The following is a 288,358-nucleotide window of genomic DNA, read 5'->3' as shown; positions in this document are numbered from 1 at the left end:
TGACTGCCCGGGGTGGGGAGTTGACACCCCTGACCCCACATTGTTCAAGGGTCAACTCTATTTCTTTTACCCCTTTCATTCAGTATCTACTGAATGAATGAGAACCTGCATGTCTCAAACGTCTATGCTCAATTGTCAAGAGTGAAAAGAGAGAAACTAAAGAAAAATTTCTAACATCTCTGGCTTTCATTTATGAATTTAATTTCATTTATTGCCTTTACTATTGGCAGATGATTTAATAGAGATAAAGTCAATAAACCCCCATAGTGCCCCCAATTTGTTTTTCAGAGGAAACCTAGTAAACAAGATGAGCCATTGGCTAGGAGTCAAGTGTGTCATACCTACTCATGTCATTCTGCGCAAGGCACAACATAGGAGCCCTCATTTTCCTCCATCTCAAAATCTGAAATAATTTTGGGATAAGTTTTTCACTGCAAAGTGTCACAAAGTTATGTAACAAAGTGAAGTACCAACAAAAATGTAGTGAATTTTTTAAAGAGAGGATAAAAGGAGGGTGGTGATGGTAACAGTAAAAAAGTAAACAGTAAAAGAAGAGATGAGTCTTTTGACATCTGGTTTCCATCACTAATTGAAATAAATTACTGAAGCCATTTACTTTATTATCCTGATCTTTACTGTAATAAACATTCAACACCTCAGGATTCAGTGATCTTTTGGAAATGCTAAACAGTAAATAAGAAATAACAGAGGTTGGGAAGAGGTTTGCCTGTGTTTCATCTTTCCTCCCTTTTATTATTCATTTATTCATTCATTCATGAAATGATTCCTGACTGCCTATTCTGTTTCAGGCCCTACTCTGGACACTGGGATATATAATCCATTTTCTTGAGAAACTCTCAGCGGATTGGTAGAGACAGCGAGAGGTAAGGAAGCAATAACTAACCTTTCTACAATGCTTTACTTTTTAGAAGGTATTTTTATAGTGCCTGCTACATAACAGGTGCTCAATTTGTTGAATGAATGAAACAGTAGATGGTTAAGAGCATGGACTCTGAAGGAAGGGCTTCAAATCCCGGCTCTACCACAAGCTAGCTTTATGACTCTAGGTCAAATCTCCCTAAGCCTCAATTTTCAGTAAAACGGAGGTAATAATAGTAGTAATTACCTAATATGATTGTTATGAGAATTCAACATAAACCACAATACAGAATAAACGTTTATTAAGTGTTAGCTATTGAAAATAATAAAATAGGAATGGCAGTAAAGGAACAGCTACACAGTCTCATCCTCACACTGACTCTGTTGGAAGGAAAACTGAAGTTTTGCTTTCAGACCTTCAAAGGTCCAAATGTCTAATTTGTATGTATTATGTAAGGCAATGGCATTATGAATATGAAAACAGCATCTTATAGGTACACTTAAAATACAATGATCATCATCTATTAGAAGGACTAAGTCAGTCAATCATTCTCCCTTGGTTTAGGGGCATCAGATGAGGCAGGGCAAAAGAGAAAGAATGAGCAAATGAACAAACAGGGCTAATAAAATTTAAAATCAAGTATAAAGTAAATGTCAAAGTTCAACGTCAATGGCTTTAAATTTAAAATCAAGTATAAAGTAAATGTCAAAGTTCAATGTCAATGGCTTTAAATTGAAAATCAAGTATAAAGTAAATGTCAAAGTTCAACGTCAATGGCTTTAGCCTCAGATGAAGTCATACTACATCTAACAGGATGAACAGGAGTATCAACCATGATCCCTACGACAGAAACTTCAAATCATAAGCTGCCATTTCAAGGACAACATAGCATGGCCTTTCATTAATCATAAATCCACACCCTAGAAATGAAACCAAAACTATGTTTATCTTTCACGTTAGGCAACATTTTAAAAAATCAATTTACTCTGAGATTCACTTACACAGCACTCAACCACTGTTGAAACCAAGCTCTTAGAAACTCAGCTCAAACAATAGCTTTTTACTAACTGAAAATATTATCTCAGCATTTTTCCCGACTGTTAACTCTCCAAGTTAGTGTGCAAAGTTAGCAACCTTGAAAGTATTGTTAGCTTTGATTCTAAGCAGGCCAGAAACTCAATTAAGTCAAAATGATTTTGAACAAAATAATCTCCAGGCCTGAAAAACACAAATCAGGCAAGCTACAGTTTTCCCCAATTCCTTCATAGGGTACATATTTGTTGAAGGAGGCAGAAGGGGAGAAGCAGGAAGGCTGCTCCAAACTGACTGCAGCTTCAGAATAAGTCAATTAAATTCAAATCTACCCCTTCTGGGTGGTAGATTAGAACTCAAAGGGCAGAGAGGGATGTATAACTGCAAGCTTTCTAAATTAACTGTTTTAAGAGGGCATCCAGGAGCTATCTGCCAGAAGAACATAGGTAAATTCTCCCGGCAGCACTGAGCATGCATTTTCGGGGGCTGGGATCATCCTAAGAACAAGGCCTTAAGCTGCTAGAAACCCTGACAGTTTGGTTGAACACAGACGTTTGGATGGAGTTGTTTGTTATGTGTGGGAAGTTCTGCCGTTCTCAGCAAAACTACCCCCATACCATAAGGGGAGAGCCTATCTAGAGGAATCAAGAAATAGAGGATTATGGTGACCAAGTGCACTATCCCCTTACTTTCTTTTTCTTAAAAATATGTATTATCACCTGGTACAGTATACACTGTTTATATATTAACTGTCTTCTCCCTATTATAATGCAAGCTCCACCAGCCTAGGGATGGACCCTACTGCTATGACCCTTGGTTAAGGACACATAACAGTGCCTGTCACATAGTAGGTAGTCAATAAATGTTTGCTGAATGAATGAATCATTTTTGCCCTTGAATCTGTATCTCAAACAAGCCCTACCTTTTTTTGTTTAGCCAGTTTGAAAGGGGTTTCTAGACATATGCAACTGGAGTTGTAAATGCATTCTGTTCTCAATCTATTATGAATGTGATATTCCTCTCTAGTTTATGTCACAAAAATAGGATTTTACTACATCACTACTAACTGGATACACCTTCTCTCGGTCCTTTTTTTTTTTTTCCCCAGTGTGTACCCTTTGTAAGGAAGTAAAAATGTCCAAAAGTCTGTGAGCTTAACACGGAAAGAACCATGTCACACACATCTTGCTGTTCCCTTGGATGTGTATGGCAGAAATTAGGGTTCAGTGTTTACTGAACTGAACCAAATCCCCCAGTCTTTCTTTATCACTCCTTTGCACACTTCCTGTTACATTACTGTTATATTCTGTGTGCCAGCTCTTATTTACCTTGCACCACCCAGGACTTCCTTTGGATAAAAACATTAAGAAAATTAGTAAATTTATACTTTTTTGGTACCTCCTTTGTAAACAAGAACAGTTAAATGAAAATCATTTATCCATATATTAATGTAGGTAATTAATATGCTCCAAAAACAGCCATCTCTTTAAAAACCAAAACCCAAACATCAAAAAGGTGAAAATAATTTACTTTCCACGGTAACAAATTCAAGCATAATTAAGTTGAAATTACCATGTGTAAGTTCATTCTTGGCACAGAATTCTATCTCCCTTCTTTTATGAATGACATAAGCTTGTAACTCCTGACCAATACGGCATACGGCCATGTCTCTAAATGATGCACAATTAAAACTGTCCTTAGGACAAACGAGGTTCCAAAGGTATGATCAAACCATTTATAAGCATTTCATCAAACAGTCCAGCGGTGCGGTTTTCCACTCTCGCACCTACATACAAATGTGGGGAGCTGTCTAGATTGTGCTGACTCACAGGCAGATAGCTTAGAGTATTTTCCAAAGGTCAGGAAAGGATCTCCAAGCTGAGCTTGAAATGAGAAAAGCCTTGACAGCCCACTCCATTCATGAACCCGATGCCTCCTTAATCGAACAGCACCAGGTGGGTATCAGACGCCGGGCAACAGGGGAAAGCCAACGGCCACTGCCTAAAGGAGTTCACAGATTATCGCAGACGTTTCACAAGGGTGGACTCCTTTCCTTTACCCTGCGAGGTCAACCCGGGCAGCGCAGACAGTAGAGAAGAGGAAATCTCCCCCTTTACGGATGTTATTCTCAAGGGCGGAGACAGGAACGGTCCCAAGTTCATGGCTATTAGCAGCTACGGAACAAGGAAGAAGCTGGAGCCCCTCCTCCCCCGGCTGCCAGCCGGGGCCCAGACACCCCGGATCTTGCACACCCCTTCCGGGGGCGATTGCCCCCCGGAGCCCCTGCCCCTCCGGCGGCCCGGCTCCCCCTCACGACCCCCGCCCAGGCCGCACCGCCCACTCTCGCACATGCGCACCTCTGGAAGACCCCCGAGTCCAGGGCCGCACGCAGGACCCAGCCAATGAGCGGGACCCCCGCCAGGTGCTTAATGTTCTTCAGGGGGATGCCCTTGCTGCCGCCGCGGGCCAGGATTAGGGCCGCCAGGTGCGGGGGCTTCTCCACACCTCGGCCCTGGCCCCCGCGGGAGTTGCGCTGCAGCTTTGGCGGCCGACCCCGGGAGGGCCGGCCCCGCGGGTTGGAGACGGAGGTGGCGGCCCCCTTCTCCACCGAGTCCATCTTCCTCCCACGCCTTCTCCCCAGCTTCTCCACATCCGGGAGCTCTTCTCTCGCCACCTCAGCTCGGCGCCGCCCGACCTCCCCGCCCGACCGCTAGCGGGGGTGGCTGTTCCGGGCCCCGCCCACCACCACGTCCCCGCGCCCTCGCGGGGCACGCCGGGAATTGTAGTCCGCGGGTCGCTCGCAGGGTCCCGGAGGCCCAGTAGCCTCTGCCCGGGCGACCCCCAAGTCCAAGCCCGGCACAGAGAGGCCAGAAATGCCTTGAAGGAAGTGTAGCTTCTAGGGGGCTCGATATTGTATGGAGATTAATAAAATAGGCAACACAGGTTACCGATCTTCTGCTGAAGAACTTCTCCATTTAGGAATTGTGGTGGGTTTTCCACGGCACACCCTGGTGCACCCGAACACTAATCAATTTTATATTTTAAAATGTATATTTTAAACGTCCGTCTTTCTGCTATGCTTCTGACTCATTGTTTCCAAGAGATGACCTCATTCGAATGTCCTCCAAGCACCTTAAATTCAACATTTTAAAAACAACCCTCCCAGAGCAACCCAGTATTTTTGGTAACCATGTGAGGAGAAGCTCAAACTGCTTCTACCTCTGCATTTTCTTTTTCTTTCTTTTTTTTTTTTAAATTGAGGTGTAACTGACATATAACATGTTAGTTTCAGGTGTACAATGTAATGATTCAATATTTGTATGTATTGGGAAATGATCACCACAATAGGTTTAGTTAACCTTTCAACATATCTGTCTGCCTTTTCTATCAAATATCACCATCCGTCTGGTGGAAAAACTTGGACGTCAACCTTGTCTATTCCCTTCTAAGTGTAGTAGACACCTGTTAGTTTTCTTGTTTTTGGACTTCTGAAAACCTTTTCCTTTCAGCAATTGTCGCCTCTCTTACCTGGTTTGCGTTTCACGCAAATCCTCAGCAGTGTAGCAGTGGGTGTGTGACCCAAGCTGATCTATCTAAGTACCTCAGCTTCCTGAACGCAGCTGTGGTCTAGGAACAGGCATATGACTAAGCAGAGCCTCTTGGCGTCCTTTCCAGAGACTCTGGGAAAGGAAGGATCTTTTTCTTGCTGAATATTTGGGTGCTAAGGACCCTGTAAACGTGAATCCTGAGGGCAGGATGAGGGAAGGGGGGTGGTGGGAGTTTCTGTTCTGAAATTGGCTGGGAGGCTGATGTTCACACAGAAGAAAACAGGGCCAAGACATGCAGGGAGAAGAGAGAAAGAGCCCCGATGGCATCATTGAAACCTCTTAATCCAGCCAAGAGGTTCAAAGGTGCGCGCGTGCGCACACACACACGCACATACATGCATACATATATCTCTGCTTTGGGGTGGTTTTTTAGGAAGGAATCTCCTACCTAGCATGCGTTTTGTTTTTTACCAGTTTTGCAAGCCTGTATCTGGAAGTAGAGAGTCTCCTTGTCTGTCCTGGGTAAAGGCTAGTACATCCAGAACGAATGAAAGGTAGTAGTACTGCCTCTTCTTCTCAAGACGTGACAGAAAGCCTTTGTGCTTCTCAGGTCTTGGCTCTTTCTGAAGCAGACAGAGTAAGCCTTTCGTGTTTTGGGTCCTGGACAGGCACTGGAAACTTCACGTCTCATCTGTTTGCCTGTGAAGCAGCTCAGCCCTTACTGGGACGGGTTCTGGGAGAAGGTGCTGAATGTGGGGTAGTGTGGCTGTAAACAGACATCAGTGCTGTGCCTGAGGAAGGTGGGCAGACCCCAAGAACCATCCCAGCACTCCAGGCCAAGTGACCACTTTGCCCCCAACGTACTGGCTTATTGACTGGGACCTTCACAGTTATTTTGCTTGAGAGAGAGCAACACTGATTTTTTGGTAACCATGTAAGGAGGACATCTACTGCTTCTTACACACCAAAACCTCTTTTCTGCTTTCCACACCAATAACAATCTTAGTTCCCACTAATAAGATAGTTACCATTCGCCACAGTAATTCCCTAGGGGCCCACAAACCCTAGTGGGCCACTGACATCTGAATAGTTTAACTTCTCTGGCACTGGTGTCCTCCAAGCTGGGGACACAGCAAGTGGCACCACTGTTGCTTATCAAAGGAGATTATAGCAATTTGCGTAAAAGCTGTGAGACTATAGACTCCTCCAGGAGAGGAACTGTTCCTTCTTTGTAATCACATCCAGAACAATATGTGGGTCACAGTATCTGCTTAGTAAACGGCAGTGAACTACGTCTGATGTTACTTTTCCAGTCTCTGCCCACACATACTTTTCTCTTTTTTTTTTTTTCACTCTCCAACATTACCATAAACTCATTTATTTAAAAGAAACTGTACGTCCATATCCTGGCTGAATTGGGCATTCATATTATGTATTAAATGCCCAGGAATAGCAAAAAATTAAACCAACTCCATACAAAGCAACTATAAGAACACAAAAACAGAACAAACAAACCCAAAATCATACTTTTAGCTGATGAAAACTCTCTCCGCCAAACGAACCACAAAGTGGTATACTGCCACGCATACTTTTTTATATGGTTGCAGTCTTACAATAATAAAGCATCTTGTATTCTTTGTATTTTTACAGTACAGTTTTGGTTAGACTTGACAACTGGCTGGTCCCAGTCCTGAGAAAGAAAGAGAGAGAGGCAGGGGAAAGGTTAGAAAAAGTGGAAGGTGATTCATCTAATTCAATATATGACACATGGAAGTTTGATAATTTTTTTTCAATGAAATTAGAATATACTCATTTAATATATTTTTCTTCTGTGTGGTCAATGGGCATAAAGTTTCCAGTAAACAAGATGGATAAACTCTAGAGATTTGCTGTACAACATTGTACCTATCGTCAACAATAATGTATTGCACACTTAAAATTTAAGATGGCAGATCTCATGTTACATGTTCATATCACAGTAAATAAAATTTTGAAGAAAAGAGAGAGACAATAACTGTGCCAGGAAGAGGAAATGTTAGCTTGTCTTTGGGTTACTCTGAAGGAGTTAAAAATACACTGCTCTCAAAACAAATATTCGGACTCATCCTTCCTTTAAAGATGCGTGTGAAGTATTGCTGCCAATTGTATTCATAGTGAGAGAATACATCTTTGTATGACATCTTATTTTATGATTCTGTATATGAACACACTCAATACACCGAGGAGTCCTTTCATTGATTTGCTTGCATTTATTGCATTCCACAAGCCAGGCCTTGTGTGACACTTCAGGAAAGCCAAAGCAAGATGGCCTAGACCCAGAGCTTAGCATTCTGATGGGGAGACAGGCAAACCTCAGTAGAGTGTCGTTTGTGCTTTGATAGAAATGTGTGTTCTGGGGTGGGCAAGAATGGGGGAGAAGTATTTAGGTTAGACTGAGATTTTTGTTGGCTGAGATGACTCTTGCAATACTGTTCAAGTACAAGAATCTTCTCTGCTGAGGGAACAACCTTGGGGAAGGCACAGAAGAATAAAATGGCTTTCCAAAGAGAAACTGGGAAACTTGAAGTCGGTCACTATAATTGGAGCATATGATACTTGTGGGTTCGTGGCAAAAGATGAGAATAGAGGGGAACATGTGGGCCAGATTACAGCACATAAAGGTATTAGGAGCCAAGCCTTGTCAAGGAAGTTATAAAGAGCAGGGATAGGACACAATTCACTTCATTCTTTCAGCAAATCATTATCTCATGACTACTGTGTGTTAGGTACTTTGCTGGCCCCTGGAAATACATCGAAGGTGCTAGAAAGTGCTCAATTTCTGGATGTATCTTAGAAGTATAGCTAATAGGATTTGCTGACAAGCCAGATGAGGGGTGTGAGAGAAAGAGGGAGATAGAGTGGTGGCAGAATCTTTGGCCTGACCATTTTAATTTTTTAATGATGGTGACTCTCACCAACAAGAGGGTAGGATTGAAGCTATACCAACATGTGAATCTAAGGATCAGTCAGTCTCTGGTGATGCAAGAATCCCAGCTCTGGAGAAAACCCCCTTTCCTTGAGTATTTCTGGGAGTTCTCAAGGGTGTCTTACATGTGCCCATGAAAATGAAAGTCCTGGCTGCAACTTATAGTGGCTGCAGTTGCTAGAGCACCACAGACCTATTTCTCTCTCTGGAGCTAAGCTAAGATTTTCTTATTGGTTTTTTAACACATAGATTTTTACTGAGTTGTAAGTACTACATATATTTTTTACTGATTTGTAAGTACTATATATATATGTATATACACATTTACTGAGTTGTAAGTACTGTATATATGTATATACATATGTATATGTGTATGTATATATATATACACATATATACACACACACACAATTCTGTATTCTTTTTTTGTTGTTTGTATCATTATAAAGTCTTTAAACTTACTGGTAAAAGTTGTTTAAAATTACTTTCAATGGATAGACCATACTTTATTCAGCAATTCCTTATTACTGAACATTTTTACATAAGGTAATAATCCCTAATAAGTTTGTGTATAAATTTGTAATGATGAAGGTGATGGTTCCTGAAACAGATTTCTATAAATGAAATTACCCGAATAAAATTTAGTGATTATCTTCCTTTGAATCCAAATTAAGATTCAGTGCTATCTGGCTCTGTTGGCAACGGTTACTAGTCACGTATAAGTTATCTCTTGCCACATAATAAATTACCCTAAAATTTAGCAGCTTAAACCAACAGACATTTCCATCTCACAGTTTCTGAGGGGCAGAGAGGCATTTAGAGGAGCGATTCTGGCTCAGGCTTTCTCATGTGGTTTCAGTTAAGCTCTCAAGTGGGGGCCATGATCACCTCAGGGCCTGAGCGAGCTAGAGAATCCACTTCTAAGGTGGCTCATCCACCTGGCTGTTGGCAGGTCTCAGTTCCTTGCTGGCTGTTTGTGTGTCCAGAAGCTTCCCTCAGCTCCTTGCCCCATGGGCCTTTCCACGAGGCAGTTCACAGTATATAGCAAGCTGCATCCCCCAAGCAAGTGATTCAAGAGAGAATGGAAGAGCAACCAACACGGGCGCCACAGTATCTTTTAAAGACCCAGTCTCCCAAAAATTGTTTTTAATTTAAAATTTTTTAAAAATGAAAAATAAGTTAGAAAACCCCCAAATCCCCAAAACACACAAAATATAAAGACCCAGTCTCCAAAGCCACACACTGTCACTTTCGTTTCATTTTATTTGTTTCAAGTGAGTCACTAAGTCCAGCCCACTCTCAAGGGAAGGGAAATTGGCTTTACTTTGGAAGGGGAGAGTGTCAAAGAATTTATGGACATATTTTAAAAATCACCATAACCTAGGAGTTGGGCCTCTTTCCTCCCTTCCCTTCCTTTCTTTTTTTTATCAGCTTTAGAAGGAAGGAGGTCTATCCTGACCCCAGATTCCTGGGAAGTATCCCCAGGAGACTAGATTAATAATCCCAAATGGGCATTAGATAGGTAGAATTTTTTTTTTTTTTTTTGCAGCCCATGACAGAGCCCACATGGCTGCCAAATCATAGGTATTCCCAGAAGGTGTGATGACAGCACCTGTGCGGGAGAAATTTCAAATGTGGCCATACCCTATTACTGGGGCATAACCCAAGATGCACATCCCTCAAGCAGAAATAATAAATGGAGTGAAAGATTCCTGATTAAGAGGACTTCCACTGCCACAAATTTGCTAATGGTTTGGTGTTTGTGACCTTATATTTATTAAGATTTGAATTGGCATTTAATATACCTGAGATGAACAGATGAATTTTTCAATCTATATCAAGATAAATGAGTTTTTTAAAACATGGATATATTAATAATAGGGAAATTATTCCAAAAAGCAGATTGGAAAGAATCTGTAGAAAATAAACTTGAAAACTTGCATGGAACAAGTGAAGGAAGGGTTAACCTGCAGAGAAATGGTACTGTGTAAGCTCAGATAATTTGGAAGACTTGAAGGACTCCCTGGATCCTTATTTAGAAGGAGAAGGAAAGGCACGTGCCTTAGAACCATTGAGCTCAGAGCCAGTCTGGCCTCCAGCTATTTCAGACTTTGAACTCCATGGGAGGTTTTGATAAGAGCCAGGCCTGAAGGTGGGGGAGTTGCTCGTGGTATTAAAAACATCTGATAAGGACTGTCTGCAATTAGAGAACTTCTGGACGAAATATCAGTTCTTTACGGACAAACACAACCATTGTTCTGTGACAGGTTTGGGAGACTGAAAGGTGGAGGGAAGCAGGTAAATTGTAACTGCCAGGGGAGCCAGCCTCTGTTACTGAGGTTGCCAAGGAAGAGTCAGGAAGACACCAAGACTTTGTGTTCCATAAAACTGTGGAAGCAATCCCTCAAAGACAAGATGTAAGGTCAACAAAATCAGAGAAGATTCTGCCTAGCCCTCAAAGGAGAATGTTTCTGGAACAATACTCTGCAACGTGGTGAATGAAAAATGCCCACCACTATGTTGATGTTAATGGAGAATGATCACTTTCTAGAAGGATGTATTCATAATTGTAGCTAACCTTTCCTGAGAACTTGGTGCTGTGCAGACTGCTGAGTCTTCACGTGTATTATCTCATTTCATTTTCATGACAACCCTAACCCTTAACACCATCCCCAATGGTAGATAAGAAGACGGAGCCCCACCTGGCTCTTTAAGGAACTTTAACTCCTGTTCAACATCCCACAGCTGGCAAGTGATCAAGGTGAGATTCAAACGCAAAGTCTCGAACTCTAGAATCTGGGTTCTGAACCCTTAGGCTATGAGAACCCGTCTTGAATGATTTAGTAGTTATATTTTGATTTGATGAGGAGAGGAAAGAACAGAGAGAACACCCAGATTCAGAATAGATAGGATCTGGTAACATATGTTTCTGTAGTGTGCTCAGTCCTCTGGTACAAATGGAGTTCTTGACCAAGATGGTGGAAGAGCTATGGAAACGGTGAGACCTTAGGAGCGAGCAGTGCTGATAACATCAGGTGCCTAATGAACTACTTCCCCAAAAGGGGGCAAATAGAGAATTCCACTGTTCACTTGTATAGAGGCCTTAAGGCTGTTAAAGGGTAGGAAGGAGGCATCTCAAAAAAGAGCCACCTAGCAAGTAGAGACACAAGGGTGTCACCTTGATCAGAGGATAAGAAGGGTGGATCATCTGATCAGATCTTTGTCCCCAGATATTGTCTTGAGCAGAAGACAGTTCCTAGACCCAGGTCGCACAGTGCCAAATAAACAGGGCCCAGCGTGAAGCTCCAGCCCCATTCTTGAAGGAGACTGTGGTGGGGAAAAGGAGGCTGTGGATTGAGGTGAGTAATCTACAGAGGATGTCACAAAGTTGCCCCGTGTCCTGATCACATGCACTGCTCCTTTTAAGCATTTGGGAGTCTGTGACCCGGGCAGGAAGCCAGAAGTACCAGAGTACCCCAGTTAACATGCTGCCCATTTATCCAACTGCCACAATGTTACGCAAAGAAGATCTTTGCATGGGGTTGAAAGAGGACAAAGTTTGTCTCCTACGCATGCCTTGTGCTCAACTGTCTATGTGTTCAGATTTTCCTTTTATCACGTTTTAGTTGATTTACCTTGAAAAATAACTTAGCCTCTATGAGTCTGAATTTTCTCATCTCTCATAATGACCACACATTCAGGTTTAGCACAGTGAATAGCATACCATATAAGGGTCCAATAAATGGAGTTATTGAAATATTTATGTATTAGAGGAAGAAATGTTAGTTTATGAATGGGCACAATGTTTCATATTTTGTCAGAAGATAACTGAGCCTTTTATTTTTTAATGCCGTGAGAGGCTCTTTGGGTAGAAAAGGTAAAATTTGGGGTGGAAGAGTGGAGAGCATGGCCTGGATATGATGGATTTAGAGCATTCTAAAGATGTTGTCTGTGCTATGCTGTGCTGTAAACACATTCTGTGCCTTCCTGTCTTCAGCTGGAGTTGGCTTCCCGCACAGCCTCTGTCAAGGCTCAGGGTAAAGGTTAGGGGAGTGCAGTCCTTAAAGCACGAGAGAATGCCCAAGAGATGAGATGTAGAGTGGGATTGAGAATGCAGCAAAAGCAAGAAATCAGAAGAAGGGATGATCAGATACAAATGAAATTATTTACAAAACAGAAATGGACCCACAGACATAGACAACAAACTTACGGTTACCAAAGAGGAAAGGGCTGGGGGAGGGATAAATTAGGAAGTTGGGATTAGCATATACACACTACTATATATAAAATAGAAAACAAACAAGGGCCTACTGTATAGCACAGGGAACTATACTCAATATTTTGTAATAACCTATAAGAGAAGAGAATCTGAAAAGGAATATATATATAATCTGAATCACTGTGCTGTACACCTGAAACTAACATAACATTGCAAATCAACTATACTTCAAAAAAAAAAAAAAAAGAAGAAGAAGTAGAGATGAAAAGGAAAAATGGAAGACTCCCAGGAGCCTGCAGAGAAGCACAGAGGGATAATTGCTATCCAGCTCTATGCAGTGTGGGAGTATGAGCCAATTTTATTGAACTCTTGAAGTACAAGGAATTTGAAACTTGTAAACAAGCGATACTTCACTTGATCTCAGCCAAAAGGCCAAGAAGCAACAAGTGATAGTTGTGTTACAATTATTACTAGTTTGATTCCGAACTTAATCATCTAGGTGAATGGTTGGCAAAAATGGTGATGGGTCTTAAAGGGCTCAATTATCTTTTATGTTTTTTGAAGGAGGGTAAAGGTGGCTGCTCTGCAAAGATGTGCAAATCCTACTCCCCAGATCCTGTGAACATGCTACACGGTAAAAGGGAACTTGCAGGTGCAATTAAGCTAAGAATTTTGAAATGAGGAGATTATCTTGGATTATTCAGGTGGTGCCAATGCAACCAGGAGAGTCCTTACAAGAGGAAGACAGGCATGTCAGAGTCAGAGTGAGAAGTTGTAAGGATAGAAGCCGAAGTCAGAGAGGAGAAAAGATGCTTCATTGCCGTCTTTGAAGACCAAGGGTCTGTGAGCCAAGGAAAACAGACAGTCTCTTGAACCTGGAAAAGACAAGACAAGGGTTCTCCCGTAGAGCTTCCAGAAGGACTGAAGACCTCCAGATGCCTTGACTTTATCCCAGTGAAACTGATTTTGGACTTCTGACCTCTAGAACTTTAAGATAATAAGTCAATTGTTTTCAGGCACTAAATTTGAAGTAGTTTATTGCAGTACCCAAAGGAAACTAATACAGAGGAGGAGATTTGACTATTTGGGCAAGAGTGGAAAAGTAGAGGACAGCGTAGTGGTCTGTCCTCTGCCAGGCCCTCTGGGTTGGAAGGAAGAGTTATAGGTACAAAATGAAGGAGCTGTCCTCGTGGAGAGTTTGAGGGATGAGGGCGGAAGCAGCAATGCTTAGGGCTCTGGGTGAGACGGTATGACACAGCAGGGAAAGTGTGGCCTAGCACTGTTCTTAGGCGGAGAGGCTTCTAGTGGATTTGTTAGGGGCTATTCTGGGCAGAGAAGAGAGAAGCTTCAGAGTCCATGATGGGAGGCGGCGTAGGGACTGGGTGAGACAGTGCCAGGAGAACCAGCAGTGTCACTGATGGGTTAGGACTTGTTTGGAGAAATATTAGATATCCCTGAAGACTCCTCAAAAGACTTGAGGGAACACTGATGGAAGGATGAGCTGTTACGTCAGCAGGGAAAGCCAGACAGTTTGAATTACTATCATTTCTGTTACTTCAGCTATACAGCCTGGAGAAACTTGGACAACAGCAGTTTTAGGAATCCTAATACATGTAGTCCAGTTGCTTTCCAGGATTTATCTATACTGCTCCCAGGGATGAAAGCAAGGCTTGTGCTTCAAGCGGTGAAATGCTTTCAGAGACCACAAAATTAAAGATCTCTGACCACTAGGTGGCCCCATTTCCATGGACTGGAGAATTTGTTTAGTGACCTCTGACCCCAAGGGCTTGAAACACATTAAAATGATTTGCCTGTTCAGTAACTTGGGTACTTTTTTTTTTTTTTTGGTTTACAGAGTTGTATTAATACAGAAGCTTCTTTCTTCACTCTCCTTTTTTACTTACAAATGTTCTGTCACCTGCACCAACGAACATGGCCTTCTTACCTATGAAGTCAAATACCTCTGTGTTACCCAGTAGACTTGAGATGTGGACAAGAAAAGGGGAATGGCACTGAAATGCGTTTTTTTTTTTTTTAAGATTTAGTTTCTTTTTCCTTTTGATGGGAGGACAGACTATACAAGGACTTAACTCAGTTATTCACTTTATATGTTGTGGGCAGCACAATATTCATGAGCCACCCATCTCTGCACCCAACAAACATTTGCTGAGGGCGTATTCTGAGCAGAATCAATTTCCTAAGCATCGCGGTGGGTTATATAACTTTAAAAAACCCACAGGGCTCCAACTGTAGAAAACGTTAACATTTTATGGAGGAGAACAGAGAGGTAAATTATTAAATATCACATATGGGGAATAAAGTATATAATATAAAGTATCTTCTATCTTCATGCATTCAGTCATCATGTTCATGCATTTATTTTCACACGTAATACCTTGCCACTTCCTTTCACCAGTATTTATAATATTATACTAGGAAAATGTGTTTGAGTTCTAACAGCTGAAGAAAAATGAAATCTTGAAACAGCCATTTTAAACTCAGCATTCATATCTTCAAACATAAAGAGGAATGACAAGTATCTATAAGATCGATCTGAAATACATTGGGAAGTCCAGGAAATGGGAAAAACGGAGAATTTTACAGTTTTCTCTTAAAGCCCAATAAAAAATATTTGGAAATAAAAGTTTCTGTAGCAAGATACTATTTTGAAAATACTGGAAATATTTGAAAATTACTGACATGTTTTAGTTGATTGTCCTTACCACGTTTGGGCAGAGGATGTTTTGTTTCCTAAATTCAGGTGTTGATATTTGAGGTGTCTTCAATTCATTATTTTCTATTATGGTTGGTCTATGAGATGCCCCTCTCTCATTTTTTCCCCATTCACTCTCTCGCTCCTTCTCACAGACGCTAATTCTAATATGTTTCATACGTGTCCGTGGCTATGTATGCAAGTGTAAATGTAGCTTTCCTTTGCATATGTATTTTATTTTATTTTCACACCTTTATTGGAGTATAATTGCTTTACAATGTTGTGTTAGTTTCTGCTATACAACAAAGTGAATCAGCTATATGTATACATATATCTCCATATCCCCTCCCTCTTGAGCCTCCCTCCCACACTCCCTATAACATCCCTCTAGGTCGTCACAAAGCACAGAGCTGATCTCCCTGTGCTATGCAGCAGCTTCCCACTAGCTATCCATTTTACATTTGGTAGTGTATATATGTCAATGCTACTCTCTCACTTCATCCCAGCTTCCCCTTCCCCCTCCAGGCCCTCAAGTCCGTTCTCTACATCTGTGTCTTTCTTCCTGCCCTGCCACTAGGTTCATCAGTACCACTTTTTAAAATTCCATATATATACATTAGCATATGGTGTTTGCTTTTCTCTTTCTGACTTTTTTCACTCTGTATGACAGATTCTAGGTCCATCCACCTCGGCACTTTTTATGACTGAGTAATATTCCATTGTATATGTGTGCCACATCTTCTTTATCCATTCATCTATTGATGGACATTTAGGTTGCTTCCATGTCCTGGCTATTGTAAATAGGGCTGCAGTGAATATTGTGGTACATGACTCTTTTTGAATTATGGTTTTCGCAGGGTATATGACCAGTAGTGGGATTGCTGGGTCATATGGTAGTTCTATTTTTAGTTTTTTGAGGAACCTCCATACTGTTCTCCATAGTGGCTGTATCAATTTACATTCCCACCAACAGTGCAAGAGGGTTCCCTTTTCTCCACACCCTCTCCAGCATTTATTGTTTGTAGATTTTTTGATGATGCCATTCTGAATGGTGTGAGGTGATACCTCATTGTGGTTTTGATTTGCATTTCTCTAATGATTAGTGATGTTGAGCATCTTTTCATGCATTTGTTGGCAATCTGTATGTCTTCTTTGGAGAAATGTCTATTTAGGTCTTTGCCCATTTTTGGATTGGGTTGTTTGTTTTTTTGATATTGAGCTGCATGAGCTACTTGTATATTTTGGAGATTAATCCTTTGTCAGTTGCTTCATTAGCAAGTATTTTCTCCCATTCTGAGGGTTGTCTTTTTGATGTTTTCCTTTGCTGTGCAAAAGCTTTTAAGTTTCATTAGGTCCCATTTGTTTATTATTGTTTTTATTTCCCTTACTCTAGGAGGTGGGTCAAAAAGGATCTTGCTGTGATTTATGTCATAGAGTGTTCTGCCTGTGTTTTCCTCTAAGAGTTTTATAATGTCTGGCCTTACATTTAGGACTTTAATCCATTTTAAGTTTATTTTTGTGTATGGTGTTAGGGAGTGTTATAATTTCATTCTTTGTTTGTTTGTTTGTTTGTTTTTGCAGTATGCAGGCCTCTCACTGTTGTGGCCTCTCCTGTTGCGGAGCACAGGCTCCGGACGCGCAGGCTCAGCGGCCATGGCTCACGGGCCCAGCCGCTCTGCGACATGTGGGATTTTCCCGGACCGGGGCAGGAACCCGTGTCCCCTTCATCGGCAGGCGGACTCTCAACCACTACGCCACCAGGCAAGCCCATAATTTCATTCTTTTACATGTAGCTGTCCAGTTTTCCCAGCACCATTTATTGAGTAGCTGTCTTTTCTCCATTGTATTCTCTTGCTTCCTTTATCAAAGATAAGGTGACCATATGTGCGTGGGTTTATCTCTGGGCTTTCTATCATGTTCTATTGATCTATATTTCTGTTTTTGTGCCAGTACCATACTGTCTTGGTTACTGTAGCTTTTTAGTATAGTTTGAAGTCAGGGAATCTGATTCCTCCAGCTCTGTATTTCTTTCTCAAGATTGATTTGGCTATTCGGGGTCTTTTTTGTTTCCATACAAATTGTGAAATTTTTTGCTCTAGTTCTGTGAAAAATGCCATTGGTAGTTTGATAAGGATGCATTGAACCTGTAGATTGCTTTGGGTAGTATACTCATTTTCACAATATTGATTCTTCCAAGCCAGGAGCATGGTATATCTCTCCATCTGTTTATGTTACCTTTAATTTCTTTCATCAGTGTTTTATAGTTTTCTGAATACAAGTCTTTTGTCTCCTCAGGTAGGTTTATTCCTTTTTGTTGCAGTGGTGAATGGGATTGTTTCCTTAATTTCTCTTTCTGATCTTTTGTTAGTATATAGGAATGCAAGAGATTCCTGTGCATTAATTTTTTAACCTGCAACCTTGCCAAATTCATTGATTAGTTCTAGTAGTTTTCTGGTGGCATCTTTAGGATTTTCTGTGTATAGTATCATGTCTTCTGCAAACAGTGACAGTTTTACTTCTTCTTTTCCAATTTGTATTCCTTTTATTTCTTTTTTTCTCTGATTGCCATGGCTAGGACTTCCAATACTATGTTGAATAATAGTGGCAAAATTGGACATCCTTGTCTTGTTCCTGATCTTAGAGGAAATGCTTTCAATTTTTCACCATTAAGAATGATGTTTGCTGTGGGTTTGTCATATATGACTTTTATTATGTTGAGGTAGGTTCCCTCTATGCCCACTTTCTGGAGAGTTTTATCATAAATGGGTGTGGAATTTTGTCAAAAGCTTTTTCTGCATCTATTGAGATGATCAAATGGTTTTTCTTCTTCAATTTGTTAATATGGTGTATCACATTGATTGTTTTGTGTATATTGTAGAATCCTTTCATCCCTGGGATAAATCCCACTTGATCATGGTGTATGATCCTTTCAATGTGTTGTTGGATTCTGTTTGCTAGTATTTTGTTGAGGACTTTTGCATCTATGTTCATCAGTGATATTGCTCTATAATTTTCTTTTTTGTGATATCTTTGTCTGGTTTTGGTATCAGGGTGATGGTGGCCTTGTAGAACGAGTTTGGGAGTGTTCCTTCCCCTGCAATTTTTTGGAAGAGTTTGAGAAGGATAGGTCTTAATTCTTCTCTAAATGTTTGACAGAATTCACCTGTGAAGCCATCTGGTCCTGGACTTTTGTTTGTTGGAAGATTTTTAATTACAGTTTTAATTTCATTACCTGTGATTGGTCTGTTTATATTTTCTGTTTCTTCCTGGTTCAGTCTCAGAAGGTTGTGCTTTTCTAATAATTTATCCATTTCTTCCAGGTGGTCCATTTTATTGGCATATAGTTGCTTGTAGTAGTATCTTATGATCTTTTGTATTTCTGTGGTCAGTTGTAATCTCTCCACTTTCATTTCTAATTTTATTGAATTGAGTCCTCTCCCTTTTTTTCTTGATGAGTCTGGTTAAATGTTTATCAATTTTGTTTGTCTTCTCAAAGAACCATCTTTTAGTTTTATTGATCTTTGCTATTGTTTTATTTGTTTCTATTTCATTTATTTCTTCTCTGGTCTTTATGATTTTTTTCCTTCTACTAATTTTGGGTTTTCTCTGTTCTTCTTCTAATTGCTTTAGGTATAAGGTTAGATTGTTTATTTGAGATTTTTCTTGTTTCTTGAGGTGAGCTTGAATTGCTATTCACTTTCCTGTTAGAACTGCTTTTGCTGCATCCCATAGGTTTTGGAATGTTCTGTTTTCATTGTCATTTGTTTCTAGGTAGTTTTTGATTTCATCTTTGATTTCTTCACTGATCTCTTGGTTATTTAGCAGTGCACTGTTTAGCCTCCATGTATTTGTGTTTTTCACGGTCTTTTTCCTGTGTTTGATTTCTAATCTCATAGCATTTTGGTTGGAAAAGATGCTTGAGATGATTTCAATTTTTTTAAATTTTGCAAGGTTTGATTTGTGACCCAAGATGTGATCTATTCTGGAGAACGTTCTGTGTGCACTTGCAAAGAAGGTGTATTCTTCTGCTTTTGGGTGGAATGTCCTAAAAATATCAATTAAGTCTATCTGATCTATTGTGTCATATAAAGCCTGTGTTTCCTTATGTACTTTCTGTCTGGATGATCTGTCTATTCATGTAAGTGGGGTTTTAAAGTCTCCTACTATTAATGTGTTACTTCGATTTCTCCTTTTATGGCTGTTAGCATTTACCTTATGTATTGAGGTGCTCCTATGTTGGGTGCATAAATAATTATAATTGTTATGTTTTCTTCTTGCATTGATCCCTTGATCATTATATAGTGTCCTTCCTTATCTCTTGTAACAGTCTTTATTTTAAAGTCTACTTTATCTGATATGAGTATTGCTACTCCAGCTTTCTTGTGATTTCCATTCGCATGGAATATCTTTTTTCCATCCCCTCACTTTCAGTCTGTATGTGTCCCTAGGTCTGAAGTGGGTTTCTTGTAGACAGCATATATAAGGGTCTTGTTTTTGTATCCATTCAGCCAGTCTGTGTCTTTTGGTTGGAGCGTTTAATCCATTTACATTCAAGGAGATTATCAATATGTATGTTTCTATTACCATTTTATTAATTGATTTGGGTTTGTTCTTGTAGGTCTTTTTCTTCTCTTGTGCTTCCTGCTTAGAGAAGTTCCTTTAGCATTTGTTGTAAAGCTGGTTTGGTGGTGCTGAATTCTCTTAGCTTTTGCTTGTCTGTAAAGGTTTTAATTTCTCCATCGAATCTGAATGAGATCCTTGCTGGGTAGAGTAATCTTGGTTGCAGGTTTTTCCCTTTCATCACTTTAAATATATCCTGCCACTCCCTTCTGGCTTGCAGAGTTTCTGCTGAAAGATCAGCTGTTAACCTTATGGGGATTCCCTTGTATGTTATTTGTTGCTTTTCCCTTGCTGCTTTTAATATTTTTTCTTTGTACTTAATTTTTGACAGTTTGCTTAATATGTGTCCCATGGGCTTCCCTGGTGGTGCAGTGGTTGAGAGTCCACCTGCTGATGTAGGGGACACGGGTTCGTGCCCCGGTCCGGGAAGATACCACATGCTGTGGAGCGGCTGGGCCCATGAGCCATGGCCGCTGAGCCTGCTCATCCGGAGCCTGTGCTCCACAGCGGGAGAGGCCACAACAGTGAGAAGCCTGTGCACCACACAAAAAAAAAAGGGTCTCAGCCTGTTTCTCTTTGGGTTTATCCTGTATGGGACTTTCTGCACTTCTGGCATTGACTGACTATTTCCTTTCCCATGTTAGGGAAGTTTTTGACTATAATCTCTCCAAATATTTTCTCACACTCTTTCTTTTGCTCTTCTTCTGAGGCCCTTATAATTTGAATGTTGGTGTGTTTACTGTTGTCCCAGAGGTCTCTGAGACTGTCCTCAATTCTTTTCATTCTTTTTTCTTTATTCTGCTCCCTGGCAGTTATTTCCAACTTTTTATCTTTCAGCTCACTTATCTGTTCTTCTGCCTCAGTTATTCTGCTATTGATTCTTTCTAGAGTATTTTTAATTTCAGTTATTGTGTTGTTCATCACTGTTTGTTTGCTCTTTAGTTCTACTAGATCCTTGTTAAATGTTTTTTGTCTTTTCTCCATTCTGTTTCTGAGATTTTGGATCATCTTTACTATCATTATTCTGAATTCTTTTTCAGGTAGGTTGCCTATTTCATCTTCATTTATTTGGTGCTGCAGGTTTTACCTTGCCCCTTTGTCTGCAACATATTTTTTTGTTGTTTCTTTTTTTTTTTTTTGATGGGTGGGGCTGTATTCCTGTTTTACTGGTTGTTTGGCCTGAGGGAACCAGCACTGGAGTTTTCAGGCAGTTGGATAATGCCAAGTCTTGGTGCCAAGATGAGAACCTCCGGGAGGCCTCACTCTGATTAATATTCCCTGGGGTCTGATGTTCTCTGTTAGTCCAGCAGTTTGGACTTGGAGCTCCCACCACAAGAGCTTGGGCTCGACCTCCGGCCTCAGAACCAAGATCCCACAAGTCGTGTGGCGTGGCAAAAAAAAAAAAAAAAAAAGAATAAAAGCAGTACAGTAACAAAGAATAAAAAACAAAATAAAGTTAGAAAGATAAAAAATATATTAGGAAAAATAAAAATATAATTGAAACAACTGCAACAAGGTAAAATAAAACCACAACAGAAAAAAGAAAAGGGGAACCAGCCGAAAGGAGCAGAACAATAACAAAGTATAAAGAATAAAATAAAACTAGAAAAATAAAAGATTTATTAGAAAAAAGAAAAAATATAAATGAATAAACAACAATGAACCAACAAGGTAAAACAGAGCCCCACTCTAAAAGAGGAAAAAAAGAAAAAGCTTTGGCTGTGGGGGGTGGAGTTTATGTGGGGGTGGAACTTAGGCAGGGGTGGGGTTTATGGTGGGGTGGGACCTTGGCAGGTGGGGGGTGATGTTTGAGCCCGGGGCGGGGCCCAGGCTCAGGATCCCTGCAGCCAGAAAAGGCCTGTGGGCAGAGCCTAGGCAGGGTGACGTTCAAGCATGGGGTGGGGCCTTTGCGTAGGACTTACACAGAAGGGGAGAGGCAGCACATCCAAAGGGGGGCCTCTGGAGTGTGGGGTTCCAGAGTCTGGAGATAAGGCTCCGGGTGAGGGTGTGTGGGTGGGGTTTAGGCCCAGCAAGGTTGGAGCGGGTCTCAGAGGGGGTCTCCGAGTGTAGAGGTAGAGCCTTGGCTGGGGGTGTAGGGGCGGGGCTTGGGCTCTGCGTGGCAGGAGGGAGGCTCTGAGGGCAGAGGATTAGGCCCCAGAGACCAACAGACTCCCTGGTGCCTAAGTGGACAGGGAAAGCACTGGCTTTGCTCCCTTCTGTTCTTCCGCACCCCACCCCGGGTCTCCCTCAGGGTCTCCCTGGTACCCGCTGGACCCCTAACAGTGGGTGGGTACTGCTGGGTGTAGGAACTCCTCCCCTCCCCCAGCTGCCCCTCAGGGGTGCCAGTCCTGTAGGTCCGGCCTTTACTTTTGCTCCACTTTCCCTCCCTCCCACTCCCTCAGGACCTGTGTCACTGGACGGGGTCTCAGTGGGCAGAAGGGCAGGCCAGGGATCTCAGCAGGCTCCTGGGGGCCCTAGTGGGCAGAGGAAACCTGGCCATGCTCCCTTTTAATCCTCAGCCTTTCCAATGGTCCCCCAATTTCCCCCCTCAGGTGTGGGATCCCTTCCCCTCCCCCAGCCACCCCTCAGGGATGCCAGTCCCATCCCGCCTCCACTTCTCCTCCCCCTTCACTCCCCCCAACACTCCACATCCTATCCAGTCGCTGCGGGTTCCTCCCATCCCCTTAGGTGTCAGTGGTCCCCCACCGGTGCCTGGTATGTGCCCTAGTTGTGCGGAGGTGCGAATTCTGCCTCCTCCTAGTCTGCCAACTTGACTCCGCCCTGTGTGTATGTATTTTAAATGTGCTATGTGAGTTTCCTCTTTGTATTAAATTTATTTTTTATTGATGTATAGTTGAATTACAATGTTGTGTTAATCACTGCTGTACAGCAAAGTGACTCAGCTATACATATATATACATTCTTTTTCATATTCTTTTCCATTATGGTGTATCACAGGAAATTCAATATAGTTCCCTGTGCTATACAGTAGGACCTTGTGGTTTATCCATTCTATATATATACTAGTTTGCATCTGCTAATCCCAAACTCCCAATCCATCCCTCTCCTACCCCCCATCCCTTGGCAACCACCAGTGTATTCTCTATGTCCCTGATTCTGTTTCTGTTTCATTTGTGTCGTATTTTAGATTCTACATATAAGTGATATCATACAGTATTTGTCTTTCTCTTTCTGACTTACTTCACTTAGTATGATAATCTCTAGCTGCATCCAAGAGTTTCTTCTTTTTTTCACCTACTTTATTTCATCCAGAATGGCTCCACCAGTACAGAGAGGGAAGCAAAAACACCAGCTAAGCTTGAAGACTCTAAAAGCAGATAGGATTGGGTGGGGGAATTGGGGAGATGCTATGAAATGGTACAAACTTGCAACTAGAAAATGAATAGGTTCTGGAGATCTAATGCCCAGCACAGTGATTATAATCAATAATACTCTATTATATGCTTAAATTGCTAAGGGACTGGATCTTAAATATTCTAATCATAAAAAAGAAATTATAATCATGTGACATGATAGAGGTGCTGGCTAAGCTATGGTGGTGATCATATTGTGATATATAAATGTATCAAGTCAACACGTTGTATGCCTTAAGCTTACACAATGTTTTATGTCCATTACATCTCAGTTAAAAATAAATGAATAAAATAAAACAGAAAGGACCAGTGCCCTCTTCCTAGGCAGAGACTGGGAAAAAGGTAAGATCCCCTCAGCTGGCCCCTGCCATTGCATGGCATAGGAGGGACAGACAACATCTACAGGATGTACGTGTAGGCAGAGGACCCTGAGAGACCAACATAGAGTTTTACTCCCAGCATAATAGGGGGCACAGCCAAGTGATCTTCTGTGTACTGGACAGTAACCTGGAGAGGAAGGGCTTTGACATCACCAAGTCTTTTGTGTCTCTAGAGAGGAAGAACAGAAGCAGAAAAGAGAGAGTTTGTATGTATCAGATTTAGCCAGGCTTCCAGCCCATTGTTCTTATAGTCATGACAAAGAGAATAATACAGTGGTGAGCTGCATAGATGCACCACCAAAGACCGATTGAAATGCAGATTATGGCACAGCTGCTAAAATAGACTGACAATAATGGCCAAGACCAGATGTTTCACCCTTATTTATTTATTTATTTATTTTTATTTTTTTTGCGGTACGCGGACCTCTCACTGCTGTGGCCTCTCCCATTGCGGAGCACAGGCTCCGGACGCGCAGGCCCAGCGGCCATGGTTCACGGGCCCAGCCGCTTCACGGCATGTGGGATCCTCCCGGACCAGGGCACGAACCCGCGTCCCCTGCATCGGCAGGCGGACTCTCAACCACTGCGCCACCAGGGAAGCCCCACCCTTATTTTTTGACATTGCATAAGCACCCCAGAATGTTGACATTTACTACAGGGGTGGAGTAGGCCATGCAATGGACCTAGATTTTCTTCTTTATACTTTGTAGCTGCAGGAGATGGTTGGTGAGCAGTGATGAAAACATGTGTGATGGAACAAGTAGAAGAAAATTTCCTTGAATTGCATCTGAGCTCTCCCTTTTGAAGAGCAGCACAGGGTTATAGCACCTGAAAGAAGAATTACATAGAAACTTTAGAGTAAAGTCATAGTTTTAACCCTCAAGCAAACTTATTGAACTTATTTATTAGCTCTAATAGTTTTTTAGTGGATTCCTTTGGATTTTCTAAATACATGATTCTGTCATCTGCTAATAGTTTTACTACTTCCTTTCCAATCTGGTGACTTTTCTTTTCTTTACTTCACTAATTGCCCTGGCTAGAGCCTTCAGAGTGAATAGAAGTGGTGAGAGTGAATATTCTCCTCTGATCTTAGTGGGAAAGATTTTACTCCTTCTCTCTCTTTTTTTTTATAAATTTATTTATTTATTTTGTTTTTGGCTATCTTGGGTCTTCGTTGCTGTGCGCGGGCCTTCTCTAGTTGTGGTGAGTGGGGGCTACTCTTCGTTGTGTTGTGCAGGCTTCTTGTTGCAGTGGCTTCTCTTGTTGCAGAGCACAGGCTCTAGGCATGTGGGCTGAGTAGTTGTGGCTCACAGGCTCTAGAGTGCAGGCACAGTAGTTGTGACACATGGGCTTAGTTGCTCTGCGACATGTGGGATCTTCCCAGACCACGGCTTGAACCCACATCCCCTGCATTGGCAGACAGATTCTTAACCACTGCACCACCAGGGAAGCCCAATTTCACTCTTTCATCATTAAGTATGATGTTAGCTGTGTCTTTTTCATAGATGTCCATTATCGGGTTAAGGAAGACCCCTTCTGTTCCTAGTTTGTTATGTGTTTTTATCATGAAAGTGTGCTGGATTTTCCTCAAATACCTTTTCTTCATCTATAGAGATGATCATGTGTTTTTTGTCCCTTATACTATTAATATGGTGTATTATGTTGATTGATTTTGGGGGGGATGTCAAACCAACCTTGCATTTCTAAGATAAATCTCACTAGGTTGTGGTGTATAATCCTTTTTACATGTTGCTAGACTTGTGGTCCTAGTTGTGGTAGGCTAAATAATGGCTTTCCAAAAGATACACTTGTCATAATTACCGGGTGGAACCTGTGATTGTTACCTTATATGGCAAAGACTTTGCAGATGAGATTAAGTTAAGGATCTTAACTTAAGAGATTATCTTGGGTTATCTAAGCAGGCCCTACATGCAATCACATGTGTCCTTTAGGAGGGTGGCAGAAGGAAATTAAAGACAGAATAAAAGAAAGCAATGTGACCATGGAGAAAGAGATTGGAGTGACAATGACCACATTCCTTGGCTTTCAGGACTCTGAAAGAATACATTTCTATTGTTTTAAGGCAACAAATTTGGGTAATCTCTTATAGTAGCCAGAGAAAACCAACATACTAGCATTTTGTTGAAGACTGTTGTGACTCTATATTCATAAGGTATATTGGTCTTTAGTTTTCTTTTCTTGTGATATCTTTATCTGGCTTTGGTATCAGAGTAAAACTGGCTGCATGGAATGAGTTGGGAAGTGTTCCTTCCTATACTAATTTTTGAAATATTTTTGCAGGACTGGTATTCATTCTTCTTTAATATATGTCTGCATTCCTAAAGATTATTTAAAATCTGCAAACTTTATCTGGCTATTCATGATGTTGACTGCTCTGGATCAAATTTCCCTGAAAAGATGCATGTCTGTTATTTCAGGACCTTTCTCTTGAATAATATAGCTTCAGATATATATTATGTTCTCAAAGTTTTATTTTAGATGGGAATTTCCATGGTATGTATGTTGCCTGTCTGACTATTGTCCATGTCCATTATTGTTCTCCCATCATTTTAACTCTTCATTTTGTTTCATTTTGTGGGCTCACCTTACTTTTTATCTTCTATCTTCTTACTGTGTTTTCACCAGTACCTATTTTCCCCTGCACTTCCTCCAGCTCACTTTTGTTCTGTGAATGATTTTCTGTTTTCTCTTCTGATTTCTCCCTGCTTGTTTTCTCTTTCCATTTCCTCACAAAATCTTTGTTGAGCTGCTAGATCTCTGCTCCATATTCTTGTTTCATGAGGCAACTGCTTACTTAAGATTTTCTTATTTATATTAAATATCTGGTGATAATTTAAATTTATTCCTTGGTAATATTATTCTAGTGAGTGTCCCTCACTTGTCAGTTGACTTTTTCCCATTTCTCTCTTCTTCTCCCTCCTCTCCCTCTCTTTCTAGTATCTTTTTGTGGCTCCTAAACAGATTTCCTTTTTAAAATTTATCAGTGAAACAGGTCATTTCCTCTAGCTATTTACAGAAGTTTGGGAGAGTGAGGAAGGACCAAGGCTTTGGGGCAGAATAGTTGGATAGACAAGCACAAAGTTTGTTTGTTTAACAAGGGAAAGTCTCTCTTCCACTATTACAGAGACAAACCACTTCATTAAAAATGGCACCTTTGTGTGATTCCTTATTTGGCTTTGCCTGCACCAATATTTGGAACCAAACTGAATTCCTACAGTTGAAGCATGCTCCTTCTTCCTGTCGTTGTAGATCAGGGATATAAGATTTTGTACCTTAGGATGTGCACCTCTGCTTGTACTTTTATTCTGGATCTTTCGAGGCTCTACAGCTGCAGCATTTTTTTTTCCCCTCTGTGGGTTTTATTTTTGGGGGGGGGCGGTGCCTTTGCCTGCTAGATTCTCATTGCTTTTGAAAGCCCTTCCACCTATTTTCTGGTTTGGACTTTCAACTGTCTTCTAGTTTTGCCAAAAACAACTTCAGTGTTTGTGTTTCTCTTTTTCCTCATTGCTTTTGGATGATTTCCAGAAAGAGAAGGCAGAAGTACCAGCTTTGGAAACAAGATATTTCCATCTTAAATTTGGACACTTTTTTATACTTGCCTTTTTTTTCCCCCCCTCTTCACTTTACATTCTTCTTTTTTTGTAGTTGATCTGTGCTCACAGTTTCATCTGAATGAATTAAAATTAAATTTTCATCTTTATCCCTGGCTTCTCTCCCTGTATAGTGGACATTGTTCCTTGATTTGAATTTAAATAAGGTATGCTAACAGACATTTGTAGTATATTCTAATGGATGGAGATATCTCTCTCTCTCTCTCTCTCTCTCTCTCTCTCACACACACACACACACACACACACACACACACACACACACACACAAACAGCTTCCATTCAGGCTTCCACTGAGCCAAAGAGCTGCAAAGTCCCTCTCTGAAAGGAGGACAATTGACAACACCAGTCAAGGCTTGGTGGCCAAGGTGATGGTTGGAATCATGTGAAACTGGTAAAAATCCAGGGAGAAAATGTTTCACCTTCAGCCCATTCCCAAGTCTCCAGTAAACTGGTTTTAGTTCTAAGGAATCCCCATTTCCACAGGGGTGAACTGTGGCTTCTGGGGCAGCTGGCTTAGGGAAAGGTTTCCATGGCTGAGAAGACAATGGTGGGGGAGGGGAAGCAGGGCAGGGGAGCAAAGCCTTTGAGAGGGGTTTGGGAAAGGGGATCCCGTCTCTTGGGTAATAATGTTAAATAATGTATTAAATATTATATGACACACAGTATATCACACATTATTATTTATTTATAAATATTCTAATATTATATAATACATAGTGTACATATTTAAACACATATTTTGATGTACTAATGTAATATCTTTTAGTATTTCTTCTACTTTCATTTTACAATAATTTTTTTAAGCTCCTAGATCTACCATTCAAGTTTCTTGAAAAATGTGCATGGTAGGGTATATTTCTACTGGTGATCAGGCTATCAGCAGATTTTAAAATTCTTAACTTGTTGGGGTGGTTCCTGTACTTTCTCTACGACATAGTATTACTTGTTAGCTACTCTCTCCCTTTATTTCCCAAAGCAGCAATAACACAAGGTTGTAGATTTGCTGAGTTTCACTGACTATTTGGCACAGTACAGAGTTGTTAGAGCACTCAGCGCGAAATTTCCCAGCCACTGCTGCCATGTGGAAGTCATCACTGGATGTCCTCCTTAGGGTCCTGCTTGCTGATTCCTTTGCTCATCCGTCCCTCCCCAACCCCCAACTATTTCACAAGACCCTTCTCCATAATTCCATCACTCCCAAAATGGTTGTTTACTCCACCTGCCAGGGAAAGATCCCAAATTCTTGTTGCTTTATGTATCAGGATGCTTTTGGTGAGTACAAAAAACCCCATACAAAGTGGCTTAGATCATAAAGATGTTTATTTTTTTAAATTAATTTATTTATTTGTTTGTTGTTTTTTTATTTTTGGTTGTGTTGGGTCTTTGCTGCTGCGTGCGGGCTTTCTCTAGTTGCAGCGAGCGGGGGCTACTTGTTGCGGTGCGTGGACTTCTCATTGCGGTGGCTTCTCTTGTTGTGGAGTACGGGCTGTACGACCTCTCTTTGTAAAACATGGGCAACAGTTCTAGGCATCATAATTAAATATTCATTTATTTATTTATTTATTTATTTCGGCTGCGCCAGGTCTTAGTTGCAACATGTGGGATCTTCGTTGCAGCATGTGGGATCTTTAGTTGTGGCATGCAGGATCTTTTAGTTGCAGCATGTGGACTCTTAGTTGTGTCGTGCATGTGGGATCTAGTTCTCTGACCAGGGATCTACCCAGGCCGCCTGCATTGGGAGTGTGGAGTATTACCCAGTGGACCACCAGGGAGTCCCCTAGGCATCATAATTAAAACCCAACATCCAGAAGTAGAGAGAGACTGCCTCGACCAGTTTCTTCCTTTTAGAGCAAAGAAACCTCTCCCAGAAGCCTCCAAGCAGAACCCCTCACATATCCCTTGGCCGTTACTGACTTGGATGGTCAAGATTCACCCCTGAGTTAGGAATATGCCCACCCTGGCATGGAGGTGGAGGTTTGAATAATCAGGATTTTGTTTGTAGGGAATTAACTTTGTATAAGTTACAAGTAGTGCGTGAGTACTCTATTATGCATTACAATGTAACATGTTTTCTTGAAATTTTTTCCGTCTGCAAAGGTTGATGGGGTAAACTCACCTTTATGATCACACCAGCATTTTGAGGGATCTTCTCTAAAAACAAGTCCAGGTTTTTGTTGCTTATTATGTTTTGTGAGGGATTCTGCCTTCTTCTTAGGCTCATCAGCTCAAATGGCAGCAATTAGCTATTAAATGACATGTTTTGCTCCTATTAAAATTTTTAGATTTTTAGTTTCTCTTGAATTTTCCAAGATATTAGTGAGCGGCATAATATCTAGGTCTTTTTGCCCTTATTTTTGGCTTCACCACTTTAATGGCAATTCAATACTTTGTTATGGCTCTTAACTTACCCAGTGTTGATAGCTTGGTTGTCTCTTAATCTATTTGAATACACATTGCCTCATGTGTTTGGATAGATATAAAATAACTGTTCCAAAGTTTTAAGGCTCTCCAAAGTTGGTGGGGCATAGAAAAGCATTGAATTACTTGAAAAAGTTTATTCTGCCTGATCTATTTAATCATGACTTACTTAGATCCATGATAATGAAATATCCTCTTTAATTGAATATGCAAATAATGAATAATCCTAATAACTTTAATAATTGCTCATCATTATACCAGAAAGATGCATCAAAACCAATCTTTATTGTCTATTTTTTAATGTTAATATATTTTAGTATCACATTAGTGTTTTCAAAAGGTGTTTTGTGTTGTCCTTATAAAATTCCAGGATAAAGGTCAAAACTCCAAAGATTGGGGTTTAATGACCATGTCTGTATATTCTTTTTTTATGACACATAGTCTCAAGATCTTGAATATCATAAAATTCTCATGTGGTTGGCTATAACACTTTTATGGGGTACACAATAAAAAGTAAATTGAGGATAGACCTAGAGTCTGTCATACAGAGTGAAGTAAGTCAGAAAGAAAAAGACAAATACCGTATGCTAACACATATATATGGAATTTAAGAAAAAAAATGTCATGAAGAACCTAGGGGTAAAGCAGGAATAAAGACGCAGACCTCCTAGAGAACGGACTTGAGGTTATGGGGAGGGGGAACGGTGAGCTGTGACAGGGCGAGAGAGAGTCATGGGCATAGACACACTAACAAACGTAGTAAGGTAGATAGCTAGTGGGAAGCAGCCGCATGGCACAGGGATATTGGCTCGGTGCTTTGTGACAGCCTGGAGGGGTGGGATAGGGAGGGTGGGAGGGAGGGAGACGCAACAGGGAAGACATATGGAACATATGTTTATGTATGACTGATTCACTTTGTTATAAAGCAGAAACTAACACACCATTGTAAAGCAATTATACCCCAATAAAGATGTTAAAAAAAAAAAAGTAAATTGAGCAAAATTGATTCATTCCCTATATTATTCATAGAATAATATAAACTTGGAGGAATATAGAATTTACTCCCATAGCAGATCATACCTTTCTTACAACCCCTGACAAAAATATGCGTGAATTATCTGATTATCAAATATAAGAAAGGGTGACAAATTAGGAGTCTTGTTTGCTTAAAGTTTAAATAGAAAACAGTTTAATTCAATGTGTACTTAGGACATATATAAGATATCTAAGCAGTATAAAAATGAGAAAGTTCTTAAAGTCTGATTAACAAGCTGATAGAAAGAGTCATTTTAATTCACATGTTACTTAAATCAAATTACCAAGCTATTTATATTTATAAATTATATGTAAATGTACTTATATATAGAAGTTATATTTTATTATGTCATATCCTACCACCACCATGGGAGGTTGTTTACTATTGACTTACTTTTATTTGCTACTAGAGGGTCAGATTAATACAGAAGAAACTCAAGTGGTACAAAGACAACTAAGGATTCTACATTTAAAAACTGTTTAGTAGAATGCCTTGAATTCCTAAGACACAGCAATAACATTCATTTTTGCATAAAGAAGACAGAATTGAGTGAAATGAGAGAGAAAAGTCAATTAGTTTACCTAAGAATAAAGTCCTGAAAATCTTAATCCAGGATTTTTCCTCCTGCAGTACTCAGAAAATATTACAAATCTCATCTCAGATACTCTTGGATGTCTTCATCATTCCTTCTCTCTGAATGAAATAAACTCCTAGTTTGCCTTAATTTATTACCTAAATCCTAAACCGCTGTTGTAAGTTATTTGTAGCAATCTTTTTTTTTTTTTTTTTTTGCGGTACGCCGGCCTCTCACTGTTGTGGCCTCTCCCGTTGCGGAGCACAGGCTCCGGACGCGCAGCCTCAGCAGCCATGGCTCACGGGCCCAGCCGCTCCGCGGCATGTGGGATCTCCCGGACCGGGGCACGAACCCGTGTCCCCTGCATCGGCAGGCAGACTCTCAACCATTGCGCCACCAGGGAAGCCCTGTAGCAATCTCTTAATGAAAATTTAAAATCCTAACCAGAAGTACTGCTTGACTAGATATTTACTGCTTCACTACAGATGTAAGTCAAGGGAGCACCTACAGGAAGCATTTATTTTGGGTCCTGTTCTACATGGCCAGTATCTGAGTCACTGTGATTGAAATTCTAAATCCATTTTGAACCCATTGGGTTCTAGCACTAAGCACTTTTATGGCAGTTCTAATAGTCTGGACTATTTCTCTGACTACCTACATGGCAACCTGCCACTTTCCTTTGAGTTTTTGCTAACCTTAATTCACAGACATTGTTGGCAAAATATTTGCTAAGAAGCCTTTCTCAGAGATGACCAGAAAATGTGACTATTGCATATATTAAACTTCTGGATGGTATAACAGATTTTCTAATATTGTTCAGTTTTCTATCTTTTTGTCTGCTCTTGATTTGATCTTTCAAATACAGGTACGCTTTTGTATGCCTCACACCATTTGTGAAGGTGGGGGGGTGGTTATCTCCTACTAGGTTTCAGCTAGCCAAAGAATTTTTATCACAATTTTTATTTTTCTCATAAAAGTTTATGAATTGAAGATGAAAGATGGCTTAGCAACCTGGAAAAGGATTTTATTTCATTCAATGGGATCTGTTTGAGAGCACTCAAGAAGTGATTTTTTAAATTTAAAGTGATCCTTTGGGTACTATGATAGAATAGTTTATAGACTACATTTCATCATATGAAATGTATATAGTTGTATAAAATATAAATGATTGTATTATGTGTATGTGCACACACGCACACAGAATTTTGAATTGAGTGCATTTATATTCCAAGCTTTTAAAAGGCAATAGGTTGTAAAAAAAAAAAAAAGTTTGATTTGTGTAACATTTGGTTGTAGGCAGATGCATTGTGACTTTTTAAGGTTCAATCTGATCAACATTTATTAAGTTCTTATTATGTAGAAGACACTAGAATGATTAAGAGACAGCTTTTGTCCTTAAGGAATTATTTCAGGGTGCTACACAAGGAGAGTTAACAGAAGGTGGGTGGAGAAATGTGAGTACCAAATGATAAATAGTAGAGCTTGGTATTTAAAGGGGAAACAAATTACCTCCAGTTCAGAGCATCAGGAAAGACTTCAAGGAGGACGTGGCCTTTTGGAATGAGCCCCTACAGAGGGATGGGATGGGACAGTCCAGCAATCAGATGCAACACGTGTTCTCATTTCACTGTCATCGCTACCTTTCTCTTCCCCAGGTCCTCCTCCAGTCCTCTTTCTCTTTCCCTACTGAGAGGACACAGGTGAGTTTGAGAGCTCAAATTTCTTTAACACAATAGAGTATTAATGTGGGCTGAAGAAGAGCTGGCTGAAGTAAAAATGAAATAAAAATGACCAGGACCTTCCCCTATACTTTTGTCTCTGTTTCCTCCTTGCTGTTCCTGTTCCTATGATTCACCCTCAGCTTCGTGAGGCCAACGTTTGCTTACCATTGTATACCCAGAGGCTGCAGGTAGCAGGAATTCAGTAAATATTTGCTGAGTGACTGAACAAATAGAAAGATAGAGGGAAGGAAGGGAGGAAGCACTCTAATTTCTTCATTTGATTTTACTAACCTTACCTTTAAATTTTACTATTTACCATTCTATAAGTTGTTCTGTAGAATAATTAAAGTGTTGACAGGTGAAGATGACAACTTGATTTCCTTATAGATGCAGAGTGCTTCAAGCACAGAGAAAAGAAAGCAAAACAGCAAACATCCACCACATAAAAACACATCATAAAACACCATCATAAAAACACGAAGACCTATATCCTAGTGGAGTCTTTAAGTTAATCTTATCAAGTGAATAAAATACTTTTGTGTTGATTCCAAAGGGAGTAAAAATAAGGAGAGAAGATGTTGAGTATAAAATTTTGTTAAGGCCCATGAATATTTGCTGTTAAATGATAATATTGAACCCAGGTCTGTTAAAGATGAGAAGAGTCTGTGTAACACACATTAGCTACAGAAATGTGGTCCTTAGTCTTTTCAGTGTGCCAGAGTGTTCAGACAGACGCCCCCTCCACCGCAAACTCTCCCCTTTTTCATGTTTTCCCGTTAAAAATGACTTTTGGTTTTTTATACTTCAACTTCATAGAATGTATTTATCCCTCATTAGAATGTTTTTATAAGAATATTTTTTATTCATACTACTAAAACTCAATATAACTTTTCATTCCTTTCACCTTATTTATTGGAATTCCTTTTCATATTTAATAGTGCTTTATAATTATGTGGTTGAATCTACTAAACAAAGTATATTTAAGGAAGCTTTGCTTCTATTACTGTTCCCTCTGCTCTAATCTCTTCCTCCTTATACAGGATACTGCTTTTAATTTTTTAATAATTTATCTGCCTGTTTTAAAAATAACACATGTTATATACATATATGTTATATATATACATTTATATATATATTTTAAACATTGTTTATAATATATAATAGCCTCCCCCCTTTCTTAGATAAATGATAGATTTTACAAAATTTTCTCTACTTTTCCATTTAACAATATACCCTAGAGATAATTCTATGGTAAATATAACATGCTAAACAAATGATTAGAAGAAAATCTGAGTTACATTTCAAAGAAAATTGAAATTACTTGTAGATTTTTGAAAAATATGTCAATGGGCAACTAATGTTACTGGATATAAAACAGTTGTTTATAAAATAACCATATCAATTGTTTGATAATCAGAAAGTAATGTTTTAAGCATTTACATCCTGACATAGTTTGTTTCATACATATGTACGCATTCATTATATATATATATATATATATATATATATATATATATATATACACACACACACACACACACACACACACACATATTTGCTTTGGTGAGCTTTTGTTACATTTTATAAAATTGGTAAGGATTTTGCCTTGTTGTGTAATGTGTTAGTTGTAGTTTTTCCTCATGGAAATAATGGGATGTTTTCTTCGGGTTAGAGTTATCGCACAAAATGTCTGATTTCCTGAAAGGAGTTGCTGATAATAAGAAGATACCTGTATTTTATTTCTTTATCCTAATTCACTAGTATGTTATGATCTTACTACCAAACAGTAGATGGCACTATAAGTATGTACTCATTAAAGGCCAAATTGATTTCTACTAAACTGCAACATGTAATTTATATTTTAATATTTGAGGTTGTTGTACCCAGTGTTCAAAAAGGAATGGACCATCGCCCGAGGTCTGGAAATACATTCCTCATATATTCAGAATTTTTATTAAAAATGTATTTGAAATTACCATTAGTTGTAACTACTAAGGGCTTTTGTGTAGATAAAGTTGATATAGATAAGACTGATGTAAAGTCTACACTTCACATTTTAATTCGGTTTGATGAGTAATTTTGTTGGGTTAATCATTCCAGTGATAGATTATGTAAAACACAGACTGAGTATATATATATATATTCCTTAGCTACTAAAAAATGGACTACACATTGCCCATTTTTAAAAGACTCTGATACTTTAAAAAAGAAATCAAAGTAATCTTAATATCGAAATCAGAATTTTCTGGGTCTTCCTTAACTTATATTATGATTTTTTTTTTTACTTTGAATTTTTTATGGTGCTTTTGAAAAGTTGCCAATGGCCTCCATGTTGCTAAATCCAGTTCTTATTCTCAGGCCTCGTCTTGTTTGCCCTGTGAACAGCATTTCGCACAGATCACTCTTTTCTTTTGAAACCATCTTTTGTGCTTGGCTTTCAGGACACCACATTCTCTTGGTTTTCCTTCCCCCTAGCTGGCTGTTTGCCTGTCTTAGCTCTTCCCACTTCTCCTGAATCTTCTAATCTTTTAATGTTGGAGTGCCCCAACATTGGTCAATCCTTTTTCTTATCTACACTCACTTCCTTATTGATATCATCTAGGTTTACAGTTTTAAATACAAGTAAAATGTCCACATTTTAAGTGGAGTCCAAAAGATTCCATTGTGTAAAAAGAATTGCTGGATCATTTTAAGACTAACCTGATGCGACAGTGGTTGCTAATCATGTTATATTTAAATTCCACAAAATCATGGGATGTGCTGTTGTGGACCGTCTGAGTTCGGTGACCATCTCTGTGGTGACAATGCTCAAATTTATATCTCTAGCCTGGACCTCCTCTCTGAATTCCAGACCTGTATTCAACTGTTTATCTCGCAATTCTACTTGGATGTCTAATAAAAATCTCAAAGGTGCCTCAATTTTTTTCCCACCTCCAAATCTCCTCTGCCATAGTCTTGTTTATCTGTTGATGGCAGCTCCATACCTTTTCAGATGATCGGGCTAAAAACATTGAAAGTATTCTTGACTTGTCATTTCCAACCTGTCATGAAGTCCTGTAGGCTCCCGTAACATATGCCCAGAGCCCAACCCTCTCTCATTACTTTACTGTTCCTGCCCTGGTTCAATCCATTATCATCTCTCATATGAATTACTGCAATAGCTTTCCAACCCATCTCTCAGCCTCCACTTCGACTGCTTTACAATCTATTTTTAGCACAGCAGCCAGAGTAGTCTTGTTTATGTTACTCTTCTGCTCAAAACTCTGCAATGGCTCCACATTTCACTCACAAGAAAATCCAATTCCTTACAATGAACTACAAGGTCAAATAAGATCTGGTCCTTATCACATCCTTGAGTTCATCTCTTACTGCTCTTTTTCTCTCTCACTCCACTCTAGCCATACTGACCTCCTTTTTTTTCCCTCAAACACAGCTGGTCCACCCCTACCTCAGGGCCTTTGCATTGGCCATTCCCTTTGCCTGAAAGACTCTCCCCTCAGTGTTTACTTGGCTTACTCTCTCACCCCCTTGCTTTCTTATACTTTCATATACTCCACAAGTATATGGAGAGTCTTGTTTACAATTTTGAACCTTATCCCTTTCCCCAGCATCCCATCTCTATTACTCTACTCTCTATTTTTCTCCAAAGCACACATCACCTTTGATATAATATTTCTTATATTATCTCTTGCACTAATATATAAACTTCTTATAAGTAGAAGTTATTATCATTTGGGATCACTTTTCTGTCAGTGCCTGACAATTGTAGGTAATCAATAAGTATGTGTTAAATGACAAATGAACAAATGAATAAAGGATAAGGAGGATGGGACACCATAATCTTTGCAATATTTAGGGTCTCTAAATATCACTTAGTTTTCACTTAGAAAGTATCACTCATTTCGAAGGATAACTTCTTCCTGTAATACTGTCGATTTTTTTCTTTTAAGTCTGAGTGAATCAATGGTGGACTCACTAGAATGAAATTCCAAAATATTAGACAGCTGGCCTAATGAAAACTATAATTCACACAATTTAAGGTATAGAAAGTAGCTGCTAATATTTGAGGACTGTTTAACATCTTGAATATCTAGATGTCCTAGTAAGGAAGGAAATAGACATTAATCAGACTGCTAACATATGTATGTATATACATAATATATAACATATATAATATATATGAATATAATATATAACATGATATATATATTATATATATATATGACACAATAGGCCTTTCACATATACATTATCTTTTACTTTTTGCAACTCCACGAAGTAGGTATTGCCCTAATTTTGCCGACTCAGAGGTTTTGGCTTGGGGAAAATAAAATTACTTGATTAACATCACATACTATAGCTGGTAGCACAGCTGGGATTCAAACCCACTTTTGATTCCTAAACTCATGATCTTTTCGTGGCACTCACTACCCTGCCTCCCTTAATTTTTAAAGTGGAAATATACTTACATATGTATTATACCAAGACCAGGCATGTTAACAATCAAATAATCCAATGATTTTTGAAATTTTATATCTCAGAGATGCCTCAGCTTCTAGACTCACCTCTAATTCCAACCTGGTCCAGAATGAACTTGATTTTATTCAATTTTAATTTAGATAAGAATCGATTTAAAAAAAACACTGGTGTTAGGTCCCTATTTATATATATACCCTAGATTTGGACAACTGGAGGTAGAATATTTCAAATCTTGTTGCACATTGAATGCTTTAGTCTTTTCCTAAAGAACAAAGCGGTTTAATACATACAATAAAATTATCCTGACAAGGATACAGTTAGTCTGTTTACCTCAACCACTCTAACAACCAATCTAGATTTGTTTTGGTTCCCATAGAACATTAACCTATCTCTTGACCTGAATTTGGATGGGAAAATAATAATAGAACAAAATACTTTTGTCCGAAGTAGATTCTCCTTCCGGTCTCAGACTCTGGCTGATAATGAGTCAAAGGGCAAAACACAGACAAAGTGCATGCAAAGATCACATGCTGTTTAGAAGTGCAATGAAATCACCCAGCCCCCACACCTGCTCCCCACACCTGGGTCTCTGGAGACTGCTGATGGTCAGGCAGAGCCTGTGTTCTCCCCACACCTGTTTTGTAGCAATACCACCAGGAAAAGTGTTCTTCCCCTGGCACGTAAGCTACAGTTTGGAGTCACAGAGAGTTCTTTCCTCTCTCATGCCCTGGTGTTAGTAGAGTGACTTTTAGGCCTGGGATGTTTCACATCACTTTTATTTTGGGATCCCATGTCTTGAGACAGCTGGTGAGTGTTAATGACCAGGCCACTGCACTCAGGTCTGCACGTCCACTCTCTCATTTCAAAACAAGGGAAACATCCTGGGATGTGGTTCTCACAACAAAAAGGAGACACTAAAGCCTCAGATGATCCTCAGAGGGAGAGGAGATATTTTTCAACTTGGCTTGGGACCAAGTGCTGAAAAACGTGAAACCATTGTTATGTATTACTCCTTTTGGCCAAAAAGTAGAAATTATACAAACACATAAGAAAATCTTATTATATTTTTCCCACATTCTTTCTTTTCCCCAGATATATTGTTTAAATTTGAACAGTCATACAAATATCCCATGGGAGTGATGCTTCCCACATGGACAGCTTCCTTGCTTATAAGAGATACAATCCAATTCTCTGGTGGCTGAGGGGCCAACTTAAGGCTATATTTTAACCATTGAAGTCCTTATATGCCATTAGGTGGGGGGAGGGAAGGGAAGCATGATAAACGCCAAATCTCTGTAAGCTGATTAAAAATTGTCCTCCATAGTATCGGGTTTAGTGTTGTCTTCATGCCATGTTTGACTACACCAACACAAAAGCCTGGTGACACAAGAAAAAAGAAAAGGAGAACTCAGACATGCTATAAGGTTAGATCAACAACCACATACCTAAATCCATATTCTAGGAACTGGTCTACTTGTTGAAGAGTCAAAGGTGAGTTACATTCAGTCCTTGCCATGAGTTTACCACCCAAGCAGAAAGAAAGAGCTTGCATTTAAATATAGTACCTACAAACCAAAAGCAGGAACCATAGAGCAGGTAGATATGATTAATTACCTTATAATCCCTTTCAACACAATGATACCACTGTATCACTGATGGACTCCTGTGGGTCACTGTCCATCACAGGGATGAAAATAATTAGCAATTTCAGCTAATAAACTAGCTAGATGAATGAACCATCCAAAGCAAATTGAAACAGAGAAGCAGGTTATGTAGTTCCAGGAGATAATTTCTATTTTTATGTAACCCTATCATATTCTTCTGAAACTCAAATTATGGTCCCTTCTAAACAGAAAAATATTTGGAGTATGGATAAAATTGAAAAGGTTTAGGGAGTTATTCCGTTTCTTTGATAAACTTTGTTGTTCTTTTAATCATTATACCATCATAGCCCTTTAGGGTCCCACAACCCTCTTATCTCTAAGAATGAGGAAGAGCTGATTCCTCTTATGCTATAAGGACTTACTTTACATAAAATCTTGATATATATATATATATATATATATATCTCAAGCTATAGACTTCCACCTACAACAAAACCTAAAAACAAAGCAATTTATTGAACATTACTTCATGCCAGGCTCTATGTTAACTGTCCATATATCATCTTATTTCCTCTTTGTAAAAACTTTCTAAAGAAGCTAATATCGCTTCTTTTATTCAGAGGAGGAAATTGTTAGAGATTAACTAACTTGCCCAAGGTTACTCACCTACTAAGTGGTAGCAGCAGGATTCAGAGCCAAGGTGTCATCAATAGTGACACTGTATTTGTGAATATGATGAAATAAAGAAATTGTGCTCAGATTTGTAAAAAAATTTCAATACAATTATAATTTATTATTAAAAACCACTTTTGCTTTATATATAATTGCTCCTTGAGAATATCTGTGCATTTTCCAGAGTAGCCTTGAACTTCACAGAGCTTTAATTCAACTTGAAAGAACAAGGTTTTATCAACATAACTAATTAAGGTCAAATACTTTTCTCATACAAACGAATTATTTGGGAAAGAGGACTGCAAATTTAAGAAAACTTCTGTGTGTGTTTTAATCTTTACTAGGAAATCAGCCAGTGCTTTCCTGTTGTCATAATTTCTGCCTAGATTGTTAAAAGTACCATATATCTGGAACATATATGCTTTATAGAACAGATAGGGAAAGGGAGTAATTTAGTAGTGTTGTTTGAATGGGAAACAGGAAACTAGGCTTAAAAATAGATTAGATTATATGATTCAATTGGCCTGAAAGCCTAAAACATGCTTTTTCTTTTGCTGTCTTAATAGCCTTCTTTATTCTTTTTCCAGTGCATAAATTGCTTTTGCCCTATGAAGAAAGTATTTGTTTAGTAAAAGTGTAGGTTAGAATTAATTTTTAATACAGCAATAAAATCCTACAGAGCACAAAATTCATTAAAAAATATACACACATATGCATATATATATATTTCTTAGAAAGACAGAGAATATAAAAACAAATCAGCTTTATGCCCATCCTGGATCATCATTATCTTTTCTGCTTTTAATATCTGTCTAAGTTGGGGATTGGATTAGCTCAAGATGGTGGAGTAGAAGGACGTGAGCTCACCCCCTTCTTATGAAAACACCAAAGTCACAACTAACTGTTGTGTTGTGATGAACAACCATCAACAAAAAAAAAAACACTGGAACCCACCAAAAAAAATATACCCTACACCCAAAGACAAAAAAGAAGCCACAGTGAGTTTGTAGGAGGGGCGCAATCACAATAAAATCAAATCCCATACTCACTGGGTGGGCAACCCACAAACTGGAAAACAATTATACAGGAGTGAAAGTTCTGAGCCCACTTCAGGCTTCCCAGCCTGGGGGTCCAGCAATGGGAGGAGGAGTCCCCAGAGAATCTGACTTTGAAAGCCAGCAGTGTTTGATCACAGGACTTCCACGGGACTGGGGGAAACAGAAACTCCACACTTGGGGGGTGCACACAAACTCTTGTGTGCACCAAGACCATGGGGAAAAAAGCAGTGACCCCATGAGAGACTAGGCCAGACCTACCTGGTATTATTGGAGTGTCTCCTGCAGAGGTGGGGGGGGGTGTGTGGCAGCTGTGGCTCAAAGACACTGACAGCGGTTCTGGGAAGTATTCATTGGCATGAGCCCTCCCAGAGGCCACCATTAGCCCCACCAAACAGCCTGTAGGCTCCAGTGCTGGGCTGCCTCAGGCCAAACAACCAACAGGGTGGCAACACAGCCCCACCCATCAGCAGACAAGTGGATTAAAGTTATACTGAGTACAGTCCTGCCCCCCAGAGGGACAAGACCCAGCTCCACCCACCACAAGTCCCACCCATTAGGAAGCTTGCCCAAGCCTCTTAGATAGCCTCATCCACCAGAGGGCAGAGAGCAGAAGCAAGATGAACTACAATCCTGTATCATGTGGAATGGAAATCACAATCACAGAAAGTTAGATAAAATTAAATAGAGAGGAATATGTCCCAGATGAAGGAACAAGATAAAACCCCAGAAAAAACAACTAAGTGAAGTGAAGATATGCAACTTTCCAGAAAAAGAATTCAGAATAATAAAAGTGAAGATGATTCAGGATCTTGGAGAAAGAATGGAGGTAAGGGTCAAGAAGATGCAAAAAATGTTTAACAAAGACCTAGAAGAACTAAAGAACAAACAGAGATGAACGATACATTAACTGAAATGAAAAATACACTAGAAGGAATCAATAGCAGAATAACTGAGGCAGAAGAACAGATAAGTGACCTGGAAGACAGAAATGTGGAAATCACTGCCATGGAACAGAATAAAGAAAAAAGAATGAAAAGAAATGAAGACAGTCTAAGAGATCTCTGGGACAACATTTAATGCACCAACATCCTCATTATAGGGCTCCCAGAAAGAGAATATAGAGAGAAAGGATCTGAGAAAATATTTGAAGAGATAATTGCTGAAAAATTCCCTAACATGGGAAAGGAAACAGGAAGTCCAGGAAGCACAGAGAATCCCTGGCAGGATAAACCCAGGGAGGAACACACTGAGACACATAGTAATCAAATTGGTAAAAATTAGAGACAAAGAAAAAATATTAAAAGCAAAAAGGGAAAAGCAACAAATAACATACAAGGGAACTCCCATAAGGTTATCACCTGATGTCTCAGCAGAAACTTCTGCAGGCCAGAAGGAAGTGGCAGGATATATTCAAAGTGATGAAAGGGAAGAAACTACAACCAAAAATACTCTACCCAGCAAGGTTCTCATTTAGATTTGACAGAGAAATCAAAAGCTTTACAGACAAGCAAAATCTAAGAGAATTCAGCACCACCAGACCAGCTTTGCAACAAATGCTAAAGGAACTTCTCTAGACAGGAAAGAGACCAGAAACCTAAAACAACCTTGTAATACATAGACTGCTATATCAAAACCTCATGGGAACAGCAAACACAAAAGCTACAATAGATACACACACAAAAAAGAAAAAGCAACCCAAACACAGCACTAAAGATGGTCATCAAACCACAAGAGAAGAGAACAAGAGAGGAAGGGAAGAAAAAAGACCTACAAAAACAAACCCAAAACAATTAAGAAAATGGCAATAAGAACATACATATCGATAATTACCTTAAATGTAAATGGATTAAATGCTCCAACCAGAAAACATAGAATGGATGAATGGATACAAAAACAAGACCTTTGTATATGCTGCTTACAAGAGACCCACTTCAGACCTAGGGACACATACAGACTGAAAGTGAGGGGATGGAAAAACATATTCCATGCAAATGGAAATCAAAAGAAAGCCGGAGTCTCAATACTCATATCAGACAAAATAGACTTTAAAATAAAGACTGTTATAAGAGACAAAGAAGAATGCTACATAATGATCAAGGGATAAATCCAAGAAGAAGATACAACAGCTGTAAATATATATGCACCCAACATAGGAACACCTCAATATGTAAGGCAAATACTAACAGCCATAAAAGGAGAAATCAACAGTAACAAAATAATATTAGGGGACTTTAACACCTCACTTTCATCAATGGACAGATCATCCAGACAGAAAATTAATAAGGAAACACAGGCCTTAAATGACACATTAGACCAGATAGACTTAACTGATATTTATAGAGCAGTCTATCCAAAAGCTGCAGAATACACATTTTTCTCATGTGCACATGGAACATTCTCCAGGATTGATCACATGCTGGGCCACAAAGCGAGCCTCAGAAAATTTAAGAAAATTGAAATCATATCAAGCATCTTTTCTGACCACAATGCTATGAGATTAGAAATAAATTACAAGAAAAAAAACTATAAAAAACACAAACACAAAGAAGATGCTACTAAACAACCAATGGATCACTGAAAAAATCAAAGAGGAAATCAAAAAATACCTAGAGAAAAATGAAAATGAAAACACAATGAACCAAAACGTATGGAATACAGCAAAAGCAGTTCTAAGAGGGAAGTTTATAGCAATAAAATCTTACCTCAGGAAACAAGAAAATCTCAAATAAACAACCTAACCTTACACCTAAAGCAACTAGAGAAAGAAGACCAAACAAAACCCAAAGTTGGTAGAAGGAAAGAAATTATAAAGATCAGAGCAGAAATAAATGAAATAGAGAGAAATAAAACAATAGCAAAGGTCAATGAAAGTAAAGCTGGTTCTTTGAAAAGATAAACAAAATTGATAAAACATTAGCCAGACTCCTCAAGACAAAAAAGGAAAGACTGAAATTAATAAAATTAGAAATGAAAAAGAAGTTACAACTGACACCACAGAAATACAAAGGATCACAAGAGACTACTACAAGCAGATATAAGCCAATGAAATGGATAACCTAGAAGAAATGCACAAATTTTTAGAAAGGTACAATCTCCCGAGACTGAACCAGGAAGAAATAGAAAATATGAACAAACCAATCATCACAGGTACTGTAATTGAAACTGTGATTAAAAACCTTCCAACAAACAAAAGTCCAGGACCAGATGGCTTCACAGGTGAATTCTATCAAACATTTAGAGAAGAGCTATCACATATCCTTCCAAAACTGTTACAAAATATTGAAGAAGAAGGAAAACTCCCAAACTCATCCTATGAGGCCACCATCACCGTGATACCAAAATCAGACAAAGATAGCACATACACACACACACACACAAAATTACAGGCCAATAGCACTGATGAACATAAATTCAAAAATCCTCAACAAAATACTAGCACTCTGAATCCAACAATATATGAAAAGGGTCATACACCATGATCAAGTGGGATTTATCCCAGGGATGAAAGGATTTTTCAATATCTGCAAATCAATCAGTGTGATACACCACATCAACAAAGTGAAGAATAAAAACAATATGATCATCTCAATAGATGCAGAAAAAGCTTTTGACAAAATTCAACACCGATTTATGATAAAAACTCTCCACAAAGTGGGCATAGAAGGACCGTACCTCAATATAGTAAAGGCCATATATGACAAACTTACAGCTAACATCATACTCAGTGGTGAAATGCTGAAAGCATTTCCTCTAAGATCAGGAACAAGAAGAGGATGTCCACTCTCGCCACTTTTATTCAACATAGTTTTGGAAGTCCTAGCCACAGAAATCACAGAAGAAAAATAAATAAAAGGAATCCAAATTGGAAAAGAAAAAGTTAAACTGTCACTGTTTGCAGGTGACATCATATTATACACAAAAATGCTAAAGATGCTACCAGAAAACTACTAGAGCTCATCAGTAAATTTGGTAAATTTGCAGGTTACAAAATTAATACATAGAAATTTGTCACATTTCTATACACTAACAATGAAAGATCAGAAAGAGAAATTCAAGAAACAATCCCATTTACCACTGCATCAAAAAGAATAAAATACCTAGGATTAAACCTACTTAAGGAGACAAAAAGACCTATACTTCGAGAACTATAAGACATTGGTGAAAGAAATCAAAGATGACACAAACAAATGGAAAAAGATACCATGTTCTTGGATTGGAAGAATTAATATTGTCAAAATGACTATACTACCAAAGCAGTGTACAGATTCAATGCAATCCCTATCAAATTACCAATGGCATCTTTCACAGAACTAGAACAGAAAAAATGTTTAATTTGTATGAAGACACAAAGTACCCCAAATAGCAAAAGCAATCTTGAAAAAGAATAATGGAGCTTGAGGAATCAGGCTCCCAGACTTCAGACTATACTACAAAGCTATAGTCATCAAATCCATATGGCACTGGCACAAAAATAGATATGTAGATCAATAGAACAGGAGAGAAAGCCCAGAAATAAACCCTCACATCTATGGTCAATTAATCTATGACAAAGCAGGCAAGACTATACAATGGAGGAAAGACACTCTCTTCAATAAATAGTGCTGGGAAAACTGGACAGCTACATGTAAAAATATGAAATTAGAACATTCTTTAACACCATACACAAAAATAAACTCAAAATGGATTAAAGACCTAAATGTAAGGCCAGTGTAAAACTCTTAGAGGAAAACATAGGCAGAGCACTGTCTGACATAAACCACAGCAATATCATTTTTGAGCTGTCTCCTAGAGTAATGGAAATAAAAACAAAAATAAACAAACAGGACCTAACTAAACTTAAAAGCTTTTGCATAGCAAAGGAAACGATAAACAAAATGAAAAGACAACCCACAGAATGGGAGAAAATATTTGTAAATGAAGCGACCGAAAAGGCATTAGTCTCCAAAATTTACAAACAACACATGCAGCTTAATGTCATCAAAACAAACAACCCAATCAAAAAATGGGCAGAAAACCTAAGCAGACATTTCTCCAGAGAAGACATACAGATGGCCATGAGACAAATGAAAAGATGTTCAACATCGCTAATTATTAGAGAAATGGAAATCAAAACTACAATGCGATATCACCTCACACCAATCAGAATGGCTGTCATCAAAAAAATCCCCAAACAATAAATGCTGGAGAGGATGTGGAGAGAAGGGAACCCTTCTACACTGTTGGTGGGAATGTAAATTGGTATAGCCACTGCGGAGGACAGTATAGAGGTTCCTTAAAAAACTAAAAATAGAGCTACCATATGATTCAGCAATCCCACTCCTGGGCATATATCCAGAGAAAAACATGGTTCGAAAGGATACATGCACCCCAATGTTCTTGCAGCACTGTTTACAATAGCCAAGACATGGAAGCAACCTAAATTTCCATCGACAGAGGAATGGATAAAGAAGATGTGGCACATATATATAATGGAATATTACTCAGCGATTAAAAAGAATGAAATAATGCCATTTCCAGCAACATGGATGGACCTAGAGACTGTCATACTGAGTGAAGTAAGTCAGAGAAAGAGAAATGTTGTATGATACTGCCTATATGCAGAATCTAAAAAAATGATTCAAATGAACTTATTTACAAAACAGAAACAGACTCAACAGAATTAGAGAATGAACTTATGGCTACCAGGACAAAGAGTTGGGGGGATAGTTGGGGATTTGGGGATTGACATGTATACACTGCTATATTTGGAATGGATGGCCAGCAGGGACTTACTGTGTAGCACAGGGAACTCTGCTCAATATTATATGGCAGCCTAGATGAAAGGGGAGTTGGAGAAAGAATGGATGCATGTATGTGTGTGGCTGAAACACTTTGCTGTACACCTGAAGCTAGCACAACATTGTTAATCAACTATACTCCAATGTAAAATAAAAAGTTAAAAAAATACCTACTAAATTTCAACGAGAATGGCTAGAAAACAGCTCAGTCTCTGAACGCTGGTTCTGGAGACCTGTTTAGTTGTACCTCACTTAGTTTATTATCTCATTTCACTCCTTCCATAACACTTGAAGGAAATAGAACCTCTGAGGTTCTATAATGATGAGCATCTGTGATTTCCAAGATACTGGAACAGTGGATGTTTATTGTCATTTTAGTGATAATGGTAACATTGACTTTTAATATAATTAGGTGTTTTATCTTTAAAGGAGATTTAGTTGTGATATTTAAATTGAGAAGAAGGTTCTTTCCTTTGGTAGCAATGTTGGGAAGATGTGAACCTGCAGCTGTCACAGGTCAGAACCCCAGCCATGTGTAAGGAGCTGGTTCACATTGGGGGAAATGAACCCAACAAACAGAAACATGCAAAAATGGGAAGGCGAGAGAGACACAAACACACACACTCCTGGTGGCACTAGATTCTTGGTTCCAGTCCCTGACATCTCTGAAGCTACTCTGACTCGTGGTTTCCTTATGCTTGGCTTTTCAACTTTATTTCTGCAAACGGCACCAATAGCTTTCCAGTAAATATCATTCATTGTTGTTATTGCTGCTGCTGTTTTTATTGTTATTCTTGCTTAAGCTACCTCAGCTTGAGTTTCTCTCATCTACAACCAACAGTCCTGATACATAGAGGAACATTTTCATCACACGGGCTGAGGTATAATCTGAACTCCCAGAGGTTCTGTGACCAAGAAACAAAGGATCACACAGGCTATTGCCCCAGCCAATGAAACAGTCTTCAGGGACTGAACATCAAAAGGCTTGGAAGAGCCCACGGTAATTGTGCTGAATAAGGTCCATGATAATAGTGCTAAATAGGAGGTAAAGTGGTTTTCCTGGAAAGCCCAAGTTTATACCAATTGTCTTGGTCTCCTGTCTGGTGTAGCATTTGTCTCAGAGATTTATTTTCTAAATTAAGCATTGTTATTGATGGTTGCATTAAAATCATCCAGCACCGGTTTGGTAGAGTACCACTTTTCATTTTTAGCTTCTGCAGTACCTGGCTTATCAGGTAGTGTGTGAGACTTGTGTGCCGAGAAGATTCTTTTCAACATATGATGAGAATGAAAGACATCCAGCAACAGCCTGGCTCTCTTCTCCTAACCCGACCCACATGCAGTGTGACTCACACTTCTCTCGAAATGGCAGAACACAGAGTGATTAAAGGTGCATCTAAAACAGCAAACTATTGTCAGTCTCTGTGGGTGGTTGAGAAATGTTCAAACTTACTGCCCTCACTAACCACTTAAAGGATCTGACAGTTATGTCCTGGGCCATGCCATTGCCTGCAAGAGGCAGGAAGCTGCCAGGCCACAGGTTAGGGTACCAGAGTTAGAGTGAACTGGGGAAAATTGTAGGTTAAATTTACATGAAATATAGGCAGGCAACTATAGGCAGAGCAGTCCTCACATAGGTCACAAAGAGTACAGTCTGAACCCTTCCTCCAGTGGTTTTGTCATTTATTGTATGATGGAAATCTGCAGCTACTTATTTATATTTTGTTGTTTGGTAGCCCTTTAGTATTTTGCAATAAACTCTCTAGACAATGGTGAGCTCCAAAAGACAAAAGTCCATATTCATTGAAGTGTTAAATACTTAATTTCTAATTATCAAGAAAAATTCATGAAGAATATGTAATTTGCAGAAATGTTTGTTGGCATTTACCATCACTGACTATATGAAAACCAAAAGACACAATCCACTGAAGGGGAATCAACAGCTACTTCAAATCTGACTTAATTTAAGAAAAATGTGCCTGAAGACAACCATTTTATAAAGCCAACTGTAATATGTGTATTGTATATTCACTCACTTAGGTCAAATAACTTTTCTTAATTAACGTTTTGTCATGTTATCAGTTTCCAAGTTTGGTTGTGCATGTTGGAAAAAAGAGAGTAGGTGCTAAAAAATATATTTTTTAGTGAAATGAATTATTTGTTGGACAATTCAGAACAGAACAGAACAGAATATTCATATAAGATAAGTAAATGGAGGTATCATCGGAGAGACCAAATCTTAAGTACCTGTTACGTAATAGGTGTTTAGTAAATACTTGTGGACCAAATAGTGCAGGTTTCCCCAGGTCACTAGATAGATGTTCAATATCTTTCAAAGGCCATTGCACTCTATTTACCAATTTCAAAGATTGCCAGTCCTTTCATCAACTTGTGCAGCAAATAACGTTGGAGTCATTAATACCTGCAAGCTTAGAGGTTTCACTACCTAGATCCTAGATATAACTGCAGTAGTTTCTTTTGCTGATACAGATAATTTTGCAATGGCTACTGGCAAGCTAAAGAAAATAACACACAGCAGTTGGCCAAACTCTTGGTTAAATTTAGGAATCATTTTCTGTATGGGGCTACCATTTCAAGAGATTCCTGGGTGATATTTTGCCCATAATTATGACTATATTTCACTTTATCAGATTTCTCAAAGAATTAGCTAAAAATCTAACTTTTTATTCGGTCTTTAAAATGCAATGCTAATTCTTTGAACTTTCTCTGTCAGTTCTCTCCAATTATTATTATTATTTATGTGTGTGTGTGTGTGTGTGTGTGTGTGTGTGTGTGTGGCACGTGGGCCTCTCACTGCTGTGGCCTCTCCCGTTGCGGAGCACAGGCTCCGGACGTGCAGGCCCAGCGGCCATGGCCCACGGGCCCAGCCGCTCCGCGGCATGTGGGATCCTCCCAGACCGGGGCACGAACCCGCGTCCCCTGCATCAGCAGGCGGACTCTCAACCACTGTGCCACCAGGGAAGCCCTCCCCTCCCTCTTGAGCCTCCCTCTCACCCTCAATATCCCACCCCTCTAGGTGGTCACAAAGCACCGAGCTGATATACCTGTGCTATGCAGCAACTTCCCACTAGCTATCTATTTTACTTTTTGGTAGTGTATGTATGTCAATGCTACTCTCTCACTTCGTCCCACCTTCCCCTCCCCCCACCCTGTATCCTCAAGTCCATTCTCTATATCTGCATCTTTATTACTGTCCTCCCCTAGGTTCATGAGAAACTTTTTTTTTTTTTAGGTTCCATATATATTTGTTAGCATAAGGTATTTGTTTTTCTCTTTCTGACTTACTTCACTTTGTATGACAGACTCTAGTGCCATCCACCTCACTACAAATAACTCAATTTCATTTCTTTTTATGGCTGAGTAATATTCCATCGTATATATGTGCCATATCTTCTTTATCCATTCATCTGTAGATGGACACTTAGGTCCTGGCTATTGTAAATAATGCTGCAATGAACATTGTGGTACATGTCTCTTTTTGAATTATAGTTTTCTCAGTGTATATGCTCAGTAATGGGATTGCTGGGTCATATGGTAGTTCTGTTTTTAGATTTTTGTTTTTGTTTTCTTTGCGGTACGCAGGCCTCTCACTGTTGTGGCCTCTCCCGTTGCGAAGCACAGGCTCCGAACGCGCAGGCTCAGCGGCCATGGCTCACAGGCCTAGCTGCTCTGTGGCATGTGGGATCTTCCAGGACTGGGGCACGAACCCGTGTCCCCTGCATTGGCAGGTGGACTCTCAACCACTGCGCCACCAGGGAAGCCCTGTTTTTAGCTTTTTAATGAACCTCTATACTGTTCTGCATAGTGACTGTATCAGTTTACTTTCCCACCAACAGTGCAAGAGGGTTCCCTTTTCCCCACACCCTCTCCAGCATTTATTGTTTGTAGATATTTTGATGATGGCCATTCTGACTGGTGTGAGGTGATACCTCACCGTGGTTTTGATTTGCATTTCTCTAATGATTAGTGGTGTTGAGCATTCTTTCATGTGTTTGTTGGCAATCTGTATATCTTCTTCAGAGAAATGTCTATTTAGGTCTCCTGCCCATTTTTGGATTGGGTTGTTTCCTTTTTTTGATATAGAGCTGCATGAGCTGCTTGTATATTTTGGAGATTAATCTTTTGCCAGTTGATTCATTTGCAAATATTTTCTCCCATTCTGAGGGTTGTCTATTCATCTTCTTTATGGTTTCCTTTGCTATGCAAAAGCTTTTAAATTTCATTAGGTCCCATTTGTTTATTTTTGTTTTTATTTCCATTACTCTAGGAGGTGGGTCAAAAAGGATCTTGCTGTGTTTTATAGCATAGAGTGTTCTGCCTATGTTTTCCTTTAAGAGTTTTACTGTGTCTGGCCTTACACTTAGATCTTTAATCCATTTTGAGTTTATTTTTGTGTATGGTGTTAGGGAGTGTTCTAATTTCATTCTTTTACATGTAGCTGTCCAGTTTTCCCTGCACCGCTTATTAAAGAGACTGTCTTTTCCTCATTGTATATTCTTACCTCCTTTGTCAAAGAAAAGGTGACCATATGTGCGTGGCTTTATCTCTGCGCTTTTGATCCTGTTCCATTGATCTATATTTCTGTTTTTGTGCCAGTACCATACTGTCTTGATTACTATAGCTTTGTAGTATACTCTAAAGTCAGGGAGTCTGATTCCTCCAGCTCCATTTTTATTTTCTCAAGATTGCTTTGGCTATTCAGGGTCCTTTGTGTTTCCATAAAAATTGTAAAATTTCTTGTTCTAGTTCAGTGAAAAATGCCATTGGTAATTTGATAGGGATTGCATGGAGCCTGTGGATTGGTTTAGGTAGTATAGTCATTTTCACAATGTTGATTCTTCCAATCCAAGAACATGGTATATCTCTCCATCTGTTTGTATCATCTCTGATTTCTTTCATCAGTGTCTTATAGTTTTCTGCGTACAGGTCTTTTGTCTCCTCAGGTAGGTTTCTTACTAGGTATTTTATTCTTTTCATTGCAATGGTAAATGGGAGTGTTTCCTTAATTTCTTTTTCAGATTTTTTATCATTAGTGTATATAGGAATGCAAGAGATTTCTGTGCATTAGTTTTGTATCCTGCTACTTTACCAAATTCACTGATTAGTTCTAGCAGTTTTCTGGTAGCATCTTTAGGATTTTCTGTGTATAATACTACGTCATCTGCAAACAGTGACAGTTTTACTTCTTTTCCAGTTTGCAATCCTTTATTTTGTTTTCTTCTCTGATTGCTATGGCTAAAACTTCCAAAACTATGTGGAATAATAGTGGTGAGAGTGGGCAAACTTGTTGTGATCCTGATCTTATTGGAAATGGTCTCAGTTTTCACCATTAAGAATGATGTTGGCTGTGGGTTTATCATATATGGCCTTTATTATGTTCAGGTAAATTCCCTCTATGCCTTCTTTCTGGAGGGTTTTTATCATAAATGGGTGTTGAATTTTGTTCAAAGCTTTTTCTACATCTATTGAGATGATCATATGGTTTTCCTCCTTCAGTGTGTTAATATGGTGTATCACAATGATTGATTTGCATATATTGAAGAATCCTTGCATTCCTGGGATAAACCCCACTTGATCATGGTGTATGATCCTTTTAATGTGCTGTTGGATTCTGTTTGCTAGTATTTTGTTGAGGATTTTTGCATCTATATTCATCAGTGATATTGGCCTGTAGTTTTCTTTTCTTGTGACATCCTTGTCTGGTTTTGGTATCAGGGTGATGGTGGCCTTGTAAAATGAGTTTGTTCCTCCCTCTGCTATATTTTGGAAGAGTTTGAGAAGGATAGGTGTTGGCTCTTCTCTAAATGTTTGATAGAATTCGCCTGTGAAGCCATCTGGTCCTGGGCTTTTGTTTGTTGGAAGCATTTTAATCACAGTTTCAATATCAGTGCTTGTGATTGGTCTGTTTATATTTTCTATTTCTTCCTGTTTCAGTCTTGGAAAGTTGTGCTTTTCTAATGATTTGTCCATTTCTTCCAGATACCTTTTATTGACATATACTTGCTTGTAGTAATCTCATGATTATTTGGATTTCTGCAGTGTCAGTTGTTACTTCTCCTTTTTCATTTCTAATTCTATTGATTTGAGTCTTCTCCCTTTTTCTCTTGATGAGTCTGGCTAATGGTTTATCAATTTTGTTTGTCTTCTCAAAGAACCAGCTTTTAGTTTTATTGATCTTTGCCATTGTTTCCTGCATTTCTTTTTCATTTATTTCTGATCTGATCTTTATGATTTCTTTCCTTCTGCTAACTTTGGGGGTTTTTTGTTCTTCTTTCTCTAATTGTTTTAGGTGTATGGTTAGGTTGTTTATTTGTGATTATTCTTATTTCTTGAGGTAGGATTGTATTGCTATAAACTTGCCCTTAGAACTGCTTTTGCATATCCCATAGGTTTTGGATCGTTGTGTTTTCATTGTCATTTGTTTCTTGGTATTTTTTGATTTCCTCTTTGATTTCTTCAGGGATCTCTTGTTTATTTAGTACTGTAATATTTAGCCTCCATGTATTTGTACTTTTTACAGTTCTTTTCCTATAATTGATATCTAGTCTTATAATGCTCTGTTCAGAAATGATACTTGATATGATTTCAACTTTCTTAAATTTACCAAGGCTTGATTTGTGACCCAAGATATTATCTATCCTGGAGAATGTTCCATGAGCACTTGAGAAGAAAGTGTATTCTATTGTTTTTGGATGGAATGTCCTATAAATATCTGTTTAAGTCCATCTGTTTAATGTGTCATTTAAAGCTTGTGTTTCCTGCTTATTTTCCTTTTGGATGATCTTTCCATCGGTGAATGTGGGGTGTTAATGTCCCCTACTATGATTGTGTTACTGTCAATTTCCCCTTTTATGGCTGTTAGCATTTGTATTATGTATTGAGGTGCTCTATGTTGGGTGCATAAATATTTCCAATTGTTATATCTTCTTTTTGGATTGATCCCTTGATCATTATGTAGTGCCCTTCTTTGTCCCTTGTAATAGTCTTTATTTTAAAGTTGATTTTGTGTGATATGAGAATTGCTACTCCAGCTTTCGTTTGATTTCCATTTGCATGGAATATCTTTTTCCATCCCCTCACTTTCAGTCTGTATGTGTCCGTATGTCTGAAGTGGTTCTCTTGTAGACAGCATATATATGGGTCTTGTTTTTGTATCCATTCAGCCAGTCTATGTCTTTTGTTTGGAGCATTTAAATCATTTACATTTAAGGTTATTATCTATATATATGTTCCTATTACCGTTTTCTTAATTGTTTTGGGTTTGTTATTGTAGGTCTTTTCCTTCTCTTGTGTTTCCTGCCTAGAGAAGTTCCTTTAGCATTTGTTGTAAAGCTGGTTTGGTGGTGCTGAATTCTCTTAGCTTTTGCTTGTCTGTAAAGGTTTTAATTTCTCCATCGAATCTGAATGAGATCCTTGCTGGGTAGAGTAATCTTGGTTGCAGGTTTTTCCCTTTCATCACTTTAAATATGTCTTGCCACTCCCTTCTGGCTTGCAGAGTTTCTGCTGAAAGATCAGCTGTTAAAATAATGGGGATTCCCTTGTATGTTAGTTGTTGCTTTTCCCTTGCCACTTTTAATATTTTTTCTTTGTATTTAATTTTTGATAGTTTGATTAATATGTGTTTTGGCATGTCTCTCCTTGGATTTATCCTGTATGGGACTCTCTGCGCTTCCTGGACTTGATTGACTATTTTCTTTCCCATATTAGGGAAGTTTTCAACTATAATCTCTCCAAATATTTTCTCAGTCCTTTTCTTTTTCTCATCTTCTTCTAGAACCACTAAAATTCGAATGTTGGTGTGTTTAATGTTGTCCCAGAGGTCTCTGAGACTGTCCTCAATGCTTTTCAATCTTTTTTCTTTATTCTTCCCTGCAGTAGTTATTTCCACTACGTTATCTTCCAGGTCACTTATCTGTTCTTCTGCCTCAGTTATTCTGCTATTGATTCTTTCTAGAGTATTTTAAATTTCATTTATTTTTTTGTTCATCATTCTTTGTTTGCTCTTTAGTTCTTCTACATTCTTGTTAAATATTTCTTGTATTATTTCCATTCTATATCCTAGATTTTGGATCATCTTTACTATCATTACTCTGAATTCTTTTTCATGTAGACTGCCTATTTCCTCTTCATTTGTTTTTCTGGTGGGTTTTTACCTTGCTCCTTCATCTGCTGCATATTCCTCTGTCTTCTCATTTTGTTTAACTTACTGTGTTTGGGGTCTCCTTTTCGTAGGCTACAGGTTCATATTTCCTCTTATTTCTGGTGTCTGCCCCCAATTTGTGAGGTTGGTTTAGTGTCTTGTGTAGGCTTCCTGGTGAGGATTGATGTTCTGGTGGGTGGGGCTGGCTCTTGTCCCTCTGATGGGCAATGCCACATCAGGTGGTGTGTTTTGGGGTGTGTGAACTTAGTATGACTTTAGGCAGCCTCTCTGCTAATGGGAGGGGTTGTGTTCCTGTCTTGCTAATTCTTTGGCATGTGGTGTTCATCACTGGAGCTTCCTGGCTGTTTGGTGGAGCTGGTCTTAGTGTTGAGGTGGAGATCTCTGGGAGAGCTCTTGCTGATTAATATTACCTGAGGCTGGGAGCTCTCTGGTGGTCCATCGTCCTGGACTTGGCTCTCCCACCTTGGAGGCTCAGGCCCAACACCTGGCCAGAGCACCAAGACCCTGCCAGCTGCACGGCTCAGAAGAAAAGGAAGAAAAAAAAAAAAAACCAAACAGACAGAACCCCGAAACAAATGGTAAAAGCAAAACTAAACAGACAAAATCACACAAAGAAACACACACACACACACACTCACAAGAAGAGAAAAAAAGAAAGGAAGAGAGCAACCACACCAATAAACACACCCACAAATAAAAATAGCCTCTAAAAAGTTAACTAAGATAAACATAAAACCAAAAACAAATCAAATACAGAAAGCAAACTCCAAGTCCACAGTTGCCCTCAAAAGTCCACCACCTCAGTTTTGGGAACACTCATCTATTCTGCTATTCACATGTACAGGGTTTACCAAGCCGATTGCAGGGATTTAGTCCACTGCTCTTGAGGCTGCATGGGGAAATTTCCCTTCCTCTTCTTTGTTCATACAGCTCCTGGGGTTCAGCTTTGGTTTTGGCCCCACCTCTGTGTGTAGGCCACCCTCAGGCATCTGTACCCCGCCCAGACAGGAGGGGTTAAAGCAGCCGCTGATTAGGGCTCTCTTGCTCACTCAGGCCAGAGAGAGTGAGGGGTACGGTAGTCACAACTGGAGTGCAGTGTGTGCCTGCTGCGGCAGAGGCTGGCGTGACATTGCAGCAGCCCGAGACGTGCAGTTGTGTTCTCCCAGGGAAGCTGGCTCTGGATCATGGGACTGTGACAGTGGCATGCTGCACAGGCTCCTGCGAGGGTGTGGGTAGTAACCTGTGCTTGCACACAGGATCCTTGGTGGCAGCAGCAGCAGAGGTAGCGGTTCATGCCTGCCTCTGTGGTCCGATATGATAGCCACGGCTCACACCTGTCTCTGGAGCTCACTTAGGGGGAGCTCTGTCATCTGTGGGCACACGGAGTAGGAAGCCCCTCTCCTCGTGCACCCTGAGACAATGGTCACTTTCCTCTCCAGCAGGTCCAGACTTTTTCCAGTACTCCCTCCTGGCTACCTGTGGTGCACTAGACCCCTTCAGGCTGTCTTCGTGCAGCCAACCCCAGTCCTCTCCCTTGGGTCTGACCTCTGAAGCCCGAGCCTTAGCTCCCAGCCCCACCTGCCATGGTGGGTGAGCAGACAAGCTTCTCAGGCTGGTGAGTGCTGGTCGGCACTGATCCTCTGTGCAGGGATCTCTCCACTTTGCCCTCTGCACCCCTGTTGCTGCGCTCTCCTCTGTGGCTCCAAAGCTCCCCCACCCCACATCCCCACCAGTGAGGGGGGTTCCTAGTGTGTGGAAACATTTCCTCCTTTACAGCTCCCTCCCTGAGGTGCAAGTCCCATCCCTATTCTTTCGTCTCTGTTTTTTCTTTTTTTTTTTGCCCTCCCCAGGTACTTGGGGATTTTCTTGCCCTTTTGGAAGTCTGTGGTCTGCCAGCGTCCAGTAGGAGCTCTGTAGGAGTTGTTCCACATGTAGATGTATTTCTGATGTATTTGTGGGGAGGAAGGTGATCTCCACATCTTACTCCTCTGCCATCTTGAAGACCCTCGGGTTGAATTATTTCTATATTGTATTTTGCATGTCATTAAGCAAGGAATTAGGACAAAATTTGTCTTCTAAAGAAGTAAAAGTATTGTATAAAGGTTCACTTTTCTTCCTAGTTCCAGGCTCTCTCTTTCTGTGCATGTGTGTGTGTGTGTGTGTGTATAACCTCAGACTTTTAAGTTATAAATCACACTCTGATTCTTTAGAAATCCATGGCAAGCTAAGTTGATGACTGTGTTGGGCAATTTCCAATGAATTTAGTCAAAGGAAATAGCTAAGGCTGATATTTAACCCACAGTTCATTCATTGCCTAAATTCAACTGATAATTGCTCATAACTTAATTTCCCTTTGTTTACATAATGTAGATTTGACCCAAGTGTACCAAAATATGTTGCTGATGGGGAACATTCTACCCATTCTAGCAACCAAAGTTGCTTTTACTCTTCCCCTGCTGTGTAAGAAGTAATGATGATAGAGACCAAGGCTGAATTAGATACCTCAATTTATCATCTTATTCAAGAAGAACTATGGTCCAGGCAGGGTATCACTGGCTAGATACCTCAATTTGTCGTCTTATTCAAGAAGAACTGTGGTCCAGGCAGGGTATCACTGGCTCATGTTTCTCTCCCGTGTACTCTACTTAAACTGTTCCCCCAAAGCCTAAACTCTCCATTGAGGTTTCCTGCATGCGAAGAGTAAAGTGAGAACATTTGCAGATGAGGATAGTGTAGTGATGCAGAGGCCAATACCCAAATGAAAGTAGGCAAAAATAATAATGATAGGGCTTCCCTGGTGGTGCAGTGGTTGAGAGTCCGCCTACCGATGCAGGGGACGCGGGTTCGAGCCCTGGTCCTGGAAGATCCCACATGCCGCGGAGTGGCTAGGCCCGTGAGCCATGGCCGCTGAGCCTGCGCGTCCGGAGTCTGTGCTCTGCAATGGGAGAGGCTGCAGCAGTGAGAGGCCCGCGTACCTCAAAAAAAAAAATAATAATAATAATAATAATGATAAGCAAAGCTAAGGCTTCGCCAGGAGAAACCAATTACAGAACAAAATTGGGCATACTTTCAAATTTTAAAAAAAATTTATTTTTCAATAATAGAATCCAAAGAATCTGAGGTGGCCAAGCTTCTTTCCCAGCAGCCTCATCCAGGAAGCAAAAGGGAACAGACAAGATCCTGAGAAAAACAATTAGATTCTTCAACTTGAAAAGAAGCTGGCTAAGGGGCTAAGAAGACAGTGCAAGGCAAGAACCCATGAATAGCTCAAGCAAAATCTCTCAAGAGTAGTGACCCCTGCACCCTATCAGAAGACGTCAGTTGCGGCTCCATGTCACTGAGTTGAGATGGAGGAAATGAGTCACAGACCAAAGGGGTCACCGCCTGAGTGGATAGAAGGGTCTCTGATATAGAATAATTAAGGGGGATCTTAGAAGATTAAGCAAAATCTAGCTCCTTAGCAAGTATTTCATTCAACCCCATCTGGGTTTTCCCCCTTCCTTTCTCCACACGCCAAGACTATGGCTAGTGTACTGTACAGTATTATCGGGCAGTTTAAGTGTAAAATATAAGGGGGGAAAGGGAATAGTCTGGAATAACTAGGAAGAATATTTTTACTATTCCCTCCCCAGAAAAATTTCAAAACCAGTCATTTATAAATATGTCTTTCGAGCGTAGAAAGTTCTGGGATTGGCTTACAAGTCTTTTTCACGTGGACAAATAACCAAGGGAAGAATTTTTTGTTTGTTTGTTTGTTTTGCGGTACGCGGGCCTCTCACTGTGTGGCCTCTCCCGTTGCGGAGCAACAGGCTCCGGACGCGCAGGCTCAGCGGCCACGGCTCACGGGCCCAGCCGCTCCATGGCATGTGGGATCTTCCCGGACCGGGGCACGAACCTGTGTCCCCTGCATCGGCAGGTGAACTCTCAACCACTGCACCACCAGGGAAGCCCGCAAGGGAAGAATTAGTTCTCCAAGTGTGTCAATACCACATAGTTATATTTTTCTAATCCCAAAGTGTATTAACACACTTTCCCACAGTCATTTGACTTTTCTGACGTTTCCTTTTAATCAAATTGTCATTAACATCTGTTTCAGGCAACACAACTTTCCCACGGTAGCAAAACTATGATGATTTTTTCATATGGAGAATGTAATGAAAATATGTGAATTGAGGAAAACAAACCAACAACTTGAAAGATCTTGGGATTAAGGGGAAAAAAACTTTGATCAATGAATATAAACCTTATTCTGTGGGGAGGATTGTGAGAAGGACACACTAGCCACAGCAGGTTCTTCTTGGCAAAACGTTTGCAGAGGACCAACCAGTAGTAGCAGCACTTTGGTTATCCTGAGACAAGCCTCAACTAACTCTTCTGTCTTATTGCCCTTCCTGGAGACTTTCCCAAGATGAAAGGAGCCTTTCAGACTTAGTCTTCATTGTTATTAGTGGGTCTTTATTGTTTTGAGCAGTGTGGCAAGACAAAAACGTTTTCCTTAATAGTACAGTAAAACCTAGGTGTCAAAAACTGTTGGATGAGGGAACTCCCTGGTCGCCCAGTAGTTAGGACTCTGCACTTTCAAGCCTGGGTTTGATTCCTGGTCAGTGAACTAAGATCCCACAACAAAAACAAAAAACAAAATCTGTTGAGTAACTAGGGGGGCACTTGTCTTTGTTATTATAGCCATCAAAGGGCTAAAACTGTATGTATCTCCCATCTCCGCTGGTATAAACTTTTACCTATTTACCCATTCCTATCACCAAGAGAAGTACTGAAAGAGGGCAGGTACCACCGAACTAACTTTGTCAACATGTTCTTTTCAGAACAGACTCTTGATTACTTTCCACAAACAAGAGTCTGCATGCTCATCAAAATTTATAAGGATCATGACTCCTTTTAAACACCATACTTTAGTATTGCACCCAAAACAAACTTGCTTCAAAAAAGGCAAAGGGAAGAACTGGTTTAGTAAAAGCATTCTACATAAGTGCCCTGCGAGGTTGACTAACATTCCAGAAAATTCTTTGTAGAATCAAAATTAAAAACATTAGAATCTTAGAGCTGGAAAAAAATCTCCAAGGTATCTAGTTTCACTCTCTCTGTAGTATATTCTTGTTTGATATGTAAGTTTTCTTAATAATCTTCCTTCATTTATCTGTTCTACAGGTATTTATTGGGAGCCTATTAATCTCTGCTAGGCACTGGGTGTAGAGGGCTGAGCAAAACACATCGTCTCGGACCTCATGGAGTTTCACACCTACTGGGAAAGACAAAACCAAATTATCATGCAAATAACTCTATAATCCCAATTTGATGTTTCAATTGCTCCAGTTGTATGAAATTTATTACTTTTATAGGTAGCTATCCTATTTATACAGTGCAGACTGAGAAAGTTCTTCTAAATCTATTTCTATCTCATGTAGTGTGGGCCATCACTTTTCATATGCTTCGAGGAACCATCCTAACATCATGTTTGCATCATCTCCTCCAGTCTTTGCCAGGGTTTTAAATCCTGTATGTCAGGGAAGTGCTCTTTCTTAGTCAAGTTTATGTCCCACCCTTCTTGATCCAGCACACTCAGAATCCAGCTCCATGGGAATTCTCCCATCTTCTGCTAATATGTGTTGGCTGGATGCTACAGCTCTGTTGGGGTTGAGTCCCTTTTCTTCCTTATCAGTCCAACACATTCCAACTGGGTTATTGTTGCCATAGTGGCCAGGGGGGAAAGTGGGGGCAGATTCTGACTGTGGTTCAGACTGTGCTTCGAGGGAGGGCTTCTGTATAATCTTCCATTAAGGGGGCAGTTCTGCCCCTTAATGGGGAGGAGTAGGCCATTTTCTGGGCTCTAATGGCAGGGGAATTTAGAGATTTGAGAATTTTGGATGACTCCATCCATATGTCAGGGTCTCACTTTTTCCCATATAAGGCCTGATCTTGGCACAGCAGGCAGAGCAGAACCTTGAGTTCTGCTACTCTTATTAAGTGTTGGGCTTGGTCCACAGTTTTCACTGCCCACTAGCTATAGAATATTAAAATATTTTGCATGCTACAAAAGATTCCCTTGAGCTTACAAACTGAACTTTTAATTGCCAATTAATAACATTCAGCCTTTGATTTTTTCCAACTTGTCAATTGAGCTTAACACTCGATTCTTCTGTCCTTGTAGTTGTTGCTTACCCTCTACTTCTCAAATGCCAAAAACATCACACATGCTTGTGTACTTTCTTTCACCAGAATTCCATTGCAGGTGACCACCAATGAAAGTTTTAACAGTAGCATGGCAACCTTATGCAGGAAATATCTGTGTTTCAGCTTCTACCAGTACTAGAATCCTCATTACCAGTTGAGGGGCACATAATCCAACCCCCAAATCCCATCTCAGTGTCTGCTTTCTTGGACTCCATTTCCGGTACTGATTGTTGCAGAAATTAGAGAGGAGGGAGTTTATTAGGGAGTGCTCTTGAGATCAACATCAATGAAATGGAAGAGAAAGAAAGGAGACAGGACTGTACAAAGGACACGCTGGCCTTTGCCATAGTCTCAACAAAGGCCTCAACTGACCCCAAGGGAAGTTCTGAAACTGGGATGTCCTTTAGGGTTGTCTCAACTTGGCGCAAGGTGGCTAGACTTTTATGCTCCTGAGTCAGTGAATACGGATCACCCTGGGAAAGCAGCATGACCTTGGGAGAGATGGGACTATTTAGCAGAGACATTCACCAAAGAGACAGCTGAGGCTGTCTGGTGAGCGTTCTTCCAGCAGTTGGGGAAATAAATCCTTAATTTATGAAGGATGTGTGGGTGGTGCATCATATCAATTACTGAGAACGTGAGGGAACTTCTGGGCATGGCCCATTTCAACCAGAACATGGGGAAATGCATGTGCAGTGATTGGGGCCATCTCTTATATTTTCTGTTTAAATATGCTTCATCACCACTCTCCTCTGCACTAACCACCTCATGATACAAAAGTGCATCTGTATCCGTGAAATAGTCTCCTTTCAGAGTATCAAAGAGGGCTTGTTTTATTTCCCTTATTGACCTACCTGGGCTTTCTACCATCTTAAGAACACTTAAAAAATTTTTTTTAGTACTGAGAAAGGAAGTAGGAATCTTTGAATCCAACCTCTTTCTCTTTTCCCCCTCTCTTGGCTTCTTTTCTAGTTTATAGCATTCCTTATGCTGCATTCTCTAATTTTCACTGTGAGTTATAGATATACAGTAAATATCGTTCCATTGTCTACGTCCACCAGATTTGCCTTGTGATTTATAAATGGAACTTTGGAATTTAGGAATTCCTTTTCTCTTTAGCAGTTCTGGCTCTCAAAGTAAACTCTCTACAGAGTAAAAAGTTAAAAAAAAAATCTAATTTGGCAATCAAAGCTGACTAGGGAATTTATGGTTCTCCTGAAAGTCATTGTTTCAAAGGACAGAGAGTCATGAAGAATCAGAGTTTAATTGAAATGAACATAGTTGTGTTTAAAGTTTTCCAAATACTCTAGTTGTTATATAGCCGTGTTCCAAACTTTACATATATATTGGCATAATATATTTAAAATATAAAAATTATTTGCCTCCCATCCCTGTTTTTGTATCCATTGCTAGACTCTATTCAAGTGGTAGAGACAGTTTTTTATATGCACTGGCCTGAAGAGTTGGGCTGATACAGTGTACAGCAAATAAGCCAATTAAAATACTTAACAGGATTTGTAAATCTATAGCAGAAACAAATCATCTTGAAAACAAAGCTATAATTTGAAATAGCAAGGCTCTATTGAAAGAAAAAAGGATAAGCAAATTCTGACTTACCTGAGCCAGTATAACTTGAAGCAGATTCAAAGGATACAGGATATGACACCAAAGTCTAAATTATACTACCCCCAGGAAAGATATAAGAGCCTGATGAGATGAAAGAAGGAAGTAGAGGTGAGTATTATTGAGAGCTTAGAACAAGTTGGTTTCTAAGTAAAGTTCTTCCCTACCTGCTTTTTGGCTAGGAGAACTGAAATTCTAGATGGGTTTGGAAGTATTGGAGAACATATGGTCCCCATTCTCTGGACTCCTGAGAGTGATATATGAGACCACAAACCTCATAGAGAAGTTCCATGTGTAACTTTACTATGCCTTAGAGGTAGATGAGCAATGACTGAGGGAGGTGACTAGGCTGATGGGCCTGGGTGTGGCCTTAAAGAGCCACAGTCAGCTCAAGGGATAGACATTACAATTCTATCCAATACCCTTTCTCCTTTCTCCCCCCACCCCGCCCCCAACATATGAAAGAAACATTTCCCAGTCCTCTTACAGTTAGGTGGGACCATGTTCCTAATTTGGCCGATAAAATGTGAGTGGAAGTGAAGTTGTGTCAAGTTGGGGGCTGAAGTAGTGAAAAATCCCAAGTTGATTCTCTAGGTTCTCTCTTCCCTACCACGGTGACAGGGAACCAGGCAGTCTGGATAATATGGCTACAGCATGGTTAATGAAATCGTCTTCAGCATGGTCCCTGAGTGGCTATATGGAGCAGAACCATCCAGAAAACCTCACTGGACAGGCAGCATGAGTTAGAAACAAACTTTTGCATGTTCAATCACTGAGATTTGGGGTTAGTTTTCTTCCTCTCTTCCTTCCTTCCTTCCTCCCTCCTTCCCTCCCTCTCTTTCTTTCTTTCTTTCTTTCTTTCTTTCTTTCCTTCCTTCCTTCTTTCTTTCTTTCCTTCTTTCTACTGTATAGCCTCTCCTATCCTATCAATGGGTAAGTAGATAAAAGTTCTCGAGTTTCCAAATAGCAGGAATCTGGAGGACCTAAAGAGACCCAAGGTTGGAATGAGGAAGATTAGTGTATGCGGATTGGGGCAGTAATTACTGGTTTCACAATGGCAACAAAAAGCTTAGATGTGATATAGCAAAGGCCAAAGACCCTTTTTTCATTCCTGAGTAATGTGTAAGTATCGTGTAAGTAATAGATATGTAATATGTAATGTGTTCTCTAGAAATTTAAGTTTACTCTAAGGAAAGGGAAGAAGACGAAGAAAGGTAAGAGGGAAAATTTTGAGAGACTGGTTTTAGGTAGTGAATTGCTCACTTTAAAAATCAGAAATAATGTCATTACCTTAAGTGCAGAATTTATTTTTTCCTGTCATCCACAAACAGTGAGAGTTCATAATGTAAATCGAGTAGACAAAGCAGAATCAAAGATAGTACCAAAAATCAATAAAAACCAGAATTAGCTTTATAGAAAATTGAGCCAGTGAAGAATTTTTAAAACCCTGAGAATGAATGAGGCACAATAATTAGAAAGAAGAGACAACATTAATTTTATTTCCAGATGATAAGATGGCTAACTTTAAGAAGTCCAATGATTGAACGGCAAAACTATTAGAACAACAAAAGAATCTCAGTAAATTCTCCAGTTTCAATACAAGTAAACATTAATTCAAAACAAATGAAACCACTCATTTCCCAAATTTACAAAGCAGAAGTCATAAAATACAACTTTAAGATGTTCTATTCACACCAGTATATCAGTTATGTATTAGTGTTGCACTTCGTTGCTAATCACAGAGTTTGGTAAGATGTCTTGTTTTTAAATAATAAATAAAATAATTTTTCTATATAAAATATCACAAGCTATCATATACAACTTTAAGATATTCCATTTACAATAGTGTATCAGTTATGAAATGCATTTTGCTGCTTGTAACAGGGATCGAAAATAAAAGCTGTATAAACAAAATAGAAGTGTCTTTATCTTTCACTAAAAAGAAGTCCAGAGATAGACAGTCCAGGGCTAGTATGGCTCTACAATTATCAAGCTTCTTATCTCTTTCTGCTTTGTCACCCTTGGAAAATAGGGTTTTCTATCATTGAGTTTGCCCCATGTTTATAATGGCTGCTGGACCTCCAGCCATCGCATTCATAGTCCTAACAGCAGGAAAGTAAAGGTCAAATGGTTCATGTATCCTAGCTGTCTGTTCTCACTTTAATAAACTTTTCTAGGAGTGTCATCTAAAAAACTTTCACTTATGTCCCATTGGCCAGAAATTAGCCACAGGCCACACCTAGCTACAAGGGAGACTGAGAGATGTAGTCTTTTAACTGAGCACTTTGCCACCTTGAATCAAGCCAAGATAATTTTATTAAAGGAGAAAAGGAGAATGGATATTAGTGTTGGCAAGTAGCAATCTCTGCCATAAATAGCATTTTTAAAAATGCATAATGTTTAGAACTATTGAAGATCTGTTCTTGGGCACATAAAATAAGATTTGAATAAACTGAGTTTTAGCGAAGCTGAAAAATATCTGAATGTCATTAGAATGCAATGGTGGCCTTGGGTGGGAGAGACCTGGGGATGGAATGCATTGTTGTCAAGTTTCTAACTTTTGTCTGGGGTGGCGTTTGCAGGTGCTTATTTCATTACTAAAAATTACTAGCTAACGATAAGTAGAAGCAGACGCCATGTGAGCAAACAGTAAGAGTGTGTCATGAGCCAATATTTTGTTATTCATCCACTTCACAAAAAGGTGCAATTTTTAAATCCTATTTTTTAATTCAAAAATAACTCTAAAATGCATATGGAAAAATAAATGGATAGGAAAGCCAAGAAAAAATGGGAAAAGGAGAATAAAGAAAAAATTGTGCACTGTCAAATTTTTAAAACTCCTAACACATTATTTTAACTAAGCACTTGGCTTCTTGCAAGGAGGAACTAGATCCTAGTCATAAGCCCACACTGTCATAGATTCATGGGTGACATCCTTTGTGTATTTTATTGGGAGTAATGGAAAAGGATTCATCGTTCATCTTTCTGCACCAAAGAAAGTGATCCTTGCTGTGCTCATCCTACTACATTTTCCCATGACTCATCTAAGGATTTCAAGGTGCCTTTTTATGCTGTGTCATTATCACCTTCTGCAACAACTGTTGGATACTTAGCCCAATAACCATCTTCAATTTCTGCCTTGATCTTATTCAGAGCCACCAGTGGTGTGGAAGTGAAAGTGTGTAACTACTAGGAAATTTTCTCAAAAGACAGCTGGCGTGCCCCTTTTGGCCCTTCTACCATTTCTTCCTTCCTGCTGCCTAAAATGCTGAAATGATGCACTTGTGAGCATAGTGGATGGGAGAACTCCGTGGATCTCTGGGGTCCCTGTGAGAGCCCCTATACCAGGCTTGGGCTGCACTCTCTGATCTTCCTCACACACCAGAGCATAAACACACGCTTTTCAATTTCATTAGTAGGGTCTCTGTTATATGCAACTGAATCCAATCGTAACTGACATAATTTCCTTCTATTGGTTATATGCCAAGTAATTTTAAGAATCAGAAGCCACGGGAAGCCAGCAGCAGAATGCTAAAGAGAATCTACATTTTGAAGCAGGATCTTGAAGAGAGTGACGGAAAAGAGTCTTCTTCCTGTGCATTCGAAAAGACATCCTCTAAGACACACATACATTATATTTTACTGTTATATTCTTACAAATAGGAAAATTACCCCTTCCAGCCTGCAACACCGTAAGAGCTCCTTATACTAGCAATATGGAGACAAGATTTTGTATTTAAAAATAAAAAATGGAATGTTAGTAAACAAAAATTCTCTGGGATTAACTAATATTAATCAATCAAAATTAAACTTGCAGGCCAGAAAGCATGTTTGATGAAGCGTAAATTGTCTATATATAATATCCAGGCACAGAGAAGTATGCCATTCCTATGTTTGCACCTCCGCGATATTTTTGAATTTTTGTTCATTGACACAAGAAATAATCTTATCCAATTCTTTTAGATTGGCTACTAACCTGAAAGGTGGAAACCCTTATTGCCTTCCCACCTTGCTTTATCTTTCTGTATACACTTGTGACTGACCTGATATGATATTCCCTGACTTTACACCAGTAGCCCATGCAAGCCAACTGCTGCCAATGCCGAGGCTTGCTCTCAAAGGAGGCTTTGTAAATATTGAAGGGAAAGCTAAGAATTAGCTATTTGCTTCTGTAATTTAAAGAGGTATCGAGAGTGTTTTAAACCTTATGTAAACATTCAGAGAATGACTAGAATAGAAATTACCAGAGATATTTTGTTCCCTCAGGGTTGTAAGAGACTAAAACGCTTTTTTTTTTTTTTTTTTTTTTTTACTATTTTTCCTTCCTCCAACCATAATAAACACATTTATGAAATGGGTTAAAACACTTTAATACATGTATGTTCTTAACCTCCCTTTTACTTTTGCCCACTTAAGTGGTACTAACTCTGTCTGCCATGTGTCCTCTCCTCCTCCAGCCTCGGAGGACAGTTCTACCTTTCCCAGCTGGGCTCTCCTAAGAAATCAGGACGAAAGTGATAGGAGCAGGACAAATACTATGAAAGATTGTAGAATTAAGCAAAAATGGAAAAAATGATGTTTGTGGGGGGAAAAAAAAGCAAAAACATTGAGTTATTTTGAGATTACTATTTTTATATATGGATTGTGTAATTTTGAGCTATTGCTCTGAGACTTTAATAAGTTCATGGACTTAAACCCTCATAACTCTTGAGAGAGGGCTACCCTAAATTAGACCCATATTTCTCAGCTATTGAAAAGCATGTTTTTTTAGATACACATAAAACTGTCATGACTACCCTACTTCCAGGGATGCTGACATAGCCCTCTAGGGCACAGCTGAAAGTCACTGGGTCATCGATCAAGGCAATCCTGTCAAGCTTTCCTTTCTGTATATTGACTTATGAAAACAATAGAATGCTTTTTCAAGAATATAGATATCTTATAATATATTGAGTGGTAATATGACCTTTCATGCCAAAAATTGGATATGTCCCTTACTATCACTGTTACTTCAATGGAAAGTCCTTGCTCCAGATCTGAAGTGAAAGTTGCATAGATCTCAGCCAACAACCCAAAAGTCAAAAAGCAAAGTACGGTCAACTGGAGGATGGAGCTGCATAGATGTAGGGGAGCTGGGAAGAAGTGAAAAGTAAAAAAAAAAAAAGACTTGGAAGCAAATGGCAGACTGTTGAGTACAGAGTGCAGGAGAACTCTCACAGGGCAGATCTCATTGTGTTAAGTAAGCTTTGCCAGAAGCTACCACCAACCCTAAAGGATCATGGGATTCCTGGCTGTTCCATGGCTCTAGCCTATGACAGGCAAACGGATTCCTCAAAAGTCTGTGGGCACAATATCCAATGGTCAGGGTCACTTCTAAGTTAGAAACCGCTGCATTGCTTCTTTCCAAGTGTATCTGAATCATGTTTCTCATCCTTTGAAAAATGTAAAACAATTTTGGAAGAATTAATTATTCTTTTTTTCATAGCTAGTTAGATAATGCCATTTTATGATAAGATGTTTCTAAAAATTTGAGTGCCACCATAAAAGACACATCTTACATTAAAAAATTAAAGATAGAAAAAAGTAAACATTTAAGATAGAGACAGTCTTCATGTTTTTCCATTCTGTGAATATATACTCTTGGCAGTTTTGTTCAAAGGATATTTGTTAGGAGTCCATGTTACAATCATTGCTGGAGATATGGTGAAGAACAGGACTTTATCCCTGGCTTGCAGAAATGCTTTCAATGTGTCAATGCTATCATTCTTTCTGCAGTTACCTTTTCTACAGTAAATTAGCAACATGCTTACATTGTTTTACGAATATTCAGTCCTTTAACTCAGCACTAGGGGGAGCAACACTGCAGAAGACAAGCTGTGAACCTTTGAGCTTCCCAATCACTATAGGACTATTGAAAATTACCAAATTTCAGAAACGAATAGCTGAGAAGTAATAGAATGTCTAACAATCTGTATGGTGAGCAACTTCTATAACCAGACAGGAAAGCACCTTCTAAGTGAGGTTAGAAAGTGGAAGTTGAGGATGCTGCTTTGGATAGCTAAAATCTTTCCCGGGGAATTTTTTTCCAAACTGGGACTTTTAAAGTCCATACCTTAAACAGTATCCAGGAAACGAGGACATATCACTCTTAAGGACTTTGCTGCCAAGTTTTGCTAATTCACTGGGATAAGGTAAGAATAATAAGGTAGAGAAGAGTTTTTGGCTGAGAGCAATACAGTTATGACCTTGTCATAATAAGGAGACCCCTGAAAACAAAGGACTTTAGAATGAATGATAATTATATTATACAGAGAACATACTATGTTGTCCTTGCTTAAAAACGTTTTAAAAAAAATTCAAGAAAATTTGAATCAAGGACAAAGAATTAGTGGAAAAATGTTGCAATACTGAGGATAAAAAAATAACTAACATGTCCTAAGTCTCTGTCCTTGTGCTTTACATAAGTTTTCCTTTAAGTTTCTCTATGACCCTAATGAGGTAGGCAGTGCCAACCACATTTTTCAAATTAGAAAATAGGCTTCATCCGAACCAAGCATTATACTAATACTTAATTACTTGATCATCACACTGTAATATATTTACATAATAAATATGATCAGAATCGATACAAAACATGGTTAACTTTATTTTGAAATTTCATGCAAACACTGAAAATGTATATTGATCACACTGTAATATATTTACATAATAAATATGATCAGAATCGATACAAAACATGGTTAATTTTATTTTGAAATTTCATGCAAACACTGAAAATGTATATTGTCTAAGAAAAGCTAATTTTTGGCGTTTGACATTTAGTGGAAAAATTAATCCTTCAAAGGTAAATTATACATCTTATTACCAAAAGAGAAAGCTCAGCTCACACTGTTCTTGACTTTTAAAAAAAAGTGGTGGTTTTAATGTTAACTCCTTTGAGCTGAGCGTGTAATAGGGTGTGTTTAGTATCAGAAGGCACTAATACCCTATAAAGTCCCTGTAATTCCTTATGCAGGTTCAGGTCATGTTGATGCCACTTTCTTTTGGTGGTTTCGTACTATGAATGTGTCGACATGGATGTGGAGGCATGATGTACCGACTCAGATCCTTTCCAGTAATCCCGTGGCGTTACTGACGGGTATGTCAGATTTGCTAACTCACAGCGGAGGTCAAAAGACACTATGAGCTCATATTTTGAGCACAAAGAATGTCCCCTGCTCCCTTATCCTAAATTATGGGATGCCCTACCATTGGGTTTACAAAGTGGTGGGTTCCCATAGAACCCTGGGAGGAAAGAGAAAAGTGATCACCCCCTGGAGAGTATAGTTCCTGAAGCATTTAAGCAGTCCCCAACCCCCAAATTGGAAGAGGCACTAGACCTGCATATTCTAAAATTTGGGGGGTTCTAAAAATTGGGGAATGTTGTTGACTTTTCATCTGGAGATTTCTGAAGGAAGGAAACACACTGATGAGGGGGTTCACTGAAGCAGGAGGCCAGCAGAGCAGGAGAGGATACCCTGAAGGGGAGGCGTGAGGGTCACCATATCCCTGTTCCTGGATGGAATGGAAGCCAGTGCTCAAGGAGAGAGCCCAAAGTTGAGCAGAGGGACAGGAGCCACTTATATCATTGTTCACCAGAAGGGCTTGTGCATCACTGGTGAGGGTCTTGGAGAGATGCACATTGGCTGAGAAAACGCCCATCTGCCATTTACATGGAGACACCCACATCAGTGAAGACAACTGACATCTGGCTGAATCTGATTGAGCACAGGGACCCTTTCTCCTCCCTCTGAAAGCACCTGGCTGTGACTTTGTCTTTGGCCAGGAGCTCCAATTCCCGGGGCCAAACCAGAGCATGACATCAACAGCAGAAGCCCGCAAGGAGAAACAGGATTGGAGAGAAAATCAGGGAGGTGGAGGAGGACATCATGAGAAGATGATGTACAGGACACGTTTTCAGATCAGAGGACAAAACTCAATGGGCAGGATTGAATTCATCAGGAAGGACTGAGTCAGGGTGGAGCAGTGGTTGGTTGGGCTCCAATCCAAACTACTATGTTTGAAGCCTGTCTCCTCCATTTACTAGCTACGTGACCTAGAACAATTAATTGTCCCTGCACCAAGGTTTTTTGAGACACTTAAATGAGTTAGAACAGTGTCTTGAACATAAGAAACACTCAATACACGTCAGATGTAACGACAGTGGTGATGACAAGTTCACCACTCAGACACAAGTGGGCTCATAAACTTGACCCCAGTCAGGAGAAAATACATTCTAAGTTTTTATATAACTGAGTTCGAATGCTTGATGTACACCTCTTTCAATGTGTATGTTTCAATAAAGCATGATTTAAAGTTGTTGTAAATAAAATGTTCTTTTAGCAATTCTAAAATTTGTTGTTAATGAAAAATTCTTATAGCTTATGCAGTCATAAAATATTACATGTTAATTAAAGTTGAGTTCATAAAAATAAATTATAACCAAAGAGGTTGTTTTATTTAAACAAACTAGAAACATTCTTTACTTTTTAAAAATCAAATCTTGAAGCATGGATTTTAAATTACCATCTGGTTTTGAAAATAAATGGCTATCACACACACTATTTTTTGTAAGATGAGATGTTAATTCCTTTGGGTGGCACACAGACTAGTTCTGGTCCCTGCCTGCCCATCTAACCACTTACTCTTCTGTCATAATATCCATTCTCTTGCCTTTACACGAGTTTTTTTTTTTTTCCTGATCATAGGCACACACACACACAGATACTCACATAGACACACACACAGATGTACACACACACACACCCCTTTGCTGCAGACAACATCTTCTATTTTCTTCAAATATAATTGTAACTATCCATGAATTCATTCTTCCATCATTCATTTTTCATTTATATCAACATTCATTTTAACATTCATTCTTTCAACAACTATTTCCTGAGCAAATAATTTGTTCAGGTATCATTCCATGCCTTTGGAGTAGAGCAATGAACAAAACAGAAAAGGTCCCTCATCTCAAAGAAATGGCACACTAGTGGGAAGAGATAGAATAAGAAGACAAAAAAATGAATAGCATTGAAATTTAGATCGGTGATCAGAAAAGACTTCCTGAGTGATAAAAGATACCAGCTGCTAGGACATAAACTCAATAGTAACAGAGACTTTTTGCCTCTTCTGTCCACTGCTGTATCCCTGGGTGCCTAGGACAGTGCCAGGAACATAACTGATCCTCCATAAACATCTGTTTTTGATGCAAACATGAATGTAATGGATTCTTTGGAATGCAAGGGCAAAGTGTTCCAGGAGGAATGAGCTTAGCATGTTTGAGGAAGACATATTTTCATCATAAATTATCATAATGCTTTATAATTTCGTGATCCGCCCTACTGGGTTTCTTTTCCCTTTGTCATTTCCTTCTGCTCCTATCTTTAATATTTCTTTTATTCTACTTTCTTTGGGTTTACTCTTTTTTTTTTCACTTCTTGATTCGAATGCTTAGTTTACTCATTTCTTTTTTACTCATTTTACTAATGTATGAACATAACACTATAAAATTTATCTAAGTATTGCTTTAACTCTATCCCAGTAGTTTTGATATGCAGTGTTTTCATAACACATAAACGGTTTTATCTCAATGTGGATGTTTTCTTTGACAAGTTAATTACTAAAATGAGTATTTTTAAATCCCTAAATATATGGGCTCTTGGTTATCTTGTTTTTAATTTTGTTATGGTAAGAAAATATGAGTCTGTATGACGTCAATTCTGTGGTATTTGTTGAGACTTGCTTTGTAGCCTAATATGAAGTCAAATTTTGTAAATGTTCCACGTGTGCTACAAAATGATTTTTTTCTAATTATTAGATGCAAGTCTCTGTCTATATATATTTATAAGTATGTTAACTGTGTTGTTCAAATCACCCATGCCTTTAGGAATTTTTCTTCTGTTTCTTCTAAAGTTTAGGATCCCTATTGTAGCCTTGTCGCCTTCTCCTTGGAATCATGTTGGTTTTTGTTTTTCATATTATCATAATTCACATATATTGTTAGGTGCATTAACAAGTTCAGAACTGATGTATCTTCCTGCTGAATTGCTCCTTTTATTATAATGCTTTTAAAATATAACAATGCTCTCTCCCATCCAAATGTCTATTTTGTCTGATACTGATGTGGCCACATTAGCTGGAACCACCATATCATTCTGGTTTTCTACTTTCTAGATTTTACTTGTGTCCTTTCTTTTCCTATTGGATAAATCATGTTTCTTCAAAATTTTCTTTTATTCTTTTTATTATTATGTGGCAAGAATGTATTCACTTTCTATGCTTTAAGTAGATTAATTAGCAATGTTCATATTTAACCTAGAAAGTATAAAGATAACCAGTATCTTTCCTCTTAGACAATATCAAACTGGCAGAATGCATGAACTCTGATCTCTGCGGTCTGTTCACACATCTTTGTTAAAATTCATCTTGGTTTTAAGTCAGCATCTCCCCAAATAAGCATTTTTGTTGTACGGATGGTAGTTTTTAGAGTCAATGCTAGTTTAGTTGGGTCCGTAATGTTTACCTATTTTCTTTCTTCTTTTATTCCACTGTTTCTGGCCCCTCAGTTTAATTTTTTTCTCTAGTGAAAATTTACTACTGATAAAATCTCACTGTCACTGTCTGAAATGGCTTTATTTTTCTTCTCCTTCTTTAGTGATATTTCAGTTTAGCTTAGTTTATGTTGACAGTTATTTTCCACTTTGAAGACGTCCCGTTGCTGTCTTCTGGGCTCTCTTGCTGCTGGGGGTTACACAGCCCTGGTAGTCTAATTACTGTTTATTTATTGATAATCTGTCTTTCCCCTCTGGTTCCTTTTAAGATGTTCTCTCTGCTTTTGCATTGTGTAATGTCTCTTTAAGGTGCATTTACTTTTTAATTCCTCCTACATAGGAACTGTGCTGTTTCCTCTCTTCCATGACTTCTGTAAACCACTCAGACCATATTGTTTTATACCTTGCCTTTCCACCACTCTCTCTTCGCCTCTGAGGAACTGCTGCTAGCTCTATGGCAAACATTCTCATCATTCCCCTGTATCTCTTAAACTCTGTCATCTTTTCCATTTTTAGTTCTCGCCATCTGTATCCTGGATAATTTATATATTCTGTCAAGTTGTTTTTCTGTTATTAGTCGTTAGTAGCACTAATACTTCTGCTATTGCTTCGCAGACTGTCTTAGATGGAGTTTTCCCCATATGTTTTGTCATTTTTTTCTAGGGAGCTTGTCTTTAGAGGTGCTTGTTTAGTTTCTTGACAGAATTCCATGGGAGTGTGTTGGGTCGTGTTCCTTTAAACGAGACACTTGAGATGAGGATTCAGTGGCCGTGCTTATTAAGGAAGTGTTCCAGGAAACAGGCAAGGGAGTGGCGGACAAACAGGACAGCAAAGAGGAGGAATCCGAACAAAGGCATGATCTCGGGCAAAGTCCCACAGAAAGTGATCTCAGCCTGATCCTGCAAGGGACTCTGGAGTTTGTCACGCCACCGAGTTGTTCCAGCTGAGGCGAGGAGCTGAGAAAAGCATGGGGTGGTGGCTGTGCCTTGGAGAGCATTCTCTGAAAAAGGAGACCCAGTAGGTGCTGGATGGAAAAGCACACCAAAGAGGGAGTCCCCCACCCAAGAAACAGTAAAAAGTGGGTCCAGGGGATCTGGGTGAAGCATAGGCATCGTCGTTACCCACTACAGTGTCTCCGTGGGTGCTTTTGCATTGGATTCTGCCAGGCACTTAAGAGCACAGCTAGCTGAGGACCAATATTTATGTTTGCTTCTAGCTTGGGGATTCTCTGATACCATGTGGGCTTCTATTCTAAAAAGTGAAGGCTCAGGGAGCTGACTTCTCATTTAAGACTTGTTTTCACCCGAAGTACAAGCCAAGCTGAGCTTGCATGTCAGCTCCCTGGGCAGCTGAGCCACTTTTTTCCTTCTACTTCCTCTTTACATTAAGGGCACATCTCCATGAAGGCTTTTAAGCAAGGTTTCAGTTCCAAACGCTAATCTCCTGCCCTATGCAAGGATTACAATTCAATCCAGGTACTAGCTTGTCTAACCATTCCCTCCCATACCACTCCTTCGGGCTGCTCAGTATAAACTGTAAAGTCCTGCACTTACAGCTCTTTGACTCTGACATTTACATATTTCCTTTTCTTTTGCGAGAGCTTAGCTATGCATCAATCTTTTCTTATTTTAAATCTAGATTTTCTAGGAGACTGTGGTGTAGAAGATTTTTCACATAAGTTTGTCTACCGTCTTACAGAAATGGGAGGTCCCACTGTAACGTTTGCTTGTTATCATTATAAAAATAGAAATAATATAGGAAACTATACTTGATATTTTGTAAAAACCTGTAAGGGAAAAGAATCTGAAAAATTATATATATATATATACACACACACATATATATATATATATATACACACACACATATATATATATAAAATTAATCACTTTGCTGTATACCAGAAACTAACACAACACCACACATCAACTATTCTTCAATTTAAACAAACAAACAAACAAATAAAAGAATATAGTATACCCTCCCTGAGGGTAGATACTGTATTCTTTGATCTCTATAACCTGGGCCAAGTAAATTGTAAGCCTTTGATAAATGTTTTTCCAAAAAATGACTAAGCGGCCCAGAAAATATCTACCTTGAGGAAACAAACTCTATTTTGTTAATAGTTCATATTTGAGACCACAAAAAAATGTTTAAATATATACCTGAGAAAGGATAGCCCCAGGTATATATTAGTAGTAATGGCATAGATCCTTTTACAGAAAAAGAACTCAGTGATAACTTTTATTTTTCAGTCACTAGTTTAAAAATGACTTGAGATAAAAGTGCCTTGGTACTTCCTCTCTACATCTATTACTAAATAGCTTCACTTTCTCTCTAACTCCTCCATCAGCAGCATGTCTTCTAAGTAGCCACGTGGAGTAATTGGATTCTTCAAGACATACATTGCTCTGTTAATAGCCCCCATCTCAGAAATGTAGGTCCAAAACCTGAGACAGCTTTTACTTCTTTCTCCTGGTCTTTCATGTCACTTAGCTCCCAAGTATGTCAATTCTACCTCCCTGAGTCCTCCCCCTTCAGCCTCACATCTCTATTCTTTGTTCTGGTCCAGGAAAATCAGGCCAGTCTGACAGCTAGTAGATGTCTCTGCCTCTAGCAGGTCTCTTTCCCATTGTCTAACCTGCAGATACTATCAGTTTAATTTACCTAAAACACAGTTTTAATCATATGTTTTTCTCGTTTAAGAATCTCTGTTTCCTATTTCCTAATGAAATAATAAATTTTCTAATCTAATTTTGAAAGTTCTCCTGGATTTGGATCTAACTTATTTCCTTTTCATCTTTCCTACTGTTCCTTTTTATCCTCCCCGCCCCCTCTCTCCTCCCACCAGCACTCTGGTCAAACTGAATCTGTTACTGTTTTGATTCTATTATGATCCTTTCCCTTTGCTGATCTTAGTGCCTTTTTTTTTTTTTTTTTTTTTTCCGGTACGCGGGCCTCTCACTGTTGTAGCCTCTCCCGTTGCGGAGCACAGGCTCCGGACGCGCAGGCTCAGCGGCCATGGCTCACGGCCCCAGCCGCTCAGCGGCGAGTGGGATCTTCCCGGATCGGGGCACGAACGCGTGTTCCCTGCATCGGCAGGCGGACTCTCAACCACTGCGCCACCAGGGAAGCCCTGATCTTAGTCCTTTTACCTTCACTGTGCTTGGCTTAACTAAATGTTTCAGTTACACTCAGCTTTTTAATGGTGGGAATTGAATAAATACTTGTGACATTAACTGTTTTTTGAATTAAGTGCAAGTCCCGAACTGCGTATGATCCTTCGGTCAATTGGCCCTGCATTTAAATGATAGTGGATGTCACTGGAGCTTCAAGGTTTTTTCTACATTCAGCAGGAGTCACTGTAACCAAAGAATGTTAAATGCCATTAGCACCAAAATAATGAACTCCTCTCTTTCACCCTGTCGAGTGCAGGGAATTAGGTGTCCATGGCCTTAGACGTTTGCACTCTAGTCTGGATAGAGATTTTGGCTGTGTCTGTGAAAGGGCTCTTTTTACTTCTCTTTTGGTTCTCAGCTTATTTAATCCTTCAATTTTGGATCTTCTATCTCTTCTCTTTCAAGATGAGTTTTATGTGGAAAGAACTTCAAATTCAAACAGGCAGTAAGATTCTTGCCCTGCTAGTCTCGGTTTGGACCCTAGGCATCTTGAGTGGACCTTAAATGGGTCCTTACTGTTAAGTTCAGTGACGGAGAAAAGCTGAGGGAGGATATAGAGATCAAAGAGTTCCAGGAACTGAAATGTTGAGAAGTTGATACCCTTGAGAAGGATAAACAGGAAGAATACGTCACTATTATAACCAGAAGAGGAGATGAATGTAGTTGTGTGCTCTATGCCTACAGATGTATTTTTTTTTCTGTAGCGTGAAAATAATTGTTTTTAAAAAGTCTCCCTTTTATATTCTTTTTCTTAAAAAAATAATATGTTTCTGAGCTAGCTGGAGAAACAACTGAAATGCAACTTTTCTTAGTTTTCATTTTATCCCAAAGAAAATGAAAAATCTCCATTTGCTGACTGTATGACAGGAAATGGGACTGAAGTCTTGAATTCTGATTTTTTTTCTTTAGTACTTTCCTAAAAGTACTGATGCAATATTGCCCCTTCTAGTCTTTCCCCTCCTAACATTGTCTTATAAAGTAACAGCCCAAATAAAGATATGTGAGAAGCATTTAGGTTTCCAGCAAGAAAATATTTTCACAAATGATTCAAATGCATCTGAACTTTCAGCTATGGTTCCAAAGTATTAAGCATTATTCTTATTTTCTCAAATGCAAGTAGCTGCGCTGAAAGCATTCCAGGTTGGTATTAGTGTAACACACAGAAAAGTCAAATAGAAGTTCAAGACTATTTATGCGGAGTGTTATACACGATTCTGCCCAGTATGGTCAACAGACTTGTAACAGTCATGACTGCGTGGAACCTGCCATTCTGTCTGGAACAGTTTTTTGACTTTTTATAAAGATAGAAAAAGGATTCAGTGAGAATAACTCTGTTTACACTCTAGGTGATAGTTGTATTCAGTTTCTTAGTGAGATTATGCTACAACCATTATCAGCTATTCAGTTCCTTTCTGATAGCAATTTTCATTCTTTAGGAACTGGAGGAAATTCTTAAGCAAATGTACCGGGTATCTCAGCTTGCGTCCTGACATGTAAGAATATTTTTGTAAGTCTGGAACATTAGGCATGGACAACATAACTGTTTTCCTACCAAGAAAATATTCTTCCTAAGGTAAGAATGAATATGAGTACAGAGTTTGGTCAAATCCAATGTTATGGTCAGAAGAGAGTGTGTTTGCATTTTTCACTTAATTATCAATCAGTTCGGTCGTCCTCAGCCTGAGAGCAGGGAGCTGCAATGAAAAAGGAAGCAAAACCTCAGAAAGCTGTCATTCTACAGCCTCCATGAGACATTGAGTCCTGGTGGCACTGGCGACACAAGGACAGAATGTAAGCAGTGTTGACAACAGCTGCAATGGTGATGTGGATGATGGTAAAGGGCTGGTTTCAGTGCCTTCTATTCCTGCATATAAGGTATCAGAACTCCTGCCTAGAGATCAGAATCCCTGGTCCTGGGCAACTTGGCATCATCAGTAGTACTTCCTGTGGGGCAGTGTCTGGGCAGTGATACTGTCAATGGGTAACAATGGCATAGCTGCCCCTCTTAGGTGTAATTTGACACATTTTCTCTGGGATCTGAACCGAGAGTTAAAAAAAAACCCAAACAAACAGTAGGTTCCCCCATGGCAGTCAACAGAATGTTATTAGGGTCCATGTAAGACACCCACTGGATGTTCTTAAATTTATTTGGGAAGATCTTCTGAGGGATAGGTTTCTTGAGGAGCAAGTAGGATTGCAGATAGCTTTAAAAAAAGAAAAAAAAAGGTTGTTTTGTAACCTTTTTCTTGGGTCCAAACTGCTGTGATTCAGGAAATGTAGGTGATGATCAGAAGAATGGTCTCTGCTTTCTCTTCCCGAGTCTTCCAAGCTCTGCTGCTCTTCCGAGTATCTGTGTAGACGCTGAGGTGTGCTGCTCAACTCTCCCTTCCAAATGGTCTGCCACCCAGACACGAGGGGTGCAGGACCTGACAGTCTCCAGCATTTGGCTCCCTTGGGATGTGCCTCAGCTTTTGAACAGAGGTCAGGTTCTCGGCGTGCCCCCCAGCCAGTGATGGAGCAAAGCGATGCTGCAAGGTGGTACAAGGGCTTAGCTTTGGACAATCATTGCTTCAGAGATCCTTGATGCGCTGGCACAGCTTTTGCCATGTGTGTGTCATGGTCTGACAGCCCCCCCGTCCAATCCTACCTCTTTCTGTTTCCTTTTAAGGTGTTATACTCATTAATAAACCATCTGCACACACAACTCATCTCAGTATCTGCTTTCTAGAGAGTCCAGCAGGAAGGGTAGCTCACACTGTCCTCGCTCCATACGGTTATGTTATGATATTCTGCACAACAAAATACCCTTCTGCCCTAGGACCTCCATTATTAATTTTTTCTCATGCAAAAAGTCAAGTTGATGCTGTTAAAAGAGACCAAGTTTGGATTCAGATTATTCTGGGTTTGAATCTCAACTCTGCCTTATTATACTTAGCATTGTGAACTTGACCAAGTTGTTAACTTCCATGACCTCTATTTTCTTATCCTTCCAGTCTAGGCCTGAGCTAGAAAGAGATCCCCCATTGAATGGAAACATGGATGCATATAATTGCTGTGCAAAACAATTAAACATCCTCTTAACAGTTCCAAAGACAGAGGTCTCATTTTATGCTCACTGTGGGCTATATGGATGTAGTTATATTTACTCTTAAGTTTTTTCCTTTCCTTTATAAGAAGAATTTACCACTAACGTGTAAAACAAATGAAACATTATTTTTTCTCTTTCTTCCTATTGAAAAGAAATTCCCTTCTCTGTAAAATTTTCTGGTGCATTTTTGTCCCCTTTCCCTTCAGAATCCCTATTTTTATATCTCATCTCCTGCCTCTCCTTAAGTAAATCTTTTCCTTCAAGTTTTGTATATTTTCATATCTGTTGACTAAGTTATCGTCATTGCTTTGTTTTCCAATGAGGAGAGGTATTAGCTCTCAGTCTTTATAATTAATAGGTCGGATTTCGGAGGTGAATTATGTCCATTTGGTTATTTACTGCATTTCAAAAGAGAGGTTTCACTCCATTTAGCTTCCTCTCTGTCTTTTAAAATAATTACTTGAGACATTTTCCCTGGTGTTTTTCCATAGAAACAAAAATTGGGAGAGAGATGGAAGGAGGAGAATTATGGAAAATATTTTAAGTGCAATTAGTGTGGTTTTTTTTTTTTTGCTTTTTCACTTTCCCTGCCGAGTTTAAAACCATGAAATCTTGACTAGACACTAAATACAAAAAAGCCCCAAATAAACTGAACCTGGCTTAAGTATGGTTACATACTCCTATATTATGTTTTGAGAAGGGATCTTTTCAATGTAATGAGTATTTATAATAAATAAAAACCAAATAAGAGCATCTTAAGGTTTTATGTGTTTTACAGTTTGCCAAGGATTTTCACTTTATCTTATTTTAATCTTGTGTAAAAAATACCCAGAAGCCAGAACTGTTCCTTCTGGACTTCCCAGAGTCTCCTTTATACAATATTAACTAAGAAAACTGAAAGTGTGTAATAGAACGCTAAAATGAAAGTTTTGCTTAAGACCTTAAGACCACAGAGCCCAGAGATTCCAGGCACACACGGGACAGTCCTCCCCCAAAGAAATATGCATATATAAAATATATTAAAATATAGTGTAAGAAATGAAGATATTTCTACCACCTAAATCAGTAAGCCTATTCTTAGCAATGTATACAAAAAATAATTCAACACAGGAAAGTAGGTGAGTACAGATATCTATATGGGTTTATATAAAATAGAAAAAAAGAAGAAGAAATCACCTAAATGTTCTCCTGTTAGCTGATTTCCTATTGATATTAGAATAAAATTCAAGATCTTTCTTATGACCTTCCCAGGCTTTGCGAACCTGTCTCATCCAACCCTTCTTTGCCCTTAAAACACTTCAGCTTGGGGCTTCCCTGGTGGCACAGTGGTTGAGAATCTGCCGGCCAATGCAGGGGACTCGGGTTCGAGCCCTGGTCTGGGAGGATCCCACATGCCGCGGAGCAACTAGGCCTGTGAGCCACAACTACCGAGCCTGCGCATCTGGAGCCTGTGCTCTGCAACAAGAGAGGCTGCGATAGTGAGAGGCCAGCGCACCACGATGAAGAGTGGCCCCCACTTGCTGCAACTAGAGAAAGCCCTCGCACAGAAACGAAAACCCAACACAGCCATAAATAAATAAATAAATAAACAAAACAAAACAAACACATCAGCCACTGGCCTTCTGCTAATGCCTCAAAGGCCCTTCCACCACAGGGCCTTTGTACATATGCTCTTGACTTACACCATGATTAATTTCCCTGACCTCTCTTACCCTTCACCTGACTTACTCCTCATCTTCCAGGCTACAGATGCAATGTCATTTCCATGGGGAAACTTCCCTGGCTAGATCTGATCTGGCGATAATATGCTCTCATCATACTTTGTTCTTTCCCTTTATAGCACTTATCACAATTTTATTTTATTATTATTTGTATTTTTTATTTTTCTTTTTGTGGTGCGCGGGCCTCTCACAGCTGTGGCCTCTCCTGTTGCGGAGCACAGGCTCCAGACGCACAGGCTCCGCGGCCATGGCTCATGGGCCCAGCCGCTCCGCGGCATGTGGGATCCTCCCGGACCAGGGCATGAACCCGTGTCCCCTGCATCGGCAGGCAGACTCAACCACTGCGCCACCAGGGAAGCCCACAATTTTATTTTTAACAGTGTTTCTTTTCATTTATTTAATGGCTTTCTTCCTTGCTAGACTTAAAGTTCTAGAAAGACATATCTCTTGTTTAATGCTGTTTTTTCCTACCCCATGTGAGACACACAGTAGAACATCAATAAATATTTATTGACAGAATAAATCAATCCAAGTCTTAATTCTCTTTGTTTCAAGAAACAAATGCTCTGTGAGACTTGTGGAACCAAGAACATCAACCTGTGGATTTTCAGGACTTCATTTTCCTCAAGTTCTAATGAACTGGGCTTTCTCTTGCTTAAGACAGATACCTTTTTTTTTTCCCCCAAATGAATCATGAAAAAAGGAATGAACTGTTGAAATGGTTCACATTTGCAAAAGAATAAAACATCATTATTACGTGACTGGACCAATGTAATCTTAGTGCTTATCTGACTTTGTTAAATGCCCTCAGGATCTGTTTCCCAGATTAGCCTCTGTGATCTGCTATTCCAGGAACAACATCGGGTTCTTTTTTTTTTTTTTTTGACTCTAACCTTATATCCTTTTATAGTATTTCCTAAGGAAGTTCATCTGTATTCACATCCTCAACAGGAACTTGTAAATATTCATATTACATGCATGTGTCTGAGTCTGTATTTCCAGATTTATAAGACACATAGTTATGTAGATATAGATCTTACTCATGCTTTTACTTTTGTATAAACATTATGAGTAGCCTTCATTCCTACAAACCATCTTTGGGGAAACTGCACTCTGGTTTCTACTGCTCAACTCATGTAACTATAGCATCATTCAGAACAAAGCTCATTGTTTTATAAACAACACACTGGGTACAAAATCCTATTGGGCTCATACCTGCAAGTGTCCTCACTGATATTTCTCCAAGAACACAGCTCTCTGCTCTTCACCTCTGCAGTTCTTCCCTCTTGAATCTCTGCTCTGATTTTTAAAAGACTTAAGGACAGGAGAATATCAAGATCTCCATGAAGCTCGCTATGAGCTAGAGGGAGGAAAAAAAAAAATATATATATATATATACAAATGAACTTATTTACAAAACAGAAATAGACCCACAGACATAGAAAACAAACTTACAGTTACCAAAGGGGAAAGGAAGGGGGAAGGATAAATTAGGAGGTTGGAATTAACATATACATACTACTATATATAAGACAGATAACCAACAAGGACCTACTGTATAGTGCAGGGAACTATACTCAATATTTTGTAATAACCTATAAGGGAAAAGAATCTGAGAAAGAATATATATATATATATATATATATATATATATATATATCTGAATCACTGTGCTGTACACCTTAAACTAACACGACATTGTAAATCAACTATACTTCAATAAAATTAAATAGATACTTTATTGCTAAAAAGTGCTAACCATCATCTGACAATGCAGGGTTGCCACAAACCATCAGTTTGTAAAAAAAACACATCTGCGAAGCGCGAGAAGGCAAAGCACAATAAAACAAGGTTTGCCTGTAAAAAAAATAAATAAAGAGATGATAGAAAACGACTTGTTTGGCCTTTTCTCATTTGTCTTCTGGGTTATCTATGCTTTGCACCTGAAGGGAGAAGAGACATAGCAGTGGACACGAAGACTGCTGCCTTCTAGGCTAGCTTGATCTGGGGAGGAGTGTGTTGGCTGGAACCAGAGCCCATGCTATGGGGGAGAAACACTGCAAAGCCACATTCAAGGGGGCGCCATGACTGCAGTTACAGAAAGAAAGGGCTGTAGCAATCAATTTCACATCTTCTGTGTGGTAGACACTGTGCTATATCCACAGTAGAACGATGCAAAAAATGAGGTATTTGGGAAACAGTCCGGGATTTGGAGAGGGAAAAGCATAAAAGAAATCATTTCGGCAGTTGGATGAGCAAAAGCAAGGCTTTTGAGGCGGTTAGAGCAGGGGGTGTACTGGAGCTGTGAGTAGTAGAGTTTGGTTGGAATATAAGGGGTCAGGATCAGGCAAGCTTTGTGAGGACCTTAAGTGACAGAGTGAGTCATGAGAGATTTGTGAGTGTGATGAAGATGCACTTTAAGAGGATTAATATAATATGTACGTGTAAAATGCTTTAGGGTGAGAGAGACCATTATTAAGTCTTAAGTGGTTGATATAGTAACCAATGAGACTCTCAGAGACAAGGGAGGCAGAAAGAAAGGAAAGAGGTGGAGGGAAGTCATTGCTAAGAATAACATGGGTGATTTAATAACTGTATGAGGCTGGAGGGAGGAAGAGTAAGAGGAAGTGAGCATTAAGTTCCAGATCCCTCCAAGGCTTTAAATCTGAGTTATCTGAACAATTAGAGAGAGAATTGGGAGCTGAGGCTAGTTCAGGAGTGCGGGAACGAGAAAGAGGGGAAGAGAAGGAATATACTATAGATAGTTCACATTTTGATTATGCCTACGGTGCACTCTAATAATATATGTTTCAGAAAAAAATGTTTAGATTTTTACTGAAGTCCTAAATATATGGAGAAATGTTTCCTGTCCAATAACGATATTCTGGGTTTTCCCTACTGCCCTCCAAAATTATGTCTAACTCTTATGTAATTGTGGAGCAAACATATTGCATTTGCTTGTTTACTTATTACTCCTCTGCAGTGTTCTCTATGCTCGTCAAATCCTTGTTATAGTCCCAGTACCAATAGGTTTCTGGTGGGCGTGGGGAGAAATACATTTATTATCTTTTCACTAGTTTCCTCACCAATGGGGGCGGGGAGGGAGGTCCAAGAGGGAGGGGATAAGTGTATACATGTAGCTGATACATTTCGTTGTACAGCAGAAACTAACACAGCATTGTAAAGCAACTATACTCCAATTAAAAAAAAAAAGACAGATTGTGAAATACTCAGCTGATACAACAGTGAGGTTGAATAAGATGCTTGGCGTACTGCCTGGCACAGAGCAGTTGCTCAAATTACCTGTCACAGTTGTGACTTTTCATGAAAAAAAGGAGTGAATTTTTGTACCTTCCAGGCAAGCTCGTAAAGAAAAGATTTTCTATTCTCCCCTTCAGACTCCTTCTCTGGCCAAATGATCTGCATTATTATTTCCCAACACTTTCTGTTCTTAGCTAAGTTATGAAGATGATTGATTGCTTCTGCTCTCTGCTTCGCAGAGACCAATCAGAGAAAGAGCTGACACAATTTACAGAAAGAAGAGAGGCACTAACCAGCTGGGCAAAGGAAAGTTTGGATTTGATTGTTTGAATAGTGATTTCGTTATCTCATGGCTAACTGAATAAGGAAATGAAGATTAAAGTTAACTTGTAATTCCTGTAGCCCAAGAGTTGTATTTGGCACGATGACTCAGCAACATTAACTGTATTTAGAAGTATTTTCCGGAAGTTATCCTGGTAAACAATCAGTTGTGAGGCCATTGTATCACCACGTTTCTCAAGCTGGGATATGTGCATTGGACACTTGACACCACAGAGTAATCATGGAGCATATTCCTAAGGCATGGATTTTACTCAAAGATATACTTTTTTCCCTATTAACATCAACTTGAATATATTACTTAGTCATTCAACAAACATTTATTGCATTGTGGTTGAATGTCGGCTTCTGGGAAATACTGATTTAGAAAGTGGATATGGCTCTTTGGTGGCGATGCTGGGGTTACAGGGTACAACGTAAAATTTGTTTGCATTTTTAAGTTGAAAATTAAGATGACAAGAAATTTTGGTCTTGAGGGGGAACTTTGGATTAAAGTGCCAAGTTCATGAAGGTATACATTCACTCCCCTCAAATACTGAGGGTGACTCTAAGGAAAAGCTTGGGAGGTAAGTAAGGAAAGCTGTAGAAGCAGGAGAGAAACAAGCCCTAACGTGCTTTACTGGAACAGACACAGTAGTATAAGGTCCCTACTCTGCCTATAAACTGCCAAAACTGTGAGAGGTTGGCAGCCTTTAGGGAATAGATATTGTCTTCATTGAAACTAGTCATTAATCCCTGGCCCAAAGAATCCACTTTGCTTGTGGCTTTTGATCACTGGTAGAACAAGCATGACTTTCTCTCTCTCTTATTATACAAGTGAAAATTTGGAAGGGGCTGGAGAAATATTTACCTCCTATACCCTGAAAAGAGTGCTTTGTTAGACATACACAGAATAATAATAGCTTTAAAAGACCATGTGTTTAATTTTGTAAACTCCAAGTAACATGTATGATGTAGATAAGCACACATGTACAATACACATCTGGAGTTTTATATATACCTACATGAATATAGAAAAGTATAATAATCAGACATATTGAAATATACTCTCTAAGATTTGGGCAGATCTGACATACTGTATAACATTGCTTCTAGAATTTTGCCTACTAAATTCTTAAAAATTTAAATGTATTAAGAGAAAATGAGTTTTAATAAAAATAAGTAATTGTAGAATTCACAAAGGGAAAGCAATTACATGACCTTTAACTAAGGCTAATTAGTTTAGTATAAGATCTCTGGATGTCTATTTAAAGGATTATATAGGAAATACTTATAACTACCATATCAAGTATTAACAGCTTTCTTTCTAAATATGTCAAGCAGTTTACTTTTTCAAGTCATATAATTAATACCTTTGAAATGTTTACAATATTAATTTAATGAGCTATTGTCAGAAATACTCCAGATGTAAATAATTTAATCAAATTTATTACAATACCCAAATTAGCAACATGCAAATTCATTTATTTTTATTATCTATTAGAAATAAAAATAGTTTTACTATTTTCAGCTTGAATAAATAAAAGTGTATAGTTTCCTGAAGTAGTTCATTTAACTAATGACAAAAGTATGAATCTTCTCTGTTAATTGTGGAGATATTTATATTCTCCAACAGTCATGTCTTTACTAAATCTGAAGAATGTTGGCGCCATCCCAGTACACTTTTAATGTACAAATAAAGATTTGAGGTCCCTTTCCCATTCTCCGTCTACATTATTTTTAATTCATCCTTGATATTATTCATATAATTTTTTCTTTTAATTTTCTTCCATTTCACCAAGCCAATATTAATAAACAGCATATCTAGATTTGCCTGGCCCAACTCAAAGAAACCAATACTCATGAAACTAACATCGCTGAGATTTTCTACCAAACCAAAGTAAAGGCAGTGTTGTCGATATGCTCCAAATATAAATCCTAATGGGCAAGTAGGTACTCTTGCTTCCTAATAGTTCATAGTTATGCACTGAACTTGGGTGGTCACTATAGCCCACCTAGAATGAGGAACTCTCCAGTTTGGAGGTGACAGGCTCAGAGAGGGCTATTTAGAGCCATGCAAGGTAGTTCCTTGTTGTATCACAGAAGCCTACTTCTACATTCTATTCTTTTCTGCCTCACTTGGCCTGTAGTAACAACAGAAAAATAAAGAGTAAAAGAAAGGACAATTATCTGGAAAACTCAGATTCCTTTAACACATTTTCATTGATTGTCTATTGTTTCCCAGATAATGCAATAGATATTGAAGCTACAGAGTTGAAGACAGAGTCCTAGCTTTGAACTTTTTGAGTTCAAAACCTCATGGGAAGAGAGACATATAAATAAGTCGAATACAGAATAGTTCAATAAAAGATATAACCACGAGCAAAGAATGTAATTAAGAAGCCATGTTTAACAGCTGCATGAGGGAGAGAACAGCATTTCAGACAAGTGGAGCAAAATCAAGGGCAAAGACCTAGAAGACATTTAAAAAATGATTTCTTTATGGATAGTGGGTGTGCCATATGCCTAGAGCATAAGGTGTTTGGATGATATTTAAAAACATGACTGGGAAAGTTAGAGTGCAAACTAAAGCATTCGGCTTTTATTGAGTAGATCACTCTTTTCCCAAATTTAATAGTGTTGAGAATCACCTAGGATGCTTGTAAAAGTACATTGGTTTCTTGTTGGAAGACCCCTTCCCCCGATCCAGTAGGTCTTGCCAGAATTAGGCCCAGGAATTAGCATTTTAAACAACCATTCTGGTGCAGGTCATTGGCAGACCATACTTTGAGGGATTGGGGAGGAGTGACATGATTAGATCCGTGTTTACAAAGATAAGTCTGGAAACTGTGGTAGAAAAGGGGGAGGAGGACAATTCAGCCATGGAAACACCAGTTGGCAGGTAACAAAATAGTCTCAGTGAGAGACAAGAAGAGCATGAATTAAGGCAGCAGCAGTGGGATGGGGAGGAGAGATATGATAGGTAACTTATGAAGTAAATCTGAGAGACATTCATAATCAATTGAATGTGTGTGTTGGAGAGCTGATTCAGTCAAAATTGTGTGGTATTGGGGATGTGGCAGCATGAACAGAGATTGGGAATCAGAGGAGTGTGGGGTCGTGGAACAGTAAGTTCAATTATTGACATAGTGAGTTTGAGGTGCACTATTAGGACATTTTTCTCCCATCACAGATAGTGGAGTCCTTCGCTGGTTATCTTAAGCAAAATGAGGAACTCACAGGAATCCTGGGACACCTTAAGGAATCTGAGAAGAAGTAGGCTGTTGGCTTAGATTAAGGGACACAAATACCGTCCAGACTCTCTCCTGTCTCTAGTCTTTGCTCTCTGCAGTTCCTCATCCCTTCTTTCTCTATTTCTATCACAGTCAGTCACTGAGGGAGAGACTGAACTCTCTTTTTTCTCTCTTTTCTTTTCAGTCCCAATTTCAAAATATTTGGGAAAGATCTTGATTGGTCTAGCTTTGGCCATGTACCCATTAAATGTCAGATGAGATGTGGTTAGGAGGCTGGGGTCACAAACTAACATTGCAGCTCCTATAGTAACCAGGTAGATCAAGAGAAGGGAGAATTCCTCGGACAAAGACCCTGGGCAGATAATATTGTAGGATTTACCAAAGATGCCTGTGGGACATCCAGTTGGAGAAGTCAAACTTGAAATAATAACTAAGGGAATTTATTGGCTGCCTTCTGCATGGCAAACATTTTGCTCGGTACATATTTCATTAAGTCATCCCAACAGTCCACAGTAGTATATACAACATTATCATACCCATTTTCAATGGAAGCAATTGAGTTTCAGAGAAGTAAGATAACTTTGCCTGAGGTCATACAGCAGGTAGTAACAAAACTTTCAGGAAAGTCTGTGCTTTTTGATTATCACAACCATATTAGCTAAAGCCATGAGGATGAATAAGATCTCTCCTAGAGGGAGTAGAAGGTGATAAAGGAGGAGAGTGTACAGTGGAACCCACTTTTAGGGAGTGAGCAGCCAAAGAGGATTCATTGAAGGGGATTGAGGAGAGGCAAGATATTAAAGAGAAGAAGAGTCTGGTGTGCTAAAACTAAAGGAAGCAAGTTTTCAAAAAGGAAGACTAAGTCAAGAGTGTCCAAGTGGCAGAGAGAAGCCAAACAGAACTAAGGCTAAAAGAAGCTACAGCATGTGGCAATTACACCTCATGAGAATCTTCTGTTCCCGGTCCCACTGTGACTGATAGTTTAGGCCCTTACCATCTCTCCCCAGAACTACTGTAAAAGCTTCCTGTTTTGCATCCCTGTCTCCATTCTCATCCTCACTAATCTAACTTCCACATTGCATTCAGAGAGATCTTTTAAAATCAGGGACCACAGCATCTCATGCTTGCTTAGAAAACCTGGGAAGAAGCTCCACATTGTTTAGTTTGAAATATAGCCCATCATAAGCCAGTCTCTAGCAATCCTTTCAGCTCCAGCTCACTGTATTGCTATTTATGCTACATTAAGGTACTTACAGTTCAAGCACGCGAGGTCTTAGGAGCGTCTGAGCATCTGCACATGCTTTTCTTTTTGCTTAGGAGACTTTAATCCTTCTTTTTTCCCAAATTAGGCTGGTAATGGAAAGATTCTATACCTTGCTTGTAGTGCTAGTCACATCGCAGTATATATTAGTCAAAACTCATAGAACTGTAAACCTAAAAGATTAGATTTGACCATATGTAAATTTTACCTAAATAAACGCTACTCAAAGGAATCTGGAGAGTCCCTAAATATTTGGCAATTAAAACATTTCTAGATAATCAATGAGTCAAAGAAGAAATTTCAAAAAATTAAAAAAAATATAAAGTCAATAGCACCAAAATTATTTTTAAGCTAAATAAATAAATAAATAGATATCGCTAACTAAACTGATCAATAAAAAGCGAGAAAATGAAAACTACCAATATCAGGAATAAAAAGGGATATCAACAAATATCCTACAGACATCAAAGGGATACTAAGGAAATATTATGAATGGCAGTGTGCCAAGACATTTAGAAATTAGATTAAATGTACAAATTCCTTAAAAAGCACAGAGTATATAAACTGATACAAATAGAAGCAGAAGATCTGAATACTATCGTATCTAGTAAAGAAATTAAGTTCTTAAATAAAAGCTATTGTACAAGGAAAACTCCAGGCCCACATGACTTCAATTTTAAATTCTATAAAAAACTTGAGGAAAAAAATAATAATCTTACAAAATTCTTTCAGAAAACAAAGGCGGAAGGAGCATTTTCAAATTTATGAGGCCAGCAAAATCCTGATGTCAAAACTGAATAAAAACATTGCCAAAACAAACAAATAAAAAAAACTCCCCCTCAAACCCAAAACCAAAAGTCAAAACACAAAGAAAGGAAAAGAAAGCTATAGACTAATGTCCCTCATTAAGATAGAGGTAAAATTTCTAAATAAGGTATTAGTAAATTGAATCTAGGAATATATAAAAATAAGATAATATCATCACCAAGAGAAATTTATCCCTGGAAGGTAAGGTTGGTTTAATACTAAAAAAAAAATCAAACAATTAATTTTGGCTTATTCATGGAATAAATGAGAAAAGCATATGACCAGCATAATAGATCCAGAAAAAATTTGACAGAATTCAACATCTATTTATGATAAACTCTTTCAGCAAACTATGAAGAGCAGTAAATATCCCCAGCCTGATGGAAGAGATCTATAGATAACCTGAAGATAACATCTTAATAGTGAAAGACTGAATCCTTTTACCACTCATATTAAGAACAAGCCAATGATATCAACTTTCATTATTTCTATTCAACATCTCATAGGAGGTGCTAGCTAGGGCAATAGGCAAGAAAAAGGAAACAGGATACAGATAGGGAAGAAAGAAGTAAAACTTTACTTATAGATGACATAATCATGAATGTAGAAAATCTTAAATGATCTGTAAAAATACTAGAACTCATAAATGGATTTAGCAATATTGCAGGATACAAAGTCATTTCTATATTCTAGTAATGAGCACTGGAAAATGATATTTTAAAATACTATTTATAGTAGCATCAAAATCATAAATATTTTGGGATAGATTCCTTGAATTGTGTATAAGACCTCTATGCTGAAAAGTTGAATACATGTCTGAGAGGTAAAAGAAGACTTAAATAAGTAGAGAGATGTATTGTGTTCCTGGACTGGTCAACTCAATGTTGCTAAGATGCAAATTCTTCCCAAATTGATTTATAGATTCAACACAATCACAATAAAAACCTCAGCTAATTTGAAAATTTATACAGAAATGAAAAGTGCCTTGAACTTGCTCAAATAATCTTGAAAATGAAGAACAAATTTGGAGAACTTAACCTACCTGATTTCAAGACTTGCTATAAAGCTACAGTAACCAAGAGTGATAATGGCAAAAGGTAAGACATATGGATCAATGGAATAGAATAGAAAGCTCAAGAGGAAACCTATATTTGGTCAAGTGATCTTTGACAAAAGTGGCAAGATAGTTCAGTGGGGAACAGAACAGTTTTCAGCAACTACATGTACACATGAAGAAAAGGAATCTCAACCTCTATCTCATAGCATACACAAAAATTGACCATAGACCTAAACACAAATCTATGACTGTATTTCATATTTCTAGAAAAGATGTAGGAGAAAATATTTATGATTTTAGGGTAGATAAAGATTTCTTAGAGAGGAAAGTCAAAGCACTAACTAGTAAATAAATAAAAATTAATCATTGGACTTGATCAAAATGAAAGCATTTTTTTAAATTGCCATTAAGAAAATGAAAAAGCAAGCCACTAACTGGCAGAAAATATTCTCAGTTTATTATATAGCTGACAAATGATGTATCTGAACATATAAAGAAAAGTTACAATTTATAATATGATAAGTAACCAATTAAAACAAAATGGGCAAAAGTTTGAAGACACTTCACAAAAGAAGTATATTGATTTTCTTTTGTGACATAACATATTGCCATGAATTTAGGTAGATTATAACAATACTCATTTATTATCTCACATATCTGTAGGTCAGCAGCCTAGGTGGGCTCAACTGAATGCTTTGTTTAGGGTCTTTCAAGACAGAATTAAGATGTTGGACTGACTGGGCTCTTATTTGGAGGCTCTGGGGAAGAATCCACTTCCAAGCTCTTTCAAGTTGTTGGCAGAATTCAGTTTCTCATGGTTGTAGGAATGAAGTCCCCATTTCCTTGCTGGTTGTTGGCTGGGGACTGTGTTCAGCTTCTAGAGGCTACTCTCAAGTCCTTGTGCTGTGGTCTCTTCATATAAGCAATAGAAAATCTCTTCACATCGAATCTTTCTTGTTCTTCAGATCTGACTTTTTCTTCTACTATCAGCCTGTGAAAACTCTGCTCTTAAAGGGCTTATGTGATTAAATGAAGTCCACCTGGATAATCTACCTATTTTTAAAGTCAAGTAATTAGTAACCCTAATTACATCTGCCAAATGCCTTTGATATGTAACATAATGTAATCATGGAAGTAATACCAGGAGCAAAGGTCATGGAAGTCATCTTCAATTATGCTTACCACAAGAAGATATATGAATGACCAAAAAACTCATGAAAATATATGCTCAAAATCATTAGTCATAAGGGAAATGTGAATTAAAACCACAGTCAGGAAACTCTCCACACCCCTTATGAGGTTTAAAATTAGAAAAAATCAAAAACAATAAAAAAGCACTAACAATACTAAATATTGCCAAGACTAAGGAGCAACTGGAACTCTCATGCTTTTCTGGAAGGAATGTTTTAATCACTTTGGAGAACATTTTGGCAATTTCTGTAAAGTTAAATGTACAATTACTATATGACCCAGCAAATCCAGTGCTTGGTATTTACCTGAAAGAGATGAAAACTATATTTACAGAATTTCATTGAAGCCTTATTCATCACTGTCAAAAACTGGAAATAACCCAAATGTATATCTATAGGTGAATGGATAAACAAATTGTGGTATATTCGTACAATGGAGTTCTCAGAAATAAAAAGGAATAAATTACTGATGCATGCAACAGCATGGATGAATCTCAGAAATTTTATGCTTAACCAAAGAAGCCAGACACAAAAGAATTATACTGTATGACTACATTTATATGACATTTCTAAATAGGCAAAACTAATCTCTTGTGATAGACCTTAGATTAGTGGTTACTCTAGCTGGGTGATGGTGAGACTGACTAGCCAGAGGCAAAAAGAACTTCCCAGAGAAATGAAAATATTCTATATCTTTTTGGGATCATGGTTATGTCAAAGCATTTTAGATTTTACATGTATAATGGATGGTTTTTATTTTATGAAAATTATATTTAACAAAGTTGATTTGAAAATATATTGTATATATTTCTAATGAAAACAAAAATGTTTTGTCTTCTTCTAATGTTAACACTGTTCTGGAATTAAGAATTGATAAAATTAGAGACAAAGTATTTTTTAGAGACATTAAAATTTAGAGACATTAAAAATTTTTAATTTTAGATAAAATTAGAGACAAAAAATTAGAGCTGTAAGTATTTGAGAGAGGGAAACAAGTTGGCTTAGTCACTTTGGGCTGCTGTAACAAATTACCATGGATTGGGAGGCTTAAACAACAAACACTTACCTCTTACCGTTGTGGAGGCTAAGAAGTCCAACATCAAGGCACCGGCAGATTTGGTTTTTGGTGAGGGCTCACTCTCTGGTTTGCAGCTATCTGCCTTCTTGGTGTGTCCTCACATGGTAGAGAGCAGAGAAAGCAAGCTCTATCTCTTTCTCTTCTTATAAGGACATGAATCCCATCATGGGAGCTCCACCTTCATGATATCATCTAAATCAAATTACCTCCCAAAGGCCCCACCTCCTAATGCCATTGAGGGTTAGAGTTTCAACATGTAAGATGGAGTGGGGGGGGACACAAACATGCAGTGCCTAACACAAGTATACCACTATCTGTAGATAAAAGTCATATTTTCTGGAAAGTCAAGGTGATATGACAAAACAATACTGGAATTATTGAGAAAGTTTAATAAAGTGGCTGGATATAAGATAAATATATAATCAGCTTGAAAACATAAAAAATAGTGTATTCTTAATAGCAGTATAAAATATGAAAACAAATATGTAGAATTTGTGTGACCAATCATTACAAGAAATGTACAGAACTATATAAATTTAATATCAAGATAAAAAGAAGAGTTAAATGGAAAAGACAGAACACTAAAAACATGACATTTCTTTATAAATTAATTCCTAGATTTAACGAAACTCCAATAAAATCTCCAAAAGAGAGTAGCTAAGAAAATTTTGAAAAGAGTAAACAGAGGACTGGCACTACCACAGTTAAAATATACTTTAAAGCTATAATAATCATATCCATCTGATCATAGTAATAGAAAAAACTGAAAAACAGATTAATTGAACAGAACAAGTAGCTCAGAAACAGATCTTATTATAAAATCATTATATATATATATATATATATGACAAAGGTCGCATAGCACATCAGGGCAAAGGAAAAAGATTATTCAGTAAATGGTGTTGGTGTAACAAATAAAATACGAATTTAGGTTCTTATCCCATGGCTTTTGCCCAAAAAAATTCCGGAATCAAATCTTAGAAAACCTTGAAAAAATATAAATGAAGGTCAATATTTATTAACTAAAGCACTGGAATACAACGCAGTGGTAAAAAGCACCAGATTTGCCAAAGTAAACTTTCCTTTAGGAAGAAGCACCAGGAAAGCAAAGACCCTGCAGGTCGGACTCATGACGGACCTCCGTGTGCACGTGATCTAGCACATGGTGTGTGCTCTAATAAATCTGTATAGAATGTATAAAAACAATTATTTTTATTTTTTGTAAAGGTAGAACCACCATCATTTTTCAATGACAAATTGGAAAAATATTAGTCCTATATATGAAACAGGATTAATATCCCTCTCTTATTATAAGTTCATGCAAATGATAGGAACTTCATTAAAACCCATTAGATGAACAAGTATGTGAACAAGCTGATCCTGATAGAGGGAATACAAAAGTTTATGAACATTTGAAAAACGTTGGATGTTAATAACATGTTATGTGTGAAATTACAAGATTTTTTAAAACGTTAAGAAGATTCATTGCTGGTTTGGGTGTAAGCGTAATAAGTCATCTCGTAGAGTTTGGAGAGAGTTTACACAAACTAAAGGTAGTTATGCATTCTGTATCTACAGCTTTAAAAATATTTACTACTTTTGATCCTGTAATTACTTTTCTGAGAATGTATCTTAAAGAAACTATCTACTACAAAAAAAACCCAAAACTTTTATTTATAAGTTCATCATAGTATTAACCATGGTAGTGAAAATCTGGCAACTTTCTGACGAACAATAAGAAAATGGATTTAAAATTATGGTATAGACACAAAACGAAACATGATGCAGCCATTTAAAAGTATTTCTACAAAGATTTTAAAATGCCATCAGAAAATAATTGTTTTAAAAGATACTGTGAGGAGACAAATTATTTTGCAGCTGCCAATAATATAAAATATGCATAGAAAACATAATAGCATACGTTTTAGCTTTTATTGAAGGGGCAGGCACTCTCTCGGAGCTTTAAAGGGATTACCTCATTTATCCTCACAGAAAGCCTTGAAGCATGCATTTTTTTATTCGTCCCATTGAATATGTGAAGAAATTGATAGAGGGATTAAACAATTTGTCCCAAGTCTCTGAGCTAACTAGTAGGGTAGCGGGATTTGACAGCAGGCTGGCTCCTGGATCCATGCTTTTTAACACTACACTTGTTTTGTTTTTGTTAAAATATAACTAAATGTTTTCAGTAGTTTTATAAGTTTGAGGGCTTATATTGGTCACCCTTATACTTTTCCATACTTCCCAAAGTTTGACTTAAGAAAAATTTTTTTTAAAGCATGACTTTTAATCGTAACAAATGACCTTGTTATATATATATATATCTTTGTTAGCTATACATATCTAACAAATATAAATATTTGTTAGATATATCTTATATATCTATCTATATCTATATCTATGAAATCTCAAAGTCAACTTGATTTTGTGTGGTCACACTCAGAGTCTGTATCTGGGGATCATCTGCACCCCTTATTTCCAGTTCTCTCTTCCTAGACGCGCTGGGAGCCTCTAGTCTCCCTCCTGGCTTGCTCACGGGGTCGCCACGGTTCAGGCCACAGTCCCGGCACCCCCATCCTGGAAGCGCGCTTTCTACCTGCGCCTGCGTCGCGACAAACAGCTCCAGGGTGCAGTAGCCACGTTTTCAAAGTACGCGGGCCCAGAGTCTCCGGGACCCTCCCGGTGCCACCCCACGAGGCCCCGCAGACCCCTAGCGGCCGCGACTCCCGGCTTCAGTCGCTGGCCGAGGAGGCCGGGCCTCACCCGGGAAAGCAGCGACCTTCCGAGAGGGAGGCGCCCGCCGGGAAAGCCCGGGGCTGGCAGGGCGAGGGGCGGCTCGACCCAGAGTCGGAGCGGCCGCCGGGGTTTGGGATTGGGGTCTGGGGACCAGCTCCGGCTGCCCGCGGGCCTGGAGTGGTGCTCCTCGGGGGTCGCGCACAGAGCCTCGGAGACACCAGCCCTCTGGGCTGACCATCCTTTCTCAGATCAGGACAGTTGACGAAAACAATGGTTATTTCACGTTGACTGACCCCTGATAAAAACTAGTGTTAATTACAGAGGGTTGCCCGGGGCAAAATTTACTGCTTGCGTCAGGGTTGGAGAGTTCTTGTGGCGTGAGTGTATTTTAAACACGTTATCTCCTTGAGACTTAATGATCTCTCTGGTCGGGAACAAGCGTGAGGGGAACTGATTGTAAACCCGTGGGAAGCCAGAGCCCCACTTTCGGGGGGCAAGGGTTAAAGGTCGCCCTTCGGGAGCGCGGCGACTGGTCCAGAGGAGTCACCAGGTTTCCCGGGGCACTGGGGCGATTATTCGGCTTGAGCTTGCGTTGCTCAAGCGAGACATTCCCACGCAAGGATACAGCCTGGCAGCCGTTTTCTCCGTGTGGAATGAGCCCTTCCTTTCCCCGGTCCGCTCAGGGGGAAAATGGTGAAACCCCCAAATCCGCTTCTTTATGTGGTTAATACAAGGGCGCATACAGAGCCTGGGGTAAAAAAAATTACAAGTGCAAGTGACCTTGCGTGTTTTAACGTTGGGAAACTCGACTCTGGGGATAACGGAATCGTAGATTGTTAAGTTTAGGCATCTAATGATTTGGAGAGACGCACATTACTTAAAATCCTTGTCTCGCGCGCCCCAAGTTTGCCGCTCCGCGGCGGAAAGCTGGGCCGAGCGGGGGTGGGGAGGGTCTCCAGTCCCAGGCGCGGCGTTCGCTCGGGGCTTCTTCCCAGTTTCCTGCCTCGGAGTCGCCGCGTCCGCCCCAGCCCAGAGCAGTTTGTGCAGTTGAGAAACTCGATAGGAGGCAGCAGCTGATCTCCCACTACCCTAAAAATAATCCGCTCGGCGCCCGGCGTGCTTCGGCCAGGGGAGGAAACGCTGCCTTCGGAGTAAGTGAGTCCGTGTCTTCTACATAAATAGCGTTTCAGAATTTTACAGAAAACTCTCAGCTGTCGATTTTGATCTAATCTTTCGGCAACCAGAAGGCTCCCGCGCACTCTCGCGGCGCTTCGCCTTCGCCGTCGCTATTTCTAGGATGAAGGGACCGGGCCCCAGCCGGGAAAGAGAGGGCGTGGAGATCAGGTTTCCAGCTTTACTTAGAAAACTCTGGTCGGCTCCTGCTGAAACCAACTGGATGTAGTGAAAGGAGTTATTACATTTTTTTTTTCCCCTCTCAGACATTTCCGTCTTGTTCATGAGGTAACTTTCCATCTGCTTTAATTTGTGTTCCTCTTTGATTTATAGGAGTTCTGCGTCCTGCTTTTAAATTTACACTTAAGACAGTGTAGGAAGCCGGTGTTCCGAAGGTAGTGCAAGTGCGCCAGTAGGGGTTTGAAGCAGCATCAAGCGATTGCCCAAGGTATTTATTTGTTGCTTTATTTGTCCAGTGTGGGATTTAAAAAAAAAAAAAAAAAGAATCACTGGAGTGTCTGTGTAAGAAATCTTATCTGCTGAGTTGTTCCAACATTTCCTTTGGTATGCAGTAGAACTTCGATGGGTGCTTCAGCTCAGGCATTAAATCGGAAGTCGGGACTTTTTTGCTTGTGATTTTCTACTTGGATCTGTCATTCATACATAGACAGACAGACAGATGTCTTTTACTTCGTATTTTATGAACCATGGACTGAATAACTTCAAATAATTACATTTGTTTTCCTAAGTGATCTGATCGTGAGCATACCCTAGGTGATGATAAAGCCTTGAGTAAGTTCTTTAAAATGTTGTGTTTGTGTCTCACATCATAATTTGGTTAATCTCTGAATAACTGAAGAATGAGTTATTTTGTGTGTGAGAATGCAAGCTTTTTATATTGCATTTAGCATGTTTTCTTCAGGTGTTTCCAGCATGTTAAATTCTCTGGGATTGCTGTCCCATCAGAACTGACACTGTCTGCTGGGTGAACAGAAAAGAGTGCTAGTTTTCACTTATTTACTTTATATTCATCAACTGAATCCAAATGTTATAAATCCTGAGGGTGTGGAACTTCACCCAATATATTTCAAGGCATAAGAATACTGAGGGTAGTATTCTTGCCATGAAATCATAAGTGTGGTCATCAAGGAATATTTTTGTTTTACGTTTTCTACTCTACAGACCGTCCCTAGAATCGAAGTTTCACTTTTGGTGTTTGTCTTTAAAGTTCATTCAGTCAAATTCTCCAACCCTATCAGCTATCATAAACAGTTGAACATCTTTCTGTGGGTTTATGATTGTGGGGAGAAAAATGTCATATCTTCCTATCTGGCCTCCTTCCCTCTCCCTCCCCCTGGATGCTGGGGCCTCTCAGTGTTGGCTGAACTAGACAGCTCCAGAAGGGGTGGGGCTGTAGGTGTCATGTGACAGCATTTATCCAGCAAGAGCAGCAATTTATACCCTTCCCAAAGCATTCCCAACTTAACTTGGGTTCTGGGAGGGAAACCCTGAATGACAATTGGAGATTTAAGAATTAGTTGAAAAATCCTGATTGAATAAAACGCCTCAGGTGAACACAAACAATGTCAACAGATCTGCAATAAGTTTACTTTTTCCCTCTTTTTGTCCGTGTTGGGTTGTAGTAAGGGCTGGTTATTAGAATGTGCTGCATACAGGCTGGGTGTTGGGGAGGAGAAGGCTAAGGGGTATGGGGAAAAGGATAGAGGAAGAGGCAGAAGAAAAAGCAAAAGGAGGGATGCAGAGAGAGACAGTGAACAGGCTGGGAGCCAAGGGGAAATGTGCGGTTAAGATGATGGTAGGAAAACATCATTCTAAAGTTTTTACTTTACCAGTATGAAGTATGCATTTTAGTGCCATTATGTCATTGTATATTTCCCTGTCTTTTGGATCATAACCTTTACATTATACCAAGAATGTTTGGGATTAATCTAGTCTGATTTATATAGCCTAAGACCACAGGGACTGTTGCTGTTATGTGCACTGCTGAACTCCTAGTGCCCAGTGCATGGTCAGCGTCAAGAAGTATTTTTACACTTAATTAATTAATGGCCTAAAGTCCCAGACATCAAGTGCATGGCTAAAAATATTCTTTGACTTTTTCAAGTTGTTGTACTTTTCTGATGTTTTCTTTCCACAGTTACATGTCCAAAGATTACTTAATTGGTAGGTTTCAGGATTGATTAAATACCAGGCAGGCAGTGCTTATGTTAATGAAGTATATATATGTTTTGCAAATTCAGATTCTATTTTAGCATCTGGCTCAGTGATCATGATGAAATATCAAGGTTTATAAATGTAGCCAATTGGAATACTATAACTTTTGATAAGATTATAAAACTAGCTAAAGTAAAAATTATTTTCCGGTTTGTTCTAGGAAACAGTTTATACATGTCTTTCAATTAAGAGAACTTAAAGTTTCCTTTTATCACTTCTATTAAGTAAAGGATGTAGTCTTAAAAATTCCATTACAAGCTATTATTTTTCAGTTTCTGTTTTCTTCATTTTTACCAGAAATATGTCTAACATACAATTATAAACTCAGAACTTCCTTTTTACTGCTAGTTTAAAAATCTCAAGTCCTTTTAAAAATTCCCTTATCTAGCTTTAGAACCTTAACAGTTGGTAAGGATTTGGCAAGTATATAACTTCATCTTGAGTTTTTAAAAAAATATAACATTTTTTTTTGAAAAGATGAAAAAAGGTCTTGACTAGAGAACATAAGAAAAAAAAGTGTTACCAGAAATAATATGAGAGGAATTCCATATGACCACTTACAGACTGTTAATACACAGACTTTCTAACTAGTTGTTCTATTCATATGTTTTGTAAAATTTTTGTTTAAAATTTGATTTCTCCAATAGTTTGCCTACTGTTGCCAGTCTTTTCTGTATAACACATTTTGTTTTTTTCTAGGAAAAAATATGATTCGTGACCATTACTAAATCAATTATCAATGAAAGGGAAGAGAGAAAAGGTACTATTTTAGTTATCTAAACCTTTGCCAAGCTTGAATAACCTAACTCAGAATCCAAGGTGACATAATTATGGAAAAGAAACAAAGTCCAGTGAGGTTGAAAGCTTAAACTGCTGCTTATTTTAATATAAATAGATAAGAGATTGCTTTAAAAAAATAGGTTGGAAGCTATGTGATGGAGTGGGATGAACATAGTTTATAGTCAGACACGTGTCTGTGGATTCTGGCTACTCTACTGGTTGGCAAGTTATTGAACCTCTCTGAACACCAGTAGCATCCTCTGTAAAATATGAAGAGCTCCACAAACGTTGCTTCATTGTTCTGAGGGCTTAAATAATGTATGCAAAGTTCCCAGAATTTAGTAGGTGTTAAATAAATAGTAGACATAAAAGAAATTTTCCGAATGCTAAAAGTCTTGCTGGCATTTCACATTTGATGAAATAGACCCTCGCTCTTAGACCATGTTTCGGCACAGCAGTAAGAATTCATTGAAAATGTTGTAAGTCAGAGCTTGTCACTCCTCTGATCTCCACCCTCTCAGTGGCTCCATTTCATTCAGAGTAGAAGCCAGAATCCCAACAATGGCTAAGAAAACCGTGTGTCATCTTGACCTCTGTTTCTTCTCTAAGCTTGTCCACTTCTCCTCTAATGGAATAGAGCTTTCCAATAAAAAGGCATCCTTTGTTTCAAAACTTGAGTAGGGTGCATTTCATGTAAGAATAGGCTGTGACCCTTTGACCTGAGTAGTTTCATTAACTTGTCACTTGAATTATATTTAATTAGTCTTGAACACTTGATTTTTCTATTGTTCAGAAAAAGGCTGTGTGCTGGTTGCCTCCCAGTTGGTCTCTTTGTATTACTATTTCCTGCAATGGATGAAATGTTGCAGTAAATTGTGTCCAGCTGAAGTTGTGAAAGCATTTTCAATGAATAACCATGGGAAAGGATTTGATATTACACCATTTTGACTTTCCAGTCAGTTTCGTTTTTCCCCCTTTTTCTTGATAAACAACCATTTTTGGTTTTTGATTATTTATTTAGACAAACACTCCTTTGAGCTACCACTATTGGTAGATATCAATTATTACGTATTTTCCAAGTTAAAATGGAATATTTTAATCTGGATAAAAAAACCTATTGAAAAGTGGATCTTATGGAAGGTATAAGGCCTTTATAAGTAAATCTTGAATAACTTTGGCATAGAGTTTTCTATTTCCTCAACTGCAAAGATAAAGGGGGTTAATTTTATGATATAACACCTCTTTAAGTCTATAATTTAATGAAGGAGAATTTCATAATAAGAGGCTTTTCCTCCTTTCTCTCCCTTTTAGAGTAAACTATATAAGAAGAAATGAGCCTTTCATTCTGTGGTAACAATATTTCTTCATATAATATCTATGATGGTGTGTTGCAAAATCCCTGTTTTGTGGATGCCCTCAACCTGGTCCCTCACGTCTTCCTGTTGTTTATCACTTTTCCAATATTGTTTATTGGTAAGTAACCTACTGTCCTACAGTTCATCACCTAGCGTTTATAAGAAGAGTCTTGTTAATGGCTGAGATTTGGTATAATGTTGATGTAATTTCTCCAGCACGAGAACTAGCATGTAAGTCTGTGGGAAAAGAACAAGCAAGTATTTCGTTTTCCAATTACTTATGTTTTTGGCGTTCGATATTCTATAGATAAAGTAGAAGTCACGTGCCTTCTTAGAAATGGACTTCAAGTAGCAGCAGTTTTTTAAAAAGAGGAAAAGAGAATTATATGAGATAGATCAAAAGTATTTGGTGAGTGCTTGCTTTGTGCTAGGTGAAGAGAATGAAAAATGGGTAAAACACAGTACTTGCCTGGAATATTCACAGGAATGTTCCAGTGAAACAAGTGTGTCAGAAAGTGAAGAGAAATGCCAACATCACCTTGTAAGCGCATTTACAGATACAGGAACAAATTATCCTGGGCGTTTGCCTGCCAGAGCAAGTAACTCTCTTTGGGGCTGGTGGGGACAATGCATGGAGTGACATGTTTGGGGACTTGAAAGATACAGAGCGTGCAAGTAAAAAATAGGGTGTGTTTCAGGTAGAAGGAGTACATGTGCAAACTATTTAGGAAGAAGGTAAAAATATAGTTTTCCCTATTATTTTGTAGTTTACATATATATATCCACACAAAATACAATTATTTAGAGCGATTATGTATAATTTGTATAACTTTTCCAAAACAACCAAAATAGACCTTCTAAAATTATAAAATATTTTTCATGTATAAAAATGACAGAGATTAATGTAATAAACATTTATTGACTTTACCACACTCACTTTAAGGAATCTAAAAGTATGAATACCATGTCCTTATCCTCTTACTCTTCCTGCATCCTATGTTCCTGTCCTTTCAAAAGAGGTAACCACTATTTTGAATTTGGTGCTTCATATTCCCATGCATGATTTTGCTCATAAAAACAAATGAGAAAACAATCAGACTGTTTTGTTAAGAAAGCAAGCATAGGGGCTTCCCTGGTGGCGCAGTGGTTGAGAGTCCGCCTGCTGCTGCAGGGGACGCGGGTTTGTGCCCCGGTCCAGGAAGATCCCACATGCCGCAGAGCGGCTGGGCCCCTGAGCCATCCATGGCCGCTGAGCCTGCGCGTCCGGAGCCTGTGCTCCTCAACGGGAGAGGCCACAACAGGGAGAGGCCTGCGTACCTCAAAAAAAAAAAAAAAGAAAGAAAGCAAGCAAGCATAATTTAAGGATCCGCTTTAAAGAAATGTTTAAAAATAATTTGTAAGCTTTTATTTCTTCATTGAACAAGTCTTAACTGAGGGATTACTATGTACCTAGCATTCTAACAGTGACCAAAGGATTTCTGTTATATGACACATATTATGCAGAGGCCAACATAACTCTTGGTACATAGTTATTCATGTCAAACAAATGCATAGACATTAAATATATTGGGACCAGGACTTCTTGTTGTATGTGTGGTGGCATTTGTAGGACATTAAGAATGCCCTTTGGCCAAAAGTAGAACATTGTTTTTTATTGCAATTTTACAGTTAATAATTCCTTTTTGACATCCAGTTAACTTATTCAGAGCAATTATTATTACAGTCCTGTTTGCATCTCTAGCAGGGAACACAGTGGCTGGCAAAAGGGTATTTGAATCAAGCGGAATTGGAATTAACATTGTCAAAGGGAAATGGTGGAGAAAAATGCAGACTACTGATCCGTAACACTGGCTACTTGAGTTAGCGAGAAATCATAAATAAATCTCAAAGAAGTATCAGGTATAAGGAAAATGGCAATGTTGCAAAAAAAGACAGAGTTTGCCTGCAGGAATTTACAGCATAAATTCTAGTAGAATATGTGAAATGTAACTAATTTTCAAATAATGAACAACTAAGATATGAATTAGTATTCTTTTCAAAGACTGCTTTAGGGGTCCCTTTTGTCCAGAAATACAGAAATTTCTTCCTTCAGTACTTTTAGTGCACAACCCCGTTCATTCTTGAAGTATGTGGGGTTTCTCTGTAGTCAAAAAATTGAGAAAATAACGGTGACAAAAGAGACAAGAGTGGGGTCCTTTCTTAGCACCTCATATATGAGTTGACATTACTCTGTGTTTTTGAGGGGAAACCATCAAAATTTTTACTAAAACGTAATCTGGTAACTAGTTCTTTTCTTCAGTGAGCAACTAAGGGTGAACCTATAATGTTCTTGAGTCTCCTTACAAGCTTGTCAATCAACAACACTTCAGCTTTCTTTGAGAAAATACCACTAGCACTGCTGAATAGTGCTGGCCGGGTCATAGGTTATCATTTTTCTTGCATGATATGCATATGATTAAGAGTTGACTCAACCAATGGGTCCTATATTTCATCACCAAGTATGGGTTTTTTTTTTTTTCGGTCAGTCCTCCCACAGATCCCATCTTTTGAAAGATTTGAGACTCCAAATAGCTTTTATTAATATCATCATTAATTTATTTTTCTTTGGAGTGAATCAGAGACCTGTCAGTAAGAGCTTAATGAGCATGAGATAACCAGGTTGTCATCCAGAGTTTGTGTTATTCCTAAGCAAGGCAACAAATGTTAACGTGTTAACCTAGGCAGTGTTGGAAACATTAATTGAAGTTGTTCTTTTTTTTTTTTAACATAATGAAAATAGCCCAGGCTTTCTATTGCTATCCTAGAAAGGAATAAGGTTTCAGGACCCCACTGCCACCCAGCATATCACAATGTAAATTATTTCCATGATTCTAATTGATCCTTTGTTTATCTCTTTACCTTTTTCAGGGTGGGGGAGTCAAAGCTCAAAAGTACAAATTCATCATAATACGTGGCTTCATTTTCCTGGACACAACCTGAGATGGATTCTTACGTTTGCCCTCCTATTTGTGCATGTGTGTGAAATAGCAGAAGGCATCGTTTCAGATTCGTAAGTGACTGCACTTAGTTAATGGGATTACACAATCCTAGTGGGTACGTTGCTATGGATAGCAGTTAAGAGTGTAACGTACCAAGTCAGCCTTAACTGTTTGGTTATAACTTATTAGGTGCCACAGCTGTCACCCATTTTATACAATCAACATGTATGTTGTCTGTATTTTTGTGGTGCCGCATCCTTTCTCTGATGATACAAGTTCGGATCTCTGGGGCTTGTGCTCATTGCTGTGCTTTCTGTTTCTTCACTCCTTTGTCTACAAAGCCCTGGCAGAAAATTCTCTCTTTTTAAACATTTTGACGTTTACCTTATCTTTCAAAATAGATATAAATAGCAAGAAAGATTGTCTATTTTAACATGTAGTTCCAATGGTTATATATTTATGTATAAATATATATACCCAGTTCTCAGATATTTCAATTTACTTTGTAAAATAGGAAAGATAGATGAGGCAGGCATTAAAGGAGTCTGAGAACCAGTGAGGATACAGCTACAAATTGAGGCAAAGCACATAACTATTTCAAAATCAGGATTTGTCATGAAACCCCTATTTTTGAAGGAATTTTGTCATTCTTATAAAAGAAGAAGTTTGTATTAGGCAGTTAGAATGTAATGAATTCTATTGAACTTGAACATAATGTGGGAGAAATATTTTTATCACATAGTAACAGAAAATAAACTCAAGTAATAGGAAAATTTCGATTACAAAATTACACTAAATGGTATATCTTTCATTGAAGAATTGATATGAAAAGATGTTTAAAGTCTAAAACAGAAAGTTTTGAAAATCGTTTTCCTCTTATCGAATAAGAACCTCTCCTGAGGTTTACGTTTTTCTGTCGCAGTTAACAAGGAATGAAACTTCAAGAATTTTGTCATGGAGCCATCTATTTTGTAATGTTTTATGACAGTTCTTTGCATATATGTGCACATGTTAGTTTCTGATTGAAAGGAAAATCAGAGACCCTAAGATATGTCGCCTCTCCAAGCATTTAGAAGCTTATTGGCTGTTATTGAGAATTGCTTACAACTCTTTGGCATTTTTGTATTATATTTTATTAGCATATCCAATTCTAGTCTTCATTTTTTTATTCCCTTAACATATAGGCTAACTCTCCATGTTTTTATGTACTTGTATATAGTGGAAGTCCCATGTGTCCTAAAAGCTTGACATCGTGTGGGCAAGGATGAGTCCTCCTTTCCAGCCTCATGGTTGATGTGTAGATTCAGTCAGAGACTTAGGACAGAGGCTGAGCTAACAATGAGGACATGTGCTAACGACGGAAACTTTTTTTATAGCCGTAGTGATATAAGAGACCCATGCTAAAAACAAGCAGAAATACACCTTTGATCTTGTGCTACCCTCTCCCATTCTTTTGCTGCAGACTCTTCTCCTTCCCCTTTTCATCCAGGACTCTCCAAAAGACATTTTCCAGTTACTTCTGAACCCAAAGATTTTGTTTGCTTTCTCTCATGCCTTGTCCTATTCTGGAAACTGCTTCTACAAGTATCCCAGAGAACATTAATGATGCCTTCATGGACATTTTTTCCTCTTTAACATACTTATTATATTTGACACCTCTGATCATGCCTTGTTTCCTTCTTTCTTTTTTTTTTTTAACAAAATTTTAAGAACTGTTTTTTACCTAAAATATCACAAATGCCCATTATAATTAGTGAAACAGTGCGCAGGCTTTCCTGATTGAATATTTGATTTTCCTTTTTAGTAATACAAATATTAAAGCTTTTAATTTTTCTTTTGAAACATCTTGTTTTGCACCGGTTTTCCTAAGAAGTATTCTCTTTTTTATTTCTATCTAAATAATTTGTGATTCTGATGGAGATGCTCTCCTAGGTCTAGGAATCATTTTCAGTTTGCTCTTTAATCTGATTTGATTGGTTTATTATTAGAGCATGTAATTTATTAAATGAATACCTGCTGGGACATTAACATCTTCATTATAGTCAAATATTCCATCATTTTATAAGTAATTAATGAGTATTAAGAAATAATATATATTCTTTATAGGAGACAAAATTTTATTGAGTTTACTCATTGTATTGCTACAGTCCTGTGTGTTCATTATTTTTATATTATTTAATCCATCAAATTCGAAAAGTGTAAATTAAGATCTTCACTATTATTGTGTTTTCATTTAGGTTTTCATTTCTATCATTTTCTCTTTTTTTGAAATTGTTCTTTTGTGTTCTGTGTTGTATAGTTTTTGGTTTTCTCTCTAACTTTCTGACTAAAGATTTTCTGCTATAATGGGATATTTATGCTTCTACCAAAACACTTAAGTCTGCAAATTTTTCTCTAAAAATAATAGAGGTTAAAGGAAAGAATAGGGTTTTGGGACACTCAAAAACTATACTACATTGTAAGTAGAGCAGTTACAATGTGATAGAAATCTTAATAAAAATACTAGTATGGTTAAGAAACATATTAAATTCCTAATAAAGAAATAAAGTAAATATAACCCTTACTGTAGCTTCTGCTATCTTTATTAATCCTTTATTGTTGCCTCCCTTACTGTTTGTTATTCTTTTTCTAACTTCTTGAATTGACTACTTAATTTATTTATTATAATCATTTCTTATTGGATATGTTTAAGATTATAATTTTCTTCTGGGTATGGTTTTGACCACATTTCATAGGCCTTGATGGGTAGTGTGCTCATTTTTAAATTTTCTAAATATTAAGTGGCCTTCTGATTCTTTCTTTGCTTCAATAATTAAAGAGTATTAGAAGCATTTCTTAATTTCTGTAACGATGAACTATTTATTTCCTACTTTTTCTCTTTGATTATTTGAACTGTTTCTGGGAGGAGGTGGGTGGTTTTTAAGCCAGCTCTTACGCTATCATAGTACTATCACATTTTCATTACCCTCTTTGTATTAATAACTCCAAATGTCCCTGATTATGTTCCAGATCTCCACATACACTTGCCTTTTAGGCATCTTCTTTTGCGTGTTTATCAGACACCTTCACAATCCACACATTCCTCTCTCCAATGGGCTCTTCCTCTTAAAATCTTATCACCATCTACCCAAGCACCCTGAGAATTGTTCTCTACATCTCCATCACCGTCACACTCATACCCTAACGCTAAGTCCTGTTCATTTTGACGGTCTTTTCCAAGTGAACATATGACTTTAAACATACAATTAAAGCTATTCATAATTTGCTATCCTACCAACATTAAATTACAGTTACTTTGGAGCATAAGTGAAATGGTTTAAAGTAAGCCTGTAACATACCTGCAAAACACCTTCCTAACTCATACATGCAAATTACTTCTCCATGTAAAGGTCTCATCGCTCTAACCTCTAAGTTACCCTGCTCCAAAAGTGACTCTTCTAAGGCTTACGGTGGTCCAAAGAGAAGGGAGAAAAAGACTGTCAGAAGGCTGTATTATCTCCTTCATGTTACTGCTGCCAAAGCTCAACTCAGGCTTTCATCATCTCTCACCTGGCCTCTCCCCATAGTTTACTAACTACTTTCCTTCTTCTGTGTCTCTCTCTTCACCTCAGACACACACAGTACCTACCAACTCCATCATCCACACTACTACCAGATTGATCTGTCTCTAAAACCCTAATCTTATTCTACCACTTTCCTGTTAAAGTATTTCTGTTTTCTGCAAGATTAGATTTTAGCTCCTTACCATGGCATACAATGCCTTTCATAATACAACTGATCTCAAACTTACTATTTAAAGAACATTAAACTACTTGGAATTTTACACATTCTGTTCCCTGTTTGTTAAGTGCTCTTCCACCGCTTTCCTGACTAGTGGCTTCCTTTCTATATTTCAGTTCTCATTGTCAACTATACCTTTTCTGAAATGACCTTCCCAAATCTTCCTCTTTCCTTCACTCTTGAACTATTTACTTCCTTCCCTATACCGTTTGTGTACCAATATATTTCAATAATTTGAGAAAATGTAAATGTTTAACTGTATGGTATTATTAATACAAATGGACTTGAGGGCTGTCTACCATGCACATCTGTCCTGGCATATTTCCAATCCACCTGAAGCTCTTTATTGCCCTCAGAATGAAGTCTTGTGTCCTTGCAGCCACACTGAATTGCTTGTAGTAGTACCCTTGGACGTATCTAGACCCTCTTCCTGGAACAGTCTTCCTCTACTTCCTCTAAAGAGCAATTCCTCTTCTTAAGGTCTCAGTTTAGAAGTCACTCCTTTCTCAAGGCTTTCTCTGTCTCAGGCACTAGCCTTGCATGCATTCCCAGTCCCTTCACCTGTGTTATAATTCCCTATTTCCTATTGTTCTTCTCAATAGACTGTAGACTTTGTGACCACAGACACTATATCTTGTCTTGTTCACTGTTGCATCCCACAATCTAATAGTGTCTGGACCAGCAAACACATATGTGTTGAATGAATTAATGAAAATGGAGAAGCCACTGAAGGCCATAAAGTTTGGGAAAACTATCAAAAGAATAAATGTACTTTAACATACAGTAGAGTTCATATTCATCTGATTGTTTTTACTTGCTTCAGGTGTTAAATTATTTCAGCAGTTCTGCCCTTCAGTATAGGAATTGTTATACATTTGCTTTTGTTGTAAGCATTGTAACATCTTGTTTAGCTGTATTTACCCAACCCTCCATGTGAGGGTAAGTCTTTTCAGCAGAATTATGTCTCCCAATGTAATCTTCCTTGTATATTCTCGTAGCATTCTGTGTATAAAATACCTCATTCTGTATTTTAAATATTGCTGAGAGAACGTTTTAATGAAAAAGTTGGAAACAAAATGTGACGCTGTCTGGAACCATCAGCTGTAGACACTGATACTGTCCCGCTCTCTGTAGACGGCGCGAGTCGCGACATCTCCACCTCTTCATGCCGGCCGTGATGGGATTTGTTGCCACTACAACATCAATAGTATATTATCATAATATTGAAACATCAAATTTTCCTAAATTACTTTTAGGTAAGTATGATCCAAGTGTTGTAATTGTTGTTTTTTCCCCCAAGAGCTATTTGTTTTTCTTTTTCCTCATAGTAAATGCTCTCAGCGAGGGTAGGGATTGGAAGGCATAAGAATTCTTCTTTAGTCTCCCATTAAATGTGGAGATGAAGTAAGTTGAGTTATTATAGGCTGTGAAAACTCTATCCCCTCAGGACATCTGATGAGCAAGTCACCCCAGCTAGTTCTGCGTGTTTCTGCCTCTGGTTTGGAGGCCTGAGGCATTTTCCGAAGATCCAAGTCTTTCATGGATGCTGTGGGCATGTCATACTCTTCCTAGAATTGCTCTTGAGGCATCGGGGGCCTCTCTGCAGCAGAGTGTGGTTCACTGCCCCCAAAGCACAGCCCCTCACATCTACATCCTGCCTAACATTACTTTTTATAAGCCTCTCTTGCCTTCTTGTCCTGTGGAAATCAGAGGCTGTCTAAAGTTGTCCTAATTTTATTTTTTGCTTTATGCTGAAATAAAGAACTCATTCCAAATAGTTACATGTAATACTGTGATCCATCCTTGCATTCCTTGGTGTACACCTTCATATAGAAAGCTGAGGTGAAGTTACAGAACGTGGATTATGCATGGGCTGCAGGGGACTGTGTGTCCTCTAAAATGGTAGGCAGAGTTGTATGTTTTTGTGTGAGTAAATGTTTACAGTTTTCTAAGGTTCATGGATTTCGTTTGATTGTTATTTGATGAAAATGACATTGACTACTGAATATAGCAGTTAGGAAAAGGAATGATTAAACCACACAAATATTATTTTATTTGTTTATCCAGAGGATATTAAAATTTGAAATGAATAAGTGATACGTGATTATTTAATTCTGTGTTGCGTCACATTATATGATTCAGCAAAGGTAATCAAATAAAAACAAGTTATCAGGGTTCAATATTCATTTAAAAGGCTTGTCCAAGTCAGAATTATCTTAATAGAAAGCCGTTTGGTATAAAATTGTAGGCAGATATTATTACGGAAATCTTATGTAGATGCCAAAAAAAGGCAACAGCAAAAATACAAATAACATTGGGAATTCAATACTCTTGACATTAAGTTTCTGAAAAACTGATGTGGATATAAGAGTTAAAAGATGTAATTAGAAAGGAAATGTGCAATTTAATAATATTTTGAAGGAAATGCAGTCAGAATCCGGCTCTAAATTTTTATGTAGATACAAGACAGAGGGCACAATTTGATCATATTTCTGGAAGGACTTATAGGGTTAAAAGCTAGTCTAACTTTCTTCTTATTTTAGGAGAGAAATATTTGGACCTAGAAGAATCACACATGTTAAGAACCCAGAACTAGTAATTTTGTCCCAACATTATATTACGAACATCACCAAACATACAGAAAGTTGAAAGCATTAGATGAATACTTATTTTTCTACCACCTAGATTCTTCAGTATACATTTTCTTCTATTTATTTTATCAAATATCTACATCTTTCCACTCCCCTATTCATCCATCAATTCATCTTAATTTTTTGATGCATTTTCAAGTAAGTCACAGGCGTTGCTATTCATCACTCCCTGATTATTTCAGCATGCATATTATTAGCTAAAGTTAAATATTTGTTTGCAGTTCTTTTTGTGAGATAAAATTTACATACCAAAGTACAGAAATCTTAATTTGTTAAATGCATACACCTGTGTAACCCTATCATGATCTAGAAAACTGTCATCATCCGTGAAAATTTTCTTGTGCCCCTTACTAATCAATCCTCATTTTCATCTCTGTAGAGGCACATCTAACCGATTTTTTTCTCACCGTGGATTAGAGTTGCCTGTTCTAGAACTTCACATAAATTGAATCATACAGTGTAAACTCTTCTGTGTAAGACTTCTTTCTCTCAGCATGATTTTTGGAGGGTCACCCATAATGTAATATCAATCAGTATTTTGTTCTTGTGATTGTTGGGTTGTATTCTACTGTATAAATATACCACAGTTTTTCCATTCTCTTGTCAGTAGACCCCTGGACTGTCTTCAGATTTTGGCTATCATGAAAAAAAGCTGCTATAAACATGCATGTACAAGTTTTTTGTGAATGTATGTTTTTATTTCTTTTGGGTAAATACCTAGGAATGAAATTGCTGGGTCATAGGGTAGGTACATAAATGTTTATATTTGTAAGAAACCACAAGATTTTTTCTCAAAGTGGTTTATTTTACATGCTTACTAACAGTGTGTGGGAATTCCAGTTGTTTCTCATCCGTTTGAAGATCTTGATTTTCTCATTTAGCCATGCTGGTGGGTGTGTACTAATAACACATTGTGGTTTTAATTTGCATTTCCCTGATGACTAATGATGTTGAACACTTTTGATGAGTTTATTGGCCATTTGTTATTTTTGTGAAGTGCATATTCATATCTCCTGCCCACTTTTTATTGGACTGCATTTTTATTATTGAGTTGTAGGAGTAGTTTGTATATACTAGACACTAGCATGTCATCAGACACATGTTTTGAGAATATTTCCCTCCCAGTCTGTGGCTTGCAAACTCATTTACTTAACAGGGTCTTTTGATGAACAGATTTTAATTTTAATATAGTATAATTTATTATTTTTTCGTGTATAGTTACTGCTCTCTGTGTCTTAAATCTTTGCCTTCCTTCAAAATATGTTTCCCTCATATTCTCCTGGGTTTTTTAAGAAGCTTTATACTTTCAGTTTTTATTTTTAGGACTGTGATCCATTTAAAATTGGTTGTGTGTATGGTATGTATATGAGGTTGGTGTCAAGGTTCTTTTTTTTCCAAATGTATAGCTGTGTTTGAGCACCATTTGTGGAATAGACTTTCCATTTCTCATTGGATTTCTTGGGGAACTTTGAAAAAATTAAAGCAAATGACTTTAAGTATGATCTATTTCTTGGCTCTGTATTTTCCATTCCTTTGATACAGTCATGGATTTTTATGCCATCACCACTCTGTCTTGATTACTGTAGCTTTGGAGGTCTTGAAGTCATGTATTACGATCATACAGCTTGTTTTCTTTGTTTTTCTCCCAAGACTGTTTTGGATACTTTAGTTCTTTTTTATTACCATATACGGGTTAGAATCAGGTCGTCGGTTCCTACTTTAAAAAAACATTCCTTGGGGGGCTTATGATAGGGATCGCTCTGAATGTACAGAACAATTTGGGGGAGAACTGACGTCTTACAAACGTTGAGTCTCACAATTCATTCTTTACTTTTTTAGGTCTCCTTTCATTTCCTGTAGCAATATTTTATAGAGATGTAGAGATCTTTCATGTCTCGTTAAAATTATTATTAGCTTTTTTGTTTTACCACTGCTGTTATAAATGGAAGTGTATTTAAAATTTTATTTTCCAATTGTTTCTGCCAGTGTGTAAAGTACAACAGGTTTTTTATATTGACCTTGTATCTTGCTACCTTGGAAATTCACTCATCACTTTTCATTATTGCTCTGTAAGGTTTTTGGGATTTTCTATATAAACAAACATACCATCTGAAAGTAGAGACAGTTGTACTTGTTTCTTTTAAAACTTTATGCTTTTTTTTTCTTTTTCTTGCTATATTGCACTACGTAGAACCTCCAGTAAGATGCAGAATAGACATGGTGAGAGTGAAATCCTTATCTAGCTCCTGATGTTAGGGGAATATAATCTTTCATACTTAATTATAAAATTGATTATAGGCTTTTTTTTTTTTTTGCGGTACGCGGGCCTCTCACTGTTGTGACCTCTCCCACTGCGGAGCACAGGCTCCGGAAGCGCAGGCTCAGAGACCATGGCTCACAGGCCTAGCCGCTCCGTGGCATGTGGGATCTTCCCGGACCGGGGCACGAACCCGTGTCGCCTGCATTGGCAGGTGGACTCTCAACCATTGCGCCACCAGGGAAGCCCTAAGCTTTTTATATAAGACCTTATCAAGTAAGTTTTTTTCTATGCAAAGCTTTGCTTTCTCAAGGGTTTCTTTTTTTAGTCATGATAAATGTTGAATTTTATTGAAAGACTTTTTTTCCTGCATCACTTGTAGCAATTATATTTCTGTTGTTTCTGCTGATGTACATTGATTGGTTTTTCAAATGATAAAGTAACCGAGCATACTGGGCTAAGCCATACATTGTCATGATTTGTTATCCATGCTACATATTGCTAGAGTTTGTTAGGGTTTTTTACATTTATTGTAAGGGATATTGGTCTGGGTTTTTTTTTTTTTTTTTTTTTTTCCCTCACAATAGCTTCGTCAGGCTTTTATATGCTGGGATACACAGATGAATTGGAAAATGTTCTCTATTTCTCTGTTTTCTGAAGGACATTGTGTGAGATTAATTTCATTTCTTCCTTAAATGTTCAGTAGAATTCACCAGTGAAGTCATCTGGACCTGGAGTTTTAACTAAGGAGGGATTTGAAATTATAAATTTATTTCTTTATTATCGACTCTTCAGAGTATCTGTTTCTTCTTATGGCAGTTTTGGCAGTTATAGTTTTTGAGAAATTTTCCTTTGTTTTCTGAAATTACACAAGCTTATTTTTATTTTACTTTTTTTTTTAGATTCAAGGGAAGTTATCTTTATTTTCTTAACTTTTTATTTTATATTGGAGTATAGTTGATTAACAATGTTGTGACAGTTGATAGTTCAGGTGTACAGCAAAGTGATTCAGTTATACATATACATGTATCTATTCTTTTTCAAGTTCTTTTCCCATTTAGGTTGTTAGATAATATTTAGCAGAGTTCCCTGTGCTTTACAGTAGGTCCTTGTTGATTATCCATCTTAAATATAGCAGTGTGTACATGTCAGTCCCAAACTCCCTAACTATCCCTCCCCCTCATCCTTCCCCCCTGGTGACCATAAGTTCATTCTCTAAGTCTATGAGTCTGTTTCTGTTTTGTAAATAAGTTCATTTGTATCTTTTCCTTTTAGATTCCACATATAGAGAAAATTTCTATTTCATCTAAGTTTTTGGATTTATTGTCATAAAAGTTGTTCAGGATATTCCCTGATCATACTTTTTAAGTACCTAGGATATGTAGGGATAACTCTTCTTTTATTCCTAATATTGGTAAATCTGTGTTGTTTTCCTGATCAGCCTAGCTGGGGACTTATGAATTTTCTTGATCTTTTCAAAAAAATCAACCTTGTTGGATTTGTTCATTTTCTCAGTTATTCATTTTCTATTTTATTGCCTTTTTACAGTTATCTCTCATGTTTTTATTTTGTTCATTGTTATATCCTTAGCTTTTAAGGTGGAAGCTTAGGTCATTGATTTTGGACCTAATTTTTTCTAAAATAAATATCTAAAGCCATAAATTTTCCTCTAAGTATTATTTTAGTTGCAATTCTTAATTTTTTAATCTGTAGTATTTTCCTTATAACTTAGTTGAAATGTTTTCTAATTTCCCTAGTGATTTCTTTTTTAACATGTGGTTAATTAGAAATGTATTTCTTTTACATCTTTATTGGAGTATAATTGCTTTACAATGGTGTGTTAGTTTCTGCTTTATAACAAAGTGAATTGGCTATACATATATCCCCATATCTCCTCCCTCTTGCATATTGTTTAATTTCCAAATATTTGGAGATGTCTAGATATCTTAGTGTGTGGAAAAATCCAAAGGTTACCTCCATTATCTCTGCCTGGTGTTCACACTCTGTATACCTTGAGTGTGAGTGGACCTGTGACTTGAGTGTGAGTGGACCTTGAGTGACTTGAGTATGAGTGGACCTGTGACTTGCTTCCAGCCAATAAGGTTTGGCAAAGATGAAGATACCAAATCTGTTGAGACTGTAGCCCTAGTCCACACCTGGATTGCAGCCTTCATTCACAGAAACTGTGAGATAATAAATGTGTGTTGTTTTAAATTTCTAAACCTATCATAATTTGCTAAACAGCAATAGAAAAGTCAATATGCTTATTCTTGATTTTTAATTTAACTTCATCGTGATCAGAGAACATTCTTTATATGATTTCCATTATTTTCAATTTATTGCTTCTTGTTTTCTGAGTGAGTATACAGTGTGTACGAGTACCATGTGAATTTAACAATAATGTAGATTTTGCAGAGGTGGTGTATTTTTATAATATTAAATATCAGTCTTATACATATAAAGTAGTTCAAGGTGGTTGATAATGTTCAGACTTTCTAAATCTTCATTAGGCATATGTGTATTTTTTATTGTCTTTATGAAAAATGACACAGTTATCATAATTAAAAGTTTAAAATTTTCTGATAATACTGTCTTGAAGTCTATTTTATCTGATACTAATATAACCACTCCAGGTTTCTAATGCTTCTTGTTTTCATTGTATAGCTTTTTCCACCCACTTATTTTCAATCTACTGTTTCTTTATATTAAGGTGAATCTCTTTAGATAGCGCATAATTTGGTCCACTTATTTGTTCTAAATCCATTCTGACAATCCCTGTATTTTAAGCTAAAAAAAAAGATATAAGTTTCTATGCCAGTGTTCAGTTATTTCTCTCTAAGGAAGTTGTGATCACCCTTAAACTTTCTGGTTTTGATAAGTGCTGTCCAAGCGGGATTGTCTTATGTGTATTTTAGATTCCTTCTTGCTCATCTCATATTCATTTGTACTGAGCTTTATTCAAAGTTCAAAGTATACTGGATCCTTGACGACAGATTTCTAGGAAAGTCTGTGCTTTCATCTCATATTTCTGCAAAATGCTGGCGTGCTTATGAGATGATATAGATCCCTACTTTTCTGACCTACTTGTGGTCTAGTTTGCTCTATAGGATCAGTGTTCTTCTCTATGTACTGTGGATGCCTGTGGTGTTTTAAACCATTTGGGTGAGAAGAGTCACTTACTTACCTGAATTCTGATCAGTAAAGCAGAAGCCCTATTACATTGCTACATAGATTCCATAATAATTCCAGGATAACACCCCTGGCAATTGCAACATACTTACTAATGGATAGGTTACACAGTTTGTTAACTCTTTATATAATCAGGACTTCTTAAAAAACAAGACCAAAATATAAAGTCAACTTTAAAGTCTATAGAATTAATTACATGTTAAGTTCTGAAGAGTATAGTCTGTCCTATTTACATGTCTTCTTATATCTGCACATCTATCCCACATAATCAGAGTGGAAGCACTAATATTTTAAAGTCATTATCATACTTCCAATTCAAAACTCCAGAAGTACACTAAAGCGTATCTGTTGTTTTGTTAACAAATAAAATTATCTGGAAATAGAATATCTTAAATTGTCTTTGTCAACACTGTATGTATATTGAAATTTCAGTGAAGCTTTAAAAAATAGCAGTGAAAGATTGTATCTTTTCTTTTTACTTTTTATTTTTTCAGCTTTATTCCTGTATTGGGTAATGGCCTTTATCACGAAAACCATAAAGTTGGTCAAATACTGGCAGTCTGGTTGGGGCGTATCAGACCTGCGTTTCTGCATCACAGGCATAATGGTCATTTTGAATGGACTCCTGATGGCCGTGGAGATCAATGTCATTCGCGTCAGAGTAGGTATCTAGTGATTTTTGTATAGTTACTGGAGTTCAAGACCTGAATATTAAAGATCATTGTCAGTTAAGAATCAGTATTTAAGAGGATAAACAGTGAAATATCATCTATGTGTATAAATATAAAATTGAACTAATTACTAAGTTTCAGACCATTAATGTTCCCAAAATCTCAGTGTGACCCTGGAATCTATTTACTGTATTCATTCATAAATATTGATCAAGTGCCTATGATGTGCCAAACATTATGCTGCGTCTATATTATAGATGAAACTGTTTTCATCAGGTAGTTCCATCATCCATGATTGGTCCAAAGCAAACCTGGCTTGATCACATTAGTGTATTCGTAGAGACTTTGAATGGAAAAGAAGATAACCTAATCCAGTTTGCTCATTTCATTGGTGAAGAAACTTCCGTAGGTATAACTCTAGCTTTATAGCCAAAGTAATATGGTCAAGTCTCATACCTGGTCTGTGATTACAAACCTGTTGTACTTCCCGCCACATAACGCTGCCCGTTATATAGTGTGATATACTAGTGACTGAGTTTTCAATGTTCATTTTCCGTCAGAGCACTCTGAATTTGCTGTGAATGACAAGATACATGTTGCAATGGGTAGTGGAAACAGCGAACATTAGCCAGACCACAAATTAACAGAGTGACTCAACAGTGGTGTTGATAACACATGTAAGCAATCTGCACGATGTAAAAATATTCATTTAGTTGAATCTACCACTAAGTATCATGAAATATCGTGAAAGGATATCACGAAAGATTGATTTTTAGTGATAACTCTCTTTTAAAGGGGTAATTGATTTTTAGCATTGGCCCAAGTGTATTAAGTGTGAAATTCCGGAATTTAATTAGAATGTAGTCACAATGAAAGGGATTTTTTTTTTCCTCAGAAGGATATTTCAGAAAGGGATGGAAAGAAGTATGAAAATATAAATTTTGGCCTCATGAAATGAAAATGTAGAAAAGGTTAAAATTTTATTTTTAGTATGTGGAAAAAGAGTTAGGTTGTTATCCTGTGGAATTTTTCTTGCCACAGAGATATGTGTTCTTCATGAATCCTCAGAAAGTAAAGCCTCCTGAAGACCTCCAGGATCTGGGTGTGAGATTTCTTCAACCGTTTGTGAATTTACTGTCAAAAGCAACATACTGGTGGATGAACACGCTCATCATATCTGCTCATAAAAAGCCTATTGATCTGAAGGCAATTGGAAAATTACCAATAGCAATGAGGGCGGTAACAAATTATGTTTGTTTGAAAGATGCATATGAAGAACAAAAGGTAAGTTAGTATCTGTTTTTCATGTCCGTGATTGTAGAGAATGGGCCTATTAATATAAAGGCACTAAGCTTAAATAATACCTACAGTTAAGGAAGAGCAGATTTTCTCAATCTGTCTTTCCCAGTAGTTTTGAGTCATGTTAACTGGGCTGCTGAGAATATACCAGTAGAGCCTATGAAATATGGTGTGTGAGTTGCCCAGTCACTACATGAGGAGGGACAGAGAGAACACTGTCTTTTCTCTAGGACCAAATAGAAAGTAAGAATGAAGTTCAATAATTGTGTGTGTCTAATCCTTGCCACCATGTATTAATAATTCATGGAATTTTCATTGTCTTTTTTCAGGTATCTTGTCAATAATTTTGTTATTTAAAGGGAAAGTATCCATGAATAACTTTTGAGAAACTAAAACCCTTAAATTAATTATTAATTAAAATTTGGATTCTGTATTTCAGAATTGGGGAACTAAATTAAATAAAGGGGCATCACCTACCTACTCCATGTATCATGCTACCTATCTGGCAAAATTGGTTTCTTCTTGTACTTTCTCTGGGTATTTATAATTGCTTTTAAAAATTTAAATATCAGAACCTTTGGATATTTTCAATTTGTCTTGTTATCATTCTGAGTAGTTCTGTGTGATAGCCACCGTGGAAGATGTATTTTATATTGCTGTCACCTACAGATATTATTGTAATTAAAAATAGGAGTATTTACACCAACATTGGAAGGGAATTGGGTATGATGGATCAATTAAAGAGTTTTTGGCTGTTCTAAATCAAGATCAACAAAGCATTTATGGTAAATGATGAAAATGACCTCTGTTTTGTGTCAAAAATGTGTGTTATGAAATTAATATTGCAGGAAATGGTTACTACAAACGAACCTGAGTCACCTCTCTGGTTTCACCTCTGGGAAAAGTATTGCATAATATATATATATTTTTTTTTTGCGGTACGCGGGCCTCTCACTGTTGTGGCCTCTCCCATTGCAGAGCACAGGCTCCGGACGCACAGGCTCAGCGGCCATGGCTCACGGGCCCAGCCCCTCCGACTGGGGCACGAACCCGTGTCTCCTGCATCGGCAGGCGGACTCTCAACCACTGTGCCACCAGGGAAACCCTTCATAATATTTTAAAAACTTCTTTTCTAAAGCAAAGATGAACGCTATAGCCTAAGCATAGCTTAAATTTTCTGACTGCTCTTTATAATACAGAGTCACTTGAACTCAGTGTGTTAATGTCTTTTATCAATAAACTTTAAAAAGTAACTGAATTATTCATCTCACAGGGAGTTGAATATGAAACACGATTGAACTGTAATGCATTGAGTTAGCTTCTTTGCCACAATGAAGAAACTCTATCTACTTCCTCTCCAGGATGTAATTATAATTGTTCAGGTCTTAAAATCTTTTCAGCACATGATTATAGAAGTGTGAAGCCATGAGTTGGCTTAAGCAAATATGCCATTCTTCATTCTGCATTTCTTTGAGGAATAACTAGGAAACACAAGTGTAATGTAACTTTTAAAAAATTATCGACCCCCATTTATGGAGATGGGAAATACCTGGAGAAGAAACAATTTGAAGTTGGATGATCTCTTTTGTTTAGCTTGTAACTTGATAGGTGAATCTCTTGTGATCTGGTGACTTCAGAAATGTTAACTAGACTGTCAATAACCTGGACCTTTGTATTTTACTATTTTCTTTTCCATACAGTGTTATTTGGTAATATTCATGACAAATTTATTCATTTTCTAAATCAAAGGGAATTAAAATTAGTTTGGTCTTAAGAATTTGGGGTCATCCTTTGACAACGAAAAATAATACAAAATGTGTGAAAAACTGGCCTGGTTACTCTTCATTCTTTCTATTTCATTAAAACACATTCAGTAGTTATTGTTTACAAAGGATGCAAGGATACCAGACTATATGTACCATATTGAAAGGGATTCAGTAACATTTATTTTTAATCTTTTAAAATATAAGAAATATTGGAAGAGATGTCCATAGTTCCTAGGATTAATTGCTGCTCTATTATTTTATTATGGTTCCTCAAGGTGTTTATTTTTTCTTTCAGAAAAAAGTGGCCGAGCATCCGAATCGGACTCCATCTATATGGCTGGCAATGTACACAGCTTTCGGGAGACCAATTCTACTTAGTAGCACATTTCGTTATCTTGCTGACTTACTGGGTTTTGCTGGACCTCTCTGTATTTCTGGAATAGTTCAACGTGTGAATGAAACCCAGAATGGGACAAATAACACAACAGGAGTAAGTTTGTCGTGCTTTTGAAAGGAAACATATTATTGGCAAATTTCTTTATACTTGTTACTTTTTTAAAATGCAGTTTTATGAGCCATTCAAACAGGCTTATTTACAGAGAATTGAATGCTTTTTAAAAGAAAGAAAACAATAATTTTCCTTGTAGAGAAAAACATGAGTGTATGTATTCAATGAATGGATGTGGCCAACAAAATTATTTCTCAGATTCAGAGACTATAAACATTTAATAAGCGTTTACTGTGTGCTGGAAACGATGCTCAGAAATTTCATATTGATTATTTTATTAGATCTTTATAGCAATTCTGTAAAGAATTTTCATGCATGAGTACATGAGGGTGGCTGAGTCACTTTTTTAGAGGCCTATGACCAATGATATCGGCAATGTGATTTGTAGTATGTACTTTTATCTTTTCCTACATAGTAAAAGCCATCATCCTGTTTCACAATTATCAGGGCCAGTCACATTATACTTTTATTAGATATTATGTTACTGTTGGGGACTATATAGTATAAATTATTTGCTGTTATAAATTTATATCTTATATTTCCTGTTCTTAAGAAAGTCTGCATCATGAACTTCCCACCTAGTTTCTTTCTAAAATAAGAGTTGATTTCCCTAGTTTCACATATAGAAACTCTAGTCCCGATGAATCAATTTTCCTTTTCTATTCTCTCAATCTAATTTCCTGTCCTCTTTTCTTTACCTTTTTTTTTTTTTTTTTTTTTTTGCGGTACGCGGGCCTCTCACTGCTGTGGCCTCTCCCGTCGCGGAGCACAGACTCCGGACGCGCAGGCCCAGCGGCCATGGCTCACGGGCTCAGTCGCTCCGTGGCATGTGGGATCCTCCCGGACCGGGGCACGAACCCGCATCCCCTGCATCGGCAGGCGGACTCTGAACCACTGCGCCACCAGGGAAGCCCTTCTTTACCTATTAAAATTGTACACATTTTCAAAGCCTGCAGTAAATGCTGCATCTTCGGTGAAACTTTTTCTGCTTGTCCTCTTTGGAATTTAACTCTCCTTGGTACCCTTCTAACACGTTGTTCACTTTGCGTTGACACTTACCATAAATGCTATTTATAATGAAGCAGGTTATTTATGGATGTACTTACCTTTCTATGTTGTGAGCTCTTTTAAACAGAGCAACTAAGAACAGTTCCCATTTGTGCCCACAATGCTTAGCCCAGTTCCTTGCATATGTTAGTGCTCAATTGTAATAGAGGTGAACCAGATATTTTACCATTGAATACACGTTTGTGATGTTTCGTCCCTAGTAGCCTGATTTACATACAGATATCGGAATTCCACATAGAATTCCATCATCCCTCTCCCTTACACATATTAACCATGTATTTTTCTGAGAAGGAAGACACTTACACATTTGTATGTATCCCCAGGAAAGAAGAGGAAGGGGACCAGAAGTAGAATTTAACGGATCTAAACCATAAAAACTGAAGAGTGCCCAAATTGACATGTGTTGATTTGAGTGTTGCTTTTCCCTTACTTCTAACAAACAAGTTACCATATGCTAGTTACAAACAAAAAGCAATCAATCTGTATATTCTTATGATGACTTAAGTCATAATCTGACTAAAACAGTTTTTCATAAGTTGTGTTTTGTCACTGAAAGTGTCATGTGGGTGAAATAAATAGCCAAATTATGTATTTTATAATTTATTTCATTATATGAATTCAGATAGATGAAGATCAGAAAAAGTCAACTCTGTAGAATTATTTTAAATTAATAAGGCTATGGAAATTGTATTTTAGTTTCATTGGTCTTAGAAATTTTATTTTTGTCCCATTGGTCTTTCTGACCGACTGTCAGCTTTGTAGCTTCTACTTCTAAATTACAGTCTAAACTAACTTCTATCTTGGTTTACTATTTTCCAGTTAACTAAGGTAGACTATATCTTTGTAGAAAATGTATTCAACTTAAAAAATTTTTAATGTAGCTTTTTTCCTACAAATGCCTTCAGGCCTTTCCAGCCATCTTAATCATCAATTTGGGAATTTTTACGTTGAACTGGTTTGTATTTGTATCTGTGGATATTATGAGGAAAACCCAAAATTGCCTTGCTGTGGCTCATTCCATCGCTGTACTATAGACATTGAATTTTTATATTTTAACAACCATGTATTGTTTAATGCATGCAAACTGTATACCAGCATATGAACAGTTTTAATTTATATCTTTTTTTCTTTTGGGATAAGACTTCAGAAACCCTCTCATCAAAGGAATTTCTTGAAAATGCCTATGTTCTAGCAGTTCTTCTGTTCCTGGCTCTTATTCTGCAAAGGACATTTTTGCAGGCTTCCTACTATGTAACCATAGAGACTGGCATTAATCTCCGTGGAGCCCTGCTGGTACGTACAAGCTTTGAATGCTCTTGGCCTCTTGAAAATGCCACATACCATCCATTGATAGGAATGGTAGCGGCTTCAGTGTAGTTTTTTCCTTCCATTTTCACTGTGATATTATGACATCAACACTTCTAGGATCTAATGAATAAAAAAGAACCACAGAGCTAATTAATAAACCCACTGAGAATTAAAAATAATACTTATAATAATATATTAAAATATTTTGAAATCTTGCATTTATTTATTTCTGTTACTATTTGTTCCAGAGATTATGTTTAAATTTGAATATATGTTTAGATTATATCACAAGAAAAAATAAGTTTCTCTTTAGTTGAGGACTGAAAGTAACAATACTGAAATGAAAATAATGGTTGACTTAAGAAGATGGCATTATAGGGTTTTTCTCCTTTTTTTCAAAATTTTTAAAAAGTTATTTTTTTCAATGAAAATAAATAAGCATAATGTTGATTATTAAGTTTAGAGCTTCAAGTACATTTCTTTTTTTTTTTTTTTTAGGCCATGATATACAATAAAATCCTGCGGCTTTCTACATCTAATTTATCCATGGGTGAGATGACCCTGGGTCAGATCAATAACTTGGTTGCCATTGAAACCAATCAACTCATGTGGTTCTTGTTCCTGTGTCCCAATCTATGGGCTATGCCTGTTCAGGTAGATCAATATAAGTAAGATTCTTATTTGCAGAGGAAATAAGAGCAAGAAGATATCAGTTTTAAAATTTATTGTTTGTTTTTTCATTCGTAATGGAAATCCAAATCCATGTGCATATCATTCACAGTGCTTGGCACAAAGATTTAGAATATGCTTTGTTTTATTTCATCAAAATGTGTTTATACACAGATCAACTAGGTAGCTGCCTACATGGTGTAATTTAAAATGCATCAAAAATTCCAGGCTGCCTCTAAATGACTGCATCAGAGGTGACCTGAAGGGAATTTTCATTTTGATTGGAATTCCCAAAGAGCCTAATTGATTAGTCACTAAACTAATGTGCCATTGCCTCCAGAAGGTCACTAATAAGCTGTTATCATTGGCATATAGGCATGGTTAAAGGCTTTAACTGTATGGATACAATTCATTAGTTGACATCTTGAGCTGTGATAAACTGAGCTATTGGGAAATTGAAAAAAAAAAACAAGAGAAGATAACAGGATTAAAACCTGAGTTTTAAAAAAAGAAGAAGAAGGTGACAAACCAGAGAGGCTAGGCCTACATGGTTCAGGGAAATAAAATTTAAAAAGAGAAGTAAGGTAAGATGGGGCACCAACATTAGCTTCTCCACGGTTTTAGTTAGACCTACCCTTTTTGTCATTAAGTGACTTCTGGGGTCATTAAGGAGCTGACGAGCTCAGATCACTTAGTCCACAAACAACTATCTTGTTCTCTTACATAATGATGCTGGTTCTTACTTTCTATCCCCCTTGCCTTGAAAAGCTAATACAGTTCCAAGAGAATATGGGATGTTAAATTTATGGCGGGTGACAACATTTTCTAGAAAAATTTTGTGTTCTTTTAAAAACTTGAAGCCTGTTTCAGGTTGAAAGCATCCTTGGGACCCCTCTGCAACTTCGTGCAGTAAATTGGTTCGGTACCAGTTGCACACATCATGACACTAAAAATAAATTCCAGCTATTCAGCCTTCGCCAGAGAAATCATAGTAAAACTCAGCTGTCACAGTTGAGCTGACTTCCAAATACACTTAATCTAATAATTAAGAAACACTGTAATTTCACTAAAAAAATCCTTCCTTTCATGCAGTGGTCCCCACACCCCTATTCTTTTTCCCCTTGCCTTGTATTTTCCCTGCTAGATCATAATGGGCGTGATTCTGCTCTACAATTTGCTTGGGTCCAGCGCGTTGGTTGGTGCTGCTGTCATTGTGCTCCTGGCGCCCATTCAGTACTTCATTGCTACAAAGTTGGCAGAGGCTCAGAAGAGTACTCTTGTAAGTAACATCTTTTGGAAACTTTATTAGGAAAATCTAGTCATGCGGTTTTATTTTTAAAATATAGGAAATTAATACATACCACTCAGGATTATTTGGAAATCATTATATTTCATTTCAGTTCTTAGGCAGCAAATGGGAAATTTCTGGGCTGCTCAACAATTTTTAAAAGTGGATTTGACATCTAAGACGGAACGATCTTAGACTGTAAATGCAAATCCCAATGCCTGATGTTTTCACAAGTCATGATGTGATGAGGCTTTGGATCTTCTTGTAGGTCACTTACCTATACTTACGGGTACTAGAGAACCCACTTATGGGTACTTTAGATTACACGTACATTGGATGTCAATTACTGACATGGGAGAAATGGATCGAGGAACAAATAAAGGGTCAGATTTGGCGCTTCTGAAATTAAATGTCCCTAGGGTTGAATCAGACCATGTGATGAGCTATGGAGTTACACTGAAGTGTTTCAGTGGCAGCTGTTCTGCCTGAGTATGTTCGTAGTCAACTTGGCAAGCAAGAAAAAGCTTCATTATTGACCCTTTCTGGCTTCAATTTGCCATGAAATCATTTTATTTGAGCAAGAATTGGCTTCTTTTAAAGAAATATTTGCAAATAATAAAATTGTTGACAGCATGTTTAGAAATAAAGTTTGATTAAATATGAGCAAGGCGGTCTGTAAATCAGGCGTGAAGTGTAGGGATGCTGCCACTGGTGGACTGTTTCCCAAGTTGGTGTTTCTACCGTGACAAGCAAGTCTCATGTCACACAAGTGGTTTTTATCACTTGTTTTTCTGCCGCTTCTGACGAGGTTCCTTTTTATTTCTGTCTGAGCCATCTACCCTCTTTACTCCAGGACACGAATACAGAAAGGTGTGGAAGAGGGACACAAAGAGGGGACATGACAAACCAACATCTGACTTTAATTTAGCCATTCATACTGATTCGTTCACTCACCAAAGCAGTCATTGATAGGCCCTTAAGACCCTCAAGAGACAAAAGGGTGAATAAAATCAGATCATTTGCTAATGCCATTTGCAGCAACATGGATGCAGCTAGAGATTATCATACGAAGTGAAGTAAGTCAGCGAGAGAAAGACAGATATCATATGATATCACTTATATGTGGAATCTAAAAGATGACACAAATGAACCTATCTATGAAACAGAATCAGGGACATAGAGAACAGATTGATGGTTGCCAAGGGGGAGGGGTTGGGGGAGGGATGGAGTGGGAGTTTGGGGTTAGCAGATGTAGCATTTATACATAGCATGGATAAACAACAAGGTCCTACTGTAGAGCACAGGGAGCTATATTCAATATCCTATGAGAAACCATAATGGAAAAGAATATAAAAAAAGAATGTGCATATGTATAGCTGAACCACTTTTCTGTTCAGCAGTAATTAACACAACATTGTAAATCAGCTATACTTCAAAAAAAATCAGATCATTTGCTGCTTTTGCTTCCTTCTATCAGCCTTTTGCCACTCTGCGGATCCTTTTGAGAGTTCACAGGTGATGTTGCACTTTCCTAGTAATTCTAATGTAAGATTTGGAGGAAACTGAAACAGTTGACTAAAGAGAGGCTTTTGGATCTGCTACACATCTCTTTACAGTTAATCCAAGTGGTTAGCAGTCAGTATCTCTAAGTTAGGCCTTACACAAGAGCTTATGAAGAAGGAGGTAGAGATTTCTTGAAGTTAAAAACAATAGGCTTGGTTTCAGTAAGTGTCTTATGAAGACTCAGTGTGAGCACACACAATACTGTACCCTCACATTCCCAAATCAGAAGCAAACTGACTTTTCTTATATTCATTGTTTCTCTTTTCCTAAGTATGAGGGATAGTTCTGAGGGGAGAAAGAAATGATTCAGATATTAGAAGGAGCCATTGGAAGCCTCTTTATCATTTCCCTACATGTCTGTGTGTGTTATCTGCAGATATTATTCAAGGAAATCATGTGAAACTTAAGAAACTGCTTTTATTTCAACCAAAGCAACAGAGGCATAAACAGTTTTTTAGGTGGAAAGAAATTTGAGGCCGTCTCATTCAACTCTTCATTTTCACACTGGAGGCAGCAGTACAGAGAGTTTCATTGCTTCTCCCGGGAATCTCACAGCCATCATTAGACTCAGAGCCAGGCAGAAATCACGCTCTCCTCAATCCCTATCTAGCATGTGGTATTGCCTCTCTGATTCACTTGGATGCAGCTTGCATTGTTTTTTATTCCTTTCTTTTATAGGATTATTCCACTGAGAGACTGAAGAAAACAAATGAAATACTGAAAGGCATCAAACTTCTAAAGTTGTACGCCTGGGAGCACATCTTTTGCAAGAGTGTGGAAGAAACAAGAATGAAAGAACTATCCAGTCTCAAAACCTTTGCTCTTTATACATCACTCTCCAGTAAGTTGCTGTTGCTCTGAGGACCACCAAAAAACATGTGGTCTGTTCACTTTAACTTGTGATCATTGAGGCATCCTGGGCATCAGAGGAAGCCCATTTATTTTCTCCATTTGTGTGGTCCAATAGCCGCTCGCCACGCGAGGTTATTTAAATTTAAAGAGCAGAGTTAGGACAAGCTAAGAGTCAAGTAGACCCGAATTCAGTTCTTTACAAATGTGTGTCTTTGCCATGTTACTTGACATCCGAAATCCTTGGTTTCTTCATCTGTAAAATGGGGATGGTGATGATTAGTAGTACTGATAATTGAAACCCTCTTATCAGTTACAGTTGGGATGCATCATGGGTTTTCAGTAAACATTTATTTAAATTGATTTGACTGTAATACTGTTGATCTTCTTGTCCCCAGACATCCTTAAAAATTATGTGAGGTTGTCTTCCCTGTCTCTTTGGGAGTTTATGTTATTATGTTTCCTCGAAGATTGCATGTGAAATGCCAGTTTTGAAAATTGAGGAGAAAACAGTGTCAGCATTTCCAGTTGAAAGAAGCCAAACTGCATTCACATAAAATCCTCTTTTCCAATACACTTTCAAGACTTTTTAAATACAAAGCATTTTCTCCACAACTCTAATTTTTAAAAGGCAATTGCTACAAAAATATTGTTATTTTTCTCAGAGAGTGACACTGAATGCTCTCAAGAATAATGAGTTCGTGTTAGTACAATTCTTCTGAACTTAGCCAAACTACTCTCACTAATATTTGATTTAGTTTGTGTGTCAGTTTTGCTCATTTCTATTGTTCCCCAGACCTTCAACAACTTAAAGTTTTGGAGGTTTATAGATTGTTTCCTTTGAATTCTAAACTACTTGAGTCCTTAGAGATTATAAACATTACTTTTGTGAAATGGATTTAAGGAAAATATTTGGTTTATATAGCTCATTTATTCTAGCCCTAATGCTGGATGCATTAGAAATGAAATGGGGAGGAGATTTATCTTCCAGCTCCGCACCACTGCTAATATGGTGTCAAAACGCTAGAAGATGGAATGATCGATAGTCACTTGCTTATATGATAGTGCTCTAAGCTGCTGGCTCCTACAATATATTTCTCTCTGCAGTGGACTGAAGTTCTCGTGGCGAGGATGGATACAGCCAGAAATAATGATGATAATAATGATAATAACAAAAATATATTGAGATACTCAGCCAATTATTGCCATAAGTAGCTTTACATATATCGTCCTGTTTAATCCTCACAACAGCCCAATGATTTTGATTCTTTTTTTTTGGGCCACGCCACATGACTTGCAGGATCTTAGTTCCCTGGCCAGGACCAGGATCGAACTCAGGCCCCAGCACTGAAAGTGCAACGTCCTAACCACTGGACCGTCAGGGAATTCCCCAAAGATTTTGATTCTGTTATTACCTTCATTTTGCAAATTAAAAGATTAAGGTGGAGAGAGCTTAAGTAACTTGAATTTCCCCCAAATCATCCAGCTACTAAATGGCAGAGGTAGGTTGCTAACTCACCTTAACCCGGTTATGTAAGATTTGGGTTGGTTTTTGAAAGTCAGAGACAAAAGAGAAGAGGACAGAGGAGGCCATACTGAAAAGAAAAACAAGAAATCATGATGGTGAAAACGCATAATCATGTTTTTATGATTATAGGCAGCAGGAATTCTTGTATCAGTCGTGTAAAGTTCCACTTAACACCACTTCCAAGTTTTCCAATTTGGTTACGTATGGTGTTGGTGGTGGTGAAGAGCTTCCATTATCTGAGTTGAATGGACCTGGCTCTAAATCTCAATTCTGCCACTTCATAGCAGTATGGCTTTGACCAAGTTACTATTTCTATCCTCCAAGCCTCAATTTTTTCATGTGTGACAGTGGAAAATAACAATCTACCATGTAGGATTGTAGTAAGGATTAGAATAGATTAAGGAATGCTGCAAATGTTGATTGACTTGTTGATTGACTCTATTCCAGGTACTACCTCAAGGGCTTCCTAACTCATTGTTTTGTATAACGCACCTGGCAAGTGGGCTAGTGTTCAATAACCTCCCTCAGTTTCCTCCTCTAAAAATTGGTGTAATAAGAATAATACCTTTCTCACAGGTACATTGTGAGGGTCAAATGAGGCAGTGGACGTGGCACTCTTCTGTCACTGTTAAAAATATTTTGTAAACAGTATTTGCAGAGTACCATAAGTTTAGACCAAAAAAAAAAAAGAAAGAAAGAAAGAAAGAAAAATGTCAACTGTATAACATAGTGGTTACTGTTGGGTCTTAGAGTGCAGGCGGATCTGAAATGAAATCCTGCCTCAGCAACTTGTCTGCTATACATCCTTGGTCGGCATTTGGTGGCGTCTTGGTTTCCTCATCAGGAAGTTGGGCAGTATTAAGCATACCTGGGGGAATTAAATAAGATAATGTATGTAAAGTGTTTAGAAAAGCACCTGAAACATAAAAGCGCTCAATCTGTGGTATCGGAAAATATTGAAAAGCAAAGTTAAACAGGCTAAATACTAATAAAACTGAAGATCCATCTCTATGATCAGTGTTCTTGCCACTGGAGATCATATCTGAGGGCAAAAGAGATTCTGTTAAATCATTTCCTAATCTCCACTGCCAAATGGTCATGTGCTGTTCATGGATTTCATTTTTTGGCGAAAGACAAGGATACAATTTTATTTTTTCTCTCTTCACTTTGATAGAGTTTTATATGGAGAAGTGGGAAGAACATGAAGCTTTTGACTAGAAAGGTCTGGGTTTTATCCAAGCTCTGTCATCTCCTAGTTTGGAATCTTGCCTGTTACTCATCTTTCCTAAGTTGTTTCCTCATTATTGTGCAGGGTAGTTGTAATCATTAAATAGGAGAAGGTACTCCCATCATACCTCAGTAATTGTGAGTTGTTGAGTAGTGGCAGAGTGAAGTGGTGGTGAGTACGGTCTGAGGAGCCCAGCTGTGTGACCTCGGGCGTCTCATCCTCATCTTTATGATGAGGTAGGAAGGGTCCCTGATACCCTGCACTGGGTGCAGAGTGCCAAATAAATAGGTTTTAGTAAAATAGCAACTGCTCTCACTCTTCCTCATCAGGAGGAAATTACTTATTTAAAGATATTTAGAATGAGTTATAAATCATGATGTGGAGGAAAAGAATGAAATACACTTAGAAAAAAAAAAGGCAATAATAGCCAGAGAAAGGTGAAGACAGAAACATGATTCTTCATCTGTACTGTTATGAGTCTCAGAGCCGTGTTTGGATTGCTGGTACCGTACAAGAATTCAGATTTGATAGCTAAGCCACCTCTGGACCTTCAGAAGCACAGGCTGAGTCTGTACACAGTGGTAAGGACAGTTCATGAGAGCGGATCATGAGAGCTGGTGATAGTTTTTAGATGGACTGTCTTCTGAGCGTCAAGAAAACTAGATTATAGTTCTTGCTCTGCCATTGCCTGGCCCTGTTACCAACAATGCAGTTACTTTTTGGTCCTCCGTTCCTAAAACTCTATGGTTTATGACAAAATAACTACAAATCATCAACTTGGCTTTTTATTTTTCCTATTACTTCCAAATGCTAGTATTTTAGCCTAAATACGAGTTTTTCTCATTTCAGTTCTGCATATTATGTTTGTCAAGTGATAGTGCAATATATTCCTGGAGAGATATTTAAACAAGCAGAGGGCCCAGGATATGGAGCTATTTTATTAAACAAAAGGTCTATAAGTGAAAATTAATATCACTGCTGGAAGGAGATTTTTCACGTGATGTCAAATTCTTTTTATCTGTGTAATATCCCAATTTTTATGTTTTTAAGTTAGTTTAGTGGACCAAACAAAATACAGACCGTGAATACTCTGAAGAATGCATATGTGTTAAATTCTAATAACTTTATCTAAATTTTGCTCTTTGTAACATTTCATAAAAAAAATAATTTTTCACATTTTCTGGTTAAGTCTCACCTATGGGAGTTCACAACTGTGAACCAGGAAATACCAGCTGGGAAATGTTTGTGGACTCAAGACAAAAATGTTACTTAATGTACTTGGTCTTTCCTGTCTTCAAGGAAAGTTAGAGTAATAATTGATGATTAATTAAAGTTACTGAAATGTCTCACAGTTCACTGAAACTAATGTATTTGGTTTCTTTCCACAGTCTTCATGAACGCGGCAATTCCCATAGCAGCTGTTCTTGCTGTAAGCCACTTTTTCTTACCTTAAGAAATGGACTTAAGTCAGTGTTCAGAAATGACTTAGGAACAAGAATGGGTGGGTGGTAACATATATTACCTCACCTTCAGTTTTCTCTTTGCTGTCTCCATCGTGATAGTTCTAATCCGGGGTTTCTCATCCGTGGCACTGTGGACCTTTTTGGGCCCAATAATTAATTCTTTGTTGTGAGAACCTGTCCTCTGCATTAGGATGTCTAGCAGCATCCCTGGCTTCTTATTAGATGCCATTAGTACCATCAAAAATACCCCAGACACTGCCAAATGTATCCTGGGGAGCAAAATTAGCAGAGGTTGAAAACTTACTGTCCTAACCTCCATGACCTGGTTCCTGGACATTCTTACAAGATAGTGCTAGATCAACAACTGGAAAATGTTAAATGATTACATTATATTTCAAACAAAAAGGACAAGCCCAGGAACTAGTATTATACTTAGAAATATTTGTAAACAAGTCTGCCTTGGACACCATTGTTGGCGATTTTAGGGAAGATCCACAATAGAGACCCTAAAACGATGGAATGTTTCCTTTTTTTCTCTCAGAAAATTTAGTATTGGTTGGAAAGAGCCTGAGTAGGTGTTAAGAACTCTGGATTCTCTCATGGTTATTCCCCCATCTCAGTAATCTGACAGAAGTTAATTTTCTAATCTGTCAATAGAATCTGTTTTGCCCCTTTCACAAGTTTACTGCTAGAAGGAATGTAAACCATTAAGTACTCTACCAATAGCAAGTGTTATTTTTCTTAGGGAGTGATTCGGATGAAGTAATTGTATTATATTTTTCAGAGTTGCAATGGACATATTGGCATAGTAGAATTTGTTAGGCTTGTAAAATTGAACGCAAGTATTTGTGAACCTTTCTCTAGCTTTCTCTAAAATCCTTTCTATGCACAGACATTTGTGACGCATGCGTATGCCAGCGGGAACAATCTCAAACCTGCGGAGGCCTTTGCTTCACTGTCTCTCTTCCACATCCTGGTCACCCCTCTCTTCCTGCTCTCCACTGTGGTCAGGTTTGCCGTCAAAGCCATCATCAGGTATGTGCTGGAATGTCTGGACTTCTTTGCTTGATTATAGAAATGCTATCTGTTCATGGTAGTAAGTTAGAAAAAGTATAAAAAGAACATCCAAATCACTGCCCGGAGATAACTTGTTAAAATTTTGGTATGCTACCTTTCAGTCTTTTATCTATTTCATATAAAAATAATTATTCTAAAATAAAAATTTTGAACTTTGGGGGGTTAATTTTCCCCTCATTAAGACCATAATACATTACGTTTATTGGCTACATGATATTCCATTGTTGGGAAGTATTCTAATTTACTTAATGGTTACCTCTTTCTTAGACATTTAGAATGTTTCTGTTTTCACCCATGTAACATAAATAATGTAAATTACATATGAGAGAAGCATCTTTTTATCTTTAAACTTTTCTCTGATTATTTTCTAAAGTCAGATTTCTAGAAGTGGTGATACTTGTTCTAATAGATGCATCTTCTTAATGCCCTTGATGAGTATGGCCATGTTGTTTTCCACTGAAGGAGACGTAGGTCAAAATGTGTACAGATTTTTAAGTTTTTTGTAATGAATATGGCCATAATATTTTCCAGCAAAGCTGGGCCAGTTTATGTTTTTACCGGCAGTGATGGAGAATGTTCATATCAATACATATTTTCTGTTTTAATTTTAGTTTAATTTGGCCGAAAAAAAAAAAAATCCAGGCTCACAGTCTCTGAAAATGGAAAAAACTTTGCAAAACTGAGTGCAGTGTTTTGTTAATTTTAAGTATACTTCTATAGGTTGCTAAGCAGTGTAGACTTTATGTCAGACTCACAATTTCCCATAAAAATAGACGTGGTCTGATAATGACCATTTCCCCACCATCTTTACTTGTATTATATAATAAATATGTTACCATACTATATTATGCTACCCTGTATGTGCTATAGTGCCATAGCTATGTTTCAGTCTATATTATAAACAAGGTAGTCTTAGAGTGGTATTTTGCTTTTTGCTATAAGGTCTTATAAACCTTATAAAACCTCAGCATGTTTCATAAATAGTCATTATCATATTTATATCTGGCCTTTAAAAGAAATGCCAAGATGTTTCAATACAGAAGGAAAATTGGAAAATTGAGGCCTTAAATATACTAAGCATAGTGTTGTCATAACAGCAATGTAGAGCATCTATTGTAAGGTCCTTTAAAATGAAATACTTTCCCAATGTCTATGTATTGTTAAGCAAACTATTTTTTAATATTCAAGATACCAGAACCTCTAGTTTTAGGCAATCGTTTATATTGGCTTAACAAAGACTTAATACCAAATATCATTAAAATTCATATACCTTATCTTACTATAAACCAGGTTCTGATTTTTTACACTAATACCTTAACAAGATTTCAATCCTATTCTGTAAGATATGCTGTTAGTAACAGATTCTGGAGCTGTTAAGAGTTTAAAGCTCAGGCCCTCTGACCTCATCTGCCCTCATTTTCTTATTGTTCTGACTTCTGAAACACTTGTACGGATCACTGACTGATTTCTGTAGCACCACTTCCAAATTAGGCAGTGCTCTGGAAGGGAAGCGACTTCAAACAATAAAACTGATAAATGGCCAGAGTCTGCTATTTTGGTTCTTATTTTCATTTTCTCCACTTAATAGCTGTCCCTCTCACGGTTGCCTTTTTAATTGAATTTGACTTTGTGCTACAAGTCAAATAGAAAGCAGTTGATAACTAAGAATAGATCAGTGCTCTGAAATCAGGAGGTTACCAAGCACCGAAAGGACTTTTAAGAGTTACTGCGAAAAAAAATTAATACATCTAGGAGTGTGGGTTTCCCCAAGTCCATAGTATACAGTCCCGCTGTAGTGAATCCTAGTAAAACTGAGGGTGGATCGTAATCACTGTATATTTCTGCGTAGCACTCTCTCTTCTGTACGTTCCAGGGAAAAGGCATTTGCCAGTTTGATAAAGACCAGTCTGTTTTCAGGGCTCAGCTCCAGATTTCCCAAGCCATAGGCCAAATAGAATCAGCTTATAAAAACTTGCTTCTCTAAAATGAATTTCAGTGGTTGATTTGTGGGTCCTAGGGAGATGACCAGTCAACAGAGGAGGCCAGTCCTTTTTCCCACTGTGTGCCGGTTCTCGGAACCCAAATGAGCATCTTTCCCAGTGTGGACTGGGCTTGGCATTTCCTCTGCCTGGGAACCCGTGACCAGGCCTTAATGCCAGTTGGCCCACAGCGAGTTGAGCAGCCTGTTTATAATCGGAGACTTTGGTTAGCTGATTTTGAAACCTCCTCTTCAGGACTGTGGAAGTCATAAGTTCTTTGCTACACTCTGAGATGCATTCAGAAATTTGGTGGGTTAGAATAGGGTGCAGCATACTCTGCGACTTGTGTTACGTGTGCCTGTAAGAGATGTGTAAACTTCTCTGCTGGAGGAAAATTCCATGCCATGTAAAATTCGTTGCTTTGAGAAAATTCTATGCTTTCTTTTAAAAATGTTTAGCTTGTTAGACAAAATTGTCTTTTGTGGTGCTCACTGGGTGGGATCTTATGTATACATAATAAAATGCAAGAAAGAGGCAGTTAAGATTCAGGTTATCTCCTAGTAACCCCAGCACCCCACATCATTTGAGTTTTCTGGACCTTTTATGGTGATGTGTTCGTCTACATTTGCAAAATGGAGGGAAGAAATGAAGAAAAGTAGGAAAGTCCTTTCTCTCATTTACCTCCCAAAGGAAAGTACCCTTGGCTAGTCTACTGTGATTACCTTCAATCAAATAAATTGTTACTATATTTATTGTAGAACATGCTCGCAGGTTGACCTGGTCCACATTTACAAAACTTTCATGGTTTCCACAAGAAAACACATAACTGCCAGCAACAAAATCAGTTATTTCCCCAAAACATAGCACCTGTCCAAGGTACTCAAGCTGTATATAAACACCCAAACTTGAAAAGTGAAAAAATATCATCGGTAACAAAACCTTAAATACGTTGATGAATTACCTAAACAAATGAGAAATTAGTAAAACACTAAACTTAAAGGTGATGGAGGCAGGACAGGGAATTGTTTGGTATCAAGTTTACCTGCTTTCAATACCTGCACAGCCATGGAATACTCACTGTTCAACCACAAGCATATTATTTGGTGCCTCTATGGCTCAGCTTCCACACTTATCAGATGAGCATCATAATGGTTCCTGCTTATGGTGGTTGGGAGAATTAAATGAGATAATACATGAAAAATGCCCAGCACATTGCCTATATATTTTAGATATTTAACAAATCTCCATTTTACTAACTTAACACCATTTTATTGAACTCCGTTTCATGCTTCAGGGATATATCTTTCTGTGGATCCACATTCATTTATTAAGCAGTTCAGGTACCTTGCTAGGCATTGGGGATGGCAAAGATGAAAGATGGAGTGAAATCCACAGGAGTCCACAGTCTAGCTGGAGAGACTGGGGAGGGAAGGTAATTACAACACGCATGTTATGCTGTGATAGAGCACTACACAGAATACCATGGGCCACATATGAGGCTCATTGAAGCTTATCAAGGGAGAAGGGAGACAGTCCGGTCAGTAAAGGTTTAAAGGCGGTGATAGCTCCTTCATGGGATCTTAAAGAATAGGTAGGACTTGGCCAGTTGAATAAAAAGGGAAAACACATTCTGTGTGAGGGAGTAATGTATGCAAGGGGAAGGGGTGAGCAGAGAGGTGAGAGATCTTGGTACCTTCTGGGGGCTAAAGGTAATTGCATGTAGTTGGAGAAAGGTCCTGATGAGGAAAGCACTGGGAGATGAAGCTGGAGAGTAAAATCCCAATCAGCCTGTAGATGATGCCAAGGATGCTGAAAGGCGCAGGGTGGCCATTTGTTATTTTAAGGAGAGGACTGTTGTAGGAGCGTATTTGCATTTTAAAAATATAACCCTGGCAGCATGGTAGAAATTACTTCACCCTTGGTCAGGATTCATGCATTTTCCATAGTTGTTTTGCCTCTGTGAGTTCTGAAAGGCCCTCATATGAACAGGAAATGTTTTTTGTATTACCTATTCATTCACCAGACACTTCTTGAGGAATTGCTATGTTATATTTTTGGCACTGGGCTAGATTCTGAAGATGAAAATTTTCACTTTTAAAGAGTTCAGAGTCTAGTGGGAGAGATAGACAGTAACAAAACAAAAAAAATAGTGCAAGGGACCCTAAGCCAGAGAGCCTGGAATAATGGGAATGGGGAGGGGAAATGGAGGGTGAGATTCAGAAAAGTGCCAGTGTTGGGTCCTCCGATGTTTATTGTAATTGGAGTTCCATGGTGGGATCTTATGAAGAGGAAAGAAGTTCTCCCCATGCTCCAGTCATGCTCAGGGACCATTGCTTCCGGGTCTCATTAATTTCATAAAAGCTTCAGTAAGATTTGTGTGTGCTAGAAAGTGAAATGGAGAATTGAATCAACTGACCTTACTTATTAAATGTCTGAATCATTGGTTTATTCCTTCTTTGATTGATTCAGCAAACATTCATTGAGTAACGTGTACCAGGAGCTGCTGGAGTTAGTTACAAAGGCACACGAACTTGGCCCCATACTTGCCTTTGTGTGCAGAGACACAGTGTGAGGTTGTCTGAAAGGTATTCCTTTGATGGACAAAGTTGTGCTCCTTAAAATCTAATCTCTTCTAAACCTTGGAACAGAATAACAAAGGCTGTAGAAGTAAAGAAAGGATACTGCCATTTAAGATGAATAAAATGCCATTCCTGAGGCATTTCTAACACCGTCTTTCAGATCTATGGCATCAGGCTTTGCTGTCAAAGACTCAAAGACAGTACAAAACCCAGAGCTCTTCTTTCTTTTTTTGGTTCTGAAATTCTTTTTAAAATTGCAGTAAAATATACATAACATACAACTTATCATTTAAATCACTTTAAGTGTACAGTTCAGTGGCATTAAGTCCATTCACAGTGTTGTGCAAACATCACCACAATCCCTCTCCAGAACTTTTTCAATTTCTCAAATTAAATTCTATACTCACTAAATGATAACTCCCCTTGTACCTACCTCTGCTCCCAGACCCTGGTGACCACCACTGACTTTCTGTCTGTATGAATTTGACTATTCTATCTACCTCATATACGTGGAATTATGCAGTTTTTGTTTTTTGTGTGCCTAGCTTATCTTATTTAGCATAATGTTTTCAAGGTTCAGCCTTGTTGTCATAACTTGAATATATTTAAGTGAGTCAGGAATTCCAGAACCATGAAAAAAAGTATGGCAGATGCTCAAAAAATTAAACATAGAATTACCATATGATTCAGCAATTCTACTTTTGGGTGTATACCCAAAAGAATTGAAAGCAGGGACTTGAATAGATATTTGTACATTCATCTTCATAGCAGCATTATTCACAATAGCCAAAAAGTGAAACAACCCAAATGTCCCTCAATTGATGAATAAACAAAATGCAGCATATACATAAAATGGAGTGTTATTCAGCCAAAGCTTTCCTTAAACAATAATTTTTTTTAGTGGAATCTAAAAAATACAACAAACTCATGAATATAACAAAAAAGAAACAGGCTCACGGATATAGAGAACAAGTGGTTCGCTTTAGGAGTTACCAGTGGGGAGAGGGGAGGGGGAAGGGGCAACATAGAGGGTAGGGCATTAAGAGGTACAAATTATTATGTATAAAATAAGTACAAAGATGCATTGTACAACATAGGGAATATAGCCAGTGTTTTATAACTATTAATATAAATGGGGTATAACCTTTAAAAACTGTGACTCACTATACTGTACACCTGTAACTTATATAATATTGTATCAACTGTACTTCAATTAAAAAATTACTTTCATGGATTAAGATATAAACACTACTATATACAAAATCGATAACCAACAAGGACCTACTGTATAGCACAGGGAACTATACTCAATATTTTTTAGTAACCTATAAGGGAAAAGAATCTGTAAAGGAATGTATATATGTAGATATATATATATATCTGTAGATATATATATCTGAATCGCTGTGCTGTACACCTGAAACTAACATGATATTGTAAGTCAACTATACTTCAATAAAAAAAAGAATGAAAAAATTATTTCTTTTAGTTTCCTGTAAATGAAATTTAGAAGTTAATAGTTAGACTGCCCTAGTGGATTTTATCTACCTTTATGTTTCCAAAGGAAGGAAGCGGTTTCTATGACATGCAAGACTAAAGAGCTTAAAGTTCATGGGCAACAGACTGAATTGAATTTACTCTTCTTCATTTTTTAGTCTGTCACAAAAACAAACTCTGCAGACTTGTCTGGAGGCACCTAACTTGACTACAAGTTGAAATGAAAAATAAAAAAATCTTTTGTTTCAAATGTGTATTTTCTAGTTTCCTCCTAACGGCAATCTTTCCCCTGTATGTGATGCCGCAGGTACCAGGCCAGTTTGCCCACTGTTGGCATCTTAGCGTGCTAGAAGGAGCATTTCTTGTCTTTTCAACTTCACAGACTTTTCTGTAGTGTATCATTTTATTTATGGGAGGATGTTTTCAAATTGTGTTCTTCGATTCGTTTTACTCTTGATCCTATGACACTGGTTTGAGAAAATTAGAATGGGTGGGGTAAGGGGGCCAAGGGGTCTTGTGTCCAGCCTCTGGAGACCCTGGAGACCACAGTAAAGAATGTTTGTAAATTACTCTTCTAGAACAGGGCTTCTCCAACTGTACTGTGCTTATGAAGCATCTCTGGATCTTCTTAAAATGTAGATTTTGACTCAGGAGGTCTTGGGTGGGGCCTGAGATTCTAAGTTTCGAGTAAGCTCCCAGGTGATGTTGATGCCACTGATCTTGGCCAGCGTTTTGCGTAGTAATATTCTAGAGGGCCCTCTCCTTGCCAGGTTGTGAAAATATGTCCAATATATACAGTAGTGCTTAAGCAAAGTAGCATAGTACGCAGGGACCCATGATCCGTGTGTTATATGCTGTATGTTTTTACTTAACTGCCCTGTACCTTATTTCCCTTCATTTGTAAAATGAGAATAATGATACTTCCTTCGTTGGTGTTATTTTTTTTTAACCACCCTGTTTCAAGTCCCTCTCCAATTCTATTGTCTTTGACTAGAAATACAATTGCAAAAAAAAAAAAAAGTGCAAAGGAGAGTTGGTTGAATTTAGGGTGACCAGTTGGTTGTGGTTTTTCTGAGACTTTTCATTTTAAGCGCTGAAAACCCCAGGTGCTGGGAGCCCGTCAGTCCCCAGCATCCTAGCTGAATTCCCAATTGGTCCTGAGAAATGACTCTCAGAGCTGGCTTGCTTACCATGGTAACAGTGGGGGAAAAGTTTGTTGATTTAGGTAGAACTTCATTGGTGGTGGTTTTATTTTTATCCCTTATTGTGTGCTTGCTTGTTTGCCTTTTGCAGTGTTCAAAAGCTGAATGAGTTTCTCTTGAGTGATGAGATTGGTGAGGACAGCTGGCTGACTGGGGAAGGTTCTCTTCCGTTTGAATCCTGTAAGAAACACACTGGAGCCGTAAGTGCTTTTCTTTGTTACGGGAGCTGTGAATAAGGGACAGTCCTGAGGTTGGATGATTGAAAGTGGGTGCAATTAGAAGAAATCGCATGCTTTACTTTTTTTTTTTTTTTACTTTTTTTTTACTTTTTTACTTTTTTTACTTTTTATTTTTAAATTGCCGCCTGCTTCTGTAAAAAACCTTACAAGTCTAAAATCGATAAAAAAAATGTAGAAGGCTCATCTTTATAAGTCATCAAAGGATTATCCCAAGAGGGACACCTCATGTTCAATTCAAAAGGAAATAGAGAGGTTGTCTACCCCAAGCTTTATATAAAAATCATACAAAATAAGCTTACAACTCTTGTACCATATGCTTATAATACCTTTAACTATGTTATACTTTTTGGTTTCAAAAGTGCTGTTTGGATACATTATGTCTTTTGACTCATTTAATATAGTACACTACATTACCTATTTTGTTTTCTAGATGCATATATTCATTTGCATGTTGTATGGTTTGAATAGAGTCACAAGATTTTAAATATTTACTCATATCTACATAAAGCCTGGAAACACAATGTTATTTTGTCATGTTTTACCTGGACTATAACGTGTATTATATATTTGCCTGTATTTCCAGACTTATCAGCTACCCTGTGCTTTGTGCCAAGACCTAGCGATGTAGCTCTGAACAAGGCAGGCAAGATCTTTCTTGTCACAGAGTTTGCTTTCTTGAGGCAGGAGTCAGATGATAAACAAGTAAAAAAGTGAGATCAATTCCCTGTGGGAAGAAAATAAAAAAAAGAAGATATTAGAGAGTGACTGGGATCCTCTAAGCAGGGTGGTCATTTCCCAGGAGGCCCCTCTGAAGAGCTGGCATTTGAGCTGAGACCTGAATGAAGAGTAGGTACTTCTTCTGCAAAGACCTAGAAAAGGGGCCAGATCATTTCAGGCAGAGAACTGGCAGATGCAAAGACCCTGAGGTGGGAATTAATTTGGTGTGTTCAAGGAACCGAGGAGCACTGTGGCTGAAGCCTAGTAAAGAAGGGAGGATAAGACGAGGTAAGAACAAGGATTGAGAGTCCTGTAAACCAGGGAAAGAGTTTGGAGGGTTTTAAAGAAGGGACTCATATAATTTCACGTATATTTTTAAAGGATCACTCTGGCTGCTGGGTGAAGAGTTGTCATTGGGAACAAGAAGAGAACAGATAGATCAGTAAAGAGGTCATTATAATAACATAGACAAATGATGATGGTTGGAGTTTGTTTTTGTTGCAGTTGCAGTGGACCTTGAGAAGAAGCTATCAAGTTCAGCGCACACTTTTTAGGCTGAGCTGATAAACACTGGCTGATAGGTTGAATGGAGGGGATGAGGGAGAAAGAAGACTCAAGGATGAATCCTAGGTTATTGGCTTGACTACTGGGTAGACGGTGGAGCCAGTAACTGAAATAGGGAAGCTGAGAAATGAGTAGGTTGCTGTTGAGGTGGAATCAAGAGGTATATTTTGCACATGATAATTTTGAGATATTTATTGGCATCTAAGAAGAGAAATCCCCCTTGGAGATGTAAATTTAAGAGCCACTGGCCATTAGATGATATTTAATGGGACTGGATTAAACCGCTTTCTTGAAAGCCGTGTCTGAAAAATTCTGAAGAAAGTCTTTAAAATTAATATGTCTACTTCATAACAGTAAAGTAGAAAGAAGTTCTTCTAAAATAAATTATAAGTTAATAATTAGTTATTCATTTACTATTAGAGAAAAATGTTAATATATTTACCATTTATGTAACCAAACAAAAATGCATGTGCAGTCTCCTGACAGGAATTGACTGGGGCTTGGAAAACGTTCACCAGGAAGTCAGTCTATATTAAATTTTTATTCACATCGTGCTAAAAATAGTTAAGACAAGCACTTGGCTGTCTTTAGACTTGCTGATTTCTTCTGCTTTTCTGGAGTTATTTTTTTACTCTCTGTCGAGTTATTTTGTTGAGCAGGTGTGATTTTGTCTGAGTAGGAACCACCACCCATGCTTGTAGACACTGCAGTAACAAAGCCTGAAAATGCTTGTGTGCTCTTGTGGACACGGACAACAAGACAGGAACACGTCATAGACTGTGTACACTTCGAGGCAGCAGGAAAGTCAAGCATTTGATTAGAACCTGCCTTGTCTCACTTTGGATGATAGGAGATTCCCAAAGAACTTGTTAGATCATCTTTCAGAGATGTAGGGATGAGCAGAGTGAGATGACCTCAGGAAAGGGAACAGAGGAGGTCAAGTTTGAGGGAGTGGAGTGAGGGAAATCTGAAGAGTGGTTTGTATGAGATGAGGGATAGGAGAAATATTGAACTGAGCAAAGGTTGGAAGGAAAAAAGAATCCCCTTCAGTTGCCTCCAGTATCTTCAGAGTTATTGAAACCAGACTGGACTTCTGATGTCTTTCGGGGCCATTCATCACTGCTGATGGGCCAAACCACAAATGACAAACTTCTAAAAATGAAGAGAAAAAAGCTGTGTGTTTGAAAAGAACACTAATGGAAACTCCTACTTGAGAGCGCTTAAGATGCTATGTATTCTGTAAAAGCTTAGAGTTAAGTGGTTTTGGCTGCAGAATGTCCACGGAGAATTAGTGACAGTCTAGAGCCAGAGTTTCTTCAAATTACATCTGTGAGACTCCGACTCAAATCTCTGTCAACACGTCTCCTCCTCCCAACCTCTCCTTAGTTTTGTGAAGAACATGAAGTCATTCCTTTTGGAACTCTGGGGGCGATACTACTATAGAAGTTATGACTCTAGAAGACAGAGAATATAGGTACAGATATAGACCTGTCTTGTGCGGGAAATATACTCAGCTTAAAGGATAGTGACTTTCTACATCTCTCATGTAAGGTTATCTGTGAGGACTGTGGGAAGAAAAACAAAACTAAAAATGTCACGAGCACTCTTTCTCTCTCTCTTTTTAAAATTTAAAATGCATTCAGTAGTTTCTGTGCAACAGAACACTGATAGTCCTTCTCAGTGACTTTTTAATCTCAGTATTGAATGGCGTGTAGCTTAGCGATGTGCTATTTGGTAGTTTGATATTCTGTTGATACGCTGATGGATATAAATTGGAGGACGATATCTCATTCAGATTAAATTACTGATTATTCGAGGACATTCCTGATTCCCATAATAGAACTCAACAGATTTATCAAAAAGCTAAACCTGCCGTTCCAAGCCTTTCACAATTCTAGAATCCTTTGCTTTTTATAGGTAATTGAACAGTTTTAAAGTGTTTTACTATTTAGCTTTCATAATCTCTATAAGGTATTTAAGTAAGACAGATAATCATTGATGTCGAAATACTTGCTTACTAGATCTCTGGGACAAATTTTGAGCTTATATATTTTTCTAAATTAGAGGTTTACAGAACTGAATTTTCTACCTTCTCTTCAGTCATTTGTCTCTATGTGAAATTAAACTCAAAATTAGAGAATGACAAGTTTCTAGTTATGACCTAATTGGAGCTCATTTTAAGTATGTGAAGATTGCCTAGCTTTAGCCGGCATCCTCCGTTTTATGGAGACTTTCTTTAGTCCTTTGGCTCAGAGCAATGCTATAACATTTGAGAAAAACTAGATCATTCTACAGTGCTTATGGATCTCCTTATGAAATAATACTCATATTATAGGCAAAAAAGTCCTAGATCTTTATGCTTTTTCTCATTCCACCATGGATCTTCGGGTGACATATAGCCCAGTCTGATTTATGTGAGTGTATCGGATTCAAAATCCTCATGATTCAGAGGGTGACCAAAAATGCACTGCTGGAACATTTACAAGCCCGACGGCCTAAGAATTAGATTCTAGTTTACCCTGAGTTAGCCTGCTTGCCTTTGGCCATGACACACAGCTTTTTACCGCCTGGGCCTGTTCATCCAGAAAGCTCGAGAAAGAATATCCAAAGCCTAGTTTGGTGCTCAGCACTTTAACTTCTATCATTTGCAAGTATCACATCTTCATATTTTTATCTTCTTAAAAAGTTTGTGAATTAGGTTTAAAATTACTGTGTAACACTTTTTCATTATCATTTGCTTTTTTTTGGCGGCAGGGGGACACCATAGAAATAATTAAAATATGACATTCACTTTACTCATTTCTTTTTCTTAGAACTTAAGTGGAAAATTAGCAATGAGAGTTAATGTTCAGTAAAAACTCAGTTTTCTCCATAGACCTTCAACTTGTGTTCTTTTCCATGTGGAATGCAGCAGCCAAAAACTATAAACAGGAAGCAGCCTGGAAGGTATCACCTGGACAGCTACGAGCAGTCAACACGACGTCTGCATCCCGTGGAGACCGAGGATATTGCAATAAAGGTTATTTTATTTCCTGAATTCTTACATGAATAGAAACATTGATGTTACTATTTTATGATGAAGTTCTGCAAAAGTGTCCTACATTGTGTCTTTAAGGTCTCTTTAGCATGGTCACTCATTCTCATAACATTTTCAAACATATTCTGATAAGTTTATAATTCTCAGTGCTGCCTTGCCTCCCAGCCACAGCTTTGCTCCAGCAGTTGTTTAAATAACTGGAGGATGAATCTTCCTTCTGAATCTGCGTTAGAAGCTAGTGTCCAACGTATTCCCACTCGTACTCTTATGTTTATCTACCAAGTAGATTAATTTCTAGAGAACGCCCATATACAGGTCCAATTTTTAAGGAAGTAGATTAGATTGCAATTATCTACAACCAGGAAAGGCTTAGACCTGGGTTGTGTGCTTCCACCCAGCTTCCCAATACTGCCTTTGACTCATCTCAAACAGCCTTTTTCTTTTTTTAACATTTTTATTGGAGTATAATTGCTTTACAATGCTGTGCTAGTTTCTGCTATATAACAGTCAGCTATATGTATACATATATAGCCATATCCCCTCCCTTTTGCATCTCCCTCCCCTGCTCCCTATCCCACACCTCTAGGTGGTCAGAAAGCACTGAGCTGATCTTCCTGTGTCATGCAGCTGCTTCCCACTGGCTATCTATTTTATATCATTTGGTAGTGTATATATGTCAATGTTACTTTCTCATTTCGTCCCAGTTTACCCTTCACCCTCCCCGTGTCTTGAAGTCCATTCTCTACATCTGTGTCTTTATTCCTGTCCTGCCCATAGGTTCATCAGAACCATTTTTTTTTTTTAGATTCCATATATATGTGTTAGCATACGTTTTTTAAAATTTTATACAGCAGGTTCTATATTACTTATACATTTTATACATATTAGTGAACATATGTCAATCCCAATCTCCCCATTTATCACACCACGACTCCCCGCCATTTTCCCCCCTTGGTTTCCATACTTTTGTTCTCTACATCTGTGTCTCTATTTCTGCCCTGCAAACCGGTTCATCTGTTTTTTTGACTTACTTCACTCCATATGACAGTCTCTAGATCCATCCACGTCTCTACAAATGACCCAATTTCATTCCTTTTTATGGCTGAGTAATATTCCATTGTATATATGTACCACAACTTCTTTATCCATTTGTCTGTCAATGGGCATTTAGGTTGCTTCCATGACCTGGCTATTGTAAATAGTGCTGCAATGAACATTGGAGTGCATGTGTCTTTTTGAATTATGGTTTTCTCTGGGTATACGCCCAGTATTGGGATGGCTGGGTCATATGGTAATTGTATTTGAGGTTTTTAAGGAACCTCCATACTGTTCTCCATAGTGGCTGTATCAATTTACATTCCCACCAACAGTGCAGGAGGGTTCCGTTATCTCCACACCCTCTCCATCATTTGTTGTTTGTAGATTTTCTGATGATGCCCATTCTTACTGGTGTGAGGTGATACCTCATTGTAGTTTTGATTTGCATTTCTCTAATAATTAGTGATGTTGAGCAGCTTTTCATGTGCTTCTTGGCCTTTTGTATGTCTTCTTTGAAGAAACGTCTATTTAGGTCTTCTGCCCACTTTTTGATTGGGTTGTTTGTTTTTTTAATATTGAGCTGCATGAGATGTTTATATATTTTGGAGATTAATCCTTTGTCTGTTGATTCGTTTGCAAATGTTTTCTCCCATTCTGAGGGTTGTCTTTTCATCTTGTTTTTAGTCTCCTTTGCTTTGCAAAAGCTTTGAAGTTTCGTTAGGTCCCATTTGTTTATTTTTGTTTTTATTTCCATTACTCTAGGAGGTGCATCTTGCTGTGATTTATAGCAAAGAGTGTTCTTCCTATGTTTTCCTCTAAGAGTTTTATAGTGTGCGGTCTTACATTTAGGTCTCTAACCCATTTTGAGTTTATTTTTGTGTATGGTGTTAGGGAGTGTTCTAATTTCATTCTTTTACATGTAGCTGTCCAGTTTTCCAGCACCACTTATTGAAGACGCCGTCTTTTCTCCATTGTATATCCTTGCCTCCTTTCTCATAGATTAGTTGACCATAGGTGTGTGGGTTTATCTCTGAGCTTTCTATCCTGTTCCATTGATCCATATTTCTGTTTTTGTGCCAGCACCATATTGTCTTGATTACTGTAGCTTTGTAGTATAGTCTGAAGTCAGGGAGTCTGATTCCTCCAGCTCCGATTTTTTCCCTCAAGACTGCTTTGGCTATTCAGGGTCTTTGGTGTCTCCATACAAATTTTAAGATATTTTGTTCTAGTTCAGTAAAAAATGCCATTGGTAGTTTGATAGGGATTGCATTGAATTTGTAGATTGCTTTGGGTAGTATAGTCATTTTCACAATATTGATTCTTCCAATCCAAGAACATGGTATATCTCTCCGTCTGTTGGTATCATCTTTAATTTCTTTCATCAGTATCTTATAGTTTTTTGCATACAGGTCTTTTGTGTCTCTAGGTAGGTTTATTCCTAGGTATTTTATTCTTTTTGTTGCAATGGTAAATGGGAGCGTTTCCTTAATTTCTCTTTCAGATTTTTCATCATTAGTGTATAGGAATGCAAGAGATTTCTGTGCATTAATTTTGTATCTTGCAACTATAACAGATTCATTGATTAGCCCTAGTAGTTTTCTGGTGGCATCTTTAGGATTCTCTATGTATAGTATCATGTCATCTGCAAACAGTGACAGTTTTATTTCTTCTTTTCCAATTTGGATTCCTTTTATTTCTTTTTCTTCTCTGATTGCCGTGGCTAGGACTTCCAAAACTAGGTTGAATAATAGTGGCGAGAGTGGACATCTTTGTCTTGTTCCTGATCGTAGAGGAAATGCTTTCAGTTTTTCACCATTGAAAATGATGTTTGCTGTGGGTTTGTCATATATGGCCTTTATTATGTTGAGGTAGGTTCCCTCTATGCACACTTTCTGGAGTGTTTTTATCATAAATGGGTGTTGAATTTTGTCAAAAGCTTTTTCTGCATCTATTGAGATGCTCATATGGTTTTTCTTCTTCAATTTGTTAATATGGTGTATCACATTGATTGATTTGTGTATATTGAAGAATCTTTGCATCCCTGGGATAAATCCCACTTGATCATGGTGTATGATCCTTTTAATGTGTTTTTGGATTCTGTTTGTTAGTATTTTGTTCAGGATATTTACATCTATATTAATCAGTGATATTGGTCTTTAATTTTCTTTTTTTGTAGTACCTTTGTCTGCTTTTGGTATCAGGGTGTTGGTGGCCTCATAGAATGAGTTTGGGAGTGTTCCCCCTTCCTCAATTTTTTGGAAGAGTTTGAGAAGGATGGGTATTAACTCTTCTCTAAACGTTTGATAGAATTCACCTGCGAAGCCATCTGCTCCTGTGCTTTTGTTTGTTGGAAGATTTTTAATCAAATTCAATCCATATTTTCTGTTTCTTCCTGGTTCAGTCTTTGAAGGTTATACCTTTCTAAGAATTTGTCTATTTCTTCCAGGTTGTCCATTTTATTGACATAGGAGTATTGGCTTGTAGTAGTCTCTTAGGATGCTTTGTATTTCTGTGGTATCTGTTGTAACTTTTCCTTTTTTATTTCTAATTTTATTGATTTGAGTTCTCTTCCTCTTTTTCTTGATGAGTGTGGCTAATTGTTTTTCAATTCTGTTTATCTTCTCAAAGAACCACCTTTTTGTTTTATTGATCATTGCTATTGTTTTCTTTGTTTCTATTTCATTTATTTCTGCTCTGATCTTTATGATTTCTTTACTTCTACTAACTTTGGGTTTTGTTTGTTCTTCTTTCTCTAGTTCCTTAAGGTGTAAGGTTAGATTGTTTATTTGAGATTTTTCTTGTTTCTTGAGGTAGGCTTGTATTGCTATAAACTTCCCTCATAGAACTGCTTTTGCTGCATCCCATAGGTTTTGGATGGTTGTGTTTTCATTGTCATTTGTCTCTAGGTATTTTTTGATTTCCTCTTTGATTTCTTCAATGATCTCTTGGTTATTTAAAAACGTATTGTTTAGCCTCCATGTGTTTCTGTTTCTTACGTTTTTTTACCTGTAATTGATTTCTAATCTCGTAGGGTTGTGGTCCGAAAAGATGCTTGATATGATTTCAATTTTCTTTTCTTTCTTTTTTTAAATTTTTTTTAATCAGGGAAATATAAATTTTATTTATTTTATTTTTTATTTTTTTAATATCTTTATTGGGGTATAATTGCTTTACAATGGTGTGTTAGTTTCTGCTTTATAACAAAGTGAATCAGTTATACATATACGTATGTTCCCATATCTCTTCCCTCTTGCATCTCCCTCCCTCCCACCCTCCCTATCCCACCCCTCCAGGTAGTCACAAAGCACTGAGCTGATATCCCTGTGCTATGTGGCTGCTTCCCACTAGCTATCTACCTTACGTTTGGTAGTGTATATATGTCCATGCCTCTCTCTCGCTTTGTCACAGCTCCCCCTTCCCCCTCCCCATATCCTCAAGTCCGTTCTCCAGTAGGTCTGTGTCTTTATTCCTGTCTTACCCCTAGGTTCTTCATGACATTTTTTTTCTTAAATCCATATATATGTGTTAGCATATGGTATTTGTCTTTCTCTTTCTGACTTACTTCACTCTGTATGACAGACTCTAGGTCTATCCACCTCATTACAAACAGCTCAATTTCGTTTCTTTTTATGGCTGAGTAATATTCCATTGTATATATGTGCCACATCTTCTTTATCCATTCATCCGATGATGGGCACTTAGGTTGTTTCCATCTCTGGGCTATTGTAAATAGAGCTGCAATGAATATTTTGGTACATGACTCTTTTTGAATTATGGTTTTCTCAGGGTATATGCCCAGTAATGGGATTGCTGGGTCATATGGTAGTTCTATTTGTAGTTTTTTAAGGAACCTCCATGCTGTTCTCCATAGTGGCTGTATCAATTTACACTCCCACCAACAGTGCAAGAGGGTTCCCTTTTCTCCACACCCTCTCCAGCATTTATTGTTTGTGGATTTTTTGATGATGGCCATTCTGACTGGTGTGACGTGATACCTCACTGTAGTTTTGATTTGCATTTCTCTAATGATTAGTGATGTTGAGCATCCTTTCATGTGTCTGTTGGCATTCTGTATATCTTCTTTGGAGAAACTTCTATTTAGGTCTTCTGCCCATTTTTGACTTGCATTGTCAAATAGCCTATTTTTTTTTAAAAGTTATATTATTGAAGTATAGTTGATTTAAAATGCTGTGTTAATTTCTGCTGTATAGCAAAGTGACTCAGTTATACATATATATATATATATATATATATGTGTGTGTATATATATATATATATATATACATACATTCTTTTTCGTATTCTTTTCCATTATGGTTTATCAGCAGATGTTGAATATAGTTCCCTCTTCTATACAGTAGGACCTTGTTTATCCATTCTATATATAATAGCTTGCATCTGCTATCTGAAACTCCCAATCGATCCCTCCCCCACCCCTCTCCCCCTTGGCAATTACAAGTCTGTTCTCTATGTGTGTGAGTCTGTTTCTGTCTCATAGATAACTTCATTTGTGTCATATTTTAGATTCCACATATGAGTGATATCATATGGTATTTGTCTTTCTCTTTCTGACTTACTTTACTTAGTATGATAATCTCTAGGTCCATCCATGTTCCTGCAAATGGTATTATTTCATTCTTCTTTTTATGGCTGAGTAGTATTTCATTGTATATATGTGCCATATCTTCTTTATCCATTCATCTGTTGATGGACATTTAGGTTGTTTCCATGTCTTGGCTATTGTGAATCGTACCACAGTGAACAGTGAGTGAAGGTATCTTTTCGAATTATAGTTCTGTCTGGATATATGCTGAGGAATGGGATTGAAGGATCATATGGCAACTCTAGTTTTAGTTTTTAGAGGAACGTCCATACTGTTTTCCACAGTGACTGCACCAATTAACATTCCCACCAATACTGTAGGAAGGTTCACTTTTCTCCACACCCTCTCCAACATTTGTTATTTGTAGACTTTTTAATGATGGCTCTTCTGACTGGTGTGTGGTGATACCTATGAGGTGATACCTCATAGCTTTGATTTGTATTTCTCTAATAATTAGTGATGTTGAGCATTGTTTCATGTGCCTGTTGGCCATTTGTATGTCTTTGGAGAAATGTCTATTTAGGTATTCCTGAGGAAATCAACAAAAAATACCTAGAAACAAATGACAATGAAAACACGATGACACCAAACCTATGGGATGCAGTTCTAAGAGGGAAGTTTATAGCAATACAATCCTAGCTCAAGAAACAAGAAAAACTCAAATAAACAACCTAACCTTACACCTAAAGCAATTAGGGAAAGGAGAACAAAAAGACTCCAAAGTTAGCAGAAGGAAAGAAATCATAAAGATCAGAGCAGAAATAAATGAAAAAGAAATGGAAGAAACAATAGCAAAGGTCAATAAAACTAAAAGCTTGTTCTTTGAGAAGATAAACAAAATTGATAAACCGTTAGCCAGACTCATCAAGAAAAAGAGGGAGAAGACTCAAATCAATAGAATTAGAAATGAAAAAGGAGTAGTAACAACTGACACTGCAGAAATACCAACGATCATGAGAGATTACTACAAGCAACTGTATGCCAATAAAGCTATTATATATAGAATGGATAAACAAGGTCCTACTGTATAGAAAAGGGAACTATATTCAACATCTGCTGATAAACCATAATGGAAAAGAATATGAAAAAGAATGTATATATATATATATATATATATGTATAACTGAGTCACTTTGCTATACAGCAGAAATTAACACAGCATTTTAAATCAACTATACTTCAATAATATAACTTTTTTAAAAAAATAGGCTATTTGACAATGCAAGTCAAAAATGGGCAGAAGACCTACATAGAAATTTCTCCAAAGAAGATATACAGAATGCCAACAGACACATGAAAGGATGCTCAACATCACGAATCATTAGAGAAATGCAAATCAAAACTACAATGAGGTATCACCTCACACCAGTCAGAATGGCCATCATCAAAAAATCTACAAACAGCTGTCACTGTTTGCAGCTGACATGATACTATGCATAGAGAATCCTAAAGATGCTACCAGAAAACTACTAGAGCTAATCAACGAATTTGGTAGAGTAGCAGGATACAAAATAAATGCACAGAAATCTCTTGCATTCCTATACACTAATGATGAACAATCTGAAAGAGAAATTAAGGAAACACTCCCATTTACCATTGCAACAAAAAGAATTAAATACTAGGAATAAACCTACCTAAGGAGACAAAAGACGTGTATGCAGAAAACTATACGACACTGATGAAAGAAATTAAAGATCATATAAACAGATGGAGAGATATACTATGTTCTTGGATTGGAAGAATCAACATTGTGAAAATAACTATACTACCCAAAGCAATCTACAGATTCAATGCAATCCCTATCAAACTACCAATGGCATTTTTCACAGAACCAGAACAAAATTTTTCACAATTTGTATGGAAACACAAAAGACCCCGAATAGTCCAAGCAATCTTGAGAAAGAAAAACAAAGCTGGAGGAATCAGACTCCCTGACTTCAGACTATACTACAAAGCGACAGTAATCAAGACAGTATGGTACTGGCACAAAAACAGAAATAATAGATCAATGGAACAGGATAGAAAGCCCAGAGATAAACCCACGCACACTTGGTCACCTTATCTTTGACAGAGGAAGCAAGAGAATACAATGGAGAAAACATAGCCTCTTCAATAAGTGGTGCTGGGAAAACTGGACAGCTACATGCAAAAGGGTTGTTTGTTTTTTGTTATTGAAACTCAGCCGTTTGTACTGTTCCCAAGCATGAGTGCTTCATAGAACAGGCCACCACAGGAACACAGGCTGAGGACTGAGAGTTGGGATCAGCCCCAGGAAGGCATCAGGGTTATGCAGGAACCAGAACAGATGCCTGCAGCAGTCAAGGGCCTCTGGACATCATAGCCAGCAGAGTCCTGGAAATTAGCTGTTTAGAAGACTAGCCGCATTGGCTGCTGGGGCTGCACCACTCCCTGCCCTGTCCAGTCAGAGTGAGGGATGCTCAGTGAGTGGTACAGTAAAGCCAAGAACCACATTTAATCCTCCTCTCTCTCTCCTTATTGCCTGACACCATACCTGTCCCACAATAAACTTTTAGCAACTGGAGCAAATGCGTTACTGGATGGAATAAGCTAATGCTAGCCTTCCCTTTGCCATTAATTTGATGTGTGATTTGGGCAAATTGCTTCTCTGAGCCATGGTCTGCTCCTCTTGAGGTGGGGATGCCATTTTAGTATGGTTGTTTTGAGGATAAGGTATAACACTTGTGAATTTCAAAGAGCTGTAGTTACTCATTTTTAAATATTTATTTATTTAGTTAGTTAGTTTTGGCTGCGTTGGGTCTTCGTTGCTGCGCACGGGCTTTCTCTAGTTGCGGTGAGCGGGGGCTACTCTCTGTTGCGGTGCACGGGCTTCTCATTACGGTGGCTTTTCTTGTGGCGGAGCACAGGCTGTAGGCACGCGGCCTTCAGTAGTTGCAGCATGTGGGTTCAGTAATTGTGGCTCTCGGGTTCTAGAGCCCAGGCTCAGTAGTTGTGGCTCGTGTGCTTCTTAGTTGTTCCGCGGAATGTGGGATCTTCCCGGACCAGAGATCGAACCCATGCCCCCTGCATTGGCAGGTGGATTCTTAACCACTGTGCCTCCAGGCAAGTCCTGTAGTGATTCTTAATCTTGGCTGTACATTAGAATCACATATATATATATATATGTATATGTGTATGTATGTGTGTGTGTGTGTGTGTGTGTGTACATATATATATATATAAAAATATATATATATATATAAATCTGGGCATCATTTTTGAAAACATCTCTAGTAGTTCCCTAGACAATTAGAATGTACAAGTAGGGTGTGAACTAAGCTATGAAAAAGTAAGTAATGAGAGACTAGAAAGGGTCTTCTATGCTGCCAATTCTCAAATATGCCCAGAAAATAACAATATATTAGTGACTAAAAAAAGTGTTTTTTAATTGACATTTTCTATTCAGTGTAGTGGGAACCTAAAAATACATCTTTTCCATGTGCCGTCTTCAATTTATTTTCATTTTTCATGGAGAAAAGGGAGGTTATCATGATTTTTTCCCAGAATTGACCCTTCATGCACCAAAAAACCCACAAAAAAACAACCAACCCCTGCTCATCAATGGCCTGGAGTGTGCTGTTCCACTGAATGGCCACTGCAGTTTCAAGTACCCCTTCAAGCTCCAATTCACCATTTATTCATAATGGAAATTCCCAAATTGGTTATTACTCATTTGTATTTTTGAAATCTTTTTTATTGTGAAATACAACATATCTACAGAAAAGTACATACAACATGTATGCACTGTTAAATGAAAAAGTAAATACCTGTGCAACCACTACCAAGTGAAGAACATCATCAGCTTCCTCTGAAGGTCCCCCCAGCACACACTTTAGCTGCACTCTCTCTATCTCTCCCCTGAGATATAATCGCCACCCTGACTTTTGTGGTCATCATTTCCTTGATCATCCTTCTATGTATGCCTCCCTAAAAATCTGCTTTATTTTTTTAAGTTTTGAATATGTGCGTGTACGTGTATGTGTGTTGCTTCTGCTCAACATTATGTGGATATAATTCATCCATGTTGCTATGTGAAGCTGTAATTCATTCATTCTCATCACTGTGTATCATTTCATTGTATGAATATACCAGGATTTATTGATGTGTTTTACTTTTGATGGACTTTTGGTTATTTTTTTTGAGGCTGTTGTGAACAATTGCTGAGTCATAGGGCTGTACATCCTCAACCTTTCTTCACAATGGCCAACTTTTCTCTAAAGTGGTTGTGCCATTTTACACTTCCATTAACAGTGATTGAGGGACTTCCCTAGTGGCGCAGTGGTTGAGAATCCGCCTGCCAGTGCAGGGGACACGGGGTTCGATCCCTGGTCCTGGAAGATCCCACATGCCATGGAGCAGCTAAGCCTGCAAGCCACAACTACTGAGCCCGCATGCCACAACTACTGAAGCCCGCTCACCTAGAACCTGTGCTCCGCAACAAGAGAAGCCACTGCAATGAGAAGCCCACGTACCGCAGTGAAGAGTAGTCCCCGCCCGCCGCAACTAGAGAAAGCCTGCGTGCAGCAACGACGATCCAATGCAGCCAAAAATTTAAAAATAAATAAAATACATAAATTTATAAAAAAGAAAAATAGTGATCGAGAATTCCAGTTGGTCTCCCTCTTCACCAGGGCTTCCAATATTTTGCCAAAATGTGTGTTGTGTGTTGGGAGGAGGTGCAGTTGTATCTTGCTGTGGTTTTTATTTGTAATTTTCTGGTTTCTGATGAGGTTGAGCACCTTTTCCTATATATAATGACTATTTGGGTTTGGAGCTCCTCTTGTGAATTGCCAGGTTATTTGTTCCCCCTGTTTAAAAAAATTCTGGGTACTACTTTGGCAGTTATATATGTTACGGAATTCTTTTCCCACTCCATAGCTTGGCTTTTCACTCTCTGTATGGTATCAGAAATTCTTAATTTTAATGTAATCTAGCATAGAACTTTTCCTTTATGGCTAATGCTTTGCTTTTTGCCTCCTTTATGAAAACGTTTTTGGGAACTTTCCTGGTGATCCATTGGTTAAGACCTCACTTCCAGTGTTGGGGGCTTGTGTTTGATCCCTGGTTGGGAAGCTAAGACCCCACTTGCCACGTGGCATGGCCAAAAATTAAAAAAAAAAAAAAAAAAAAGAAAGAAATCTTCTACCAAAAGATATAAAGATAATATTAGTTCTTAAAATCCCTGGACCTACACCTTTTGCTTTTAGTACTTTAATTGACCTAAAATCTATTTTTGTGGTTGGTATGAAGTAAGGTTGTGATTCAGTAGGGAAATCAGTAATAAATAATTTTAGCTGTAAGTTTAGCAGTAGTGAATTTAGTGATAGTCATTTTACTGCATTTAGTAGTAAGTCGGTAAGGTCGGATTTAATTTTTTATATGATGTCGGGTTGTCCAGGCACTGTGTATCAGTCACCGTACCCACTGACTTTTAGTGCTGTCTTGTCACACAGATTTCTTTCTTTATTTTTCTCTGATTTGTCTGTCCAGTATTCCACTGTTGTGATTATTATAGCTTTCTAATAAACACTGACATTTTTTAGGACAAGTTCTTACACCTTATTTTTTTTCTTCTAAAATATCTTAGCTATTCTTGGCCCTTTTGGAAGGAAAGAAGCTTAGGTGCTCCGGAGTGTATATATCTTTTTGTACTTTTCCTTATACTTTCACTAGACATTTCCTTACTCCTTGCCTTAATGAGGTTTTTTACAAACTATATTTTAATCAGCATTTTTATTTATTTTTGGCAGGAGAGAATGGACAATGGTGTGTGGAAGGTCCTGCCTTTAGATTTTCAAAAAACTATTTCAATTGAGGTGAAATTCACACAGCATAAAATTAACCATTTTCAAGTCAACAATTCAGTGGCCTTTAGATTCCCAAAGTTTTACAACCATCCCAGCTACTAGTCGCAAAATATTTTTATCACCCCAAAAGGAAACCCCGTACCCATTAAGCTGTCACTCCCCATTTCCCCCTTTCTCTTACCCCTGCCAACACCAATCTGATTTCTGTCTCTACGGATTTACCTATGCTGGATATTTCATATGAATGGAATCGTGCAGTAGGTGGCTTTTTGCATTGTCTCTTTCCTGCCTTTACATTTTAATTCATCCTTTCCCTTTATCCCTGATCCTTATACCTATATCCCCTCATCCTCCCAACATTACAGTGCCAGCAATAATATGCTCAATATATGCACTTAAATACACTCATATCCCTGTGAAATATGTAGTATTGTCATGAACATTTATATTTTCAATTTCCTGAAATTGTTTGCTCCTTCTAGCTGCACCACTGCATTCTATAGTATGCACCCCTGCCTTTTACTTGTCCCCTAGTGATGGCTGCTGGGTTGGCCTCCATCCTTCCTCCATCACAAACCATGCTGTGATAACCATCTTTGTACCTATCCTTTTATGTACCTTTGCGGAGATTTATATATTAGCTGATTTTCCAAGGTCAAACAGCTAGTTTGGGAAGCCAGGATTTTAACCCTTATGGTGGAGAGGTGAGACGATTTTGTAAAAGGGAGGAGGGAATGGAAGGGCAAATCACAGCGGGAGGAATTCACTTTGACTCTCCTCCATCCCTCTCAAGTGAGCTCTGTTCACTCTTATACTTCTGTGTAGGACCAAATCAGGAGGTGACACTGTATTCTTCTGGTTCTTCCCTGCTGGTTTCCAACCACATCTTTCCTCTCTCACACTCTTGTGAAGCTGTAGCATGTTGTACCTTTCTCACGTCTGTGATCAGAGGACCTCATAATCACTCACCCACCTTCACTGAAGATTTAGGTGCCTGTTTCCGAGTCCAGCTTTCTACCTTAGTAAGTGCCACACCTGGATGTGATTTAAACTTCCAGGTTCACAGCCCATCTAGTATCCCAGCCCCCAAGCCCCTTAATTGACCACCCGTCCATTTCCACAAACTCACCTGCATTCACACTTGGCCACCTCTTAGACGCACAGCCCCTCTGAGATCTTAGCCTCTGTTATACCAGCCAGTCACCGACATCACAGCCCTACCCTCCAGCTCCCTCAGGGCTTCACCTTCACTGGCATTGGCTTTTTTTCCCCCACATTATTTTTTATTTTATTTATTTTTTATACAGCAGGTTCTTATTAGTTATCCATTTTATGCATATTAGTGTACATATGTCAATCCCAGTCTCCCACTTCATCACACCACCATTGGCTTTTAACTTCATTGCAACCTGCGGTAACTTGAGCCCCTTCTTTCTCCCAGCCCTTTCACATCCTTCTGTAGCCATGCAACCCCATGCCTTCTGCGCTCCTGTACCCAGGGTGCTAAGTTCTGTGGAGAAAACGACTTAATGGTACAAGTTGGCATGGCCAGAGCTTCATTACCTCCACCCTCGGCTGACTCTCTATGGTTCTTGGCAATCCTTTCCCATGCCTCCCTTCAGCATGATTCTCCATCACCTACAGTAGCTCTTCATCTGTCACCAGTCTCCTCCCACCTCGTTCTCTCTCTCCTTTGGCCACCTCCTGTTTCTACAGATAACCTTCCCTTTCAGTTCATTGAAAACGTAAAGGTTGTTATGGAGGGCCTCTCAGTTCCCTGCTGACCCTCTCCCCAGCCCATCTGTATTTGCACCTCGTTTAGCCTGCTCTCCACTTTCTCTGAGAAAGAGGGATTCTCAGCCTTGAAGACGAGATTTTCTTTGAGCATCCTTTGTCACTTAGCCACTGTATCTTAAACCTCTGCCCCAGCCAGCTTTATCATTATTTCTCATAACATGCTTCATGGTTTTCTGATCCTGAACCTGTTCTCACTGTAACTCTTTACTCAGAAATACCTTTGCTGAAATTCAGCATATTTTCCAAAACTAGCTCAAAGGCCCTCCTTTTTCAAAATATTTTCTTTTTTTGACTCATCTCAGATGTAAATGATTTTCCTTATGAACTACTGTTGCACTTTCGTCTGTCTGCCCCTCTGTTTGTTACTTAGCCCATACTCTCTTGCCTTGGTTTACTACTCAATTGACTGTAAGCTCAGTTGAGCAGGGAAGCAGGGAGGATGCATTATACCTTCTTTGTAGCCCACATCAGTCCTAACGCAGGACTTCACATTGACTGGGTGCTCAGCAGGTATTTGTAAAGTGATTAGTTACTAAGCCCTTCCAGGCCACCCTCCTTCCAGGACTAATTTCATGCATATCTATGTGATGGATGCCATACATTAAATGCCATACATTTTCCACGCTAGAGAAAACTTACATGGAAAAACATAATCTAGCCTTTTCAGGTAACTTTTGCACTCTTTAGTTGTTCATTTTAAGAGCTTTTAAAAGATATTTTTAGTTATAATTTAGATATTACCAATCTATTCTGCAAAATTCCTGAACAAAAATGTGCTTAGAAATTTCATCACTTGGGGTTTGGAAAGGAAATATTAATTTATGAGCAAAGTGCAGCCTTACTTTAGTTTCCTCTAATTTTTCAGGTACTTTCTCTCCCCTCATCTGTCTCTGTTCACCCTTCCAACCCTTGGGTTCTGTTATACCTCTTTCGTTTCCCATTTTTGTAGCTGTTAAAACTATCAAGTTTTCTTGACACATATTAAAACAATAGATTGCTTTGGATGACTCTAAGGTCTTTTTGTTTGTTTGCTGGTTGTTGAGGTTTATACCACCAAGCAATGTTGCCTCATTTTTGTGCTGTTTCTTCCTCCCCTTTACTTTTTCTTTTAAGATCAATGAAGAGTGATAAATCCACATAGTTCAGGAAACTTATTCATTACAAAACCTTCCTTCTTAGCTAGTGGAGTCATTTTGTTGGAATAATTTGTAGTTATTTCTGTTCTTTACTTTGCATCACAGGATTCTGGGAATTGCAGCAGTGTGAAAATCATCAGTGTAGCAGTTACACTGGAAAATATTTGGGTGATTGATTTTGAAGAATGTTCACATATAAATGATCCCAAATTTTCAGGGAAAATTGTTGGAATTTTTAGCATTCTTCATAATACCATTAATTCAAAGACCCTCCTCTCACTTCCATTCTTTTTGTGTTTCATTTATACCTCTAAGCAGTTATAACTCTGAATTAGAATTTCAGCACTGTGTGTTCTACTGTGTTGAAAGTCTTACAGTGCTTTATAAAGAAATCTATTTTAATTGGAATAATTCTCTAACACCACATATTTACATAATTTTATAATTTAATTTCTGTATTCTTATTTTCTAGGTCACAAATGGGTACTTTTCATGGGGCAGTGGTTTAGCTACCTTATCTAATATAAATATCCGAATTCCAACAGGTAAGAATCATTTGTTACTCGGGTTTGTAATTGTTAACTATCATGACCATGGTTTTCCAACATAACTGAGACTAACAAAAGGAGAGAAAGACTTTTTCAAGACAAACATAACTAATATTTATTTGCACCATGAAGCTCATGAACCCCTGTATCACTGTGAGGATGACTGGGAATTATAAGACCTGCCTGCCTTACACTACAGAGTGTGGACTTTTGGACAAGTTATTTACCATCCAAATGAATTGCTTTCAGTTTATTTGCTGATTTGTGGCATTTAAATAATGGAGTAGTTCATTTCTCATTTTTTTGAAGAAAGAATTTAAAGAAAGGATGTATGAGAAAATAGTTTTCTATCCCTGAGGAAACCTGATGAAGTTTTCAAGATATTTAAGACATAAATACCCGGTATTTTTATTTAAAATGTCTAGATAATTGAATAGAATTAGGTTTTTGACTTGACCTCATGGTCAGTAGTTGGGATTTTTCTATTATACATGCACATCAAAGTATTTTAAGAACAGCCCCCAAATCATTTTAAGCCCAATTACCTATTTTAGTCAAAATTGCCTTTTTCTCCTGAATGAATTGAATAATAAAGGTAACAATAATCTAGATGATTTATGCAAGTATTTCACAGCTTTCTTTACTAGTGTCAGTTATTCTGAGAGTTTTAAAAATAATACATCAAGACCTATAGATTTTAATTTTTCTTCTATTTTCCAAAAAACTTAGTATCAGGGAAGGGAGCTGTTTAGAATACTTTATTGCTGGAGACCAAAACTGGCCCATTGATTGTGAAACATCAACCTCTTCTAAATGTGTTTTGATTTTATTTTACTAAGTGAATTCCATCTCATCCTGTTATTATCCTTTGTTTCTTTTCTGTAGGTCAGTTAACCATGATTGTGGGCCAGGTGGGATGTGGGAAGTCCTCTCTTCTCCTTGCCATCCTCGGTGAGATGCAGACAGTGGAAGGAAAAGTTCACTGGAGCAAGTATGTGTATTTTTAATTAATTTCTATTGCTCTGTCGTACATCTGATGATCTCTCAAGGGAAGAAATTAGAGCAATAGATTTCCGTGTTAGGAGTCTGAGGACCCCTCAGAAATAAGCATAGCTTAAAAAAAGATCAAATTAGTGGAAACTTTAAATGTTGTAAATTAAAAATTATAAAGCAATTTATTACAGAGGTTTATCAGAGAGAAACTTGTATGTTGCTTTTAAGTAAGATTGGGATTGTAAAGATAGATTTTGAAAGTTATATGGGTAACACTCAAAGAAATACAACGTAAAAATTCATCCCATAATCAAAGAAGTTATGGAAAACTTGCATTATTTATAAAGCATATGTGCACACAGAGCTTTAGTGGTCCAGTATTCAGAGAAGAAATATCAAATAATCTTTTCCAAACTCTTCATAAGGGGCTGAGAAATCAGCCTTTTCTCTTCACATCCAACTTAAACTAGACACTAGAAGTGTCTAGTTAGGGACATGACTGGATCAGACTAGTGTGTTGTGCAACCCCAAAGACATGGTGCTTCTTCTGTATATTTGAATGGTTGTTTGGGGTTCTTCAGAGCACATTGTAGTAATAAAGTGACTCAGAACCATAATATTATATAATTGTGTAATAAAGAATGAATCATATTTCTTTAGTTTGATCTACCTGGTAGACCCCCCTCCCCCATTAGCAGTTTATGGAGAAATTGTTTACAGTTTATCTAAGATATTGGATTATAGACCAGTGGTTCCCAACCAGGTGTGATTTTGTCCCTAGTGGACATTGGGCAATGTCTAGAGACATTTTTGGTTGTCATTCTAGGGGAATTGGGCTGCTACCGATCTAGTTAGTGGAGGCCAGAAATGCTACTAGACATCCTACAACGCACAGGACCGCCTCCCCACAACAAAGAATTATCTGGCTCCAGATGTCAGTTGTACTGAGGAAACCTTGCCCTAGACCTACACATGTCCTTTAATATCATTTAGTTCTTATCATTGTAAGTTCCATTGTGGCTTAATCTACTGTTTACATACACAGGCATCTCTTAAGAATGAGTTAAAAACTATTTACAGGCATTTTTAGAATAGACTCTATTTTAAACTCCAATTAAGAGACGGAGATGCTTGGATGTGAAATTTGAGCTGGAAACAGCAGAACTATAAATCCTATTTTTGGTATCCTTGGTGAAAGAAGGAGGCTGAGAAATGTTGAGGGTACAGTTTATTCCTGTTGGAGTGGTAGACATGAAACTGTTTAGTGCTTACCCAGTAGAGAGCTCGGTAATAGCTGTTCCCTGCAGTTTGCTTCATGATGGGTCCCTGTTGTTCCCTGAAGTCAGATGCTAGGTGGTGTGTACCCTGCCACCATCACCTGCCATCTTGGATGGATGCAGGCTTTGAGAAGCAGGTTTTACTGGATTAACTTATATTGTATGACATGTACGGCTATAATGAAGTTATTTGGGTTTTGTTTTTACCTTGTTTCACTAGCATTAAAACAGAGAGAAAGAATGAGAGAATGTGACAGAAAAAGCATGAGATTTTATTTTCATATCTCTAGAATGTTCTTAAAATCTAGTCTTCTCTAGTATTACTTAAGATTAGCTCCACTTGGGCCAAATTGACTCCCAGTATTATCACTAATAATCATTATCATTTTGTTAGTGGATAAATAAATGATATGGGAATTAGGAAAGTATTTTACACAGTCTACTTATTTATTGAGTTTCTAAGCAAGATACATATATATATATGGGTGTATATATATATATATATATATATATATATATATATATCTTAAGCAAATTTATACCATTTATATCCTATCTAATTTCATGAAAGTTGTGAATTATTTTATATAACATACTATAATAAAGCCTGAAAAATAAAGATATCAAGAAGGAAAATAAGGTTTAAATAATAATCTGAGCAATTAATAGGTAGAAATCCATGCATTGGAGTCTTGCATGTTTATAACACATGGGTCCCAAATTCCACTCTGAGCTTCATGAAAGCTAGTCAAAGAGGGAAACGAGATAAAAAACACACAAATACTTAATAAAGTTTAAGGTTTTTTTTTTTAAAGAAATAAGAAAGAAATATCTCCCATGGATCCTAATTTTAAAAAAGCTAAGAAAAGGTTATATCTTAAAGTCAGAGCCAATAGAATGAAGATGTGAGAAAGGATTTAAGAAAATTCTAAGTATTTATAGAATCACTATAATTTAAAAATCATCCCTTTATGAATACTTGCCTTAATAGACAATAATCCCATCTCTTCATGGCAGAAAGGACTGAAATTTTCTTCAAAAAATATTTGGGTTTATCTGACACACACACAAATTAAAAACTAACCCCTTAAGAGATTAGATAAGCTAACAGAAGTTTTATTTTTCTTTATTTACGAGAACTACTTAATTTTTTTCCATGGTATCCTTAATATCTGATAAAACGTATTTTCAAATCAGGAATGTTCAGAGAATACTGACCCTTTTAAAAGAGTTATTTGCAATGAATTTTCATCCTGGAAAAAAAAATGGTGCCTAGTCCAATAAGGAAAGGCATATAAACGTTATTAGAATAAAGCTAATTTAGAAATTACCAATATTGATAGGTTGATGGTGTGTAAATGCAAAGAAGTACTTTACCGCAGCAGACTGAATTGTTTGCCGAATTTTTAAAGCTCAAAACAAAATAAAGCAAAGCAATAAACTAAATGTTATGGTAAAGCACCAAGTGCCTTGCTGTCATTCTTTCATCACTGCACGTATCTCTGGTTGCGTGAATTTTATTTTTAAATGTGTCCTCATAGATGGCAGGACCAAAGTCCTGTAAAGTACTCTGTCCTGGTGCAGCAAGAAATATTTACTTTGGGTGGGAGAGAAGGCACTGTTGCTCATCCAGGACAGACCTACATGGGTAGAACTTGGTACACAAAGAAATTTATACATAGATGCCTCCTTGGCAATTGCTATGTTTGACCTAGTCTGACATGCAGTAGCCCCAGAAGAGAAAGGAGAGAGAGATGAGGCAGGGACTGAAAAATTCTCCAAACTTGTCAGAATGCCAGGGTTCTTGCCCCTGCATCTGGGTGTGCTCTGCATTTGTTGAAAAGCAAATGTCCTGCCTGACTGAAGTTGTCCTTTCCTGATTGTCATGATAAATAATAATTCCTACTGACATCTTAGGAACTAGGACTAAATAAAACTCTTTACCCGATGGACCGTTCCAATGAGGGAGTCCAGAATGTGTAATAATTGTGGTAATCATGTGAGACATAGCCATCATTTATCTTTGGTTTCCCTTTCTTTTTCTTCCACCTTGCCCGTGCCATCAGCCATTCTGTCAGACCCCATCTGTCATGATGTTCTGTTTGCTAATGTCTTGGTGCTAATTTGCTAATTGGCTTTATAACAATGGCTGAGTTACTCTAGGACTGGCGAATTGAGGAGTTACTCCTTTTCGTGTGATGTTGCCTGACATGAAGGGGTGATAACATGAGTCAGCTTACCTGGATCAGACATGATATAGCATATTTGCGCCCACGTCTAGCTCCCCTTCTTCCAAATATTGTTCCTGATTTAAGCTTGCAAAAGTCACTCTTTCCCATTCCGTAAGGTACCAACCATGAACTTGGAAGTTGCTAGAATACCAAGTTTAACTTTTACTCTTGAAGGAAAATACACACAAAACCCTGCATGTGGAAGTGAAATTGGATGCCATTGTCCAGAAGGGGATTTTCCATTTGACCTCCTCGCTTTCTCGCTTGCCTTCATCACTGTTCACTGCCACATCGAATGGTGGACGATGAGTCTACAGACATGGAACCGGTGATTTTCGTGTAATCAGATAAGATCTGATGTTGGAATTCGGAGCCAACTCTGTTTATTTATTTAGGAAGAGAAGAAAATAACCTTCCTCAGTTGAATTTGATTAAACATATCGTTAAGTGAAAAGTTTGGAGAGGTGGTCTCTAGAAGTTAAGGGCTACATTACTCATGGAAAATGAAAGAGGATAATTTTTTAATTTGTTCATGGGAAATGACTACCTACAAATGGATCTATATCTACCTTTTCTTTCTTCCTCTGAAACTAGTATATGTGATTTAACTTTTACTCTTAAAGGAAAATATATCTAAATCCTGCAAGGGGAGGACTTCAGAAGTGAAGATCCTCCATATGCTGTTTTGCCTTTTGCATGACGTTACTACATGAATTAACCCTTCTTTCTGATAGAAGTCTTTAATTTCTTGCCCTCCTCATTCCATGGTCCTCCATTTTATTTTATTTTATTTTTAAAGATTTTTTTGATGTGGACCATTTTTAAAGTCTTTATTGAATTTGTTACAGTATTGCTTCTGTTTTATGTTTTGGTGTTTTGGCCACAAGGCATGTGGGATCTTAGCTCTCCGACCAGGGATGGAACCCTCACCCACTGCATTGGAAGGTGAAGTCTTAACTACTGGACCACCAGGGAATTCCCATGATCCTCCGTTTTTAAAAAAGGTCTTTCCTATCTCATAAACAACGGGAGCATTTCTCCTTTTAAAAGAAGAATCTACCCACACTTAACCTCCTTGTTCTCGTCATGACTGCCTAAATGCTCAATTGTCATAATTTGTTCTCAATCATGCTTAACTTCTCCATAGCTTTTGAAACTGTTCACCATGGATGACTCCCTGAAACCAACTCCTTTCTTGGTTTCCATGATACTTTTACTTATTCATTTGTTTAAAATGTGTATTGGACACCTGTAACAGGCATATCATTGTATTCATTGTTGGGGGTAGATAACTGAACAAGGGAAACCAGCCCCCTATTCTCATGAAGCGTAGTGTTCAGCCGGAAAGGCCATGAGGAAGTAAGAAAGTAGTTTCAAAATTATTTGGTTAAATATTTTAAATATCAGGAAGAAAAAGTACAGGGTTTTATAAGAACAAATCATAGGTGACCTGAGTTGAGTTTGTGGGATCAACAAGGTTGTTTTAGGGGGGAGGCATACATGAATGATCCTTGAACTTACATTTTAAGAATAAGCCAAAATTAATGAGTTAAACCGTAAGGAGCTGCAATACGAGTGGGGATGGAAGGTGAGGAAGAATATACAGTCTACTGTAGGATCCCCTTCCTTTATTTATATCTTTGACTTCAGTTTTCTCTCTAAGTACTAATGACACACCAGTGTACATTTCTGGCCAAGAACCTTCTTCTGAAAACCTAATAGCTCCTCCAAAAAGCCTTATACAAGCTCCAAATTGAACACATCCAAACTGAGCTCATGTTTCCAAAACCTGCTTCTCCGCCTGTATCCTGGAAGGGTTGTGTTCTCACCCCCTGAAATCAGTTGGTAGGAGGCCAAGTCAGAGGTCAAGGATTCAACCTAGATTCGTCTTTCTCTATCGCCTGCAAAATGCAACCAATCACTTTTCTTATGTCTGTTCTTCCATTTTTGTATCTATTTTAATTTTCCTGGTTCAGGTACTTAATCGCATTTGTGAACTACTCACTGTGAACTACTCACTCCCTCACCTTTCTTTACACTGTTGTGAGATTTACCTTTTGACATGAAAATCTAATTACTTTCTTCTTGCTTATAATTCTTTCTTGACTGGCCAAAGCGTAGAAGAAATATTCTAGACACCTTTGCATAAAAGGGCCTTTCCCGATGTGGTCCCTATCTAACTTCTTAAATTCTTATCCTGCCATTCCACCCACCCTTTCCATTGTGTTCCAGTAACACTGGACTGCAGGTAGTTTTCAAATACACATACCTCCTCTGTAATGCCCTCTCCCAGGTTGGTGGCCTCACTCTTTTTTCTGGTGTCAACTCTGATGTTGTGTCTTTGACAAAATCTTCTCTAATTTCCCAGGTGGACTGAAATGTACCTTCTTTTCTGGTCCCTCTGCAGTTTGTTCAAATAAATAATGTGGGCTGGTCTCCTTCCTAGACTGAGACACCCTCAAGCCAAGCATGTTGTCTTTTGCTTTTCATCTACTTCATATCTAACCCAGACCTGGACTCTTTCCATTTCTCTTTGTAGACACACAGGACTCTTCTCTCTCTCTCTCTCTCTCTCTCTCTCTCTCTCTCTCTTTCCATCTCCATCCCTATTATCTTTCTAATCTCAGCCCACAGCCCCTTTCAACTACCACTCTCTCACCTTCTTTTTGTAGATAAAAAGGCCTTTCCTGGGACTTCCCTGGTGGTCCAGTGGGTGAGATTCCATGCTCCCAATGCAGTGGGCCCAGGTTCAATCCCTGGTTGGGGAACTAGTTCCCGCACGCATGCAGCAACTAAGAATCTGCATGCCCCAACTAAGACCTGGTGGAGCTACAATAAATAAATATTTTAAATAAATTAATAAAAGTCGTTCCTCTTTCCCTCCAGTTCCTTTTATTCTCCTCTCGCCTCAGTCTACTGCAGTCTCATGTCTACCTCTGCCACTCCACTGAAACTATTCTTATCCAGTCCATCAGTGCCATCCTAGTTATTAAATTCACTGTGCACTTTAAAAAAAATTATTTATTTTTTATTGGAGTATAATTGCTTTACAATGTTGTGTTAGTTTCTGCTGTACAACAAAGTGAATCAGCTATATGTACACCTATATCCCCTCCCTCTTGGACCTCCTTCCCATCCCCACCATCCCACCCATCTAGGTCGTCACAGAGCACCAAAGCTGAGCTCCCTGTGCTACACAGCAGGTTCCCACTAGCTATCTATTTTACCCACGGTAGTGTATGTGTGTCATTCCTAGTCTCCCAATTCGTCCCACCCTCCCCTTCCCCCTTTGACCTCCTGTCCACTTGACGTTGTCGCCCATAACCTTTCTTCTTCAGAAGGTTTCCTTGCTTAGTTTCCAGTGAAACTCACAGTCAAGTTTTCCTCGTAGAACTTTTGCCTGCTTCTCTCAGTCCCTTCTGCAGATGTCTCTTCCTTGGCCATTTGTTAAATAGTGATGTTTTTCAAGGTTCCGTCTTTGTCCCCTTCTTTTCTGCCTCTATATATACTTGCTGGGCCATCACATAGCTTCCCATGATATTAGTTTCCTCTATCTGCTCCTGCTTCTTTGTTCACTTCGTTGTGATAGCATTGCTGAAGTCATTTATTGGCTTTTCACTAGTAAAGGAAGGAATCCAAAGTCCTTGGGATCTGAGGCATATATCATGAGGGAAAATCATCCCAAAGGCTTCATTTGTTTACCAGATCTCTCTCCTGAGCTTCAAATTCTGCTTTCTGGCCATGGTCCTTCTGACATCCCTTAGGTATCTCAAACTGAATGTGTCTGATTCTAAATTTTATATCTTCCCTCACCATATACGTTTCCTCATCTGTGTCCCCTGTCTGTCACTCCTTCCTCCCTTCCATCCCTTCCCATCTTGTCAATCACACAATCCTAGATATCTTTGAATGAACGTGTCCACTTCTCTTCATTCATTCACCATCACCCAAAGTCAGGGCACTGCGTTCTCATCTCCAGTATCTGACAGCCTTCAAGGCTCTCTGTATTACCGCCCATCTTGCTCCCTCCAATTTATTTGTTACTTTCTGCAACTGGAGTGATATTTCTAAACTGAACGTGTTATCTCTTTCTTGCTTAAATCCTTTTAGTGTTTTCTGTGGCTCTGTGGAAAAGTTCAAACTCTGTAAAATGGTTTATGAGCCCCTTCGCTATGGCTGTTCACCACTTGTTTTTAAAATTCATACTTTTCTTCTCTCACCATTGACACCCACATTTCAGAAATGGTAAATTTATATCAGCTCCTTGTATGACCAGGATACTTTAAGGTCATCCAATATGTATTTTATTTGGTCTGAAATATTCTTCACCTTTTCTCCATCTAGCCCACTTTTATCCCTCTGGTATCAACTCCTCTATTTACCCTGGTTTGCCAAAGGTGGATTGGGTGTCCTTCATCTGTGCTCTAATATCACCTTTTGCTTCACCTATCATGGTGTTTATTCCTTTGTCACACTCCCACCAAACAGAAAGCAACATGAAAGAAGGAATGACTTTTCTTTGTTTACTGTATCTCTAGTATTTTGGCACTAGGGGGTGATCAATAAATATTTTTCAATTGATACTAAATACATATAGTTGGAGTTAATCAATAGTAATTGAAAAAAATTGGTGACTTCCAAATTCATATCTCCAGTTCGGGCTGACATTTTCAAGTGTCTGATGGACATTTCCACCTGGATGGCCAATAGGAAAATTAATTCATTAATTTCTGCCATACACCTGCTCTTCCTCATCTGTTTTCTCTCTTCCTCAGATTAAATAAAACCATTGAGTTCATTTATTGGTTTTCTTACCACTAAAAAAAATAAAATGAAATCCAAATTTTTTGGCATCTAAAGCATATTGTGTGGAAAATATCACTTGGGAAATTGTGCATTTCATTATTTTTATGAGCAACTTAAATCAGAGAATAATCATTATTGGGAGGGAAGTTTCAGTCTGAGATTGTTTTTCCATACCTCTATTAACCACCCCATGATGTCATCAGAAATGTGCAGTTGTGAAAATCTTATCATTAGAAACACTAAGCCAAACATCACCAAGCAATGTACTTAGGTACGTTTTCTCCACAAAAGCATATGATGCTTTCCAAAGTGAAATAGGATCTATTCTTGGAGTTCTTGTAGATTTTAATTATGTGTGTGGTTTTTGAATTCAGAATGATGGAGTTCAACTAAAATATGAAAATTTAGAATAATAAAAAAATAGGTCCTCGGGTGTTTTTTCCCCAATGAAATAGATATAACTAAATTTAATTAGCCAAACACCTTGTTTTACATAAATAATATCAATCAGTAATTAATTATACCAAAATGTTACAGTGTGACCATGCATTGTGCATGTCTGTCTTTCTTACCAGTTCCTTAAGGGCCAGGCTGTGTCTAAACCCTTCAAGTTTAGAGAGCAAAAAGTATTTCTTGTTATGCCTTAGGGTAACTGCTTAGGAATTTAGATAGATTAAATTCAAATATTAAAGGTAGGGAGCGCTTGGAAACATCAAATTCTTGTATAAACTAGGAAACTGTTCTGCAAAGTTTACCTAAATCTACACAGGTAGTTGGAGCAGAGTTGGGGCTAGAACATGTCCATTGTATGAACCCAAATTAAATATGAAAGAGAACAGCGCTGTCCTTCTTTTGGAAGCTTACTAAGTAATTATTTCTTCACTGATGAAGATGTGAAAGAAGACGGTCATTTATCTGGTTTGTCTTTGGGACTAATATCAAAAACTATTTGGGAAATGTAGCTATTTTATATGTTCAATGTTTATCTTTTACCTGATATGTACACTCATTCATTCTATATTTATATTTCATAATTAATGAACATTGTTTGCCACACTTGCAGTGTAAATGAATCTGAACCTTCTTTTGAAGCAACCAGAAGGTATTATTTCTATTTTAATCTGCGTAACTTCCTTCCTCAGACTTTACCTGATATTCCATCTCTTACTCCTAGTCATTTTATTCATTCTGATAATGTACAAAGTCATTTATTAAAATGCGCTAGCAATATTTCCAGTAGCAGTAGTTCCCAACATTTGGAGGCTGCTAAAAGAATTAATTTGCCAAACAAAATGGCCCATTGTGTCAACTGTTACCTTCTCCATGAGTGACATGGGTCTCAACTTTGGCTGAAACTCAAATGTTCTTAGCCAATTGGATTTGGGATTTCCTAAGATAAAATTGCATAAGAATTAATATGTATATTGTTTATGAGTTAAAATGTGATGGGATCTGCTTCTAAGCTGGAGCTGGAGAGCCGAGTGCTTCATCCATTAAAAACAAAAAAAAACCTTAAAGGACCCGGGGCAGGGAGGGGGAAACAGACATGCCAGAGGTTGGGAACCACTGTTTTACCACACAGATGGTTTTCTAAGAGACTGCTAGCGTACTGTATATTATCATGCCTTCTAACCTCCTAAGACATAATGTTTCAGGATGATCACTGAGCATTTCTAACTACTTTTTTTTCTTAACTTTATTCTTTTTTAACATTAATTCCTTAGTTAGTACTTACAGACCATAAACTAACTGTGGAAGTGTGAATTTTAAGCTGACCCCTTCCCTACCCCAATCTCATCATCTTCTGTATCTTCAACTCACATGCATTTTCCTAATTATTGCAAATTAAAATCTGATGTATAGACATCTGGTAGAATTTGCAAGCCAAAAAAATGGGGGACAGGGAGGAGGCTATCACTTTTTAAAAATAAACTATTTCAATATGTATTGAAATATGTAGTTTCGTTATTGAAATGGACTCCTCAAGATCACTCTTTGTTTTGAAATATTTATATTATCTATTAATATTATCTATTATTTTAAAATATGTTCATGCAATTAAGCCACAAACACATACTATAATTACAGTATTAATTCACATCTTTTAAAAGATATTCATATAAAATTCAGAGTTATGTAAAATGCTTTTAATATAAAGTGAAATATCCGTGGCTATTAGAATTAATTGCTATTTATCTTTAAATTATTTTTAAAATTATAGTCATTTTAAAAAATAACATTTTAATTAATGGTTCATACCATAAAATACTTCTTTAGCATACCAATATAAAATTTGCACCTTGTGTGTTGTTTTAATTAAGTTCTCATCCCTTTAATTTAGTGGAATATTTAACCATTAATTAATAAGGTTGATGGTTGTTAAAATGTTCTCTTTTAGAAGTTCCCCATTTCTGTCTTTGAGATATTTTATCAACTTTCATTTTTCTTTGTTGTACTAAAATAAAGATTCAGCACAGCACCCTTGCTGTGTTTTGTTTTTCTTTTCCATTTTCCAGTAGGAACAGGTATTCTGTGGCTTACGCAGCTCAAAAGCCTTGGCTATTAAATGCTACAGTGGAAGAAAATATTACCTTTGGAAGTCCTTTCAACAAACAGAGGTAATTTTGAATGTATAAAATTTAGAACTCAAATGAGCAGCTATTTCTAATCCCTATCTTTGGTTCACGGTTTCTGGAGCCTTTTTGTTTTAAATTTTTATGGGATTATAGTTGATTTACAATGTTGTGTTAGTTTCAGGTGTACAGCAAAGTGAACCAGTTACACATATACATATATCCACTGTTTTTTAGATTCTTTTCCCACATAGGCCATTACAGAGTATTGAGTAGAGTTCCCTGTGCTATAGAGCAGGTTCTTATTAGTTATCTATTTTACATATAGTAGAGTGTATATGTCAATCCCAGTCTCCCAATTTATCCCCCCACCCTTATCCCCTGGTTCTGGAGTCTTTGTATCGGGACTTCCTTTCTTCTCTGTTTGCCCCTGCATCCGTCCTCATCACCCGGTCTATTAAGTCAACTCTTGTAAGAGAAGCCTCGTTGGAAGTTTCAGCCCATCCTATACAATTATTGAGAAGAATTTGTACACCAAAAATAAACAGCCGAAACCGAAGTGTGTGTGTATGTGTGGGGAGGAGGCGGGCATGGTGCTGAGGTTGTTGGTAAACAGAAGAAAAATCTCAGTAAGGAGCAGAAGAAGGGTTAACCGTGGACAGAAGAAAAGGAATACGGGATCTGAGGGGTCTGGTTACTCGGAGCAACCAGAATACCTCCTCTTTCAATCATCTTTTAAACACCCGCTCGAGTGTACAAAGGCAAGATCCTTTCCTTAAGCCACCTGCATGAGGGGTAGGGAGTGTCCTAAGACCCTGAGCTGGGTTCTGAAAGGTAAGGAAAATTAGGTCTGGGGAGAGGCATGAGGAAGGGGGAAGGGAGAGGAAAGTGTGGGAGGAAAAACTCAAATTACATGGGATTGTTTGGGGCCTGGGAACAAACCAAACAGAAAGGGATCTGTGTGTATTGATGGCAGCAAACTAGATTGTAAAGGAAGGCTGAGATGAGACAGTCAAGTGCCTTAAAAGCCAGCCGGATATAAATCTGACATTCTCGGGAGGCACAGCAAGTGTTAGAAAGGGGACTGACAAAGTGAATGTGCTCTGGCAGCGTCGTAAGAGGTTTATGTGGGATGAATCTGTATTAGGAGCAAAAAGACATTTAGAAGTTTGATGGGATAATGACCCAGGCATGCGGTGTTTGTTGCCTGCACTTGGCAGTGACTGTAGAAATGGAAGAAGAAGAGATGGTTGACAGAAAAGCATTCTAGAATAAGAATGGACAAAATAAGAGCAGGGGGAAGAAAAGGGAAGAATCAAGAATGACTTGAATATTTTAAGGCCAGGTGATTGAGAAAATGAAACCATTGATATTTTCCCTAGCACGCCCAGTGCCCATGCTTCCCTGTATTTCCAGTCCGTCCAATTTGCAGATCCAGCCTTAGGTCAACTTGAGTACATCAGTCCTCATCTTCTTCCGTTTTCTCCTCCCTTCAGCATCTTGATTGTGGACACAGATTCCCCACCTGTAACCCATGCGTTAGCCCCAGTGAGCCTCCTCTTATCCCTCACATGCACCGTGAACTTGTTCACCTTCGTGCAGTTCCTTAAGCCTCCCTTCCCTCATTTTCATTCCTGGCAAATTACAGCTCATCTTTCTGGATACACCTTACAACTCGCCCCCTCTCAAAGATGTCACTAATTTCTCAGAGCAGTCGGTCATGTCTTCCTGTGTATTCTAGGAGCACTTTATACCTGCCCATCTATATTCAGTACCTAACAAGGTACATTTTTATTATATGTTTCTATGTCAATATTCTGCTCCATTTAATAGTTTTTTAAAAAAAATTTTAACCACTTTTTTCACTGAAGTATAATTTACAATGTTTTGTTAGTTTCAGGTATACAGCAAAGTGATTTAGTTGTACTTATTTATATCTATTCTTTTTCAGATTCTTTTCCATTATACGTTATTACAAGACATTGAATATAGTTCCCTCTGCTATACAGTAGATCCTTGTTAATAGTATTATAAAAGTGGGAACAAATATCTATTTATCTTTGTATCTACAAGCCTAGTGTAGAGGCTAGTATATACTAAATTGTTCAATAAGTGTTTTATTTCAGCTTCCAAGACATTGGACCTGGGACTTAGTTTATGGGCAGTATGTTAATAGTGATCTAAAAACTCAAAATATTTTCTCCCAAAGGTACAAAGCTGTCACAGATGCCTGTTCTCTTCAGCCGGATATTGACTTACTACCATTCGGAGACCAAACTGAAATTGGAGAGAGGGTAAGCTATGTGTAGTTTAATTAGACAATGAACACAAATCTAGAAAAGTCTTCTTATGTGTAGTTTAATTAGACAATGAACACAAATCTAGAAAAGTCTTCTGGTTGTCTTTAACTTTTCATGGAGCATGAGAAAATCTGAGAGCTCTGGAATTATGTGTTTTCCTAGTGACAAGTTCTGGGAACATGAGCACAGGAGTTCTTAATGCCACGTCTCTTAGGTATTTGTTGACTAACCAGCATACACTTCACATTTTGCCAGCTGCTTGAGAGTTCTCAAGGGAAAGGAAGCAGTCCCTGACTTTGATCAAATGTATTTTTACTTACTTGGAGTTTACTTTAAATTGGTTTGGAAACTGAGATTGCTTCCGACAACTTCTTCCACTCTTGTCAACATCCATTTATTCCTGTTAAAGGGTTCTTTTTTCTTTGTGTAAACAGGTTTTACATTGGCATCATACCGTTCTATGACTAGCTGAAAAATATTTATACCTGTACGTAATCATTTATAACAATGCTGGCTACAATTTTTGACTCTTATAGGTGGCAAGTACTGGGCAAAAGGCTTTATGTGTATTATTTACTTTTACAGCAAATCTGTTATGTGGGTGTTTTGTTATCAGTGTATTGCAGCCAAGAAGACCAAGGCTGAGAAAGGTTAAGGAACTTGCCCAGTCAGAGTCATTGGTGCAGGTGGGATTAGTCCAACTCTGTAGTCTGTGTTATTCATGGCTGTTCTTTATTGTAACCTAGTAGAGTGCTTAAGACATGACCTGGACTTCTTTGAGTCTTCATTTCCCCGTGGGGAATAATGCCTACACTGGGGAAATTGCTCTGACGAATAATAGAAATAAGGAATGGAAAGCCATTCACATCAGCCTGGTGCATACTAAATGCTCAATAAATATTAGTTTTTCAAATTTTTATAATCAGTACTTGATTATAAAAGCATATTGCTGTGTAGTTCTGTTGAAAAAAACTTGTAATATCGAATTTAAAAGGCATATGTTCAGTATACTACAGACACAATGCATGAAACTAGAAACAGTTTGGGGATTACTTGCATCTTCAGCACTCACCTTGGTTTATGGTTATTAATGCTTCGGTACAGCAGAGTTCTCTATCAGAGTGAAAAGAGGATTAATGTTATCAGTCAGAAATTACCTTAATATAATTCAAGTATTGACCACTAAACAGCTTGCATTTTATCTTACTAATGTTATCACAGTTGAATTAATAAATTACCATTAATTTAAGATTCTTTTAGAGAAGTTTGTATTTTAAAGGGAATTTTTTAATCAACAGATCATCTACTAATATAAAAGGTGGATGTTTATGGATATTTCTTCTCTAGGGCATCAACTTGAGTGGGGGTCAGAGGCAAAGAATCTGTGTGGCCCGAGCTCTCTATCAAAATACCAACATTGTCTTCTTGGTAAGAATATGGGCTTTTTGTTTCTTTCTATTTCATTTTTCCCTCTGGACAAATGAGTCCTTAAAGAGACAAGTAACTCAAGGAAAGACGGTTTAACTTGTGAAATTACAGAGAATTAAAGGGAGACAAATCCTCCGAGTACCAATCAAATCAACATCCAGATGAGAGTTGGGGGATCCAGAGGGACTGAGGTGCCCAAATCGTTACTTATATGAGTTTTTAACTCATGAGGATCATTAATGAAAGAGAATGGATGGTGCTGGATGAACTGGACAGGACCATAGGTCTTCTCATTTATATTTGCTAGCAAAAAAAGAGGGGCTGGAAAATATACTCTTGGTGGACATAGGGGTTAGTAAGTATGCAGCTCAGGCTGTGGATAAGATCTATCTGTGAAGCTTCCTGAAAGTATTCTTAGAAATCTTGATACTAGCCTAGACCTACTGAATCATAATCTATAAAGGCAGAGTTTAGAATCTGTATCTTGAAAAAGCTCCATAGATGATTGTCTTGTATTTATATCCTGGGTTGATAACTTGCTTCTCCTGTGGATCCACAAATAAAATTTGATGATTATGTTGATTATGAATTTGCTCTAGTTTGGTTTCTCCAGAAGGATGTAACCAAAATAACTTAGCTTACAAATAGACAGTGTATATTAGAGACCAGCAGCCTATGTAAATACCTCCTTCCCCTGCTTTCTCCTTCTGTGCAGTTATTAACCATTTATAAACCTGGTTCTCCAACCTCCTTTAGAGTTTTCACTCCATCTAAAATCGAATATCTTCAAATTTTGTGGAGTTTTCCACTAAATTTGGATCCATTACTGGGGATGGGAGTAGAATTTGGACATAGTGGTGGAAGTGCACTTCAGGTTAATGTCCCTAAGAATACCTGTCCCCCAAATGTTCCAGAAAACACCACCATAAAAGCTATACCAGTATCTAGCAGTAACCTACGTAATTATAAATCCTTTTCATAATGGGTGGACCTGCAACTAGAAATGACCTCTTGAACTTTGGGATGAAGTAATGATTGAACCACCTGAGGACCAAGTGACTTGGAAATCTGAAAGAGACAGAGGTTCTCTGAATGTAATATTCTACTCCATTTCATTCCACTGCCTTCAATTTAATGACCCTTACTTCAGTTGTAGCATCATGAGATTCAAAGAAGTCATAGTGCTCCCACTGTGGATTCCCGGCCATTCATTATAGAATTGCTTTTCATATCATCTCTAACAGCTTCTCGATGACTCTCTCTGAAGACAGATTGCTTATCTTTGAGGCAGCCTTTCCTCGTTGGTCCGTGTATGGGTTGCTATAACAAATCGCCATAATTGGTGGTTTACACAATACAAATTTATTATCCTGTAGTTCAGTAGGTTGGATATCCGACATGGGTCTCACACAGCTGAGATCAGAGTGTCTGCAGGGCTGTGTTCCCTTCTGGAGGCTACCGGGTAGAAAAGGCTTCCTTGCCTTTTCCAGCTTCTAGAAGTTGCCCACATTCCTTGGCTCCCAGCTGCCTTCCTTCATCTTCAAAGCCAGCATCTCTGACCATTTTTACTACTCACTTCTCCCTCTCTTCACATCTGGGGAAGTTCTCAGCTTTCAAGGATTCCTGTAATTAGCTTAGACCCATCAGGATAATCTTCCCATCTCAAGGTCTTTAATCTAAATCATATAGACATACCTTGGAGATACTGCAGGTTTGGTTCCAGATCATCGTAATAAAGCGAGCATCGCAGTAAAGTGCGAGTCACGTGATTTTTTGGGTTTCCCAGTGCCTACAAAAGTTATGTTTACTGTACTGTAATCTCTTAAGCGTGCAATAGCATTATGTCTAAAAAAACAATGTACATACCTTAATTAAAAAATACATCATTGATAAAACATGCTACCCATCATCTGAGCCTTCAGTAAGTGATAATCTTCTTGCAATAGTCACATCAAAGATCCTTGATCATAGGTCAGTGTAATACAATAATAATGAAAAAGTTTGAAAGTACCGTGAGAATTACCAAAATGTGACACAAAGACACGAGGTGAGCAAATGCTGTTGGAGAAATAGCACCGATAGACTTGCTAGACGCAGGGTTGCCACAACTCTTCAATTTGTAAAAATACGCAACTCTGTAAAGCACAATAAAGTGAAGTGCAGTCAAACGAGGTATGCGTGTATCTGCAAAGTCCCATTTGCTATTAAGGTAACATAGTCACAAGTTCTGGGAATTAGAACATGGACATCTTTGGGGACCATTATTCTGCCTGCTGCGGATAGCTTTCATTATTGGAAAGTTATTATGTGATTGAAATCTGCTTCTGTATATTTTCCATTAATTGATTCCCATTCTGCTTCTGCAGCAGCAAATATATTTCTTTTATATAGCCATAGTTCAATATTTTAGTATTACTGTCATTACTTGCCTTAATTTACTTTTTTCTAGGCTAAGCAAGCTTAATATTTTTAATTCTTTGACAATAATATAATTTTTATAACTTTTTTTTACCTTTTCTTAATTCTGGATGTAATAGTGTTTGTCAGGGTCCCTCTGAAAAAGCGTGTTCTAGATGCACTCTGATCAACTCAGATAATCTTAAAACTAATAGATCTTATGATCTAAATATTATAGTTTCTTAATTGTAGCCTAAAATTGAATAACGTTTTAGCAGCAACAGAATACTGTTGATGTGTTCTAACAGTTTCCCCCAAATGAAAATATTTTACACTTCCATTGACAAAGCACTTTGAATCGCAGTATTACCTCATTTGATTCTTATGACTGTGCTGCTAGGCTAGATGGTATCCTCATGTGAAGTGAGGAAACTTATACATAGAAAGGTCAAGTGCCTTACTCAAGGACTAATGACTAATGAGTGATACAGTCTGGGCTAGAACTCCGTGTCTTTTGAGTACTGTTTTTCTGATCAGCTAAGATTCTCTGGTATTTTTTAAAAAGTATTACTCTCAAGTTACTACCTGTGTTGTCTTTTTCTTTCCTTTCCCTCTCTCGCTCCCTCCCTCTCTCCTTCCTTCCATCCTTCTTCCTTTCCATCCATCAATGTTTAGTGAATGTCATCAATGCCATCTTATGTGCTGGGTAAAGGAAACAAAGTTTTCTCCTTTGTTATTCCTATCTTTAAGGATCTTACTTGTACAAATAATTAGTTAAGGTTTTACATTTTGCTCTGATCTCTAGTTAACCTTTATCAAATTAGCCTTTACACTGTATCAAAGCCATGTGAAACATCTTGATTATATATCAAACATATTAGTTATTTTTAAAGCTTTGTAGCATCTATAAATGTTCTGTATCAGTGAATATATTTTTAAGAGGTTATTTCCAAAAATGTGTCCATAAAGAGTATACTACTAAAACATTCACTGAATACAGGAAAGACTGTATTAGTGAGAACTGTATATATGTATATAAAAATAAATAATATATTACTGAAAATGAAGAATTGACCATTCACTGATTTGGCCATTTGTCAAATTGTCTTGCACTCTTTAAAGAAAGTATCTCCCCAGAATGTTAATACACAAACTGAATCGTGAGAAATGATCAGCAATCCATCAAATCTAGATTATTATTAAGTTATATAAAAGGTTACATTTTACTGCAACACCAAGATGCCACATAATGAAGCCATGATGACACATAATGAAGCCATATACATGATAGCAATCATTATTAAGGGCTTTTTAGGACCTAGTCATGATTCTAAATACTTTATGTACATGAACTCACTTCATCCTCACAATAACCCTATTAGGTTTGACATTGTTATTATTAATGTTACCTTTATTTATGCCATGATAATGTTGAGGCTTTGGGGGATAATTTACCCAAGGTCACACAGATAGTATAGTGAAGCAAGGATACAAACCCAGGTGATCTAATTCCATAGCCTGTGTCCTTAACCACTGCACTCTTCCTCGTTAAGAGATTCCTGGAAGTCACTAAATTCTCACTGTGGTGCTTTAAAGGGTTTAGCACAGTTAATCACCACAGCTTTATTTATAAGAAAATAATAATAAAATAACGCTTTAAAAATATTTTACAGAGACTTTTACAACATTATTTGATCTTTGCAGCAAACAGGTCTTTTTATTATCCCCATTTTACAGATGAAATGACTGAGTTTGAAAAATTGCCCAGTGTCAGAGATCTACTCTGTTAACTACTTTCAAATATGCAATACAGTATTATTAACTATAGTCGTAGTGCTGTACATTCTATCCCGAGGACATGTTTATCTTACAACTGGAAGTTTGTACCTTTTGACCACTTTCACCCATTTTCCCCAACCCCGCACCCCCACCTCTGGCAAACACCAATTTGTTTTCTGAATTTATGAGTTCACTTTTTTTTTTTTGAATTCCACGTATAAGTGAGAGCATATAGTATCTGTTTTTCTCTGTTTGACTTATTTTACTTGGCATGATGCCATCACAAATGGCAGAATTTCCTACCTTTTTATGGATCTATAATATTTCACATTGTCTTTACCCATTCATCCACTGATGGACATTTAGGTTGTTTCCATATCTTGGCTATTGTACATAATGCTATAATGAACATGGAATTCTTAATGAACATTGAGATAATGATTTCATTTCCTTTAAATAAATACCCAGAAGTGGAATTGCTGGATCATATGGTAGTTCTATTTTTAAAAATTTGAGGAACCTCCATACTTTTTTTCCATGGTGGCTGCACCAACTTACATTTCCAACAGTGCACAAGAGTTCCCTTTTCTCCACATTCTCACCAACATTGGTTATTTCTTGTCTTTTTGATAATAGCCTATCTAATAGATGAGAGGTGATATCTCATATTTTGATTTGAGTTTCCCAGATAATTAATGATATTGAGCATCTTTTCATGTACTTGTCAGCCATTTGTATGTCTTCTTTGGAAAAATATCTATTCAGATCCTCTGACCATTTTTAAATTGGATTGTTGGGGTCTTTTTGCTACTGAGTTGTATGAGTTCTGTATATATTTTGGATATTAACCACTTATCATGTATATGATTTGCAAATATTTTATCCCATTTCATAAGTTGCCTTTTCATTTCGTTGATGGTTTCCTTTACTGTACAAAAACTTTTTAGTTTGATGTAGTCTCACTTGTTTATTTTTGCATTTGTTCCTTTAGTTTTTGGTATCAGAATCTTAAAAAAGCATTGCCAAGACCAATGTCAGGGAGCTTATCCACTATGTTTTCTCCTAGGAGTTTTATGGTTTCAGGTCTTATGTTCATGTCTTTGATTCATTTTGAGCTGATTTTTATGTGTGATGTAAGATAGTAGTCCAGGTTCATTTTTCTTACATGTGGCTGTCCAGTTTTCCCAGCACCATTTATCAAAGAGACTATCCTTCCCCCATTGTATATTCTTGGCCCCTTTGTTGTAAATTAATTGACCATATGTGCATGAGTTTATCTCTGGGCTCTCTGTGCTGTTCCATTGATCTATGTGTCTGTTTTTATGCCAATAAGATAATGTTTTGTTTATGATAGCTTTATAATACAGTTTGAAATCACGAAGTATGATACCTCCAGCTTTGTTATTCTTTCTCAAGATTGCTTTGGATATTAGGAGTCTTTTGTGGTTCTGTACAAAGTTTGGAATTGTTTGATTCATTTCTGTGAAAAATGTCATTGGAATTTTGATAGGGATTGCATTGAACCTCTAGATCATTTTTGGTAGTATGGACAGCTTAACAATATTAATTTTTCCAATCCATGAGCACAAGATATCTTTCCATTTATTTGTGTTTTCTTCAGTTTCTTTCATCAGTGTCTTAGAGTTTTCAGTGCACAGGTCTTTTACCTCCTTGGTTAAACTTATTCCTTAGACATTTTATTCTTTTTGATGCAATTACAAATGGGGTTGTTTTCCTAATTTCTCTTTCTGATAGTTTGTTATTAGTGTATAGAAATGCAACTGATTTTTCTATATTGATTTTGTATCCTGCAACTTTATTGACCTCATTCATTAGTGCTGTTAGTTTTTTGGTGAAATCTTTAGGGTCTTCTATAGAAAAATGTCATCTGCAAATAGAGATAGTTTTACTTCTTCCTTTCCCATTTGGATGTCTTTTATTTCTTTTTCTTGACTAGTTGCTCTGGCTAGGACTTCCAGTACTATATTGAATAAAAGTAGTGAGAGTTGGCATTGTTCTTGGTCTTAGAGGGACAGTTTTCAGCATTTTACCATTAAGTATGATGTTAGTTGTGGGCTTGTCATATATGACCTTTATTATGTTGAAGTATGTTCCCTCAATACCTACTTCATTCAGAATTTTTATCATGATTGAATGTTGAACTTTGTCAAATGCTTTTTCTGCATCTATTGAGTTTATCATATGATTTTTATCCTTCATTTTATTATTGTGGTGTATGACATTGATTTGCAAATGTTGAACCATCCTTGCATCCCTGGAATAAATCCAACTTGATCATGGTATTTGAATATTTTACTGACTGTTGAATTCAGTTTGTTAATATTTTGTTGAGAATTTTTGCATCTATGTTCATCAGAGACATTGATCTGTAATTTTCTTTTCTTGTGGTGTCTTTATGCTAGCTTTGTAAAATGAGTTTGGAAGTGTTCTTTCCTCTTCTGTTTTTTGGAAAAGTTTGAGAAGGATTGGTATTAATTCTTCTTTAAATGTTTGGTTGAATTCACCACTGAAGCCATCTGTTCCTGGACTTTTGTTTGTTGGGCAGTGTTTTTTGATTACTGATTCAATTCCCTTACCAGTAATTGGTCTGTTCAGATTTTCTAATTCTTCACGATTCAGTTTCTGTAGGTGTTTGTTTCTAGGAATTTATCCATGTCATTTAGGTGTCCAGTCTGTAGGTATATCATTTTTCATAGTAGTCTTATGATCCCTTGTATTTGTGTGGTATGAATTGTAACATTGCCTTTTTCATTTATAATTTTATTTGAATCCTCTCATTATTTCTTGGTGAACCTAGCTAAAGGTTTATCCATTTTGTTTATCTTTGCAAAAAATCAGCTCCTAGTTTCATTGATCTTTTCTGTTGTCTTGTTAGTCTGGATTTTATATATTTCCACTCTGATCTCTGTTATTTCCTTCCTTCTACTAACTTTGGGCTTAGCTTGTTCTTTTTTTCTAGTTTTTTGAGGTGTAAAGTTAAGTTGTTTATTTGAGGTCTTTCTTTTTTCTTAATATAGGCATTTATTGCTATAAAATTCTTTTAGAACTGCTTTTGCTGCATCCCGTAAGTTTTGATATGTTGTGTTTCATTTTCATTCGTCTCAAGATAGTTTTTGATTTCCTCTTTTGATTTCCTCTTTGGCCCATTAGTTGTTCAGGAGCATGTTGTTTCATCTCCACATATTTGTGAATTTTTCAGGGGTGGAGTTTATGGCGAGAGTGTGTCTCAGACTTTCCTACTTATTTTGATGTTTTTTCTCAGTTGCTTAATGTGTCAGAATCACTCAACTAGTTTCTGGATTTCTTTCAGAGGGAATTGCTCCATGTGTAACTGTATATTCGGTGTGTCCATGGTAGGAGAGAAATTCAGGAGCCTCCTATGTTGCCATCTTGGTCTAGAGTCTACACCTATTTTTATTATTTAAACTTTATTGATAAAGTTTATTGATAAACTCCAGTTATCATTTCATTCAATTGATAAACTCCAATTATCATTTCATTCTTTGTTTTGGTGTTTTGTTATAGGTTGTCGAGTAATGTTGATTTTTGAACTTGGATATTCTATACATAAGAATTCAAACTCCTTCAAATACTGTTATTCACTTTTTAAATTAGTTTTTAAGTGAAAGAGAAAATAAAAACTTCAATTTTAATTTAGTACCTTTTTTGTAATTTAAAGTTATTCAGAGTCTGTTTATTATAAATCGGATTTGTGAGATAATTTGCCTTTAGTTACTTGTATTTCTGCTTTCTGGAGGATTTAGTTACAAAGAGAATATAAAAATTTTTCATCATCTCTCCATTTTACTTGTTGTAGGATGATCCATTTTCTGCCTTGGACATTCACTTGAGTGATCACTTAATGCAGGAAGGGATTTTGAAATTTCTCCAAGATGACAAGAGGACACTTGTTCTTGTGACTCACAAATTACAATATCTAACACATGCTGACTGGGTAAGAGTTTAAAAGAAGTTTCATTAATTTTTATATTACAGTTATATAAATGCTTTCTGAGATAAAGATAATTCTCTTGGCCAATTAAGGATTTTTGTCACAATTCGTCTAATATGTGCTTTCCTTAGATCATAGCCATGAAAGATGGAAGTGTTCTAAGAGAAGGCACTTTGAAGGACATTCAAACCAAAGATGTTGAGCTTTATGAACACTGGAAAACACTTATGAATCGGCAAGATCAAGAACTAGAAAAGGTAATTGCTCAGAGTTCAGAAAAGTTCAGAGTTGAGTTCAGAAGAGTCAGAAATGTAGTGCATAATTACTAAAAAAACTTTTAGAGAAATATTACCATTTAATGTTTGATGATATAATAGTCCTCACCTGAAATCTGAAATAATTGTATATTTATATATCATTAATTGATAGACTACTTTGAAACTAAAAAATTCTAGTGATATCTTTCGGATGACGTGTTGTCAGCCTTTTAGAGGAATTTTATTTGAATTGGAGGCATATTACAATCATATGTGTGTTTAAAACTTAAACTCCTTGCTCAAGCATGCTATTTCCTCCTTTTATCTTATATTTCCTTATGTATGTCTTATTTTCCTCACCTGTAATATGAGAGTATTTTCATTCACCATTTACAAATGGAGGGTTGTGGGCAAAACAAAATCTGAGATGGTTTTGAAAGAAGGAAGAGCTATGAGCTGTGGGTATAGTGGTAAAGCATGTCTGGGATAGAGTTGGGGGGTGAAGGAAGGTAATCAGAAGGAAATAACAATAAAGCTTTATACTTGGATAGTTTTTAAAGTCCACAAAGCCTTTTTACATGATCTCTGTTAATTCTCACAAAATAAGCAAAAAATATCAGAAATTAGTAAAGAAAACATGATCTCACTCTTACAGATGAGAAAACTGAGGCTCAGAGAGGCTAAGTAATTTGCCTAAAGTTGTACGGTACATATAATAAGTGGTACCAGTTGAATTTGAACCCAGGTCTCTACCCAATGTAATTCCAGTATAATGTAAGTATAACACTGAATGAAATGATAACAGAGTTGGAAACCAGATTGAGTATGATAAAAGAAGAACTCATGGTTGAGAGGTGAATTATAAATTGAATTAGTAAATTTTCAAAATGTTTTCTCTTGAGTTGGGACTAGGAAGTGTCTAGAATTCAGTAGTCCTGGCTAGGAATGAGCATTATAAAATGAAAATGCTTATATCAGCAAATTTCTGAAAAAATCAAGAAATTAAAATGTACTATTTCATAAAGGAAAAAATGATCTATGTTTCAATAGCAAAAGGAAGATAAAAAGTCAGACAAACCATGGGATTGCTCTGTCTTCTGCAGCTTTGCCAAAGATCTCAAAAGTAAACTACAAACTTCTCAAAATATGGAAGAAAAGATATATGTAAAAGTCTTTAAGTAGACTAGGAAAAATCACAGAACCTTCGAAATGAGGATATTCATCAAAATATGACAATGTACAATTGGCAAGAGCCCACTTAAGAATTATGTGGTGGAGTGCTTGATTGTAAACTTACTGGGATGGTTCCAAATGACATTTTTTCAGTGGTCTAGATGCCAGGGACAAAAGAAAATGATGTAAGCTTAAGGAGTAGACCATTTATGGTTTACTTTGGAAAGAAGATCTGGAAAAACACACAGAGAGAGAGAGAGAGAGCGAGAGAGAGAGGACGCTCTTGGCTTGATTTTATAGTAATACTGATTATTGAGCAAGCCAGGAAGAAAGTCCATTACATTGTGTTTAGAAATGAAGTGATCACTCAAGATAGCCTAACTCTGTAATTAAAGACACATCACAGGGTTATAAATCAGCTGAGGGAGATATGGAGCAAGTTAAGGTGTGGAAAGGGCAAATCCATTTGCAGGGTTAACCAGTGACCAGTAGAAGCCAGCATGAACCATGCACCTGCCCAGAATCCTCACCTGGGGCTGGAGGGAGGTTACTGCCACCCAGAGAAGGGCAGGCTCCTGAAATTCATCTGAAGCCAGGGAGAGTCACACTGTGAGGAATAAGACCACAACACCTTGGGGAAGTTTTCATAGAAACAGCTTCTGAATATGTTCTGTGGCAGGATGGGGTGTTTGCCTAGGACACTGGTTCTCAACCAGGGTCACTTTTGTCTTCTTGGGGACATTTGGCAACATCTAGAGACATGTTTAGTTGTCACAGTTGTGGCGCAGGTGCTACTGGAATCTAGTGGGTAGAGGACAGGGATGCTGTTAAACGTTCTACAGTGCACAGGGCAGCCCCCATGACAAGGAATTTTCTGACCCAAAATGTCAGTAGGTTGAGAAAGGCTGGCTTAGAGCCAGAGCAGATCAAGCAAGTGGACAAGGGAGTGAAACTAAAGAACTCACAAAACAACCCATCTCAGGGCTCTAGACAGATCTGTCAGTTTAAGGGTTAAGGGATAAGGGGGAAAAAATATGTTAAAAGGATAGAAATGGCAGCTATGAAAAGGAGAAGTTTATAACACTTTTAGCTGATTTAAACGTTATTAAAAAGTCTATCCTGGATGGCATCACCCATTGTCTTCATAATGTTATTAAGCAAAATAAAGTAGCATCTTTGGATATTTCTTCCCCCAGCCTCCAACCCTCACCTTGACCTGACCCTTCACAGGCATCCAGTAAATATTTATTGGATGAATGAAACTAAATTTGTATTTACTTAATCCAGATATCAACACAATTTAAAATATTTAACCTCAAATGAGCTTAATATGAGCATTTACTCATAAGAAAAATGACTAAAGATTAAAGTCCCCAAGATGTTAAATCTTTTGTTCACACAGATTGGCGAGTTGAACAAGAACCAGATCTTCTGTTTTTCCATGAACAGGTTTATTTCATTTCGTTACACTATACACAAAGGATTAGGTCCTTTTTAATTTTGGGTTTTATTTACTCTCATGTACAAGCATTGGTTTTCATATCGTTAGGCACAATTAAAAGCTAATGTAAATGTGATGAATTGGGAGATTGGGATTGACATATGTACACTAATATGTATAAAATAGATAACTAATAAGAACCTGATGTATAATAAAATAAAATTCAAAAAGAAAGCTAATGTAAAATTGTCTCTGAAAAAATACTATTCAAGAGACACTTTCGCTTTTACTTTTTTTTTAATTCGAGAACTTGGAAGCGACAGAGCCTTCTAGAATAGCAAGTCTCCTAAATCACACATGTTATATGAGGCCAAACAAACAAAAACAAAACAGGACCACTATCTAGAGACTGATCACCAAAGAATTATTGGTTTATCAGTGTCACAACTGTGATTTTTTTTTTATGTCAGCATGTACAGGAAGCTCTCAAATTACCATAGATTCGAAAAGTCTGTGGCTCAGTTATTTGGAACTCAGAATGCATTTCCCCACAGAAACAGGGAGATGGTTAGTTTCCCACACTGTCCTGCAGAAGCTGATTTAACCCACAGTGTAACTGAACTGATGCTACTAGTCCAGTTACGAAGCCAAGGGGGTGGAGTGTTGGAAGCAGAGAACTGGAGAAAACAAAATGCTTTTCCCTTTCTCAGCACAAGACAAGTCAGAAGCAACGCTTAAAAATTTGCAAAGTTTGTTTTTGCCATTTTTCTCTTCTTTCTGCTTATCTTCCCTTCCCAGGGCTTTCTCCTAAACTGCTAGGCAGCTGAATACCCTCCTTTCCCATTTGCTTAAAAATTGCCCACCTTCTGGGCTTCCCTGGTGGCGCAGTGGTTGAGAGTCCGCCTGCTGATGCAGGGGACACGGGTTCGTGCCCCGGTCTGGGAAGATCCCACATGCTGCGGAGCGGCTGGGCCCGTGAGCCATGGCCGCTGAGCCTGTGCGTCCGGAGCCTGTGCTCCACAATGGGAGAGGCCCGCGTACCGCAAAATTACCCACCTTCCTTCAATTTCTATTGAAGTTCCTTTCTTTTGTGCCGTTCCCTTAGTGAGATGCTCAGTCAGAAATTCATCTCGATTTAATAATTCATAATATTAGTGAATGACTGATAGTGCTTTAACCAATCCAGAAACACATGCATTTTTCAAGGAAGATATTTGTTAACATAGATGACTTTAGTTAGAAAAATTACAGGAGTACGTGAAAGTGACATAAAAGAGCAATGGTGGATCCAGGCTTTAAGGCTAGGGGAGGTGTCCCCCTGCCCCTGGGGTCAGCTCCATCACGTTTTTACTACTTTTCCTGGCTTCTTACTGCCCTACACCTCTGAGCTCTGAGACATTTTTCACAAACCTCAGGCATTACTCCTATCACAGGAGTTGCCCATCCATCTGTAGCGTGAACAGAGCCCAAGACCCAGAAAGGTAACTAAGGATTGGTTCTTGGTACGTGTGGGTCACTGACTGATAAGTAGAACTTAACTGTGTCTGTGAGTTCCTTGAATGATAGCACAGTGTTTCCTGTAGGATATGGAAGCTGACCAAACAACTTTAGAGAGGAAAACACTCCGAAGAGCCATGTATTCAAGAGAGGCAAAAGCCCAACTGGAGGATGAAGATGAAGGTAGACCTTTTTTTATGTCTGACACATTCAAACGGGTAATAGGATGTGAGGGTCGTTCTTTAGCAAATGATGTGTGAATATGTCAGTGAGGAATGACTAGCCACTTTGCAGCAGGTGGAAAGGCCAAATCAAATACATAAAACTGAAATGGAAAGAGTAGGAGTGAAGGAAAGGTGTATGCAGTCAACCAACAAGCATCTTGAGGGACTTCCCACAGTGTGTCTTAGTATTTTTGTGTTGTGCGTGAGAGAGAGCTGACAGGACAACAGGTCTAGACCACTGTTCAGATAAATTGGAAAGGTGTAGTATAATAAAATGTCCTTTGGAAATAAACAATAAGTGGGGAATATGGAGAAAATACTGCTTTGAAAGACTTATACTTGAGTCAGTAAGTTCTTATGGGGTTTTCACGATAACACAGCAATGAAGACTAAGAGGATGAGAAAGCTGTTTGTTATGTTTCAGTTTTCTGGATGTAGTAAGGTATAGCAGGGAGAAAAGGTTTATGGGAAATTTGAGGAATAAGCTGAAATAGTTACATGACTTTGACATTTGTTGCCGAGAAGTTTGCAAGATAAACCACACTTAGGTCCATAGAGTAAATGCACTAGACTGCATTTTTCCTACAATGATTTTTGCTGAAGACCACATTTCTACAAGCCAATTAAGAAAGAGAAAATTATAATTTCAAACTGAAGGACACCAAAATATGTTATCTTTACTCATCATATGATAATTATTGTGTTTCAATAAATACTCATTAAGTAAATAAATAAATGAATGAATAAATGAATTTTGTACTCCAGTTTCTTAGATTTAAGAATTTTTTTTAACATCTTGATTGGAGTATAATTGCTTTACAATGTTGTGTTAGTTTCTGCTGTATAACAAAGTGAATCAGCTATATGTGTACATATATCCCCATATCCCCTCCCTCTTGCATCTCCCTCCCACCCTCCCTATCCATCTAGGTGGTCACAAAGCACTGAGCTGGTGGTCACAAAGCACTGAGCTGATCTCCCCATACGATGCAGCTGCTTCCGACTAGCGATCTATTTTATATTTGGTAGTGTGTATATTTCAGTGATACTCTGCCGATTCATCCCAGCTTACCATTCCCCCTCCCCGTGTCCTCAAGTCCATTCTCTAAGTCTGCCTAAAGAATGGTTCATCAGAACCATTTTTTCTTTCTTTTTTTTAGATTCCATATATATGCGTTACCATATGGTATTTGTTTTTCTCTTTCTGACTTAATTTACTCTGTATGACAGACTCTAGGTCCATCCACCTCACTACAAATAACTCAATTTTGTTTCCTTTTATGGCGGAGTAATATTCCATTGTATATTTGTGCCACATCTTCTTAATCTATTCATCTATTGATGGACACATAGGTTGGTTCCATGTCCTGGCTATTGTAAATAGTGCTGCAATGAGTATTGTGGTACATAACTCTTTTTGAATTATGGTTTTCTCAGGGTATATGCCCAGTAGTGGGATTGCTGGGTCATATGGTAGTTCTGTTTTTAGTTTTCTAAGCCCCTCCATACTGTTCTCCATAGTGGCTGTATCAATTTACATTCCCACCAACAGTGCGAGAGGGTTCCCTTTTCTTCACACCCTCTCCAGCATTTATTGTTTGTAGATTTTCTAATGATGGCCATTCTGACTGGTGTGAGGTGATACCTCATTGTAGTTTTGATTTGAATTTCTCTAATGATTAGTGATGTTGAGCATCCTTTCATGCGTTTGTTGGCAGTCTGTATATCTTCTTTGGAGAAATGTCTATTTAGGTCTTCTGCCCATTTTTGGATTGGGTTGTTTGTTTTTTTTGATATTGAGCTGCATGAGCTGCTTGTATATTTTGGAGATTAATCCTTTGTCAGTTGCTTCATTTACAAATACTTTCTCCCATTCTGAGGGTTGTCTTTTCATCTTGTTTATGGTTTCCTTTGCTGTGAAAAAGGTTTTAAGTTTCCTTACGTCCCATTTGTTTATTTTTGATTTTATTTCCATTTCTCTAGGAGGTGGGTCAAAAAGGATCTTGCTGTTTTATGTCAAAGAGTGTTCTGCCTATGTTTTCCTCAAAGAGTTTGATAGTGTCTGGCCTTACATTTAGGTCTTTAATCCATTTTGAGTTTATTTTTGTGTATGGTGTTAGGGAGTGTTCTAATTTCATTCTTTTACATGTAGCTGTCCAGTTTTCCCAGCACAACTTATTGAAGAGGCTGTCTTTTCTCCATTGTATATTCTTGCCTCCTTTATCAAAGATAAGGTGACCATATGTGTGTGGGTTTATCTCTGGGCATTCTATCCTGTTCCATTGATCTATATTTCTGTTTTTGTGGCAGTACCATACTGACTTGATTACTGTAGCTTTGTAGTGTAGTCTGAAGTCCAGGAGCATGATTCCTCCAGCTCCATTTTTCTTTCTCAAGATTGCTTTGGCTGCTCAGGGTCTTTTGTGTTTCCCTACAAATTGTGAAATTTTTTGTTCTAGTTCTCTGAAAAATTACATTGGTAGTTTGATAGGGATTGCATTGAATCTGTAGATTGCTTTAGGAAGTATAGTCATTTTCACAATGTTCATTCTTCCAATCGAAGAACATGGTATGTCTCTCTGTTTGTATCATCTTTGATTTCTTTCATCAGTGTCATTGTTTTCTGCATACAGGTCTTTTGTCTCCCTAGGTAGTTTATTCCTAGGTATTTTATTCTTTCTGTTGCAGTCATAAATGGGAGTGTTTCCTTAATTTCTCTTTCAGTTTTTTCCTCATTAGTGTATAGAAATGCAAGAGATTTCTGTGCATTAATTTTGTATCCTGCCACTTTACCAGATTCATTGATTAGCTCTAGTAGTTTTATGGTAGCATCTTTAGGATTCTGTATGTATAGTATCATGTCATCTGCAAACAATGACAATTTTTCTTCTTTTCCAATTTGGATTCCTTTTATTTCTTTTTCTTCTCTGATTGCTGTAGCCAAAACTTCCAACACTATGTTGAATAACAGTGGTGAGAGTGGACAACCTTGTCTTGTTCCTGATCTTAGTGTAAATGGTTTCAGTTTTTCACCATTGAGAATGATGTTGGCTGTGGGTTTGTCATATATGGCGTTTATTATGTTGAGGAAAGTTCCCTCTATCCCTACTTTCTGCATGGTTTTTATCATAAATGGGTGTTGAATTTTGTCGAAAGCTTTTTCTGCATCTATTGAGATTATCATATGGTTTTTATCCTTCAGTTTGTTAATATGGTGTATCACATTGATTGATTTGAGTATATTGAAGAATCCTTGCTTTCCTGGGATAAACCACACTTGATCATGGTGTATGATCCTTTTAATGTGCTGTTGGATTCTGTTTGCTAGCATTTTGTTGAGGATTTTTGCATCTATGTTCACCAGTGATATTGGTCTGTAGTTTTCTTTATTTTGACATCTTTTTCTGGTTTTGGTATCAGGGTGATGGTGACCAGGTAGAATGAGTTTGGGAGTGTTCCTCCTTCTGCTATATTTTAGGAGAGTTTGAGAAGGATAGGTGTTAGCTCTTCTCTAAATGTTTGATAGAATTTGCCTGTGAAGCCATCTGGTCCTGGGCTTTTGTTTGTTGGAAGATTTTTAATCATAGTTTCAATTTCAGTGCTTGTGGTTTGTCTGTTTATATTTTCTATTTCTTCCTGGTTCAGTCTCAGAAGGTTGTGCTTTTCTAAGAATTTCTCCATTTCTTCCAGGTTGTCCATTTTATTGGCATATAGTTGCTTGTAATAATCTCTCATGATTATTTGTATTTCTGCAGTGTCAGTTGTTACTTCTCCTTTTTCATTTCTAATTCTGTTGATTTGAGTCTTCTCCCTTTTTTTCTTGATGACTCTGGCTAGTGGTTTATCAAATTTGTTCATCTTCTCAAAGAACCTGCTTTTAGTTTTATTGATCTTTGCTATTGTTTCCTTCATTTCTTTTTCCTTTATTTCTGCTCTGATCTTTATGATTTCTTTCCTTCTGCTAACTTTGGGGATTTTTTGTTCTTCTTGCTCTAATTGCTTTAGGTGTAAGGTTAGGTTGTTTATTTGAGATTTTTCTTGTTTCTTGAGGTAGGATGGTATTGCTATAAACTTCCCTTTTAGAACTGCTTTTGCTGCATCCCAAATGTTTGGGGTTGTAGTGTTTTCATTGTCATTTTTTCTAGGTATTTCTTGATTTCCTCTTTGACTTCTTCAGTGATCTCTTTGTTATTTAGTAGTGTATTGTTTAGCCTCCATTTGTTTGTATTTTTTACAGTTTTTTTCCTGTAATTGATATCTAGTCTCATAGCACTGTGGTCAGAAAAGATACTTGGTACAATTTCAATTTTCTTAAGTTTACCAAGGCTTGATTTGTGACCCAAGGTATGATCTATCCTGGATAATGTTCCATGAGCACTTGAGAAGAAAGTGTATTCTTTTGTTTTTGGATGGAATATCCTATAAATATGTTATGTCCATCTTGTTTAATATCATTTAAAGCTTGTGTTTCCTTATTTACTTTCATTTTGGATGATCTGTCCATTGGTGAAAGTGGGGTGTTAAAGTCCCCTACTATCATTGTGTTACTTTCGATTTCCCCTTTTATGGCTGTTAGCGTTTGCCTTATGTATTGAGGTGCTCCTATCTTGGGTGCATAAATATTTATAATTGTTATATCTTCTTCTTGGATTGATCCCTTGATCATTACGTAGTGTCCTTCTTTGTCTCTTGTAATAGTCTTTATTTTAAAGTCTATTTTGTCTGATATGAGAGTTGCTACTCCAGCCTTCTTTTGATTTCCATTTGCAGGGAATATCTTTTTCCATCCCCTCACTTTCAGTCTGTTGTGTCCCTAGGTCTGAAGTGGGTCTCTTGTAGGCAGCATATATATGGGTCTTGTTTTTGTATCCATTCAGCCAGTCTGTGTCTTCTAGTTGGAGCATTTAATCCATTTACATTTAAGGTAGTTATTTATATGTATGTTCCTATTCCCTTTTTCTTAATTGTTTGGGGTTTGTTATTGTAGGTCTTTTCCTTCTCTGATGTTTCCTGCCTAGAGAAGTTCCTTTAGCATTTTTTGTAAAGCTAGTTTGATGGTGCTGAATTCTCTTAGCCTTTGCTTGTCTGTAAAGGTTTTAATTTCTCTGTCAAATCTGAATGAGATCCTTGCTGGGTAGAGTAATCTTGGTTGGAGGTTTTTCCCTTTCATCACTTTAATATGTTCTGCCACTCCCTTCTGGCTTGCAGAGTTTCTGCTGAAAGATCAGCTGTTAACCTTATGGGGATTCCCTTGTATGTTATTTGTTGTTTTTCCCTTGCTGCTTTTTATATTTTTTCTTTGTGTTTAATTTTTGGTAGTTTGATTAATAGTTGTTGGCATGTTTCTCCTTAGATTTATCCTGTATGGGACTCTCTGCACTTCCTGGACTTGACTATTTCCTTTCCCATGTTAGGGAAGTTTTCAACTATAATCTCTTCAAATATTTTCTCAGACCCTTCCTTTTATTCTTCTTCTTTTGGGATCCCTATAATTCGAATGTTGGTACATTTAATGTTGTCCCAGAGGTCTCTGAGACTGTCCTCAATTCTTTTCATCCTTTTTTCTTTATTCTGCTCTGCAGTAGTTATTTCCACTATTTTATCTTCCAGGTCACTTATCAGTTATTCTGCTATTGATTCCTTCTAGAGAATTTCTAATTTCATTTATTGTGTTGTTCATCATTGTTTGTTTGCTCTTTAGTTCTTCTAGGTCCTTGTTAAATATTTCTTGTATTTTCTTCATTCTTTTTCCAAGATTTTGGATCATCTTTACTGTCATTACTCTGAATTTTTTGGGGGGTAGACTACCTATTTCCTCTTCATTTGTTTGGTCTGGTGGATTTTTACCTTGTTCCTTCATCTGCTGCATATTTCTCTGTCTTCCCATTTTGCTTAACTTACTGTGTTTAGGGTTAACACAGGCTGCAGGTTTGTAGTTCCTGTTGTTTTTGGTGTCTGCCCCCAGTGAGTAATGTTGGTTCAGTGGTTTGTGTAGGCTTCCTGGTGGAGGGGACTGGTGCCTGTGTTCTGGTGGGTGGGTCTGCATCTTGTCTTTCTGGTGGGCAGGGCTATGTCCAGTGGTGTGTTTTGGGGTGTCTGTCTACTTAGTATGATTTTAGCGAGCTTCTCTACTTATGGGTGGGGTTGTGTTCCTGTCTTGCTAGTCGTTTGGCATGGGATGTCCAGCACTGGAGCTTGCTGGCCATTGGGTGGAGCTGGGTCTCAGCATTGAGACAGAGACCTCTTAGAGAGCTCTCACTGATTGATATTACATGGGGCCTAGAGGTCTCTGGTAGTCCAATGTTCTGATTTCGGCTCTCTTACCTCAGAGACTCAGGCCTGACATCAGGCCAGATCACAAAGACCCTGTCAACCACACAGCTCAGAAGAAAAGGGAGAAAAAAAGAAAGAAAAATAATAATATAAAACAATTAAAATTTTAAAAAATTATTAAAATAAAAAAGTAATTTAAAAAAAGAAGAGAGCAACCAAACCAATAAACAAATCCACCAATGATAATAAGCGCTAAAAACTATACTAAGATAAGCATAAAGATCAGTAACTAGTCAGTTGCAGACAGCAAACCCCAAGTCTACAGTTGCTCCAACGTCCACCACCTCAATTTTGGGATGATTTGTTGTCTATTCAGGTGTTCCACAGATGCAGGGTGCATCAAGTTGATTGTGGAGCTTTAATCCGCTGCTCCTGAGGCTGCTGGGAGAGATTTCCCTTTCTCTTCTTTGTTTGCACAGCTCCCAGGGTTCAGCTTTGGTTTTGGCCCCACCTCTGTGTGTAGGTCACCCTCAGGCATCTGTTCCCCACCCAGACAGGACAGGGTTAAGCCGGTGGCTGATTAGGGAGCTCTGGCTCACTCAGGCCGGAGGGAGGGAAGGGTACAGTAGTTATAATTGGAATGCGGGGCCGAGCCAGCAGTGGCAGAGGCCAGCGTGACTTTGTATGCACAGGCTTCCGGTGGGAGGGGCGTATGGATAGTGACCTGTGCTCGCGCACACAGTATTCTTGGTGGCTGCAGCAGCAGCCTTAGCATTTCATGCCCATCTCTGGGGTCCGAGCTGATAGCCGTGGCTCACGCCTGTCTCTGGAGCTCATTTAGGCAGTGCTCTGAATCCCCTCTCCTTGTGCACCCCGTAACAATGGTCTCTTGACTCTTAGGCAGGTCCAGGCTTTTTCTAGGACTTCCTTCCGGCTAGCTGTAGTGCACTAGCCCCCTTCACGCTCTGTTCATGCAGCCAACCTCAATCCTCTCCCTGAGATCCGACCTCCAAAGCCAGAGCCTCAGCTCCCAGCCCCCACCCACCCTGGTGGGTGAGCAGACAAGCCTCTCGGGCTGGTAAGTGCTGTTTGGCACCAATCCTCTGTGTGGGAATCTCTCCGCTTGCCCTCTGCACCCCTGTTGCTGCGCTCTCCTCTGTGGCTCCGAAGCTTCTACTCCCCACCCTGTCTCCGCCAGTGAAAGGGTTCCTAGTATGTGGAAACCTTTCCTCCTTCTCAGTTCCCTCCCAGAGGTGCAGGTCCCGTCCCTATTCTTTTGTCTCTGTTTTTTCTTTTTTCTTTTGCCCTACCCAGGTACATGGGGATTTTCTTGCCTTTTGGGAAGTCTGAGATCTTCTGCCAGCCTTCAGTGGGTGTTCTGTAGGAGTTGTTCCACATGTAGATGTATTTCTGATGTATTTGTGAGGAGGAAGGTGATCTCCCTGTCTTACTCCTCTGCCATCTTGAAGGTCTCCCCTAAGAAAGTCTTAGAAGAATGTTTGGGGACTTCTCTGGCAGTCAGGTGGTTAGGACTCAGTGCTTTCACTGCCATGGCCCTGGAATTCAATCCCTGGTCAGGGAACTAAGATCCAGCAAGCCACATGCCATGGCCACCAAAGCAAAAGCAAAAACAAACAAACAAAAAGAATGTCTGGTGCTGTAAACAGACAGCCTCTAGAATTGCATTTACTCTCTCCAGTATTTCAGTAGTGAATATAGCATTTGAGAGGCTGACTCTGCCCTGGGCTTGCTGTGTTAATCCATTTTGTCAGGTATAAAATAAGATAATAATACTTTTCTTACAGAGTAGAAGGAAATAATTTATATCAAAGAGTCCAATATGGTGCATATTACCTAGTAGATTGCTCCTCCTGGTGCTGTCAGTATGTCTGTTCAAGCCACCAGGAAGGGAAAAAACAAAGTAGTTGCCCATATTTTTTCCTACTGCTAACCATTGGCCAGTTCATCATCTGGACAGATTAGGTTCTGGAGAAGTGAAGAAATGCTGTTTTAACTGGGCAGCTTTAGGCAAGCTGAAATTTCAATTAATATGGAAACAGAATGGATATTGAGGAAACACAGTCTGCAAGTGTCTACCGCTTTGATGATGCAAATTTCGAATCCTGTTCTCACACATTGGACCCACCCTTACCAAAGGGTAGATTATCTGAGACCTGTTCATTTTTTGTATCCAGCTTAAATATCAGGATCCTTGGTGATGCTCAGTCTTCCCATCATATCCACACTTAGATCTGTGTTGTCTGATAACCTGTAAACCAAATTATCTATCTTTCCTACCCACAACCTGCTCACTATACAGTAGTGGAGTGCATACAGGATGACTGCAATGAAAACTGCCCTTGGGAAAAGAAAGAATGGGAAATCCACAACAGTCACTAGACCATACGAATGATTAAATTTTGCTGCTCAGGAAATACCAAAATTCCCTGTCGTTGTAATGGAGTATGTTCTTAAGATAACCATCTAGAAGTTTCCAGGTGGCTTAAAGAGCTGAGAGGACATCCCTGCACATTGTCCTCTGTCCCCTGGCTTTGCCTTCTGGAAGGTTTCTTTTTGCCCATGCTCCTCCATGACCACATTTAAAACTAGCCATAGAGATAATGGATTATTCCCTCTTGAGCTATGCACAAATTTCAGAGACTGTCTCCTCCTGGTGCAGTTTTACAAATTCAGAAATGCAAAGTTCAAAAAATTATAAATATTTGCAGGCCTGTCATGTAGTGTTTTTGGCAACACCATTCCTTCAATAACTTAGTGAACTTCTAGTCTATATTTCTAGTTAGTTTGATGTGTAATAAATCAGCAAATTAACTCATCCAGACATAGATTTTACGTTTATCTTTCCATTCACTCATTCTTTCCTTTATTTATTCATTTTCAAGTATTTTTTAACTTATTTTTTATTGAGGTGACATTGGTTTATAACGTTATGTAAGTTTCATGTGTACAACATTATATTTCTACTTCTATAGACCCTACAGCATGCTCACCACCAAAACAGTTGATCCCCTTTACCCATTCCATCCCCCTCCCCTGCCCCTTTCTCTCCTGGTAACCACTACTCTGTTCTCTGTATCCATGTGTTTTTGTGTGGTTTGAGTTGTTCATTTATTTTGGGTTTTTTGGTTCTTTTTAAAATTATACGTATGAGTGAAATTGTACAGTATTTGTCTTTATCTGTCTGACTTGTTTCACTTAGCATAATACCCTCATCAAGATCCATCCATGTTGTCACATACGGCAACATTTCATCTTTTTCATGGCTGAGAATTATTGCATTGTATATATACACCGCATCTTCTTTATCCATTCATCTGTCGATGGGCACTCATCTATTTTTTAAATGAAGTTTTTCCCTGCTAAAAGCATTTTAAATTTCTAAGACTAATATTTGTATTTCTGTGAATTTGATGGAGGTTTGTGTGTAGAGGGTGGATAATACAAATTCCATCTTCCCATTGCCTGTCAGAAGATTTAAAAAGTGTTTTGTATGCAGAGGAAGAGGAGGAGGAAGATGAGGATGATAACATGTCCACGGTAATGAGGCTGAGGACTAAAATGCCATGGAAGACCTGTTGGCGGTACCTCACCTCTGGAGGATTCTTCTTGCTCTTCCTGATGATTTTCTCTAAGCTTTTGAAGCATTCCGTCATTGTAGCTATAGACTACTGGCTGGCCACATGGACCTCAGAGTACAGTATAAACAATACTGGAAAAGCTGATCAGGTACAGTGAAATGTTGAGATTAACAGTGATACCCTTTTATCTAGTTAGATACGAATACTCTATACATCACAGGAATTTTGTGGTGTTTCTTTGTTTTGTTTTTAACTTATTTTATTGAAGTATAGTTGATTTACAATGTGTTCATTTCTGCTGTACAGCAAAGTGATTCCGTTGTATATATATATGTATATTCTTTTTCATTTTTTTTTCCATTATGGTTTATCACAGGATAATAAATATAGTTCCCTGTGCTATACAGTAGGACCTTGTTGTTTATCTATTCTCTATATAATAGTTTGCATCTGCTAATCCCCAAATCCCAATCCATACCTACCCCACCCTCCTCCCCCTTGGCAACCACAGGTTTGTTGTCCATGTCTGTCACAGGACTTTTGTAATGATTCAATAAGTTAATTAGAGCAGGATCTGAAATATATCATAAGAAGCATTTAAAGATAATGCTTGGATTTGGATTCAAGGGAGTTATACACGTGATATATGGGTTTATGCGTAATATACACACTGGGCTTCTGTTGTTGTTCTGATGGTATTTGATTTTAACCAGTGAATTAGCTGGCCATTCTGAGATTAGGGATAGCAAGAATGAGCTTTGTGATGTAAAACGTCAAGAATATTTCAAACCAGAAAACAGACTCTAAGGCTTCATCTGCCCTTAGGCAAACCTTAAAGGAAGGTGAAGGAGTCTCCAAGAACTACACTCCTTCCACTGTCTAAATTGATGCAAGAAAATGAAGTTGATATTGCCAGACTTTGATGTTGGGTGTCGGTTGATAATTTCTTATGTGCTTTCTTGTGTTGGCTGCTTTTTAGACCTACTATGTGGCTGGATTTAGCATACTTTGTGGAGCAGGTATTTTCCTCTGCCTTGTTACATCTCTCACTGTGGAATGGATGGGTGTCACAGCTGCCAAAAATCTTCACCACAATCTCCTCAATAAGATCATTCTTGGACCAATAAGGTAAAAAAAGTAGTTATTTACTTTACTCCCACACAGAAAATCATAAAAACATGCATTTTTAAATTGAAGTGAAATGTGAAATTTTAAAGAATTTATTCAGTCCTTCAACAGATCAATAGGGATCTTCTCACGTTTATGACCCCAGAATGACTGTTAGCAGTGTTTAGGTTCCAGATAATTTAGTATTATACATTCCAATTTGTTCATTCCCTAGATTCTTTGATACCACACCACTGGGACTGATTCTCAATCGCTTTTCAGCTGATACAAATATCATTGATCAGGTGAGTGCCCGAGTTACTTCCAAGTTCAAAATTAAATTTCTCAGTGTAAGCTAAATAACATTTTAAGATAAATCATGATTCCTGTTAACAATAGAGGATTTCTAAAACTTAAATGAAAGCATTCATATCAATATTACATATATGCATAAATGATTTCTGGAATAAAATCTTAAAGGAAAACCTTAATTCAAAAAAATTTATGCATGTGGAAGAGGATACTTAGAGAATCAGCGTGAAATAAAGAGAAATAGCAAGGAATGAACATTAAAATTTTTTATGTAAAAAGAAGTGATTTTGATCAATGTTGTATCACCATTCGCAGTGGAGGTGTTGTAAAGTTCTTAAAGCTTAGTATTAACACAGAGTGTCTCCCAGAAGTAAAGAATGGAATACCGAGCTGTCTTAGATGTCCTTTACTTTTGTTAGATTGGCTCTTGAATGAGAGAAACTTTAGATGGTGTGATATCTTAAGGAATATTTCAAGGATGCCCAGTTTAGTCTTAGGTCCTTAGGCTCTAGAAGTTTGTCCTGAAGTTAAAGACCTCAAACTCTGAAATTGGATCACCTCATGAACTGACTCCTTAGGGTGACTGAGCAAAGACTTGGCAAATCCAGCCCTTTCCTTTTCTGATTTTCTAGAGTGGCCTTAAGAACACCTAAATTACCATCAATTTAGTAAAAGAATGGTGCATGCAGCTGACTAAAATGTATGCTGAAAAATTTTGATGTTTTCACAATATTGGTGTCAGGTCATGCTACACCTAAAACACTTCCTAAGAAATACATGTTGGAAAAGAAGAGACAGAACACTCCTTATTTGGAAGATGATGCTCTTGCTACCTAGAGAGTCCGAAACAGTCAGTACAATAAAGAACCAACTAGAAAGTTAAGCAGAATATCTACATATGATATAAAACTCAGTAACTTTCTCTACACCAATTAAAAATTATGTGAAAAATAAAGTTCACTTATAATAACAACAAAAACTATGAAAAGAAAAATAAGCATAATATGAAGAAAAGTGATCCAACAATCTGAAAATCATAAAAATCATATATATATATATACAATTTCCCTATCAGATACCTAAAAAATACTATAAAATTAAAACACTCTGATGATCACAGAAAACAAGCAGATCAAAAGAACAAAGTGGAAAACTCAAAGACACCAGTATATCTTGAATCAGTAAGAAAAGGAATATTTTTTCAGTAAAGGGTGTTGGGACAATTAACTACCTATAAAATACAAAGCAAATTCACATGTAATAAAGAGGGCCATCTAAAAACAAAACTATAAAATAAAATGTAGGAGAGTAGTTTTAGAATTTTGGGTGGGAAAGGTCTTTATAAGTAAGACACAAAACTCAGAAACAATAAGAGAAAAGGCCAACAGAAATGACTCTAAAATTTTAAACTTCTATTGAGCCAAAAGCATCAGAGACGTATTTAAAATGTAATAGATTCATTGGGAGAAAAACTGGCAACCTATGTAAGGAAATAGGATAAACATCGATGATACATAAAGGGCATCTAAAAATCAATAAGGAAGATAAACAAGCCAATGAAAAATGTGCAAAGAATATGAGCAAGCATTAAATTAAATTAATAGAGGAATAGCTAAATACGTTTTTTAATGCTATGCAGCTGTTAAAAAGAAATAGATTTGTATATAGCGGCATGGGAAGGTTTACAATCCATCTTGTTCAGTGCAAATGGACAAATAAGGTTTAGAGTATAGTGCTATTTGTATAAAATCCCACAAGATAAATAGGTAGATAGGTAAATAACTGACCAAAGATAAGTAGATAGGTTATGGATAAACAATGGGAAGTGAGTGAAGTTGAAGGAGTGATGAATTGCTTATAATGAAAATGTTTGTATACTACTTTTGGAACTAATTATATAACTATGTTAATATAAAATTCATGATTTGAGGGCTTCCCTGGTGGCACAGTGGTTAGGAATCCACCTGCCAATGCAGGGGACACGGGTTTGAACCCTGGTCGGGGAGGATCCCACATGCTGCAGAGCAACTAGGCCCGTGTGCCAAACTGCTGAGCCTGCGCCCTAGAGCCCGTGAGCCACAGCTACTGAGCCCGCGTGCCTGGAGCCCATGCTCCACAGCAAGAGAAGCCATTGCAAGCCCGCGCACCGCAACAAAGAGTGGCCCCCGCTCGCCGCAACAAGAGAGGGCCTGAGTGTGGCAGCGAAGACCCAATGCAGCCAAAAATAAATAAATAAAATAAATAAATTTATAAAAAATAAAAATAAATTAATGATTTGTTGCCTTAAAACCAATGTTTTATTTGAGCTAAAACATTTTCCTTTCAAACCACCTTTTTAACAGCATATCCCTCCAACTTTGGAATCTCTAACTCGCTCAACACTGCTCTGCGTGTCTGCCATTGGCATGATTTCTTATGCTACCCCTGTGTTCCTGGTTGCACTTGTGCCTCTTGGGGTCGCCTTTTATTTTATCCAGAAATACTTCCGAGTGGCCTCTAAGTAAGTAAAATAATGCACTATTCATCTTCAAAAGCCCATGTATTTGATTGTGATCCAGATTGGCTGTAACATTTTTCAAGATAAGGTATGGAATTTGGAAATGAAATCTAATTTAACTAGATGAAACCTATCCTGATACTATGTTTCATTTGAAGAGATATTTTGTTTCTGTAATTGGTTATCTAAGCCTTACATAGTTCTGGATTTATATTAACAAGTGGATTGAGCCCAATTTTTCATTCCATGGTACTTTTTCTGAACATGGCATTGACAGAAAACTTATGAAATCAAATATAGTCCCAAAGGATAAGTGATTTAATATTGTTATATTCCACAAGTGGGGAGGAAAAAAAGTAAAATATTTTCAAATGAGTAAAATGCACTCCATAAAAGATTAGTAGAAGTAAAAAGAGGTTAAAGAGATAAATCAGAGTGATAACTATAAAAGTGGAGAATCTTGAATGTCTGGTAGGAGTGCTGTAACTTTAAGAGGTTGGAAATTTTTAGATTGGATCATTTAACACGCCCTTGAATATCCAGCCAAATAAATAAAAGATAGCCATGGATTGTAAATTCTTCTGTTAATATAAGATTTGTTATTTGCTGAGATGTTGAAAAATTAAGTGAAATATAGTACCAGTTGTTTTGAAATTTCCAATTTAACTTTGAAGTCCATGCTTTAAATAATACAGTAAATTTTATATTATCGCAGTAATCACTTTATTTCAGCAAACACTTATCAAGCATTGTGTGTTGTAAATAACTGTGTAAGCCATGTGGCAGAGCAAGAGATCAACATGGCAAGGAACGATTCTCAAGAAACTTACAGTCTCTTGGGAAGATAAAAAATAAATAAGGTAACCCTTATATGTGGATCAAGTGCTGGAATAGGAAAGCAGGTATTGAGTTTATTCAGTAAAATGAAAAGATTTAATAGGACTTGAGTGCAGGGAAAATGAAAAAAATCAGGTAACAAGAAAAGGCAAGATTATTGTTGGGAACCTCTGGATATATCTGCAACATTTCTTAATTTAAAAATATATATATAGTTGTTTCTCCCTCAGGGCTGTGAATTAGGATCCTTCAAATGTTATGTTAAATCAAATGCTATGTTAAATCTAGGGATGCGTTTTCATCCCTAGCCTCTTCCCTTTGCTGTAGCAAGTTCAGACCAAAAGGAAGAGGCTAGCCATCAAATTCGCTCTTTCATTTCTTCTGGTATTATTGTTCCGTTTTGTTTTCTGGTATTATTGTTGAGGCTGCTTGCTGGAGGGGCAGAAAAGTTCAGATACTTCATTTCTGCTGGCTGTTTCCAAATCTCACTGTGCCTTCTCACCACTGATATTCAACCGTCATGGTTTACTTCAGTCTCATACTCATTTGGGCCTGTTTTCACTCCTGGGCAACACAAATTGAGTGCAAAAGCCAGGCAAATATTCTTAGTTCATTACAAATTTGAATTGTGAATTCTGTTCATTATAAGTAAGAATAATCTGTTAACATTGATAGTTAAAATATGCAGGGGATGAATTATTTTTAAAGGATGAACATTGATAATGGATTATAAGCCATTCTTCTTTGAAATTCTATGAAAGTTCGCAAATAGGACCACGTGATACTAAATCTCACAGACAAAAAGTCACTTCTAGATGTTGAGGTTCTGCAAGACTCACCCATGCTGGAAAGCTCAGTCAGTTTAACAATTTTTTTTTTTTTTTGCGGTACGCGGGCCTCTGACTATTGTGGCCTCTCCCATTGCGGAGCACAGGCTCTGGACACGCAGGCCCAGCGGCCATGGCTCACGGGCCCAGCCGCTCCGCGGCATGTTGGATCTTCCCGGACTGGGGCACAAACCCGTGTCCCCTGCCTCGGCAGGCCAGGTGGACTCTCAACCACTGCACCACCAGGGAAGCCCTAACAGACTATTTTGTAAACACCAAAGGGAATGAAGGTGGGGCACTAGCTACAGGACATGCCATGAAATTTTGAATATCTAAAATCAAAGACCTTATGTGTGGTTAGCTCTGTAAGTAAACATTTCCTGCTTACAAGAATACATGATCAAGCTGTACCCTCACCTTTTTGGTTCCATAAAATACAGTCCTATAAGCAGAGTTTCCTCCTTCCTCATTTTTTCCCTTTCATGACAAACCTCAATGTAGTGACCACCTGTTACTGGTGTCAAATTTACAAATAGTCACTTTTCTGTTTAAAAATAGCAGACTCTTTACATTCCTTCATATTCATCCTCCTCCTCCCCCCCTTTCCCTCCCCTCATTGCAGTTTCTGTAGTGAGTAAATCCATTTTAGAAACTTAAAAAAAAAAGACTTTGCGTTTGGTTGTGGGATGACCCAGGCAACCCAGAATAGCCTAAGATTATGTAACTAACAGTTGAAGATTACGTTAACAGTGTACTCGGTTCCCTTGACTCTGGAAGGTGAATGTTAGCACTGCTACTCTCATTCCCTCGACCCCAAAGACCCCGAGAAAGACAGAAAAAAGCCTGAAAAGAAAAAAACAGGCATGTTTTGAAATGTGTGATATAAATCTTAGCCTATTTTCTAGAAACGCTAGCTTATGTGATTTAAAAAGTTATCATGAGTGTGCATCTTTATGGAAAGGGTCCTACTCAGGCATTTGTCCACCAGACATTCATTGAGTGCTTTATATACCTGTAAATATATATTTACACTCGGAGGACCAGTGAATACAAGTTCCATTTAGGCAGGGATTCAGTTTCATTGTGGCAGAAGCCAAACTCGTTACCTGTTTCTTCAAATATCTTTATTCTCTGTCCCCCATCCTGGTAAATAGTACTGTCATTTTCCAAGGCTGCTGAGTAATTACCAAGTCATATTGGACTCTCCTCTCTTTTTTCATTTTAGTTTATTTTTTAATTGAAGGATAGTTAATTTACAATGTTGTATTAGTTTCAGGTGTACAGCAAAGTGATTCAGTTATACACACACACACACACACACATATTTATATTCTTTTTCAGATTACTTTCCATTATAGGTTATTACCAGATATTAAGTATAGTTCCCTGTGCTGTACAGTAGGTTCTTGTTGTTTGCCTACTTTATATATGGTAGTGTGTATATGTTAATCCCAAACTCCTAATTTATCTCTCCCCCCATCCCCTTTGGAAACCGTAGGTTTGTTTTCTATATCTGTGTGGCTCTCCTCTCTTATTCACTCTGCTACAAGTTGACTGTAGCAGTTTAGAAAGCTACTTCTAGCAGGCGATCTCACAATCTCCCCTTATTTTAAATTTCACCCACATCACAATAATTAAGAACTTTTAAAAAAATTTCTTACATAGACTATCTTTACTCGCTGATTCTCTTCCATCCTTTACACTGTCTCCCAAGTTACGTTGCTTTAACCCAGCTCTGATCATTTTATTTCTAGTCCTCAGTGTTTTCTCCCAGACCATCCAGGATCTTCTACAGTCTAGCCCTGCCCATTGTTTTTCCAGCCTCTTCCCACTACAACACAAAGGATTCTGGCACCAGCCAGATTGAACTTGCCAGTTATTTAGTCTTCTGTGCTTGCTCTTGTTTGTTCCCTCAGCTGGAATGCATTTCTTCTTGTCTGTTTGGTTGAAGCCCTCCGCATGCTTAAGATTTGGCCTAAATCTCCACCTGCTCAAAGAAAATATTTCCCATCTCCTACATATAAATTAATGGCTTATTCCTCTGTGTCCCCATAACAGTTTACTTTAGCTGTGATACAAAGCTGATATTTTTGTACAACACATAATATTCAGCCTGGACCTGTATTTATTATACGTACTTATCTTTCCCTTCCTCTTTAGATTGTAAGCTGTTGAAGTTCTTGTTAATTGAGTGCTAGAGGAAAATAGCTGCGATGACAAATAATAACCTTAATTTAGAATGAATGCAGTAGTCTATGAGTCTGAAGAAGTGTAAGGTTTATTTTTGCACTTGTCTCTGTCCTAGGGATCTCCAGGAACTTGATGATACTACCCAGCTCCCTCTGCTTTGCCACTTCTCAGAAACTGCTGAAGGACTCACCACTATTCGGGCATTTAGGTGAGTAAACATGTTTTCCTTTTGTTGATTAGGCAGTTACATCATCAACAAATATTTACCTACATATAACTGATCATTGCTCCCATTTTTGGATGCCCACTGTGTGTGTGGCCGTGTTTTAAACTAGTAGTAAGAAAAACGTGGCAGTAAATGATCACAGAGTTTAATCTTTTGAAATTTTAATAAGAATAAAGAAAGAATTAAGCATCATGTTGGAAGGATACTAGCTGTGGGGTTTAGACCAGGCTTTTAAATTCCCTAGCCTCATCTCTGAAATGGGGAAATCAGTTTCGCTTCTTAGGCTTGTTGGACTAATGATATAATGCATGTAAGGCATTAACCACAGTGGTTAGCAGAAAAACACCCAACATAGAAGTTAAAATAAATGTATTAATAATAATAATAAAAGAAATATTATTACACCAAAGTTATTTTAGGATTTAATCAGTTTTCTTGAATGTTGGTAAATAGAGTAATATCCCAAGCTTTTCATCAAGAGTGTCTGCTTAATACAGGAAGAATTACCCGACCCTCTTTTCCCTGTTCAGGTAAAATCAGAAAAGAAGGTGGCATCATTGAATGTTTCATTTACTCTAGAAAATCAACATCTTAAAGTATTATATATTTCTGCAGTGCTAAATGCAAACATGTATTGATTTCTGTTTTTAAATTAATTAATTTTTTATACAGCAGGTCTTATTAGTTATCCACTTTATACATATTAGTGTATGTATGTCAACCCCAATCTCCCAGTTCATCCCACCACCCCCCGCCCCGCTTTCCCCCCTTGGTGTCCATACATTTGTTCTCTACATCTGTGTCTCTATTTCTGCCATGCAAACCAGTTCATCTGTATCATTTTTCTAGATTCCACATATATGCGTTAATGTATGATATTTGTTTTTCTCTTTCTGACTTACTTCACTCTGTATGACAGTCTCTAGATCCATCCACGTACCTACAAATGACCCAATTTCATTCTTTTTTATGTCTGAGTAGTATTCCATTGTATATATATACCTCATCTTCTTTATCCATTCGTCTGTCGATGGTCATTTAGGTACTTCCGTGACCTGGCTATTGTAAATAGTGCTGCAGTGAACACTGTGGAACATGACTCTTTTTGAATTATGGTTTTCTCAGGGTATATGCCCAGGAGTGGGATTGCTGGGTCATATGGTAGTTCTATTTTTAGTTTTTTAAGGAATCTCCATACTGTTCTCCATAGTGGCTGTATCAATTTACATTCCCACCAACAGTGCAAGAGGGTTCCCTTTTCTCCACACCCTCTCCAGCATTTGTTGTTTGTAGATTTCCTGATGATGCCCATTCTAACCAGTGTGAGGGAATACCTCACTGTAGTTTTGATTTGCATTTCTCTAATGATAAGTGATGTTGAGCATCTTTTCATGTGCCTCTTGGCCATCTGTATGTCTTCTTTAGAGAAATGTCTATATAGGTCTTCTGCCCATTTTTTGATTGGGTTTGTTTTTTTAATGTTGAGCTACATGAGTTGTTTATATATTTGCAGATTAATCCTTTGTCCATTGATTCATCTGCAAATATTTTCTCCTATTCTGAGGGTTGTCTTTTCGTCTTGTTTATGGTTTCCTTTCCTGTGCAAAAGCTTTTAAGTTCCATTAGGTCCCATTTGTTTATTTTTGTTTTTATTTCCATTACTCTAAGAGGTGGGTCAAAAAAGATGTTACTGTGATTTATGTCAGAGTGTTCTTCCTATGTTTTCCTCTAACGGTTTTATAGTGTCTGGTATTACATTTAGGTCCATAATCCATTTTGAGTTTATTTTTGTGTATAGTGTTAGGGAGAGTTCTAATTTCATTCTTCTACATGTAGCTGTCCAGTTTTCTCAGCACCACTTATTGAAGAGACTGTCTTTTCTCCATTGTATATCCTTGCCTCCTTCGTCATAGATTAGTTGACCATAGGTGCATGGGTTTATCTCTGGGTTTTCTATCCTGTTCCATTGATCCATATTTCTGTTTTTGTGCCAGCACCATATTGTCTCGATTACTGTAGCTTTGTAGTATAGTCTGAAGTCAGGCAGTCTGATTCCTCCAGCTCCATTTTTTTCCCTCAAGATAGCTTTGGCTCTTCATTGTCTTTTGTGTCTCCATACAAATTTTAAGATTTTTTGTTCTAGTTCTGTAAAAAATGCCATTGGTAATTTGATAGGGATTGCATTGAATCTGTAGATTGCTTTGGGTAGTATAGTCATTTTCATCAAGAACATGGTGTATCTCTCCATCTGTTTGTGTCATCTTTGATTTCTTTCATCAGTGTCTTATAGTTTTCTGAGTACAGGTCTTTTACCTCCTTGGGTAGGTTTATTCCTAGGTATTTTATTCTTTTTGTTGCAATGGCAAATGGGAATGCTTCCTTAATTTCTCTTTCTGATGTTTCATTGTTGGTGTATAAGAATGAAAGAGATTTCTGTGCATTAATATTGTATCCTGCAACTTTACCAGTTTCATTGATTAGCTCTAGTAGTTTTATGGTAGCATCTTTAGGATTCTGTATGTATAGTATCATGTCATCTGCAAACAATGACAATTTTACTTCTTCTTTTCCAATTTGGATTCCTTTTATTTCTTTTTCTTCTCTGATTGCCATGGCTAGGACTTCCAAAACTATGTTGAATAATAGTGGCAAGAGTGGACATCTTTGTCTTGTTCCTGATCTTAGAGGAAATGCTTTCAGTTTTTCACCATTGAGGATGATGTTTGCTGTGCGTTTGTGGTATATGGCCTTTATTATGTTGAGATAGGTTCCCTCTATGCACACTTTCTGGAGAGTTTTTATCATAAATGGGTGTTGAATTTTGTCAAAAGCTTTTTCTGCATCTATTGAGATGATCATATAGTTTTTCTTCTTCGGTTGTTAATATGGTGTATCACATTGACTGATTTGCATATATTGAAGAAGACTTGCACCCCTGGGATAGATCACACTTGATCATGGTGTATGATCCTTTTAATGTGTTGTTGGATTCTGTTTGCTAGTATTTTGTTGAGGGTTTTTGCATCTATATTCATCAGTGATATTAGTCTATAATTTTGTTTTTTTGTAGTATCTTTGTCTGGTTTTGGTATCTGGGTGATGGTGGCCTCATAGAAAGAGTTTGGGAGTGTTCCTTCCTCTGCACTTTTTTGGAAGAGCTTGAGAAGGATGGATGTTAGCTCTTTTCTAAATGTTTGATAGAATTCACCTGTGAAGCCATCTGGTCCTGGACTTGTTTGTTGGAAGATTTTTAATCACAGTTTCAATTTCATTACTTGTGATCGGTCTGTTCATATTTTCTATTTCTTCCTGGTTCAGTCTTGGAAGGTTATACCTTTCTAAGAATTTGTCCTTTTCTTCCAGGTTGTTCATTTTATTGGCACAGATAGAGTTACTTGTAGTAGTTTCTTATGATGCTTTGTATTTCTGCAGTGTCCATTGTAACTTCTCCTTTTTCTTTTGTAATTTTTTTTTTTTTTGCGGTACGCAGGCCTCTCACTGTTGTGGCCTCTCCCGTTGCAGAGCACAGGCTCCGGACTTGCAGGCTCAGTGACCATGGCTCCCGGGCCTAGCTGCTCTGCGGCATGTGGGATCTGCTCGGACTGGGGCACAAACCCGTGTCCCCTGCATCGGTAGGCGGACTCTCAACCACTGTGCCACCAGGGAAGCCCTTTTGTAATTTTTTTGATTTGAGTCCTCTCACTGTCTGGCTAAAGGTTTATCAATTTTGTATACCTTCTCAAAGAACCAGCTTTTTGTTTTATTGATCTTTGTTATTGTTTCCTTCATTTGTTTTTCATTTATTTCTGGTCTGATCTTTATGATTTCTTTCCTTCTGATAACTTTGGGTTTTGTTTGTTCTTCTTTCTTTAATTCCTTTAGGTGTAAGGTTAGATTGTTTATTTGAGATTTTTCTTGTTTCTTAAGATAGGATTGTATTGCTATAAACTTCCCGCTTAGAACTGCTTTTGTTGCATCCCATAGGTTTTGGATCATCATGTTTTCATTGTCATTTGTTTCTAGGTATTTTTTGATTTTCTCTTTGATTTCTTCAGTGATCTCTTGGTCATTTAGTAGCACATTGTTTAACCTCCTTGTGTTTTTTACGTTTATTTCCCCTGTAATTTATTTCTAATCTCATAGCGTTGTGGTTGGAAAAGATGCTTGATATGTTTTCAGTTTTCTTAAATTTACCAAGGCTTAATTTGTGATCTACCCTGGAGAATGTTCCATGTGCACTTGAGAAGGAAATGTAGTGTAATCTGCTGTTTTCAGATGGAATGTCCTATAAATATCAGTTAAATCTATCTGGTCTGTTGTGTCATTTAAAGCTTGTGTTTCCTGATTAGTTTTCTGTTTGGATGATCTGTCCATTGGTGTAAATGAGGTGTTAAAGTCCCCCACAATTATTGTGTTACTGTCGATTTCCTCTTTTATAACAGTTAGCATTTGCCTTATGTATTGAGGTGCTCCTCTGTTAGGTGCATATATATTTACAATTGTTATATCTTCTTCTTGGATTGATCCCTTGATCATTATGTAGTGTCCTTTCTTGTCTCTTGTAACATTCTTTATTTTAAAGTTAATTTTATCTGATATGATTATTGCTATTCCAGCTTTCTTTTGATTTCCATTTGCATGGAATATCTTTTTCCATCCCCTCACTTTCAGTCTGTATGTGTCCCTAGGTTTGAAGTGGGTCTCTTGTAGACAACATATAGACTGGTCTTGTTTTTGTATCCATTCAGTGAGCCTGTGTCTTTTGGTTGGAACATTTAATCCATTCACATTTAAGGTAATTATCGATATGTATGCTCCTAGTACCATTTCCTTAATCGTTTTGTTTTTGTTTTTGTAGATCCTTTTCTTCTCTTGTGTTTCCCACTTAGAGAAGTTCCTTTAGTATTTGTGGTAGAGCTGGTTTAGTGGTGCTGAATTCTCTTGGCTTTTGCTTGTCTGTAAAGCTTTCGATTTCTCTGTTGAATCTGAATGAGATCCTTGCCAGAAAGAGTAATCTTGGTTGTAGGTACTTCCCTTTCATCACTTTAAATATATTGTGCCACTTCCTTCTGGTTTGTAGAGTTTCTGCAGAAAAATCAGCTGTTAACCTTATGGGAGTTCCCTTGTATGTTATTTGTCATTTTTCCTTTGTTGCTTTTAATAATTTTTCTTTGTCTTTAATTTTTGTCAGTTTGATTACTGTGTGTCTCAACATATTTCTCCTTGGGTTTATCCTGCCTGGGACTCTCTGTGCTTCCTGAGCTTGAGTGGCTATTTCCTTTCCCATGTTAGGGGAGTTTTCGACTATAATCTCTTCAGATATTTTCCCGGGTCCTTTCTCTCTCTCTTCTCCTTCTGGGACCTGTATAATGCAAATGTTGGTGCATTTAATGTTGTCCCAGAGGTCTCTTAGGCTGTCTTTATTTCTTTTCATTGTTTGCTCCACAGCAGTGAATTCCACCAGTCTGTCACTTATCCGTTCTTCTGCCTCAGTTATTCTGCTATTGATTCCTTCTAGTGTATTTTTCATTTCACTTATTGTATTGTTCATCTCTGTTTGTTTCTTCTTTAATTCTTCTAGGTGTTTGTTCTTTAATTCTTCTAGGTGTTTGTTAAACATTTCTTGCATCTTCTCGATCTTTGCCTCCATTCTTTTCCAAGGTCCTGGATCACCTTCACTATCATTATTCTGAATTCTTTTTCTGGAAGGTTGCCTATCTCCACTTCATTTAGTTGTTTCTCTGGGTTTTTATCTTGTTCCTTCATCTGGTACATAGTCCTCTGCCTTTTCATTTTGTCTGTCTTTCTGTGAATGTGGTTTTCATGCCACAGACTGCAGGATTGTAGTTCTTCTTGCTTCTATTGTCTGCCCTCTGGTGGATGAGACTATCTGAGAGGCTTGTGCAAGCTTCCTGATGGAAGAGACTGGTGGTGCGTAGAGCTGGGTGTTACTCTGGTGGGCAGAGCTCAGTAAAACTTTAATCTGTTTGTCTGCTGATGGGTGGGGCTGAGTTCCACCCCTGTTCATTGTTTGGCCTGAGGCAACCCAGCAATGGAGGCTACAGGCTCTTTGGTGGGGCTAATGGCGGACTCCGGGAGGGCTCATGCCAAGGAGTACTTCCCAGATCTTCTGCTGCCATTGTCCTTGTCCGCATGTTGAGCCACAGCCACCCCCTGCCTCTGCAGGAGACCCTCCAACACTAACTGGTAGGTCTGGTTCAGTCTTCTATGGGATCATTGCTCCTTCCCCTGGGTCCTGATGCACACCCTACTTTGTGTGTGCCCTCCAAGAGTGGAGTTGCTGTTTCCCCCAGTCCTGTCAAAGTCCTGCAATCAAATCCCGCTGGCCTTCAAAGTCTGATTCTCTGGGAATTCTTCCTCCCGCTGGACCCCCAAGTTGGGAGGCCTGATGTGGGTCTCAGAACCTTCACTCCAGTGGGTGGACTTCTGTGGTATAAGTGTTCTCCAGTTTGTGAGTCACCCACCCAGCGGTTACGGCACTTGATTTTATTGTGATTGCGCCCCTCCTACTGTCTCATTGCAGCTTCTCCTTTGTCTTTGGATATGAGGTATCTCTTTCAGTGAGTTCCAGTGTCTTCCTGTAGATGATTGTTCAGCAGTTAGTGGTGATCTGTATTGATTTCAATTAGAGATTTTTCTAACCTAAGAAATATTTGTATTACACATATGTATATATATATACATATAACTGAGTCAAAAAGTAGAATATAAAGATACAGCCATCATCTACAACATGCATCACAGAATTTCTACATATATCTACCTAGGTTTCATTGTGAAGCATTTATACTTTCCACAGTGGTGTGTTTTCCCATCAGAGTGTGCAGTGCCTCTTGTTGGAGATGGCAAAACCATTTATTGACTTTGAATGTAGGTATTAAGGTAAGATTTATGTTCTAATAGTAGCCAGCAATGCCCAGTGGTACTCATAAGTACACCATATTAAAAATTACATTTTTCCCCAAACAAGTCCTTTCAAGTTAAGTTATTTGAGTTTTGAACACATGCTAGCTGCTACTCTTGCTGCGGATATAGAAAGACTCCAAAGACATGGCCTTTTGTTTCTAACCGAGATAAATACCACAGAGAAAATGGATGGGATAACATGGCAGGTGGGGGATAATCAGTGACTGGATTCAGGCAAGCTGGTAGGTGGAAGAGTTGATGGGTTCAACTGAAAACAGCCTCTATTTTCTTGGTGAAGAACAAGGTCAGGTCATTTTCCGAGAGTGCTGAGGACTGGAATCACATAAAGCATTTTGAAGGAAATGATGATTTAGCATGAAAGAGAAACTTGATCAAAAGTCAACGTTTAGGGCTTCCCTGGTGGCGCAGTGGTTGAGAGTCCGCCTGCCGATGCAGGGGACATGGGTTCGTGCTCCGGTCCGGGAGGATCCCACATGCCGTGGAGCAGCTGGGCCCGTGAGCCATGGCCGCTGAGCCTGCGCGTCCGGAGCCTGTGCTCCGCAACGGGAGAGGCCACAACAGTGAGAGGCCTGCGTACCGCAAAAAAAAAAAAAAAGTCAACGTTTAGTTTTTTCACTTACCTTCTTCACCAGACACGTGAGCAGAATTTGGCTTGACTATTTCTAATTTTACATCAGGAAAATTCTAGAGAGCTGTAAGAAAGACAAACTATTACATGACATCTAAGACGTGAATGATGATCGGAAGACACGAAAGACAACCCAACTTTTATGTAGCAGTACATGCATCAGACTCATCCAGATTTAGATCTTCCACGGTTCATTTTTAAAGTAAATATAACGTACCACCAATATCAGCACTTTTAAATGAAAGGGAGTTTTACAATGTGGGGATAGTTTTGCTACCATGAAAAAAATTCTAGAATCTTTACATTTGGTAACTTGTGGTTAAGAATCAAACACATTCTTTTCCATCTATTTCTTCCTTTCTTTCAGGCTAGTAAGAGTCCCCAGAGTCCTCAACGCTTTGGAAAGTTCATATTTACTGATTAGGCTGCTTTCCTCCCCTGCGTTCAGGGTTCGTGGTGTACTCACAGGCAGTCGTGAACTCCCTCAAGTAGTTTACCACCAAAGGATCACAGTTAAATTAGACTGAGATTTCAGTGACCTTTCCTGCTTTTTTTTTGTGGTCTGACAGAATAAAGGTCTAAGAATGTTCAAAAGATGAGCTGGATGTGGATGAAAAGATACAGACTGAGTGTGTCAAAGTTTCCATTAGGAAAACAGAAGGGTTCTTGCCAAATAGAAACACACAGAAAGAATGTTCGCTGCATTTCCACCCCTCCCCTTTCACTGCTGCTTCAGATTGTTGCCAACTCCATTTACAAACTCTTTAAGAGTATATTTGCAACAATATCCCCAAACTAAAGGAAGAGTAAGGAGAGCCCCAGACAAAGCACTTTGTCACGGTGAAGGGTTTGATGTTCATCTCAAGTGGAGTCCACAGGCTTTGGTCCTAACGCCCCCCACCTCCACCCCCAATCTCTCCATCACCACAGCCCTCTAGGGAGAAGGCCCTGTCTCCTCCAGCCCCTGAACATGTTGAGTTTTCTCACTTCTGTTCCTTTGCTCATGTTGTTTCTGATACCTCCATTGCTTTGTCCCCCGTTGTTCACCTGAAAAATTCAGCCCATTTCTTAAAACCTCACTCAGACCATCTTCCTAGTCCTTTGTGAAACTTACTTAATCCATCTTTCCCCACCCTCCACCCCATTCCCTACCATTCTGATCCTCTGATCAGCCCAAATCATCACCTTCCTTTATGTTCACGTAGCATTTTGCGCATAGGGCCGTTAGGATTGGCTTCTGTGTTGTGCCTTCCTTACTTGTTCATACCATGCTTCCTTCCTTCGCTAAACAATGGGCTCCTCTAGGGCAGAGGTCGTGTCTTATTCGGACATATATATTCTAATGTCTCACCTAGTGCTCGTGCTTGATGAATGTTTCTGAATGAGTGGGTGACACCTAACAGTGCAAATACAGAATTGGCTATATCTGTTTACAGCTGAAATCCACTATCTCCGTAAATCCTGTAACCCTATGAGTCATCCTACCTTAATTATTCACTCTGTCCATCTCTAAAAGGGTCATCACCAGGGTAGTCCTCTTTCTCCGTCTGCTTAGTCCCACCCCAGTGCGTTGCTATTCAGCACAGGTCCTCCTGTGCATGGCATTTGGGTCAAGGCTACATAACTCAAAGTGAGGTCATTATTTGGCTCTGATGGCTGTATCCTTTGATTAGTGTAGCTCAGATGTTGCTGTCTGACTCAATTATCTGATTTTTTCTGGTTTGGCATATTGGAATGATCAGATTGATTGGATAAGCATCAAGTATCTGCTTTATATTGGCCTGTATGGATGGCTTCACGGGCCAAGTGAACACCCCACCCTGGACTTCTTCATTTTTGACATAGTGATTGCTTATTATAAACTTGTGAAAATTGATTTGAAGATCTGGGGGGACTTGGAGCAGTCTCTTATCAAATAGGAATTACCACCGGGCTGTCAGATGAAATTTGGCTGCTTCTTGCAAACATAATACATAGACAGGAGGTCTGTGTAAGATAAGCCATGGCCACAGAAAATTGAACAAACCTTTGGCATTTCCTCCAGCCTTCAAACTAGTTATTTTGGTTATCTGATCCAGCTTTCCATTGTTTCTGTTACTGAGGGAAAATGATTGAAAAATAAAAAGAGGCTATTTTTGCGACGTAGAAAAGATTTATCACCATGTAACATGAGTTTCTTGGAGAAGTAGCTCACGCGTTCGAATGGATGAGGTTTTTATTAGAAGTTTCCTTTATAACACAGGTTACACAGAATTTGGTCTGATTATGTTAATTCCCTAGAATGAACTTAATTTGGCCAAGAATCGGTATCTAAACTGTATGTGTCATAGACCCTTGTAAGCGCCACACACCGAGAGTTTCTTTCATGTAATGACCATTCTTACAAATAGTTTGAAACTTTGAGATTATATGGTATCTTGCTTCACAAGGACATCTGTCATTTGCAAGGACCCCCATCCTCCACTTCTTGCCACTTCATTTTCCTTCTTTGAGTCCCAGAAACACTGAGCAAAAAGAAAAAATTTAAAGTATATATTTGCCTGTTACAAATGCATATTTTCCTGTCTTCCCTGAGTCTCTTCTAGTACCTTCCACCCAACTCCAGCCATGCCATGTGGAAAAGTAAAACACATGCAATAAAAAGTAGGTGGAGTATGTTGCATATCTGTACAACTTCTTCTGGTTTTTGTAGGGCACTTGCGACATAGACCATGCCTTGTTTTCATGGCTGCCATCATTATGTGGAAATTTATGAAACAATCTTTAATAGGACTTTGTCACTGGAAAGATTCCTTTCCATAGCAGGGGTTGAGAAAGGAAGGAAACACTGCACCACACCATCTCTCAGTAAGGGTGCAGGAGAGCAGTAGCAGCTGGCCTTTATTTGCAAGTAGGAGTCCATTTACTAGTCATTCCATCCCATCAGTTTGTCACCGTGTTGAGTAAATAGTGTAGTAGGAAGTGTGACTGTTTTTTATTATTTCTCCTGTTGTGTAGCTAACATCATAATATTTTTGTTTTCTGCAGGCATGAAACCAGATTTAAGCAGCGAATGCTGGAACTGACAGACACGAACAACATTGCCTACTTATTCCTCTCAGCTGCCAACAGATGGCTAGAGGTCAGAACGGTATGTTCATTGCATGATTTTGAAATGGAAACCACACAGAAAAGAGGCCTGATGCAAAGAGGAAGACAGTTGTAAAAATTAGGCTTCCACTGAGATTCAGCACTCGCTTTGCATTTTCTGAACTTTAAAATAGCTCAGGATTGTTTGTGTTACGGGTGAAATTTGTCATAATGTTTTTAGCTAATGGCAAGACAAATAGCCCCAAATGCAAAAATTCATTTTGTGTTCATTAGTCGCTAGATTATATAAGTTAATGGAATAGCAAATATTTGTATAACTTCGGTTTTTTTTTTCAAAAGAGCACATCTGACAAGTGAACAGATGTACTCATTTACTCCACTGAGCTGGACCGACCTGGAAGAGGTGGCGACTTTCTCTCTTTTAAGCCCGTGGAAGATCATGTTAGCCCAAAATGTAAAAAATTGTGATTAATCATCTGTTGCCTTCTTCTGCCCTCTATAAAGTAGAAGAATGGGCACAAGCTTTGACATTGTACAGACTCGGTCTAGCAAGTTAATGAATTTATCCAAGTCCCAGTTTGTCATTTGTAAGATAGGTGTAAGAATGTTACCTCATGGGGGTGTTAGGATTAAAAATAATAATATAAATCCCCTAGCTCACTGATTGGCAAGTGCACTCAACAAATGTCTTTTGAATGGTTGGATGGTTGGATGAAAAAATGAATTGAAACAGTACCTGCCCTGGTAAGTGGTTAATAAGCCAACCAGTTGGGGTATGAATGAAGTAGGAGACAGGTGAGACCCGAGTCCCACAGGGAAGAGGATGTTGTTTGCAGACTGGTCTGCATAATCTGCAATATGAATAAGACACTTTGGTAGTAATGATGAGTTGACCGTCATCTTTTTAAAAAAAATAATTATCTATCAGTTTGTGAAAAGGAAAAGGAGGTTTACTCATGCGGTTGAAAGAACCTCACTTCTGCTGATTAATCACCCCTACTACCATATGCACGCTTTCTTTCAAAACTCAGTGGACCAGAGAGGGCAGATGGTAATGGGAATTTGATAAAGTCGAAATGAAGGAGCCCAAATTAAAATCTGAGTTGTTGACGGATGGATACAGATTGGTAGGGAATCTTGGATCCCCCGTGAGCTGTAGTTGCCATGATTTCTCATGGTTTACAGAGATTCTCTACTACTATATTAGTTATTGTGTAGAAATTATCCAGCAACATAACACAATTCTATTTCACAAATTTTAGGTAGGAAATTTCTTATGGGTTGCTGTGGGGATTGGGAGGGGGCAGGGCAGATTCTCCTGAATAATCTGTAACTAGCATAAAGGCAGCTGAAGTGTTTAGGACTTAGAACCAAAATATTATTCCTAGATCTTACCCAGACCCTAATTCCTTGCTTTAAGCTTCTGTTTGTTTGTTTAAATCTGTTTTCTCCAAGGAAAAGAAATCATATCTGATAACAGAACTAATGATGAAATAGCTTCATCAAAGAATGTCCTAAAATCACAGGGAGAAAATATCAGTAGTTACCTTTGTATTTGATTTTCCTGAAGTTGAAGATCAAGTATGTTTTTTAGGGGCAAGTGTGTTTGCTTTGGACTTGAGGTGAGTGTCTGACCTGACTCCTGCTTCTACTCTTTAGCACTTCCTACTGTCAGGTTAATGGACAAATGTTTAACAAGAATCTTCAAGCAAACCATATGTTCTGCTCTCCTAGCCAGAAGACAAGATATTAGAGCCTTCAGACTGCCAAGAAAGGGAAGGTCAGGAAAAATTCAGAGAGGAACAGCAGCCAGATTCAGAACGGGTTAGTTTAGCTTGACTCACACTCCGCTACTTAAACACGCCCCCCCATTAAAGGCAGCTGGACCTACTTGAATATAAAAGAATTCTAGTTCTACCTGCAGAAGTCTAAAAAAAAATACTGATATGTGAAAAAGGAAGGGCGGGGTCTGCCATTCATTCTGGTACCTTATAACACATTTGTCTTTGTGTCTTTTCTTTGTTTTCTGTGTATTATACTCTTTCCACGATTTGCTGTCTAGCCTTACCAGATCTCTCCCTTAAAAACCAACACAAAAACATTAAAGGATCCTTTGCTTCTATTTCTGATTAGTAAATATAAAATTTGGTAAGAAACTTGCTGATTTACTGCAACATTCCAGGCGTATCTGCTGATAGAAGTCAAGGTCCAAAGTCCTTTGTGGATGATTTGTCTCTTTCATCTATTGAATTTATGTATCGGTGAGTTTATGTGGGTGTACACACACACACACACACACACACACACACACACACACACACACATGCTTCTAGACAATCCCAGAGATCCAGCTTAAAACAGATTTATTCTCTTTCTGTTCTTTGGGTATACCGAAAGTTTTTATTAGAATCAGAATATTTAGAATATTAGAATATTTATTTGAATATAAATGCTACAATCCAAGAACATATGCCACAGTAGGGGTGTTGAATGAATAAAGTAAAATAAAATGAATAAAAATGATGAATAAAGAATTTTAAAATGAGTAAACTCCAATAAGGAAATAACCTTTCTCCCAATCATATACATGTAAATGACCTCATTACTACTATGCTTCTGTGGGTGTGTCTGCATCACTGGAGATACAATTTCCATTTGAAAGAAATGGATCTTGTGTCAAAAATAGGAGAAATATGAACATTGAGAAACAGGACCTTGGAGACTGGGGTGTGAAATGTTCTCCGAACCCCACAGCTGGACATACTCTGCCTTGTAAGTCATTTACAAAAAATAAGTAATGAAAATTTCTCTTTGGCCCAATGACTGTCTGCATGGACCTTATCTACAGTATCAGCACAGCCCCCTCCATTCCCTATTCTCTGATATCTTACTCAGCAAATTAACAAAAATATCTGCTGTAGCAACTATTCTTGGAGCTCCCATAGCAGAAGCACAGTTAAACCGTACCAGGAGGGGGGCAGCATTGGGCATAACTCAGAAGACGCCAGCAGAGTTCCTGATGCAGATCTGGGGATTTCACCAACTCTAATTCATGGACTCATGACCCAAGTGGAGAGAAAGAGGAGAAAACTTATCATAGTTTTCTGTGGCTGTTTTTCTCTTCCCTTTCTCTTCATTCTCAATTTTAGCTTTCCAGAACAATGCCACTGAATTCTGTGGACAGTCTCCAGGAGAAGCAAGGGAAACTACAGTGAAAGCACCATTTTCAAATTCAGGAAAATCCCTGAGCCCCATCCATTTTTTTCTTATTATCTATTAAAATATATATATGTACATATATACGTATATATGTGTATATATTTACATATGGCTCTTCTTTCTTTTCCCGGTCATGTTAGGTAAGTGTTAAGACAATTACAAGTTATTCCCTTTCTCTGGCTGAACAGTGTTCCCTATGGAAGATGTAGCCCTGCCCACCATGTTCATTTCATAGTTATTCTGAATTGGGAAAAAAATAAAGTTCACAACACACTCCAATTAAAAAGGACAAGAATCTAAAAGAATAAAATAGTTTGGCTGGTAGAAAGTAGCCAGACTGTGGCCACCCAGGTTACTTTGGCAGTGGAGGGCAGTGTTTCTCCTCTGGGCGCCAAGTGAAGTGGGCCACAGTCATGTGCAGTGTGTGTCACGACAGCCTAACCTTTGAATGCTGCTTACGTTCTTTTGTTCAGCACAGGATTTTCTCTTCATCCCTCTGAACTAAACAATTCCAGTTCTTTGGCATCGGTGTTTCCATTTGCGAAAATTGTGTAACTCTATCTAAAGGGTGTCTTTCCAAGGCTTTGTCTTGCTGTGTATGGTGAAAGGATAAAAGAAAAATCACATCAAGAAGCCAAAAAAAAGTCTTTAGAATCAACAGGCTAAAGTGAAAATAGTCTTCAGGGTGAGCTTGCATGAGAGTCTATTTTGTGAAACAGCACAGAGCTTTTTTGTATGTTCATAACTCCATTATAGACAGGTGTGCGTTGATCTTGTAATGTGAAGACCCAGGCACTCAGTGGAACCATATACGTGGACTTCTGAGGGCTCTGTGAAGGAGAAAGGTAGTGTTGTTGATAACTATTTACAAGGGTGTCGTATGGAAAATTAACAGTTTTTACTCTAATCCCACATATAGATAGAGAAATTATTGAATCACTAGAAATCTGATAAGAGGCTTCTCTTTTGACGTAGGAATCAAAGGCTTCCCTTCTGGAGGGGAGTGTTGAACTCACAAAGTCAATGGAAATTATAATTTATCACTATACTGATAAAAATGTCCTGCTGTTTGTTCCTCTCTGAGAGGGTCATTCACGTATGTAGTAGCTTCTATTTCCTAAGTAGAATCTCTCATTCCATTGTATCGTTTTGACTGAAGACGTGTTTCATTGAATTGGTTGGGTAGGATGTAGAAAGCCTTAGCAGAAGAATTTGTGCTTCTAGTAATCCCTAAGTGTTTCCTCTCCTGTGTGTGAGTTATTCAGACTATCTGCTTCTCCTTTCTTAACTTACTGCCTTTAAGCCATTTTGTCATTCACATGTTTGCGATGGAAAGGAAAGAAGGTGTGGAAAGGTAGAGTCACTTTATAATTCATTAAACTTGTTGTTTAATGGTAAAGGAAGTGGAAAACTGGAAGCTAACATAAGCTCTATCAGTTTCTCACGTCTGTTACTCTTGTATTTGAAAGGAAGTGATTGGAATTTAGTGGTTTTGCTATGAGATTTCTTGATAAACGTTATGCGCAAAGGAGCTTCCTCTCTTATGCACATTGAGGTAAAATTCTGATCAAATGCTTCCAAAAAATCTCCAGTTACTTTAAAAAAAACGTTATTGAGCAGGAGTAGTAATCCTGAAGTGAGCTGAAAAGTATCTCACTGATATAACTAGAAGACAGCACAAATAGCACTTTTTTAAAAAAGAAAATGATGAAGAATATTTTTATGATAAATAACTTTTAGATGCTAAACTGCAGACATTTTGGCTTTTAAGCTCTTGTATCTATTTGAACTTACTAGACTGTGGAATTGGGAAGTGGGTTCATCTCCTGAAAAACTTGCTCTAAAGGTGCTTCAAAAAGTTATGCCTTGGACATACACTACCAAATGTAAAATAGATAGCAGTGGGAAGCAGCCGCATGGCACAGGGAGATCAGCTCGGAGCTTTGTGACCACCTAGGGGGGTGGGATAGGGAGGGTGGGAGGGAGATGCAAGAGGGAGGAGATATGGAGATATATGTATATGTATAGCTGATTCACTTTGTTATACAGCAGAAACTCACACACCATTGTAAAGCAATTGTACTCCAATAAAGATGTTACAAAACAAAAGAAAAAATAAGAAAAAAAAATGAGACAAGGCAGGGAAAGCTGTTGGCACACTGCCTGCCATGTGACAAATGGCCAATAAATGTTAGTTATTATTTTATTATTAACTAAAAAAAAAAAGAGAGAGAGAGAGGAATAAAGCAGGTGACTTTTATAACTTCTAGCTTTTTCATATTTTATCTTATTTACAGAGAGGAAAAGTGGCCCCAAAAGTCTGTCAATATAATATAAATGTAGCAGAACAAGGTGTAACAATCGTTAGGTCATGTACATTCCAGGGATAGGAATAGGGTTTTGGGAGGCTGCCTGGCACGTTTATGTTGCACAAAGCTCTTCCTCCCACAGAGCCTTCTCTTAGCCCTATGCTGTTAAAGCCCTATGAGATTTGTATCATTAAATACATGTTACACAAGTGGCTATTTAAGGTTACACAACCAGAAGAGAGAGTAGAGGGTATGTGGAATACTTATTGACCTCTTATGAATAAAAGCTCCTATGAATTAAAAAAAAAAAAGCTATGCCTTTTTGCTGAGGTGTCAAAAACATCTCTTTACATTATCTTTACATATAAATGTTGGCATATTTTATCTACTGGACTAAGAATTAAAATAACGTCTAATGATCATACTGAAAACCTTACAAGTAGTTTTGAAAACATTAGCTCAATGAGAGAGACACGGAAAATATATACTGGCTTTAACTTATCGATCTCTTCCCTCCCTTTTCTCTCTTCATTTGTTTTCACTTCTTTTGCTGGTTTCATTGCCAGGATGAGGCTAACCCACCTATTATCAGAATTACCATTTCAATTCAATAGAAAATAGTTTAAAGTATTATCTGATTCAGTCTAACATTGAGTTCTATACAATGGTGGAATCCGGGGCCCAATATAGAATATAAAGATCCATAATAAATGAACAGGGAATGAGGTGGGAGGAGGAGAGATTGAGTGGGTAATGTTTTCCATTTCCTTTATAATATTTATATTAGGCCTACGTCTAATTTCCATTTATTGAGACTCTGATTAATCTCTTGTTTCGGTATGTCAGTTGCAGCGTTGTTCTATTCCAGCCCTATTCAGATTGCTCTTTGTAACACAGAACACAGCATTTTATAAGTTTTTCCTGTACAATGGAAATAGCAAAACAATTAATAATTATTGGGAACTGAATGATGAAGTTCTTGACTTAAGAGTGCTTTTGACTTTAGAAAGGCAAAGAACTCCTAACACACGTAGCACAGCTTTCTAAGATAGTCATATCACAGTTCTAAGCGGGGGATAAAAAATCATAAAACTTTGTGCTGGGCTTCCCACCTTGTCAAATATGCATCCTTGTAATATTTGTACATGTTCAACTCTTAAGTCTGGAAAAGGGATTGGTCGAGACTTAAATGGCTCATAGGAGTCCTTTAGAAAAAAACGTCAGAAGCCTGGATTTAGAAGATATTTGGCTCGTAGAAGAACTCAGTGAATGTTTTATGAAGGGGGTCAATGTATCCAGTCATGAATTCCATAAGGAATCATTGGGCCTTTACAGTGTACTTAGCATTACTGTATTCCTGTTGCTGGAAAATTTAGACAGACTCTTTTTTCACGGACTTAGATTCTAGTGAGAGTAAATGGGCTATGAACATGAGAACAAATAAGCAAATAAGATCATTTCAGGTAGCACGAAGTGTGAGGAGGAAGACAAAGCAAGACAATGCGCTAGAGAGCAGCTCCAGGGCTGGGGGTGGGATCAGGAAGGGAAGGTCTCTCCAAAGAGGTGTATTTAAGAATTGACTCCTAAATGATGAGCAGTAGCCTGGTGTCTGAGACCTCTGGGAAACATTTCAGGCAGTCAGTGGCAGAAACAAAGTATGTTTCCAATGTTACTGACCCAGGTCCTTGGAATCTTTAATTAATAGAAATTGAGGGCTTCCCTGGTGGCGCAGTGGTTGAGAGTCCGCCTGCCGATGCAGGGGACGCGGGTTCGTGCCCCGGTCCGGGAAGATCCCACATGCCGCGGAGCGGCTGGGCCCGTGAGCCACGGCCGCTGAGCCTGCGCGTCCGGAGCCTGTGCTCCGCAACGGGAGAGGCCACAACAGTGAGAGGCCCGCGTACCACAAAAAAAAAAAAAAAAAAAGAAATTGATAAGAAGCCAGAGGAGAAATTTAGGCAAGGTTTTACTGGGAGTCGTGCTACAGCACAAGGGAGTGAAAATAAGTAACAGGTGCGCTTGCTCACTTCCCAAGGAAGTGACAAGCCGATTCCTTAAATGGGATGAGGGTGAGGGAGGATCAGTGGGCTGGGGAGAAGGCGTGGCTTACGTGGTCTGCCCACCCACTTGGTGGTGCTGTGCGCAGGGGTCATGCGCAGTATCCTGCTTTTGCTCCCGGCACCTCAGACATGGCAGTTGGTTTGTGGCCTTTTTGTATCTTATTATAATCACCCGAGCTGCGCATGCGTGCAGTTATTTTTAGTCCCTTGTAGTTTCTTTGTACTCTCTAGCTTGGGGGAGTCATTGGTTCAGGTGCAAGCACTGCAGTAAAGGTCCTAGGTCCCAGGTCCCAGCTTATCTCACCAAGGACAGGAAGACCAACATAGTTGCAGCAGGGTGAAGGAGCAGGAAAGGAATTTCAAATAAGGTCAGAGGAGGCAGGGTCTAGACTCCAGACTTTACATCATATAAGGCTTTGTAATTCATCAGAGTCTGAATTTATTATAAGTGCAATAGGAAGGCATTGATAGTTCTAAACAGGGAAGTTATATATACTTTTAAAAGAACATATGAATGAATGAATGGATAGATGGATGAATGAATGAGGCTCTTCTTTCCAATGAGGTCAGCTGAGAGGAAGCGGAGAACAGAAATGAGTAAAAACATACCCTGCTTCAAACCCTTAAAGTGTATGTTGCCCACAGAAATTTCTCAGACGCCGACTGGCATATTTCTTTATATCAAGCTGGGAGCATCTTGCTGGAAATATCTCCTGGTGCTAACTTACTTTCTGAAACTTATCACACAAGCGCTTTATGAGTCTTTTTAGAAAAGATAATGTGGAAATAACAAATTTATAACATAACATTAAAAGTATTACCTTTCACAAGAGAGTGGGAAGGAAAAATTCATATTGCTGTAAATATTTTGCAAGTATTTTGGGAACACGTTGGCATTCATAAAATATAAAAGGGCAGCCCAGGCTGGTTAGATTCTGCATTCATGTAGCTGTTGCTTCAGATAAAGGGGGAAAAGGAAGAAGTGTCTGATTGGGATGTGACAAGTTGTTAACAAATGGATACATCGGAAGAAGCGATCAAAGGAGTATTTACTACCTCTGTGGAATTTACTCCCTCAAGGGATTAACTCTCATGATTTCTTTCTTTATTTTTTGTAAAGATAACGGGAGTCATTACAGAATTAAATTTTAGTGCCTGTTTTAACCTTTGATGTTTATGATGCAGGCAAACTTTTAAGCTTGCTTCAAACCTTTGAAAATCATCCAGGGGGAGAAAAAGACATCCTGTTACATGGAGGGGGGTAAATCTAACTGATATTTAATCTTTTCTATTCCTTTCAAAATCCCTGTAAATTAGGTATCATTTCTATTTTCCGAAGAAGAAACTGAGTCTCAAAGGGGTTTAAATGACTCATCTAAGCTTACTAGCTGGTAATTGACAAAAGCATCATTTGAACCCAGATCTCTGATTCCAAGGCTGGGATCATTGATTGCTCCCCAACAATTTGATCTTTGGTGCTATTTTAAAAGAGGCAAGGATGTGCACATGCTAGGTGATTTGAGAAACTGCATTCTTATATGTCTGTGTGTGTGTGTGTGTGTATATATATATATATATATATATATATATATGAAGTTTTATAGTTTTATTTTGTTTTATTTATTTATTTTTGGCTGCATTGGGTCTTAGTTGCTGCGCACTGGCTCTCTTGCGTCGAGTGGGTCTACTCTTCGTTGCGGTGCGCGGGCTTCTCAATGCGGTGGCTTCTCCCGTTGCAGAGCACGGGCTCTAGGCACGCGGACTTCAGTAGCTGTGGCACACGAGCTCAGTAGTTGTGGCTCACGGGCTCAGTAGTTGTGGCTCATGGGCTTTAGAGCGCAGGCTCCGCAGCTGTGGCGTATGGGCTTAGTTGCTCAGCAGCATGTGAGATCTTCCCGGACCAGGGCTCAAACCCATGTCCCCTGCCTTGGCAGGTGGATTCTCAACCACTGTGCCAGTGGTTGAGAAGGGTTGACCAGTGGCTTCTCAGGGTTGAGAAGCCCTGAGAAACTGCATTCTTGACTTCAGCATGTTAAACACTCTATTACTGTCATTATGGTCTTATCACCTAGTTACTAGTTATTTTTTTGAGGTAGCAGAGGTTATCTTTCTAGAGATGGTCATCACCAGTGAGATGAGACTTGAGATAATTCTAGAAAGTGTTCCTGCCTGAACTTCTCTCTGCTTCTGGCATGTGTGACACATCAGCATGACAAGTTGTAAAGATTTCTTTTTCAGAAGATAAGACGTAATAGTGCCTAAGAATGCTGGGAAATGGGGAAGAAAGAGTGTGTTAGAAAATGGACAGATGTCCCTTAGCTCTCCTTTGAGTTTAAGGCTGGCCTTAATGAATTTTTTAAATTTCTCGGGAGAGTTTATCATTGGGTCATAGACAATTCAGATACTCTAAGACATGCCATATTTCTAATTTAGGAAGAAAAATTACACTTATTCCTATTTCCATGAAATCTATAGATTTAATTTCCCAGACTCTGAGACCAGATAGTCGACAGTAGTTCAGATACAAATCCCAATAAGCTAACTAGAGGCAAACTTCTGCAAAGGCCTTGACTTAGCATACAAGAGAGCTAATCTCAACCCTGGTATAAGCACACATGAAATTTAAGGTAGAAAGTTAAGTTCAAAAATAATTGCTTGTCTGGCAACACAATAAAGTAGATAAGAAAAAGAAATAAAGAAAACAAACCCTGTGTTTGATCCTGGTCGTGCCAGAAATTGCAGCTTAATTTCTGACCAGGTGTTTAACGTCTCTGAAAGCATATCTGCATGAATATAATCAGAGCCTTGCATCGTTTCCCTTCCCGTCCTAATAGTGTGAGTTGTTATACTTTCTGTAACATTCTTCCGAAACGTAACAGGATACACAAGGAGTAGCGTTTATTCTCTTAGTGATCACCTGGGTTGATTGAGATCTTTGGTTTAAGAACTTGGGGAAAATCTTTTAATATTTTTTTCTCACTCCTTTTTAGGATTATCTGGGAGCTTGCATTGTTCTCACTGCATCAATTGCATCCATTAGTGGGTCTTCCAATTCTGGATTGGTGGGCTTAGGTCTTCTGTATGCACTTACGGTACGTATGGATGAAAATCTCTTTTTGCGCAGTGCTGGAGGTACTTTCCGTATGTGGTTATTATCAACTCTTATTCGTGGATGTTAGAGAGGACTTAGAAATTCATAACAAGATGACAGCCTGCAAATAATAGTAGATTTGGGCCCAAACCCAGCATTTTAGGATGGCATGGATTCATTTCTGATATTGCGAGCCAATTTTTAGAAAGTCCTCAAACCCTCTGGTCAGAGTTCTCCCAAGGCTGTTTGGAATTCTTGTCCTGAGTTGCTCACCACACATTTAGGGACACTGACTTGAATATGACTATAAATGAGGTAAATGGAAACAGAGATACAACTATCCACTGTGCAGGGAAGTCAGGACAGTTCACAGAACAGTGACATTTGAGGACCCTTGAAGAAGAGCAGACACTTTCTTTGCCAACTTTATCCCATGACATCCTCTCTGGTCTCTGATATCCTGCAGCATTTATGAATTGTACCTATATGAACTGTCCAAGTCATCCTATCCCCTAATATCCAGTGCTTATAAAAATTATGACTTCATTTTATATGTGTTCATTGTTTTTGTCACCTGACACAGATAACCAATTATTTGAATTGGGTTGTGAGGAACTTGGCCGATGTGGAGGTCCAGATGGGGGCAGTGAAGAAAGTGAACAGTTTCTTAACTATGGAGTCTGAGAACTATGAAGGCACCATCGGTATTGTTCTGAATATCATTTTATTTCACTTAAATAGTTATTTTTAAAAAAAGATTAGTTGTGTGTCAGGCACACTGTCATTTTTGCTTTTGTTTTCCACTTCAATAGCCAGAGAATCCCCTCTCATCTTGACTTTGCTTGATAAGGTACACCTGAACCTGAAAAAGATGTGATTATTTAGGCCTGAAAAGTCTTGGATACAACGAGAGTCCAAATTGATATTATTTAGTAGTACTTAAAGAGAATGATATATATGGACTTTATTAATTACCAACCTAAATTATGAACTATTCTATTCTCTTTCTCCAGACCGTATTAACTTAGATGGCAAGAAACTTGGATTTTAAATTCTAACTGAGATTCTTAGCCTTGCTAGAATTAAACTGGCAGAAAATTCAATACTGAGGACAGACTAATCTTCCTTAAATGTAAATCTCATGCTTCAAATGCACTCTTTTGCCTAAATCCTTCAATAGCTCTCGAGGTCTTCAAGGACAAACTCCAGGTAACTTAGCTCAGTCTGCTAGACCCTTTGTTAGTCAACCCTTACCCACCTACCTACTCTCATTTCTCATCATCCCACCTATACACCTTTTACTCGGGCCATACCAACATGCTATGCTTTCTTTATATCTTTGTTCTTCTCCCTCTATATATTTGAAACAACTTTCCCTACCTCTTATCCTTTAAGATTCATCTCAGGCACCGTCTCCACTTGAAACCCTCCTGGAATTCTTGGGTTACCACCATCTCTGCTCCCAGAACACCTCGGATTGGCCTCCATCACGTGACTCTCCATGCAGTCCTGTAGGGTCTAACTCACTTGCATGCGTCCCCCGGGCACAATGAGCACCTTGAGGCATGTCTTCCATCTCCATATTCCCAGCATCCTGCACAACACCTTTCACATTTGAAGCATTCAAATATTTGATGACCAACTGAGTGAACAAATGAATCCATTCACAGATGAACCACTATGAATAGAACTGAGTGATGGAATGCTGGGAGATATGATGCCCATTAATGCTCCAAAACAAACACACAAAAGCTATTTTTAAAGTTCTTAATCAAGAGGCTTTTACTCTAAATGAAATTTTAATTTAAAAAACTCAGAACTTGGTTCAGTACTACTTTCAATTTAGAAAAAAATTATGTGTGTATGTATAAATGTATATAAGTATGTGTGTGTTTCTTTCTACCTCTCTCTCTCTGTCTCTGTCTCTGTCTCTTTCTCTCTTCCCTTACCCCATCTCCACCCCCCAGATCCTTCTCAAGTTCCAGAACACTGGCCTCAGGAAGGGGAGATCAAGATTCATGATCTGTGTGTCAGATATGAAAATAATCTGAAGCCTGTTCTTAAACACGTCAAGGCTTACATCAAACCTGGGCAAAAGGTATGGAATTCACTGCCATTTGATTTATTTCATGCAAACCCTCAGATGGAACCACTCCATTACCACCTGAGCTCTTTAGACATCCCAGCCAACCACAGCCTCACTGGGCTCCCATTATATTCCCTACACTTTATAGGTCAGATCATTCTCTAAGTTGTATTGCCATTCATTCGTCTCCCATGAAGATCAAGAATGTGAACAATAGGCATGTTTTTCAAACTTTCTAGCTTCTGGCTCATGACCATTCCAGATACCCCCTTGAGAACCTTTGTGTTTGTACTAGCTCTAGTCCCAAAATGATTTATTTTAGTTACTGTAAAAAGAGCAAGTGTGCAGAAAAATGGACTCATTTTACATTTTGTTATAAAATCATCACTTCTAAGATAAAGTGGAACACTTGTTTGCTAGGTCAACAGTATACTAAATGCAAACATGAAGCCACAAAGGTAAAACAACACACCCACATAGAAATCAAAAGAGTTAGAGTGGAATCATTGAAGATTTGTTGAAGACCCCATGTTTTTAGCTTAATAATGATAATTCCTAAGGGAGATCTGAGAAGAAAATGATTATTTTAATGTAACTGTTTACATAGAGTTGCAGTTTCATCATGGTGTCTTACCTAAGGTAAAAATACTTCTGCCTATTTTCTGTCTTTTGTCTGAGTCCTCTTCTCTCTGAGTGACAGTTGATTTCTTAGGTGGGCATATGTGGTCGCACTGGCAGTGGAAAGTCATCGTTATCTCTGGCTTTCTTCAGAATGGTTGATATATTTGATGGTGAGTTACTAACTAAACTTTTTCATTAGCTGTGTGATGCTCTTCCTTAAAAAAAAAATGCAACATCGACTTACCTAATCCTGCAGAAATAAAAAGTAAATATTTATAAGTACTGTGTGTCCTGAAACCCATGATTTGAGACAGGTATCCCAGATAAACAGTCTAGGAGTAAAGAAAAAACATAGAATTGGGGAAATAAAATTATTAGCCCTAAACTCAGCTCTAGATATTATTATTAGACCATTCTATTAAATTGGTAAAATGAAAACAAGGCCATCCATTTTGAATAGCAACAGATAGAGGTGGCATTTCAAGAGGAAGGAAGAGAGGAAAAGACTGTCTCGCTTCCTGCAAACTAAATATATATATATATATATATATATCTTTCCATCAAAGGAATAAAAAGAAGATAAGTAATCTGCATTTTAATTTTGGTGCATGACTTTTACCATCATCTTCTTAATAACATGGTTTAATGATGTTGAGCATTTTGTTAGGAGGCAACCATTGCTGTAAAGTGCCAAGCACACGTTGACAATATACAAAAATATTTATTCATCCACAAAATTATTAATAATATTGAACATGGAAGTAATCTAATCTTTGCTTTAGAAAAAATATGTCATTATTTAGTCTGTCAAGTGGCCTATAGATAGGCCAACACATGAGCCATCTTGAATGAAAGGAGATCCATCAGCTCAAGAAGTACTTAACTATTATTATCTGTAATGATTGTGATAATGGTGATAGTACCTCACATTTTTATCGTCTTTGACAGTTTATATTATTTAATTTAATCTACACAACAGCTCTGTGAGATAAAGAGGTCAGTTTATGAACAACAAAGTTGAACTGTGGTCATTGCAGGTTCTTTGGGGTTTAGATTCAGGGACAGGGTAAGTATCTGCCTCTAGGTGAGCAGCTTGCTCTTTCCATGGCTGGTAATAAGACACAGATACTTTAAGGATTTTCTGTGGGATTTGCATTATAAACCAATTACATGATCCAAAGACAACTGATTGAAACTTTTCATTAAAAAACTGTGGTTATGATGAGACATATTAGATTAGCCATATTGTCATGAGTCCAGAAACATCATTTCAGGCCCCATGAGGACTATGATGCCTGTTTTTAATACCGTTATAGGTGACTGAGATTTTAATAGATAATATATTATTCTTGAAAGAAAGTTTAAGCTAACATCTTGCCTGCTTTTAGGTCTAAATCCAGCTGGAAAAGGGACTCCAGTTGCCATTCTTCTCTGGGCATTCTCATCTCATAGAGCAATATTGTCTTTGCACAAAGCGATATGATGAATCTATCAGGGAAAGGCAAGGACGTCAAGATTGTGCAAGTCTATGTACAGTGTGGAAAAATTCACCAAAATGTGATACCTATGTCATAGAATTTACTTTCTTACTTGTAATGCACTGTACTGTTCAATCAATAAACGAGTGAATAAGACAGACAGAAATGCCCATCTTCAACGATCTTGTATTCTAGTTGGGGGAGAGAGACAAAAAAAAGATCAGTAAATGTATATAGAATGTCCTGTGAAGGAAAATAAAGCCAAGAATAGGATAAAGGAATATTGGAAGGAAGAGGACCACTGAGGGGAAAAGGTACTTTTGGTTTGTATGAACCACATAAACTGCATAAAAAGTGGAAATCCCTTTAGGAGAAAATACATAAGAGCAGATATCACCGAAATGTATATTTTTCGTAGAGACATATCATGATGTTTTTAATACTTAAGTGGAAAGCTTCCTCTTCTGAATTTCAGTTCTGAACTAGGAAAGTACTTCCAATTTGTAAACAGATATTACTTTACTCGTGATTTGACTACATGCCGCCATTTTTGTTCTTCTTTAACAGGAAAGATTGTCATTGATGGGATAGACATTTCAAAACTGCCGCTGCACACACTGCGTTCTAGACTTTCAATCATTCTGCAGGATCCAATACTATTCAGCGGTTCTATTCGGTAGGTGACGTATTCATTCATCAGAAACCCATGTGCCTCAGGACTTACCCTTTGGCTCACAGGAGGGTTTTAGTCAGAATTGCTTTTCAGGTAGGTGTGAAAGTTTGCCACCAAGATGATGAGGTCAAATGTTCTGTCCCACAGTTTGGATTGGGGCACCTAGAGTGGCTAAATCAACCTATAGAAGCCCATCCTTTGTGCCTCCAGAAGTTCATCTCTTCTATCCGACCCTACAAACGTCACTTTTTCCTCTGTACTTGGGGACAGTGATTCCTGGCAGACATTTCTGAGGTGTCCACCCTACAGACATCCTGCCTATCTCTGTGTGTCTGGTCTGGCCTCAGCAGATATTGAGTTTGGTTAATACCTTGAGTCCCTCCCATCACCCACAACTTCTCCTTCTGCCGAAATTGCTCTGAAGAAGCTGCTACAGCCTTCTCCATGCCTGGTTTGCGGTTTCTCATGAAAAAAAAAAAGAATGGAGGTACTACTCTTTGCTGGGTCCTTTAAATATTGATATATCATCTCATCAAATCCTCAGAGCACTGCTCTAGTGTTCATATTATTGTCCCCATTTTACAGATGAGGATTTTGAACCTCAGAGAAGCTGTAGCTTGGCCAAGTTCATATACTTAGTAAGTAGTAGCACTGCCATTCCAAATAAAGTTTGTCCAACTCCAAGGTCCACTGTGTCATCATCCACCAGATCATGGCTCTCATTCCATCCACCCTCTGTTCTCTCTTGCTCCCCTCCTCTATCTACTTAACTGCAAAGTATTTGCCACCTTTTACTAAATGTTCCTTGTCTTGAAGAGAAGATGTATGTAAGATTGCTCCATATTCAATTGTAAAATTACTTTAATTAAAAGTTCTGGGCGTATCAGATTATTTAGCAATATTATAGTAAATCTATATCTCTGATTATATTTATTATGAATATTGTTATTGTGGTTGGTGCAGCATAGCTCATCTGAAATAGCATTGCACGTTCCCATATAGATTTATGTATTTAATGTCAGTTCTGTAGGAATACTTTGCTAGACACTATTCAAGTTATATTATACATAATATGAAAGTAGATGTATCCAATTTAATGAATTGTATCAAATCTTATCATGGATTTAAACTTACTAATGATATCATCGAAAACCATTGCCCATAACATTCAGGTCATTCATTCACCCATCAAGCATGAATTGAATGCCTGTTCTATCCTAAGCACTGTTGTAGATCCTGGGCATACAGCAGTAACCAAAACAAATAGGATTTACATTTTAAGGAAAGAACAGCAGTAAGCAAATGTACATTAAAAATCATTTTTAAAATTTATTCACTAATTAACTGATTTTTTTTCCTACAGATTTAATTTAGATCCGGAATGCAAATGCACGGATGACAGACTTTGGGAAGCTCTAGAAATTGCTCAATTGAAGAATATGGTCAAATCCCTACCAGGAGGTCTAGGTATATTTTCTAAATGATACATTTATTTTTTACATATGCAGTGAATTCTACATATCTACATTTTTTGCTGGAATCACATAATTCTAGTGTTAAATCTCCTTATATTTAAAATAATCTCCTAAAGCTCATTAGGACAACTTCAAAATCTAGTGTTTTTGCAGGGGGTGCAAGAGGATGAAACCTTATAACCTTCTGTTCTAGGCGAGCAGGCCAAAATATTCCAATTAATACATTTATCTCTTTAGTCTTTCCACCATTGATGGATATAGATCAGTTTAATTAGAATGTTTCCTTGTGGTCATTCTGCTCACATGATTTACATGAATGCTTAACCCTCAGTAGGTAGATAAGAGGACTGAAAAGGCTGTTAGGTCCAAGAGTACTTGGTACCATTTAGAAGCAGGTATTTTCTCCACAGTAGCAGCCATTTTCTTTGCTGCCAGGAGGGCATATTCCTTTTACTTACATAACATAATTTTTTGGAAGACATTATTTTCTATTACCTAGCTGCAGGATCAGTTTGGGTACTTGTGTAAGATATGAAACATGTACTCAAACGATCCCTGAGTTAAATTCAGTCCCAGATGTGGTATAATTTCTGGCAAATAACCGATGATAAAAACAAAAGAGCAATGTGAATAACGAAAGAACAACATGATTAATGAAACAAGAGAGAGTTCATGATATAGTCTTTATTCATAAAAGCGAACATCTGTAGTTTTGGACTTCTGTTTCCTTAAAACCCGAACACATTTAAGAAAGCGTCGGAAAGGTAATGGTTGGTTGGTATTCTAATTTTAGTACATAATATGTAGTTGCCAAATTGATTGTGTTGTTTGGCATCTAGTTTGTTTTTTTTTTTAATTAACCCACAAAATAAAATGATGTTTATTTGTTAGTTTATTTGGGAAAGGAGACTCAAAAACAATACCTTTTATGATGATAATTTAGTCCCAAGGAAAAGGCATCCCACAAACGAAATTGGGGCAGCGTGTCTTTAAGGATAGTTTTACTGACTTTGCCTGTGTCACCGTGGAAGTAATTGCAGAGGTCTGGGTGAACTTTCCCATAATAATTTTTGATGTCTGCTCTGGAAAGCCCAGCAAATGTACTTGAAAAGTCTACTTGCGATAATGCTTACAGACCTTTTTTCCTTGGTATTTAGAGACTCTGCTCTCCCCCCATTAATAATTGGAAAGGCAGACAATTACATCTTTATAGTTCTCTTCACTAACATGAGACCTGCATGTACCTGTTTTGAATCATGGGCATAGTATTTGGGGGTATGGTACAGTGTAAGCAACAGGGAATTGCACTTACACTATGTAATTGAATACTGTTTATGCTCATTGTCTTAATAAAGATTACATCAGTGGTTTGATAATGATCTGGTTCATGCCAACTCTAGTGAAGAACATTCATCATGCCCCGCTTCCTTTTTATTTATTATATACATTAAAATTTGGAGAATAGATGCATCGCCTCCAAGCGTGAGAAATTATAAGAATTTGATGCAGTGAGGCAATAATCAATAGAAATTTCCTCTCAGAGCCCTACTAAAAAGTGTTTGAATCCTAATAATATAGATTATTTTGAAAATAGAACTTAAGCTAAACTCACAGTAGTACTTTATAAAATGTGGTTGAAACCAAAAAAAAAAAAAAGTAACTATAATGAGGACATAACTCATTTATCCATGCAATAAAGTTTCATTCAGCTACTATGTCAGATACCAAGTGGTAAGTACTGGGGATACATTGATAAACAAAAACAAACCCAGTCCTTACCCACTAGGAGCTTAAAGTCCAGGGGGATGTTATAATGGAAGGAGAACAGGTATTGGAGTTGAGAATATTCTGTTTCTTATCAAGCTCTACTACCAGTTAACTAGGTGATCTTGGGCAAGCCACATCATCTCCCTGGGCCTTGGATAATTATATTAAATAATTAAATAATCTCCAAGGTCTTCCAGTCTTTAAAATGTTTAACCGTATTTTATATCCTACTATAAGGAGGGAATTTACCACCTGTTTTCAAACACAGGGTGACCCAGGATCATCTTAATTTTCCCCAGTTAAAGTTCCTCTTTGCTTTTCCAATGTGAAATCTTGCACCAGTACAAAGTGATATGCAGCATGTTCTTGTAGGACATAATGTGTTTTCCCCTACTTTGCCCAAGGAAAATGTTCATATCATTTCTTTAATGAAGTCCTTGCTTCTTTTTTTGATTTAGATGCAGTTGTCACTGAAGGTGGGGAGAATTTTAGCGTTGGACAGAGACAGCTGTTCTGCCTTGCCAGGGCCTTTGTCCGCAAGAGCAGTATTCTCATCATGGACGAAGCGACAGCTTCCATCGACATGGCCACAGTGAGTGCATTATCTAAGCTTCTTTAAATTGATGCGATGAAGAGATGCATGTGAAGATTACAATTTATTTTTCCTGATTGGATTCTGAATGCTCAGTACTATTGTTTTGAGTATCTTCTCATCCACCTCCTTGATCAACCAATGATACAGCACAACAGAATTTCCGTAAAGGAGACCTGACTCTCCTTTTAAAGGACCTCCTATTGCCAATAAACATCATATAAATTTGTCATCACTTTTTTTCTAGTTTTATTTTATTTTACTTTATTTTTCTCCATTCTACCTCTTTTTAATTGAATAATAGTTGATTTACAGTGTGTGTTAGTTTCAGGTGTACATTAAAGTGACTCAGTTATACATACACATATATCTGTTTTTTTCAGTACCATCACTTTTTGATAAATCCTCAAAACAGTAAAATTCCAGGGCTCAGTTGATGAGAGTACTGTTCTGTATTCAAGTGTTGTGTCATGGAAGTTCTAAGATGAAGTGTGCAAATCTCTATTTAATAGAATCTATTGATAATCGAAACCAATCATTTTCTAATGCAATTTGAAGATGGAGTCATTATAATTAATGTTGGCTAGAATTAATAATGGCCTTCTCAATGTATTCATGGTAACGAGGCAGAAACTTTGCCTTTTGAAAGAAATCATTTAAAAGTGTCAAATAGGGGGAGGGATAAATTAGGAGTTTGGGATTAACATATACACACTACTGTATATAAAATAGATAATCAACAAGGACCTACTGCAGGGCACAGGAAACTCTATTCAATATTCTGTAATAACCTATATGGGAAAAGAATCTGAAAAAGAATGGATATATGTATATGTATAACTGAATCACTTAGCTGTACACCTGAAACTAACACAACATTATAAATCAACTATACTCCAATATAAAAGAAAAATTAAATTTAAAAAAAGTGTCAAATATGTCCAAGAAGGATCTGTCTGGAAGACTGTGATTGAGTGGGGAAAATACCACATTGAGCTGCTATCAATTAATGTTGTTCTTATAAAAGTTAACTTGATATTAAAAGTTTGGTATCAGAAAGGACAAAAATAAAAATCTTATTTCTTTTCTTACTGTACACTTTAGATTGAATAAAACTACCCAAAAAGTTGAAACAGTTTCAAGATTATTAAGAGCCATATATATATGGAGGTGCTAATTTGACATCATTTATTTGTATTAAGTAAGACTAATCAGTTAAAGTACCTATTCAAAGTTTATATATCCTTCTCCGAGTTAAGATAATTTAAAGCAATGAAGTAGTTTCTAATGAAGCCATTTCACTAAGTAAACATAACTACATCAAAATTAGTATTAATTACTAAGTTCTTACAATATTGTGGCTTATTGTAGGGATAGTACTGCCTCAGTAAAGATGAGAGAGAGAGAAAGAGGGAGAATAAGAATGAATTAATTGGTAATAAACCATGTGATTGGAAGAAATAGCTCCTTCACTTTAAGGCTTAGGTAATCGAGCTTTTTTTCTAGGATAGGGGTAGAATCCTTACCCAGGACATCTTTTAAAATATAATGATAACAATGGTTTGTGGTGGGAGTAAAAATAGTTCCTGCCTGGAATGTACTTTTATGGGTCAAAATCCAAATTTTTAGCATGTACTTTATTTTTTCCTTTTCTGACACAAAACTTAACACTATTTTAGGGTTTTATTAGTTTTGAATACATCCTTTTTATGGCATAACTCAAGTGAGCATTTCCACACCCATTTGGTTTCATTTTCCTCATTCAGTTTCCTGGCAATAAATCTATCAGTCATTCCTAGTTGATAAACTGAGTTTTATTTGCATTTTGAAGACACTACGGAAGCCAGCCAGAGCTTGCTGCTGGGCACTGCTCCCTGTTAGGCCTTCTGCAGAAGACTTAGCAGTGAGAGTTCTCAGAAGAGATTGGGCATGTTGAAGCCTTGTTCTTAGGGACACAGTATCAATATTATGGCAAGAGAAAGTAGTCCAGAGAAAATTCAGACTCTATTTATTTTTTGGCAGGAAAACATTTTGCAGAAAGTGGTAATGACAGCTTTTGCAGACCGCACCGTTGTTACAATAGCTGTAAGTATGGGCGACAGAGTTGATTTACTGCTCTTTGGTTTTTCTTCCAAGATTCAATATTCTTTATTTTTGAGCAATTAAAATATGTTGAATCATGTATTTCTCTGCTAATATTTCTGTATCTGTACAAAAAAAAGAACAGCTATGCTTTGAAAGCCTTTACACTGTTTTTTTCCAAGCTGTCTGCCCTACCTTCCTCTGCTAGGTTACAATGAAAGAACATTCTCAGTCTCGGGATTCCAGCAGGTCGTGGCCTGTACTTTTTGACCAGATACAGATGGCAGTTCATATGGGATTATTCTTTCTTTTAATAATCGAATTGTCTGATGATCAGTTTCAGAAGCAAAATTCATTGGTTTGACTCCCTAGTCTGCTACTATTTGCACTTAACTTCTGTGTTCCTATTTACTTAGCTGTTTGCAAAGAGACAATGAGACAGCTGTTCTGCCTTGCCAGGGCCTTCGTCCTCAAGAGAAGATAATCAAATTGAAAACAATGCTTAAATCTTTGTAATGCCCATTATAGCTTACTTCAAAGAGGCCATGGTTTTGTCTCTTCCTCTTTGCAGATGGATGGATTCTTATTGACATTTAGGCTTACATTTAACAGAACTACTTTTTAAATGAACTGCTTAGACATTTTTCCCTCTTGCTGATTCTCTTCTCTTCTTTCCCTTTTTCTTTTCTCTCCAGCACCGTGTCTCTTCAATCTTGGACGCAGGCATTGTTTTAGTCTTATCTGAGGGTATATTAGTGGAGTGTGATACTGTTCCCAACTTGCTCGCTGTCAAGAATGGCCTCTTTACCACTTTGGTGATGACCAACAAGTAGACATCCTGGGCTACTCTGCCAAGTAGGCCATTCTCTGGTAGTTATCTTAGCAACCTCCCCCCAGTAAGGCCGAGGGAAGGCAGAGATTAGAGGGGAGGGAACCAACTACAGGGTATTATTATACAAATCAGTTCAACCGGGGTGCCACCGTGCTCAATACAAATGAGGCACTTGAATATGTTTTCAAATGTACACGTGCACGACGGGAAACTTGGACCCAGATTTACCTCTATCTTAAGGAACAATTTTGCTCTTCCTTGAGGATGTTCTGTAAGCGTCCTTAAAGTACCGTACACGTGATGCTCCTTACCTGTCCTGAAGAATGCATCGTTTAACTTAATAATTGCTTAAGTTTAACAGTTGAGTCATAGGAGTTATGTATGGAGTGCTTGCTTGCGCTTCCAGTTTTGTGAATGATGCATGGGAGGAAGGGTACCCTTTGAAGTGCAGCTTTTTCAGGGTGGCTGGAAATGATTCCCCATCAGGGCCCACCTTCTGTAAACTGGGCCTAAGTAAAAAGAAATCCACTTTCTCTCACTTTCCCAGTGAACTCTGTGATTCTTTCTGCCCTGGAGTCGCTTGATTAACTCATTCACACTAAAGTGTGAATGACTTAACGGGTGAGAGAATTGGCTAACTTGAAAAATGTTTCTATAATATTTCCCGGAATTTTCTCACTGAAGAGATGGGGAGGAAGACCTTCCTGCTCCCCTGAAAAAGGCAGGTTAAAAGGGGAAAAACAGACCTTTGTTTACTCAAAGAACTAGTTTTCTTTACTCTGCATGAAGCATGGTATTGTTGGGTGCTCCCGTTTAGTCAACACCTGAAAGATACTTGAGCATAATTTGTATTTTTTCATCAAAAAAATATGTTCTCTTACCTGGTTTCTGTTCTCCTACATTCACTGTTACTTTTCTGTGTACTTGACTATCTTTTACCCATTCTTCATTTCAAGACCACCAGTGTGGAGGTGGCCACCAGAATACCTAGAGTTCTCTCCCCTGGACACACAGAAAGCTGTAGAGGAGAACAGATTACTGTGGGATCAACTCTTTTTACCAGGCTTATAGGAAGGAGAACTCCACCAATTTGTGGTAGACCCCTTGTACAACAACCCTCAGCTCTGTTAAGAGTAACTATTTTTCCTTCCCTGATAAAAGCTGTTCTGTTACTTTTGGTAACTGCCGCTGAAAATTGTGGAATAACTTTTAAGATAACTTTCTCAGGCTTCGAAAAAGCAGCGCTCATACCCCAAAATAGTGCATGGCATTTTTTTAAGGAAGGTGATCTATTCTTCGCTCTTGATGAAATTAATTTCTCTGGAGCATTTTGAAAATTTCATCATTGCTATGACAATTGATACCGTACTTCGTCAAGTGAAAAATACTTTGGAGTAATAGAATAAATACTTGATATATTTATTTCTATAGGCCAAGTGTTTCAATATTTTTAAAAATAAACATTATTTTAGAATATCAAGGCAATGTTTATAATATTCTGTTTATGGATTTAGAAGCCAGGTTTTTTTTTAATATCTATGATATGGTTATTGAAGAACTAATTTTTTTGAAGGGAATGCATAGCAGCTATTAAATAGTTCATTATGTTTATTTTTTTTCTAAATGTATGGGGATGCAAGTGGCTCTGGTCCATTCTCAAAGATAGGTAAACATTATCCTTCAAAGTGTGATAATTCCTAAATATATACCATCCATTACCTGTATTTAGTGAATGACGTAGGTTTGTCTATGGATGTTGACAATAGTGGTGAATGTTCTAAGCTGTCATCTTTATCACATTCCATATTCATGTTGCTTTTCCCCTCTAGTTGTGAGTGCCAGCCAGGATTGCTCGCTTTTCTGAAAGCATGAGCATTGAGACTACCCCATTTGCATGGCTCAGGGCAAGTGATAAGCCTTTGCTTCTGGGGATGGCTTTAGGCTGGACTTTGGATTGTGAGGAGAAGACACTTTGGAAGACTGTGTACCAGCTAGAGAAATGATATGTCTAGGTTCGGCAGTCCCATCTTCATACTGATGTTTTGACCTGTTCAGTCCAGGTCCAATATGATGGGCCCTGGCCACATGTGGCTCTGAGCACTTGAAATGTGGTTGGTCCTACTGAGAGGTGTTGTAAGTGTGAAATACATACTGGATTTCAAAGACTTAATACTAATAAAAGAAAGTAAAAGATCTCATTAATAATTTTTATATTGGTTACATGTTGAAATAACATTTGGGGTATATTGGTAAAATCCATTACTAAAATAAATTCCACCTGTTTATTTGTGCTTGTAAAATGTGGCTCCTAAGAGATTTAAAATTACATGTGCCCCACATTTATGACTCACATTATATTTCTATGGGACAGCACTTATCTTAGCAAGAGTAGTGAAAAGGTCCACGGCAAAGACTTTTCCCTTGTAAATCCTAACGATAAAAAAATTATAGCAGCTGACATTTATTATTTGCTCATATGTATCAGACAAAGTCCTGAATTTTTTTCTACATGGATTATCTCATTTGATCCTCACCACCGTTCTCCAAGGCAGGTACTATGACGACCACCATTTCACTGATGTGAAACGTGAAGCATACAAAAGTTGTTTGTTGCTCGAGGTTGCACAACCAAAACATGAGTCCATTCTAACTTCAGAGCCTTCATTCTTCTTTTTTTTTTTTTTTTGCGATACGTGGGCCTCTCACTGTTGTGGCTTCTCCCGTTGCGGAGCACAGGCTCCGGACGCGCAGGCTCAGCGGCCATGGCTCACGGGCCCAGCCGCTCTGCAGCATGTGAGATCTTCCCGGACCGGGGCACGAACCCATGTCCCCTGCATCGGCAGGCGGACTCTCAACCACTGCGCCACCAGGGAAGCCCCAGAGCCTGCATTCTTAACCATGATGCTAAGAATGACAGGTGAACAATCCTCTAAGCACCAGATCCTCCCAACAAAATGGTGGAAATAGCTCACACTTTGATGTTAATAAGTCTGGTGTGGTTGCTGGTTCCGCTACTTATTATCTGTGTGATACGCTTTTGCTTTACCTCTATGAACCCCAGCGTCCTCTCCTATAAAGTGGAGAGAGATAACACCCACATTCGAGGAATGTTCTGATGATTAACAAGTATTTGTGTGGAGAACCTAATGTATGATATATGCTCAGTAGGTGGTAGCTTTTATAATGATGAATTACTAACACCAAAGCTTCTCTCCAGATGGTACCATGTGGGAAGAGAGAATGAATGAGTGGCAGTGATCTCTAAAGGCAAAGGGACAGCATGCCTACCTAAAGTCCTGGATAATTCATTTTAACACTGCATGCCAGAATGGACTTCCCCTCACGGTCTTACTAGAATTGAACCACCTTCCAGAGTTCTTCAAATTGTGTGTCAGCCCACGGAATTATTGACTCTACTCAAGAGATAATTTTAATGTAGATTAAACTATAACCCAACTGGTTCACGATGACTCTTCTTATTTAATTACTTAACAAACATTTGTTAGCCTACTCACGTTTCCATGAAAATGATGAAACTACTATATTAGCTACACCCAGTTTAATACAGCCTATATAAGACCATACTGGCTGGTGTTTAAAAGTATGTAAATCAATCATACTTTAAATAAGAAAGAAAAAGAGGGGCTGTGCTTCTTGCACCTCTGGCTTCCCAAGATAAAGAAATGTCCTTGAATAATCAGTGAAATATGCATTTTCCCTTGCTTTGGCTGGTGTCCTGAAATTTATAACGAATACATTTATTCTTTTTTCACTCACAGCATCGGGTTCACACTATTCTGACGGCAGACCTAGTTATTGTGATGAAGCGAGGAAATATTTTAGAATATGACACTCCAGAAAGCCTCTTGGCCCAGGAAGACGGAGTATTTGCTTCTTTTGTTCGCGCAGACATGTGAAGGAATGTCTTAAAACCATACGTGTATTTAAAATAATGCTGTCATGACGTACTTAAAGGATCATCAGCTTGGCCTTTGGAAAGTGGCATCTTAAACTTTTATATGCTTTTGTGAAGCTTACTTGTTACGTTGTAGAATTTTGTAGTTAGTAACAATATCACTTTACCAGTGAATATTGTGTTTTCTATGTTGACATTTATTCTTCCCGGTTTTTTGTTTTGTTTTGCTTTCCAAGCTATTACTGCTTAATATGTTTATTACTGATGCTTTTTTCTAAAGATTCAGCCACATCACCTTTAAGAATAACAGGTTGTATTAAAACATGTACTGTAAGTGGTAAATCAACTGCTATGTTTAAGTCTGGTAAATATCTCTCAGGCATAGAAGTTATAATGAGTGTTCAGTATTATTGTACTCTGATTTAGAAGAATATATTTTCCTTTTTGTTGGTGTCTCCAGATGTTATTGGAAGAAAATAAGAGGTAGACAGCTTTTCTACTCAGTTAGAAAGTGAAACACTCAAGTTCATTATCTGGGGTCTGAGAATATTTTCCGTATTCATTAACATTGGTGATACTGATGCTTCTTTTAGCAGTCTCTTTTTTTCATCTAAATTGTTTCCTGTCACCAAGAAGTCATCACATTTATAATAATGCTGTAAAGCCAAAACCTGCACTAGAAAGATCATGAAAAGAGTTTGAAAATTTGACAAATTATACCCAAGGTTCCATTTTTCCCTGTCTAGTAAGAGGAGAGTTCTTAAGATATCAGGCGTATTGTGCCCTTTCCAGACTGAAGTTCAAAGAGTAATTAGGCTCAACCTTTCAGTGTCAGGTCAGCTACAGCTTTTTATGGTTTATTTAATCATTAGATGTGATTATGATCCTCAAGCCCTAAAATTCCACATTATTCAAGATTAGGGAGCATAGGCAAGTGGCCTTATTTTCACAGGATATATGTATACATACATACATACATACATATACATCTGTAGGTGTACATATATATGTAAAACAAGTATCTATTTCTAGGTGGAAGAGTGTACTTCTTTTAGACATTTATGCCCAATGGTGTCATACATGTATACATTTGCTCCTGCTCTAATTTTAATGTACATGTGAAAAGTGTATCAGAAATGTTATTCTAATTTTAATGTGCATGTTCACAGTGCATTAAAATGTATGACATATTAGTATTATGCTTGCTTAAATGTAAATTAATAGATTCAAAAAATATTAAAAGTTACCTTCACTGTCATGCTAGCAGCCAAAGCTTTCTACTGCAATTCTGTACCTGTTTGTATACATATCATTGATTTTCATGTGAGGATCCATGGGCATTGTAAGATTGTGAAGAATTATGATTGACGAAAAAAGAGAATATATGCTCCGTCCCTATAGTTCTGTGTTCAATTTATTGTATTGTGTATTCATGCTTGCCTGATGTTTACCTAAAATAAGTTTCACGAGGATGGACAAAAATGTTCTATGTTATTTAGCTCAAATCGTCACCTTTTGTTGTATATATAAAACTTCATTGGGAGAAAAATCCTCTTATTGTTTCCTAAAAGCTAAACAGAACAGAATCAGTAACTATTGATTTGATCTTGAAAATATTTTCTAAACATTCCACCAATCTCCTCTAAGTATTTCTGGCATTCAGATACTTTGTAAGGCTGAATTTACATGATGCTTGTTACCAAGTTATACCTCAATCTCACAGAGAAACTGGGATTTATCCACTGACGTAATCCCTCACACTATTTGTAAATTCTACTGCTATCCAGGCAACGTCAGTAGAAGCATATCTAATAACACTAAACAGAAAGTCACGTTTACCATTTTTACACCCAAGTGGTCACTGGTTTCCTCATAACTTTTAGTCACTTGAGTGTTTAATTGTTTACAAAACTAAATTGAAAAGTCAAGGATGATTTTTTAAATTGTTTAATCATTTATTGTGTTATATGTATGATCTATTGAATATAGAAATGACTCATCCTGAAATAATATTTTACTAAATAAGTACATATATATAGAAGAAGACCAGCCTTTACCTAATCAAATTTCACATTCACAAATGTTACACTTAATTAACCAAATCGATTTTACCAATTTTAATTCCTTAATATTTGTTAAAAGCAGTAAATACATAAATCTTTATGTGAAAATAGATTCTTGATATTGTTGAGAGAGAAAAAATACTTCTCTTAAAGGATTGTGCATCCTCTACTTTTATGCTGCTCCCCACAATCAATATAAAAGTCAACTTCGCTCTAGACTAGAGGAGAGAAGACCCTCCTAAGTAACTGATACTTGAGGTCTGGGACCAAGTCCTGTTTGTCTTTGTACCCTTGCCATAAAATACAAGTGCCTGGACCACAGCAGGCCCTAATAAGTATCGTTGATTGATCCACTGATTAATTTCACCATGTGCCTATAACTCTTCACTTTCTGTGTTGTGTTTACTGTGAAAATATATTGCTTTGGTATTATATAATAAATTACTCTTTTTGTTTGCTTAATTAAGAAGGATGATTATTCTTTCACTTATAATACCATTGGGGATCAATCACGACTGATCAATAGATGTAAATTAACACAGGTTGACAAGACAGTACCTGATCATGCTTTGACAATTTTGTTTCATATCTGCCACAGTCATGCACTTCATTAGCTTTATATGTAGGCTCTAGGGAAGTTTCCATCAAGTGGAACAACTATATCAATAAGTTTTGTTACGTCTCTAATTAAATAGCTGGATGTCTGGACTTTTCCCCAAGGTTTATTGATCAGTTCTTATGATTGCCTTCCAATATATCTTTTATGACATTTTGTACTACATTCTTTGGAGTTCTGTGACTTATACTACTATAATAATTCCCTTATTAATCCATTATCCAAAGTTAAATGCAATCTTCTAATCTTAGCCTTTTAGAACAAGAAACAGTAGCCAAGAGGCTGTATCCTGTAACTTGTTTAATTTTTTCTTTAGTAACTATACATCATTTACAAGATTTGCTCAAGCATAAGTAAGATTCACCTAGCCCAAACTCTCCAGTGAAAGGGCTTATATCTGTATTTCTAGCAAATGCTTTCAGATGAGATTCATAATTAGCCAAGTTTGGGAATCGCTGATCTACCTCAGTCACCACGCTCATTTCTTTTTATTGTGCATAACATGGAACTATAACATGCTGGAAGTGATTTCCACACGCTTCCTGTCTTTGCTGACATTAACCTATCCTGGATTGCCAAAACAAGTGTCTCGGTGTCATTGAATGAACTGCCTTAGTTCCGTCATAAAGGAAACAGTGAAATGAACTGAATCTTAGCTGAGAATATATAAACAAGGACTCTGAACGTGATTTTCTTTTGTGGTTTAATCAGCAATATGTGATCTAAGGGGTTTTAAAAAGACGTAAAGCTTTTTTTACCCACATCTGAATTCCCTGTTGAATCATTTGCACGTTATTCTGCTGAGTTTGAAGTCATATTTCCAAAATGTTTATAGTGTGTAAATGTGATCATTGTGGGTAGGTTTCACTAACGATATTTCACAATATGGAAGGAAGACAAATTACCTGTGATGATGACTCCCCTTGCCACCTTCACATTTTTCCCGTAGGTATCATCATCGCTGACATATGAAAGCTGATATAGTCAATTCTACATATCTACTACATGGTATTTAAATTATTTCTTTTTCTAGGGACTATAGCTAATTTCCCTTGTCATTCACACTGTGGTCACCAGTGCCCTATTTCTAAATTGACAAAGATCAAGGGAGCCATACCTGGCTAAATAAGTTAATTGGCTCAAAGAAGAAAGCCTGGGATTTTAGTGCCACCAACCATCAGAGACCATCTCCAAATGTATACTGCATATTAATGGCAAAGAGCTTTGTTTTCAGACAATTGTTTTTTTATCACTTAATCTGCCCTTCGCGTAAGTAACTTGTTCATATAACAGCAACACTGGCCAATGCTGCTTCATTTCCATTTTTCTCTTAGGGCTACGGTATGTACTATTTATACACGTTATCAGTTTTTATTAAGTGAAAGACTGTTGACCTTTAATATTATCAGGGCTAAGTGGATTTAGGCCAACTCTTCCATATCTAAGTATTTGCACTTTGACTCATAGTAGTTGGAACTTAGTTCCAACACTAGTTAAGAGCAATTTAAAAAATTCCTAATCTCTTTCTTTCAGAGACCCAAAATGTTCATCAATGCTTTGAAAGCAGGCATAAACAGACTCCTCCAGTGAAGTTTACTCTTAACCCTCTTTCACAGGTTACAATCTATCTCCCAACCTCTCAATATGCATGGGCCCCCCCCCCACATACATATCCTAGATAGAGTCACTTCTATCTTAACTTGCTGCCCTAAGGAAGTGCATAGTTGCTATGAATTTTTGCAGCACACATTAACACAATGCATAGATAAGTCAAATACAAGTGCTTAGAATGGATGGCAGAAAGAGATGCTTATAATCATAATATTCTGAGTGTTTCTTCCAGACAGAAAAAATCACCTTAGGAAGAAATTTCACTTCTTGATAAATCATAAAATGCATTTCCACACTTGGTCTTAGCCAGAAGGCTGAGAAGTGCTAATAAAATGTATTTCCAGTGATAGGAAGTTCAACCCACCTTTTCTACCAGTTTTTAAGATAACAGTAGCAACACATTGCTGGGTTATGGCGGGCAGGTTCTTTTTAGTTCAACAAAGGGATGATAATAATTGTTATGGGGACTTCCCTGGTGGTCCAGTGGTTAAGACTCTGGGCTTCCACTGCAGGGGGCATGAGTTCGATCCCTGGTCAGGGAAGTAAGATCCTGCATGCCATGCGGTACAGTCAAAAATTGTTTTAAATAAATTAATTAATTAACAATACTAATAATAATTGTCATGAAAGCTAGTAACCAGGCATTTTTGAAAGATGGTTGTCTCCCTACTAAGGAAGTTTGCATGAAAATAAACTTTGGTTACTTCGTCTTGATTGATAATTTGTTGAGTATCTGCTAAGTGTCACCTTTGAGTAACAGAGTGTGATTCAGGGAGGTTATTTGCCAGAGTAGTACAAAGCTTTCTAGTATATTAAAATTAGTATAAAATCTTCTGAAATAACTATCTTTATTGTATTTATTTTACAGATGAGAAAACAGAGGCTAGGATTTAAATGAATTACCCCCAAATCATGGATTTAATCATTGATCTCTGTCCGACTCCAGAGATGGCACTGTTTTTTTGTTTGTTTTTGTTTTTGGGGTTTTTTTTTTGCGGTACGCGGGCCTCTCACTGTTGTGGCCTCTCCCGTTGCGGAGCACAGGCTCCAGACGCGCAGGCTCAGTGGCCATGGCTCACGGGCTCAGCCGCTCCGCGGCATGTGGGATCTTCCCGGACCGGGGCACGAACCCGCGTCCCCTGCATCGGCAGGCGGACTCTCAACCACTGCACCACCAGGCAAACCCCAGAGATGGCACTTTTAAACACCAGAGAATGGAAGTAGAAAGATGGGGGTGGTATCGAATGGAGATTTGTGTATTGGAATCTAGGAAATGCAGAATTATTGGGTGTCAGGAAGAGTGAGGACTGGGCCAGTTCTAAAGACCGTCCACTCTCTGATACTGTCTCTCTGTCTCAAGCTTCTCAGCTTCCTCTTCCCTTCTGAGCTGCCATTTCCATCCCTCTGTCCACTCCTTCCTCATCTTGTGTGTGGCCTTTCTGACCATTCCTATCTTAGATGAAATCTTGGAGCCCCTGGGCCCACAACTCACCATCTTCACTTCTCAGATTGTCTGTTTCCAAGTACCCAGCAAGGAATCTACTTTGTCCAGCTGATCTTTTGATCTTATGTGTGACTGGACAAATTTGCATCACTTCACTTTGGGTCAAGAATCAATCTCTGGCCTAAAAAGCTGTGGCCAGAAGGTCTGAGCCAATTGGAAGTAATGTCTTCTGCTGAGGTGAATTTCACACAGTCTGGAGAGTGACCTGAAAGCAAGAATACAAACCCCACTCACAACCAGTAGTTCCAGGAAAAGAGCGATGAAACTGGGCTGGCTACTGATTATTTTCAGAAGAAAAAGGAAAATTGGAAGGAGGGAGAACCGTTCTTCAATCACATGAGCACTCAAGTGAGGTAGTTGACTAAACTCTTGTGCATTCTTCACATGTTCGCATACCCTACCTTTGCTCCAGAGAGAAGCAAAGTCCAAAGAAGGATATAATTTGCTTTTAAAATAAGAAAACAAGACAAAATCTCCTGCTATAAGTAACTTCCAAATATTGACTTTTTAAGCCCAAGTTTTATTTCCCTGTGGCAATGACTGCATAACACACAGCCTGTGAGACATTTCCTCACAGCCACCCATTCAAAATGAGCAGTGACATTCACCTAGAACTGCACCATCCTTCTCATTTCAGGATCCCCAGCACATATGACAATCATAAGCATACTTTAGATAGAAGCACCCATTTCTCCCAGTGATCTATCACTTCCATTTCTAAGTGCCAAGCACTCGGCCCAGACACTGAATTCACTGTGTCCTTGGCAAACAGGAAAGAGAAAGTGGCAGAAGGCAGGTTTGGGGGTGACACAATTTCATCTGAAAATAGGAGCTTCTTTTCTTTGTTCCCACCTGACAACTTCCAGCATATATTAAATGCAGTAAAATATTATATTGGAAACGCAAGGCATCTAGGCTTTTGGCCAAAAACGTAGGGAAAAAATTAGCAAGCCTAGTATTTCATGGGAAATTCTTGGCTTAAATAATATTTTAATAAAGCTTAGCTACATGTGCCAATAAAACATAGAGATGACAGAATGATTTATGATTTAAATATCATATAATCGCTGAAGTGTCTAGTACCATCTTATATCAAACAACATAAGAGAAGCAAATTCCCGGGGGCACAGAAGAAAGGAGCAATGTGAAATCAATGCAGAGATCAGTAGAGTGCATATTGCATAAACCATCTCATTAAAAATTTGATGAAAGGATAATAATAGCTAACATATCTTGAGAAGATATGATATGAGCCTTAGAAGTATACTCTCATTTAATCTTGACAAAAGCTTTATAAGGTAAGCATTATTATCCCCATTTTAGAATTGAGGTACAGATTGGCTAATTTGCCAAAGGTTTAGTGGAAATGAGATGCAAACTCAGGCAACCTGATTCCCAGGCTCATACTCATAGCCATGTGCTATACTAGACTAATGATTAAATTAGTTAATCATTTAACTTTTCTTGGGAATAAATTATTTATATTATATATATGTAATTATAGATCATATATATATTATATATGATCTATAATAACAAAGAATTATGTCAGTCTACATAGAATATATTGAAAAAGAAACTGGACCAGGAATTAGAAGACCTGAATTCTAGTTTCGATTCTCTCACATATCGAATGTATGGCCTTGGACTTATCATTGAAAGCCTGAGTTTCCATCTCCTCATTTGCAAAAAGGAAAACAAGATGGCATGATAACAACCGCCTGCTGGCCTCATCGAGTTTTTGTGAATCTTTTAAATTAAATGATGGTGAAAGAATTTTATGATTTGAAAAGCACATTCTGATATGAAATATCAGCATTGAGAACCCACTACATATACCACATCTTAATAGTACTATAGGGATTTTTTAAGTCAGAAAATAAGCTTTTCCCTTTTTAAAAAACTTGATATGATTCTAACTTTACAATGGTGAGATGATATATTCAAGCTGAAATATTATATAAAAATGGCTCCAGAATATTGATATCCTTGGGGTTCTGGAAAGGGCAAATGCAAAAGCAGTCTTCTGGGGTACAACCTAGATGTCCTGGGGAGGACATAAAAAATTAAGTGAACTCACACTCAAAATTAAAACCACCCGGATGGGAATCAAGAGACACAACAAATAGGGATATTAGCAAAAGAATGAGAAATAATAAAACAATCTATAAGAGATTTAAAAATATGTATGTTTGCCGAAAAGGATGTGAAAACGTGCTCAATATTTTTCTTCATCAGGAATGCAAATTTACAATTAAAAAAAAAAAAAAACAGCTACCTACCCACTGAAATGACTAAAACCACTAACAATACCAAGTGTTGGTGAAGGTGGGACTCTCACACATTGTTGGAGAGAGTGTAAATGGCACAACCAGTGTCAAAAACTGGCTGTTTCTACTAAGACTAAATCTGTGCCTTTACCAGGATTCAACATTTCCACTCCTGGGCACCTATCCAAGAGAAATGAGTGCTTATGTCCACAAAAAGACTTGTACAGAAATGTTAAGAGCAGCTTAATTCATAAGAGTGAAAAAAACCAAAAAAAAAAAACCAGCCCAAATGCCCAACAATGGGAAGATGGATAAATAATGGTGGCTTATCCACTCAAGGAAATACTATTCCTGGTGTATGAAACAACATAGCCAAAGCTCACAAATATTGTATTGAGTGAAAGAGGGCAGATACCAAAGAATATCTTTATACATGACTCCATGTATACCAAGCTAAGCAACAAGCAAAACATGCCAATGATAAAATAAGCCATAACAGACTGAGCTCTGGTGGGGAGAAATTACAGTCTGGAAAGAGGCAGAAGGAAATCTTCTAGGGTGATAGACGTGTTTTATGTCTTGATTTGTAATCCGTATGGCAGTTACATAGTTGTTTACATGGGTTTTTTAAAAGGTAGGAAAAAGAAATTAATTTAAAATAACCAAATAGAATGTCTAGAAAAGAAAAAAGCCATTAAAATTAAAAATTCAATGAACAGATTAAACAGCAATTAAGCTTAAATGATGAGAGACTTCTTCCATTGGAAACAGATCTAGAACGCACCTGGAATGCAACACAGAACAAGCTGATAGAAAATAAGAAGGACACTGAAATGTAGAAAACAAACTAGTTACCAGTGGGAAGAGGGAAGGGGGGAGGGGCAACATAGGGGTAGGGGATGAAGAGGTACAAATTATTATGTATAAAAAAAGCTACAAGGATATATTGTACAACACAGGGAATATTGCAAATATTTTATAATAACTATAAATGAAGTATAATCTTTAAAAATTGTGAATCACTATATTATACACCTGTAACATATAATGTACAGCGAGTATATTTCAAAAAAAAAAGAACACTGAAAAGATATGGAGGATAGGGACTTCCTTGGTGGTACAGTGATTAAGAATCCATCTGCCCAACCCTCAGAATGGGAGAAAATATTTGCAAACGAATCAACGGACAAAGGATTAATCTCCAAAATATATAAATAGCTCATGCAGCTCAATATTAAAAAAAACAACCCAATCCAAAAATGGGCAGAAGACCTAAATAGACATTTCTCCAAAGAAGACATACAGATGGCCAAGAAACACATGAAAAGCTGCTCAACATCACTAATCATTAGAGAAATGCAAATCAAAACTACAATGAGGTATCACCTCACACCAGTTAGAATGGGCATCATCAGAAAATCTACAAACAACAAATGCTGGAGAGGGTGTGGAGAAAAGGGAACCCTCTTGCACTGTTGGTGGGAATGTAAATTGATACAGCCACTATGGAGAACAGTATGGAGGTTCCTTTAAAAATTAAAAATAGAATTACCATATGATCCAGCAATCCCACTACTGTGCATATACCCAGAGAAAACCATAATACAAGAAGACACATGCACCCCAAGGTTCATTGCAGCACTATTTACAATAGCCAGGTCATGGAAGCAACCTAAATGCCTGTTGACAGACAAATGGATAAAGAAGTTGTGGTACATATATACAATGGAATATTACTCAGCCATAAAAAGGAATGAAACTGTGTCATTTGTTGAGACGTGGATGGATCTAGAGACTGTCATACAGAGTGAAATAAATCAGAAAGAGAAAAACAAATATCATATATTAACGCATATATGTGGAACCTAGAAAAATGATACAGATGAACCGGTTTGCAGGGCAGAAACTGAGACACAGATGTAGAGAACAAACATATGGACCCCAAGCGGGGAAGCGGCGGGGGAATGGGGGTGGTGGTGTGATGAATTGCAAGATTGGGACTGACATGTATACACTGATGTGTATAAAATTGATGACTAATAAGAACCTGATGTATAAAAAAACAAATAAATTTTTTTAAAAAAAAGAAAGCAGGGATCAAAATCTAAAATCATAGATGCATGAAGAAACCCTCAAAGGATATGCAGACACTCACAATAGTGGTTGCCAGAAATAGGCGATAGTGGGAACTGGACAGATCAGCATCATGGAAGGGAGGTAGACCTCTCACTGAATAATTTTTTATATGTTCTAATATTTGATCAGTGTGAATATATGCTGTTTTTCATATAAGAGAGTATATGAAAAACAGCATATTTTGTTTATTAATAAGACAAAAATGCAACCTGGAAAAAAAAAAAAGAATCCGTCTGCCAATACAGGGGACATGAGTTTGAGCCCTGGTCCGGGAAGATCCCACATGCCGCAGAGCAAATAAGCCCGTGCACAACAACTACTGAGCCTGCACTCTAGAGCCTGTGAGCCACAACTACTGAGCCTGCGTGCCACAAGTACTGAATCCCATGCGCCTAGAGCCCGTACTCTGCAACAAGAAAAGCCACCACAATGAGAAGCCCACGCACCACAATGACAAGTAGCCCCCGCTCACTGCAACTAGAGAAAGCCTGTGTGCAGCAACGAAGACCTAATGCAGCTAAAAATAAATAAATAAATTTATTCTAAAAAATAAGTTATGGAGGATAGATTTAGAAGGTCTGAAAGAGGGATTCCAGGGGGAAAAAAAGAGAATGAAGAGGATTCAAAGAGCCAGGAACTATTCCTAAAAAAATTTGGACTCAGATGATTTCAAAAAGTGGCTAATCCCTATTCTGTTTAAACTATTCCAGTCCATAGAGAAGGAATATGCATCAATTTTTTTATGAAGACTCATAACATTTACCCCAAATCAGGCAGAAATAAGACAGAAAGAATAATACAGACTAACTCACATACATATCTATGCAAAAATCCTAAATAAATAGTAGGAAAGACAATCCAGCATTATATTAAAATAATAATTTATCACGATCAAGTGGAGTTTATCACAGGAATGTAAAAACAATTTGACTCTTTTTTTAACCTAGTAACATAATTCACCCTATTAACTGGCCAAGGAAGGAAAAAAAAGTCACTTTGGTATATGCTAAAAAGGTCTTTTATGTAATTCATCATCCATTATTGAATTTGAAAAGTAGAAAAAGCATACTACCTCACCTCAAAATGATAGCCATGTAAACTATATATTCTGGAAGCATTTTCTCAAAATCACTAAAAAGAAAACATGTCTGATATCACCATTATTATTTACTATTGATCTGAAAATACCAACAAATGCAGGCTAAGAAAAATATACACAAATTATAAATTAATTAAATACTAATTAAAGAAGTTACATTAAAGTTATAATTATTTTAGAAAATATTATGTTTTAAGTTTCATTGGGCTATGCTAAATCCTTTACACACTTACCTCATTTAATCTATACAACTCGAAGAGGTAGATGTTAGCGTCTCCATTGTACAGAAAAGGCAATTGAGGCTCAGAACGATTTAGTGTGTCGCTCAAAGCCACCAACCAAGGAAATGGCAGAACTGGTAATTGATCTCACATCCTTCTGACTCTAAAACTATGTGAACTTAAACAAAAGGTATATTTCATGCATCTTCCACAATTCCTCAATTTCAAAAAAAAGACTCAATTGCATAATAAATTTCTGTAGATTTATAGAGAGGAGATCATTTTATTACTCCATTTATTCTGACAATAAATGAGGTAATTTGATGTTTTAGATTAGCAACAAATATCAAATATTTAATTCTAATTTGAACCTGTTTAGAAAAATGGTCTTGTAAAAACTTTTCTGGCACAGGTAATTTTTACCTAAAGGAAAATGCAGGTCATTTAACAGCAGAAAAAAAAATCCTGGCAAATGATCAGTGGGGCCAATAGTCTAAATATCACTTTAAAATTTTCAACCTCTATAATCCCTCTGCAGCAGGCATTTTTGAAAGGTGGCAATAAGGAGTCACCTTACCGAGAAAGTTCTGGAAAATCTCAGGTTTCTCCTACCAAGCACTGCATGTGTCACTGATTTTTCAAAACATAGTGACATGAAAGCTTAGCAATGGATCAAGACATTGTTGGGAATAGCTGTTTCCCCAAGAGCTTCAGAAAAGCCTATAGCAAGATAGATCCCAGGATCCTGCAAACTTGCCTTTCTTCTGCACAGAATATCAAGGCATAATTTCAAGGTCTGGAAAAACAAATAGTGACAGCCACTATTATTCATCTCCTCTTGGAAGAGACCCTACCAGCTTTATTTAGTACCAGCATTTTGTACACTAACAGCAGAAAATAATTACCACGGGTACTCTCTACTTGATTGAAGGAACCACTTTTCTCTTGGAGACACTATTACAGTAAACCAGACATGTTGATTTCCTGGGTCTCTATTTTATTACCAGTATCTTGGCTGGCTCCCTTTCAGTCCTCTGTCTTGATTAAATTCAGGGGTTGAGGAGATGCCAGTACAAGTACTGGACAGTTAGGATTCTGAAGGTTGGTGAGGTCTCAAAAATAATACTTAAGTCTATAAAATGATATTATCATGTATTTTCTTTTCTTAGTCTTAGATTAAGAAAGATAATTAAATAACAGTTAAAGGAATCTGGGGGTCTATCCTTCCCCCCCGTCCCACTGCCATACAGCTCTGAGGTCTTTTTGACCATCACTAAACCAAAACAAGCCTAATTTATTAATAAGAACTGACGGGCTTCCCTGGTGGCGCAGTGGTTGAGAATCTGCCTGCCGATGCAGGGCACACGGGTTCGTGCCCTGGTCCGGGAGGATCCCACATGCCGCGGAGCGGCTGGGCCCGTGAGCCATGGCCGCTGGGCCTGCGCGTCCGGAGCCTGTGCTCCGCAACGGGAGAGGCCACAACAGTGAGAGGCCCGTGTACCTTAAAAAAATAAATAAAAAAATAAGAACTGACATTTTTAAGTACTTAGACCGTCAGTATCCTCATCACTTTATATGGTTTGTGTCCTCTTGTTCTCATAACAATTCTATGAGTTTCTTAAACCTAAGTGAACAGCAGAATCTCCAGGGGAACTCTTAAATGTGCTTTATTAGACGTGTTTATACCTTCTCATGAAAGATATTTTAATTTGGGGGCCAAAGATATTATATCTTATTCTATCCTTCCTCCATAAAAGCCTGGAGGAGCCTAAAATAATGTAACCAGGTGTTTCCCACATAGCTGGATCATGGATTAACAATCAACCTTTTGAGATATTATTCAGTGAAAAGAGTTTGGGATTAGGGGTCAGATGTTTTGAGTCTGTTGTAGCTGGCCACCTGCTAGGTATTTGGTTTTACACGTCATCGTGCTATACTCAAATCGACTGTTGTGTAAGATAAGGACAATAACCTAATTCTCACATAGCTGTTCCCAAATTAGTTCAATATTTTTCATCACCTAGAATATGCAGACTCTGAATCTTTATTCATTGGGTGAATGGAGAGATGGATAGATCAGTGAATGCACTTCCCAGTTTTCCCATCTCATCTCCTGCTTTTCCTCATTTCCATCTGATACATGGATCTTGTTACTATTCTTCAACACACCAAGCAAGCTTCTTCCCACCTCAGAGCCTTTGCTCCCAGGCTGCCTGAGCCCCTGGCTGATTCTTTTTTCAAATTTTGCCTTCTTAAAGAGGCCTTTTCTGAACCCTATGTAAAATTGCCAATCGCTGGCCCCAGTTACTCTCAATCCTTATCCTGCTTTACTCTCTTCATAAGTTTCAAAACCATTGGTGATTATAGAATATATTATTTGTCTACTTGTTCACTAACACCTTCCTCCCTAAGAATGCATTGGAGCAGGGACTTGGTTTTGTTCACCTGGCTGTGTATTAAAAGGTAGTGACTGTTATGAATGCCCCCTTCCTGACTCGCAGATTCACACCTGTGAGCTGGCAGAGGTTTGAGGCCTTAAGCATGCAAACTGGATGGAGATCTTTTTCATTGAAGGTTCTAATGGATATCCTTAAAGAAAGGGGGTACCTAATTTAAAGGAGACGGAGGCTCTTTTGCACATAAATAGATACGTATCTCAAAAAGAAATGTTCTCTGAACTCACTGGAACAGATAAGTACGAAGAGTTATATTGTCATTCCCATTTCATGATAACTCCAAAAAAGTGAGTTTATAACATGCTGTTTTGATTACTAGTTTATGTAACAGTTTTATTAAGCTGATTCCAAAGCAATATGTTCCAAGGTGGTTTATGTGAGGACACTAATAAAGCAGCATACCAAGCAAATAGACCAACTGTTATTTGGGCTGCTAACATGAACCGTTTCCATTGTCATTTTGAAGACTCTCCAAATTCTTAAGTCTAATACAGCTCAGGAAAACCAAGAGCTCTAAATTCACAAGTCACGTCAAAGGCAAGGTCATCAAATGCTAGGACTTCACCCTTTGGTCTCAAGAGTACTTTCAAGGATGTCACTGATTTGTATTTGGTAATCAAAGCAGCAGACAAACAGGAAAATCGTCAGTCTTTCTCCACTTGTTTGAAGGCACCTGACAAACTTCTTTTCTTAGGAAAGTGAGAAATGCAGAAACGTCTTTATCTGCAAATGAAATGCACGTAGGGTCTAAAAGGAATCTAACAGATATTTACTTATAAGTGAATAGATATCCTTGAATTGCTTCCCAATTACTGCATAAATTTCTCCGGGATGTAACATGAGCAGACAGATCCTTACAGGATTCCTGAAGAGTCAAGAAAATCATAAAATTCAAGGTTAGCTCTGTTCTAAACTCATTATAGGTCTTCTCTAGGAGTAATGTACAAATTAGTCTTCACTCTTGAAAGAGCAATTAGGAGATCATAGAACAGTTAAGAAAACCTTAAGTGGATGACAGCAAAAAATAGTGATTAAATAAGTAGACCAATAAAATAAGCCTGAAGCAGTAGATGTGTTCTTGAAAAATTGATTTCCTTCACAAATTTCTCAGAGGTAAATTTAAATGTTCATTATTTGGCCCATAATATGAAAAGAGGACGATCAAAGGGGGAAGAACTAGAGATCAATTAATAATATATATTGAGCAGCTACTGTGTGTCCAGAAAGAGGTCTGGGGATACAGATATGTCTCCATTAGGTTCAAAAGTTGTCAAGAGAAACATAACTAGCAAATGCCAAGTTTAGACAAGTTTAATATTTAAACAAGTTTAGTACTGGGGAGCTGGAGTGGTCAGGAGAGTTGCTGAGGAAGGAAGGAGTGGATAGTTTGAAGGGAGGAGGAAGAAAAGGTCAAGAGAGAAGGGAGAGGTGATGAGTAATGAAATCTTTGCAGACAGATATGGCCCTAGACTTCAAGGAGATCTCCAAGCTTCAGATTACCTGCGTGGGCTGTGAGAAATCGCTGCAAACACATAAAGGAAGGAAAGACAAGAGGTAGAGTAAGTGCAAGAAAGAGAGAAACACCATGTTGACAGTACTCTTCCTTCTTTCCTTCATTTGACAAGTATTCGCTGAGTACCCACTTCTAGGAGCTAGGAACAATTCCAGACACTGGGTCTGTAGTATTAACAACAAGCTATGTGCCCTCATGCAGCTTCCATTCAGTGCAGAAAAACTAGCTAAAGGAAAAAGCCATAAAGAGTTGGTTTTTAAAAATGTCAGGAAGGGAATGGAAAGAGAAAAGAAAGAGAAAAGTCTGTAATATTTCTACAGTACACATTCTCCATCTTTTTCCCAAATGGCTATTTGTTTTCTAGGCATATTATTGCCAAAAATTTACCTATTAACTTCTTAAAATTAACTTTCGTTATGTGCATCCTTAGTGCCCTTACTCTGAATTAATCAGTTTAAAGCATTAGCTATTAAAAAGTAGGGTATAGAGTTCGTCACTTCAAAACAATTCAAAACTTGACTTGAAACTGCATATGTGGAAGAATATATGTCACTAGAAAAACACTGAATCCCAAATATGTGTTATAGCAGAAGACCAGAATTTTCATAGGATTCCTACATGGATTTATTTGTTGCCAATCTTCTCATAATTCTCCTCAACACTTCACCTCTTCTTATTCAATTTTCCTACTATTTCTCTGTCATCACAGTAAATGTCACAGTCGCCGATGACTTTACCCTCTCCCAATACTGACTTTGTAGCATTCCTTTTGCATACATTTGTATACTGTCCACTGACATTGCTTATTAGCCCCAGACCTCATTCCTTCTCTGATTAACACAATAGTTTCCAGGGTCCCCTTCTGCCAATCACAGAAGTTTGGAGCCTGAAGGGACTCGACTTAGCAATGTACCTTCAAAGCCATCTTGGCCTCTTTTTCCTGGTCAATCCTCTTAAAGCAGGCACTTGCGGTGTTCTCTAATCAAAATCCTTCCATGGCTTACCATTACCTCCTAAAGACAGTCCAGACTCCCTTTTTAGAGCATTTAAGGCTGTCTACGTTTTTTTTTTGTTTTTTTTTTTCCGAGGCACCAACATGGTTGTCAACTTTACCCTTCCCATTCATTGACTCAAAAGTATTCTTCGAGCCCCTCTGTAATTGAAGCTGTGCTAGAGGCTTAAGATACAGTCACCGTTCTGCCCTCTAGAGCCCTCAGTTTCATGGGTTGAGGGGAAGGAGGAAGGGGATGGGACAAGTACATGAATAACCCATTACGTGTTCAGAGAGGTGGTGACAAAGGCTGCTCAGAGAGCACTGGACTCAAGCATCCAGTCCTGCTCTTTTGCTGACTTTGTTTCATCAGTGCTGATTAAATTAGTTTGTTATTAAAACATGGCCCACTCTTGTCAATCCTCCCTCATGATCTTCCATCTCAGTAGGAAGAAGGTCTTTTCTCTGCTTTTCTCTAAACCCAAATACATCTGGTCTTTCAAAGACTAGATCAGATGCCAAATAATCCATGTAGATTTCTTTCCTTAGTCTTCTAGGCTTAATATGTCTTGTTTAGTTCTATTTCCATTCTCATTCTAATCACATCCTTGCTTCTATTAGAGTTTATTATCAAATCCATGTCTTTTACTGCAACTGTCTACCTCTTAAGAACAGCAACTGTGATTTTATATATATATATATATATATATATATATATATATATATATCTCCATATCCCTTCCCCAAATAGGTGTTTGATGAATATTCCCCCAGCTAAAATAATAGGGAATAAATCGTACACCAAACAATTCTAAAATGGAATGATGAGGGGATTAACTGTACAATGTGATCCCCACACACTTGTAGTTAAACTGCCACATAAATTACTGTAAAAATTCACAACAGTAGAGGAGAGAGCTACCACTAACAGACGAGGATCCCCAGGCTCAAATTGAAGGGGTTAAGCAGCTCTATCTGCAAGGGGGAAAAATGATTCTTCATTTGCCTTCATCAAAGACTAATTTTAGGTCTCTTGGTAATTAAATGAACACATTGTTTATGCTCCATACACTTTCTGTCCTGAGTCTTGGAAAATACATGAAATTTCCAAGAATTAAAGTTTCCATTAACACAAGTGCCAAATCAGGAGGCCTGACCTGGGGGAGAAAGCACATTTGTCTTTGCTGGCTCCTTTTCAAAAAGCTACAGAAAGATATTTACTGTATAACTTTCTTGTGCGTAATGGCTCTTTTTTTATCATTGAGGCCATCTAGACAAGACCGAGAAGCTGCCACATTTCAGAAAGCCACCAATTACTGAAGAATGACGGTTTGAGTTCTGAAGTGTTGACTGCAGTCCCTGTTCGGGGTAAAATTTTTGTATTGGAAGAGACTTCGAGCGGTTTTCTTCTTCCACTTTTTTTTTTTTTTTTTGGTCGTAGTTGTGTGTTTGTGTGTGTATTTAATTCCCTGAGAACCAGCTTTGGCTGGCGAAGAAATATGTCAACACGAAGTGGGTTTCAGAACACTACTTCCACTTATCATCCCTACTAGACGGAAATTTAATGTAAATCAGTATGTGTGCACGCAGCCTGGATGCGTCAGAAGACTATTTTCTGATCTCTATATCTGGTTTTATGTAACCTGAAGTAGCACAGTTATCTACCCAGGTTAAAAAAAAAAAATCTCTTTACGTCAGTGAACTCGAACTCAGAAAGTTCTCTCCCCGGAGCTGGGAGCCTTTTAAAGACATGCGTGTCACGCTGGCTGCGGGGGGTCGCAGCTACTGGGAAAAAGGCTGGTTCTACAGGCCCCGCCCTCCACCCCCCGTCGCCCCTCCCTCCGGCGGGCTCCCTACCTCCCCGGGTCTCGCCTCTCCCCCACCCCCTCCCTCCCTCATCTCAGCAATTTCGGCCTCAGAGGTCTGGCGCGCGTCAAAGCCCGAAGTGGGAGGCTGATTTGTGGAGCATCACGCCCCAGCTCCTCTCCCCAAGCCTCTCCTCCGTCGTCGGCAGCGGCCAAGGGATAGAGCCGAGCAGGGGGAGGGGAAGAGCGACACCCATCCCCCTCCCTCCAGCCCTCCCCGCGTTCAGATTCAACTGCACCTTTTATTATTTTAACTCTTCTCCCTAGGACGCGCGGCCCCGGGATCTGTCCCTCCGGCAGTCGCGGTCCCCGCTCCCGCGCCCGGAGATGGGACAGCGAGGGACCCGCTCGCGGTCGGCCGGCGTGTGCGGGGAGGTGCGGCCGCTGCGCCCGCTCGCCAGAGTCTGTAAGTTTCAACGCTCCTCTAAGCGGAGGGGAGGGGGAGGCTGAACGCGTCCCCGCAAACGATTGAAAATGCAGAACACGGGCGAGGTTGACAGCGTCGGATGGAATTTCGGGGCACACTCTTTTAATTGACTCTATCCGCAGACCGCAGGCTATTGTCCGGGGTTTTTCCTGCAGCTTGTATGTTTGATCCCTTCGTCGTCAAGAAGTTTTCAAGCTATTACATTATGAGTTCCAGTGGGATTTTTAAAAGAAAAAAAAATGCAACTCACACTTCTTTCAAATTTAAAATACCTCTACGTAATTTTCAGGTTACATAGCACATTGCTTATTATTATTTTGTCGAATTACAAGAAACATTTATACTACGCAGGAGCTCACGGCCTTTGCCTATTTCTAAAAATAACAGAAAAAGAATTTCCCCTCTTTACTTTTAATATTGCTACATCATGTGAATAGTTTAGTAAATAGATCCTTAATTTTCCTCATAGACGTCGCGTGCTGGTATCCTTGCACTAATCTACAGACGCGGGTAATTTCAGAATTATCACTGAGCCTGCTGTTTACAGGAAGGCTCTTGGTTTTGTTTAACTAAGGCTGTGCTCTTATGTGTTCAAAACGATAAGGAATATTAAAACAGTTCTGGTTCAGACCAAGTAATTTTTCCGGGATCCAAGAACTCAAGCACTAACTAGGCTCGTGTTTACATTAATAAGATCATACCTTTAGCTTTGCACGTCACCTGGAATGTATAGACACACCCCTACATGCAAGGACCTAAGAGGTGAGGAAAATAGGGGGAAAAGTTTTTAATCTTCGTTTCCCTCCTGCAGGACGGGTCTCGAGGGAAGGAGAGGCAGGTCGGAGACAGGTGCATAGGCTGGCTATGGTGACGGGACGATGTTGGCCAGAAAGAGCATCATCCCCGAGGAGTATGTGCTGGCGCGCATAGCCGCGGAGAACCTGCGCAAACCGCGCATCAGGGACCGCCTGCCCAAGGCCCGCTTCATCGCCAAGAGCGGGGCCTGCAACCTGGCGCACAAGAACATCCGGGAGCAAGGACGGTTCCTCCAGGACATCTTCACTACCTTGGTGGACCTGAAATGGCGCCACACCCTGGTCATCTTTACCATGTCGTTCCTCTGCAGCTGGCTGCTCTTCGCCATCATGTGGTGGCTGGTGGCCTTTGCCCACGGGGACATCTATGCTTACATGGAGAAAAGTGGGATGGAGAAAAGTGGCTTGGAGTCCACCGTGTGTGTGACTAACGTCAGGTAAGAATGCAGCGGGATGAGGCAGGGGTGGAAAACAGTACAGAAAAAGAGATGAAACTGTCCTTTCTCTCTTCACTCTGTTATTTTGTTGCAAGTGAACTAAAGAGTTTGTTTCAGTACCTTCAGAAGCAAAAAAGTAAAAACATAACAACAACAAAACCAATCCAATGTATTAAAAATCTTCTCAGATGCAGCTTTATGGATGACGAGTCTTTGAAAATGTAGCGCTTCAATCCTTTGAGCTGGCCTTGAAAATATTATACCAGTTATTTTAAAATGGTTGTGGTTCAAAGGATTCCACAGAGCACCTTCCTCAGAAAAACCACATACTGAGTTTTCAGTCTGAAAAAGCTGCTGTCCATAGTTCCAGCATCCACAAGCAATATCTCTGATCAACAAAAAATATTGTGCAAATGCTAGTAATGTTTTTCCACAACTTCTCTTACCAGTGACATTTTCAGAAATAATGAGAAAAATGGGAAAACACTGGTGGAGAGGTGTTCTAGATTAAAAAAAATTTTTTTAATCCACCAGAAATGAAATAAACATAAGCCCTTCTTTATCAAGATTATCTTAAATAGCTGATTGCTTGCATTGAATTCCAAAATTAGAAGTTATGCTGAGATTCAGAACTAGAAAAAAATTATTTTTTAATGGAGATTGGTCCAAATTTTTAATGGAAGAGATTATGTAGAAGTGACTTCGTGTTGTGGTTTTCTCTAAAAGTTTTAGTAGGATAGGAAGACAGTTCCTAGATTGCCCTAATTTTGCTTTTTTTCTCTTATATTGTAAATATTTCAAAGATAAGTAAAGTGAATTTGATTTCAGTGATTCTCCTCTCATAGTTTCACATGGCCTAAGAACATTTACTTGGAGTGATTTGTCTCTTAGTTTGTTGGAAGATGGAAAAAGGTAATATCAATTGCAAAAATATGCACTCTGCAGTGAAACATTAGTAGTTATGCTAGCAACTTTTCCAGGACCTTTTCTCAATATATTCCAAATTCACATAATTCATAAAGCAAAGCAACTGAGCAAGAACCATTCTTCCAGGAAACTGTAAAGAATAAGACCTTTGATGGCCCTGAAATCTTATGAAATTAGCATACCGCTGCAAGAAGCAGAAACTCAGACTGTAAACTTGTCCATCCTTCCATTGCCTGAATAGTTGCAATGCCAGCTTATCAAGGGGGGTTGCGGTATTTGTCGTAGAGATCACATGCCACAGATTTCAGCTCAGATTTTGAGGAGAAAAACAAATTGAATCGATCCACTGCCTTTACCATCGAGGTAGATATTGTTTTCTTGTCTTAAACTTGCCACAGACTTTTGTCTCAAAGAAAATATAGATGAAGAATGTAGGTGGTCATCAGTACACCAAATATAAAGGAACAAAATACTGTGTTTAACGGGTATATGTAGGTCAGATATCATTATCTATAATATTTCTCTTTAAGAAATTTATTGGCACTGATGTTGGTGAATCATTTTCTTATCAAGGTACATTTTTAATAAACATGAAGTAGATACACATAAAAAGAGATAAAAGAAACAGAAATGATAAACCTCGGAAAAATAAAGGACAGATTTTATTCACGAGACAAATATATTGGCTTTTCCTGTGGGAAAAAAGTCATTAAGCAATTTATTAAAGATATGTCATCAAAAGTGAGATATTTTCAATGATTTTGTAAAAGAACTTGACGGAGTGCACTGGTTATTAAAAGCTGTTTTACTGCTAGCTTTTATTGTTCAACAAGAGGTGTTCTGAGACATGTTTATCCCCCTGATGTATTCCTGCTGGTTTGAACATTCAATTCACTATGAGAAATGGCATCACAGATACAAGGAGACACACTTGATTTTATCAGTATGAGAGTTTTAGCATTTTATTTATTTATTTTTCATTAGGTGATTCTCTAAAGCATATTTCTTTTTTAAAAATTTTTATTAAAATATAGTTGATTTAATCTTAGCATTTTCAATTGCACTTCTTACCTAAAAAAATATTATTGGACATCTTGTAAGGTTAAAATCTTACTGGTTTTATTTTAACATTGTGGTACTATTTATACTTCGATGCAACATACAATTTAATCTTAACCAACCGTACATAATACTTTTTCACCCAAAAAAAAAAAAAAATAGAAACAGAAAAAATCTCTATTCTCTCCCAAAAGGGATTTAAAAGGTGACTAATAATATGTCTAATTCTTTGCATTTCCTTTCCTTTCCTTTCATAAGTTCAGTGTCTCACCTTGTCATCAGAACCGAAAACAACTGATTGTAATGAATATTCTCCAGTGTGTCCAAATAACATTTAACATTCTCCTTCCAGGCTGGCTCACTTTCCCTTTCATGTGGATGACTTTCTAACATGAGTCAGAAAATAAACCAATATATTTCCTCTTCTAATTCAGCCTCACTCCCTCTGTAGAAGAACAAATGAGCAGTTAAACACTTCCATCTCTTGAGGTTGTTTAGCATGACAGGTGCTCATAAAAGGCTGGGTCTTGCACAATATAATGTTTGGAAGTAAGTTCTTTCATAAAATAAACAACATCCACAATATGGCACATGAATGATATCTTAAGCCGTTAAAATGAAACATCTGAGCATATTCATCATACGCTGCTCCCTGAAGCATGTATAATTAGAAATCAATGTTGTACTCGTGCCCCTTCACTGGGGTCTTTTCTTATTCTTTGCCATGTTTTCGGATCATTCAGTATTAGCTCATGTGCAGCTAGTGCAAAAAGCAATCATTGCTTTTCATGAACCGTTTTAGCAACAAAAGGGGTAAGAAAGGCAATTTTCACACTCCATTTAAAAGTTAATTAGAAGAATCAACTATCTTTCTATTAAAAAAATAAAAATCCCTGATTATGAACCTGAATAGAAAAAGATCACCTGCGTATGCTTGCCTACCATTCACGGTGTCCCGCCAAAGTGCAGTACTTAACTTAGTATTCAAATATTTAATATTTGGTCTCTCATTGTGTGTGGCATTAATACACAGCTAATACTTTGACAGATGGTCTCTCGTCTATAAAATTAGAAAAGTTTGAAATTGGGGTGTAGGGCAAACACAAGACTAAGACTGTTTCTATTAAGAAGCTACAGCAGTGTAGGATATGTAGTTAAATGAATAAATTAGTGATAAGAATAACCAAATGTGGTGCTTCTCAACCAGGGGAGATAAAACAGAATTATCTGCAAGCTTTTCCAAAGTTTTATCCAGGGCCACCCTAAACTACCAAATCAGGGTTTACACTGAGCTAAGGAAGAGAGTGCAGTTTGAAAAAGCTTCCCAAGAAAACCCTGACACTTGTTGGCCCCTTCCCTGTGATTCTTTCGGAGACTAGCCCAGAATTAAGAGAATGCGTGTTCTTATTAATTATGGAATCTTGACACAGTCACTTATCTATCTCTACCTCAAATCCTTCCTTTAATAACTTCAGTATTCTCTAGATCACTTAGAGAACAAAAGGAGACAATCAGTAAGAAAACATGTTTCGTTCCAAATGGCACAACATGGTTTTTTTTAATTAAAAATACTAGTATCTTTGAATGATGTGCTTTGTACCACTCTTTAGCACTGTGCTTTCTCTATATAAGGTACGCAAGCAGTGTTTGTTAGGGAGTATGACTTTTAAAGGTTGTAAATAATAAAAAGTTCACTTATTACTCAGTACTTCCCATATGACTCAAGTCACTTAAACACAGACAGGCAATAAATAATAGACATCAACCTGGAAGAAAATTTCACGAAGTAAAATAAGCCTATAAATCTAAATATGTCTAGGTATTATTTTAATGTTTTCACATAAACAGGCCCATCATTACATGATTTGAAAACATTAATAGAAGTGTATCCCAGAAGCCTGGAGGTAGATGCATGCGGAGAGAGAGAGAGAGGGAGAGAATGAACAAGTGCTTGTGTTTAGAACTGGACATTTGATACATTAAGGTGGATGGTCTTTCTAAAAGCCTTTAACAGCCTTTGGACATGGGACTTCCCTGGTGGCGCAGTGGTTAAGAATCTGCCTGCCAATGCAGGGGACATGGTTTGACCCCTGGTCCGGGAAGATGCCACATGCCACGGAGCAATTGAGCCCGTGCATCACAACTACTGAGCCTGTGCTCTAGAGCCCGTGCTCTGCAACAAGAGAAGCCACTGCGATGAGAAGCCCACGCACAGCAACAAAGAGTAGCCCCCTCTCACCGCAACTAGAGAAAGCCCGTGCGCAGCAATGAAGACCCAACGCAGCCAAAGATAATAAATAAATAAATAAATTTTTAAAAATAGCCTTTGGACATCGACAAATGAATGGATAAAGAAGATGTGGTGTGTATATATCTATATCTATATATAGATAGATATATATACACAATGGAATATTACTCGGCCATAAAAAGAATGAAATAATGGCATTTGCAGCAACATGGATGGACCTAGAGATTATCATACTAAATGAAGTAAATCAGACAGAGAAAGACAAATATCATGTGATATCGCTTATATGTGGAATCTTAAAAAATGATAGAAATGAACTTAGTTACAAAACAGAAATAGAGTCACAGACATAGAAAACAAACTTATGGTTACCAAAGGGGAAAGGGTGAGGGAGGGATAAATAAGGAGTTTAGGATTAACATATACACACTACTATATATAAAATGGATAACCAACAAGGACCTACTGTATAGCACAGGGAACTATACTCAATATCTTATAATAACCTGTAATGGAAAGAACCTGAAAAAGAATATGAATGTGTGTGTGTGTATACACATATATATATATTTCACTTTGCTGCACACCTGAAACAACTAACACAACATTGTAAAGCAACTATACTTTAATAATTTTTTTTTTTAAAAATAGCCTTTAGAGGAAGAAAACGCAAAATTCAACTTAGCCTGTTATTTCGTGATTCAAAATCTGATCCAATGGCATTGTTTTCTGGTCTCATTTCTTACAGGTCTTTCACCTCTGCTTTCCTCTTCTCCATTGAAGTTCAAGTGACAATTGGGTTTGGCGGGAGAATGATGACAGAGGAATGCCCTCTGGCCATCACAGTCCTGATTCTCCAGAACATTGTGGGTTTGATCATCAACGCAGTCATGTTGGGCTGCATATTCATGAAAACAGCCCAGGCTCACAGAAGGGCGGAAACCTTGATTTTCAGCCGCCATGCGGTGATCGCAGTCCGAAATGGCAAACTGTGTTTCATGTTCCGTGTGGGCGACCTAAGGAAAAGCATGATCATTAGTGCATCGGTGCGCATCCAGGTGGTCAAGAAAACCACGACACCCGAAGGGGAGGTGGTGCCTATTCACCAACTAGACATTCCCGTTGATAACCCCCTTGAGAGTAATAACATTTTTCTGGTGGCCCCTTTGATCATCTGCCACGTGATTGACAAGCGCAGCCCCTTGTATGATATCTCCGCCACTGACCTTGCCAACCAAGACCTGGAGGTCATCGTGATTCTGGAAGGAGTGGTCGAAACTACTGGCATTACCACCCAAGCGAGAACCTCCTACATCGCTGAGGAGATCCAATGGGGCCATCGCTTCGTGTCCATCGTAACCGAGGAGGAAGGCGTGTATTCCGTGGATTACTCCAAGTTTGGCAACACCGTGAAAGTAGCGGCTCCGAGGTGCAGCGCCCGAGAGCTGGACGAAAAGCCTTCCATTCTTATCCAAACCCTCCAGAAGAGTGAACTGTCCCACCAGAATTCTCTGAGGAAGCGCAATTCCATGAGAAGAAACAATTCCATGAGGAGGAATAATTCCATCCGCCGGAACAATTCATCCCTCATGGTGCCCAAGGTGCAATTTATGACTCCAGAAGGAAATCAGAACACATCGGAATCCTGACAACAACACAACCCCCACAAACTCTTTGATAAGATGTTGGAGAGTTTCTACAGGGCACAGACTGAAACAGAGCTGGAACACAATAATTTGTCCTTCTTTATCTTAATGCACTAAATAATATGCATATTCCAACAGCAGCACTTTCTGTGTCAATAAACAGTAACACACAAGCTGGAGGGTTCTTGGCTCACTTGTTTCATCCATGCAGTATTCGCAGAGATAGGCTTAAGTTATGTAGGGGAAATGCTCTCATTTCTCTCAATTTGAAACCCAAGAATTACATTAATAGTAATAGACCTTGAATATGAAAGTGGACCAAGGGATGATGCTTTATGAAATACTTAGCGGGTGACACCACAGTTGTCTCTGTTTCTATTGTTCACTCTTGAAATGTGATAGAATGGGCAGGGGGCCCCAAAACTGTGTTTTTCCTTTCTCTCTTTCTCTCTCTCTCTCTCTCTCTCTCTTTTTTTTTTTTTAACTGCACCAGGTAAGAAGCCTGAGACAAAAACTGCTTAGTTTTGTTTTGTTCTGTTGTTTATTTTTTAAATATTGAATTTTATTTTTTCCTCAAATTGTATAGTATAAGCATAACTAGTATTAGGGAAATTACACTAAAATTTTAAGCAGGGACATCTGTGAAATTGGAAAACAACAACAACTGAGTTCAATTCTAGCATGTTTCCACATGAACGTAATTGAATCTAACTAGAAATCAAAATTCCTATTCCATTAAATCAACTATTGTAGTATAAGGCTCAAAGTTTCAAAGCTGTAAATCACCCCACAATATGATTGATGAAGCAAAGTTCCTGTTAACTTCTCATTCAGAGCCTTGAAAACATGAATAGAAACTTGCAAATCTATTTTTGGATTTCCCACAGAAAAACTGCTGAGTTCTGCATTTTCCCCGATGCTCAGCCAGGTGTCTGCAGTCCTGCTGGGGCTCCCAGCTGCTTAAAGACAAGCCATAGGAGGTACCAACTGACTCAGAACAACTCACAGAAGAAACATTTAAGCTGAAAAGTTTTACCCATTTCCCTGTGAGTTGGAAAAATATTTTTTATTAAAAACAAACAAAAAAAGCTGCTCAGCTCTCATCTAATTCTAAGTGGATTCTCTTCATTCACTTGGTTCTTCACAGTGACCTCCAGAGGTTTCTTTGTCCCCCTCATGGCCACCTGTTGGCAGAACGAGGCAAGGAGCTTTTGGAGAAAAGCTAAGAACATTCCTGCGTCATTTAGGACTGGATTCCCAAAGGGACAGCTACTTCTTTTGCCTTCTCGGTTCTTGTTGAGAGCCTCCACTACAGTGAATATTTTATTAAAATACTTTCTTTGGATTCACTGCAGTTTTGCAATTTCTCTTTCACAAAATTATCCCTAGTGAAAGCTCAAGGAAAAACAACACGTTTTTAGAGGCAGGTGAAACAGCGATCACACAGTGATGACATTCACCTCTGAGATCTCTCTCTCTGAGGGTGCCTCTCTTTGAGATCTGTTGTTCCAAGGGAACTACGTTTTTAAAATTTCATGTTGATTTCATTTCATTCAAAGTTTTAGAATGTTCTCTTGGTTTTTCTATTTGAGCTTGTTGTACCATGGAAATCCTGTAACCTTTTTTCTTTGCGTCTCCCACCTCCCATCTTAAAACTACATCTTCTTCTCAGTAATATCTGAATGCAGGCCTGGCATATAAAGATTTAGCGTTATCTCAATTGCTAAAGTGAGATTTTCTATCAACCCTTGATTTAATCATCCTTAGCTCTTGCCTCTTCAAGGAAGGGATGAGGGCACAGGGAGAGAAGTACAAAGCTAGTAAGCTATAGGCTTATTCTCATATTTCACATAGCTAAACATCAGAAAGTTGAGCTCTTGTGTAGCCTTTTACACAGATTTTGGGGGTCTCTATTTATTTTATTTCATCTATGGACATTGGTATATTGAAACATTTCTGTACAGTTTTCAGTTTGCTAAAGAAAAATCTACCTTAATCAGATTTAGCCCACCAGTGATTACAGAGTTGGATATCAGACCTCCTAGCAGTTCTGGCATTAGAGGTGGGTCCCCCTCTCCCATCCCAGGGAAACCAGACAGATGCAGAAGGCAACTGCCACACCAGCAAAAAGAACATGCACAGTGCTTCCCTGTTCTGTGTAGGGGCAGCTCAACATCTGTGAAGGTGACACAGCCTGTGGGGCAGGCAATGTCTGGGCATAGTGGGGCTGAGATGCAGGATTTCTGAGTCCAGGTGATACAGAGATCCTTGGCAGCCAGGGGCAAATCTAGCAATGGAGTTAGAGCAGTTCCACCAGCCACCTTCCAGCTGCAACCAAAGGCTGGGTGCCAAGGACCTGCTGGCCATTGATCTCATGGGGAAGTCGGTGGAAGAGTTTGATGGGACCCCTATGTCAAGTCATGGCTCAGATAAGGACATCATTTAGCTAGTGACAGCCAGACCAAACAAAAGGTCACATCAATTTCTAAAAATCTGCAAGTGTTTTAGAACATTACAATGATTTCAGAACCTATTTTTACCAAAATATATTTAAGTGGCTAAGCAGTTTTGGAACTATTTAGTTTAGTTTTAGAAAATAAGATTCTTTATATGTGTGTGTGTGTGTATAATTTTGACTTATGTATTGAATTTAAATATTATTTTATATTAAATACTTAGATTCTTCACTTCCGTCCTAGTCATCATACAGCAGCTACAATATTCTTTTAGATCATATTACATCACACCTCTGCTTAACACCCTCCTATGTCTTTCCATTTTTCTAAAAATGAAAATCGAAACCTTTTCCAGGGCCCACAAGCCACTACATCTTATTATTACCTTTTCCCCTGAATCATTTCCACTCTACAACTCTGGCCTTGCTCTTCTCTGAAACAGAGCCATACATACTTTCATATCATGGGTTTGCTTCTACCAGGAACATTTCCCCAGAAGGCCTCAGGATTATTTAGGATTTCTGCTCCAGTGCCATCTCGAGAATGAGACAGTGCAGTATAGTGGTTAAGCAAATATAGACTCCGCAGTCAGACCCTCTTGCTTTAAATTTCAGTTTTAACACTTAGCATCTGTGAGGTCTTGACAAAATTAATATTTGTGCCTCATTTTCCTCATACATAAAATCAAAATGATTATAGTACCTACCTCATAAGTTGCTGTAAGAACTAAGGTAGCTAATGTATATAAAGGGCTTAAAATAGTTTGATTCATTCACAAAGGACAAAAGCTAGAAATGAAAGACTGCCTTGAAATTAATTGGATTCTTAGTAAATGACATTCAGTGCATTATATTTGTTCTCTAGAACAGAGAAAAAAGATCTTTGCAACATGAATCTGATCTCTTAAAAATTCTGCAGCAGAGACCTTATGCCCATACCCAGTTGCTTTTCCTGCTTATTTGATACATGCCACCTGCCTGTTGTCAGATAGTATAATGTGTAGAATACTACAAAGTGTAAAGGGAAACATTTTACCTACAGAGGATATTTCTGGTTTCATGTATCTGTCATTAATTTATTTATCCAGTAATATATATTGAACTTCTACCATGTCTGACATTCACCATCTGGCAAAAAAAAACTAGGTGTGTTTCTTCTCTTTATGGAGGAGCGGAAATTTATAAGCAGGTTAGGTGCCGATTCTGCACCCAAATACTTTGAGATGGAAAGTATCAGGAGAGGAACACTGGCTTAGGTGCCAGAATTGCATGATCAAAATCGAGACCTACCCTTGGTTACTGGGCAGGCGTGGGAAGGCCATGGAAGATCCAGAGCTGTGCCACAGGCTAGTTTTGTGGAGAACTGGGTGAGAAAATAGAACACTGCTCATCTTTAGAGCTATCATTTTTTTCCTGCTTTACATTATCCCAGTCCCACGGTTTTATTCTACAATTCCTCATCATTTGCCACTTGGCTCAAGACTTTCTCTGAGTAAAAATCATGGTCCCCTGGACTCAGATATTTCTAACTATCTGGTCAAGTGTTTTAACACTCAGGTGTCTCAGAACCAGCAGAGACTTAAAGAGATGACCTCAGTTCCCAAAGAAAGTCTAACTCCCAGAGAATTTATTAGCCGCTTAGTAAACATGGGATGGCACTTTTTCCCCTCCATTGGTTGGAATCATTTATTTTTTACTGTTGTTTACAGATTTGGCATTTTTGGAAAAGAAATTTCCTCACAGATAATAAAATAATTATAGATAAAGAAGAAAGAATGAAAAGATATCTGCATCTCTTGGGGTTCCCACCCACAACTTTTGTCATTTTCACCATGTCCAAAGTAGAGGCAGAACTGAAATTAGTGTCTCCAAGGACCAGTGCATTAAAATAACCATAACAAATCCTACAGGCTGTTTAAGAGGAAACCCAAGGGCCATGCTCTTCCCATGATCTTTATGCACAATTCTCATCAATGGTGATGGGAATTCCCCAGAGATCTAGGAAGGAAGTGACCCTAATTACACCCCCCTTGATAATTTACTGCACAGATTCAAGTTTAAGTTCATGAAAATCTTAATCAGCCTTTAACTTCAGCTCAAAATACCACAGCAGAGCCCAATTTCATTTTAGAGTATTTCTATCTTCATTAGTACTCATTTTCAATCGTTGTTCCGGTTCTCATGGAGATTTTCTTGCCAGTACTGTATGACACCCCTCCCCCAACTCCAACACTCTCTGGCATAATTTAAATGAAACTCTTATTTTTCACAGTGTTTATTTTAATCACTTGAGAAAACAAAAATATTAAGGCTGGATTTCCACATACTATTGGACTACTTCAGCTTGTATTGAATAAACAGTGAAAAAGTGGAGGATAAAACAGTTCCCTGTAAAACTGAAGTTAAAACATGCTTTTCACTTATTAATAGATACATTAACAGATTTTTCAGGAGTCTTCACCTACTCACCATTGACCGGTGAAAAAAGTCTACACTCTTTAAGCATACTAGTCGAGGCTCCTTGCGGTTTGATTGCAACGCACGGCTTACAGCTTTGCTTCCTAACCCCTTCGAATAGTGCAATGTGAAAAATACTACAACGTATAACATAGTGCTTCAAGTTCACTGACTGCTTCACTCATATTCACTCTCCCACACAAGTCTGCAAGTCTCTGAGCTTGAAACTCTGTGCCTAACAAAATTACTACTTTTACAAAGCCTTCTCAAATCCTCCGTCTAAATTACTTCTTTATCTCCACAGTGTGGACTGTGTTTATTGGTTATTTCATAATATCTGGCACTATATAACTTTTGGATATCATATGCATCTCTCCTCAGACTGTCTTTCCCCCAGACGGCTTATCACAGTGTTTGCCTAAAATAGATGGTGAAGCAGCCTGACAGTTACCTCCCCCAAATCCATTCATCCTTTCTTTCATAGCAACAGAGTTGTTCAGCTAGAGCCAACACATTCCTCTGTCTCTGTTAGCTGTGGCCATGTGCCTGATTTGGGGCCAATGGCCCATGAACAGAAGTCAATGGACCACTTCCCGTTCTTGATTTTAAAAACTCTGAGCTTATGTTTCTGTACCTTCTTTCCCCTCCCATGGACCGGACACATAGGTGGTGGAGACCAGCTTTGACCGGGCCGATGACGTAAGAAGATGTGGTACGTGTGTGTGTTTGTGTGTGTGTATAAAATGGAATATTACTCAGCCATAAAAAGAATGAAAAGAATGAGCAAAGTGGATGGACCTAGAGAATATTATGCCTCTTAGTGAAATGAATTAGATAGAGAAAGACAAATACTGTATGATATCACTTATATGTGGATCTAAAAAAACAATACAAATGAATGTGTATGCAAAACAGAAGCAGGCTCGCAGATATAGAAAATAAGCTAGTGGTTACCAGTGTGGAGAGGAAGAGGGGAGGGTAAGTTAGGGGTATGGGATTAAGAAATACAGACTAAAAAAAAAGAAAAGAAAAGAAATACAGACTACACTGGAATTCCCTGGTGGTCCAGTGGTTAGAATTTTGTGCTTTCACTGCCAGGGCCTGGGTTCAATCCGTGGTCAGGGAACTAAGATGCCGCATGCCATGCATCTTGGCCAAAAAGAAAAGAAATACAAACTACTAAGTAATAGATAAGCAACAAGGATTATAGCCGTTATCTTGTAATAACTTTTAATGGAGTATAATCTATAAAAATACCAAATCACTATGCTGTACACATGAAACTAATATAACACTGTAAATCAAATTATTAGTATCATTAGAAAACTGAATGAGTGTGAGTAGGATTTTTAACTCAAAATGATAAGCTTTGCCTTTAGCTCATCCCCTTATCACTAAAATAACAAAACACAAAAACTTTAAATCAAAATTAATCTAGTGCAGTCCCATTAATAAGATAGCTTTTCATCAATGGGAAAGAAACCCTGAGGAATTTCTGGAAAATATAAAGAAGATGGAATGGATTTGCTGGGAAAACTAACCAGAGCTGAGACATATGACCCAGATTCACTCAAAAGAAGGAACAGAGTGGCTGGACAAGAGGTTCTGCAGCAGAGGTCAGAAAATATCCAAAGTTCAGAGACAGTACGATCTGGAAACAGAAGCAGGAACAGACAGTGATGTGGGGATAGTGCAGGGCTATAGAGATGTGGGGGGCTCTGCGGACGATGCTTGGCACTGTGAGGACCTGGGATCTACTACCTCGGGTCTCTCATGAGACCAAGGGGGCTCTGGGCCTGCAGATGACTTGGGCCACCAAAGTGATAGAGAGAAAAAGAAGAGGATCTCAGTTGAGGGTAGCATTTGAATTAAAGTTTTATTCAATGCCCTTTGAAGTTTCCTAACATTGGGTCACAATTTATGTTTAAAGATTATGCATGTTGATACACTTTTTAACAGATCACAATTTTGGCATTCTCTAAAGGGCCTAAATTCGACATTGACATTAAATCTTCACACACAAAAAAAGTCACCCAGGAACATAATTCAACTTATGATATTCCCATTTTAGGTGGAACTACCATTAAGCAGAAAGGATTCCTGGCACAACTTTAGTCTTTGCACTTGAATGGTATTATCCTGGATTTGAGAGAAAGAGCAAGCTGGTTGTCCAGGATGTGCAGTGGCTGTGGAAATGTGCGTCATCGTGGAGGCCACGTACAGAAGAAGACGTACAGAGAGCTAAATCTGGAATGCTCGGAGTGGCAGCTATGGCAAATATAACAAAGAACAAGTGTTCAGCAAACATGCAGAATTTATCAAATTTAAATAACATGTCTGGCCTTTGAATAAAAGATTTTCTGTGTGTTTATTCAAAATAAAATGATTCTGTCCCTGACTTCCTTTTGCAAACCACCATCAAAACCAATTGTATTTTATTGGGGGAAAATGTGACTCTTTTCTCTTTTTAATCTTTTATTAGAGAAAATTTCAAACCTGCAGAAGTGGAGAGAATAATATAATAAACTCCATATATTTATCACCCACCTCAACAATGACCAACTCATGACCCATCGTTTTTCCTCTTTTGCCCCCCCAGAATTCCCTTTCTCTTTCTCTGATTGTTTTAAATTACTCCCAGCATTATATGCTTTTATCTGTAAATATTTTATTACATATCTAAAAGATAAGGAACCTTTAAAATAAATTATCACACCTAGAACAAAACCACCCACAACCTCTTAATGTCATCAGTATGCTCCAGAAATTATTATTGCCACAGCCATGGTAATGCTCATCCTTAGTGGTAATTAGAAATACTTATAGAATAGAAAATTTTATATATATTTGCTAAAACTATAATGTAACAACAAGGAGATTAGAATAAAAACAGTGTGAAGAATGTCCAGACCACCAAGAGGTAAGACTAGTCAGTGAATCCAGTTAAAGTCAAGAGTACAAAAACTAAAACAGAGAGTGAAAAATGGCAGAAATAGAATGAATTATATCAGCGTAAGAGAGGCACTGCTAGAAACAGGCACTAATGGAATTCTAACAAATTATACTTGAAAATAGTTTTGATATTTGAAGTTTTGGTAGGGTAGTCAAATCCTATTTACTTACTCCTGCTTTTTAAATTCAAGTCAACTTCCCATTATGGTTCCTTTAGACCTATTAGATGTCCATATCCATGGAACCAATTATTTTACTACAAAAACAAAAAGGGAAAAAATGTTGTACTTGATTTTTCCTTAAAATGATGTGGCTTACATTATCTGCCTTTACAACTATTAATTGGTACCACTGATAAGTATAAAAAAAAAAATCCTCTATGAATAATTAGCTCCAGAGACACAGACATCCTCTAAGCCCTAGAACCAACAGAATTAGGAAATCATTTGTGAAACTTTAGCGTTATTTTTTGCCTTTTAATTCAACATGTCAACTATGTATATAACTACAATTGTTTGGGCACAGTAATTAGATGTAAGCATGAACATAACAAAACCTCATTGCTAAAGAAAATTGTAATCCAATGAAGAGATGGTGGAAGGTTTAAAATAACAAGGCAGAACCTGGCAGGGCCATAAGAGGTGTGCAAACAAAAGACTATGTAAAAACTTGAGGGTGGGAATAACATTCAGATATCAAGACAAAAGAGAGGGAAGACTTCGAGATGGGTTTAAATGATGGGCACTATTTCAACAGGCAGAGATGGCAAGGAGTACAACCAATGCAGAATAAGCGGCATTAACTCATTCAACATATATTTATTAAGCAAGGTGGTATGATACTGTTAAATGCTGGGAACACAGCTGTGAGCAAGATGGACAAGGTCGCTGGCTTCGTGGCTTTTATAATGTTGTGAAGAAGAACAAGCAACAAAAAAGTAACCAAAAAAGTTTTTTTAACCACAATATAATTTCAGCTAGAGGTAAAAAGTAGTGAAGAAAATAAACAAAGTGATATGAATGACTGGGTAGGCCATGGGCAATTCTTTAGGTGGGATGAGGTAGGAAACCCTCTCTGAAAACGTGAAATCTTTATTTTTATTTATTTGTTTTATTTTTTAAAATTTTATTGGAGCATAGTTGATTTACAGTGTTGTGTTAGGAGATTCTTTACCCTTATAGGTTATTACCCAGTCTTACAGAACACTGAGTATAGTTCCTTGTGCTATATAGTAGGTCCTTGTTGGTTATCTATTTTATATACAGTAGTGTGTATATGTCAATCCGAAACTCCAATTTCAATTGAAACCTGTAGGACAAGAAGTTGCCAGAGGAAAGGCAATGAGAAGGACAAAAGCTTGAGACAGGGCATGTTCCGAGTAATAAGACAAAGGTCATATGCCTGGGGGGAAGAGAGATTGAAGAGTCAGAGCACAAAAGGCCTCCACTTTTACTCTAGAAGGAATGGGGAGACACTGAAAGGACTTGGGCAGGGATCGTCACCATCTAATTTATATATATTTAGAGTTTATTCTGGTAGCTGTGAGCAAAGTGGAAAAGAATGCGGCTCACGGACTTCCCTGGCGGCGCAATGGTTAAGAATCCGCCTGCCAAAGCAGGGGACACAGGTTCGAGCCCTGGTCCGGGAAGATCCCACATGCCACAGAGCAACTAAGCCCCTGTGCCACAACTACTGAGCCTGCGCTCTAGGGCCCGAGCGCCGCAACTACTGAGTCCACGTGCCACAACCACTGAAGTCCGCACTCCTAGAGCCCGTGCTCTGCAACAAGAGAAGCCACCGCAATGAGAAGCCCGTGCACTGCAACGAAGAGTAGGTCCTGCTTGCCGCAACTAGAGAAAGCCCGCGTGCAGCAAAGACCCAATGCAGCCTAAAACAAAGTTTAAAAAAAAAAAAAAAGGAAGAAGAAAATAAGAAAGTGGCTTGCTAGAGAACAGCAAGAAGGGATAAGTTGAAGTCTTTATGGAGGAAATAAATGAGAAAGAGGACAGAGATGAATTCAGAAAGTAGATTAGGGTCATATTATGACCCTAATATGACCCTACTGGGTCATATTAGGCTTTGAGTTTTGGGGTGAGGAGTATGGATTTAATTTAGAAGGAAAGAGAAAGTTTAAACAAGGGATGTGATCATGGTTTCACTTTATGAAAACAGTTTTATTAGCAATATGTTGGACTGTTTTGAGAACAGACAGGCATAAAGGTCGGATTGGAGGTAATTGTACCAGCCTAGGCAACAGGTAATGAGGGCTTCTACTAGGATTGGAGTAAGAGGAGTGTAAAAAAAGACAGACGCACAGGACATTGTGAGAGAGAAAATCTCTGATATTTTGAAATTTACTGAGAAGAAAGCCAGGGGCAGTAGGGGATCAAAGAAAAGTAACTATCATTTGTGTTGGGTTTTTTCTTCATTCAAAGAATGGAAAATGAGGAATAAATGTGTGTGTGTATGTTTGGATGGCATCTGCATAGACAACTCAAATTTGACCAGTCCTGCTAGAGAAGAGAGAATACTAAGTAGAGCCAGGAAGAAAATTTGCTAAACTTTAGAGAGACAAAAAGAGGGAAAAGTCTGTTAAAAAAAAAAAAAAGAAAAGAAGTGTAAGAAAGGCAAGGGAAAAACCTGGAAAATTTATTACAGAAACCCTAAAATAGGAGAACTCTCCAAAGGATAAGAATGATCAATAGTATGGAAGTGACAGAGAAAGAAAAACAAGTCTCTTTGAGTCATTATGGTCCTCTTCAAATCATATTTTAAGACGATTTAACATCCTGACTTGATTCAGGTATATATGACTCAAGAAATATCCCAGTCAGGTTTCATCAGAGGTTACATGCAGGTATTGACAAACTGCTGTGAAACATTTAGGATTTTCCATGTTATATCAGTTGGTTGCAGATCAGTGGACAAAGATAGTTCTTGATGCTTCTCAGGCCTTGATGCATTTTGTTACAGTTCAGAGACTAAAACTCCTTTCCCAAGGCATCCTCCAACTTCCAGCGCCTCAGACTCCTTGGCTGTGGTCATGCATTACCCATTTAATGAAGAGTCTAGACTTGGTGAAGGTATATAGTATATACATGAAACAGATTCATTATCTTCCAAGCACTGTCCTATGTAGATTCTGTCAAATTTCCCTTTCTGGTTGTGTAGAAAATCTCTTAATGAATGTTTGAGCAGCTTCCAAAAACTATGTTCATTTAAAATTTTAATTACGTATCAGAGGAAAAACTTCTACTCTCCTACCACTGGCAAGGCTGTGGCCCAGGGGATTTGAAATGAATGGGGGGATGTGGCCCCTTCTTTTCATTCTCCTCCCCCTCCCTCACCTTCAAGGAATGGCCTATCTTTGGGACTGCTCCCTCTTCCTTTTTGACATCATGAGTATCAGGGAGACAAGTGGGAGTAAGAGAGATGGCAGAAAATACCTTATGTAACTGGTACCCAGTATGTTTCCATGTGTTGCTAGTAGCCTCTCCCAATGTTATGGTCTCCATGAATATGTGTATGTATTTTTCTTGGGGTGATTTTATCTTCGCTCAGTGAGGGTCTTCCCACCCTCCATTCATCCTTTGCCAGTGGCCATGCTTTCACTGTCTCTGTATTGGATATCTATTGCTGTGTAACAATTACCACAAACTTAATGGCTTAAAACACAACATACATTTATTATCTCACAGTGTCTAAGCTAGGGCCTCCGCTTCAAGGTCTCTCATGAGGCTCAAAGAAATCTCATCTAAACACTTAACTGGGAAAGAATCTGCTTCCGAGCTCACGTGGCTGTGGGCAGCATCCAGATACTTGTGACCTGTTGGATTGAGGGCCTCAGTTCCTAGCTGATGGTCGGCCCATGGCCGCCCTCAGTTCCTTGCCACATGGGCCTCCCAACATGGTTGCATGCTTCATCAAAGCATGCAGGCCAAGAAGGCAATAAAGAGAGTCAGCTAGCAAGATGTAAATTACAATCTTAATAAAAAAATCCTGGAAGTGACATTCCATCACCTTTGCCTTATTCTATTGGTTAAAAGAGAGTCAAGGTTGTGAATACTAGGATGCTGAGATCATTGGATGCCGTCTTAAAGTTGACCTGCCCTAGTTCCCCTTGGGTAAGACTGGAACACCCCCTTCTTCCTGTCCTACCCTTTATCCCTGCTCCTTCACTTGGACGTTCAGAAAGAACTGAGATCCTCTTCTGTATCTTGTCTGGGGTGAGGTGTTTCCCTCATTTTCCCAGGGATATTATAACACAATCTCTTCACTCTGTCGTCACCATCAATTCTAGCAAGGCTCATACTTTCAGAATTGTCCAAATGACAAACAGACACTAGCCTTCATATTCATATAGGGCTTGCAAACTCCAGGGAACACAAGTAAAGCTTTATCAAAAAGTTGGCTACCCTCTCTATACTGAGAGGACCTGTAAGAACTACAGTTTAGTCAACATCCATCCAGAGAGTGAAAGAGCCGCCCTTATATTTTTCAGGCATCCGTTAAGTTTATGAGTGAATCTCTTAGAGCCTTGTCTCATAGCGAATGAGAGGAAAAGCCACAGAACTCCCCATTCAAATGATGACACATGACTTTAACCATTACCCTTCTTCCCAGAGTCTTCTTATATAGGCACAGAAAATGCAGGAAGATTTGAGGCTGTAGCTAACCGCGAGAGGCAAGTTCTGTCATCCCTTATAAATGCTAGGGACAGGTTGGGTGAAGAGGCTATAGGTTTCCTGTCAGTCAACAGGACACATGGGGTAAGTTGCACTCTTTGACCCCAGGGTTAGCCCCAGTTGCCAGTTCTGGGTGAGGAGAAAGTCCCTCTATGCATCCTCTTACACATCTAAGACTGAGAAGAGTGTTAGATGGGTGTTTTTCTAAAGCCTTCCCCTCACCATCAACTTAGGTTGATAATTCAGGACTCCTGTAGTTGATCCAAGTACTGGTTCCACTTCATCTGCATCCTACCGTATCCCATCTTGAGCTCACATTTTTTTAAAAAGTGGTCACTTTGCCATGGTCCTAGTGAGATATAGGCTTGCACTCTTGTTCATTCCCTCTCTATTCTGTGCCTGTTCATTTCTCTAAAGCAAGCCAATCTTCCTCCATTTCCAAATCCTCAATTATTTTATGGCTGGAAATTGAGCCTGGATCACATCATTTTCACATCCTTATATTTAAATATTTCTAGCAGGGCAGGCATAAGAGAGCTGAGCCTCCTTAAAAATGCTGAGCTATTTCTCATCTGCCATAGAAGAATGAAGAGTTATAGATTCTTAGAATGTTAACATTAAAAGGAAACTCTGAGGTTATGTAAAGCAACTCTCTTCGTTTTGTGGGTGAACATCCTAAAGGTGAAGTTGTTTAAAAGAGGGTCAAATTAATTCACCTGGCTCCCAGTATCCTTCCACTGTACAATATATTTGTTGGGGGGAAAAATGGGGAAAAATATTAAAATCACACCATATTTATCACAATTACATACATCATATATACGACACGATTTAAATCATGTCATATATATGAAGTGATTTTAACTGTGAGTTGCTATATTTTTAAACTGGCTTGAAAGGCTGTCCCAAGTTTTCCCATTATAAATGAATTGTGCTACTTTGTTTTATGAGTTTTGAAATCAGACCACTTATACATCGCTTACAGAAAGTACTTGCTTCTCCTGTTACGATGCTTAGTGACCCATCGTGGGGGTGAGAGGGCAATTGAATCTCCCAGAATCTGGGAAAAGGAGCTTTTCTATTGCATCTGCCAAAAGGGAGACTCCATTTTAGTTAATAAGAAGTCTGTCTTAATTCAACATTTGTATGAGGTCCAAAGTCAGTTGCAGTAAATCTCAATAACTACTGCTCATTTCAAGTCAGAATCAGGCAGTTTGTTTATTTAAAACGCTTGCTCCATGGGTTACTCCCCTGGGAAAATGACCTTATTTCCATCTCAGGCTCAAGGGAAGCTTCTTACACTGTGGAATCTTATTCTAGAACGTGTCTGGAAGGATGAAAGTTACAACTTACACTCAGCTAACATCAAATGATTCACATAATTAAAGTTTTTTTATTTCTTAAAATAAAAGTAGGAAGACTGATACATTGTAACCCTTCTTACCTCCTGCCCGCCCCCCCACTAGTCAAAATCAGAGTTGAGAACTGCTCAATGCCACCTACACTACTGCATCCTCTTTACTTTCAGGGCCCCAGAGGGACTTGGATCAGCCCTAAGAGTCCCCTTATGGGTAAAGTTAAAGGAAACCTTTACTTTCAGTACCCCGGAGGTGACAGAGGTAACAACACCCGTAAAGTGAAAAGAAACTCAGGTGGTTCTATGGACTGTGGGTGGGTGTGAAGCAGTGTGATAGGTAAACTTACTGCAAACAACAAGGCAACTGGAATGGGCAGAACACGAGTTTGGAGTTACCTTATGTAAATGTGGGACCTGTTGTCACCCTAGAACTCCTCCTCCTCCTCTCCCTCTCCCTCCCCCCTCCCCCTCTTCTCCTTCTCCTCCTTCTCCTTCTTCTTCATCTCCTTCTTCAAAACACTAAAAACTCAGCAGGAATTTGCAGTGCTTGCCTTTGGTTAGGAACCAGGTCTCTCTTGCACACACAACTAAGGTGTAAATACCCCTTGAGTGATAACACCTTATGTTATCTCAGTCACTAACACAATTCTCTGCATTCGTTAGTTTTTTGACTTTTCTTAGACACCCAGCTAAGGAAATAAAACTGCAGAAAAGGAGCTTTGTAACTGGAAGGGAAACACCATAAGCACAACTTTGAAGCATCTGGCTTCACCTTCTTAAAAGGCCAAAGAGGAAGGCTATAAAAACATGGATGTAAGCCATAATCTCACCATCCTCAGAAATCCTTGCATCTGGAGAGTGGGGGAGGGGAAGGGAAAGACAAGGTGCGAAAAGAAAATAGGAACAGAGTGAATAAGAAAATAGTGGAGAAAATTGGACTAGGTCACTATCTCACTTAGGACACACTCACCAGACCATTGAGTTTCCACCTCGTAAATAATCACTCCATTTCTGGAGCCAGACTTCCACTAGTCTCTACAAATACAGTCTTGTTCTCCATCTGAGGTCATGAAAAAATCATTTTGACCAGGATGCTTACCAAAGATATTTACATTGAGATTGGACACCTTGTCTGGAAACATGGTGAGAACAGGCTCCCTAGTGACAATTTCAAGGTGATTCAATGTGTCAGGTGAAGCAGCCTAGGCTAGAGAATGGCAACCTGTGCAAGACGGAATCTGTTGGGAACGCCAGGCCAGCCCTGCTGCTTCTGCTGGTGTCAGTTACAGGGCGGAAGCAGAAGAGGAGAATGAAGAATGAGAGTGGACCCCATAAAGCTCTGTGTCCAGATTCATAGACTAACCTTCCTAATCACTCTCCAGACACCCTGGACACAAACTCTAAACAAATAAACAGACCCCCAGATCTATATAGGAAAAAATCCTCTAGTGCTCCATTTTCTTGGAAAATTTACTCAAGGCATCTTGGTTGGAATAATAATCAAAGGGAAAAACAAATATAAATCCATTCTTCTCATGAGCAAAAAGAAAAATAAAGTAGTTCCCATATAAAAATTGCAGCACCCCTTCAACTACACTGGGACAGGCTGAAAGGGAGGTGGTGTTTTCTTGACAGAAAAGATTTTCAAAAGCAAGGGTTGTCTTACTTTATGCTCTATATTCACAGAATTCAGGGTTTATTCATTTCAAGGCATTAAGGAAAAACAGTATGTTGTAAAAATAGCTTCTTCTATAAGCTACCCACATTTTTTCAGGGTCTGGGCAAACCACTTAATGACCTACGATTTGCCAACTGGTAGCTGAGATACCAGATAAGTTTTGGCAAGTACTTAACAAGGAATCTATCACCTCACCCATAACTGTATCTATTTATAAAGTAATGAGACAGACTGTAATAATGCTTGAAAAATAGCTCAATAAAAATGTTTGCATGTTTTAAAGAAATTGTTTAAAAACATATTTAAGCAATTGTTTAACAATTGTTTAAAAACATATTTTGCATTTAAGCAATTGTTTAAAAACATATTTTGCAGTTGTAAATTTAATGCAAGAAAGGTTTTTCCAAATGGGTGGAAAGTATAGCTTGACATAGAGGTTACTGGCTAGTTACTTCACTTGTAGCTTCCAATATATAAAGCGAACAGATAAATGTGCTGGGAAGGCACTATGCTAAGACACTAATATTAATACAGGTTTAGGTTCCTCAGAGAGACACAAAGAGCAGGAGTCAATGGAACTTCCATGAAAACATATTCAGTGTTAAGAAAAATAAACTTATAAGAACAGGGATTTAAAAAAACAAATCAATTTGGGGTGGTCATTCACTATACAAAAGGCAATCCCATACAATGACGTAAGCAAGATGGGAAAAAAAGAAGCCCCAAGCCCTCCTTCCTTCACAGAGACACTGAGTTAACAGTGATATACAGACCAGAATACTTCTGTGAGAACCCTAGAGACCAGCTGAGAAGCTACATCATCCAGGCCAATGTAAAGCCAAGAAGAGATTCAGGAAAACGGGTAGGTAGGAAATCTTGTGAGTTTTGCATGCCAGTCCACGCCCCTCCCCCAATGTAGCATAATGCTGGTGTGGTGCAACAGAGAGGAAGTCTCCCATAATGGTACTTCTCTCTCTGGACAGAAACAAAAGAGTGGACCAATGTTCTAGCTTGTCTGGGGGCTGCCTGAGAGACTGGTTTCTGTCTCTCCTGACTACAAGTACTGACTGCACTGATGGCATAATTTGGAAGCTGCTGAAAATAGGCTAGCAACCAGGCACATTAGAGCTACAGTTCCACATGCAAATGCCAAGGAGAGTAAGATCAGAAAATGTTTGAAAGGTCCTGGAACCTCTAGCTAGGTTGATTGCTGAAGGTCTTCTCCTGTAAGAAACCAGTATGCAAAAACTAGGAGAGGTAGTTGTTTTCTTCAAACGCCCAAATCTCAGCAAACGATTGAGGAGCACAAAGTAAACAGGGAAACATTTTTCCATCAATGGAACAAAATAAAACTCCAGAAACCAACGCTAAAAAAATGCAGATCTTTGAGCTGACAGTGAATTTAAAATAATTGTCAAAATGATGTTCAATGAGCTAAAAGAGAATATAGGTAGACAATGAAAAGAAATCAGGAAAATTATGTATGAACAAAATGAGAATATCAACAAAGAGACAGAAACTATTAAAAAGTATCCAATGGAAATATTAAAAACAAACAAACAAAAAAATCTCCAGTGAGGATAAACCCAAAGAGAACTACAACGAGACACATAATCAAACTGCCTAACATCAAAAACAAAGAAAGGATCTTGAAAGCAGCAGACATAAGCAACTTGTCACAGAAAAGGGAATGTCCATGTAATTATCAGGGGATTTGTTAGAAGAAACTTTGCAGGCCAGAGGTAGTAGGATGATATATTCAAAGTGTTGAATAACAACAACAAAAATCTGTCAACCAAGAATACTATAACCGGAAAAACTATACTTCAAAAATAAAGGAGAAGCTAAGAGTTTCCCAGGTAAACAAAAGCTGAAGGAGTTCCTTACTACTAGACCTGCTCTACAATAAAAGCTACAGGGAGTCCTTCAAGTTGAAACAAAATATTGGTAGACAGCAACTTAAAGCCACATTAAAATATAAAGTTCTCTAGCAAAAGCAAATACATGAATCTGTATTTCAGTAATTTTGGTGCATAGAATTTAAATGACAAAAGCACAAAAAGTTACTATAACTACAAAAAATTAACTATGTTATTTGGTATACAATATATAAAGATGTTACTTGTGACACCAATAACATCAAGTTAGGGGGTGGAGCTCTAAAGGAGAAGAGTTTTTGTATGCAATGGAAGTTAATTTCTTATTAATTTAAAATAGAATTCTAAAACTTTAAGACATTTTATGTAATTGCAATGGTAACAAAGAAAATATCTATAGAATATACAAAACAGAATATGAGAGGAAAACACAAAGGAAGACAGTAAGAGAAGAAAGGAAGGACAAAAAAGCTACAAGGCATACAGACAACAAAATGGCAATAGTAAGTTCTTCCCTATCCATAATTAATTTAAATATAAAGTAAATATATTTTAATGTTATAAAGTAATATATTTAAATATAAATATAAATCAGAAGACATAAATTGTCTGAATAGATAACAAAACATGATCCAACTACATGCTGTCTACAAGAGACCCACTTTAAATCTAAGAACACACATAGGCTGAAAGTAAAAAGATGTAAAAAGATATTGCATACAAATGGTAAACAAGAAAGAAAAAGGGCAGCCATATTAATATCAGAAAAAATAGACTTCGTGTAAAACTGTTACCAGAGACAAAGAAGGACATTATATAATAACAAAGAGTCAATTCACCAAAAAGATATAATAATTATAAATATTTATGCCCAAACCTCAGAGTTCCTAAGTATGTGAAGCAAACTATGACAGAACTAAAGGGAGAAATAGACAACAACATAAGAATTGCAGGAGATGTAAATGTTTCACTTTCAATAATGGATTAAAAAAACAGGCAGAAGATCAATAAGAAAATGAAGGACTTGAACAACACTATAGATCAATTGGACCTAACAGATATATACAAAAGACTCCCTCCAACAGCAGCAGAATATATATTTTTCTCAAGTGAACATGGAACATTCTCCAGGATAGACATGCAAGACCAAATAATAAGTCTTAACAAATTCAAGATTTAAATCATACAAAGTATTTTTTTCTGGTCACAATGGAATGAAACCCAACTGCAGAAGGAAAACTGGAAAACTCATAGATAGGTGGAAATTGAACAACACAATCTTAAACAACAAAAAAGAAGAGAAATTAGAAATACCTTGAGACAAATAAAAATTTTTTTTAAAAGTATACCAAGACTTATGATATGCAGGAAAAGAAGTACTAAGAGGGAAGTCTATAGCTATAAATGGGTACATTAAAAAACAAGAAAGATCTAAAATCAGACCCTAACTTTAAACCTCAAGAAGCAAGATAAATAAAAACATACTAAACCCCAAACTAGAAGATGGATAGAAATAATAAAGATTAGAGCAGAGATAAATGAAGTGGAGAATAGAAAAACAATAGAATAAAATCAATGAAGCTAATTAAATTTTCTGTCTATTAAATTGACAAACCCTCAGATTAATGAGAGAGAGAGAGAGAGAGAAAAGACTAAACAATTAAAAAAAATAAAGACTAAACAATTAAAATCAAGAACAAAAGAGGGGACATTACAACCAATGCCATAGAAATAAAAAGGATTATAAGAGAATACTATGAACAATTCTATGCCAATTAACTAGATTGCCTAGAAGAAATGGATAGATCCCTAGAAGCACACATCTTACCAAGACTGAATCATGAAGAAATAGAAAATCTAAACAGACCAACAACTGGTAAGTTTGACTCAATAATCAAAAACCTTCCAACAGAGAAAAGTCTCTGGACAAGGTGGCTTCACTGGAAAATTCTACCAAATATTTAAAGAATTAACACCAATCCTTTTCAAACTCTTTCCAAAAACTGAAGAAGAGGGAACACTTCCAAATTCATCTATGAGGCCAGCATTACCTTGATAACAAAGAAAAGAGAAAACTACAGAATAAAAAATCAACAACACAAAATTCAGTTGCATTTCCATACATGAACAATCCAAAAAGGAAATTAATAAAATAATTTCATTTACAATAACATCAAAAGAATAAAATACTTAGTAATAAACCTAACTAACCAAGGAGTTGAAA

General features: G+C 38.1%; 3 protein-coding genes across 3 annotated transcripts in view; 2 read left to right on the top strand and 1 right to left on the bottom strand.

Annotated features, from left to right (window-relative positions):
• The window catches only part of CMAS (cytidine monophosphate N-acetylneuraminic acid synthetase), a 15,867-nt gene extending 11,265 nt beyond the window's left edge, over nucleotides 1-4,602 (bottom strand). Inside the window, exon 1 of the mRNA XM_082850883.1 lies at nucleotides 4,270-4,602. Coding sequence (XP_082707009.1) covers nucleotides 4,270-4,529 — 260 coding nt within the window. The 5' untranslated portion in view covers nucleotides 4,530-4,602. The remainder of the gene's footprint in view (nucleotides 1-4,269) is intronic.
• Nucleotides 4,603-97,289: 92,687 nt separating this feature from the next.
• Nucleotides 97,290-244,593, top strand: ABCC9 (ATP binding cassette subfamily C member 9). The gene is made up of 41 exons (XM_082849932.1): nucleotides 97,290-97,396; nucleotides 97,748-97,862; nucleotides 100,349-100,409; nucleotides 101,741-101,902; nucleotides 104,692-104,833; nucleotides 109,677-109,798; nucleotides 117,134-117,300; nucleotides 118,352-118,594; nucleotides 120,671-120,865; nucleotides 123,092-123,244; nucleotides 123,758-123,913; nucleotides 125,073-125,207; nucleotides 127,458-127,620; nucleotides 131,773-131,813; nucleotides 132,740-132,882; nucleotides 140,273-140,381; nucleotides 144,613-144,720; nucleotides 159,610-159,682; nucleotides 160,571-160,676; nucleotides 170,056-170,094; nucleotides 171,509-171,610; nucleotides 173,775-173,859; nucleotides 175,213-175,293; nucleotides 183,308-183,445; nucleotides 183,574-183,699; nucleotides 187,897-187,993; nucleotides 197,825-198,054; nucleotides 198,886-199,034; nucleotides 199,249-199,318; nucleotides 201,668-201,825; nucleotides 205,792-205,884; nucleotides 216,506-216,608; nucleotides 227,144-227,245; nucleotides 227,828-227,948; nucleotides 229,212-229,342; nucleotides 230,043-230,121; nucleotides 231,997-232,105; nucleotides 233,466-233,569; nucleotides 235,803-235,936; nucleotides 237,959-238,021; nucleotides 242,630-244,593. The coding sequence occupies exons 4-41, from the start codon at nucleotides 101,761-101,763 to the stop codon at nucleotides 242,765-242,767; spliced, it is 4,650 nt and encodes a 1,549-aa protein (XP_082706058.1). The 5' UTR covers nucleotides 97,290-97,396; nucleotides 97,748-97,862; nucleotides 100,349-100,409; nucleotides 101,741-101,760; the 3' UTR covers nucleotides 242,768-244,593.
• A 16,604-nt stretch (nucleotides 244,594-261,197) lies between these two features.
• Nucleotides 261,198-268,795, top strand: KCNJ8 (potassium inwardly rectifying channel subfamily J member 8). The gene is made up of 3 exons (XM_082849948.1): nucleotides 261,198-261,517; nucleotides 262,350-262,790; nucleotides 267,776-268,795. The coding sequence occupies exons 2-3, from the start codon at nucleotides 262,417-262,419 to the stop codon at nucleotides 268,674-268,676; spliced, it is 1,275 nt and encodes a 424-aa protein (XP_082706074.1). The 5' UTR covers nucleotides 261,198-261,517; nucleotides 262,350-262,416; the 3' UTR covers nucleotides 268,677-268,795.
• The last annotated feature ends 19,563 nt before the right edge of the window (nucleotides 268,796-288,358 follow it).

Source organism: Leucopleurus acutus (assembly GCF_964270905.1).
Source record: "Leucopleurus acutus genome assembly, chromosome: 11".
In the NCBI taxonomy this organism is placed as follows: Eukaryota; Metazoa; Chordata; class Mammalia; order Artiodactyla; family Delphinidae; genus Leucopleurus; species Leucopleurus acutus.
The sequence above is the reverse complement of the archived record's forward strand: the minus strand, read 5'-3'. Positions and strand labels throughout refer to the sequence as shown.

Bases quoted from the DNA above. Each gene is read 5' to 3' on its own strand.
- KCNJ8 (XM_082849948.1), top strand. From the start codon at position 262,417: ATGTTGGCCAGAAAGAGCATCATCCCCGAGGAGTATGTGCTGGCGCGC. The intron at 262,791-267,775 runs GTAAGAATGCAG...CATTTCTTACAG, and splicing joins GTGTGTGTGACTAACGTCAG to GTCTTTCACCTCTGCTTTCC.
- ABCC9 (XM_082849932.1), top strand. From the start codon at position 101,761: ATGAGCCTTTCATTCTGTGGTAACAATATTTCTTCATATAATATCTAT. The intron at 123,245-123,757 runs GTACGTACAAGC...TTTTTTTTTTAG, and splicing joins ATCTCCGTGGAGCCCTGCTG to GCCATGATATACAATAAAAT. The intron at 235,937-237,958 runs GTGAGTGCATTA...ATTTTTTGGCAG, and splicing joins CTTCCATCGACATGGCCACA to GAAAACATTTTGCAGAAAGT.